The 212299-nt window shown below is 42.7% G+C and overlaps 6 protein-coding genes, 1 non-coding gene and 2 pseudogenes across 12 annotated transcripts; 2 read left to right on the forward strand and 7 right to left on the reverse strand.

Moving 5' to 3' along the window:
• Nucleotides 1–4104: 4104 nt before the first annotated feature.
• Nucleotides 4105–63319, reverse strand: tmtc3 (transmembrane O-mannosyltransferase targeting cadherins 3). 2 transcript variants are annotated; one of them, XM_061823189.1, is made up of 16 exons: nucleotides 63180–63319; nucleotides 61114–61327; nucleotides 59250–59468; nucleotides 57508–57607; nucleotides 56106–56221; nucleotides 55079–55251; nucleotides 46704–46956; nucleotides 43864–44012; nucleotides 39810–39930; nucleotides 39625–39736; nucleotides 38508–38611; nucleotides 38266–38435; nucleotides 37938–38164; nucleotides 31045–31745; nucleotides 4422–4539; nucleotides 4105–4247 (listed from the first exon to the last, which is right to left on the reverse strand). In XM_061823189.1, exons 2-15 carry the CDS (start codon nucleotides 61300–61302, stop codon nucleotides 4423–4425), a joined length of 2751 nt encoding a protein of 916 aa, XP_061679173.1. In that variant the 5' UTR covers nucleotides 61303–61327; nucleotides 63180–63319; the 3' UTR covers nucleotides 4105–4247; nucleotide 4422. The 2 variants fall into 2 exon arrangements, with proteins under 2 accessions (XP_061679173.1, XP_061679174.1); XM_061823190.1 differs by lacking the exons at nucleotides 4105–4247; nucleotides 4422–4539 and having other exon boundaries at nucleotides 27438–31745.
• LOC133502807 (5S ribosomal RNA) lies at nucleotides 22866–22983 on the reverse strand (annotated as a pseudogene).
• A 61-nt stretch (nucleotides 63320–63380) lies between the features above and the next one.
• Nucleotides 63381–102044, forward strand: cep290 (centrosomal protein 290). Of its 3 annotated transcripts, XM_061821687.1 has the most exons (51): nucleotides 63381–63661; nucleotides 63891–64027; nucleotides 65632–65709; nucleotides 65821–65878; nucleotides 65947–65993; nucleotides 67958–68107; nucleotides 69446–69499; nucleotides 73046–73192; nucleotides 73269–73451; nucleotides 73526–73615; nucleotides 75643–75765; nucleotides 75862–75985; nucleotides 77759–77922; nucleotides 78038–78200; nucleotides 78271–78371; nucleotides 78965–79031; nucleotides 79188–79276; nucleotides 79356–79431; nucleotides 79510–79631; nucleotides 79764–79916; nucleotides 81502–81657; nucleotides 81740–81855; nucleotides 81960–82062; nucleotides 82372–82602; nucleotides 83851–84024; nucleotides 84618–84920; nucleotides 85104–85255; nucleotides 85334–85445; nucleotides 87307–87762; nucleotides 88231–88395; nucleotides 88491–88598; nucleotides 88959–89093; nucleotides 89186–89440; nucleotides 89502–89609; nucleotides 90650–90849; nucleotides 92114–92327; nucleotides 92697–92834; nucleotides 93116–93328; nucleotides 93400–93513; nucleotides 93682–93824; nucleotides 94337–94492; nucleotides 96100–96214; nucleotides 97159–97287; nucleotides 97380–97463; nucleotides 97540–97698; nucleotides 97772–97891; nucleotides 99365–99534; nucleotides 99637–99778; nucleotides 100879–100940; nucleotides 101364–101413; nucleotides 101487–102044. In XM_061821687.1, exons 2-51 carry the CDS (start codon nucleotides 63914–63916, stop codon nucleotides 101693–101695), a joined length of 7095 nt encoding a protein of 2364 aa, XP_061677671.1. In that variant the 5' UTR covers nucleotides 63381–63661; nucleotides 63891–63913; the 3' UTR covers nucleotides 101696–102044. The 3 variants fall into 3 exon arrangements, with proteins under 3 accessions (XP_061677671.1, XP_061677672.1, XP_061677674.1); XM_061821688.1 differs by lacking the exons at nucleotides 63381–63661; nucleotides 63891–64027; nucleotides 65632–65709; ... (4 more) ...; nucleotides 73046–73192; nucleotides 73269–73451 and having other exon boundaries at nucleotides 73535–73652; nucleotides 101487–102033; XM_061821690.1 differs by lacking the exons at nucleotides 63381–63661; nucleotides 63891–64027; nucleotides 65632–65709; ... (5 more) ...; nucleotides 73269–73451; nucleotides 73526–73615 and having other exon boundaries at nucleotides 75650–75780; nucleotides 101487–102032.
• Nucleotides 102045–102774: 730 nt separating this feature from the next.
• On the reverse strand, nucleotides 102775–128344 carry LOC133501759 (centrosomal protein of 290 kDa-like). Of its 2 annotated transcripts, XM_061821692.1 has the most exons (36): nucleotides 127818–128344; nucleotides 127614–127746; nucleotides 127392–127463; nucleotides 127182–127315; nucleotides 126325–126402; nucleotides 125845–125902; nucleotides 125703–125749; nucleotides 125499–125633; nucleotides 124605–124658; nucleotides 123489–123635; nucleotides 123238–123420; nucleotides 123081–123170; nucleotides 122431–122553; nucleotides 122214–122337; nucleotides 121133–121317; nucleotides 120821–120983; nucleotides 120620–120720; nucleotides 120483–120549; nucleotides 119894–120003; nucleotides 119739–119814; nucleotides 118783–118895; nucleotides 117180–117353; nucleotides 116172–116318; nucleotides 115786–115893; nucleotides 114242–114441; nucleotides 113958–114171; nucleotides 112430–112567; nucleotides 111206–111418; nucleotides 108657–108799; nucleotides 108486–108584; nucleotides 107049–107166; nucleotides 106823–106957; nucleotides 104894–104971; nucleotides 104516–104577; nucleotides 103475–103539; nucleotides 102775–103397 (listed from the first exon to the last, which is right to left on the reverse strand). In XM_061821692.1, exons 4-36 carry the CDS (start codon nucleotides 127284–127286, stop codon nucleotides 103339–103341), a joined length of 3912 nt encoding a protein of 1303 aa, XP_061677676.1. In that variant the 5' UTR covers nucleotides 127287–127315; nucleotides 127392–127463; nucleotides 127614–127746; nucleotides 127818–128344; the 3' UTR covers nucleotides 102775–103338. The 2 variants fall into 2 exon arrangements, with proteins under 2 accessions (XP_061677676.1, XP_061677675.1); XM_061821691.1 differs by lacking the exons at nucleotides 127392–127463; nucleotides 127614–127746; nucleotides 127818–128344 and having other exon boundaries at nucleotides 102776–103397; nucleotides 127182–127374.
• Nucleotides 128345–130447: 2103 nt separating this feature from the next.
• Nucleotides 130448–136054, reverse strand: rlig1 (RNA 5'-phosphate and 3'-OH ligase 1). Its single transcript, XM_061821693.1, has 7 exons — nucleotides 135836–136054; nucleotides 135120–135237; nucleotides 134942–135037; nucleotides 133390–133506; nucleotides 133040–133240; nucleotides 131849–132018; nucleotides 130448–131744 (listed from the first exon to the last, which is right to left on the reverse strand). Exons 1-7 carry the CDS (start codon nucleotides 135923–135925, stop codon nucleotides 131556–131558), a joined length of 981 nt encoding a protein of 326 aa, XP_061677677.1. The 5' UTR covers nucleotides 135926–136054; the 3' UTR covers nucleotides 130448–131555.
• A 483-nt stretch (nucleotides 136055–136537) lies between these two features.
• lyve1b (lymphatic vessel endothelial hyaluronic receptor 1b) lies at nucleotides 136538–147254 on the reverse strand. Of its 2 annotated transcripts, none has more exons than XM_061823171.1 (6): nucleotides 147144–147254; nucleotides 140534–140696; nucleotides 140239–140378; nucleotides 139270–139688; nucleotides 138343–138427; nucleotides 136538–137435 (listed from the first exon to the last, which is right to left on the reverse strand). In XM_061823171.1, the coding sequence occupies exons 2-6, from the start codon at nucleotides 140687–140689 to the stop codon at nucleotides 137219–137221; spliced, it is 1017 nt and encodes a 338-aa protein (XP_061679155.1). In that variant the 5' UTR covers nucleotides 140690–140696; nucleotides 147144–147254; the 3' UTR covers nucleotides 136538–137218. The 2 variants fall into 2 exon arrangements, with proteins under 2 accessions (XP_061679155.1, XP_061679156.1); XM_061823172.1 differs by having other exon boundaries at nucleotides 139270–139623; nucleotides 147144–147248.
• On the forward strand, nucleotides 141355–141473 carry LOC133502774 (5S ribosomal RNA; annotated as a pseudogene).
• A 1747-nt stretch (nucleotides 147255–149001) lies between the features above and the next one.
• Nucleotides 149002–175087, reverse strand: eif4g2b (eukaryotic translation initiation factor 4, gamma 2b). The gene is made up of 22 exons (XM_061822204.1): nucleotides 175043–175087; nucleotides 167107–167128; nucleotides 166423–166534; nucleotides 163415–163480; nucleotides 163106–163231; nucleotides 160773–160875; nucleotides 160565–160696; nucleotides 159368–159434; nucleotides 159130–159281; nucleotides 158938–159048; nucleotides 157744–157926; nucleotides 157516–157657; nucleotides 157272–157438; nucleotides 157087–157200; nucleotides 156618–156746; nucleotides 155259–155363; nucleotides 154299–154514; nucleotides 153965–154223; nucleotides 153443–153647; nucleotides 152423–152631; nucleotides 151324–151445; nucleotides 149002–150140 (listed from the first exon to the last, which is right to left on the reverse strand). The coding sequence occupies exons 1-22, from the start codon at nucleotides 175085–175087 to the stop codon at nucleotides 150075–150077; spliced, it is 2853 nt and encodes a 950-aa protein (XP_061678188.1). The 3' UTR covers nucleotides 149002–150074.
• On the reverse strand, nucleotides 156884–157033 carry LOC133502795 (small nucleolar RNA SNORD97). Its single transcript, XR_009795593.1, has one exon. It is a non-coding gene; the product is annotated as a small nucleolar RNA SNORD97 (small nucleolar RNA).
• Nucleotides 175088–212299: the final 37212 nt, after the last annotated feature.

Below are 212299 nucleotides of genomic sequence, written 5' to 3' on the forward strand. Positions count from 1 at the left end.
TTCGGGGTCCCCACAGCGTGTCATCTTTTTCCATCCAAGCCTATCTCGTGCATCCTCCTCTCTAACACCCGCTGTCCTCATGTCCTCCCTCACAACATCCATGAACCTTTTCTTTGGTCTTCCTCTCGCTCTTTTGCCTGGCAGCTCCATCCTCAGCGCCCTTCTACCAATATAGTGTCCAAACCATCCAAGTCTGGTTTCTCGAACCTTGTCTCCAAAACATCCAACTTTGGCTGTCCTTCTACTTTCCTCATTTCTAATCCTATTCAACCTGCTCACTCCAAACGAGAACCTCAACATCTTCAGTTCTGCTTCCTGTTGTTTCTTCAGTGCCACTGTCTCTAATCCGTACATCATGGCCGGCCTCACTACCGTTTTTTAAACTTTGCCCTTCATCCTAGCGGAGACTCTTCTGTCACATAACACACCAGACACCTTTCGCCAGCTGTTCCAACCTGCTTGTACCCGTTTCTTCACTTCCTTCCCACACTCACCATTGCTCCGTATTGTTGACCCCAAGTATTTGAAGTCGTCCGCCGTCGCTATCTCTTCTCCCCGTAGCCTCACTCTTCCCCCTCCACGCCTCTCGTTCACGCACATATATTCTGTTTTATATAGCCATAATAACCACCAAAAACAGAACAAGGACAAAAACCACAAAACAACTCGCATGAGAAAAAGAACCAAAGCCATCAAGAAATACACAAAGCAATGGATGAAAGGGCAATTTTGGTTGCATCGTTGCCAAAAACACCTTTGAGGGTGTGAATTGGATATTTCTCTAGATCAGGGGTGCTCAATGGGACCAGCAGTCTCGGTCGATCATGGGACGGCGTGCCAAAAAAAAAAAAAAAAAAATGAAAAAGACGTTAGTCAATCTTCCCTCTAAACTGCTCGCATGCACTATTGTGTACCGCTGATGCCGTCTCTTCGCAGATATTCTGCACTGCGCACAAAAAGCTTGAGTTAGCAACACAGTCTGGGCAACGTAGAGCAAAGACGAGCCAGACGTGCAGCTTATGTTTACTTTCGATATTAATGAAGTAAGTTAAAAAAAAATGCTGTTGTTTAAAGATGAAATGACCGTCAGAGTATGTGAATAATAGAAGACAAAGTGGTGAATACGGACGAGATTTTAATTTTTTTGAGTGGGAAAGGTCTGGTCTGAAGCCAATGTAGAAAGTGCAGGATGAGATGGTGTGTCATTTTAAAATTCCACTTTGGCACAGCCTGATCCAGGATGAAATCGCAGACAATACGGTGCACAAAAAGCTAATTCTGTATTTTGAAAATAGGAGGCAACATAAAAGTAGATCTTAGGGTAAAAAAGTCTGGGTACCTCTGCTGTAGATGGTATTGGAAGGATGTGGATTTAATCAGTACATAAGGAACTAACGACAAGGATCAAAATAAATATAACTTTGATTGATGCAATTTGGAAAGGAGGACCAAGCTGTCTATTTGACACAAATTATCCAAAAACCTGGAGTGATGGCCATCTTTTATTCTGGACTTCAGTACGAGGACGGAGATAATCGTTTCACAAAAGCCGTTGGTAGAGTGGGGAGAGGTGGATTTATGTAAGTTTATACTTGTGAGGAAAGAAAACCTGGTCCAGATACAAGACTGCGCAGCTGCTTTAAGGAATAGCAGAACCGGCCTTGCCAATACTTCCAATGCCACTTAAATCAAACCCTTGATGTGCGATGGAAAGTATCTTGCGAAATGGAAAACTACAGATCAAATCAGATCAGATCAGATAAAGAGATGACAGACGGTTAGATACAGAAAATAATACTGCATAATGCTCTATTGAGAAATTTAGGTCACCAATTGGATGTAAAAACAAAAACTAATAAAAAATAGAAATACTGCTTGGGTGAAGAAACAAAGATTTTGAGTTGCTTCATCTTTGGCGAAAAACACTTCAGTCCTGTTTTGCTTTCTTCCCATCAAAGAAAAGCGCAAAAAGATCAAAGAAATGAACATTTGTCAAATACGATGCACACTAAATCGCTGTCAAAATCTATATAGAAATCCATGAGGAAATAAAGTATTTATTTATTTTTTTTTTTAATGAATATACTGGGAAATAAATGGCATCTTTCCAGCAACGAGGCTGGAAACCATATTACCACAGGGATGCAGTTCATATACGGTACAAACTGTAAATTCTCGTCTTGTCTGAAGATAAAAGAAAATGGGATCGGGGGGGATTAAAAAATAGTTTGAGATACCAAAAACATATGCGACAGTGGTGCCTTCAGAAACGGTTTGAATCATTTGTTCTGTGACCGCACTAATGCACTTACATTGCAAATCATATTTCCCCATCAAAACGAAAGGAAATTACATTAATCTGTTCCAGCCAGTTCCAGCCCAGATAAAAAAAAAATACATATACATATGTATACTGTATATTCGTATGTATGCAGAGAGAGAGAAGGGTTCAAAAAATGATTCTACGTTGATCGCATTCCTTTTTTTTTTTTGCAAATATGCTCGTGAGCATTGTTATATTGTGTGTCTACAAGTATCTCTCCACCGTTGGTGTTCCTGTGTGTCGCTTAAAGGGTTACAACACCAAGCCACAGATGCTATTTGTTGGCCCATCTGTGGCGTTTCGCATTGTTTCTGAGACTAAATGTGTTTGTTCGAAATGCGCGACGTGTATTTATGGATTAAGTGAGGTTCTCTTTTTTCTGACAATTCTTCACTATCCGTCCAACTGCTGCTTACTGCGAATTGAGTTGAAGCAAGTTCTCTCCCGCGGTGTTTAGATCTCAAAAGTCAGACAAATTGTCAGAAAATTGTCCCAGACTCTCTTGAGTCTGGTCATTCCCATGCCAAGGAAGGCACCACTGCACTTAAGATAAATGTTATCGAAACACGGCGGATCAGCTGGTAAAGCGTTGGCCTCACAGTTCTGAGGACCCGGGTTCGAACCCGACCCCGCCTGTGTGAAGTTTGCGTGTTCTCCCCGTGCCTGCGTGGGTTTTCTCCAGGGACTCCTCTTTCCTCCCACATCCCAAAAACATGCAACATTAATTGGACGCTCTAAATTGCCCGTAGGTGTGACTGTGAGAGCAGCTGTTTATCTCCATGTGCCCTACGATTGGCCGGCGACCAGTTCACGGTGTACCCCGCCTCCTGCCCGTTGACAGCTGGGACCCTCATGAGGATAAGCAGCAAAGAAAATGGATGGACGGAAAGTTACGCACAGTAAAGGAGACAAGAGGAGCACACCACCATCTGTGGCCCCTGGCCACAAACCGGGTTGTTACATTGAAACTGCATGTTGGGACATTTCTCCTCTCTCTGTTGAGTGGCATTTTTTATTTTTTATTTTTTTTGAAGCAGCAGCAGCAGCACAGGCGGCGATGAAAGGCAGCAAGTCACCGGCGTGGGAGGCCAAGTTGAGGGACAGGAAGGAGGGGGCGGCGGGCCTGGTGGCACTCGGGATGAATCACTCCAACAAGCACACGCGCGACAAGTCCGGCCCCCATCATCTGATCCTTGGTCAGACATGCTCACTGTGACTAAGTGCCCCCCCACCACCCCGCCGCCCCGACTCCCTTTAGCATCCCTTTACCCCCCCCCCCCCACCCTCCCTTGGGCTCCATTCAGGGCGGGTGAGTCACTTAAAGCAGCTCGCCTCCATGCGCCTCAATGCCAGGTTACATACAGACAAAACTAAGCTCTGGTTAACATTCAACGTTAGATTAAAAAAAATTAAACATAAGGCACAAGGAAGAAGACATTGCAGATGAAAGTAAAAACATTTAAAAACATGTTTCAGGAAGACATCCAAAAGGTAAATACTATAAAAGGTCAAAATAATAAAATTCAATAAATAAATGCCAAAGAAAATTCTATCTGTCCGTCCGTCCATCTATCTATCCGTTCATATATCTGTTTTTGTAATGAACAAAGAAGATGAAAAAAATCCATCTAGTCCATTTTCGGAGCCGCTTATCCTCACAAGCGCCGTAGGTGTGTTGGAGCCCATCCCAGCTATCTTCAAGCAAGACGTGGGGTACACCCTGAACTGGTTGCCAACCAATCGCAGCGAAACAAAACAAAATTAAAAATAAAATACATGATATATACATAATGGGCTCATCTAAGACTCTTGAATTATGAATGTGAATTATTGTTTGTGTATATGTGCACTGGGAATGGTCGGCAACCGGTAGTGGGTGTGCCGTAAATCAGCGGGTCCAGGGTGCAGTTCACCAGTGGACAAGCTGGAAGGAAATTGGCATTTTATCCAGTGTTTTTATTTTATGTATTTTGTTTTTCAGTAAAAAAAAAAAAAAAATTAAAAATTGGAATCTCTCAATTCAATGAAATGACCCCAAAATCTTTCTAGCATTAAAAAGTGGGGCGAAAGAGGATGAAAGCGCGGCTGAGCTGGTCACCTTAAAATGATGTTGTCGGCGCCGGCGTGGGTGTTGTCATTTCGTGTCTCCTCTTGAATGACGAAGAGCCGCCTCCACTTTCACTCCCACATCGAAAAAGGAGGGAAAGACGATAGCGCTGAAAGAGAGAGCGCCCGGACAAAAGCGGGGGCCGCGTCCTTTAGAAAGCCGCGGCATTAGGGACACCTGCTCTTTGTCAGACGCCGCACAATCCACATGACATCAACGCTGCCTTCTACTGCATTAGCCTGGCACTCGACTCTGGATGGGCATGGATAGTACATGGGAGGGATTCACCCATCCATCCATTTTCTTAGCCGCTTATCCTCACAAGGGTCGCGAGAGTGCTCGAGCCCATCCCAGCTGTCAATGGGCAGGAGGCGGGGTACACCCTGAACTGGTTGCCAGCCAATCGCAGGGCACACAGAGACAGACTACAACAATTTACAGTGTCCAGTTAATGTTGCATGTTTTTGGGATGTGGGAGGAAACCGGAGCGCCTGGAGAAAACCCACGCAGGCACGGGGAGAACATGCAAATTCCACACAGGTGGGTCCGGGATTGAACCCGGGACCTCAAACTGTGAGGCCAATGCTTTGCAGCTGCCCCACCGTGCCGCCCGGTGATTTTCACAATAACCCCAATCCGCGACAGACACTTTCACCATGTAAGGCTGTGTATATGTATCCATCCATCCATTTTCTTTTGCCACTTATCCTCACAAGCGCTGGAGCCTATCCCAGCAGTCAACGGGCAGAAGGTGGGGTACACCCTGAACTGGTTGCCAGTCAATCGCAGGGCACATCAAGAAAAACAACCGCACTCACATATCACACTTATGGGCAATTTAGAATGTTCAAATATCCATCCATCCATCCATTTTCTTAGCCGCTTATCCTCACTAGGGTCGTGGGAAGTGCTGGAGCCTATCCCAGCTGTCAACGGGCAGACGGCAGGGTACACACTGAACTGGTTGCCAGTAAATTGCAGGGCACATCAAGATAAACAGCCGCACTCACAAATCATACTTTTGGGCAATTCAGAATGTCCAATTATCCATCCATCCATCCATTTTATTCGCTGCTTATTCTCACTAGGGTTGCGGGGAGTGCTGGAGCCTATTCCAGCTGTCAACGGGCAGAAGGTGGGATACACCCTGAACTGGTTGCCAGCCAATCGCAGGCACATAGAGACAAACAGCCACATTCACAACCATACCTAGGGGCAATTTAGAGTGTTCAATTAATGCTGCAAGCTTTTGGGATGTGGGAGGAAACCGGAGTGCCCGGAGAAAAACCCACGCAGGCACGGGGAGAACATGCAAACTCCCCACAGGCGGGTCCGGGATTGACCCGGGACCTCAGAACTGTGAACCCAACGCTTTACCAGCTGCGCCATCGTGCCGCCCATGTGTGTATATGTGTGTATATATATATATATATATATATATATAAACGAAAAGAGTGAAAGTTTTGCATTTTTCAGTTTTTCTCCACCCACTCACTCAAAATGGTTTCCCATGAACATTCCCACCCACTCGTTTGCTCTTGAGTTTGCATTAGCCAACACGCGAAACTATCAACCCTTTGAACAATAGAGACCACACACACACACACACACACACACACACACACACACCACACACACACACACACACACTTCTTTCAGCTGTACGCTGCATGCCAAGATGTATACAACGTAGGAATTATGTGACCTGAAAGCTGAACATGTGGCATGCGCAAGACAAACATCAACAAGGGATGCCTGACAGAACCACAACGCGGATGCTTGTCTTTGCCTGGGTGGTAGCGGGGTTAGCACATGACCGCATTTGAGAAAGAGAGTTTCACAAAATCATCTGCAACGGAGTAAAAAAAAAAAAAACAAAAAAAAAAAACCATGAAACTGAACAAGCACACAAACCCACAAAACCACCTCCAACAATCCAAAGCAAACTGTAACAGTCCAATGACCAAAACCACCAAAAAAGACAAATGACTGAAACCGGCTGATCACTGACCAAAACTGCAAAATTATCGGTAATTGACCAAAAACACCTGTAACAGACCAGTGACCTAAACCAGGGATCACCAACGCGGTGCCCGCGAGGACCATATAAGGCGCCCGCGAGGTATGTTATAAAAATACCATAGGCCACAGATTGTTAATATTATTTGTGCGTTAAACTCTGAATCTGACTTGCTTACGTGAATTAATTTTTTTAAATACCTGTAATGTCATTCAGTACAATAAATTAAAACAAAAATATTTTATGTATGTGTAATGAACGGATTCTGAAATTTGGCGCAAACAGGTCACGTAGCCCTTCATACAATCGGTGCTCACGAAGTAGCCCTCAGCCTCAAAAAGGTTGCTGAGCCCTGACCTAACCCATCTACGACGAACAGATAACCAAAACCACAAAAACTATCTGGAACTGACTAAAAGAACCTCCCATGGACCATAAAGCAAAAACACAAAACTGCCTGAATTGGAACAACGACCGAAACCATCTTAAAAAAGGCAGAAAGACCAAAACCACCTGAAAGAGTGCAATGATTAAATGATGATGATCAAAACCATCTGAAACAGACAAAAGACCAAAACTACCTGAAAAACCAAGGACAAAAAACATCTGTAAAAGACCAAAATGGACCAATGACAAAAACACCTGCAACAGATAAACGACCACAACTGCAAAACCACCTGCAATGGACCACAGACCAAAAACATAGAACTGCCAAAACTGGAACAAGGACTAAAACCACCTGCAACTTTCTAAATCCCCTGCAGAAGACGAATGACCAAGATCACGGAATAATTTCCAAATGACTATTGACCAAAACCAGGAAACCAACTCCAACCAACCAAAATCTCCTACAACAGAGACCAAAAACGTAAAGCTGTCAGAACCTGAACACGGCCCAAAACCCCAAAACTAGTTTTTAATGGCCCAATGTCCAAAACCACTTACAACAGACTGAGAACTAAAATGACATGCCAAGCAGACCAAGGACAAAATAAATGAAATGATCTTTATTGGATCCATGACCAAAACCAATTGGAACAAACAATGGACCAAAACCACAAAACCAGCTGAAAACGAGGCCCAAGCCATGTTTAAAAATCAAGGACAAAACCAATAGTAATGGACAAAGGTTCAAAACCACAAACATATCTGCAATGGACAAAAAACATCTTTAAAAGACCAAAACAGACTGTCACGGACCAATGACAAAAACCACCTGCAACAGTTAAATGACCAAAACCACCTCCAAAGGACCACAGACCAAAGAACAGAACGGCCAGAACTGGAAGAAGAACTTTAAGCACCCATGCAGTGGGCCAATGACCAAGATCACAAAATCCTTTGCAAATGACCGTGGACCAAAACCTCCTGCAACAGAGACCAAAAGCATAAAGCTGTCAGAACCTGAACATGGACCAAAACCCTAAAACTACTTTTTAATGGCCCAATGTCCAAAACCACTTACAACAGACTGAGAACTAAAATGACATGCCAAGCAGACCAAGGACAAAATAAATGAAATGATCTTTATTGGATACATGACCAAAACCAATTGGCACAAACAATGGACCAAAACCACAAAACCACCTGAAAACGAGGCCCAACCCATGTTTAAAAATCAAGGACCAAAACCAATAGTAATGGACAAAAGTTCAAAACCACAAACACATCTGCCAGGGACCAATAAACCCTAAAACTGACTAAATGAGCCAAAACCACCTGCCTGCAAATGAGCAAAACCCCCTAAATTTGACCAAGGCCCAAATCAAATCGACTTACAAAAGACTAATTTGTGAAATTGGCAAATATAGCGTCTCGTCTGAGCGGTGTTTGTTCGCCGTGTCAGCGCATGACCGCGTTTGGAACAGAGCGCCACGCTTGGATTAGTCAAAGATGCCAGTGCGAAGAATCCTTCAGGGGCTGCATAGAGACGAGCTTGTGTTAGGGCCTCAGGACCGGTCTTTGTGAGTAGCCGCAGAAGGCGAGTGAGCGGCAGCGACCGCTCCGAACCGTCATCAATGACATTCCACCGCAAAATGGTTTGGAAAAAAACAAAAAAAACAAGCATCATGTCGCTGATGTACTTCCACCCAGAAAGAGTTTTTCAAGCCTTTGTGTAGTTTCTGGCCACGTTGAGTGGCTCAAATGTGTCTTGTTTTGCAAAACCTTCTACATTAGGGTTGCAAAGACTAAATCGTCTTTGGTCTTTACAAAGACATTATTTGGGTGACCCGCCTGAGTGGAGTTTGCATGTTCTCCCCGTGCCTCCGTGGGTTTCCTCCGGGCACTCCGGTTTCCTCCCAGATCCCCAAAACATGCAACATTAATTGGACACTCTAAATTGCCCGTAGGTGTGATTGTGAGCGCGACTGTTTGTCTCCATGTGCCCTGCGATTGGCTGGGAACCAGTTCAGTGTGTCCCCCGCCTCCTGCCCATTGACAGCTGGGATAGGCTCCAGTACTCCCCGCGACCCTCCTGAGGATAAGCAGCAAAGAAAATGGATGAATGTACATCTTGCAAGAAGATACCGATTAGATGATCAATCTCGTATTGTTACATCAATTATGAGAGATGCGCAAGCACGTTGAAAGTCGGAACACTTTTACGCACCTCACACTTGAACAGAATATGTACAGTGTAGAGAAAAAGTGGTCAGTCAGTCTTCCTCCTTAAAATCCATCAATTGCATCAATTTTCTTGGCCGCGTATCCTCACTAGGGTCGTGGGAGTGCTGGAGCCTATCCCAGCTGTCAATGGGCAGGAGGCCCTGAACCGGTTGCCAGCCAATCGCAGGGCACATGGAAACCGACAACAGTCGCACTCCCAATCTCACCTCGGGGCAATTTAGAGTCTCCAATTAATGTTGCATGTTTTTGGGATGTGGGAGGAAACCGGAGTGCCCGGAAAACGGGTAGAACATGCAAACTCCACACAGGGAGAGCCGGGATTGAACCCGAGTCCCTAGAACTGTGAAGCCAACGCTTTCCAGCTGATTCACGGTGCCGTACTCCCCCTTAAAATCATTGGAAAAAAAAAAAAAATCAGTTCATGTTTACATGGGTTTATATCTCTCAGATATTTACATTTGTTTCATTTTAAACAAAAAAATTGAGAAAAGGGGGGCAAATACGTCATGTGGTTTACTTCTCATTTAAGGAATTTTTTTCCTTAACAATGGTAAAAATATAAAAATAAGTGCCGTTAAAAGTAAACCGTCCCATATTTATTGCATTATTGCTTTTAACAGCTGCCATCAATAACCTCGAAAAAAAAGCAGAATTCCATTCAACTCTTTGATCCAGCAAGGAAGAAGTTTTTCCCTGATTGACAATGTTTTCTTTTGTTTGAAATTCATAACATAATCGTGTCTTTCAAGTCTTTATTGAATCAAAATATTTGGCTTGACGTGTGTTGGAAGTGTGTTGCCGAGAACAACGAACCATTTTTGCTGTTGTTCAAAGAGGCCGGAAATGTCTCAAAAGGAGGAAAAATACTACGTAGTCATAGTAGAGCGTGTTCACGTTGTTCGGGAGACATCAAAACGGGCAAAATGACAAGGAAACTTTAACAAGTACTCCCACGTTCACTCACACTACTATCATGAAAGTAAAAAAAGTACCACATGATCACATATACAGTGAAGAAAGTATTTGAACACCCTGCTATATTGCAAGTTCTCCAATCCTAGAAATCATGGAGGAGTTTGAAATTGTCATCGTAGGTCCATGTCCACTGTGAGAGAGAAAATCTCAAAAGAAAAATCCAGAAATTACAATGTATGATTTTTTATTTGTGTGACACAGCTGCAAATAAGTACTTGAACACCTGTCCACCAGCTAGAATTCTGACCCTAAAAGACCTGTTAGTCCGCCTTTAAAAGTCCACCTCCACTCTATGGATTATTCTGAATCAGATGCACCTGAAGAAACCTGTGCACCCCATACAATCAGTAAGACTCAAACTTGTAACATGGCCAAGACCAAAGTGCTGTCCAAAGACACCAGAGACAAAATTGGACAACTCCGCACGGCTGAAAAGGGCTACGGAGAAATTGCCAAGAAACTTGGTGAAAAAAGGTCCACTGTTGGACCAATCGTTAGAAAATGGAAGAAGCTAAACATGACGGTCAATCTCAATCAATGAGCCTTAGAAAGGTGAGGAATCAGCCCGGAACTAAACGACGGAATTTGGTCAATGACCTGAAAAGAGCTGGGACCACCGTTTCCAAGGTGACTGTTGGTAATGCACTAAGACGCAACGGTTTGAAATCATGCATGGCAGGGAACGTTCCCCTGCTTAAACCAGCACATGTCAAGGCCCGGCTTAAGTTTCCCAGTGACTATTTGGATGATACAGAGGAGTCATGGCAGAAGGTTTTGTGGTCAGGTGAGACCAAAATAGAACTTTGTGGTCATAATTCCACAAATTGTGTTTGGAGGAAGACGAATGATGAGTTCCATCCCAAGAACACCATCCCTAATGTGAAGCATGGGGGTGGTAGCATCATGCTTTGGGGGTGTTTTTCCGCAGATGGCACTGTATTAAGGAGAGGATGACCGAGGCCATCTATTGTAAGATTTCGGTGAAAAACCTCCTGTCAGAACATTGAAGATGGGTCGTGGCTGGGTCTTTCAACATGACAATGACCTCAAGCACGCAGCCAGAAAAACCAAGGAGTGGCTCCGTAAGAAGCATATCAAGGTTCTGGCGTGGCCTAGCCAGTCTCCAGACCTAAACCTCATAGAAAATATTTGGAGGGAGCTCAAACTGTGTTTTTCAGCGACAGCCCAGAAACCTGTCTGATCTCGAGAAGATTTGTGTGGAGGAGTGGGCCAAAATCCCTCCTGCAGTGTCTGCAAACCTGGTGAACAACTACAGGAAACATTTGACTTCTGTAATTGCAAACAAGGGTTACCGTACCAAATATCAACATTGGTTTTCTCAGGTGTTCAAATACTTATTTGCAGCTGTATTACATAAATCATTTAAAAAAAATCATACATGTGATTTCTGGATTATTCTTTTTATATGATCTCTCTCACAGTGGACATGCACGTACGATAAAAATTTCAGACCCCTCCTTGATTTCCAAGTGGGAGAACTTGCAAAATAGCAGGGTGTTCAAATACTTATTTTCTTCACCGTACATTAAAACACAGCAACATGTTCACAAACAAACTTAAAAAAACATTTCTAAATGAAATATAGAATATCATAAAAACAGGAACACGTCTACAAATGATAACATGCATTATAAAACATTACACAGAGCACTCGGGATGTTCGAGACCACTTTTTTCAGACCCAATACCAGTCCGAGAACTCACCAAATCAGTCCTGCGTACCAACACTAATGAGGTCAAGAATATTTCCTCCGTTTTCTGCATTTCTGCAAAGATTCACGAGTCTTTTAACATTTGGGGCTTCATCAGGAAAATAGAGACGACAACTCTTCAAATGGGGGGCATCAGTGCAAAATGTACTTTTACGATGCTTGATGGCTTCCATGTGGACGCCGCTCGGCCTGCTCGGCATCATTGGAAACAGGTGGAAGTCGGCTTCTGTTTGTGACAACATGCGTGAAGGCCAGCAGGACTCGAGCCAAAGGAAAAGCTCATGGGCATTCAATGCTGGGGTCCTCACAAGGGTTTTTTTCCCTCTCCCCCATTCATTGAACAAAAAAAAAAAAAAAAAAAAGAAAAAAATTGAAAAAAAAAATGAATATTTTCCTTATTTTTTTTCCATCCCCTTCACAGCATCCATCCTTCCGCTCCACAGTTGTACGGGCAGAGCTTCGATCGGCAGCGCCGCTATGTGGGACACGGGAGGGTGAAGCGCTGTGACGTCGGCAGCACTGTTGGGTCGGGCCGGCACCAGCAAGATCGGAACTATGGGTAAATCACTGCTCGTTTGAGTCTGGGCGCACAGCTCTGATGTGTTGGTTGTGGAGGCTAAAGAACTGGATGATGGGACCTTAAAGGGAAACACGTTTGGACTTGGTGGAACAGCACCGTCGAGTTAGAGGAGGAAGGCCGTGTCGTTTGGACAATTGGAACCTGGCTTGACCGGTCCAATAGTCAATGAATGGAGATCGTATTAATGCTAAAGGTAGCGTAGAAAGTGTGTCAGAAAACTTCAGGCTAACATGACAAAATATGTAGTCCAAACCCTTCAGTGTGGGCGAAACGATCAACGAGCATGTCGACAAAAAGGCGCTGCACAGTTTAATTTGTTCAGGGCGCGAGAACGTGGAAAAAGTCCTGAAATATTTCAAACGCACGTCGTGTAACGAGGATAAAGCGAACGTCTCACATGTGGCGCGCAAATGACAAATCCATCCAAACTGGAGGAAAGCCATTAAACGATGTTTTAATATTTAAATAATCGCAGCGTCCGATCGTCTCGCCGTACCGCCTCTTCTTCCCACGCGGGTGCCGCCTTTTGTTGAAGGCCACGCAAATGTGGAGTATCAAATACGGGGATGAGTCAATGGCTAATCCTGAACACATGTACTTCTTTCGTAGCACGTGTTCACGCAGACACACACGAGGATGAAAATATCGACGTGAACATTTGTCTTTCATTGACACGCATTGCACACAACAGACAATGAGGGGGGAAAAAATGGCAACGTTAATCTAAGTAAGACGTTGCTCGTATCAGTTATAATGGGAACATTTTTTCTGTTTGTAATTACGCACGATGAGACACGCACGGTCGACATTCATGCATCATATTTGCAGATACTTCTAATCCTATTCACATGGATCCGTGTAATCACGACCTGGATTTAAGTCAACCTGGCACCGTCCTACTTGGGCCAGTCACGATAATTACTTATGTACATTGATCGTTTGATAAATAAAATGGACATGGAGAATTGGAGGGTTGTCATTAGCCGCTAGTGGCCTCGCAGAATCCTGGCGGACGGTTGAGTCCAACTAATGACCCACAGTCTTGCCCCATGTGCAGATGGTAACACATGAGATACTTCAGGGAAAGTTAACCCGTCTGTTACATTTGGTAGCGCGTGAGCTAAGAGACTAAAAAGCTCGCTCCGCCGCGGCAATATCGTTTCAAACATCAGCGCTTCGATGGACAGCTGTTGGTACTGTCCAAGACGCCACAGCCTTGCTCCATGTGCCCCACGTAGGACACAACAGAGACACTTAAGGGCAGACTTGGAACAGATTTTTTTGGGTCCTAATTAATGAGGTGCAATTCATTTGAACACCAGACTGAGGTGCTGAATGTAAAACCTGGGCTGAAATTAAATAATGGCGTTATTTATCAAGCTATTTTGTCGAACTGGAAAGGGCAAACCAGCTAAATCTACGTTTACACTACGCTGCCGGCGGACTCGTTTGCCCGGAACGTAGCGCGCTGTGGGATTTTGGCCTTTTCTGACAGTCTACAATGATTCAATGAGACACCGCGAGGGCAAGTGGCTGCTGAGTTCTGAAGACTCAAAGGAGCATTGTTTTACGGCATGTGGTCTTGCCACGGATGCCAGTACATTCCCTCTCCGTAAGTCTCATTCTGACGAGGTCGCTCGTGTTTGTCACATCCTGTCAAAAGTTTTTCTATGGATGTAACTTTGACACCAGGGAGCTTGGTTGAGCCCCGTGTCAGGAATCCGGGACCTCAACATACTCCCTGTTCTCCGATCACATCCATCCCCTTTAGTCCCCGATGGACTACTACTACTGTTGCTTTGAAAGACTGGAACTAGCCTCATGGTGCCCCCACATGCCCTAAACGACCGACAAAATTGTGTGTCTTTCACCTTTTCCGTTAATCCATGAAATAGCACTGTCCCGACAAAATCTGTGGTAATATCCTTAAGCCCTGTGCAGAACAGTAAGCCACTGTTTACTCTGACATTATTAAGTCCACGCTAAACCTCTGTAAAGTCCCTATCCTGTGGAAAACCCACGAGTCCAATGACTTCTGCGAGGACAACACTGGTCATGTAATGTCTTTAATATTCGGTAAATCTACATTGTATTCCAAATCCATGCAACTCACTTATGTCTCGGGGGTGGGGTCTGGACAATCCAAATTTGATGTTCACGCACTTTTTGGCCACTCTCCTCGAGAAACCATAAAGACTCATGCTGAGATGCTTGGAGATGTTTAAACCAGAGGATTCAATATGAATCCAGGTTTTATTTTTTGGGCTCATGGACTTTGTTCAGTGGATCAGAGTGGGCTCTGATGGGATGGGGCAGTGGCAGCGGTACAAGCACTGAGGACACTCAACTAGGTAGTCTGTGTGTGTGTTTTATGGTTTTTCTTCTTCTTCCATGACTGTGGTGGGTCTTGTCAACAACAACGATGGCATAAGCTACAGGAGCGAGGTGAGCTGCCTGGCTATGTGGTCCAAGGACAACAATCTCCACCTGAATGTGGAGAAGACTAAGGAGATCATAGTGGACTTCAGGAGAAGGCCCTCCCCTGTTATCCATCAACAGTGCTGGAGTACAGCAGGTGAGGAGCACCAAATTCCCAGGTGCACACATCTCTGAAGATCTGCCCTAAACCACTAAAACCACAACACTGGGTACAAAGGGTCAACAGCGGCTCTACTTCCTGTGGAAACTGAAAAGCGCGAGAGCCTCATCCCCTGTCATGATCTCCTACAGTGGGACGATCGAGAGTATCATGTGGTACGGCCCCCGCAACACGTCCTGCCCCTAGATCCTTCAGCACACTGTGAGATCAGCTGAAAAGACCATCGGTGTCTCTTTCCTCTACCTTCTGGACATTAATCGCACCCACCACACCCGCAAGACCACCAGGATTGCAGGTGACCCCATTGACCCAAACCCACTGCCTCTTCAGACTGCTGCCATCAGGGAGGAGACTGCAGAGACATCGCAGGGTCAAAGACAGTTTCTTCCACCAGCCAGTCAGCATGCTTAACTCCCTCTCTGCTTTGCCCCATTGCACCTACCACTACCAATCACCACTAACTCAAATCCTCAACTCTAAACCCCTAAACAATATCGAACGCTCAACCCATTAAAAATACAGCTGTAACCCAAAACCCTAAAACTTTCATTCTTATGAAACCATAACTGAAAGGACAATTTTCAACCTAACCCCGACAATTTCTAACACTAGACCAATATTTAACCTGAACAAACTCAAACCTAAGCAATACATAACCCTATACCATACTCACCCCCCCCCCCCCAACACATTCTGGTTCCAAATCCGACCGGATCATTGCTGTGATGTAAAAATACCTGTTGTGGTGATAAAACCGTTAATAGCGGGTTTCACAACTTCCTGACCAACGAGTCAGGAGTCTTCTTGAAAACACGACCTCAATCTGCGACCAATCCCAAACGAGCCACAACCTCCCTGACAGCGGCAGCTCGTCAAAGCGCACGGGAAGACATGTTCTGCCAAGCCGTTATTGATTAGCTGTCAAGGCCCATCAGCTACCACAAGCAACTCGGGATGCTCTTCGCTCAAAGTCTATAACGCACTTGCAGCAAAACAGAAAGCAGTCCTCCATTATTTGAAAACTGAAAGTACATTTGACAGCATATGAGAAATGCCTTGAAAAAAAATAACCCTGGCCGAACACTTAACGTTGTCTCGCTTGATTTAAATGATTTATCGGTATGATTTTTCTTGCGGTTTTACATGCACTCATTGTGATGAAAGCATTTTCATTTTACGAACATGTGTAGTATTTATGTGTTGACATGTCCGGGGATTGAACAAATTTTTTTTAAAGCACTTGAGCTTTTAAATATCTTGTCTAAGTGGTTGGGACGCTATTCGATCTGCATTGTAGGGTTCGGATAACCACATTTTTGTGTTCCAGAGGGTGCTGTGAGTCAAAAAGTCTTAGTCAGTATGTGGGTTTCCTGTAAACCGCATCATGTAGACCTTTGTCCTCGCCAATGTGGACGTCTCAGTCGAAAAAAAGGCAACTCATTGTCTTTGACATCCACATGTGTGTGAATGTGACGACGCTCTCCAGAATTAATGTGCTCGTTCGAGGCCTGCATCTGGATTATGACTTTAACCGATGTATCATCCACATATCTGTTAGTTATTCTCTTAAAAGGAGATCAGCGCTCTCCTTTCCATGACCTCCATGTAAAGTTTGCAACGACGAGGGATAGCAGAGAGGCTGTAGTACAGTTTTTGTCGGTAAATTGTTCCCATTACCCTTCCAGTTGTGTTCATTTGTTAGGAACAGCAATGATATTTTCGGGGTCAGTTTTTATTATACAAATTATATCTGAACCCCCCCCCCAAAAAAAAAATCATACGTATTGTTACTATTTATTGTATTGTTACTCCATTAATAACTTTTAAACTAAGATCACAAGGGCTGTGATGTCTGTGAAGGCAAACATGGACGACTGACTGACGCTTATTTGTGTATTACACCATTTTCTTTTATATGATTATCTTGTTTGGAGGAATAGGAATCCCAATTCCCTCATCCAGTTCAAGATCACAATCATTGGAATCAGCATTTAGCTCAAGATGTTCTTCATCTTCAGACACTAATTCACTGTCACGATCAAAGATGACTTCCAGAGCCTTCTTTTTGCTGTCGATCTGCCCGACAGAGTGTTGCCAGAACTCCCGTGAAGAGAATCTTTTATGTTTTGCCGCTACCCTGCCGAGTGTCGACTGAATGTGGGTGGAGAACATCAACAAGTCCCGTCAAAAATCACAACACCTGCACCTGCGTCTGTGTGATTGGGGTGAAATAAGTCTCAGACTTGCAAAGAACGAAATACACAACATTTCTGACACCAATTTACATCCAGTTTGACTGCGAGCTCAAACAGAGCCCGTGCACGTGACGTCACCATTTTCACGGCACCGTATTGCCGGTCAAACAGAGCCGCTTGACATTGTGGGAGACATTGAACTCCGCGGATGTCATGATTCTGCCGGTCCGAGCCCTGGCTGTGCAGGTCCCTCAACACACCTGCAGTCATCAGGAGGCGCACATCTGCGCCTCATCCCCAGTAATTACCTGCAGTACTTATAGGCTTTGCGAGATGGTTGCCATTGATGCCTCGTTCCGGCACACCGACCCCCGCCTGTCTTCCGACCTACCCCGTAAGCCTGAAGTCTTCATCACTGCTGTTCTCGTGGACTGCCTGCCTGGTTACCGACTCTGGACTGAATAAAGATATTTCCCCGAACTGCCTCCACATTTCCCCGAGTCGTGCATTTGGGTCCAACTCCGCGTTCTGGTTATGACGCCGGAGGAGAATATTTACAATACCCGAGACCTGTTGTGCTGTTGTTTGTCGCAACCGAGGAGACAGATATTCAAAGAGATTTTTCTATGGAATACCAGCTGAAAAGACCAGAAAAGATTGATAGATTTCAGCAATTAAACATGATGGATGGTGCCCAACCAAAATACACACATGCCTGTGTAGCGACCATTTCAGGTTGGAATTATTCTTCTCAATCTCAAATTACCAAAAAGTATTTATATGCCAAGTTGTCTCATTTGAGAACAATGCATGTTAAAATAAAAAAAAAAAAAAACTGTCGCAGACGTTTACAGAGGTTAAGTGTGGCCGTAATCGCTTCCGTGTACATTCTGTGGAGACGACCCCCCCCCCCCCCAATCACCGTGAATGAATGCGAGTTTGTGTAAAACCAGGGGTCATTGATTTAAATATTGTTATTTGTCCTGAATACCACCTGAAAAGATTGATGGATTCCGGCAAAGGTTAACGTGTGGCCGAACACACTTCCGTGTTCACCAGCCGTCAAAACCGTCACTATGTGGGATTTATTCCTGATGAGAACAGATCCAGCAACAAAGTATTCATATGCGTCCAGACTTTTATACGCTTTCAAACTTTTCAGTGTAAACCTTAACGACTCACTCACCAGATCCATGTGTATATGCAGTTGTCCAAGACAAGCGGAAGCGAGTTAACAGTTCAATTTCTCATCGGCAAAAACATCAATTTCGGCATTAAATACGGGTCCTCTATGCCGAGTTTATCCAATTTTTCCATGTCCCGTTGTTTATTGTCACCTTCTAAATGTCTGACGGTATCGGACTCTGGGCATCGTGCTACAAGACATATTTCCGTGCGGTCTCCAACCGACTTAGCATTGAGCAATGCTTAGCTTGACTGGCAATATGGCGACGTAAACAAAAGTCACGTGATTTTATGACGTAGGTGCACGAGCTCTATAGACCCGAACGGTATCTATGTGATCTAAACATGCAGGGTTTGATTGCAAATATGTGAGACAAACAATGTTCATTTTATACGTCGATTACATTAATGAAGGCAAGCAGAATACGCTTTATACTGAAAAATTTATTAGTTTTACAAGCTCTTCAAACTTTAAAATCTGTCAATTTGCCCTGTAACACAACAGGACAGTTAATTGAAAATATATGGTGTGTGTTATATGATCCAGATAGTGGCATAATCTGTTTGCGTTTAAGTCTCCATCTATCTAGGCCTGTCTAGTATTATAAATTATTTACAGTACTGTTGAGGCTGACATGTTTGGGATGGATCACAGAGAGCGGGAACAAAAAACGTTTTGGTCGCTGTATCCTTTTGCTGAGGTTGGCAGAGGTTTTTGTGTGTTATTCCAATTTGGCATCCACCCAACTGCAATCCAAAAAGTTGATGAAAACATTTTAGCCTAGAATCAAGTTCGCAAAAAACATATTTAGACTTTTTTCGAGCTGAAACACAAAACTAAAATCACTGTGCTTGGCACTGACGGGCAGCAGGCGGCAGCATAAAAGCAACCCACACTTGTGTGAACTTTCATCTTGGATACGATCTAGGAAAAGGTATTGATTTTTGACAATTAGGAGCACAATTCTAGTGATAGGTATGTAATAGCAACACTACTTTGATCACACGTTCAAAAACAAAACAATGGGGGGAAAAAAAACACAGTTAACCCCATGTGTAGCGCCTCTCTAGTATAAAATACTTCGAGTTAGCCATTTGAGTTCTTTCCTCACTCCAAAGTAGAAAACTAATAAATCGGCTCAATGGTAATTACTCTAAATGTCTATTACAACTTCACTCTTTACTTGCGCATTTAATTCTCTATCAAAAAGTCTCTGAAATAATGTTTCACTTATGATAAAAGGTTAACTAATGGAGATAACGCAGCTATCATATAAACTCCCCACTTCTAACTGTCTTGCAGATAGTCAAATAATACACCTGGTTATGTAACAAAAAGTGTGAACATTTAATAACAAAATAAAGGTTAGAAAAGCAAATCTCTTTACTCGACAAACACTCATTCAGTAAATAAATTGAACAAAACAGGTACACACTGCACACATGAGCGAGGCTAACCTAAGGTAAGGGCCCAAACAAAAATGAATTTAGCCGGCAAAGCAAACGGAATTCAAACCCCAAATGTCACTGCGGTGCTTCCCAAGGCAGGATGAAGAAAGGTGAAGGTGGTTTTTCCTCTGTCCAGCATCCTCACGGTCCTCGTCCTTTTTTTTTTTTCTTCCTTAAAGTCCAAACACAGGCTTCGCTACCCGTGTTACCTCGACGCTAGCCCCCTTGTCTTCTCCCTCGTGGTCCAACACAGAGGCCTTGCTAGCTAGCGTTAGCTGGTTGCTAGCGCCCAATGCACTTAGCCCCCGTGGTAGCGGCTAACTTCACCACCTTACGCCGTGATTTGAGTAGTCCACTCAAACGACACACTATCCCAGTTGAACTTTCAACACTCCTTGTTGAACACATCGATCAACTTTTGATAAATGTCCACCGTTCACTTTCTTTGTCCTTTATCTCAACCACTTCTCCCGTCCATCTCTCTCTCTCTCTCTCTCTCTCTCTCGCTCTCTCAAAACCCAGGTTATCACAATAAATCAACAAACAAAAGTATTTCCTTTTCACAAATGAATCAAACATTTAAATACAAATGCCTCCAAAAGAAAATAAAGTCAGCTCACACAGTTTAACAGATATTCCACCACATTGCATAAAGAAAACCTATAACCAAATTGTAACAACACATCAACACATCGAGGCTAACAACTCAGGCTCCCTCTCAAAATCCAGATACATGACTTGTGTTGAGAGTAACGGATTGCTTCAGAATCAGAATAGTTACTCCTTGTACCACTGAAGACATGTCCAGGCAATTCCTCAACTGAGAGATCCATTCTGATTATTTGCAAACTTTTTGGACCAGAAAGATAGTACACTGCGGAAACCGGGATCCCTCGCTTCACAGCGGTGAAAGATGGAACCCTGTCTGGGTTTTTTGCCTCCTATTACCATAAATCCTCGCTACTTGGGTCCAACTGCCTCCTCACTATCTACCTGGCAGGCTAGCGAGCATCCTGTGTTGGATCGACTTTCTTCCATTTATTCGTCCGCAGTCCCGCACTTCAGCGATGGCTCCTTTGCCGCTTTGGTCGGTGTTCCCATGAACGTCAACCTCACGTTTCGGACACCCCAATTCTGATCATCGTCTCTTTGGTGGGCAATAAATCTCATCGCAGTCGTCATGTCCAAGACTAAGGCCAACTGCACACGTGCGCAAAAACTATGCTCAATAAGTCAAAAGGGTGTCGTCCATAAACAGGTTAAAATTGTGAAATAGTTTTTTTTAAACGAAAATCCTGCATGCCAGTACTTGTAGCTCCTGTCAGAACATGGGATGGTATTGTAAAATTTGTCCTGGAACTCGAGGAGGCTCCGACCTGCACGACCATACAATAAATAATTTCTGCTGAATTTGAATCGAATGTGGTGAATACTCGACGTGGGACGCCCACTGGTGACGACTTCAGAGTACTAAAATCATCATGTGTAATTTTAGTACACAAATTGGAGCTATATTCGTTCGCGTTGAAGCTACGCGGCCTGGCCTAGCCTAGCTCGTGAACGTCAAGCCGCGCAAGTAATCAAATATGTGCTAAGGGGGTAAACATCAAACGCTAGTACTTACACGACCTGCAAAACCTACGTATCGTACACGAGGACCGTGAGTACTTATTGGGAAGTTGGGCGAGTGGAAACGTCAATTTAAACTCGCTTATAGGCCCCGACTACCTTAGCTTAGCTGGTTAACAACGAGACGCGTTTGTGATCAAACCGTGCTGTGGAAGAAACATCGAACGTGAGTAACTTCATAACTTGTACCACGAGGGCCTTTTAGCCTTTTGACACAGACTCAAATCCCAATTCAAGTCACCACGGATTTGTGAATAATCCCAACACAATCACACACCTACAGTAAGTACAGTACAGCACACATAACTCCAGTAAGCACATGCAGCAACACAACAACAGTAACACACGTAAAATCTAACATCATAACTTCAAGAATATAACTTCCCGTTAGGGGTCACTACAGCGTGTCATCTTTTTCCATCTAACCCCATCTCGTGCATCCTCCTCTCGAACACCCGCTGTCCTCATGTCCTCCCTCACAACATCCATCAACCTTCTCTTTGGTCTTCCTCCCGGTCGTTTGCCCGGCAGCTCCATCCTCAGCACCCTTCTACCAATATACTCTCTGAACATGTCCAAACCATCTAAGTCTGCTCTTTCTAACCTTGTCTCCTAAACATCCAACTTTGGCTGTCTCTCTAACGAGTTTGTTTCTAATCCTATCCAATCTGTTCACTCCAAGCTAGAACCTCAACATCTTCATTTCTGCTACCTCCAGTTCTACTTCCTGTTGTCTCTTCAGCGCCATTGTCTCTAACCCGTACATCATGGTCGGCTTCACCACTGTTTTATAGACTTTGCCCTTCATCCTGGCGGAGACTCTTCTGTCACATAGAACACCAGACACCTTCCGCCAATTGTTCCAATTCCCGTTTCTTCACTTCCTTACCACCCTCACCATTGCTCTATATTGTTGACCCCAAGTATTTGAAGTCGTCCAACCTCGCTATCTCTTCTCCCTGGAGCTTCACTCGTCTTCCTCTGCCCCTCTCATTCACGCACATATGTTCTGTTTTATTTTGGCTAATCTTCATTCCTCTCCTTTCCAGTGGGTGCCTCCACCTTTCTAATTGTTCCTGTGCCTGCTCCCTGCTCTCACTGCAGATCACAATATTATCTGCGAACATCATGGTCCATGGGGAATCCAGTCTAACCTCATCTGTCAGCCTATCCATTACTACCGCAAACAGGAAGGGGCTCAGCGCGGAACCCAAATGCAGTCCCACCTCCACCTTAAATTCTTCTGACATACCAACGGCACATCTCACCGCTGTTCTGCTGCCCTCATACATGTCCTGTACGCTTCTTCTTCTTTTCCTTTCGGCTTGTCCCGTTAGGGATCGCCACAGCGTGTCATCTGACATGCACGCATATTTGTTTGGCACAGTTTTACGCGGGATGGCCTTCCTGACGCAACCCCTCTGCAGTTAGCCGGGGAGATAAGCTTACAGCACCTGGTATTCCTAGGCAGTTTCCCATCCAAGTACTAACCAGGGCCAAACCCGCTTAGCTTCCGAGATCTGACGAGATCGGCGTTCTCAGGGTAGCATGGGCGTAAGCCTCATACTCTACATATACTGTCCTGGAACTCAAGGAGGCTTTTTTCCAACATATTTCTCCACCACACTGGACTTGCGCATGCAGTACAACAGTTGCTCTTTTGGTACTCTGTCAGAGGCTTTCGCTCGGTCTACAAAAGATGTAACAATGTAGCTTTTTCTGACCTCTGCACTTTTCCACGAGCATCATCAAGGCAAATAATGCATCTGTGGTACTCTTTCGAGGCATGAAACCATACAGTTGCTTGCAGATACTTCTGTCCTGAGTCTGGCCTCCACTACTCTTTCCCATAACTTCATTGTGTGGCTCATCATCTTTATTCCTCTGTAGTTTCCACAGTTCTTTCGCTTTTGTTCTTAAAAATGGGAACTAGTACACTTTTCCTCCATTCTTTTGCCATCTTCTCTCCTGCTAGTATTCTATTGAATAAGTTGGTTAAAAACTCCACAGCCACCTCACCAAATTGCTTCCATACCTCCACTGGTATGTCATCGGGAAAACTGCAAGAATATAACTACTGAACTATAACTCCAGTTTCATTGTACAGTCGTATAATGACAAATGGGATTCATTTATTCAACTGTGTGTTAAATGTATGTGAAGTGATAACAGTACGTGAACTTTGGTTTTTGGAATGTGGTAGACATCAAAGAGGGTCCATCAAGGCGAGAAATTTGCTGACAGCTATGCCCCAAAGAAAAATACATTCACTTAAATGAATGAAATTCAGTTGAACGTAAGCAATATTTTGGCCCATTGCGACGGGTCAAAATTGTTATGTTCCTTGCTGTGGGCCTGAAGCACCTACAGTAGAATGATTTCAGGACTCAGTCGGTCTTCAGGACCTGGCTTTTATGGACTTGGATGGTCCCAAGGAACTGGCTTTAGGAAGTCGCACGATCTTCAGGACCAGCCTTCAAGGGACAAGATTATGGTCTTCGATTTAAGAAATTTGGATGAGCTCCATGAATCGCTTATCACCAATTAAGACTAATGATCTCTTGAGGTCGACACACGCACACGTGTACTGTACATAACATTTAAGCCTGTGATCATTTATTTCCTCGCTTGTCAAACTGACATTGCATCTAAAGAACCAAAACAATAACTCTGAACAAAACTAGTTAACGAGAGCTCTAGCTACACACCTACAGGAACAACATAACTAGCGTAATTACACTAATAAGATAGCTAATAACTAAATTAACAAGACACAAAAGATTGTAGCAGCATGTGGCCAACCGCAGCAATCGGTGAGATTTTTTGTTTTTGTTTTTTTTTTTGCTCGTCGATGTGACGTTTAGCGCCCTGGTTCTGAACCAAGCCAGCGAGGCGCCGTGACGAGGAGTCGCGTTTGCTCAACGCGCCATAAGAAGTCCATCTGTCGGTCAAAGTTGTGTTGATGTGTGCGAACCATCTGCTCCCTTCAAATGTGCCTTTCATCAGGCCCCTCGTGGGTTGCCAGGCGAACTGACGACAAACAAAACTTCAAAAACCTCCAACGTGTCTTTGATAGTTTTCATCACGGTTAACACCTGGTTGTCACTATGACTTAAAATCAATAATGGATGTGAAGTTATTTTTTCAAAATTGAGATCACTTTCTTTTTTAGGTCTTAATATCAAGTGTTTACGTGTGTCTTAATATTAAAAGTGGTTAATATATTTTTGAACTTGTAAAAATATTTTAGTTTTAAGTGGTTAACTTCTTTTGATCATACGTTTTTTTTTTTTTTTTAAGAAATTGCTGCACTAGTGGCAGAACAAACTATCAGAGACAGAAGGCATGACTGATGAGGTATTAAACGTATGCCGAGAACTCCCCTCCAGCCTCTCACTAACCTGTTATCTTAGGCTTCAGGAGCTTTGCTGGCACTAATTTGGAATTTCCACCTCTGAAAAATCTAAACAATGCCCGTCTCTCATCTGCTAGCATCTGGGAAAAAGATTAGTAAACAAAGGGAAAGCGACCGGGCCTCAGGCAGCTGAGAGGATTCAGAATCAACGTGTAATAAGCAACATTTCTGTTCAATATGTAAGTTTATCTTCATTTTATATGCAAGATATTTGTCAACTTTAACATGAAAAAAGTTAAAATGTTTTTATATCAATATTAACAGTGGTTAACACCCCTAAACTGTAATACATTATCCAAAATACAGCCACCCATTTTCTTCGCTGCTTATCCTCACAAGGGTAGTGGGAGTGCTGGAGCCAATCCCAGCTGTCAACAGGCAGTCTCCTTTACTGTGCGTAACTTTCCGTCCATCCATTTTCTTTGCTGCTTATCCTCATGAGGGTCCCAGCTGTCAACGGGCAGGAGGCGGGGTACGCCCTGAACTGGTTGCCGGCCAATCGCAGGGCACATGGAGACAAACAACAGTCACACTCACAATCACAACTTGGGGCAATTTAGAGCGTCCAATTAATGTTGCATGTTTTTAGGATGTGGGAGGAAACCGGAGTGCCCGGGGGAAACCCACGCAGACACAGGGAGAACATGCAAAGTCCACACAGGCAGGGCTGGGATTGAACCCGGGACCTCATAATTGTGAGGACGACGCTTTACCAGCTACTCCACCATGCGGCCATCCAAAATACATTTTTGTATTTTTTTTTTTTTTTTTTTTTACACAATACAGTTAAAATGTAAATCACTGCTTGTACAGTTATTTTGTATTATTTTTTTTAAGGGCGTCAGTTTGAATGGACTGTCTTTATCACCTGGATGAAAAATTGTGTATACAATTATGGACACGTGATTGACAGTTTAAAAACATACAAAAGAGCTGAACTAAAATGAAGAAAAATGAGGGCCCCCACGCAGGTCTGCACCTGTCATCACGTTGCTGGAGGCCAAGTGTTAAATCACGCAATTTTTATGATTACCCCCCCCCCCCCCCACACACACACACACACCACACACACACACACACGAGTGGAAGGTCACAGTGGTTGCAAACACCCAATTGACAGGCTAATAAGACAACCACACACACCAAAGTAACTTCCCCTGAGACATACTGAAGACTGTCACTCAAGACAGCAGACCTACACTAAAACACACATTTAGGTCTAACGTCATGCTTAGGGTTCATCAGTAGGAATTTAATTCTTAAACCTGTGTCTGGGGTTCAAGACAGGGTAATGTTTCAATTTCTATTTTTAAACCTGGGTATACGTGGGTTAATGTGTCAAATTTGGGGTTTGGCAACAACAAAAAATAGCATCAGGTCAATAAAACAAACCAGCAAAATGATCAGATGAATACCTGATACCTTGGTGTGTCGACCGATCCAGAGCTGACATTCAACGGTCGTATCAAATCGAGCACAAAAACAGCCTTCTACCGACTGAAGATCAGATCCAGAGTGAAGGGTTTCACGTTCCAAGCAGACTAGGGGAACCTCAACTTTGCTTTTATCTCCAGTAGACTAGACTATTGTAATGGTCTTCTGAATGGACTCCCCCAAACAGCATTAAATAGCTGTAGCCCAGGTCTTGACCAGAAAAAAAGAAATCAGAACATATTACTCAAACTCTGCTACTGATTGTTAATAAATCACTTATTGCTTTAGGTCCTGAATGAAATGAAGGAATGCTAATGCAAGATAAGTCCAGTAGAATTCTGAAATGTGGAGACACAGGTTAGGTACTAGAGACCAGCATTCAAACCAAACAAGTTTAAGCAGTATGTTGCTGTTATGCTGCATACAAAGACAATAAGCTGTCAAGAGATGTGAAGGCAGTCCCAATTGCGAATGTTTTTAAATGTAAGCTTATTACTATTTTTCTCATGCTTACGATTAAGCTCTTAAAGCGATTTGTGTCTTTAATTAGCAGTTTTTTTGCCATTTTAGTTGATGTCCTGTACTGCATTGGAATCATTTGAGAACAATGGATATTAAACCAAAAAAACAGTATATCTGGAAGAGGTTTACTGAAGTTTAACGTCTGGCCGCAACACGCTTCCGTGTACGTTCGAGCCGACTCCCTGTCATTTTTTTGTTTAAACGCATTGTTTTCAAATGAGCCAACTTGGGAGTTTGATATTGAGAAGAATAATTCCTACCTGAAATGAAGTGATCATTACACAGAGGTGTGCGTATTTTGGTTGGGCAACATCAATCACGTTTAATTGCCGAAATCCATCGATATTTTCTGGTCTCTTCAGCTGGTATTCTATAGAATGACCTCATTGTCTCGTCTGTTGTAACAACCAACAGCACAGCAAGTCTCGGGCATTGTGAATATTTTGCTCCGCTTCAATGTCCCCCCCACTGTCGAGCAGCTCTTTTGGACACGCAATATAATAACTGATTCCCAACTTTTGATTTCAAATCATGCATATCTAAGAAAACAGTTTAAATAGTGACAGAGGACATCCAGACTTGCGCATACCGAAAAGCTTTCCACTCCAGTGACTGATGACACAATAGAAGCAGCCGATTCGTGATCCCATTTTATTTAACCATTACCGACACCACCAGAAATAAAATTCGTGAAAAAATAAGAAATAATATGGAGTCACTTGAGAGACATAAAACAAGGAATAAAGTCGTACCTTCCATTTTAACACTGACAGTCATTTTGCACATGTAAAAGTGGGGGGCGGAGTGGGGGTAGGAGCGCAGTCACAGTTCGCATACAAAAACAAAAATAAATACTCGACGTACAATCGTTGAACACTTTTAGGGCTGCTAATTAACCTCCAGTGTCGCATATACAATGAATTGCACTGTGAGGCGTGGCGGAGGTGGGCGACACGGCCCTCCCATTAGCGTGTCGGGCTAACACGGGCGGCAACAATAGCGCTAATGGCAACGGCGGGAAGGCAGGAAACGCGGCAGGAGGAGATCAATACAGATTAGCGAGGAGTGATAAAACGGAGGATGTTTTGCTTCAATTCGGGGGAGGGGAGGGTTTCGTCGTCATCATCCTCATGGTCACTTCCTGGAATTGTGCTCCCACTTAGTGTGTGCTTGTGTGTGCGTGCATGTGTGTAGAAAGTGGGTCACACGGCTACAAAACAACATCCAGTGGTTAACGACCAACTTGTGCTTCTTCTTGACCATTGACGTGGACGCTTTTATGCAAACATGTTGCAGCAAGGAGAACTTTTCTCCATTTCGAAGAGGGACCCCAGAACCTATGAAGTATACCCCTCAGCCCTTCACCCCAAAAGCCAGTTTAACTGAGCAACATGAGTAACGGTAGGCATGTCATTCATAAGTATGATCACAGAAAGGACTCAAGAGGCCATGCCCAAAAAAAAACAAAATGTCTGTCTTTTTTTTTTTAATTATTTCACTTACCGTAATTTCCGGCCTATAAGCCGAGACCTTTTTCCAGACGCTTTCAACCCTGCGGTTTATGCGGTGATGCAGCTAATTTGTGCATTTTTTTCTAACGGCCGCAAGGGAACATTCGAGCTAAGAGTGAGACCGGTGGAATATATGTGCCGAGGAAGCAACTTTTACCGGTTAGCGCAGTGCTAGCGTGTTACTGCCGTGTCTTAGTGATTTTTACTGATATGTTTTCTTTTGTAACTGGCCCTGTTAGTGTGGCACTAGCGTTAGCGCGGCGCTTACGTTAGCATTAGCATGGCGGCGCTAGCATTAAACTCTCTATTTACCGTCTTTCTTTGTAAACCTCTCGTGTTTCAATGTGGGTTTCAATGTGGTCACTTTACACTGATGCGGCGTATGTATGTACCAAATGGTACTTCCTTTACAAATGTATTGGGTGCGCTTTGTAGGCCTGGAATTACGGTATTTTTCGTGGTTGTTTAATTTGATCGCTGCCAAATTTATACTAGACGGCTGGATAATGCTCAGTCGTAAAGATTGAGTTTTCATCTGTACACGTGAGTTTCATTCAGTTTCTCTTGGTCCAGTTGTGCACTCCAGACGTTTTTCGAAAACTTCATGCGTCAAAGCCGATTCCTCTGAGCAACGTAAAATTTGGTATCAATAAATTAGTAGGACCACCAAAAAGCCTCTCAAAGTCATTTTCATTTGAAGAGGCCATTTTAGCGGTTTCTAGGGGAACTTGTCAAAAAGATTTTTGTCAACTGCTAGTTAATTTGAACCAGATACTAAACAGATGGAGGGACAACAAAATCTTTGTGTGTGGCTGAAGCTTGGTGTTGAAGTTTAATGACTTGCTATGAAACAAAACTAATGAAGTCAGCACTAAATTGTGTGCGACGAAGCTCCCGCCTTGATGAAATCTAAAGGTGCCATTTTTGGGCTTGATCTATACAGCTTTAGTTGTTGTGTGCACACATTCCATGCATTTCCTCACATAATGGCCCTACAACAAATGCAAACAATGTGCTTTTACTTGACGTTTAAATTTCCCTTTTTGATTCAAGTACAGTGAATCCTTGTGTAGTGGCACTTCACTTCTCACAAATTCACCTATTCCTCCCCCCCCCCCCCCCCCCATGGAACAATTCCACAGCTAATAATGGACCTTTCCGACCTGTCAATCACTCGTACAATAATAGCCAATCAGATAGCCGCATTGTCTTAACCTCTGGCTTGACACGCCCCTCTTGCTGTATTGTCCCACAAACAATGCTTGTTGTCAGTAGTGTGCGCCTGGAAAAGTTAATGTTATGAAGAAAATGGTCCTCAGATGCACTTGGAGAATGTGCAATTTTGATGAAAGATTTCAAGGGTCCCGGTTGATTCATTTTCCAAAGCCTAAAACACAGTTGACCAAAGTGTCTACGATGGATTAAGGCTCGCGGAAGACCCCACGTACAACTAAATGTGGACAATATCAACAAACACAAGGCTGTATGTTTGATGGTATGTGAGGGAGAAATATCTTCTTTGAGTTTGATTGAATTATCATCAGTGCTTTATGCACTGCTGGAAAACCTCGTTCACTTTGTTGAGGTATCACTGACCTGCTGAATGAAGTGTGTTATGTTTTATGCCTGAACAGTCGGGTTAGTGGTATGTAAATGCGCGATGTCATGCAAGAGAAATGTTTATTTACCTATTTGTATCACATCGGACTTTTAAAACAGAGTAGTGGGTTCTATTACGAGCCAAGTCAAATGAATACACCCACACACTTATAAAGACTACAATGATATTACTCGTGATCTTTCCAAGTAAAAACTACTTACCCTGCTTTACACGCGCAGTCCGATTCCACTATTTTATCCTGTTGGATTTCAATATGAAGTTTGTGAGGCGTCTAACTTTTTTTGCATCGATCGCCAACGTTTCACTGCAACTCAGACATTGCGCCCAGCTCCGACCAAAATCTTAATTCCGTGTACATATCCTGGCGTGAAATAGTTGAGGCCTCTCAGTAGAAAGGTCTGACGCATTTGGCAAAAATCATACCCAATTATTTTCTGTAATACGTGATAGAGAATCGACTTCAAACATGTTCTGTTCAATCGCCATTTTGCTTAAGGTCGCCATCGGAAAGGCCCATTGCTGAAAATGTGTTTTGCGCTCTAAGAAGTCACAAGGAGGTACCAAAGTTCTGTGCAATAGGAAAGTAGTAGTTGGTGTAAAGGAAGTCTGTTTAAGTGATAATATATTGACTGAGAAACTCAGCTTTGTATAACAGGGAGGACCCAAGTTGAACCTTTGCTGATAGTCACGAGGAGTCATCGGATGTGCATGTACACGTGCATTTCTGTTGCATATTTTTAAAACCATTATTAATGGTAACGTGAGTTTCAAAAGATGAGTTTGAAATGGTACTTAAGTCTTGTGGCAACATAACTTGTAGTAAATATTAGGTTAAAACTTAATATAGGTAAATATTACTTGGGGACGGGGACATCAATTACTTGCAGGTTTCACATTTCCCTAAAGGACTCAGTCTCCCACAACTAACGAGGTTTTAGTGTATCTGAAAAAAAAAAAAAAAAAACGAATAATTTGGAGAAAAAAAGTCATAGAAAAAGTGAAAAATAGTCACAGCCCCCCCACCCCACCCCAAAATGTGGTCAATCACCGCTTAAAATGCGTTCGATCTCCTCCAGCCTCTTCAAGGCGGCGGCACGCTTCTGCTCAATGTCGCTCACCCGCTCGACGGACTTGGCCGCAGTCAGTCTGTCGGGCTGGCCGGCATCCAGCTTCGACGGGCCGGTTTCTGTGGAGGATTTCCTCGCATTCTTCTTGCCGCGGGGACTCCGCCTTTCCTCCTCCTCCGTTGCCGGCTTCTCCTCCTCCACTAGGGACTGCCCGGCCGCGCTCATGGCCGCCATCTTCCCCCTGACGATGTTAAGATGGCGTCGCACGTACTCCTCGTGCGGCGCCAGCGCCAGCGTCTCTTCCAGGCATCGTTCGGCCCGGGGCAAGTCCCGCTCCTCGAAGTAGACCACGCACAGGTTGTGCTTGCCTTGCACGTTACCCGGGTCCATCTGCAGGATGCGCTGGAAGCAGTTTTTGGCGCCCGCCGTGTCCTTTTTATGATTCATGAGGATGTCGCCCTTGAGGATGAGGGCCTTGATGTGCTCCGGGTGGTGGAGCAGCAACTCATCCAGAACGGGCAGCGCGTCCAGCTCGCGGCGCGACTGCGAGTACAGCAGTGCCAGATTGAAAAGCGCCGAGCGGAAGCCCGACTGCAGCGCAATGGCTTTGTGCATCCAGCGCTCGGCCTCCGCGTTCTCCTCCGCGTCCATAGCCAACATGCCAAGGTTGAAGTAGCCGTTTGCGTCATCCGGCTCCTCCTCCACGTAGGCCAGAAAGCGGCGGTTCGCCTCGGGCCAGAACTTGGGCTCACCTAGAAGGGGGAAAAAAAAGGAAATGGCGTTACAGTGCTACGTCGACTTAGAAATAGTGGTCTCAATCGATTTTTTCTTTTAAATAAAATTAATCACATTTTGATGGTATTTCAAACGTATTCTTCAGTGAACAGAGTTCAGGGCTGCACTATATGCAACTTACGATTCCAAAAGTTCAATCGGGGTGACTTTTCAAACAGAACTTCCGTTGGAGTTTCCTCCCCTTACCTGATTATCAACTTACATCAACTGCGGTTATAATAAAGGAGTGTGTGTAGTCAAAATAAACTGTGATTAATCCAAGTTAACACACGCTAATGTGCTAATTTGTTTGTGATTAATAATCAGTTAATGCTTCAAATTTGACAGCCCTATTTAGGAGCCCCCCAATTTATTGAGCTTGTGGTCCTACATCATAAAATAACGTGACTTTTGTTAACCTTGCCATATTGCCGGTCAAGCTAAGCATTGCTCAATGCTAAGTCGGTTGGAGATGACACGGAAATATGTCTTGCAGCATGATGCCCTGAGTCTTGTCTGATCCCGTCAGACATTTAAGGTGAAGGTGAAAATACACGACAATACGTGGAAAAATTAGATAAACTCGGCATAGAGGACCCGTATTTAATGGCGAAATTGATGTTTTCGCCGATAAGAAATTGGACTGTTAATTCGCTTCCGCTTGTCTTGGACAACCGGATCTACAAATGGATCTGGTGAGTAAGTCGTCGAGATTTAGATGGAAAAGTTTGAAAGCGTATAAAACTCTGGACGCATACAAATACTTTGTTGCTGGATCTGTTCTCATCAGGAATAAATCCCACATAGTGACGGTTTTGATGGTTCGTGAACGGGGAAGTGTGTTTGGCCACACGTTAACCTTTGCCGGTGTTTATCGATCTTTTCAGCTAGTATTCAACACAAATACCAATATTTAAATAAATGACCCTTGGTTTTACACAAACCGCATTCATTAACTATGATTGGAGGAAAAAAAAAGAGGTCTTCTCTATGGAACGTACACGGAAGCGATGGCGGTCACACTTAAGCTCCGTAAACGTCTGCAACAGTTTTTTTTTTTTTTTTTCCCCACCACGCATTGTTCTCAAAGGAGCCAATTTAGCATTATAAATACTTCTCAGTAACTTGAGATTGAGAAGAATAATTCCTACCTGAAATAACGCGATTGCTACACAGACGTGTGTGTATTTTGGTTGGGCACCATCCATCATGTGTAATTGCCGAAATCCATCGATATTTTCTGGTCTTGTCAGCTGGTATTCCATTGAATGACCTCTTTGAAAATCTGTCTGGTCTGTTGTAACAACCAACAGCACAACAGGTCTCGGGCAATACAAATATTCTCTTCTGGTTCAATGTCACCCACAATGTCGAGCAGCTCTGTTTGACTGGCAATATGGCGCCGTGAAAATGGTGACGTCACCTGCACGAGCTCTATACAATTAGAGAGCTTTGAGAGGTAGCTCGGTGGATTGTTTTTGATTTGTGTTGGGAGCCAAAAGTTGAAGAATGAGTTAGCTTCAGATACAATGACGCAGAAGTGTGTGTGTGTATGGGGGGGAGGGGGGGGGTCAGAATTGTCAATAGTCATGTGTGCTGCAGGAAACCAGAATAAGAAACAGCTTTATGTCAGCAATGTATAGTGAAAAATATTTAATGCTCTTCCCTTTGTTGCAGAAGGTACAACTCGTCAGCATGTCCTCGTGTCCCCATACAACAGAATAATAGCTTTGTTTTCAAGGAAATAGTTTCAGATTCCCCACTACGTCAGTTTGTGAGTACATTGGCAAGCTCAGCAATATTTCACTACGTACATATTTTGCCCCACTCCTACTAAAAAGGACATTTGCGTGGACACTTTGGGTTCCATCAATAGACTATTTTGTGAAAATGGTTAAACAAAGATACGGAGCCTTGTCAGTGCTCCACCCGACAAGGTTTTCAGGTTTGAGATGGTGCTCAGTCGATTGTGATGCTTTGTGTTGCCAGCCAAAAGTTTAACTGTGAGTAATCTTCCGATATGTTCCCGCTTGAGTGAAGTGATAATAATAATGGACCAATTAAGTCAGACCGCCACAAACAAAACCCTCCTCGAAAAAACAAACAAACAAAAAAAAAAAACCCGCCAACCAAATTCCAAATTCTCAAATGCACATAGCGACAGCCAATAAAAGGCACACATCCAACTTGCAAATACTGTAGCAAGTACAGTAATTACACTTTATTTACTACTTTATTAAACCATTTGTGTGGACACTAGGATTGCCAACTAAACCAATATTGTGTGATAAATATATTGTATGAAAAAAACATCTACAATATGATATAGATGCAAGTGAAGCAGGAAACAACCTTCTACAGGGGATTAAAAAGAAGTCTGCAAACTCCTGTTCAGTCATGTTTTGGTGATGTAGAAAAAAAATGAGACTGGAATAAATTTGGAAATTTTACCCAAGCCAAATAGTTGTTAGATAGATAACTGGTGCTTACTTATTGGTATTGTGAAAAACAATTAATTGTAATGTGCCATTTTGTCCTTCTCCTATGTAAATCATGACTTCTGTGTAGACATCGTTGAGAATCACTTTATTACACTACAGTATTATTGGTCTACAGCAGGGGTGTCAAACTAATTTTTATTGCGGGCCACATTGTAGTTCCGGTTTCTGCCAGAGGGCCATTATGACTGAAACCATGGAAATCTTCAATTGACCCATCAGAATCACACCTAGTTTTAGAATCAGAAATCAAATGCAATGCGTTTTTCAACTATTGATGATGTTTGGTAACACAAAAATGCTTGCAATATATCAACGCCATCATTTATGATATGACAGTTTGAAATTTTAGTTCAAATTTTAACAAAAATCATGGAAGTTTATACACGTGATTTGCCATAAAATCATGTGGCGGGCCGCATCTGGCCCCCGGGCCTTTAGTTTGACACCAGTGGTCTACAGTATTTGACAATTTGGATTGATATGGTCTCATCAACATGTTGCGTGAAAGACATTTTGCGTCACCCCTGCTAAAGGGATAATGTCCATGAGCACCCTAAGGTTGGTTATCGTACAGCAACTTATGGTTGACACCTTGACACTTTTGTATTGTATTTATTGCTATGATATCAATATTTAAGCTAAGCCCCTGATTTAAAAAACAAAAAACAAAAACAGCAACATTTGTCGACAGAAGAATTAAAAAGAGCCCTATTTGATCTAATGCATCGATATGGTATAATGAACATAGGCGACATTATACATCTTAGCCTGTATATTTCGTATATTTTGCATTCTTTGTGGTGTGCTTATGCTTTCACTGCAGTCTCTCTGACAGTTCAAAGTGCATACCTTTTGGGGTTTAAGTCTGTTGACTGACGTGGTTCCAAAAGTTGATGTCAAAGAATTTTTCAATGTCGAACCAAAACGTTTTCAATCCATAGCAAGAAAACTACTGTCCAGATACTCGTTAACAGCCGTACGTGTGTCTGCTATTCCAAGGGTTGTTACATCACCACTAATTCATTCAAAAGAAACAAACAAAAAAAGGCCTCCCAATCTTCAGTTGAATAAATCAACATCCCTCAGGAGCAAGTCATCAGATTGAGCGTGAGAAAGCCACTTTCAGTGAGCTGCGATGACGTGATGAGCACACTGATGACCTCTGGTTGAACTTCCATTTGTCATTTGACTTGTGAGCACTTACAAGGCTAACAATAGACCACTTAGCACCATGTCAGCCTCCAGCTGATTGCTTTCCAATTGAAAGCACGAGCGTTATGACAAACACGCTCAATAAAAGGAAAGTGTCCAATTTCTTTGCAGCCACAACTGTTAACATTTTTATTTTCGCAAGGAAGAAATGTCTTGAACTTGGAAAATCCATTTGTCCCAAAAAGTTTTTTCACTATAGTATTTTTGGTGAACAAGTTGACATTAAAAAAAGCAACAGAGCAAACGAAAAAAAGATAAATGTCACAAGATATGGTTGCACTGCATCAAGAAAAATGTTAATCTTGTGAAAAAACTAAAAGATCTAATAAAAGTATAAGCACACACGCAACAAACCCGCTGAATCTTACGACAAAGCCAGATTGTATGAGTGTTCTGTAAGAGAGGGTGGAAGGAGCTGCTTGAATGACAGCTGTGATTGATGGAGAGTGCAAACTGCATCTGAGAGTGCTTGTGAGCAAAAAAAACCCACTTTCATCATGACTCATGCCCTTTGTTGCAGCACTTTAAAAACAATTCACTGGCGATAATCTTTCCTTGGTCTGTGTAAACCTCCATTAGCCTGGCCGCTGCTGTACAATGCGGCAAAGTTTACAGAAATCGGTGTTGTTGAAAGTCTTTAAAGCTCCTTAAATCTTTTTTTGTGTGTGTGTGTCAGTCAATATCAGTCAAACGGGAATGGTGAGAGATTTGGCAGTGCACGGAGAGTTCATTCAAACTCATTCCACGTTTGTTGTGTCACGCCCTAATGGCACGGCACGCGGCAGGTGGTGCCGCCTGCTGGTTTTTCTGGTCGGGCGGGATGGGGAAATCGTCGCGATTGGCTCATTTCATGTATTTTGTAGAGATTTAAAAAAAAAAAAAAAAAAAAAAGCACAAAACAAGTTTCACCATTTAAGAATGTGACTCTTTTAAACTACAACTACTCGGCAATGCAGTAGTTCGTCCTAGCGGTGCTGTCATATGGATGTTGTAATACAGCTGTGATGAAAAGCCAGCCACCAAATACGGTTCGGTTATTGGTTTACTTTTAAAGCACATATAAGTAGCTGATAGTCTAAAAAGTTTGACAAAAAAATAACATAAATTAAAAAATCTTACCTTGTTATCTTACCTTACGGTTCAATTTCTTGAAATAAAAAGTCTGACAACCATATTTAAAGAATCTTCCAAAAAAATAGACCTAACATTTTCAGAAAAACCTATTCCACAAGAAAGTCAGCTATACACAGTACCTTAAAAAAGTAACAGCCCCACTTCTCAAATTCAAATGTTATGTTTAACATCATATAACAAATAGAAAGGTAATATGAAATATGACCCAGGTAAACTTAAAATGCCGTTTCTAAATAGACTTTACACCGATTTGATTTTATGCTGATCGTCATAATTTGCCGAGCCAATCAATGGCGTCATTAAACAGCTCAGAACCGCTTCAGTGTATACAATATATTTAACCCTAAAGCTGGTTTATTTTTTTAGCCTTGTTGCATGTCTTTTGACAAAGTAGTGCAAATACACCCCCTTCACAGCTTGTTGGCCTTGGCCATAATGGAGTTTGGTGTGGCTTATTTTTTTTTTAACACTGTTTTACATTGATGAGTTCATACAGGTGTCATGAATGCAGGGAAACTCTTAAATAAGTAGTTACAGGTCTGTGAGAACTAGAAATCTTACTTCTTTGTGGGTGACCAGATACATATTTTCCATCCTAATTTGCAAATAAATTATTTAAAAAATAGACAGGGTGATTTTCTGGACCCCCCCCCCCCCCATTTTATCTCTCATTGGTGGAGTATATCCATGATAAAAATTAGAGGCTTTATCATTTTAAGTGGACAACTTGCACAATTGGTGGCTGAATAAATACTTTTATGCCCGATTGTAGCTGACCAACAATTAAGTTGTGTCGGCGGTATGGGACAGACACGCAAGGCCTGGATAAGTACAAGACAAATTTGGTCTTTCACAACTGCACTATGTCAAGACTAGTGCAGTAAAATCTTGTATTCGGATACAGCTGCATCCAGTCTTCTACGATCACTGGGCTTTATGTTGTCAACTCAAACGTGATTAGATGGACTTGTTACAATTGTGATGACAACAACAACAATGGAAGAGGACGTGAATTTACAGTGCCGCTGTCATGAAATGCGTGATTTTTAGTATGTTATTAATGAAAAAAAGGCAGCCGGAATGGACGCACTCATTTTTTCACCACACAACATGATTTTGACTTATATGGGTTTTTGTCACTCCTGGCATGAAAATCCTCTTGAGGGATTTGTTTTTGAGAAGAAGCAGGAAGTGACGTAGGTAACTGATGCCCACTCAGGCAGTCTCGTGTTTTTATACTCCTCTGATTGATCGGTTATCTTCTTTTTTTTTTTTAAACTCACCTAAGTGGAGCATCAGCAGGAATAAAAGCACATTTCTCACCTGACTCCTGCATGAGGAGGGCTGAGTTAAAGAGCGCCAGTTTGTGGCGGGGGCTGAGCTGCAGCGCCTGCTCAAAGTTGCGCAGTGCCTCTGACGGCTCCTTCATCTCGATGTGCACGATGGCCAGGTTGTACCACAGGTCGGGGTTGGCGTGGTCTAGCTCCAGGGCGCGCAGGTACGCGTCGCGTGCATCTGTCAGCTTGTTCATTTTCAACAGCAGCTCTCCTCTGTTGGCAAGTGTGTCACACACATTTCATTAGCAACAGTAAAAAAAAAAGCATTTATTAAGTAACAAAAACACCATGTGGAGGGGTGGGGGGATACTTGCCTGCTGATGTACGCCTGCTTGAAGTCGGGCCTCATGCTGATGGCTTGTCGATAAAGTTGGTCAGCTTCCTCCAGCCGCGACTCGTTGGCGCGGATAAGATTGGCTAAATTGATGTACACGTTGAGATGGTTGGGGGCTACGCGCGTCGCATACTTTTTACCGGGAATAATCTGTGGAGGCAAGCACTGTTAAACACTCATTCCAGTGAAAGAATGGGCTTTGCTGATACCTTTGGGCTTTACCTGGGGCATAAGGGACTTTGCAATTAAATAGGCATCTTCGGCCTCTTTGGATTTGTTCAAGTTCTTGTAGGTTCTCCCAACATTCATGTGGGCGCCGATATCATCTGAGGTGGAAGAGTTCAGTTAAAAAAAAAAAAACAAAAAAAAAAAAAAGTCAATGTAAATTCACATGAAGTTGAAAAGTTGCAGTGGAGATTTGTTAGCTTTCTTTGCAGGGCTCGGAATCAGGCTCCTTTCAAACGTGGATAAAAATATGACATTGTATATACCAAAAAGTACAGTATGCACACATACACACACATATGGAATATACCTGGTCAATGGCATCTTAAAGTCATCAAAATAAATATTGCTCATGTATACTGCTAAAACAATCTCTTTCTAAAAACACATCCTAAATGTAAAAAAAATCTATATACATAAACGCAAGATGAAATCAGAGAATCTTAAATACAGCCTAAATATGAGACACCATATAGAAAATTAAATCCAGTCTATGTATGCTACGTTAAGTCTACAGTGGTACATTACCTTGACTTACGCATTTAATTTCATGACCAAGCTCATAATGTTATGTACTCGTCAGATTATTCCGAATGAAATCAATTGAAATGCCATTAGGCCATTGAGGCTCCCCCCCCAACCCACCCCCACACACAAAAAAAGACTTAATAAAGAAACCCCACCCTGGGGAAAATATAGCCACAGATACCAGTTTCACCAAAGAATACCAAATTGGGTTGATATGACAATAATAGCAAGACACACAAAACAGTCTCTAGGACCAGGTGGATCGAAACTGAAGAGCAGCTGCTGTTGTTTGAAGCAGACCTTTGGGCAAATTCACTCATAGTCCTCTGGAAATTTTGAGAAAAGGATCCCAAAACAGCTGTGATCATTACAAAATTGGATCCATAAAAATGTCTTTAGGACCTGTGGCTGAAATAGAACAGGAAGTTGCCTTTTGTTTTTGTTTTTTTTTTGAAGCAGCCACTTTGGCTGAATTTGAAGGATTTGACAAACTACTTGGAATTCAACCAAATAAATCCTAACTACTTCAATCTCTATGGTGTCTTCCTCCCCCCCCACTTGTGTTAAAGTGTTACAACAAAGTTACCTGGCTGCACAGAGGTGGCCTGCAAAAAGTAGCGCAGAGCTTTGGCGTAATTGTTCTGGTTCTCCAGCGCATGGCCAACATTGTTCCACAGCTTGGCGTTGTTCTTGTTTACCTGCAAGACCAAAAACGTTTTGATCAGTAAATCAATCACGAAGTGAGGCGGCGTTACCATCATCTCGTCTCACCTTCAGAGCAGACATGAACAACGTGTATTCTGACTCCCAGTCCCAATTCCTGTTGAAGGTCTTGATGGCGTGTGTGGTCAGGAGCACGCCAATCATCAACCAGGAAATCTTCTTCAGGTACCTTAAAAAAAAAAGGAAATAACCAACTATTAATAAAGGGAAAACATCCATCCATGCGTTTTCCATAGAGTTTGTCTTCATCTGAGTCACAAGTGAGGAGTAGTCTATGCCAACTGATGTCGGCCAAAATGACACCCTGGACAGGTCGCCATCTGATCGAAAGACACAGACAAACTCAGATTAATGTAACAGCTATTGATAATTTCATAAATCAATTTAACGAGCATGTTTTGGGAAGGCGGCACGGTGGAGCAGCTGGTAAAGCGTTGGCCTCACAGTTCTGAGGACCCGGGATCAATCCCGGCACCGCCTGTGTGGAGTTTGCATGTTCTCCCCGTGCCTGCGTTGGTTTTCTCCAGGCAAAACATGCAACATTTATTGGACACTCTAAACTGCCCCTAGGTGTGATTGTGAGTGCGACTCTTGTTTGTCTCCATGTGCCCTGCGATTGGCCGGCAACCGGCTCAGGGTGTACCCTGCCTCCTCCCCGTTGACAGCTGGGATAGGCTCCAGCACTCCCCGTAACCCTTGTGAGGATAAGCGGCCAAGAAAATGGATGGATGGATGTTTTGGGAAGGTGGAAGGAAGCAAGGAATACCTGTATGATACCCACATAAAAAAAAAGACGCGAGGGCCAGCGCCAAGATTCAAACCGAAGCATACGGAAGTTGTTATAAGTCTGAATGACCTCTAAGTGGGGTGTTCTTTTACTTCACAAGGATAGTAAACAAAATAGCTCTCATGATTTTCTTTCATGGATATGTTCCGCATATAAGAGGAGAAAAGGGAGCTAGTCTTGAGAATACACTAGGTCTGCTTTCAAACCAGATTGGACGATTAGGGTTTCCCTTGCCACAGCTTTTCTCCCTTGATTGCAGACAGACGACAAAGGACGGAATGCACTTCAAATTGTGGAAAAAAGTTATACGATCGGCTCAATGCCTTTCTTTCAAGTGATTTGATCTCTTCAGCCACGCTCCGCATCTGCTGGAAGCTCACATGCTCTGACATAACCTGAATAGCTCAATATAGATATTGATATACAGCGGTACCTTTATTTATGAACGTCGGTAGTAACAAAAAATTCAGGATACGAAACACCTCCTCGGGAATAATTGTCTAGTTACGAAGGAAAATTCAAGATACGAAAAGTCAAAAGGAACATGGGATTAATTCCTGTTGTTAAGGTATGAAACCCTGGAACTTGCCAATATGAAAGCAATATGGCGCCTTCATATTAAAACGGACAACTACCTGGATGTTCCAAGTGTGTGAAAGGTCCTCAATGCACCTTTTTGCTAATATTATACATTTTTTTTTATGCAGAATTCAAATTTGAAATCCGTTATGAATGAAATATTTTTATTTTTCACTATTCTGAAGGGTCCCACGAAGACGGTGAAGAATATGAGCTTTATAAAGGCGTTAAAGGTTATCAATTTGAGGCAGTTAGGCAGCATGAATGCAGACGAAATAGCTGGCCATGAAGAAAGTGCCGAGTACGCAGGGAGCAGGCTATGCCTTGTGTTGGAAACTAAGACTGGTAAGCCTTTGTGAAGTTCTTGTTTGATTTAGTTAGTCATAAAGAGATAAATAGTAAAGGCTTCCATATCCTGAATGTACATACGATGTTTTCGGACTTGTTTTAAAATTCTGCAAGTAATTGAGTAAATAAGTATGCGACCACCGCGCCGTTCATTGTACAACACGATGGCTCTGCCTGTGCTTTTATGAGAAACTATCTGCAGTATGATGTTTTTACCTGTAGTGATGTCAGAGGTCAGCAACACGGGTTTTTCAGACATGGGAAACTAGGTCAAAGTTCACGGACTTTAATTCATAAAAACATTTTTTTGGTAAAACCATCGAAAGGGTTATGGATTTTATGATACAGTTGAACATGTATTTTCGTCTAGATAAGATCACTTGCGTTGGAAATTAGCCATTCCATCCACTTTCACAGTGTAGGTTATTTGTTGAGTCCCGTGCCTCTTGTGATAACGAAGACGTATACCGGATTTCGTGTCAATCACGGGCAATGGTTGCGTATGCTAATCTTTTCTGTGTTGTCAATGGGGTAAAAATCCTTCAAAGGAGCTGGTTCACTTTGGCCCAACTAGAAACGGTATTTAAAATAGCCCCAAAGAAGTCGACTACCTGTGGATTTCATAGCATGAATTCTTTGTTGCTTTTTGTCTTATGTCATAATAGACATACGTGGTGAATTCTATCAGGGACACAGGTGGCAAATGCCAATATTTTCATAGGTTCATGGAAAACGTGTCATCTCTGATGGTGCATCATAAAATTTGCTGCTGGTGAAATCTCACAATCTTGCAATTAATCATCACCCATCTATTAAACTACAATTTGTTCCATTGTGGTGGGTGAGTTGCTGAAAAGGATTTTTTGTCACGTGCAACCCCTTGGAAAATGTTGAAAAAAAAAAACAAAACACAACAACAAAAAAAAGCACCACAAGCTAAAACTGAATTATTTTCGAATTGGGCCTGTCACGATGGACCATCACACCAAATTTATTGTTGATGTTGATGGAGCTGATGGCTGTGTACAATCCCCCCCCATCCCCCCCAACATTTCACGAGACGTTAGAATGGAAATCCTCCCAAAATGGTACCTTCAACACAAAATGGCCAACTTGCTTTCCATTTTTAGGAATGCCCTCCAAAGAAATCTTCATGTTTCTTGTCATTACAGATCAATCCATTAAACTTTGCAATGATTGAAGTATCTTGTGAAGCACCATGGTTTTTTTTTTTTTTTGTTTCTCAAACAAAGTGGATGCTTCCGGTCTTCAAACTGGTAGCGGCTTAAACAGACGGCTCTGACCAGCCCGATCATAATTCAATAAATCCTGCTGAATTTGGACCGAATGTTGTGAAAACTCGATGTCGGACGTTCCTGCTGATGACTACAGTGGACTAAAATCACCATCTGTAAAATCTTAGCAGGAGCAATATCGTTCGCGTCGAATCTGCTCGGCCTAAGTTAGCCTAGCTGAGAGCGCTAACAACGAAATGTGTCTGTTTTCTAATATTTACTGCGGAGGAAAACATCAAACGCTAGTATCTACACATCCTGCAAAACCTACGTATCTTATACAACGAAGATCGTGGGTACTGATAAGAAGTTGGGCGAGTGGAAACATCAACTTAAACTTGCTTATCGGCCAATTATGCCTTAGCTTAGCTTGCAAACAACGAGACGCGTTTGTGATCAATTCGTGGATGTTGAAGAAACATCGAACGTGAGTAACTTCATAACTTGTACGACGAGGGCCGCGAGGACTTAGAGGAAAATTTAACAAGTCTTATCTTAGTACATCTTAGTACCCAAATTGGTGCCATATCGTTCGGGTTGAAGCTGCTCGGCCTAAGTTAGCCTCGTGCGGTAACAACATTACCGATGTAGAGAATACAACGAGGACCAAACATCAAACGTGGACTCAGCCTTCGACTATCTACTACAGTGAGGGTCATTGTGGTTTGAATACCTTCCATCCACATATCCTTTAAATCACCATATCATTTACATTTTTACACAGGTAGTATGTGATTTGTGTACCTTATGTGCTGATTGTGTTTATGTGATTGCTTTCATTTGACCTTAACTTTAACATAGATTAGGAAGTATGTGAATTCTGCATCTTATGTACTGATTTTGTTTATTTGATTGCTTCTTGTTTTTGACTATCTGCAGCCTGTTGGGCAGCACAATATTGTGCTACCAGTCAGCCGGTCCCAAGCCCGGAAATATGCCGAGGGTTGCGTCAGGAAGGGCATCCGGCATAAAACTGTGCCAAACATATATGAGCGTTCATCACACGAATTCCATAGCGGTTAGGTCGTGGCCCAAGCTTCTTACACCCGCACCCGGGAAATGTAAAGTGTGGAGTAACATTTCCTACACTCACCCTTTGTGCGAGATCACCTTGAATCCGTGTGCGACCAGTACGCAGAACCCCATGCTGGGCACATAAAGGACTCGCTCGGCCACAACGAACCCCACCGGGAAGAACAGGTTGGACGCGGGAATGAAGGGCAGGACGACCAGAGACAAGGCCTGGAAGTAGACAGGAGGGGGAGACTAAAAAGATCTCTCTTCAAATCAGACATGTTATTGATGTCAGCTGCTATGTTTTGATGCAGGATCTGCTGATGGGAGCGTTGTGCAACAGGTTTCCCAAAAAAAATGAGGACTTTGTAGAATCGGTGTAAACAACATAATTTAGAACAAAATTCTCTGAAGTTCATCTTTCGCTCTTAGTTGTGTTCTGTGACAATGTTTGCAGACCGCCAAGGGGGAGGGCTTGTTGTGTAACATCTTGAATTTCATTTCAGTGTCGTGTTTTCTTTCCTCCATGGTGGCGTTTTCAAAAAGTTAAACTAATGTGCCATTATTACATAACTAGCCAGGGTGAAACACTGGGATGTTTATTTATTTATCTGCATGGGATAATTCGATTGGGGAGTCGATACGCAAATTACATGTTAAGTGAAAGGGTTTTTAAAATTGAAAAGTGTGATTATTACGGTGAGACACGTGGCAGACGGGATCAAATGAATATGCTGCGTTGCTCCCAGGAATGGAAACATGTCTGCACAGAACACTGATGAACAACAGCAATTTTAGCAAGATAGTCAATTTGAAAATAAAGTGGAGGATAAAACCAATTAAAAATTATTTATGCAAGATCTTTAAAATTCAACAGGGAAAAACTAAAAAGTGGCACAGCGCAATAGAATATAAACAAGGGTGCAAACAATAAGCAGAGCAACCATGAGTCTACTAGAATGCTAATTATTGTTTAAAAAAAATGGCCCTTAGCTCCCTGGAACATAAAGATGAATTCCCACAACATTGTGGAGTGACCACACGGTACCAAACTAGAACATTAAATGGCTTCAGAAAGAAAACATACCATCTCCATGTAAAGTTAAGGTCAATTTAATACTATAGATTGGACATAACTAAGAAATTGCATATTCCCTAATTTCCGGCCTATAAGCCGCGACTTTTTTCGACACGCTTTCGACCCTGCGGCTAATTTGTGCATTTTTCTAATGGCTGCAAGGGGGCACTCGAGCGGAAAAGGCAAGAGTGAGACCGGTGGAATATATGTGCAGAGAAAGTGACTTTTATTGGTATTTTTTTTTTTAAAAAAACCCTGTTAGTGCTGCACTAGCGTGTTGCTGCTGTGTCTCAGTGATTTAGGTATGTTTTTTTTTAACCGGCCTTGTTAGTGCTGTGCTACCGTGTTGCTGTGTAGCTGCTGCGGCTGCTTGTTTTTTTTTTGTTTTTTTTAAAACCAGCCCTTATCATGCTACCGTGGTGTTGCTATGTGAAGCTAAGGTATTAAATCTTTGAAAACCCTCTGTGTACCGTCTTTCTTTGTAAATATCTCAGGTTTCAATCTGGGCACTTGCGGCTTTTACACAGGTGCGGCTTATGTATCTACCAAATGGTATTTCCTTTACAAATGTCCTGTGTGAGGCTTATAATCAGGTGTAGGCCGGAAATTACGGTATTCCCAGAACCTAAACATGGACACACACACAACACTGTGGAACAATCACTTGTCAGAGTCGACTAGAATGCTAGTCAGCATTATTAAACACCATATTACCCACCCCCCCCTAAACCCGCCATTCACCTTATCATCCAGCTCAGAGATACATTTTAAACTCAGGTTATAGGACTCATCATTCCAGTCTAAATAATCTGGTTTGATGGACTTGACTTGAAATTCCACAGGATACAAAACTGGCACTTTTACAAACAAGGTTATTTTGTGCAGATTACCCAAAACAAAATGAATGGGTAAACATAGAGGATGACTGGACATTCCAAAAACATCGATGGTAGTTTAAATGAAAAAACTAAATTCCCCATATGTGGGAATGGTTGTTTATGTGTGCCCTGCGATTGGATGGTAACCACAACACTGTGTACCCTACCTCCTGCCCGAAGTTGGCTGGGATAGTCTCTAGCAACCCTGCGACCCTTGTGAGAATAAGTGGCTCACAAAAATGGATGGATGGGTGTGACTGACTTGTATTTGTTTTATTACTGCCTTCTTGGCCCAATTGGCATTGCAAAAGAGATGTTCTGTCTCAGCTGGACATTACCTTGTTCTTTCAAGGTTAATGTTTCCATTTTCCAATCCACTCATCCTCACTAGGGTCACGGGCATGTTGGTTCCGATCAAAGCTATCTATGGGCGAGAGGCGGGTTACACCCTAAATTGGTCGCTAGCCAATCGCAGGGCACATGTAAATAACCAACAAACCATTTCCACTCACAGTCACACCCACGGGTAATTTAGCATCTTCAATTAAACAACATGGATATCCATGTTTTGGAGACTACCTGTCAGACTTTACTCAAACACTTATTGTTATCAAAATGCCATTTCTGTAGAAAATTAAAAATAACATTTTTAGACTGCAGACTGGATTGAATTAATATGCTATGTTGCACCCAGGAACACAGACACACATTGTCTGGAGCGCACATGTTAGAGTCTACAGGAATGCCAGTCGCTTTTTAAGATGGCATTTCCGCTTATTGCAAAATCATCTTTAAAACTGAACTGGACACTCATTGATGTTAAAGAGGTATATCCACATGACTGAAAATCAGGTTTCAACTTCAAATAGGGTGGAACTAATAATTTCCATAGTTTGCAGAAAAAACGTATTGCACAACACCGTATAGCAACTCCACATCTGGGAATGAGACAGTCTGCCTTACCATGACTACCGTTTTGGCAGAGCTGCGTGAGGAAGTAACGCTGTGGTATGCCAGCAGCGCCAGAAGGACGTAGAAGAGCAGCGTGGCCAAGTTGCGCTGGTCCAGGGCAGACTCCACCAAGGGGATGGTGCCCATGGTCCAGTCACAGCACAACTCTGACGGGTTGAGCAGCAGCCAGGCGTTGACGGGCAGCAGGTAGTTGAAGGTCAGCTGACGGGTCGGCGTCGGGCTGACAGCCGCCGGGTTGTCGAATCTGAAATTTATGAGCCCGTTTCACACAGAGATCCTTAAGAAGTTAGAAGATGAGAACATTTTCTCCACAACTGAGCAAAGCTGGAAACAACCACATTAGTGTGATTTTTCAGACAGTGACACTGCATACAGCAATTTAGTAAAGCCATATCTCTTTTACAGAGAAATCCTGTTATGTGATGTTACAACTGACATTGACCCAGAACCGAGGAAAGAGTGAAATTGCCGCAACCAGTTGCTTTCACATAGCACACCCTGCAATCAGATTATTCTACAATGTCAGTGTTTGGCATGATATATAAAACACTTTCAGCATAATTGACTGGAAGTGAGTGTTAAACTTGTTAAACTGCAAAATCGTCACATTCGAGTTGGTGCTTAAGACCTACCATTTTTCAACATAAACACAAAACTGAGGACAGAGTGCCAAATTGTTGCATCTGTCCTCATTTTCTTAAGGCTTCTGGACGGCTTCGAAGAAATTCTGGTCTACGATCCGGCGTCCTAAGAGGGGAAATATTTGCAAAGTGGATCGTCGTAAACGCCAATTTGTGTCATCTCTTGTGGAGCTTGACTTGTACACTGGCTTGCTTCCCTCTGTAGCGTTACCTCCATCTCCATGCACCATAGATAGCAGTCACCCCCAGTGGGTAACTCGGGGGGGGGGTGAGTGGATTTGTGAAAGTTGGTGAAAGAAAATCCATGGTACACTCCCTGATCTTTACCAAGTCTTGCCTTGTGTAAGTGAGTCACGTAATGTCTCCCAAAGGCGAATGAAAAACAAAAACTAATACCAATACTAGAGTGCACGTAACCGGGGAGTCCCCGCGGGTAGGCACCACTTGTATAAGACCTCCACGTCAACGCTGTAATCTGACTGTTTTGGCTTTATTTTCAGTAAGGTCTTTTAACTTTTTATTTTTGTGTCTGTCAGCAGTTCTTATGGTTTAAAGATTAAAATAAAACGTTAAAAAAAACATCAGCGCAAGAGTGGAACCCACAGTTTAATTTGTGAGCAGCCTCAATGCTGTCATAGATACATTTTATTATTTCACACTCAATTAATTTACTACATTGAGGCTTGGGATGGGAGCCTCCTTTGTGAAATATAATCTTATTCCAAATGTTGCATGGAGCTGACTGGTCATCTATTTTGACAAAGTTAACCACTTTTATTCATCATCGGGCAAAATCACATTTTCATGCATGATCTTTGCTGGTTTTTGCCATTTTATTCTTCATGGTCATCAGAATGGAGAGCCATCGAAACTGGGAACCAAAATTTTTCAAATTTGAACAATACAGTAAGAACCACAATGTTAGTCCTGTTTCCAATTGTTCCTCACTTCTCGAACTCGGTTTAGCTCCCGCTGATTTTTGAAATAGTATGCATGCATGATCCTGTACGTCTTAAACTAGAATATTGTAGCGTAGGCCTGAGGCAGTGCCAGCATTCTGTGCGGCGCTAAACATGTAAATCACATTCGAAAGTGCATGTTTTGTGTCAACAATTTATTCGGTTATCTTTTTTTTGTGTGTGTGTGTGTCTGCTGGTTGTGGTTTTGCTTGCTGTGGTGTGATTTTGGTTTGCTATGACACCATGATTGTGCATGGCGCGTTGACTGGTGACTTGGCTGCAATCGTCGTCATAGGAGAGAAGGGTAAGCTTGTTCTTCTGCTTACAAAAATAAATGTGCAATTGTTCCTCACTGCCTCATGAGCATCACGGAATGTTTTAAGCTTGCGTAGTTTTTACCATGCCTGCGCCCAATAATACAGTGAACCTTATGTATGTGTTAAATACAAAAATAGTACCTGTAACTGAGACTGATTGCGAAAATACAGTAATATCTTTTGAGCACTTCCAAACAGGACCTTCTGCTTGCCACTTTTCATATTACAGTGGATTTCACTCTACATTTACAGTACACCAACATCGCAGCAGATGCTACAATATGACCACTGCACACACGTAAATCACAGTGACGAGACTCAAAATATCATGCAGCAATACACTGCATGGTTTAGTATTCTTACACATGATTCCATCCTGTTACAGTTCTGGTACTACCTTAAATCTCGTTCAACAAGGAAATCTTGCTAAATCATCACAAATTGTTACTGAAAACACATTTTTTCACATTTAATGTGTTAAATCAAGCAAAGTGGGAAATTGTGGGGTTTACCAATCAAATAATATGATCACGACAGTGTTTTGTGTTATGCTTAAAATTATGACAATATTTTACAATGCAACAGTTAAATGTGAGTGTAAAGTTACATATTTCTGTTGTTAGCGTTGTTTTTAGCATTAGCATTAGTCACCTAGTAAGTCACTGATGGTGTCGTGTACACACGCCTGCCTTTGGTGCGTGCAGTGTGGGCTTGATTCCCACTCAGTGATGGTGTTGATATCTGTCTTATGACTGACTGGCGACCAGTTCAGGGTGTAGTCCGTCTTTCGCCCGAAGCTAGCTGGGAAAGGCTCCTGTTTTCCCGCAACCCTTGTGAGGATAAGCGGCTTGACTAATGACACGACATTAGTCACCCGCAGATGGTGAAAACCTTTGGTTTTTGAAGGTTTTCAACTGTTCTTGAACTGTCACAGACCATTTAAAAAAAAGCCATTTTGCAGTTAATCCTTTAAAGTGAGCGCTCACTGCCCATGAAAATATCTCAACCGTTTGAGTCCCAACTCCAAAACAATTTGAGACCTGTACAAAACCCAATCAATGGTAAAACAGCTGCATGGAATTGTCAGATGTTATCGTTGGCTCCAATAGTCTTGTTTTTCCATCTTGTATTTAAAAAAAAAAAAAAAAAGAAAAAAATGTGGTGAGACAGCTGCCCCTTGTCAAATTAAGTGGTTTATTGTGCTGATCCATTGGTCATGCCGAGCCGGTGCGACCAAAGCGAATGAATTGGATCAAGACTCTTGGTAAGGGCCTGATATGAAGAGAGGAGACAACGGTTTGGATGCGGTCTTCATGTTCAGAAACCCATGGGATGAAATAAATTAAAATACATATTTTCGCCTTTACAGACTTTGTGAAAACAAAAAGATAAATCATGTGGAGGAAAAAAATTGTCCTTTTGGACATATTAACATCCATCAATTTTCCGTACCGATTCTCCTTATTAGGGTCGTGCTATCTATATATCTATCCCAGTTATGGTTGGGGGACAGATACAGGGTACACCCTGAAGTGGGCACCAGCTAATTGTAGGGCACATATAAACAAACAACAATTCACATTTACACTCACGGGGAATTTAATCTTCAATCAACCTACCACGCATTGTTTTTGCGGTGTGGGAGGAAACTGGAGTACCGAGAGAAAACTCAAGCAGGCACAGGGAGAACATGGAAACTCCACACAGGGAGAGCCTCTGCGACAATTAATCAAGAGAAGGATATAAGAATTTCCAATTTTCCATTGTGTGTTGTGACCTAATCCCTAACATTGCTCTGTCCCGTAATACAATTAACTAACATCCGTACACTAATTAGGGGAGTTTCTTAATTGACCCAAGACGTACTAGCGGATCAACTTGTCGCTGAAGTTGCTTCACTGTTCCAATGTGACCACGGTCAGGTCCACGACCCACAACGATAAAATACAAAAGACCATCGCAATAAATATGACACAGCCTGATCTGATGAGCAAAAATTTTGCTTAATCGCATGAGTAACAAAATAGGATGTCAGTTCTCGAGGTGGGTAGAGTAACAAAATATTGTACTCAAATAAGAATATCGTAATTCCCGGCCTACAGAGCGCACTTGGTTATAAGCCTCACCCAGGATATTTGTAAAGGAAATACCTTTTGGTACATACATAGGCCGTAGCCGTGTAAAAGCCGCAAGTGCCCACATTGAAACTGACATTGAAACACGAGATATATACAAAGAAAGACGGTACACGGAGTTTAAAGCTAGCGCCGCTGCACTAACACTGACGCTAGCGCAGCGCTATCAGGGCTAGTTAAAAAAAGACATACTGCTAAAAATCACTGAGATACGGCAGTAACACTCTTGCGCAATGCTAACAGGGCCAGACCAGTAAAAATCACTTCCTTGGCACATACTGTACATTCCACTGGTCTCACTCTTAACTTTTCCGCTCGAGTGCCCCCTTGCGGCCGTTAGAAAAAATGCACAAACTAACCCCATCACCGCATCGACCGCAGTGTTGAAAGCATGTGAAAAAATTTGTGGCTTATAGGCCGGAAATTAGGGTACTGTTACTTGACAATAATGTGACTGTGTAATGTGAATAAATTAACACGTTACTGGCATCATTTCTTAAAAGTAACAGGACATCTGACAGCTGAGTTTGACATGGCTTAGTAGCGTCTTTTTCTGTCATTTTTCAGTGGTCCTACAAACAAACACCTGACTAAGAGATTTTATTCAATTGCTACTAAAGCCTGGAAACTAAACACATGAGCGAGACTAAATTGTGAAATAAACTCATTATTGGGTATGAGCAGTGCATAGCAGGCAATTTGATGACTTGCCTAAAGAGAGGAACCCTCAAGTGACATGGGTCTCCGAGACTCAAAGAACATGTTTTGGCGACTGGTGCATTTATCCTAATCCTGCCCTCTTAACTCATGTTCCTGTGTTATGGCTCGTCCCTCTTATCCTGGGAATTCAACCCCTCTGACAATCCAGAGACATCTTGAGGATTACAGGCTTAGCACTTCTCAGGCTAATTGTTGAGGAATTTTATCAGGAAGATGGATGGTTCGATAGCTGGCGGAGGAACAGACGAACTTTTTAAACAACAAGTTGATGGGACAAAGACATGAGGGATGAAAAATAGACATGGCAAGTGCTTTCATCTAACGCTAGCCACACACTGAGGACGCATCTAAACGTGACTGAACTGGACAACAAACACATAACGATCAGGGATTTACGCTTGTCCAGCTGGGGATGGACCCTTGCACACATACTAATTCAACAGAAAAATGACCCGAGGTGGTGTTTTTGAGAAACATGATTTTGAGACGCGAGATATAATTTTACTGAACAACTTCTTCTTTTTCTTGCGGCTTGTCCCGTTAGGGGTCGCCACAGCGCGTCATCTTTTTCCATCTAATCCCATCTCATGCAGCTTCCTCTCTAACACCTACTGTCCTCTTGTCCTCCCTGACAACATCCATCAACCTTTTCTTTGGTCTTCCTCTCGCAATTTTGTCTGGCAGTCCATCCTCAGCACCCTTCTACCAATTTACTCACTCTCTCGCCTCTGGACACGTCTAAACCATCGATGTCTGCTGTCTCGAACCATGTCTCCAAAACATCCAACTTTGGCTGTCCCTCTAATGAGCTCATTTCTAATCCTATCCAACCTGCTAACTCTGAGCGTGAACCTCAACATTTTCATTTCTGCTACCTCCAGTTCTGCTTCCTGTTGTTTCTTCAGTGCCACCGTGATTTCCATGCCAACTTTAGCTACCGCAGTTTCTCATGTACTTAGTCTGAATATAACATGCAAAACAAGACATCTTGCTGCCTGTGTATGCCTGTCAGCTGTGTCCTGCGAGCCTCTTGGGCTCCATAGCCTTGGATAAATCAAGTTGAAGGTTGATAATTTATTCCATCAGGAGTTGTTTGTTTAGCAGCTGTTGATTTGCCGAAAATTGACAGAGGCTAGCAGACAGCTTACAGCTATAGGAGTTACCTAGCTTATGTAGCAACACAGCGGAGTGATCAAGGAATGAGTTCAACGTAAAGCCAACTGGAAACCGTTTTGGGGTGGAAAGTAAGTGGTAATTAATGACATATAACAAAGAAAAAGTAATTCGCGAGTGCCGTTGGGCTGACGTAGCCCGTCCCAGTAGTCCATCAAGATAGATATGATATGCAGTGCCCGAGAGGACATTGTGATTCTTAAGAGAGCAGCAAAAACTTTCTGTATTATACATACAATTGTTACATTACACATCAAATTGGAATGAAAGTCGTGTGACGGTGGGTTGACCCAATTCTTAGTTACTGTAATTTCCGGCTTATCAGCCGCCGACTTTTTTCACATGCTTTCAACCCTGCGGTGATGCAGCTAATTTGTGGATTTTTTTTTTTCTATCAGCCGCAAGGGGGCACTCGACTGGAAAAGGTAAAAGTGAGACCGCTGGAATATTTGTGCCGAGGAAGTGACTTTTACGGTATGGCTGTTTTTTTTAATTGGCCCTGTTAGCGCCGTGCTAGCGTGTTGCTGCCGCGTCTCAGTGATTTAGGTATGGGTTTTTTTAACCAGACCTGCTAGTGCTGTGCTAGTAGTGTTGCTACTGTCTAGCTCTCACGGATGTTTTTTGTTTTTTTACCGGTATGCCCCCCCCCCACAAGCCCTGTTCGTGCTACCATATTGTTGCTATGTTAAGATAAGCTAGTGTTAAAATTTTGAAAACCATTTCTGTGTACCGTTTTTCTTCATGTTTCAATGTGGGTTTCCATGTGGCCACTTGCGGCTTTTACACAGGTGCGGCTTTTGTATGTAACAAATGGTATTTCCTTTACAAATGTACTGGGTGAGGTTTATAACCAGGCGCGCTCTGTCGGCCGTAAATTACGGTATTATTGCACAATAACATTATACGGCTTAGCAGAAGCTAGCTGGAACTTGCTTAGTACCTGTTAACGTCATTTTTGTTGCGAAAAATCAAGTGATGCCACCTGACATTTTTAACTGGCCGTTAAATGTAACCTGTGGCCGACAGTCAGCCTCTTCGGAAAACTCGGTGCACTGCCAAGCGCACTGTGCATCACTTCAGTGGAATTTGGTCGAGTTGCTCGGTGTGTGAGGCGGGCCTAAATGAGCAGGTCCAGGCCGACTACGCTGGTGAGAGGCACAAACCCGTGGGATGTTATCCTATGTCATTAAAATAAAATAAAAACAGGAGTACCATAAAGTATTGACCAACTCCATATCAGTTAAGAAACATGATGTTTATGTAACCACGAAATCCTGTCACATTGCCTTTTAGTTATCATCGCTGTGAAAAAACAATATTTTTTCATTGCTTTTTCTCACATCACTACACAAACTGGATCGTTTTTCAATCTTCACAATTTGTTAAAATAGAGGAATCTACAGTTACTGATAGCAGTGATTCCCAACCACTGTGCAGCTGTTATGATCCAATTTCACTTAATCGGCCTGAAAAAAATGTACATTATTTACAACAATAGTATCTGACTTTCGCTCCCTTTGACCCATAACCTGATATGCGGAAGAGAAAATGGAGGGATATATCTTTGTTCATCTAGGACTGTGAATTTAGTGACAGAAAGAACAATAAAATTTATTCCACTAGATGGCAGAATTTCCAATTCACCTGCTACCCACCTGTTAGCATCTTTACCAGTACTTCAATATACAGTGACCACCCGCTACATTGAATTTCATCTATTGCCCACTTTTAAAGATTTTCATTCGTTTGTTGAAATGTGTTTTCAATGAGATTAAAAAGTGTGTTTGAATACATTTCAATGTGATGAATAGTGTGTGGCTTCAGTTTGAGACAAACCATAAAACAAATGTTATTGGCAGGAAGATTCCACTATTAGATAATTTCTGTAAATTTTATGCATGCCATTTTCATTGTGATCAGAAATGCATTTACAATATGGTTAAAAATTCTGCTTTAATAACTTGCAATAATGTATTACACCAAGTGGGGGGGAATTTTAACCCATTCCTGGGCAGGGTCGTAATTTTTTGCCTTATTGAGATAAAAGTCTCCTAACAGTCCAAAATCAAGGAAATAACACTTCTTTATCGTTTACAGTTAAGTTATATGATAACTTGAGGCAGCCATGTTGGGTCAGGAAGAAAAGGGAAATAACTCCGTGCTAACGTTGAGTTGTCCTCTCCTGATACCAAATTATGGCTTCAGATTAAAACACTTGAATATGATGATGTCCCAAAAATGGGACGCTGCCCACAAATGGGTTAAGGCTAATATATTTTTTGACATATACAGTATAATCTCTGGAGTATAACTCATGACAAAGGGAGGAACTTTTGTACACTGTATTCAGTTTTATGGTTTTTTTTTTTTTTTAAAAAAAGATGTAAGATTGCACTCTAAACTTAGTGTTTCCCAGCCTACCTGGTAAAGACGGGTAGCTGCGACTGGATAACCTGGACTCGCACGATGACAAGGAGCAGCGTGCTGATGACCAGCACGATGAGCTTCAGCAGCATCTGGAGCACGGCGTAAGGGAAGGCGCCTTTGCCCCGCAGAGCTTGCCGCAGCGTGTCCAGCAACATGGGTAAGGTGAACTGGGAGAGCATCGAAAATGGGTTTTCATTCAAATTTGAGATCATTCAATAATAATTCAAGAAACTTTCCATTAATTTAGTCAAGCATAAAATACATAAAGATACTGAACATTTACTAATTACAACTTCATGACCATTTTATTTAGCGCTATTATGTGTTACTTATGCATATACATGATAGATATCATGGCTGATTTATATAGATTTCATTATGTTTTAGACAATTCAAATCAAGTTGGGACATGTAGAATATACATAAAAATTATGATTACAAGTTAGGTATCATTAACTTTAGAACCACGTCCCATCAATTCTCAATAGAATTAAACTATCGGCACTTTAATAAATGTGTTCTTACATACCAATTGAAACAAGCATTAGGTACTTTAATTTAAAAAAAAATCCTTTTCAAGAATTTATTTAACAAACTTAACCCATTCATGGGCAGGGTGGCAATTTTTTGCCTTATTGAGATAAAAGCCTCCTAACAGGCCTCAATCAACGAAATACCACTTCTTTCTCGTTTATGGTTATGTTATATGATAACTTTACTAATTTATAATCTCATCCCAAAAATCTAACTGCTAATTTTGACTGATGAGTTATCCTCTCCTAGTACCAAACTATGTCTTCAGATTAAAACATAATATATAAATAAATATTTTGATGTACTGAAGGATATAATGCGGGAAAATCATGATGTCCCAAAAATGGGAGGCTGCCCACGAATGGCATTTAATAAATTACTTCTTAAGATTCTATTCATCTTTCACATTTATTTAATTTTAGCACCAATAACCATCCGTAGCGATAAACATGTCTGATCGTTTATTGAACCTTATTTGAGGCCTTACCCCTTGCGCCACAAACACCTCGTAGACGCAGCAGACCCCAACCACAGTGATTCCTTGCTCTTTGCACAGCGTCGCCGCCGCCACCAGTACAACGGTCACAGCAATGGGAGACCACACTAAAAAAAAAAAAAAACGCACAAAAACAGTCACAAGAAAATACCGAGAACGTGTATTCAGCTTTGCTCGGGTGTTTGGACTAAGAGAATCTGGTGTGATAGTCTGAGTGCTCCTGGTGCTGAAAAGTCTCCTTGTGATTAATGCACATGTGCGTATATTAATGCGCATGGGTGTATATTTAGTAAACTTCCGGCCAGTCTGAAATGTCTCCACTCATGCTTCAACATGTGCCATTCGACAACTTGTCGCCGAGTGTTCATGTTCACTATGGACGTCTCAGAAAGATGAACACAGCAAACGTACATATACGTGTATATCTTTTTATCAACTTTTGTTTTAAGGTTAGGGTTAAGTTATAACGTATGTTAGCTCCCTCTATGTAGAAGAAGCGGAACAAAGCGACCGGGTGATATCCCAGTAAGAGTCTGTTACGTACCCAGAGTTCCCCTGTTTGTTAGTAACGCATGCACATTAATGACAAGGAGACTTTTCAGCACGGGAGAGCACTCGGACCGTCATATCAGTTGAACTTGGAGGCATTTTTTACTCAGATTTTTTTTAATGGAGTCCGATTTGTACGACTCGTGAGTCGTTCCTATTCCACCGTGTCCCCTATTTTACAACCACAGGGCTTTATTTCCTCAACTGAAATGCGACCGGATACACGGCCATGACAATAACAATGTATTGCACATATATTGTTTTGGTAAAAAAAGAACAAAATGGGGAAAAATGTGGTGGTAGTGGTGGTCACCAGTGCTGGGAGAGGATTTGAACAAGGTTTGCTTGACGCATGTTCACATAATTTTAATACAACACGATTCGCATGCAGAAAATAAAACATTCTGTACCCTAGCAAGATAGTGTGAGCTCATTTTTCAATTTAAATGTGGAAAACAGGGGTGGCACGGTGGGGCAACTGACGAGAGTGTTGGCCTCACAGTTCTGACGACCGGGCTTCAAATCCTGGCTCCACTTGTGTGGAGTTTGCATGTTCTCCCGTGCCTGCATGGGTTTTCTCCAGTGACTCTGGTTTCTTCGCAGAGCCCCAAAATATGTATTAATTCAATTTGGGGTGGAGGGGTCTTAGTATCATAATGAAGCAGAATTCACCACACATTGGTTTGTTCACTCAACTCCACGGAGAGGTAAAATATACGAGAGGACATAGTGGGGTCATTTTATTAGGGCAGAATAATGGAACTTTAATTCCTTTCAATGGGCAAAAATGATTTGACATTTGAGTATATTGAGACTGGCCACAAAATGAAAATAAATAACTCACCTATGGAGTGGTCGGCGCCAGTTGATTTGGTGTAGGCCAGGAATGCAGCTAGGAGAAAAATCGATGACAGGAGTTCAGCTCTGCCGACCACACCAGTAACCTGGTAGGGGAAAGAAATCAAAATGGATGACAGTCGTATTTGCTTTTTGGTGGACAGCAATGATTGTGTTGGTAAGCGAGCCCAAATAATGACTTTCAAGCAACAGTTGACTTCCACGACATCTTTTTTTTAGAGGTTTATGAGCAAGCCCTTCTGAATTTGTGTTATCACAAGCCAGATAATTAACATCATAATCTCCAGAGACCCTTACAGGGATAAGCGGCTCAGAAAATGGATGGATGGAACATCATAACCACATCAACACAACATTTGCCGCCCATGACTTGTTAGACTAAGCTGGGTGAAGACCCAGGGATGCTAACTTTCATTAAGAACCCAAGCTAAACCTAGCTCCTCCCTGACATCCAGTTTTGTATCACTTCACCGTACTTCTTTTAAAACATCCTACTACTTCCCAATAAGGTACTCTGGTTAGGGTTAGCATTACTAAGTGAAAAGATTGCTTAATTGGTCTCTCATTTTCATTTCACTCATTATAAGAGAGTCATGTGTAAAGATTTTAACTGTTGTGACGCTACCATAGCAAACAAATTATATCGATCTAGGCCCGGTGTGAAGGTCTGAGCACCCCCGGTGCTGAAAAGTATCCTTGTGATTAACGGACATGCGCGTATATTTTGTAAACATCCGCCCAGTCTGAAACATCCCGACCCGTGCTTCAACATGTGCCATTCGACAACTTGTCACCGAGTGTTCATGTTCGCTATGGACGTCTCAGAAAGACAAACACAGGCAACATACATATATGTGTATATCTTTTTATCAACTTTTGTTTTAAGGTTAGGGTTAGGATATAACATATGTTAGCTCCCTCTATGTAGAAGAAGGGGAACTATGAGACCGGGGGATTTCCGAGTAAGCGTCCGCTACGTACCCAGAGTTCCCCTGTTAGTAACGCATGCGCATTCATCACACTTTTCAGCACGGGGGAGCACTCGGACCGTCACACCGGAACATAGGCAAAGTTAAAGTATGTGCAAATACCATGTTTAAGTATAGTATGCGCAAATTTTAAAAATCCAGACACCTTTCAAGAGGATTGTAAACGAAAAACAAATTATCATCAAAATAAAGTATAATGATTGCAATAGCAGTGACTCATCCATGTTCTTTTTAAGAAAATAATTTTAATAAGGTTGTTTGTTTTTCTAGTTAATTTGGAAAATGTCAATAATCATAAATGATACTTTTATATGGTTGCGGTATACTTACCCAACCGTTTCTAAATGTATGTCAGTCATATGACTGTGAAAATTTGTAAATTGTGAAAAATTAAGTGGTTTTCTTGCTGGCCCTCACAACAAACCCCCTTGAGCCGATAATCACATAAAATCAAATATTGGATTTTTCGCACTTATTTATTAAATTGACTTATTCTCACTGCTTGTTGCAGAAAAACTTCATTCACAGTAAAATGTATGATAAATATCAGATCCTAAGCCATCATCAAACTTCAGTTCACACAAAACTGAAATCCAATAGTCGTGCTGTACCTTCTCAAAAAAATTGTACGACCAAATCATGTGGTAACCTTTTCAGTTGATTGCACCTGTGTGCTACTAGTGCAAAAGTTAGCGTTCAGACCTGTGATAGATAAAATGCAACAAAAAGATCCACTCACGGCCTCCGTGTGGATGGGGTGGACGGCGAAGAGGAGCGCTGCCACCAAGCCGGAGGTGTGTTCCAGGAAAAGGCGGCACACCCGAAGGAAGAGCAGGCATGTGACGGCATGCAGGGCCACGTTGAGGAGATGGTAGGAGGCTGGGCTCAGCTCGCTCAGCAGGTAGTTGAGGCGAAACGTGAGCACTGTCAGCGGCCGATAAGACTTGTGGCTACGCTCCTAGAACGGGGACATCAGGGGTCTTCAAAGTGGAAGTAGTGTTACTCTATAGAGCTCGTGCATATGACGTCACCATTTTCACGGCGCCATATTGCCGTTCAAAAAGAGCTGCTAGACAGTGTGGGGGACATTGAACCGGAACAGAATATTCACAATGCCTGAGTTCAAAGAGAGCATTCTATAGAACACCAGCTGAAAAGACCAGAAAATATCGATGGATTTCGGCAATTAAACGTGATGGATGGTGCCCAACCAAAATAGACACACGCCTGTGTAGCGATCACTTCATTTCAGGTAGGAATTATTCTTCTCAATCTCAAATTCTCAAGAAGTATTTAGAATGCCAAGTTGGCTCATTTGAGAACAATGCGTTTAAAAAAAAAAAAAAAAAAAAAAAAACGGAGTCATCTCCAATGTACACAAAAACTTGTTGCGGCCACACGTTAAACTTCGATAAACCTTTCCACGGCAGACTTTTTTTTTTTTTAAATATGCATTGTTCTCAAATGAGTCCAATGCGTATTTAAAAAAAGAAAATAAACCGGTCACAGAGAGGTTCACGTAGGTTAACATGTGGCCGCAACATGCTTCCGTGTATGGGGTTTGAAGCCTATCCCAGCGGTTTATTGGCTTTTTTTAAATACGCATTTGACTTATTTGAGAACAATGCATATTTTGGGAAAAAAAAAACAGTCTGTCACGGAGAGGTCTCCCGAAGTTCAACGTGTGGCCGCAACGCGCTTCCGTGTACCAGGAGCCAAATCGCTGTCTTTTTTTTTCCAACCATAGTTAATGAAAGAGTTTGTATAAAACCAGGGGTCATTTATTTAAGTATTGGTATTTGTATTGCAAAAAATCAGAGAGGGTCCATCACTATGTGGGATTTATTCTTGATTGAGAACAGATCCAGCAACGAAGCACTTGTATGTGTCCAGCCTTTTCTACGACTTACTCACCAGATCCATGTGTCGACTCAATTGTTCAAGACAAGCGGAAGCGGGTTAACAGTCCAATTTTTTTAACCGGTGAAAACATCGACTTCAGCATTAAATATGGGTCCTCTATGCCAAGTGTCTCTCATTTTTCCACGTACCTTCATTTATTATCACCTTCTAAATGTTTCACGGTATCGGACAAAACTCTGGCCGTCGTGCTATAAGACGTATTTTCGTGTCGTCTCCAACCGACATAGCATTGAACAATGGTTTGTTTGACCGGCACTTCCAGCCAGCGATGTGATTTGATGACGTAGTTGCACGAGCTATATTTTAGTGTTATTTAGTTTTTCACGCCTCAACTTGACAATATTTTTCTGCAAAGACCAATCTTACCTGTCTGGTGTCTTAAGGCATACAAATGTACAGGCAATTTAAGAGCTTTCAATAAACCCAACAAGGATGTTGATGGAATGCGGAAGGAAACCCGGCTACCCGGAAAAAGCCCACACAGCCATAAGGAGAATGTGCAAACTCAACACAGGCAAGGCTGGAAGTGAAGCCAAGTCCTCAGGACTGTGAGGCTGATGGCCTAACCAGTAGGTCACAGTTCCACCTGACCTTAAAATAAATATTTTTTTCCCCATAAAAATCCAATTACACATTTTACCATTTATTATTTGCCCCAGAACAGGTGTAAATCAACATACCTCTGCCATGGGGGTACCCCAGAAGTCATTGAGAAAGAGGCTACTCAACGGCGTGGTGGGCCGCAGGTCCTTGTTGTCGAGGATGGCTGAGACGTCGTCAAACACGAAGCCACACGAGAGGCTGTTCCAGTAGCACGCCACCACCAGGCTGGTCAGCAGCAGTGCCTCTTTCAACGACACGCCAGCCATGACGCAACAACTCCGTCATGGATTGCTGTGGTGGGAAAACAAAGAGGTCATTTGGGTTAGTTCGGGTTTGGTGATTAATCAATTTTAGTTACTTTTTTTTTTTTAAATGTGTCTTTAGCATTTGCAGTTCAAAAATAGTCCCCGCTGACGTGCACTACTTGTAGCACTGGGGTGAAAAGCAGACCTAGTTAACAAAATCAAAATCAGTATTGACAATTTGGTAACTATTATCTTAGAAGAAAGAAAGTCAACATGAATTGAATCATATTGGTGCCCTTTATCCATAGCAAAGGCAGACATTTACTCCCACTGGAAACTGTCAAGATTGCCTGACCTATACAGAACCGAGTAGAGTCAAACCTGTCTGATATCGGGACAAATGTTGAAAAAAAATAAATAAATAAACCAAAACATTTATTGAACAGTGTCAGATCTTAGCTCTGGTACCTGTCCTAAAAGCATGTAATATCTGCCTTTTATTAACTTCCCTTCATTCAAATGATGGTTTATGATGATTTAAGTGATTAAATGATTCAATTGAATGATTTAAGGTGGAGGTGGGACTGCATCAGGGATCCGCACTGAGGCCCTTCCTCTTTGCGTTAGTTACGGATAGGCTGACAGATGAGGTTAGACCGGAATCCCCTTGGACTATGATGTTCGCAGATGATATTGTGATATGTAGCGAAAACAGGGAGCAGGAGGAGGAATGATTAGAAAGATGGAAGCACGCACTGGAAAGGAGAGGAATGAAGATTAGCTGAATTAAAACAGAATATATGTGCATGAACGTGAGGGGCGGAGGGGGAAGGGTGAAGCTCCAGGGAGAAGAGATGGCGAGGGTGGATGACTTCAAATACTTGGGGTCAACAATACAGAGCAATGGTGAGTGTGGTAAGGAAGTGAAGAAACGGTTCCAAGCAGGGTGGAACAGTTGGCGGAAGGTATCTGGTGTTCTATGTGACAGAAGAGTCTCCGCTAGGATGAAGGGAAAAGTTTATAAAACAGTAGTGAGGGTGGCCATGATGCACAGATTAGAGACGGTGGCGCTGAAGAAACAACAGGAAGCAGAACTGGAGGTCGCAGAAATGAAGATGTTGAGGTTCTCGCTAGAAGTGAGCAGGATGGATAGGAATAGAAATTAGCTCATTAGAGGGACAGCCAAAGTTGGATGTTTTGGAGACAAGGTTAGAGAGAGCGGACTTAGATGGTTTGGACATGTTCAGAGGTGAGAGAGTGAGTATATTGGTAGAAGGGTGCTGAGGATGGAGCTGCCAGGCAAAAGGGTAAGAGGAAGACCAAAGAAAAGGTTGATGGATGTTGTGAGGGAGGACATGAGGACAGTGGGTGTTAGAGAAGATGATGAACGAGATAGGCTTAGATGACACGCTGTGGCGACCCTAACGGGACAAGCTGAAAGGAAAAGAAGAAGATTCAAATGATCCATGATCGGTCTTGTTGCGAAATGTGCTTAACCCATTAAAGGCCCTGCAAAGGCAAAGTTAACACAGGAAGGTTGCATGCATTACTTCACAGACGACTTGTTATTTGGAGAGTAAAAATAAATAAATAATTGTAAACAAAACTGGAGTTGAACATACTGGACAGGAAATCGGAACGTTGACAGCTGAGTTTAACCCCCAAAAGAAAAGAGGGTGTAACTCCCCTTGATCCCAAGATTTCAGGACTACTGTTATTAGTTGACGAAAACACCACCAATCGAATCTTCGTACATTACCTCGGGACATACTTTTGCACGACAACCAGCTTAATGTTTGTTCACCACGAACACTTTACTTTTGTAGCTAATGCTAGTTTAGTTTTGCGCCCCGAGAAGTAATGCGCTTTTAGCCTAGCATGTTCCCTAAAATACGTACCGTGTCCTAAATGGAAATGGGATGCAGTTACAAGTGTCACGGCAACAATTAAAAAAATGAATGTAAATCACAAAAAGTAGGTGCTACACACGCCTTAGTCAGCGGCATTCAAGTTGTACGCATGCGCCATACAAAGTCAACGAGTCGTCGGTATTACTTCCGGGGGCAGAGGTGACAGGACGAAATAAATGTTGGAGTTTGGATCACGCGACTTAAAATTGGTGGTAAATCAAAGATTAATTCTTAAATTTACTTATTTTTCAGGCATATTTTCCCCATAGAAACGTTAAAAAATTCCCAATTAACAGTATACACCCTCCAAAGCATTAGGTAGCGGTATACAGCGTTGAACGTATTGTGAACGCCCCGAAAAGAAAAAGTGCCGAAGAAGAAATACATCAACAAAAGTAAAATGTTGCCGCGTTAATTCTGATTGAAGAAAAAGTCGACGTTACTGTAGCCTCATAAACGACAGCGAAGAGGTAATTGATGTTATTCACAAGTAATGAATTATAATGAAGTATTCATTTCCCAATTTGAAGAGGGAAAAAAAAACAGGCTTAACTGTACGCAATGGAAAATTATTTAAGGTTCACTATATTTCGGTGCTTCAGTTTTTCTTAGTCAACTCACCAGGTGATGTGTTGCTAAAGGTGGTCTCAGGTGTTTTTTTTTTAGGAGTGTGACTTTGTTTTTTGCTTTTTGCTGGAGACCATCAGCTGTGTTGCGACATCATGGCCGGTATGCCTGTTGCGCTGGAGTGGGATGAGGTGAAGAGGATCCAGCCGCACAGCCTCAACGAATTTGACAGGGATGAACTGGACTACCTTGTCACGCGGCTAACTTCGGTAACAAACACCAATATAGGCTGAGTGCGCAGAAAGTACTATCTTTTTTGGGGGGGTTTTTTTTCAAAGTGAATTTTAGTAAATATATGTCTTTCTCTCTTTCAACATGCCTGGGACCCTCGAGAGAAGACGCAATACATATTTGACTTCTCCCTTCCTCACGAAATTTATTTCCTCAGAGTTTCTTTCAGTTCTTAGATCCTTACGAAAGTCTACTTTTCTACTTGTTTTTCCTCCATGATCTCCTTTGTTTTCATCCCCGTACCTTTCCCAAGACCTCCTTTTTTATTTATACATTCTTCCTTCTATCACTTAAAACTTCCTTTATACTCAGAAATGTCTTTTTCATGCATGTTCTCCATCATTAGCTTAAAGCTATTGTTCTCACATCCTGATATCAATACTTTCACTATTCTGCCTTCCTACCATCCCTCCTATATCAATTCCTACCCGCCTTCCTCTTTACTGTTTTTAGGCGATCTTTTACCTCCCGCTAGACCAACATTTTATTTACCCATATTTGGTTGCACAGTATGCCAGAACTAAAAAAAAAAGAAAAAACTAAGGTTAAACATTACTGTCATAAAAAGAATGTTTGTTTTCAGTACTCATATTTCTATGCTGTTTTGCAGATAGTGAACAGTTCTCCAAAAAGAGACCAAGTGTGGATGCTAAAGTTGTTTATTAGTCACTCCTTTAAAATCCATCCATCCATTTATTTATCCTCACAAGGGTCACAGGGAGTGCTGGAGCCTATCCCAGCGGTCAATAGACAGAAGGTGGGGTACACCCTGAACTCGTTGCCAGCCAATCGCAGGGCACATGGAGACAAACAGCCAGACTCACAATCTCATCTAGGGGCAATTTAGAGTGTCCAATTAATGTTGCATGTTTTTGGAATGTGGGAGGAAACCAGAGTGCCACACAGGCACGGGGAGAACATGCAAACTCCACACAGGCGGGGCCGGGATTGAACCCGGGACCTCAGAACTGTGAGGCCAACACTTTCCAGCTGCGCCACCGTGCCATCCTAAAACGTGTTCTGAACTTTCTTAACAGTCGTAAGTGTAAAAACATTTGAAAGTTAGTGAAAATAAAAGGTATCCACTGTTATTTGTTAAAAGAAAATACATAGGATATTCCATGCATTTTCTGAGATGCTTATCCTCACAAGGATCGGCGGAATGCTGGAGCCTATCGCAGCTATCATTGGGCAGGAGGAGTACACCCCGAACTGGTTTCCAGCCAATCACGGGGAACGTAGAGACGGACAACAGTTGCAGTCACAATCACACCTATGGGCAATTTAGAGTGTCCAATTAATGTTGCATGTTTTTGGGATGTGGGAGGAAACCTGAGTGTCTGGCAAAAAAAACACGCAGGCACGGGGAGACCATGCGAAACTCCACGGAGGCGGGGCCAGGATTTGAACCCAGTTTCTGTGAGGCCAAAGCTCTAACCAGTTGCTCCACCGTGCCACCCTATAGGATATTATGAAACTGAAATATTGTGAATCTTCACTATTTTGTGAGATTTCTACAGGAATGGGCTAGTTCTCCTTATTTGGCTTTGTTGTTCTGAGGTGCTTCTGTTTTATGTCACAGACGGAAAAGTGGCAGGTGGACATTCAGGCTCACGAGGACGTCGTCCACGTACTGCGAGTGTTTCAGACCCTGCTCAAGGTCTTGTTCTTCTCTCATTCTATACCATCAACAACTACAGTATTTTGTGAACAAATCAGCATTATTTGTGCTTGGTTTCCAATGCTATGTACGTTTCCCTCCCATTTGCAGATTAAACATCTTGAGGTCTCTCTCGCTGAGCAGCTGATAGAAGAGCAGGAGAAAAACGGTCAGTGGAGCTTTTCTGAATATAAGACACTTTCGTGGAATTTTGATGATGACCTCTCTGCCGTTTAGAAAATAAACTTCAAGACAAAGTATTGAGACTGGAGGAAGACCTCAAGGTAAGGCTCAATTTATTTCAAACAAAAAAAAAATAAATAAATACATTATCACGAGGTTTTAACTCAAATTATATTAAAGCATTGGATGAGTGGTTTATATTTATGAAAATTTTCTTTTTTTATGTCTGACGCTTCCATCCTGTTTTTCTGACTTTTTTTCCACCTGTTTTTCTGACGAATTTTTTTTCTTCAATTATTGGGATGCATTGAACTCACGAAAGACCCTGCGAATTAAAAGTGACTCTTTACAAACTCACAAACGGCGTATTACTGTTCGCACACCTTCAACTTGCTCATCCGGTATTTCATTAGTCCAGTATTTTCCATCAGTCTCCAGGTCGTCTCTTGAGTCACCAACCTAAATGCATTTTAAATGCATCATCTTGTATCCACAGAGCATGTCAAATCTGTCCAACTGATTCTGGACAAACATTCCTGTTTCGAGCAGTTCTGAGTTCTGCTCTCCTCCCGAACAAATGTAAAGCCCGCAGGTGCCTGCGTAAAAACGACAAATTAATAACGATATAGCTATGTGACTCAAAGACAGGAGTATCTCCCTGTGTCCTAAACCCATATCAAAATAAAGCTTGATCAAACTAAATAAGACTGTCATGTTTACTATGGCGTTTGCAAAGAGTCACTTACAGTTCGTTCGTTCGTTCGTTCAATTGTGTCCCAATAACTGAGGGGAAAAAAATACTTTGAAAAAGCAAGTGGGAAGAAATTGTCAGAAAAATAGGTGGAAACAAATTACCGTAATTCCCGGTCTACAGAGTGCACCTGATTATAAGCCTCACCCAGTACATTTGGAAAGGAAATAACATTTGGTACATAAATACAATGCACCTGTGTAAAAGCCGCAAGTGCCCACGTTGAAACCCACATTGAAACACGAGATATTTACAAGACGCTACACAGAAAGAGTTTTCAAAGCTTAGCTTAACATAGTAACAACACGGTAGCACGAACAGGGCTGTTTAAAAAAAAAAAAAAACTGCCACGGCAGCCACACAATAGCAACAGAGTAGCACAGCACTAACAGAGTTGGTAAAAATAAAAAAAAAAATAAAAGAACACCTAAATCACTGAGACGCGGCAGTAACACAGCAGAAACACGCTAGCGCGGCGCTTACAGGCTTGGTTAAAAAAACACCGGTCAAAATCACTGAGACGCGGCAGTAACACAGCAACAACACGCTAGCAGAATGCTAACGCAGCGCTAATAGGGACAAGAAAAAAATAAAAGACTGGTAAAAGTCACTTCCTCGGCACATATATTCCCCTGGTCTGACTCTTACCTTTTCCACTCGAGTGCCCCCTTGCCCTTGCTTGGCCTTTTAAAAAAAATTCACAAATTAGCCGCATCGAAGCTTGTGAAAAAAATTGCGGATTATAGGCCGGAAATTACGGTACTCAGAAAAACAGGATGGAAAAAATACTCTGGAAAAAAATGAGAAAAATAATTAGTCTGGAAAATGGCAAAAAACCCTCAGAAAAACAAAAATATTTTTAAAAAACTAAACCCTCAAATAAATTACTCAGAAAACTAATATTTATGAATGCAATACGCTTCCTTCCATACAAGTTTTTTAATGAAACATTTTTAAACAATGTGTCATAAAGGAAAAGTGTCAGATTACATTTTGGGGGTCCTTGGTTCATGTATGAGTGGGGTAATCTTCCAATGCAACCCTTCAGTGACTTGACTTCCGGCAATAACTCTTGGGACTGAGCAATGAATGCTGTACAGTATTATGATTGGCTGAGCACCTAAAGAGGATTATAGCTAATTCCGTGCATACTGGCAGCCGTGCGCGTTTAGATTACCACCCTCTTCTTTTGTGGACATTTGTACATTAAGTACAGAACCTGTTTGCACTTATAAAAAAAAAGGTAATCCACATCTCTCTAAGTTATCTATTATAACCACAAAAGTAGGTCTGTATTTGTATGCCTGGTCTCAGTACGCGAAGACCGGCCCCGGTGGCGGCGGGACGGACAATCGCTTCCTGAGGAATGAAATTCGTCAGCTGGAGACACAATTGGAACAGAAGGAAAAGGAGGCGACTCATTTGAGGAGGGAGATGGGAGGAAGCAAAAAGACTATAGAGGAGGTAGGTCCAGCTCTTCAAAATCACTAGTACTCTTTTTTTTTTTTTTTTTTTTTTTTTTTTTTTAGGCCAGTAGGGCTGAGATTATAGGACGAATATCACAAAAACTTCTTGCGACTTCACACGCAGATAATCACATGCGCATCCACTGCGGCACAACAGTAACAACTGCTCAACACAAAGCCCACTACTCGTATTAATAATTTTAAAACAATGAGAAAAATACAAATACAAGGGCAGCGTTGAGAAGGAAATTTTAAAATTTTACTGTAATCCAAAAATGAAAACAATGATATGCAAATTGGTGTGTGATGAGTAATAAATAGATCACATAATTCTATATTATTGACAGTAATAATCATGATTGGCGGAACGGTGGTTCAGCTGGTAAAGCGTTGGCCTCACAGTTCTGGGGACCCGGGTTTGATCCCGGCCCCGCCTGTGTGGAGTTTGCATGTTCTCCCTGTGCCTGGGTGGGTCTCAAAAACATTGCAGTAAGTGGACACTCTAAATTGCCCCTAGGTGTGATTGGGAGTCTGACTGTTGTCTGTCTCCATGTTCAGGGTGTACCCCGCCTCCTGCCCGTTGATAGCTGGGATAGGCTCCAGCACTCCCCGTGACCCCCGTGAGGATAAGCGGCAAAAAAAATGTATGGATGGATAGTCATTATCTAGAAATGAATGATACAGTAGTATACTGTGGTGCCTCGGGATATGAGTTTAGTTTATTCCGTGACCATGCTTGTAATGCAAAACACTTGTACTTCAGATAATCTTTCTGAATTGAAATGAATAGAAATGCTATTAATATGTTCCAGTCTCTGCCCAATGTATTTATTTTTTTTTAAGGAAAAAATAGCACCCTATAATATTGTATTTATAAAGACAGAGTAATAACATAATGGAATATAACAAAGAATTAAAGAGTTTGTGCATCTTGATTTAATGGCGCAATCCAATTCATTCTTTTGCTGCTTCTGGTCTTTCCACCGTCATGCAAACACAAACAAAAAGAGTACTTCTACTACTACTGTCAGTGACTCAGATACTGTAATAGTGATTTTTGGAGAGGATGGAGAATATATACCAATCAGTATTGTTATATTATCTGTCTACATGTGTTGCTTCACTTAGTGTGTAATTTATGAGCAATGTGGTAGTTTTAAATTCACATGTAATTCTCTGTTTTATGTTTGAACACATACCATGAATGTTTTCAAGATTTGTCTTTTTTATGTTATGTCCTGACAAAATGGAAAACATGTTGGTGTTAGCTCAGGGCAACGTAGCAGTAGTACTACAACAGATCTTTATTGTGTGTGGTTGTCGTTTCCTCTTGTAGTTGGTCCTACGAGCAGAAGCAGCCGAGGACGAGGTGAAGACATTGAAAAGAGAAGTACGTGTCTGCCGAGCAAATCCCAAAGCCTCCCATTTTTTCCCCCTCTTAGCTTTCATCTTTTCTGCCCAAACACAGCCTCACTTAACTGTCTTTCATTTGTCATCCACATTTTTTCTCACCTCTTTTCCATTATTTTCTCCCATTTGCTTTGCCAAAGATAAAAAAGATCAAGAAGAAGGTAAGACTTGTAGGTTGTGCTGTAAAATTAAATTTAGAGGCTCGAGTTCATCCCCCCTATTTTTTCATTTTTTTTTTAAATTAGTAGATTAATAAGAATCATCCATCCAGCGCCACAATGGAGCAACTGCATTGGCCTCAGAGTTCTGAGGACCGGAGACCGAATCCCGGCGTGTGTGGAGTTTGGATGTTCTCCCTATGCCTGCGTGGGTTTTCTACGAGCACTCCGGTTTCCTCCCACATTCCAAAAACATGCAACATTAATTGGACACTCTAATTTGCCCCTAGGTGTGATTGTAAGTGCAGCTGTTTGTCTCTATGTGCCCTGCAATTGGCTGGCAACCAGTTGAAGGTGTACCCCGCCTCCTGCCCGTTGACCGCTGGGATAGGCTCCAGTGCTCCCTGCGACCCTTGTGAGGATAAGCGGCAAAGAAAATGGATATATGGATCACAAAAACATGCATTAGCTGGAGACTCTAAATTGCCCCTAGGTGTGATTGTTGTCTGTCTCCATGTGCCCTGCAATTGCCTGAAAATCAGTTCCGGGTGTACTTTCTCGCTTCCTGCCCAATGACAGCTGGGATAGGCTCCAGCACTCCTGCGACCCTTGTGAGGATAAGCGGCTCAGAAAATGGATGGACGGATTATCCAGAGAAAATCCACGCGGGCACAGGAAGAACATGCAAACTCCACACAGGCAGGGCCGGGATTTGACCCTCTCAAAACTGTGAGGCAAACGTTCTAACCAATCGTTCCACCATGCTGCCAATAATAATAATAATCAGGCTTGGAAGTAAGCATTAGTAAGGAATGGCTTGTATAAGTGTATGCAAATCCAGGTAGCTTTCAAAGAAACTTCAGCGTAGTATGAGCCTGAAATGCTTTGCAGATTCTACTTCCAAAGCCAGTTTCATTGAGCAGCGTGAAATTTGTTTGGCCAATCCATGATTCGTAAAGTTAGAAAAATGTCTCATGAAGCCATAGTTAAAAACACAAAAAGAAGGTTAAAAAAACACAAACAAAAAAAAACCAGCTTGACTTAGGAGGAATATTTTGAAAATTCAGCCAGTTTCACTTGGGACCGTGAAATTTGGAGGACACACAAAATGCTGAAGAGGACATGCCTGAAACCCACGGGAAGTCCGCCATTTAAGATCAAAGAAGCCATTTTAGGAATCTTTTGCTGAGAGCCCTCAAAGAGACAAACTTGGCTTGGTACCATCCGCTGGAATGTTTTGAAACTTCAGCCCTCAAAGCCAATTTCACTTTTCAACATGAAGATTAGTCGCAATATCTGTCACATGTAGAGACAAATTAAACTAAAAATGAAACCCCAAATTGTTTTTCGCAAAAATACTTTTTACGTGCTCCTCACAGTGTAGACAGTATTCTTATTAATATTTGTGGAATAATTGAAAAAAAAAAGTTAAATTTATTAATTCATCAATTTTTATCCATCGACTGAAATCAACGTCACAACTGCTCACGCGCTTGGATTTTGAACGCCGTGACCAAAGCCGGAAAACATCTTGCCAGTCTCCTCGTGTTTGTTGCGAGAACTAGCATATTCAAGGGTTGGTCATATGATTTACAAAGATTTTGCTCAAGAGCAGTTATGATATTCATTTTGGTCGACAACAGTTCAGAGACTCATTGTGCATTATCGCGTTTAATTGCAATTTTTACTGCTAAGGATGGGCCAACCAGTTATTATGTCTAGTGGGCAATCACTTTTTCCACACAAACTCATTTAGGTTTGAATTTTTTCCTCCTAATAATACAAACCCTAATTGAAAAACTGCAGCTTATTCGAGTTGACTGACTAATCTTCAAATTTGCTTGATGGGAAATATTTACAGTGTGACAAACGTGCAACAACAACAACAAAAAATGTAGGAACGGTAAACAGATTTTCACACTAAGTTAGTTTAGAAGTGTAAGTTTAATAATTGTCTATTATTGATGTAAAATGTATTCATTTTGTTTTTGGCTATAAAATAATTTGAAACATTCATTTTACGAAATACTGATTATTCCTGTTTGTAAGAATGCTTACACTATGACAGGCTACCAAGAGAGGAACTGTGGTACTGCATGCGCAAGTCTGGTGTGGCAGAAAAATATGTTAGAATAGTAGAGGACATGTATGAGACAGCAGAACAGCAGTGAGCTGTGCCATAGTGGTGACAGAAGAATTTATGGTGGAGGTGGGACTGCATCAGGGATCCGCGCTAAGCCCCTTCCTGTTTGGGATAGTAATGGATAGGCTGGCAGATGAGGCTTGATTGGATTCCCCTTGGACCATGATGTTCGCAGATGATATTGTGATCTGCAGTGAAAGCAGGGAGCAGGCGGAGGAACAATTAGAATGATGGTGGCACGCACCACAAAGGAGAGGAATGAAGATCAGCCGAAGTAAAACAGAATATATGTGTGTGTGAATGAGAGGGGCGGAGAAGGAAGACTGAAGCTTCAGGTAGAAGAGATTGTGAGGGTGGACGACTTCAAATACTTGGGGTCAACAATCCAGAGCAATGGAGAGTGTGGTAAGGAAGTGAAGAAACAGGTCCAAGTGGGATGGAACAGTTGGCGGAAGGTGTCTGGTGTTCTATGTGATGATGTGATGTTAGGATGAAGGGCAAAGTTGATTAAAAAAAAAAAAAAAAAACACTGGTGAGGCTGGCCATGATGTACGGATTAGAGACGGTGGCCCTGAAGAAAAAACAAGAAGCAGAACTTGAGGTAGCAGAAATGAAGATGTTGATGTTCTCGCTCGGAGTGAGCAGGTTGGATAGGATTAGAAATGAGCTCATTAGAGGGACAGCCAAAGTTGGATGTTTTGGAGACAAGGTCCGAGAGAGCAGACTTCGATGGTTTGGACATGTGCAGAGGCGAGAGAGTGAATATGTTGGTAGAAGGGTGCTGAGGATGGAGCTGCCAGGCAAAAGAGCAAGAGGAAGACCAAAGATAGGGTTGATGGATGTTGTGAGGGAAGACATGAGGACTGGGAGTTAGAGAGGAAGATGCACGAGATTGCTTAGATGGAAAAAGATGACACGCTGTAGTGACCCCTAGTGAACAAGTGGAAGAATGCTTACACCCTAACAGCGGTTTTAGGATCATTCAGGTAATTTCCAATAAAGTTGTTTGAAGGACCAATTTGTCTCAGGGCCGGTACTTCTGTACAGCTGGATGATTAAAATAAAATAAAAAAAGTTTTCACCATTTGTTTTCACCAGGAAATATTTGATTACTTCCCACAATACACAAAATTCTCATTACCTCCGCTCTAAAGGTCTTTAATGAGTATGAATTTGAAGTCTTATGCGGGTAAAAAGATCTAAAAGTGAATGTGTCCTGAATCAGAACACGCAGCTCCAGCAGGACGTGGACTTTTATCACGGAGAGTTGGAGCGCAAAGAGTCGCACGCATCCAAAGAGGAGAATGCTGAGACTCAGAGAAAACTCAGTTCAGCCAACCGCCAGCTTTCCCAATGCCTGGACGACCTTCAAGTACACCACTCGCCTCATCTCTTCGACCATTTCCACATCGGTGACCACAATTAATTTTATTTTATTTTTCTTCAAGCAAGCGGAGGAAGAGATCTCGCGGCTAAAGGCCGACAACCTCCACATGCAGAAATGTGTGATGGAATCAGCCAAGGAGATGGAAAAGATGAGCGATGAGTACAACCAGATTAAGATGGCCGTGCATCAGTGTGACTTTTTGACGGACCAACTGAGGAAAGAGAGGGATCGTGCTGAGCTGCAGGTAAATGACCTCTTCAAATTAAACATGTTTTTTGTCAGTGTTTTCATGTTTGCTGACATGCACTTCATGTGAAGGTCAAAGAACTGACGCAGAAGATAAACGAAATGACAGAAGAGGACGACCCCATTATTGCAGCAGTGGATGCTAAAGTGGACCAATGGAAGGTTGGCAAATAACTTTTCACCACCCAGAACATGAACGGTGAATGTTTATTGTGTATAGCCTCACAAAAATGTCAAGTCATGTCTGAAAGAAACAGTTTCTTTGTATTGGCTATTTTAGGGTCATTTTGACAATTTCCAATTTCAAAAGCAAAACTGTCCAAGACTTTTTTTTTTTGATTGCTGCCAAATATGAAACACCGATGCTTGTCAAATGTGTGACTCTCAATTGTAAAACCATTACGTTTGTCATTAGGTAGAGCATGGCAGTGCAGGCACTCACATTTGATAAGCTCATTCGCGCCCGCGCACCATCGCACTCGCAAATCTGCACAGTCGATCACGAAAAATCACACGTGTAAAATTTGTTACGAGTAGAAAAAATATATATTGAAAGATGTCGCTTATTTTGTATAGTATTGACATTAATTTCCGTGTTAATTTCATTAACAAAACAAGCCTGCTCCTAAACAATCAGTATTCACCCGGAAAAAGGAAATGCAAGGTAACCGTACTGAGCATGTACAGAAGTGATGCCAAAAGCACCTGTTCCGAGCTTCTTCACGTACTGCGAGCGCATTTACGTCGAAAGTCATCAACATCATGAGCCATGTCGAAGGAAATTCAGTTACACCAGAGGTGCTCAATGTGTCGATTGCGAGGCAGTTTTGGTTGATCGTGTGATGGCGTACCCCCAAAAAAATACGTTAGATTATCATCCACTTCGTCGCTTGATTCAGGTGTGGGCAATATGCATAAACCACCCCGCCCTGCTGGTTGATCGCGAGAGGCTGGCTGCTTAAAAAGTAGATCTTGGGGCGGGGGGGCGGGGGGATCTGGGCACCCCATGAGGTACATTGAAAACATTTCTGAGATATAACACAGGTAATGATTCAGTATCTCAGTATAATAAGTATGAGATTGTGATTTACTTTGACTTGACCTAAATTCTAATATTAGACTAGTCTGTCTGCATATCTAAATGTGAACGGTCATTTTCTCCCGTGGAACCGCGTTATCTTGACAACATTTCCCTTCTGCATGCTTTAGAAATATAGATAATCTAGTGCTAGCTTTCGTCAATGTATTGACAATAGGTAGTGCCATAAATTACGTGAGATAACAATACATCATGATGAAATAAAATGATTTCATTATATGAATATTTAGTTTTGAAATTGAATGTCTATTGACCTCTTTAAAAAAGGTCTGTGCAGTGTCAATAAATTATGATTATGGTGTGAGGTAACAACTACATACTCGGGTATAACAACTCAGTATGTTATTTTTAAAGTCTTGAGATTCCATTCCTAATCACACCAGCAACTTTATATCTGCGGGTTTGACTGACCACACCCGTACATTTTTTAAATGTGAGCGACTAGCAGTGATTTTTGAGGACTCACCTAAATTACGTAGTACACCTCAGTATCTTTTGAAAATGTATCTCCCAAAGCCAGTTTTACTGAGCAATATAAAAGTTGGAAGGCATGTCCTATTATGAATAGACCCACAGAAAAGTCTTAAGACGCCATGTCTGAAAAGAACCAAAAATCCTACCATTTTGTTTTGTCTAGTTAATGACTACTTTAGAGATTTTGTCTCGTTGGTACCATGTTTGAAGCATGCACTGTATTAGAAGACTGATAGGCAGCACAAAATTGTAACCCATTTGAGGTTTCGTCTAAGCATGTGGGCAAAGCTCATCAGAGTAGTTCGAGTGTATCCCCCAAAGCCAGCTTACATAGCAACATAAAATTGTAAGACACACATGAGTAAACCCACAAAAAATTGTTTCAATAAGCCATGCCTGGGAACACAAAGGAAGGAGAATTTAATAATTTTCCAAGGATTACACAAGAAGCACCCTCAAGGCAGAAATGTATGGATGTAATTATTTTTCATGTGAAAAAAAAAGCAGGATTATTTTTGTGTTTAGTAGCGCAAGTGCTTTCAAGTGTCTTTGTCCTTGCTGCTAAGATTACATGTTTTGTCTACCTTGAGGGTGTTAATGACTCGATCATTCGCAGAAAGTGCTCTCTGAAAAGGACGAGGAGATTTCAGTGTACCAGCAGATGATCCGTGACCTTCAGCACAAGTTGCGCGTGGCGCAGTTGGACTTGGACAGGAGTAACATTATTGCTTTGCAGCAGGTCTGATCTGCGATGGTATTAAGTACTCTGATGTCCTCTACTGAACATGTCTTTAATATTAGTCAAGGATTTTATTCTCACACATCTGCTTCGCAGGCCTTGGAGGAACGAGATGCTGAGATCAAGATCCTGAAAGAACAAATGGATCAGTTTACAGGTGAAATGGAGAAGCAGACACTCCTCATGGAGGGTCTGAAGGTTCCCAAAAAGGATAGTGGAGGTAAGAAGTTCCAGGTTCTTAATACAACAAAGATACCTGTGATTACAGTGTATTTGTTTCTAAATGTAAAGTCTCACTCTGCTAAGACAATGTTTCCCCAGTTTTGTTTGCGACAACACTTTGAAATAGTCTATAAAAATCTGAAGTGGCACAATTGTCATGTGTTTTTCTTCCAAGTGGCGCAATTACAATGTCTTTGGACATAGTTCTGAAATTGTTTTGCCACTTTGTTTTTGCGTTCCCACAAACCCAAATCCAAAAGTTCTGTGCTCCCTAAGCACAATAATTCCAATGCCTCTCGCCCCCACCCTCCAAAAGTGCCACAATTGCTCTTGTACTGATCGAGAACAAAGAACATTGGAGATGTGCAGTGTTGGGAAAGTTCAATTTAAGACATTTAAATTGTGCTTTTTAGAGACCTTCCTACCCCCGCCACACACACAAGAATCAGGCCCCAAAAAAATTTTAAATAAAACTCACACCACCAGTAACTGTTCAATAGATTTTTAACAGACATGATTTTCCCATTTAAAGGCAGAATTCTGTCTTTTTAAATTGCATTGATAAAAAAAAATGAAAAATATTCTCCGTATTTCTGCAATATTCCAACCGTAACCCGTGCCAGAATCCACACTCGTTCATATTCCGGTCCGACTTTTGGAACGCGACGTGGAACATTAGGTACGCGTCAGTTGATTGGTCGAATGTCTTCCTCCTGACCAATGAAAACGCTTTTTGTATACGAGGCTGTTCATGGGGCCATTTTCAAGTCAACACGATGGCAGTGCTCAAGAGGAAAGACACCTCTCGAGTGAAAGAATTTGATAGATATGTCAAAAAGAAGTTCCGATGGAACGTGAAATCGTCGATACAGTTGGAAAGAAGAAAGTTGCCACTCTGTTAAGCGACTTCATTCGGAAAATCGATCGACCTGGTAAAGCATTGTGCACGTGGCGTCAGGATACTATTAAGTATGGATCAAGAGGTTTCAAGGGATTGGAAGTTCATGCGAAACGGCAAAAACACGTCAAACAACTGGAAGCAAGGAAAACGAACTTTTCCATAGCTGGTATATTCGGATGTCAACCCAAGTCCAAAAATCCTTACGGACTTCCTCCCTAGTTTACTTCCACTACTCCCGGTATTAAGAGGCAAGATCCGCCGAAACAACCAACCCCAGTTGCAAACAGGGTCGTTAAAAATGAGGTGACAGTTCAGAAGCAATTACTTGTAAAAATGTCTGTATTGACTGATAACAAAACATGACGTCAATTGTCAAATTTATGCGTTTCAATCATTTCCAAAAACAAGAAATGAAAACTTTTTTGAAAGGATACGATATACACACTATGAAAGCACGCTTGCATGCCATGACCTAAATCTGGATTCAATTTTGTAGTTTATTTAGTTGAATTTGTACTTGAAATTTTTGGGGGTAAAGGTATGCGCCTAAATAATGAACGATCATATTGTGTACATTTTGAAAACAATAGCATTTATTTATAGATGTACTAGATATATTTAATTCATAATACAATTTATAAAACTTGCAGCCCCCAGATCCCTGGCTATTTTTTCCATTCTGTCAAATCACATGCCTCTTTTTGACAATTTCATCCATTTATATCATTATTCATGGGTGGCTTTATTTTTTGGGCCCTCAAGGACAATCAACGGAGCATAAATACGACAATTGGGCTGTGAAATTATGCTAAGAGGTAGAGTTTTGGGAATGGTTGTTGTAGTAACGTGTTTGGGTGTGTCTGGTTTCAGCACTGGTCCAGCAAAGAAAGATGGAGGAACTCAAATCCAAGCAGGAAGCAGCTGAGATGAGAGCAGCTGAAGCGGAGGAGGCTTTGAAACGGGCTGAAGCTCACGCTGAGCAAAAAGACCAAGAGCTCATTGAGGCCTCCAAGCGCCTGAGGGATTACGAGCATGTAAGGGATGACAACATGTTTGATGCTGTTGTGGTTTTTTTGTTTTCTTCAGTTGCTCCCTGAATTCTTCGAAAAGCTTCAGCCAAAGGTTTTGCGTTACATGTCTGTGCTTCAGGGCACTTATGGCCTAGAACAGGCAATCAGCGAAATCAACGAGTGTAAAAGTCAAATGCGAAGGAGAGATTTGGAATTAGAGGCCGTCACCAAGGAGCTCAACCAAGCATACATGACCATCAACCAGCTCACAGAGGAAAATGAGGACTTCCGGGAAAGACTTGGTGATGGGTTTTTCATCACATTTGACAACAATAACAACAAATCTCATCTCACTCTTGTTTATTTTCAAAGGTTATGAACCCAGACAAGAAGTGGACCTGAGTGAGTTCAGGCGAACCAAAGACCTAAAACAACGCCAGTACAAAGCTGAAAATCAAATCCTCACTAAAGAGGTAAACACAATCCACAGTTTAAAGGTTAAGTGTCATCCCTATAAACATTCTAAAATAGATATTGAAATGAAAAATTCACATATTCACTTCAATGTTTTTTCGAAAAAATAAATGTGAGCAGAGAAAGCGTCATCCATCCGCAACATTGCGGAAGTGTCATTCAACATCCAAGTGGTCGCCATATTGGCTGCATCTCGTGTCTGTGACGTCACCCCGGACATTCGCCATTGAAAACACGCTGTGGCCCCTACTATGGGACACGCCCCTTCAGACTCGGAAGCTCGTTTCGAAGAAGAGAACGTCTCACAATTGAGTGAAGTGTCCAGTGCAATTTTACCCTATTGTTTCAAGCCATATTTAGATGATATGCGGATCCCTCGAGAGGATTTTCATGGCGGGAGTTACAAAAAGCCATATACGTCAAAATCATAGTTTCTGGGGAAAAAACAGATGGGCCCATTCCGGCTGCCATTTTTTTCCATTAATAACATCCTAAAAATCATGCATTTCATAACACTTGACTTTTAAACTGCTATTTTTCTGCTTTTTTTTTTTTTTTTTTTTTTTGCTGTTGCATTGGACATCCTGTTCAGATTGAACGCCTCGAAGAGGAAAGACTGGAGATGAAGAAACAAGTCCGTCTCCTGGCCAAGCAGAAAGGTGACTTATCACTACTTCGTTTACTCAAAAGATACGTGGTATGCCAGGCAGTTAACCCTGCAGTATGTAACAATATTAGACAGAGAGCAGAGATGACATGATATTTTAGATCTATGTGTAGTCTTTGTGTCATGATCTGCTGTTGTATGTCTTTAGGGCTGCCACCATCCATCTTGGCGGAGGGCGATGTCACGCAAAGCATGAGACGGCCAGAGACTCGTATGGGTGAAGCGCTTCAAGCCAAGGTCAGCTCCTGATTGACCAAATTGTAGTTTTATCCTCTAAATCCGAGTTCTAAATCATTTATAAACATCCTGTCTGCAGAATGAGCAACTGGAAGAAGAAGTGAAAATGCAGAAGAGACAGATTGATCTTCACAAGACTCAGTTTCACCTCAAACGTAAGACGGATCATTCCAATCCTTTCCCATTGTCCATTTTGGACAGTCCATTTGGTGATTTTCTGCATCCCCTCAAAGTGGAGCAACTCTCTAAGGAGAAAGAAGATGTGGAAGCTGCACTCAAAGACGTCCTTCAGGCTTTGAAGACCAAGAAGACCAGTCGGTCTCATGCTGACTCTGGTATTCGGGGTCTGGTGGATGTAAGTAATTTCCCTGATGAATTTTTAATCCTGACATTCAACTGTTTCAGCCTTCTTTGCTCTTTTCTAGTGGGAGTCATCACACAAACTTCATATGCCTCAGCTTTTTAATTTTCCTGCATCCAATCACAGGTGGAGGACGTCGTGAGCAAGGAGTTGACGTCGGATCTAAAGTCTCAAATCCACAAACTGGTAGGCAGGAATGAGGAGCTGCGGCGGGAATTGAAGTCTGCTCGCGAGGAAGCCACCAGCAGCGTCACTCAACTTGCTGCTGCCAAAGAGAAGGTACTGTGTATATTCAGGGCAGAGGTCGGATGCTGCTCCCAACTCTGGTTTTGTGGGCTGGAATGTGTAGTTACAGAATACTATCGGATACATTCAACAATCATCTGAGAGTCTGTAAACATTACATATTCCAGGAAGCTATATTATGTCTTTCAACATTAATTTACACTACAAATAGCATTTTACAGACGCTTACAGGGATTACTCAATATTAACCATCAAACCTTGTCCCTATAGTCAGCATATAGGCAAAAAAAAAGATCATTATTTAATGTACTACTCTCCCCCATATATCTAAGATCCCTGCCTATGATTGGGGTTAGTTTCGGCCAATTGTATGGAAGTAAGTAAGTCCCGCCAGGATTTGAATTTGAAATGTCACAGAAAACAGGATTTGAATTTTAAAACATTTTCAATAGTTGTATTTCAGTGTAACTTTTCAATGTTAACAATTCACCTGGCTACAATTCGCTGTCTGAAATTCACCGTCTATGCCACCAGCAGAACACCCAGCCAATCGGAGTTACGCTTTCTTAGTCATGTGACATCACATACTAAGAAAACGTAACTGGATCGGCTGGCTGGTTGGTTCTGACCTGAAGTAACCCTGCCTGGTGGCACAGATGGTGAATTTTAGACAGCGAATTGTAGCCGGTTGAATTGTTACCATTGAAAAGTTACACTGAAATACAACTATTGAAAATGTCCTCACTTTCAATTTGAAATTCAAATCCTGTTTTCTGTGGCATTTCAAATTCAAATTCTGGTGGCACTTATTTACTTCCATACAATTCTTTCATCTTTTTTGTCAGACTTTGAGCCCTGGAGATTCAAGCTTAATTTTAGGGATGGATCCATCAGACCTTTTCCTCCCTCCTGTTCCGAAAGATATGCCCACCCAATTTCATGTTGGATCAGTCAAACTGACAGTTTGACTGTTTTTTTTCCCCCCGTTTTGTTTTTCATGGTGAGTTTGACAATGATCATCAATCTTTGACGTAATGCTCGCCCATTTTTCTAGGATACCCGCTTTTGATTAGCGCATTTAAAAATAAATAAATGACAAAGTGTGAAAATATTCAATGAACAATGTATTGTACTTAAAAGTTAAATACAACCGAGATGTCCTCACAAAATGCCCAAAAATAATATACTGTAATAGATGACAAGTTTAAGACATTACAACATGCACTTTTAACTTTTCATCAGAGAACATTTTATATACCACTAGAGGGAGTCTGTAAAACTAATAGTGCAAATTTTGGCACACTTTGAGAATCACTGCCCAATTAGCAGTTTCTCAAATTATGAGCCAATGAATTTGCCCACTGGGGCGGCTTTCAAACAAAATGGTGGCCTCTTTGCACAATTTCGCGCGTGTTTCCTCAGACCTTTTTGGGTGATCTGTTCTGATAGACGTGTCCACCCAATATCGTGTTGAAAAATTGCTGGGAGCTCCCCCAGCAGAATTTTCCGCTACTGAATGAGTTATGGGTGATCAGATGCAACGCTATTTTAGTCGTATTTGACTTTAGATGCAATGCCACTGTTTCCGATTATCCAGTGTTCTTTTGTTTTGCGTCAGATGAGTCACCTCGAGGGTGACCTGGAGCGCCTGAGGAAGTCGGGGGGCGCCATCAGCGGCAGCCTCTTCCAACCATTAAGCCTCCCCGAGGGCGTGGAGCCCAGCAGCATGGAGGTCCTCAACTCATTGAATGAATACACCATTCGCCTGCTTCAGGTTTGCGATACCCTGTGTGCGTCATTGTTTAAACGTAAATAAGGCATGAGTTCATTTTTTCTTCATTCTTGATGTTAAACAGGAGCTCCACAATCAAGAGAACACACGGGACAAACTGACTGCAACACTGGAGGAATACAAAGAGAGGTTTGCTGTGATCAGCCACCAGCAAGGGCTCCTCTATGATGACTACCTCAGGTTTGGAGAATCAATCGTCCTCAGTGGATTCTTGTGCACATGAAGGACGTTTATAGGTGGCTGAATGCTGACATTTTGGGGAAACGTGTAATTTTTTTCCGCAGTGAGAAGTCGCAATGGCAGAAGGAAAAGGAAGCTTTAATGAGCACTAGAACCAAACTTGAGGAGCAACAAGAAATTGATGCTATTAAACTTCAGCAATTCAGCGTAAGTCAAATAAACGTTTGCATAAAACTAAAACTGCTGCATTAGATCTATAACTGAAGACCTGGTATTTAACTGCTTCTAGCTTTCGCACAGAACTCAGCCAAGGGGGTTATTAACCCAACTGTGTGCACGTTCGCATTGAGACACAGCAGACCGTAATCAGTATTTACATCACACCCCTGTCTTGGAATAGCAGGATTTCCTTGCTACCCTGGAAAATTGATAGACTTTGTTACCCTATTTGGTGACAGTGGATTCAAAACAAATTAAACACTGTACTTCATATAACTTTCCGCTCCTTGCTTGTAGGATCTACTGGACACCCTTGAGAAGGACCCAGGGGAAGTCAGACAGCATCTGAGCGAAGCACTGCGCAAGTTGACTGTGTCCAAAGTGAATGAAAAGAAGCTGACTCGACGCTGCACCACCCTGATGGAGCAGGAGCAGCACCTGCGCAAGGAAAACGGGCGGCTGAGGGATGCGGACATGCAAATGCAGACTGCCGTCACACAGAAGATAGGCTACCTGCTCAGATACAAGGTGAGCCAATTGTTTCTGAGCATATTGTCCAAGAGTGGGATTCCTCCAGGGTCAAATAGAGGCAGAAATAAGACTGTTCTGATTATCAGAGAGGAACACTATAGTGGCCAGGCAGCCTCTGAGCCCCGGCGTAATGACGAGCACCCGCGCTGTGGAAACTTTCCCTCCTTTGCCTCTTAAAATTCAGCAGGTCGTGTGTCACATTGCTGTGGCAACCTTACAGTGCACCATGTCTCAAAGCAAGTCTTCTTCTTTTCCTTTCGGCTTGTCCCGTTAGGGGTCGCCACCGCGTGTCATCTCATTCCATCTAAGCCTATCTTGTGCATCCTCCTCTCTAACACCTGCTGTCCACATGTCTTCCCTGACAACATCCATCAACCATTTCTTTGGTCTTCCTCTCACTCTTTTGCCTTCCAGCTCTCTCTCTCACCTCTGGACATGTCCAAACCATCGAAGTCTGCTCTCTCTCACCTTGTCTCCAAAACATCCAACTTTGGCTGTCCCTTGAATGAGCTCATTTCTAATCCTATCCAACGAGAACCTCAACATCATTATTTTTGCTACCTCCAGTTCTGCTTCCTGTTGTTTCTTAAGTGCGACCATCTCTAATCCGTACATCATGGCCAGCCTCACCACTGTTTTATAAATTTTGCACCTCATCCTAGCAGAGATTCTTCTGTCACATAGAACACCAGACACCTTCCGCCAGCTGTTCCACCCTGCTTGGAACCGTTTCTTCACTTCCCTACCACACTCTCCATTACTCTGTATTGTTGACCCCAAGTATTTGAAGTCATCCCCCCTCACTATCTCTTCTCCCTGGAGCTTCACTCTTCCTTCTCCGCCCCTCTCATTCACACACATATATTCTGTTTTACTTCGACTAATCTTCATTCCTCTCCTTTCCAGTGAATGCCTCCATCTTTCTAATAGTTCCTCCTCCCGCTCCCTGTTTTCGCTACATATCACAATATCATCTGCGAACATCATGGTCCAAGAGGATTCCAGTCTAACCTCATCTCTCAGCCTATCCATTTGCACCTGTAGTTTGAATAACCTATAATTGATATGTAGTTCAACCTGAAGCTTCCTCAACTAGTAGCCCTTTGCTTTGAATGAAATTGTACTCAACTAGTGCATTGTGGGTCCGTTACGGTTCGTGATGCTTTATAGCTGAAGATGCTTATATGCATGGAAAACCCAGTCGTTCTTTTCACTCTCCCTTTTTGCTCTTTTATATGAAAAAAGGAAACTGCAGCTTACAGGACGGCAGCGTTACAGAATGCCTTGGATGACAGCGTGCCGGCATCGGAGCTGGAAAAGGCCAACAGGCAGTACACAGAGCTCACAATCAAATACAGGGATATGTTGCAGAGAGACGGACTGCTCTTGAAGAGGACCACTAACTTGGAACATTTGGAGGTGCTCAAACGTACCTATGTGGAGCCTCTAAGGGGCAGATATTCACTTGGAACTAAGAATCTCAGTGTGGTACCACATTTGGTACACAGGCTTATCGATTAATAGATATTTCAATGATTGTACAGTTCGGTTGTATTCAACTTCTAACTACAATACATTGGCATTTACTCTTTCATAATTGCTTGTCTTTTCAACTTTTTTTCCAATACTTTTTTTTTTTAATCATTTAAGTACAGGTTTTTTATTAATAACTGTTTATTTTAACTCTCTGGACCAAATAAAATTTTTGCAGAAAGAAAAATCTGATACTTTCAGAAAATGATACCTTGGACTTAAAGTTTTCGATTCTTTTAAACCTGTTGCAAACTTGGAAAGGGTTAAAACTGAAAAATGTTAGTGGCTTACTGTGATATAAAAATATATTGGGAAATATTTTAGGTCGTACGTGGTGTAAAAACCCGAGAACCACTCCCTTGGGTAGATGTATTCAAATATGCTCATTTGATTAACGTATTAGTATCTTGAAATATATTCAGTGCTAAGTGTATTTGTGCTTTGGAAAAAAAAAGATGTATCTACTTTTGTGTCTTTAGAGTGAAAATGCATCTCTAAGAGGACATATTGTCACCATCAACAAGGAGCTGGAGATCACCAAGGAAAAGCTGCACACAGTGGAGCACGCGTTGGAAAGCGCGAGGTCGGAAACGGGTGAGAGCGACGCGGAGAAAGGCTCCGACGAGGGCGCGTCGGCAGCACGGCGGATGGCCACGCTAGAGATGAAGGAGCTGAATGAGCGTCAAAGGGCGGAGCACGCCACTGCGATGTACGAACAGTTGAGGAGCTCGTTCAAGCAGGTGGAGGAGCGCAACGCGGAGCTGGAGGCCAAGTTTGCTGAGGTAGGGGAGGAAGTCGGACGAGTTCTGCAGATATTCTGCAGTGGAAATATTTTTGAATGACATCTGAACGATGATACAATTGTGATACAGAGCACTGAGTGACAATGTACACAGCTACGTTAACTTGTCGTGCTTGCCAGCTATGCTCTGGGATGCTAAAGCTCAGGCTCTTTCCCTCCTCAGCTGACCAAAATGAACGTTGAGGCGCAGCGCGTAGAGCGAGAGCTGAGGGACGAGTTGGCCGACTGCGTCACCAAAACAGCCAGCGACGCGGACCGGGAAAGGATCGGACAGCTGGAGGCCGTCGAGGCACAACTGCGCTCTGAGCTTTCAAAGTACAATACGATGTTGTACTATATGGCATTATTATTATGACAAGATTCATAATATCGGTGTTTATTCACGATTGACAGAGTTCGGGAGATTTCGGACATCGCCATGAAACAATCGTCAGCTTTCCAGGCCAGACAACAGTCCAAAGACAAGGAGGTGGAATCTTTGAGAAGACAAATCCTGGACTATCAGGTATGTGATAAACGGCTATCGTGTTAGCATAAGACCAGTTCACATTACAAATAGTGCTCAACTACAGCCCAACTACAAATACTACCTGAATACAAGGTAAAATGTAAAATTCTGCCCTAATAGCAATGGCATTATGCCAAAAGATGTTACTCCACCCAATGATTTGTTTTATTTCTCAAAAACAAACAAGCTTGCTTTTTTTCCCCCAAGTAGAGCTGAATGGGTGAATTAAGGAGACCTTGGCAAAATATTGTCGCTTGGCACCATATACTTTGTGTCAAACGTTTCCAAGACGTTGATAAATCCCTGCTTTTAAAACAAAATGCGCACAGTGGCGTGTGAAGAAGCGGGTTTGACTGATTTTTTGTAATTTCATGTACGAACGCAGCCGGTATGAGTTGTTTTCACGTGACGTCACCCGTAGCGCTGTCTCGGGCAAATAACTGACGGCGCCCATTTCATTGCCCTGACCTGAGTTCGATACTCGTACATTGAGTAGAAGAACTTTGAATAAGATGCCTGTTTGCGGAGCCGTGGGTTGCTCGAACACAACTGGGGTGAACAAAGGTGTTAGTTATTACAAAACGCCTAAAATGATCACAAATTAAAGTGATAAATCCCGAATTCTCAGTGAACAGACAAAGGTTAATGAAAAAAGTGATCTATTGTAAAGACATCACAACAGAGGAGGAGCAGTGGGATCGGACACTTATCTGCTCAAGACACTTCGGAAATGGTTAGTTCAGTCTTATTTTTTTATATTTAGGTTGTTGTAGCTAACGAAAATTGGGGTCTTGGTGGTATTTCGTAAGCTATTTGCCCAAGGCACCACAACGGGTGACGTCACGTGAAAACAAGTCATTTCAAAAAGGGTCTGTCTTCACCTGGCGAGCAGGAACAAACCAGACGCTTTCATTTACAGTATTCTGTTCAAGGGAGGCCGTCTCGCTAACTGGCCCATATGACAAAGCAGTATACCCTTACTAATTACGGAATGAGCTGGTGAAATAATTAAACACCTCAGTTTGCAGCTATGTTGTTAGTGTGATCAGTACGCCAATCAGTACAGGAGTCGCATGAATAAAAAATTGCTTTCCACCAGGCTCCTTTGTCATACACAAACGAATTTAAAAATGATTCAAAGTGGCTAAATCGACAGTATAATGGTATAAAAAAAATAAACATCACAGAGTTGGGCAGCGCCGAGGCTGCTTTTGTAAACTACCTTATCTAGTATTTCGAACTTCAGAAGCCAAACTAAAATCAATTAATGCCCGAGTCCTACTTAATGCTGGCTTCTTTTAGAAAAATCCAAACACAAACCCAATTACCGTATTTTACAGCCTATAAGCCGTGACTCCCCCCCACACGCTTTCAACCCTGCGGTTTATGCAGTGATGTGGCTAATTTGTGCATTTTTTCTATCGGTCATAAGGGGGCATTCGAGCGGAAAAGGTAAGAGTGAAACCGGTGGAATATATGTGCTGAGGAAGTGACTTTTACCGGTCCGGCCCTGTTAGCGCTGCGCAAGTGTGTTACTGCCACGTCTCAGTGATTTTTCGCAGAATGTTTTTTTTTTGCCCTAACAGGGTGGCGTTAGCTCGGCGCTAGCACTAGCGTTAGCACAGCGGCACTAGCGTTAAGCTCTCTGTGTACTGTCTTCCTTTGTAAAGACCTCATGTTTCATTGTGGGTTTCAATATGGGCACTTGCGGCTTTTACACAGCTGCGGCGTATGTATGTACCAAATAGTATTTCATTTACAAATGCACTAGGTGAGGCTTGTAACCAGGTGCACTCTGTAGGCCGGGAATTACGGTAATCCTTTTGTTGTCATCCAATCTTTCTTTTCTTGTCATTAGTCTCAATCGGACGAGAAGGCCCTGGTGGCTAAGCTTCATCAGCATATCTTGGCTCTGCAACTCAGTGAGTCAGACGCCTTGGCCAAGCTGGCCACTTCCGACGCCCGCGTACGCCAGCTGGAGGTGCTCTCGCAGCATGCCGAGCAACGGCTGGACGCCGGGGAGCGGGCGCTGTTCCTGGCCAGGGAGGAGGGCGGCAACCGGTGCCGGCGCCTGCGGCAGACCATCCAGTCGTTGCGCCGGCAGTACGCCGGCGCGCTCCCACTTAATCAACAGGAGAAGTTCTCGTCCACCATGGTTGGACTCCAGGAGGAGAGGGCAAAGGCATGCCAGGAGAGGAGGGAGGCGGAGGAAGAGCGCAGGAGGGTGGAGAGCCGGGCGGGGGAGCTGGAGTTTAAGCTCAGAGCCCTGGAGGAACTCTGCACCACGCTCAAGGATGCCAAAGGGGCCCAAAAGGTTGGTTAACCTTCCAGACTTACCCCATATGTCAATGTGAGACTATCAAAAAGACAAAGAAATCGAATTCCAAAAGTCACAGCAAAAAAGTCAAACACCAATATGAAGGAGCAACACTGTTTTCATCCATTTTGTATAGCGCTTGTCCTCTTATGGGTAGCAGGAAGAGTCTATCCAAGATGATTTTGGGTGAGAGGATTGGTCACATGCCAGTTGCATTTTAGTTAAAGAATGAATCACGATATTTTCTAGCAAAGCCAAAAAAAAAAAGTACCCTCACATTATTTTACAGATAATATACATGCATTTTTTTAACCATAATTATCTTTTATCTAAATAGACAGTTTACCATGAATTACATGTCGATCCTATGTTCTCTTTTGCACTGTGATTGGCCATGTTTTAGGTGTGTAGTTTTAGTGGAAGGTCAATTTGGATTCTACTGAACACATGATGTCACCAAAACAGATACGCGAGTGGCACAAGAAGATGGAAGAAGTCCACCTGCAGGAGCTGAGGAAAAGCAGGGAGGTGGCGGTGCAGAAGGAGGAGATCCGGTACCTGAAAAACTTGCTGGAGGAGCAGGAGAGAAACATCCAGTCGCTCTGCGAGGAGATTGTGGAGCAAAATATGGTGAGCACGAGAGTCAGAGTGTGTCACTCTTGAGTCACTTTTGCACCAAATTTTTCCATTCTATTTTTTTTTTTTATGTTTGGCGGGGGTACAAGATTCAAGAAGAGCGCCAACTTGCATGGGACCAGCGAGAGTTGGAGCTGGAACGTCACCTGGACCAGCACGAGAATCAACAGAGGGAGTTTTCGGGAGCCGCTGGAAAGGTTCATTTTGAAAAAAAAATTCTAGATCTAAAGCTTGATCTGATAGATCAAAAGATTTTAATCGACTCGGATTTATTTATGTGTGTCAAGAAACCAATGTCTGTATATTTATGCCTATTATTTCTGTGTTCGTTGATGCATCTGTGCAAAAAAATTACAAGCTTGTTCACTATCAGGAGAAAGGAAATCCCAGAAAGGGGGTTGGGAGGAATTTGTTTTGAATGATGCCATTGTCAGTTACTGTTTCTATAAGTGGTGGTGGGGTGAGGGGAGATAATTAAAATCAGAAATTCTGTTTTTGCGGTAAAAATCTGAGATTTGATTTTACAGCCATAATGAGCTAAGATTTGACGATTGCAGGAGGACGATGCTGCCAGCTACCTCCCGGACACAAATCTACCTCTCGATCAACAACTTGAGTTTGCCTTGAGAAAAATCAGCGAGCAAGTTGACTCCATCTCAAACTCACAGGCTGCCTGCAGACGTCTGGATGAGGTATCGTTTTCTTCGATTTTATGCCGCATAATCATATAACATGACATAATCACATAACAAATGATGGGCGTCACTTCCATCATTTACTGTAGAAACTTAAGGAGAAAGAGGCGGCTCTGAGAAAGTCCCAACAGAACGTGATATCCAGGGACAAAGTCATCAACGAGCTGCGTCTCCGCCTCCCGACCATCGGCGCCAGCGGCGGGAAAGCGCTGACGAACGCTTCCGAGCGAGACGTCGAAGGCCTTAAACTGGCGCACAAGACCATCAAAGATCTCCAAGGGCGACTCGACAAGAAAGATGAGGTGCTCACAAAGTACCAGAACCAGCTGGCTCAAGCCATCAAGGTACGGCAAAAGAAACTTGTTACGATTCACTTCTTCAAATTAACTTTGCTTCTATTCTCAGGATCAAGAGGAGATGATCAAAAGGCACGATGAAGAACTGAGGTCGCTTTATCAGAAGCTGGATTGCAACGACGATACTAACCTGGACCGCCTCAAACAGCAGGCAGCGGTACTCAGACACTTAAGAACATTAGGAACCCTCACTATTTGTGTTTTTTTTTTGTGTGTGTGTGAAGAACTTCACCGAACAACCCAAGATAAAGTTCTTATTCCCAACATATCTCTTGTATTAGTAGAGATGTATCACTTCAAAATAGTTTCTTGACAATAATTACCGTAATTCTCGGCCTACAGAGCGCACCTGGTTACAACCCTCACCAAGTACATTTGTAAAGGAAATACCATTTGGTACATACATAGATACGCCGCAGCTGTGTAAAAGCCGCAAGTGCCTACATTGAAACCCACATTGAAACATGAGATATTTACAAAGAAAGACAGTACACAGGAAGAGTTTAACACTAGCGCTATGCTAAGTGGACCGGTTAAAGTAAAACTTCCTGGTAAATATAAGACACGCCAGTAACAGCAGCAACATGCTAGCGCAGCACTAACAGAGCCAGTAAAAGTCACTTCCTCGGCACATATATTCCACCGGTCTCATTCCTACCTTCTCCTCTCGAGCGCCCCCCTTGCCGCTGTTAGAAAAAAAATGCACAAATTAGTTGCATCATTGCATAAACCGCAGGGTTGAAAGCCAAAAGTTGCGGCTTATACTCCAGAAATTATGGTATTTTGTTTCTTTAACCTTGCAGTTCTTCAGTTAAGTCGGGGCTTGTAGGTCGGAAATTACGGTGCTATTTTCCTATAAGCCGCGGCTTTGGGGAGTTTTTCAGTGAACAGCAGGCGAAAGGCTCCGGAGGAAAAAACTTCAAATATGAATGTGAATCATGAAGCACAAATATGCACCGCATTACTAAACTAAATAGATATTTCTGTACTGCTTCTCCTCATAAGGGTAAGGTGACCTTGAGCCTATACAGATTCCGTCGGTGCGAGTAGATGCATTTTTAAGCAAATAGTTGTTCTTCAGAAAAATTGGTGAATCGACGTGTCATCTACCACGAAGCGTCGGGGGTTCACTGTAACAAAATTGGTCAGGCTCTCCATCGATCGTCAAATGTTCTTTATTGCTGTCCTGCCTGCCAGGAGATGATGAAGAAGCCCAGCATCCTCGTGCCTACCTCCAAACATTTGGATCGTGTGGCTGAGTTGGAGCAGACTGTGGTCGAACAGGATATGTCGCTCACATCAATCACCCAAAAGCTGAAGTTGGCCGTCGTGGAGTTGGAGGAGGTGAAGGTGACCATGGAAACGCAGGCCAAGAAACACGCTCAAGAGTTGTCCAGGTGATGAGGGCATTCTGTGATTAAGGGACCATTTCTATTGCTTGATTCCTCGCCATTTCCTTTTGTATCTGGTCCCACGCGACTTTGCTTTTATGTCATTGGCTTCCATTTTAATCAGCTGCTTCCACAAGCACTAATAATTAATCCACAATGGCTCATCATTTGATTTGAAGAAGTTACCAAAAACTCGAGGCTCCATTCCAGTTCAACCAGGAGTAAACAAATGTTTTCATCCCACCCTGAAAGCTTTTAGATTAAGAGTCCTGTAATATCTATTTTATAACTTGTTGCATTCATTTTGCTGTTGTTAATGTTACTACCGTAATTCATGGCCTACAGAGCGCACCTGGTTATAAGTCTCGGTACACAGAAAGACTTTAACGCTAGTGCGACGTTAGCGTTAATCTGTGTACCGAGGCTTATAACCAGGTGCGCTAATGCTAGCGCCGCATCACCCCATAAACCACAGGGTTGAAAGCGTGTCAAAAAAGTCGCGCCTCGCAGGCCGGAAATTACGGTACATTTGGTCAATTCCCGTTTGGGTGCAAGTCCTCTCTTCTAGTTTGCAGCACAGAAGTAAAAAATTATGGAATAAGTGCCGACATTCACAACATTCGCTTCCTCTCCTCACACATACATATAAACAAATTCCTGTGTCTGATTTATTCATATCAAACATTTATCGAAGTTCAACTAAGAATGTTAGTTTTTATTTTATATATATTTTTTAATTTACATAGAATACTAAATGTATTGACCAGGCGGCAGTATTATGAGGGACGGCAAAAGGACAAATATATATATAAAAATAATAATTTTGGGGGGGGGGGGCAATTTTATCTAACAGTCTTCATCTCGGTGATTTTTCAATATCCACAGTAACTAATGTAAAAATTGTAATACACTTTTTCCAGGGATTAAGCATACAGCTTGTTGCATTAACAAGCATTTTTGGTGTGCAAAATAAACAAACGTAAGAAAGTAATTTGTTAATTTAAAATATATATTTTGATTATACATTAAGCTTTTGTTTTTACCTCTTCGAGTGACACGGGCCATCATGTCAGTTAAGAACAAATTGGACCATTGTTTTCATATTTATCCACTGTGTCAAGCCATATAAAACAAAAACTTTACACGATTTAACAGATCACATTTGGAAAAGTCAATACTTATGTTCAAAACCAGGAAGCCGTAAAAGCCGCACAAATAGTGACAGAAGACAATTTGAAGCTAACACACTAACATTGTGGATTTGGCATAGGCTGAAGGAGTCTCACGTTGCAGAGGTGGAAGATCTGGCCATGGAGACCAAAGACCAGAGGAGAGAAATAACAGAGCTGAAGAAGGAGATGGATTCCCTCCAGAATGAGCTGGAGAACCAGAGGGAAGCCAACATTCTGTCACCCAGTAACACCATGAAGAACTTGGTGGAACGCCTCAGGCTGCAGCTTGTCCACAAAGAGAAACAGATCAAGGTTGTGATTTGTATTTTTAGCATTATTTTTGGGCGACATTGGATGAGAAAAGGGGTGGCCAATGCATCAATCTCGATTGACCAGTCGATCTCTGAGGCAGTTAAGGTCGCGTGCACCCCCCAAAAAAAAAAAAAAAAAAAAGATAGCCTATCATCCATCTCGTCACTTGATTCAGGTGTGGCTAATACATCGATCACGCGGCCTCTTCTGACATGTCACTGCATACGTGCGCATAAAAGATGTGTTCTAGGAAGCGAGCAGTCTGTAGATCACAACGAGGCGTGCTGCTCGAAAAGTAGATCTTGGGGCAAAAAAAAGTGTGAACACCCCAGGATTAGAAGCTTGTTCTCATGACGCTCCTTTCCCCAGGCTCTCAGCAAAGTTCTTTTGGAACTGCGGACCCAGATGACGTCTGCTGCCGAGCAGCAAGTCTTGGCCAACGCCGCGCAGACTGAGGAGAGGCTCAACGTACAGAAGTTGGTCGACAAGCACACGAAAGACCTGAAGGTGGGCTCCACACAGCCAATGATGTAGATCGGGATTGGTTGGTAAAACAATCAGAATCACACACTCTCCACCAGTGATTAATTTATTTTGACACCACTTTTCTTCTTGTTATTATGAAATGAATTTAAATATAAATTACTGATTCTAAACAAATATTTGACTAAAACAATAGTAAAACCATTTAATTGTATCAACTATAATGGGGAGTGACTAACACTAAATTTACAAAAGGCAATGTAAAACTAAAATGTCTAACAAAATCAACACCGTTCTCTACAAAGGCTCACGTGCAAGAGCTCAACGATGAGCTACAAGCTGCCAAGGAGTCGGCCAAGAGAAGCGAGAACACACTCAGAAAGCAGGTGGACGGACTGAACCAGGAGCTGCAGAAGAGTCAGAACCATCAGAAGAGCCTCCAGGCCAAGAAGGAAGCAGGAGAACAGGAAATCCAGGAGCTCCAGAAGCAAGTCAAGAGGCTGAGCAGCTGCATTCAGGTTACAAAAAAAAAAAAAAAAAAAAAAAGACTTTGCAATGTTATTCCATACAGAAATATTTGTGGATTTAGAATCAACCCGTGCGTGACGGGAGTGGGGCAACTGTCGAGAACCTGCAGAAGAAGATCAGGAAGTTGGAGTCAGACTTGAAGAGTGCCGAAATCAAAAGAGTCAACCAGGGACAGGTCTGTACAACTCTCTGTTATCATCCATTAAATGTTTCAGCTCAGGAGTCGGTAGCGTCTAGAAATCAAAGACTCTGACGCATGTGCAGGTAAAAAAAAAAAAAGCGATCGGGACAGCCCAATTAAATTTCAATTTATCCGGACGTGAATGGCTTGCATATTCAACAGATGAAAGAGGAAATACTGCTTTGGGAGGAGGGTAAAAAGTGGCAGTCCAAGCTGGAGAAGACAAAGACCGCTCTGAAGGACAAGGAACACGAAAATGACTGCTTGTCCAAACAACTCACCACTTTAAAAGAACTCTACGCCAGGTCAGTGTGGACAAAGCGATCAAAAATCTCATCTCTCGTGTGATGTGCTGATCTTTACTGAATCACTTCTGAAACTGGGGTCCCTTGTGCAATTCTCATCTGGAAACAACAGTCCTGAACGTACAAATTTAGAAATGAGAAGGACATTGTTTTGGTAGCTTTAGTCTTGTTCCTCCTGCAAGCAACCACGTTAGAGGGAGAGTGCGGTTCCTTAATGCTGCGTCAACAACCTATACTTGACATGTTCTGGGGACCTCACACTCAGATTGGACACAATGGGCAACAAGAACCTGTAAAGTCAACCAGAATACATTTTGGGGGAACCAGAAACTGTACTCATAAACCTTAAGTCTATGACAAAAATGTGACGCTAGCAAGGCGGTGGTTCTACAGAGCCAGCAAATAAATTGACTGGATTGCAAAACTTTCACAAGACCTCAAACTATGACAAAGGCCCATTAGAACCTTTTGATAGTTATAGCAACAGGAAGCTTTTTCCGATGTTGATACAGACTGGAACGGGAGAAAAATGCACTGCAGAGGAAAACAAAGACTCGAGGAGTGACTGCGGACCAGGTGGCGGGAGCGAGACTGGATGAGCTGGACAAGGACATCGAAGCGTTGACAAAAAAGAATGCAGAGTTGGAGGCTCAACTGCTGGCCACAAAGTAAGTATCCCGTATAATTGTGTTTATTTTTATATATATGTTGTTCCTTGACTTACAAGTTCAATGACCATGCTATTAATTAATTTTATTCGTATGTCATATCACTTTCCTTATTGAAATGAACTACAGTAAAGCCTCGGTTCTTGAACGTCCCTGTTTTCGAACAAATTGGCTTTCGAATGAAAATTTAGATTTTTTGCTTGTTTTCGAACGAAAATCGGTACTCGAACGCCCCCGACAAAACCCGGAAATAACACACTGCGCACAGCCAGACCAGCTGACCCACAACGCGCTTTGTTGTGAATTCCCACGCCCCTGCGAAAAACCTGGAAATAACATAAGGCACACAGCGCAAGCAGCTGACCCACCCACGCTGCATTTTGTTATTGTGTATTCCAACGCCCCCTGAAAAAAAATAAAATAAACAGAAATAACATTGAGCGCAGTGCAAGCAGTTGACCCACCCATGACGCGTTTTGTTATTGTCAATTCGAACGCCCCAAAAAAAAAACGGAAACGACATAACGCGGGTGACGCAACCAGCGCACTTTTGTTATTCAGTATAACGCAACCTCTCCACACAAATGTGTCCTGGTAGTGACTGTTGTTTTTCTTCATATGAAGGACTACCATACTAACCCCTAATCATGGCTCCAAAGAAGGCGGTTTGCTTGTTTAAAGTTATTCTGCACTTTTGTTAATAAAAAAAGTTTCCAAGGCTGGGGGCCGAGTCGCTACAGATACGGCAATGCACTCCCAGCCTAGTGTGCTCTACTACTAAAGCATACATTTCAAGCAAAAAAATAAATATGTTTCTTAAATTATTTTATTATATAAACTATACATGTATTTCTACTGTGCAGTTTATTATCAGGAAAAGCTTGAAAAAAATGCTTTAAAAAGCCTAATTTTTTTTAGGCTTGGAACGCATTATTTCTTTTTCCAGTCATTGTAATGGGAAACATTGATTCGGTTTTCAAACAAATCACTCCTCGAACCGTTTTCTGGAATGGATTGTGGTCGAGAACCGGGGCATCACTGTACCATTAATCTATTCTGGCACCCACAAAAAATAATTTTTGCGTTAAAAATGTCAGTAAGTGAGCGGTGTCTTTAGAAAAAACCAATTGATTTTACGACTTATTATCGTAATAATATTTATTGTCTCATATAAAGTGTTGGATATGTGCCTTTAATTTGGCGTGACCTTCTAAGTGATGCCAGGAGCTGGAATTCGCTTAAGGTGGTTTCTGCATGTAAGGGTTTAGGCATGAGTTCTGGCTCCATTATTTGTGTGCTTGACTGAATATCTAGTTGGGAAAAGGGCTGAAAGTCTATTAGCGACTCTTGCAGTCTTTTCTCAGATGCAAAAGCAATACAAATCCGTGATTGCGCCATCCTTTTCACTTCATTCAAACATTTACATATCTGACCCCCTTTTGTAACCCAAATCTTGACTTGCAAAACAACTCAAAAACTAAACCAAAAAAAAAAAAAAAAAGTGACCAAGCGACTGTTTTTGACCTAAAAAAACAAAGTTGGAGCCCTCTTAAGTCAAGGTACCCCTGGACTAACCTACAATGTTTGAATTTCGGGGATCCTTCTAGGCAGCAACAGGCACTAAGTCGTGACGCCGCTGTGGAAGATCTGACTCGGAGGAACCGTCACCTGGAGGAAAGACTGCAAGCCTTTGAGAACCAGACATCCCAGTCAAGACCGTCTGTGAGTGTTATTCAGGAAACACATTTGAGATTTTTAAATGTTCCCATATGGGACTTCTTTCCACACATCCTCCTCTGTTTATGATATAGCTCTGCTTTCTTTCTTTGTCTTCATCTATTTTCCTCCTTAACTGGTGTCAGTCGGAACCGTTGCATGCAAAGGGAAAAAACTTGGAGGTTTTTAAAGGGTTGACTTTTGACGTCGGTAACGCCTCATCGGAAGCGAGTCCATCGCAACACCCGGATGAACCGCAGTGTTGCGCCGCGGGGCCTCAAGTCAACACCAACGTCCTTGAAAAGTCAGAGTCTCAAACTGGCGCTGAGGAAAAGAGTACGAGCCTCGAGGAGGCCAAAAACGAGACGGCAGACAAAAGCGATATAGTGGGACTGGATGAGGGAGAAGCAAAGGGAAGCGAAGGGAAATTGGAGGATGTCCCAGAAGTTGCAGAAGTTGTGGATCCTGGATCAGGAAGTGTTGTGTCTGTGTTCTCCACAGAGGGACATGAAACAAAAAATAACGTAAATAAAGATGATGAATGTGCTAGCCAAGCTAGTGATAAGGACGCGATGGAATCAGGTACAGAAAAGCCCGAGGGGACCGAACAAGATGAAGAGGTGTCTACAAGGGAGGCCACGAAGAATATTCCAGATATGACCAAAAACGAGAAACAGAGTCAAAACCTTGACAGCGCGATAAAGAAACAAATGGATGATGGCGTGGAAAATCCAGAAAGCCGATCACAAATACATCAGAAGGTACTCCAGGTCTCTGTCATCCCTCAGTGCTCGAATAGTTTTGTAGTATTCCTAGCAGAGCTCAAGACTTGTGAGTGGTCCCCCCTTTGCCGCTTTACTTATCAGTAGTCGTGTGTAGGTAGTGTTTCCACATACAGCTTTGTAAATATTAGTCTTTAGACAATGCTTCTCAGTTTTGCCTCTCTCTAGACGTCAGAGGAAGCTACGGCAATGCCGAGGGACCCGGATCTCCAAAAGGAAAACCTCAAACTGACCTCGGAGAATATGGAGCTCCGTCTCCAACTCGCGCAGGCCAACGTCGAACTGCCGAGCCTAAAGGTACGCAGCACTTTCTGTGGTTGCTGGCACTGAGAAGTACCTGGTCACAGGTTGGCATTCGAGATTAGTGGTTGATTACTTTGTTTTTCTAGAGTAAAGTTGCAGACCAGGAGGGGATATTCAGGGTCCTGAAAAAGGAGCGTGACGATTTAGAGAAGAAGCTTGCCAATACCAAAGTGTGACCGCGCAGAAATGAACAGACTTGTCTCCTTTTTATCAAAACAAACAATCATGTTATGGGCTCCTCAACAGATTAGCCACAGTGGGAAAACGGTGCCCGAACTTGAGAAGACCATCAACTTGATGAAGAAGGTGGTGGAGAGGGTACAGAAGGAGAATGAGGCCCTAAAGAAAACCCCCGCAACTCGAAGTCAGGACAAGACTTCGGAAATAAAACACAAAAAGCTGCAGGTCGTATTCTGCACGATGCATGCACGTTTTGACCGAGGCAGGCTCGACCAATTGTCGTCTTTTTGTCTTTTAGGCAGAATACGAAAAAGTGAAAAGTGAACACGGAGCCGAGATTCGCAAATTGGAATTGAAATGCAGAGGACTGGAGAAGATCGTGATGGAGAATGAACGTCTAAGAAAGCAAGTCAAAAGGGTAATGATGAGGACCGGTGTGGTGCCGATGAATACGCAGTGAAATTCTGTTCCGAGTACATTTGCACATTCTCCTCATTGTGGTTTTTTTTTTCTGTTAATGCTGCTTAATATAAAAGTAGTACTGGACCTTTCCGACTGGCAATCTTAAGCTCCCCCCCCCCCCCCTTAGCTACATTTGCCATGTCCTACAAGCTTCCAAAATGGCGACTGAACAGAATAGGATTGAAGTCGATCCTCTTAACGCGTATTCCAGATGGGATTGCGGTATGTTTTTTGCCACATGCATCAGACTTGTCCAAGAGAGTTCTATAGAGAGCTCTTAACTATTTCACACAAGGATACGTACACGGAATTAAGATTTTGGACAGAGCATGACACAATGTTAGAGTTACAGCGAAACGTTGGCGATCGATGCAAAAAAAGTTTGATGGCTCACAAAGTTCATATTGAAATCCAACAGGATAAAATAGTGGAATCGTACTGCGCATGTAAAGCAGGGTGAGTATTTTTTTACATGGAAAGATCATGAGAAATATCGAGTGGGTGTATTCATTTGACTTGGCTCGTAACTGAACCCAGTGCTCTGTCTTAAAAGTCCGATATGATACAAATAGGCAAATGGACGTTTCTCTTGCATGACATGGCGCATTTACGTATGCCTAACCCGACTCTTCGGCATAAAACCTTACACAATTCGTTCAGCGGGTCAGTGATACACTAACAAAGTGAAAGATGTTGTTCTCCTGCAATGTGTAAAGCACTGATAATAATTCAATCAAACTCAGAGAAGATACTTCCCCCTCACTTACCTTCGAACATACAACCTCGTGTTTGTTGATCTTGTCCACATTTAGTTGTACGTGGGGTCTTCCGCGACCCTTAATCCATCGTAGACATTTCGTCATCTGCGTTTTAGGCTTTGGAAAATGTATCAACCGGGCCCTTTGTAACCTAGCCGGATATCTTTCATCAGAATTGCACGTTCCCCAAGCGCATCCGAGGACCATTTTCTACATAACATTAACTTTTCCAAGCACACGCTACTGACAAGCGGCATTGCTTGTGGGGCAACACGGCGGCAGGGGCGTGGTTAAGACAATGCGGCTATCTGATTGGCTATTATTGTACGAGTGATTGACAGGTCGGAAAGGTCCATTGGTGCCAAGATCGAGCGACTATTCTAAAAGCCTTTTTACGTTGGGGCAAAGTTAAATTTAGGCTGGTTTGTTTGCAGACAGAGCTTTGGCCGTATGTGCATGTTTTTGCTCTGCTGAGTGGCTTTTAAAAAAATTAAGCTAATGAATGAATTAATATTTTTAGAGGGTGCAAGGGTGACACACATTTACAGTATATCAAAGGTTTGAACTAATAATATAGGCAATTGTGTTTTTCTTTTGGTGGTGAGGGAAGGGGGGGGCTTTCAATTACTTGTTGATCCCAAATCAATCGATTGTCAATTGTCGGTCATCAGGAAGCTGAAGCCGCAGAGAGGCTGCGAGTGTCCAAGACCAGCTTGGAGCTGGCCAGTGACAAGCTGGAGGCCGAGCTGGAGGAAACCAAGCAAAGACTCTGGGAAGCGTTGTCCCGACCCATCGTGGAAGTAACTGAAGGAAAGTCTGCCAAAGGGTCTGTGGTGACTCGGTAAGAAGGCTGACTTCCACAAACATCAGAAATTCCTGGGGAGGTTTCCGCTGCTTTTTTTTTTTTTTAAATTCCCCCCCCCCCTCCCTCTCGTGTCTGGAGAATGTTTGAAAACAAGATGAAGGAGCTAGAGAGGGAACTCGCAACGAAAACCTCCACCATTGTGGAACTGAAACAGAGGCTGAAGGAGGCGAACCGACGCGATGAGACATTGCAGATCCGTATCCGGCAACTCGAAGATCAGGTAAGAGTTCGGCTGCTTGCTGTCCCTTTCAGACTCCTAGCCTACCCTACTCTGAGATAATAATTCATCCAGTTCTAGTCTTGCTTGGTAGACTATAACATGCTGCAGTAAATTTCAGAGGTAGATTAAATAGTCTCCATTTGACAATCTAGTACTGTAATTTCCGGCCTATAAACTGACTTTTTTCACGCGGTTTATCCGGTGATGTGGCTAATTTATGCATTTTTTCCTAACGGCCGCAACAGGGCACTCACTCGAGCGAAAAAGGTAAGTGTGAGACCGGTGGAATATATGTGCCGAGGAAGTGACTTTTACCAATCCGGCGCTATTAGCGCTGGTGTTACTGCTGTGTCTCAGTAATTTTTACTGGTGCGTTTTTTGTTTTTTTTTTAAACCGCCCCTGTTAGCGCAGCGCTAGCATTAGTGCGGCGGTGCTAGCGTTACACTCTCTGTGTACTGTCTTTCCTTGTAAATATCTCGTGTTTCAATGTGGGCACTTGCGGCATTTAAACGGCTGCGGCGTATGTTCCAAATGGTATTTCCTTTACAAATGTACTTGGCGAGGTTAATAACCAGGTATGCTCTGTAGGCCAGGAATTACGGAATTTTGGTGGATATGAGTCTTAATTTGTGCAATGAGGACGGAACTCAGTGCGTTGGGTTTGTCCATCTAGCTCAGAATTGGCCAATTTTTTGGACCTTTTTTTTTTTTTAAACGCCAGCTAAAAGAGGGGGAAAAAAAAAAAAACCAAATGATTATTACAGGACTCTTGACAATGTAAATGTTTGGTGTTCTGGATTACAAAACAAAGCAAGCTGTATGTGGCCCGGGGGCCTTGCTTTACCCACCCCCAGTACATCTTAACGGTAGCATCTTGGTTTAAGTGTTGTTTTTTTTTGTTTCACGTCGTGTAGTCCACTGCAGTTGGTCTTGGTCGAGTTTGTGATGTTAGGCGGAGGGCAGAGATCATTGGCTAGCGTTTGCCTCGCTTTAGCCAAGCAGGACCCAACTTGTATCCTGCATTTTGTTTCCCCTGCCTGATCTGCAGATAAAACTGTCAGGACCAAAATCCAGTGTTGTTGTTTTGTGATTTTTGCAGGTTGACAAGTTGAACGTTCCTGAGGGTTCGCGTACACGAGCAAATCCCTCCAAGGAAACGAGGTATGACTGCGTACTATGTCCATCCCTCGACTTTTGTCACAATTTGTTGCCCATTGAGAGATCCACGCACAAAAAAAAAAGGTTATTTGGACAAATTCATTTGAAGACCTTTTGTTTTCCTCTATATACTTAAAGCTCAAAGTTTGTGTGACCGTTTAAGTAACTTTCTAGAGCAAAAACATTTTCAAATGTTTCGAGAAGTTTAACAAAGTCACTGGTGAGCATTTCTGCCATCTAGTGCAATAGCAATGTGAATTTTGACTCGGGTGGGGTAGAATGAATATTATGCACAAGAAATTACAGTCAACTCATGTCAATGTACTGCTATTATTTAATATTAAAAAAATGGATCAGGGTTTCAATTAGGGGTATGAGGGTGGCAAATGCATTATTATTATTATTATTTTTTTTTTTTGTCGACAGCGACTCGAAAGAGAACTCCGAGTCCAGCGAGACATCCAAACAAGATACGGGTAACACTCCCACACACACTACATTCCACACACACACTCACTAGAAACTAAATCCTCTCACCTCGTATTTAAGATTACAGGAGGTTGAAAGGTCTCCTCAGGTCGGCGGAGGCGGAGAAAAGCAAACTGGAAGCCCAAGTGCAAGAGCTGAAGGGCGAACTGGGCAAGGTGGACGCCGCCTTCTTTGAAGAGATCGAGGACTTGAAGTATAACTACAACTTGGAGTTGAAGAAGAACATCGTGCTGGAGGAGCAGCTGAGGAAAGTGTGCGAGCGTGCCTAAAGGGCAGGCCTCAACGGAGATCAAAATGGCTTCTCATAACTTCACGTTGGTTTTTAGATATTACTTGAGCTAACAAACCTTTCAGTGGCTTGGTAGGGTTAAGCGTCGGTGTCACGCCAACTATCCATCGTCAATAGGGACGTGATATTTAGTAACAACAAAAAGCAGTTTTGAGGTCTTACCATGCACGATAAACGTTACTTTCATAAGGGCAGCTTCAAATGTAGGATATTGTTTACACGTGTAAAGTTGTCATGTAGTACTGTACTGCACTGTTTTTATTTACTAATAAAACATTTGTCAATGTGGATACTTGTTGGAACATTTGATATCCTCCATCCCCTGCACTACCTGTACTTTGATCTAACTAATAGGAGTACTTGGAGAGGGGGTAAGACATTCCCAGCCCCACTAGTGACATTTAAAATAATACTACCTGTTAACAATGAGCATAAGTTAACATTTTACCACAAAGCTGAATTTCTTTTTTGGGCAGTGCACTTGTTTTTATTTGCAATTGTAAACTAGAATGCCACCCAAGAGTTTGAGAATTTATTTACTATCCAGGTCTACTGGTGCGGACAGAAAGACATACCAGTCACGAGCACGGGACAAGTAGTTGGACCCAAATACAGGACTCCGAGGGAGTGACATGATGTTTAGGGTGGTTTTATTCCAGGCAGAGGTCGTACTCCGGTCAGCGGTCTCAAAAAGCCAAAGGCACAAAAACACGTGGCAAAAAGCAAGGTCCCAAAACAGGCAAAAAAAAAAAAAACCAACAAAGCTTGATTACACTTGGCTAAGCTAGCACAGGAACGCTGCGCTGTGGCAACCAGGTAAATACATAAAATACAAGCAGCTCGTATCATCATGCAGTCTCAAATAACGAACTGGCAACTAACGATACTACACACAAGGCATAATTAGCGACAGCGAGCCCCAGGTGAGGACCTGCTGCCGGCAGGAAGTGGCCTGCCTGGCCACGCCCCTTACAAGACGAGACCAGTACGCGGCATGTCGAGTGAAATATTACTGACGTCAGTGTTTGTAAAGGAGCAAATAAATAAAACACTTTCAATATTCTGTTTTTGTATTTCTTTAATGACAGCCTTCGTGTACGTTTGGCCAATGTGGCTCGCAGGGGGTTGCGTTCGCATTGCTGATTAGGTCACGAGTAGCCACAACATCCACAAGTTTACAAAGTACTGCATCCAAAAACGCTAATTACCTTAGAGAGCCCACCTTGATTACAAATAACTCCTCCTAATAACCATATATAAACACTTACCAGGCATAATTCTCATCTCCCCCTGAAATGCGGGCATAAAAACTCATTCCAAACGGGCCAGACGGCTATTATTCTTCATAAAAGTGCTGTGTTGGGAACGTAAATGTTCCAATCTGACGATATGAAGAACAAGCCATGCAACTACAAAGGATGAAACATGCGCGATATTGCTCATATTTGGTCAAAGGGACCACGCTTGTGTCTTTGCTTTCAAGCCCTGGCTGCGGCTTTAAATTTGGATTCTCCAGCCAGGATTACGCTTTGTCGTTAATGGCTTCAAGACCATCCTACTGGTTTAAAAATACTTAAAATAATGGCGACATATTATGGAACAGTGAAGTCATACATCACGACATTAAACGTGGCTTTCCTCCGCTCCGGCCACCTCCGAGGGACTTCCTGGCTCTTTGTCATCTAAGTAAAACGTGAGAGGTCAGAGTTGCAGTTTTTTTTAAAACATGAGTAGTGTACACCGCGTGCAGGGGTCCCACCTTTGTCGCTCTTCGGCACCTCTCCATTGACGTCGGGGTTCTGGTCCGGCTCCTGGTTCGGCTCGCTAGTGAGACAAATGGTTGATTTTTTTTTACGTTAGATTTGTTTTGTTTTTTTCATGATTCAGGCAATTTGCACGCCTTCAGTATAACACAGCGTCGTGTCTCAAATTCTTACATTTTTGCATTGTTTCACTACGTTAATGTTTAAGATTAGCAAACAAATGTAAATATCAGACAAAGAATCAATAAGAGAATGAAAATAAAATAATAAATAATATATATAAATACAAACAAATAAATAATATGTATAATAATACAATAATAATAATTATAGGAATAAAAGAATCACAGGTGTCAAACTCAAGCCCCGGGGGCCAAATCTGGCCCACCACATGATTTTATGTGGCCCCCGACCCCAAATCTAGTGTCAATTTCCATGAGTATTGCAAAAATCTGTAGCAAAATTTCTAATTGTAATACATCATAAATGATAATGGTGAGATATTACACACCATTTTGTGTTACCAAACGTGAATAGTTGGAAAACCACATTACCCTTGATTTCCGATTCCAAAACTTTCATAAATTGATGATGTCAATATGATGAGATGACTAAATATTTTTGTCTCACAGTCATCACGGTCCTCTGAGGGAAACCGGAACAATGTGGCCCGCGAGAAAAATGGCTTTGACACCCCTGATTGAAGTAAAATGCAGTTTTTAAAAGGGGGATTTTATTAAATGGGGCGAAATGATTGAAAGATACCCGTCCCTATTGTGTGTATTAACTGCATCTATTTACTCTTTGGGGTTCATTTTCAACGACCGAAACGTAAATCCGATTCCCCCCAGATTGATTCCAAAGACCCAAATAGAACCTGTTTGACAAAATGAAAACACCCAAAAGATTTCAAAAAGCTTATATACAGGGCCAGGTAGCTTTGAATAGAAGCTTTTTTTTCCCCATTTTAATAAATAAAATCATGACTTAATACCTGCATGTTTACTTGGGTTAAAAATGCAGTCTAATTTTCATACCCGACTTCCTTGGCGACATCGTTTCCCGGCCCCACGTCGTCAGCGCTGGTCAACGTGTCGGCCTCAAAACGGAACAAATCCACACGTCACTCACGGCAGACATTTGAGGCTACTGTTGAAGGCTCAGGGAGACAAATTTTCACTTTTTCCATTTTGTCCTTCCACGCTATCGCAACGGATATACAGACAATGTGCGTCTGAATAGTAAAGTAACCAACCGCTTTAAAAAAAATATATGGCCTTGATTGTTAATAAATGACAGTTATGTCTCTAAATCTGTGATCGTTTTCAATTATGGTGGTGTAAAAAGCTACCGTCACAACTCAAGCATTGTTCAAATACTTCTGCACGAATACACAACGTATGAAGTCCACATACTTCCCGTGTATGAGAAAGACTTTCAGCACTGTCATTCCTCAGTACGCCGCACATCTCCTCCAGATTTGCAACTTTACACTGGAAAAAAAGCAAAAACAAAACAGACAAAATGTGATCGAATCTTGTGAATTGTATCACAATGAGAGGGAATCGCGTCACAGTATAATTGGAGTGTATTTTGTCCCATCGTGATTGCAGTGAATTGGATTGTAATTGAAGCTGGCCCCTCGTGAGGATAAGCGGCTAAGAAAATGGATGGATGTGTCGTAATGTCGGTGATTCCTATCAGAACCTAATTGTGATGAAATCAAATTCAATGGAGTGAATAAAATGTAATCATCCATCCATCCAATATCTAAACCGCTTATCCCCACAAGGATCAGGAGAGTGCTGGAGCCAATCCCGGTTATCTTCTGGCAGGTGGCAGGGTATACGTACAATTTAGAGCGTAGAATTAGTGTTGCGTGTTTTTTGGGATGTGGGAGGAAACCCGCGCAGGGACGGGGAGAACAGGCAAATTCCGCACAGGCAGGGACGGGATTCGAACACCGGTCTCCAGTTGAGACCATTGCTCGAACCAGTCGTTCACCGTGTCGCCATGAAATCAAATCATAATTTTACTGCACTGGGGCGGCACAGTGGCTTAGCTAGAAAGCGATGGCCTCACAGTTCTGGAGGTCTGAGGTTCGATCCCGGACTCCCGTGTGGAGTTTTCGTGTTCTCCTCGTGCCTGTGTGGGTTTTCTCCGGGCGCTCACACACTGTTTGTCTCAATGTACCCTGCAGTTGTCTGGCAACCAGCTCAGGGTGCCTGTTGACAGCTGGGATAGGCTCCAGCACTCCCTGCGACCCTCATGAGGATAAGCAGCTAAGATGGATGGATGGATGGATGGATGGATGGATGGCAGTTGGAGTGACTTGTGTCAATTCTATTTGATTGACTCAAATTGAGTCATATTCCATGTAATTATGGTGACCTGTACCGTACTTACCAGACTGTAATCGGAGTTGATTGTTTCACGGTATAATTTGAGTGCATCAAATAATATCACAGTTGAAGTTAATCACATTGAATCATATTTCGAGAGAACCGTATCGCCTCTGCATTAAGAGTGGCCCGTGTTGCAGAACAATTTCACGCGATAGAATCAAATCGGAGCAGGGGTGAATCTCTTTGGATGGTGGCAGTAGTGAATCAGACTGCATCGCAATTTGGAAGGAATTACATGAAAATTGGAGTGAATCATATAACGTGGATCAGCAATTGAAATGCTGACCGAATTTTTGGGGCAGCGGTAAAATGATGAAAAATTTGAAATCCTAAAATGAATCTAGGGGACACTTCGAAGATGTGCGCTGACCACGTTTCCTCTACCATAAAATTTTATAGATGCACACATATATATCCTATAATTAATTGAGGGGCCACTGCGAGTGTGTATTGCAGTTAACGACTCATATCAAATCAAAACTATCGTGACTTTTATTGTAATTACATTATCTTTCTCAAGCCATAATTGAAGTGAATCATGTCACATCATAACTGGATCTCACCGCTCTGTAATCTGATTGAATCACATTTTAAAGAGTCTCCATTCATAACTACAGTAAACCATATTGTAATTAAAATGACTTGTACTGAATGAAACTGCAGTAAATCGTATTGCAGCATAATTCCATGAGGTGTTGTGATTGATGTGAATAGTATTCCTCCCTAACTGGAATGAAATGAATCATATCACGATTACAGTGACTCGCACTGCATCCTATTTGGCGTGAATCGTATCATAATACAATTGGATTGAACCACAAAACAAAATATGTGAAAATAATTAGCTAGCAAAATAGCTAAAAGCTGCTGTGATGTTATTGCGGAACGCGTTACCCTATTTGTTCCATTTTTTCATTTTTAGAGTGGGGCGATGTTCACCTTCAATCTCGGCAGGTCGACGTTAGCCTGCGCAAGCTGGACGCGCAACTCGTGATTCTCTGAAGCCAGCTTCAGGTTTTCCTTCTGGAGGTCCCCGTCACTCTGCGAAGGAGCCTCGTTGTCTTTCTTCGGTACCTGAAGCAGACGCAACATCCAGATGCGACAATACTTGGGAATCAACACCGAACAACCAAGCAAACAAACAAACAAAAAAAAACCTCCTCACAAGCGTCTCTGCCTGAGACTTGTCGGACATGTGCTTTTCTAAGGATCGCAGTCTCTCCTCCAGGGATTGGCTCAGCTTCTCGGTGACCTCGCCATTCCCGGTTTGTTGTCCCTGATCTCTGCAAAGTTACCACAAAACTCAGATGCCTGCGTCGCTTTTCTCCGGGAGGGGGGGGGGCGGGGGGGGGGCACCCCGGTTTCCTCCCACGTCCCAAACACATCCCACACTAATTGGACACTCTAAATTGCCCCTCGGTGTGATTGTGAGTGTGGCTGATTGTCTCAATGTGTCCTGCGATTGGCTGGCAACCAGTTCAGGCTGTACCCCGCCTCCTGCCCGTTGACAGCTGGGATACGCTCTAGCACTCCCCACAACCCTTGCGAGGATAAGCGGCAAAGAAAATGGATGGATAAGTATTCACACCCTTTCCCACAAACCTCAGAATTGAGCTCAGGTGCTTCATGTTTCCACCGATCATCCTTGAGCGTACCTGTGGTGAATTTTTAGTTTAGTGGACATGATTTGGAAAGCTCCATAGTTATTTATACCGGATTGATGAAAACCTGCTCCAGAGTCCTCAGGACCTCGGACTGTGGATTAGTTTTACCTTCCAATAGGACAACAACCCAAAGCACACAGCCAAGACAACGAATGAGTGGCTTCAGGAATTTTCTGTCAAATTCGTTGAGCGACTAGCCAGAGCCTAGACTTAAATCTCTGGAGAGATCTGAAAACGGTAGCGCGTCGACTCTACCCGTCCAACCTGATGATTGCGAGAGAGGTGCTGCAAAGAGGAATTGGGTCAAACTTGTGAGGTCATATTTAAAAAGACTTGAGGCTGTAATTATTATCAAATGCGCATCAACAAAGTATTGAGCAAAGGCGGAGAACACTTGATCTACATGTGCTGTCTTTGGTCTTTATTTTTAATATATTTGAAAACGTTTTTGTTGTTTTGTGTTGAATTTTAATGAGGGAAAATGGAATTTTGCTGGGGCATCTGATCTGGATTCCTGGCGGACACCTCCCTGGTGAGGTGTTGTGGGCATGTCCCACCGGAAAGAGACTCCGGGGACAACTCAGGACACGCTGGAGAGACCATGTCTAATAGTTGGCCCGGGAACGCCTCGGGATCCCTCAGGAAAAGCTGTAAGAAGTGGCCGGGGAAAGGAAAGTCTGGGTATCCCTGCTGAAGCGACATCCCCCGTGACCCGACCCGGAGAAGCGGTGGAGAATGGATGAATGGATGGAACTTATTTCATTTTGAGATGAGGCTGTCACAAAACAAAATATGGGAAAAAAAAAGTGTAATGCTTCGAATACTTTCCCCATGCACAGTAGGCGTAAATGTGAATGCTTGTTTAACTATACGTCCTGGTAATTGACCAAAGTCAGCCGTCTCAAGCAAACCAGTAATTGTAATATAATAATACGTACTTTGCGGTGATCAACTGCGTGTCCTTCTCTACTTCCGGATCAGCCGTCAATCCCCTAGCCTTGGTCTTCTTCTGCGTTGTGTTCTTCTCTCGTTCCAGCCTGCGTCCACACAAGTCAACGTTGGCGGGTTGAATTAAAAGACTTATCGGGTCAAAACGTTGACATACTGACTTGGCATAGAGATCCTTTACAGAATTGAGCTGCCTCATCAGGAAGTAGTTTTGCTGTTCCTTGTCCTTCAGAACGCTTTTGACCTTGTCCAACCTGGACCGCCACTTCTTCGCCTCCTCCCATTGCACGACTTTCTCTTTGCTCTGTTCAATGAAAGCATTTCAATGAATCGAAGCGAATCCCGAGTCAGCTTGATGAGCCCCACAAAGTTGGAAGCAACGAAATGTGCAAACTGTCTTAGTAAGATTAAAAAAAAATAGTAAGGAATAACTAAAGATGGTCCTACACTTTTTTTTAATAAAAGTGAATTGTATCGCATCACAAGATGCCACGGTGGATCAGCTGGAGTTTGCATGTCCTCCCCCTGCCTGCATGGGTTTTCTCCAGGCACTACGGTTTCCTCCCACATCCCAAAAACACGCAACATTCATTAGAGACTCTAAATTGCCCATAGGTGTGATTGTGAGTGCGACCGTTATCTGTCTCGATGTGCCCTGCGATTGGCTGGCAACCAGTTCAGGCTGTACCCTGCCTCCTGCCCGATGACAGCTGAGATAGGCTCCAGCACTCCCCGCGACCCTCGACCAGGATAAGTGGCGAAGAAAATGGATGGATGGATCACATTATAAATAAAGTGAATCCAATTACATTGTAATTACAGAAAAGATCATTAGTATATTGTAATTGGAATTAATTGTGTTGTCAATGGAGTGACTTGTATCATAATGGGAATGCAGTAAATCATTAAATAATTGGAGTATTGTATTTTAATTGAAATTAATTTTGTTAATAGTGCCGGTATGGCATTGAATTGGGAAAAAATACCATAATTGCAAATGAATCATATCACATTATAATCGGAGTCAATTGTATTTTCCATGGAGTGGCTTGTAACGCACTGTGGAGTGAGTAATTCGTACAGTTGGAAAAAATCGTATTGGAGTCACAATTGGAAGGAATTGTACGTTAGCGTAATTGACCCCTCCGTGGATATTGCGCAATCCGCGTCACTGACCAATCAGAGGCCAGAGATCTGCATAATCCAAAGCCCGTTTTTGCTCCCGCCATTTTCTCAGACAACATTGCATGTTCCAGTATAGGTTTAGTTAGCGTTTTATCGCGTATTTGGGTTATTTAACAAAAAATATGGTTAAGAGGTGTAGTCACGGACTTTGTAATAGTGACGACAGGTATCCTGAAAGGCTAGTTGGTGGAGTTCGATTCGTACCCTTTCCAAAACCGAAGACCCAATACGAAAAATGTCTTCGATGGATCAAACTTTGTGGAAGACCACATCATCAACTAAATCCATCTAATATCAACCGGAACACATATGTTTGCACGAAGGTATGCCCTATATTTGATTTTCAATACACGTCTCGTATAAATGAATTCGAAGTTCTTCGCTAGCATAACATTGCTACGTGTGAACGATTGACACACTTATACTTTGTTGAGCGATATTTAGCGATGATCGGACCGCACAAACGTATGGATTTCTTGCTGGCTCGCGGCCGAAGCTTAACCAGACTGTGTTTGCACAAAGATATGCCCTAAATTTGATTTTTAATACACGTCTCGTATAAATGAATGAGACGTTCTCCGCTAGCATAACACCGCTACGTGTGAACGATTGACACACTTATTCTTTGTTGAGCGATATTTAGCGATGATCAGTCTGCACAAACGTATTGATTTCTTGCTGGCTCGCGGCCGAAGCTTAACCAGACTGTGTTTGCACGAAGATATGCCATAAATTTGATTTTTAATACACGTCTCGTATAAATGAATCCGAAGTTCTTCGCTAGCATAACATTGCTACGTGTGAACGATTGACACACTTATACTTTGTTGAGCGATATTTAGCGATGATCGGACCGCGCAAACGCATGGATTTCTTGCTGGCTCGCGGCCGAAGCTTAACCAGACTGTGTTTGCACGAAGATATGCCCTAAATTTGATTTTTAATACACGTCTCGTATAAATGAATGAGACGTTCTCCGCTAGCATAACATTGCTACGTGTGAATGATTGAATGAAATCAGAAGCATGACGTGTCTCTCAGTTCAGATTGTATTGTATTGTATTTGCCATTTTTACTGTTTGTCTTACGTCAGCGCACGTGGCGTGACGTCACTTCAGGAGCCGTGGTTAAATGCCCTGTACGGAGGGGTCAATTGGAGCGGAACACATTAAATCACATCATAACTGGACTGAATCATATTACACCAATACTATAATTCGAGTGAAATGCGTCGTATCAGAATTGGAGTGTCCTGTAGTTGTATTGACGGGTATTGCTTTGAGATTTAGAGTGAATCATATCGCAACCCAACTAGAGGAATCGGAATCGTAATTGGAGGGAGTCTTTTACATGTGTGAATGGTATCATAGGAACTTTGTATCTGTTAAATGTTTTCTATGGTGGTCAATGTATAGGGAATAGATACGTATCAAATCTGTGTTACAAGTACTGATGTTTGAGGGTCCCAAAAGGTTCCAGCCCCACCCGAGTATCCCGTTGTGTTTTTTCATACTCTTTAACAAACCTGAGCGGGGTCACTGCGGCTCTTGAATTGCTTCTCTAGCTCCTGGAACTCTTGTTCTTTCTCCTCCAATTGAGTCCGGAGCGCCTTCTGACTATTGAGGCTCCTCTGCAGCTTCTTGTTCAGGTTGTCCACCTGAGCCTTCAGTTTGTTCTCGCCCTTTCTCAACGAATCGTTTGCCGCCTCCAGTTGGTCGCTCAACTCCTGCACCTGAGCCTGCATGAGAGAAAAAAAAAAAAGTACAGTTCCATAGGTTTAAAAATCACAGAAGCATATTGCATTCACTTGGATAAAAGAAATATATTTATACTGTTTTTCTGATTTTTTTGGAGTGCTTTGATTTTTTTTAATTTTCGTTTTTCTGGATAATTTTTTTAATGACTATATTTTTTGACAATTTTTTTTCCCCCACTCGTAATTTTTTTTCTGCATTATCAGAACACATCGAGCTCACGCGAGAACATGCGAACTGTGAGTGAGCAGTCACTGTGATTTGACAGGAGTGTACGCACCGGCGTGCCATTGCACTCGCAAATCTGCACAGTCGAGCACGAAAAATGACGCGCGTAAAATTTGTTCCGAGTAGAAATACACCCATATAGAAAGACGTCACTTTTTTTGTGTACCCTTGACCGATGTTCACTCTCGGCTGCGCCACTGTGCAATTGCGTACTTGTCGCACACTCTCAGGGCACATGAAAACTGATCCAGCGCAGTGTACCACAGCCTGACATCTTTTTTTTTTTTTTTTAACACAAAAGCACACGGTCTTTAACAACGAGCTGCTGCTCAGCCTACTTCTACTTCCTAGTTTACCTGAAACCGCCCCCCTCCGCTCTTAAAGGGGTACACCCATAATTACAAACAGAATACACATCCGTAACTTTATATCTGCGAGCATGACTGACCACACCCGTACATTTTTCAAATGCGAGTGACTGGAGTGACTCTTTGCGGACTCTGTCGTGAGCAACAAAATCGGCTTATTTAGTTTGATCAAGTTTTATTTTGAAATGGGTTTAAGACACTGGGAGATAGTCCTCTCTATTCCTGTCACAGACTGTATTGTTATTAGTTTGTTGACTTTTCGCGGTCACCTGCAGACTTTGCATTTGTTCAGAAGACCTTTTCCAACACACTGAGAATACAATGATCCAGATGAATGAGAATATTAACTTGCACATTTTAAATATCAGCAATGACTCTTGGGTGACACTTGGAGCTCACCTTCAATTCTTTGGTGTGCTTATCGAGCAACTTCTGAATGTTGAGTTTCTCCTCTGTCTGTGCAGTGTTAGCAATGACTTGTTGTTCTGCAGCAGATGTCACTTGGGTCCGCATTCCTATGAGAACTTTGCTGAGAGCCTGAAGAAAGAAACATCATGAGGGACAAACTCAAAGCTTGGCGCCTGTGCTGGCCCGCTACATTTTTTTTTTCTTTTGTACTCCACTAAAGCAAATTAACCGTCTCCTTCATGTTCCTTGCTAAACTGATCTATCTTGGCACGTGATCAGTACCAAAATTGCGATCTTTCTTCACTTTTTACATATACCTCAAGCAAACATTTCACTAAGTCCGTCCTCAACATAAATTGATAGTAGTCACTGGTTTCCATAACTTCAGATTTCAAATTCATATGCTATTTAAAATATTTATCACAAAAGAATGCAGGGACTATTGCGCAAATCTAATCATGAGTCGATCATATACAGATCTTGCAAAAAATTGAAACCACTGCAAAATTGTAAGTTTATGCCAATCAATGCCCTGCCAAGAAATCTTTATTGCGATGCCAAGAAAATTATGTTCTGTGAAAGTCTATAATTGTGACAAAAATAACACACCAATCGGCATTGGGCTCAAAGTCCATCATTGATTTTGAAGTCTGCTTACCATCATTTCTGGACTATAAGCCGCACCTGATTATAAGCCTCACCCAGTACATTTTTAAGGAAAAAAACCTTTTGTACATACATAAGCCGCACCTGTCTATAAGCCGCATGTGCCCACAATAAACATGAGATATTTACAAAGACAGTACACAGAAAGAGTTTTCAAAGTTTTAATAATATACGCAAGCTTTTCTTTCCAAACAGTGCCTGTGACGTGGCAGTAACAGAACAGCAATACGGTAGTAACACAGCACTAACAGGACTGGGTAAAAAAAGCATACCGGTAAAAGTCACTGAGACGCGGTAGTAACGGAGCAGCAACGAGGTTCAGGCCACCTGCTTTTATTACCTCTGAAAGATTTTTTCATCCTTTTACATTGCTCTTCCGGCTGCCGTTTCCAGCATCTCACCATTGATTTATGACAAGTTTCCGCGCAGCAGCTCTTGTTTCCTTCTTTATCGGCCAACTCGATTGCTTTTAACTAGAAAGCTGCGTCACGTGCATTTCTTCTTGCACAAAGCGCAAAGTTACATTAAACTTGCGTCTTCCTCGACATAAATCTTCCACCTGTCTCACTCTTAGCTTTTCTGCTCGAGCGCCCCTCGCGGCTATTAGAAAAAAATGCATAAACGAGCCCCATCGATGCACAAGCCGCAGGGTTGAAAGCGTGTGACAAAAGTCGCGGCTTATAGTCCAGAAATTACGGTATTTTGTTTATTTAACCTTGCAGTTCTTCAGTTAATTACGTATTTACCGCCATATCCTCTTCTTGGGAAACCATACTATGACCCACAATAAAAATGAGTATGACACTCATGTAAACTAATCGTAGGTCATCTAAAAAAAAAAAATCATCACTACCTTGATCTGTTTCTCTTTCTGTATGAGCTGCAACTTAAGGCGTTCTACCATGTTCTTCATGGTGTTGCTGTGTGACACAAGGTTGGCATCCCTTTGTCTCTCAAGCTCATTCTGAAGGGAGTCCATCTCCTTCTTTAGATCTGTTATTTGGCTCCTCTGGTCTTTGGTCTCAAAGCTCGCATCTTCCAACTCCGCCGCATGAGCTCTTTTCAACCTGTGCCAAGGATACCATTTTAGATCAGAGGACAGAAGTTTGCGAGAAGAGCCGTTAAAAAGAAAAACACCTGGAGATCTCATCAGCGTGTTTCTTGGCCTGCGCTTCGATGGCCGCCTTGTACCGCTCTAACTCGGCGGCGGCCATCTTTAGCTTCCTGTTGACAGATGCGAGCGACACGTCCTGTTCAGCCACCACCTGCTCCAACTCGGCAACGCGGTCCATGTGTTTGGTTGTCGACGCGTCAATGCTGGGGTTCTTCATGGCTTCCTGCGGGGGAAGGACGAAATTGAGGAACAGTGACAACTTTTTAGTATTCTTTGGGAGTTGTTTTGGTGGGGGAGAGTAAATGTGTTTTCAAAACATATATTGGTATACTGCAAAATGTTTAGGTACTTTTATTCTATTTCTTTCTAATGCAAAGGTAACATATTTGTACAACTAAACACAGAAGATTGTGTACCCTCCTTCCAGGCCAGGGGTGCCTAGACTTTTTAACCCCAAGATCTACTTTTCAAGCAGCCAGCTTCTTGCGAGCTACCGACGACGCTGTGCCAAGGTGGAATTTTAAAATCACATACCATCTCATCCTGCACTTACTACTTTGGCTTCAGACCAGACCTTTCCTACTCGGAAAAGAGAAAATGTCGTCCACTTTTACCACTTTTTCTTTGATTATTCACACACTTCGACAGTAATTGCATCTTAAAACAACAGCATTTCTTTTTTAACTTTTTCCATTAATATTTAAAGTAGACATAAGCACCATGTCTAGCTCGTCTTTGCTCTATGTTGCCCAGACTGTGTTGCTAACTAAAGCAGCGGTGGTGGACACTCTCATTATAAAACACATTGATAAGCTGCCTAAGTACTATAACATTCGTAATTATGAGTGTACCTCTTTAAGAGCGGATTGCAAGGTAAACTAGGAAAAAGAGAGTGTGGCAGAGCAGCGGTCGTTGCTAGAGAAAGTTCTGTGTGCTGCCTAAAAGAAACCAGTGGCTTCTTTTAAATTTTTACAGTACGTATGTGAATTATGCCATTGTATGCAACAACCAGTCATCCCTCACACATTGAATCACATTGCAAAATGTCACAAACTGAATAGCTGTATGTTATACTTTCAATTTGCATTGGATTTTTTTTTTTTTTTGTGCGCAACGCTGAATATCCCTCAATGGTGCACAATTGGGCACGCGCGCAGTTTAGAGGGAACATTGGCTGATGTCTTTTTTTTTGTTTGTTTTGGCACGCCGTCCCGCGATCGACCAAGACTCCCTCGCGATCCTCGCGATCTTCGACGCATTGAGCACCCCTCTTCTAGGCTAACTGTACAAACGCTGTTGTGCTGGACCTCCAGTTTTGTCTGTTGTACCGCTGCCTTGCAACACAGCGTTGCGCAAATAACACAAAACACACTATACCACACAATACACTTCACGTTGTGGGCGTAGTTGCATGGCTAATTGCACGCTATACTGATAGAACTGGGTAAAGTTATTTATGAACAAGGAAGTGGAATTCCACCGAGTGGCCACTGCATGGAACAAGGGCACTTGTTTTTCTACATAGTGTGGTATACCATAATAATTAAATAAAAATGAGAATTTGTACCGCTGCCTGCCGTCTGAGGCGATCCAGAGCCATGTTGTTGATGGAGTCCAACCTCTGATACAACGTCTTCATCTCCTCTGCGTGTGTCTTGATCAACTTTTCTTGATCCTGACGACATGACAAAGTTAGAACACTGTTTCATAGTACCGTAATTTTCTCATATATAATTTCATATATAATATCGTGTCACGGCTTGGGCCAGTCAAAATGGGCCAGAAAATTTAGGACCTATTAAAGACGACACAGATCAAATTTGAATCCCCTCCATGTCAGCGCTCGGTGATGGTTCGAAACTTGGTAAAAGAACTAGTGCTTTGAAGTAGCGGGTAGGCAACGGAAAAGAGAGACAACAACAACAGAGATTATACCGTTTATGTGACTCATACCTTTCCAACTTGAGTCAGCTGGTCCAGGTACTTTTTGATCACTTCTTCTTTATTACTGAGGCGGACTTGGAGTTCTTTGACACTCTTGTGGGCCAGCTTCAAGGCAGCCTGGCAATCTGCCTCCTGGATGGACTTCTCCTTTAGTTTCTGATTTGGAAGGAATGACAGACCTCTTTACCTCGATATGGAGGATGATTTTTATGGGTTATCATGGACAAATTATTTTGAATGGCTTATACACAAATATTTCAGTCTGGGTGTGGGAGTACCTGTCCACCCATAATGTGTATACTGAAACAAGTAGATCTTGTTTTGGCCGCCTATTTCTGAAAATGGGTTGTCAGGGTGTCCCAGTTCTGCAAAATTACATCTTCGTAACACCATTTTTTCGCCCACGACTTGAACGCCGCACTGCGTGAAGCTCCATCACTTTCAAGTCATACCCAGAACTAACTAACCTAGTTGCAACAATTAACTCCATCCACAGTCGTCATACTTAGTTAAGACAACCAGAAGACAGGACATCTCACAGATGCGTTGTTTGGAATCTCACAGGACACAACCAGTTCCAATATTACTGGCTGAACGACATGCACCGCTGCAATCTGATTGGCTGCTGTATGCCCAAAGACCTCGCCTCGCTGCTTCCAGACAGCAAAGGAAGTACGTGACTTTAGTGTGATAGAGTTACGAGGAATCCCAATAACCATAACCCAATCTAATCCTAACCCATTCTTACACCAACTCTCACCCTCACCAGAACAAATTCATTTATTTTGTAAAAATGTTTTACATCTTTGGATTGTTTTCTCGTTACATCTGTGTAGCCTGCCCTCCCTGCGATGCAGGAGCCAATCATCTCGCAGTGCCTTGAAAACCAGTGGGATTCCTAATCACATGGATGTGTTACTCGGACATATGGGAAGAATTTTAAAATGTAGGGTGGGGGGGACACACAACATGTTTCCTGATAAAAACAAAAGGGATAGCTGGATGGGAAAGTCGTACTTCCTCCAAACATCTGCAGGTCTCCTTCATCTCTCGAAGTCTCTGCTCCTGACTGTCCACCTTCCTCTTGGTCCTCCTGTTCTCCTTTTCGGCTTTCGTCTTCTCCTGGAGGGCCTTGGCGTGCTCCTCTTGGATGCTCACCACCATATCAGTAGCAAAAACCTTCAGGTTGTGCTAAGAACGAACAACCCGTGGTCAAAATTTAACGAGTCCATCAAACAGTTGAAAATGTTTGTTTGATAGCTGTGGCAATTTGATTTTTTTTTCAGAATAGTTTCTGAAAATTCAAACCATGTCTCTGCTGATGCGCGTTCTTAGTAACATGACATCACATACTAAGAAAAAGTAACTGGATTGGCTGGGTGTTCGGTTCTGACCTGAAGTAACCCTGCCTGGTGGCACAGACGGTGAATTTTAGACAGCAAATTGTACCCGGTTGAATTTCAGATAGCAAATTGTAGCTCGTTGAATTGTTAATATTGAAAAGTTACAGTTAAATACAACTATTGAAAATGTCATCACTTTACATTTCAAATTCAAATCCTGTTTTCTGTGGCTTTTCAAATTCAATTCCTGGTGGCATATATTTACTTCCATAATGCGCACTGTTAACAGAAAGGAGGTCATTTACAAAAGACTGAGGGTTAATGATGATGAGCTTAATGATTTGGGCACTGTATTTTAGCTTTACCTTTACAACACATCTACAATCTAACAACAACTTTTCAAAAAAATCTAGTAATGACTGGAAACCTCGCAACGGGAGAAAATGTTTTTCATTTTACCAGAAAGCAGTGACTTATGCACATTAGAAACCTGTTCCAATCCTAGTGGAGGTGCCAAAAGAGAAACTGTGAAGGTGATTCTCTTCCAGCAAGACAATAATACATATACATAATACATAATAGCAGAACTAAAGTGGAATGGTAAGAATTTTCATTAGAATAATCCAGTCAAACTCCAGAATTTAACCCATTCATGGGCAGTGTCCCATTTTTGGGACATCATGATCATTATATCCTTCAGTATATCAAAATATTTAAGTGTTTTAATCTGAAGCCATAATTTGGTATCTAAGAAAACCCAAGTACCCTCTCGCGGGCAGCGTCCCATTTTTGGGATGAGATTATAAATTAGTAAAGTTATCATATAACTTAACCATATACAAAAAAGAAGTGTTATTTCCTTGATTGTGGCCTGTTAGGAGACTTTTATCTCAATAAGGCAAAAGATTGCCACCCTGCCCATGAATGGGTTACTCCAATTGAGCCCTCTTTACAGCGAGACTTGACAATTTCTGTTCTCAGACAATTTTCCATCATACCTGGCTGAGTTTGAGCTCTTTCGCAACGATGAAGACTGAAACCAGTGTCTGGATGTGTAAAGTTGGTAGAAACGTACATCAAAAGATTTACAGCTGTAATTGCAGCGGAGGGTGGCTCGATAAAGTATTGACGCAGGCCGCTGAATACAAACCCAGGGCACATTTTTCAGATTATCATGGCTGTTGAAAAATGTATAATATTTCCGTTCCACTTTACCTACTTTGTCTTGGTCGAGCACAAAATCTCAATTAAAAAACAAAAAACTTTGTGCTACTTACGTTGGCCAGCCTTTGCAGAGTGGGGATAGCTGTGGTGTCTTTGGCCTTCAAAGCCAGGAGGACGTCTTTGAGTGCAGCCTCCAGGTCTCCTTTCTCTCTGGATAGTTGTTCCACTTTGAGGCGACACACACAGAGTAGACCACATGGTTGCAATAATAATAATAATTTTTTTTTTTATTATATTTTTATTATATTATTTTCTTTAATAAGAACAAATTAAGAACAACTTTCAATCTTGTCAAATTTACCAATGCTAATTATTTCCTGATTTACAATAACTCAACCAAATATTTAATCATTCAGATTTTTTAAATGAATATATTTAATTAACCAACTGCATGTACGTGTAAAATTTGGCATTTCAAAAATATATTCAAAACAAATCATTCACCTGATTACTTATTTAGATAAATGAATACAAAATGAATACAAAATAATACATTTCAATTTAACTAATTTTAGGAAAGAAATTGATCAACCAAATCCATACAATGTAACAAATGTAAAGTCATGCTTTTTTTTTTAATTCCTGATTTTAAAAAAATGTCCTCATGTTTTTGGGATTGTAGGGTGAGAGCTGCAGCTGGCTACTAGTGTGGACAGAATGGGTGGCAACAACAGGAAAAAGAAATGCCAGTATTTTTAGGGGAATAGCCCTTCGGCAAACATTTTGATGAAATAAACCAATTCATTTTTGGAAAGGTGAACTAAGTTTGAAATTCTTAATCATGAACTATGTCCTGAACCAGTTTTTTTTTTTTTTGGGTAATGATGAACTGATGTTTGGAAGTAGTCTGTGTAGAAAATGAACTTTCCCAAAACTGACTGTAAGAATGTACTGTAGTTATGAATGTTAAAATGTTCCAGTGGATATTAGAAAAACAGAAGGCAATAATAACAAAGGCTCGGTAAAGGGGGTCAAAGTAACCAAAATGGAGGATAGCAGTTGAACTTACATTTAAGCTGGAACTGATAGTTATTGACTTCTACCACCCTCTTCGGCATTGTCACTGCTTCTTCCGTGCGTTCATTCTGGCAACGCAAGATCGTGTTTCATTTTATATTACTGTATGTATAAATTTGAGATGGATTTTTGTTCAAAAGTGCCAACCTTGGCTTGGATTTCTTCGTTCGTGTTCGCGTTGCTGTTTTGAATAGGAGCCTGTAGACCTTTTACACGATGTGGGACACTGTCCTCCTCCAAGATGGATGGTGGAAGCCCTGAAGAAACAGAAGTGTGGGTCAAGACTCAACACAAAAATATACAAAGCACATAAACTTTGGTACCTTCAGAATAATTCTTTGAAAAAACGTCTGAATAATTCTTGGGAAAAAATAACAAAATGGAGATAATACATAATGTTTTGAAATATGTATTATATATACTGTAGGTAAAAGGGTTTTCCAGAATTTTGAGGTCTACTTTCAGGGTGCGTATTATACACGGGTGTGCATTACACATGACAAATTACAGTAAGGATTTTAATTTAGAACTTGTGACAAATTGATCTTTTTGCTCCCAAACAGCGTAATTCTTAGGTGTGTGAACAATAAAATCAATAAAATGAAATAAAGTCACATTGAGTACACTTTTTAGAAAAGGCAACCATCTATTTGAAGGAGTTGTTTATTTTGAAGGAATTGTTTATTTTTAAGTAGATGACAGACCACGCATATCTTAGTAAATAGGGTATAGTCACCGGTCCGCTTGGCCAAGTGCCTGACTTGTTTCTTCATCTCCAATCGTTCCTCTTCAAGACGCTCAATCTGAACAGGAAGTTTTATTATAAATAGCAGGAAAAAAAAAACAGTGCCATAAACTGTGGATTGTGTTTACCTCTTTTGTGAGGATTTGATTTTCAGATTTGTACTGCCATTGTTTCAGACCCTTGGCTCGCCTGAACTCGCTCAGGTCCACTTCCTGTCTGGGTTCGTAGCCTTTGAAAAGACACAAACAAGGGAGTGAGACGAGGTGTACAGTTGTTGTCGTAGTAATGTGATCTAAAAATATATATATATACTGTAATAATAACATCACCGAGCCTTTCCCGGAATTCTTCATTTTCCTCGGCAAGCTGGTTGTTTGTCATGTATGCTTGGTTGATCTCTTTGGTCACAGCCTCTAACTCCAACTCTCTCCTTCGCATTTGAAGTTTACACTCTTTGATCTCCCTGACGGCTTCTTCGAGGCCGTAAGTGCCCTGGAACACAGAGAAAGAGCCTCTCCCTTGAGACACCACCAAGAACTTTTGTCTTCAGCTTTTCACAGAAGTCAGTAAGTAATTTAACGTATAGTAACGCCAATGGAATCACACGAAAGACTTTATTTAGGGTGCTGTTGTTGACTTACGCACTCATACTCTTTGAGGCGCTTGGAGACCTCAATGACCTCTCGGTCTTTTTCCTCAGCGTGATCTTCGGCTCGTTTTAAAGCCTCCTCCGCTTCCGCTGCTCGCATCTCGGCAGCTTCCCACTTGGATGTGAGCTCCTCCATTGTTCGTTCCTGGACCAGAGCTTGAGTGTCCAGAAAGGCGCCTATGGGAGTAACAACAACTAATTTATTAATCAACAACTGATGGATTATTTTTTTTCCTATTCATCATTTAGAGACTTGAACTTAAAATTTCAGTCCTCAATAGTTACTGGTCTCTTGATTCCCAGATTCCTTCATTTAAGCAGACTGATTAACTTTGGAATTTTCTGAACCAAACCATAAATTAAATCAGAATCATTTTTTCACGCATTTTCTACACTGTCACTTTGAAATAATGTCCCATTTTTCAATAAAAGGGATGGAAAATGCTTCATTGATTTAAAAAAATATTGGATCGATTAATCAATTATTCAAATCATTGGGTGCTGCCTTTGTGCTTTTAAGTATTGTTATTTTGTAATAAACTAAAAATTACAACAAAAAAATGGGCACTGAAAACTGCACAAATATTGGAATTGTGCCACCTATGAGCATAAAAAAAACACGGCAATTGCAAAATTTAGAAGCAGAAAATATTAGGAAAAAAAATTTGAATTGTTTTAAATGGGATTAGAGCCATTGGAAGTTAGCCACTTGCCAAAACAAATCACAGTAATTGTATCACTTGGGTACAATGAACATCAGAAGTGTCTCACATGGGTAGGGGAACATTGGAAGTGGGCCTTTTTGATCTCAAAAAGCATTAGAATTGTGTCACTCATAGCTTAAAAACTAATTGTGACGCCTGGAGCCAAAGACATCAACTTGTGTCAATAAGGAGAAAAAAGCCTCAGAATTGTGCCACTCCTCCACACATTGTGTTATTTAAAGGCTTGTTAGAAAATTTAAACGCTATACAAACCACACAGATTGAGCGGTTTTTAAAACAGAACCACTTTTTTTTTTTTTTAAGAATCGCATCTATCTTTGTTGTGTTTCAGAACCTGGGTCCACTCACTTCCGCTCTTGTTTTTGGGCACCTTCAAGCTTTCCATGAGCAGCGTCTGCTTCTTCATTTCGCCTGTGTACTCCTCCACTTGCCCTCTGAGGATCTTGATCTGATCATCTCGCTCCTCCACGGCCTGCGGGGCATTCGTCCGCCGACAATTGTCTTTCATTAGCCACAGTGACACGTACAGGAGGGGACACCCAACTAAAAGCAATGTCGAGTGAACCTGCTGCAGGGAAACAATATTGTTTCTGTCCATGTCCAACTGGGCCATCCGCAACTTCTGCTGGAGTTCACGGATCATCTGCTGATACACGGAAATTTCCTCGTCCTTTTCAGAGAGCACTTTCTGCGAATGAACGTTGAGTCATTAAAACTCCAAAACCTCAATGAAGGCGAACCCATCCACTTAGAAGTGACGACAAACACCCAACCAGTCAAGGAACTAAACATTTTTTCATCATCATTTGAAATCTTCTTGCTTTTGACACGGGGGCGGAATTATTGCAATTACACATTTAGGCAAGCAGGGATCATAAATGACATGATCTCCAGATTCTGGAAAATAGGTAAAAATGATCCTACAATAGCGGCTTTAAATATAAAGTTCATGCATGGCTTCTTGTGAGTTATGTGTGGATTGACTCATGATAGACATGCCGACCAAATTTCATGTTTTAAGTTGAGACTGGATTTGGGAGCTGAACCCCTGGAAATTGAGAAAATTATCATAAAACAGTCACTTCCAAACAAAATTGCAGCATTCCTGTGTCTTTTCAGGCATGGCTTACCAAGACTTTTTTGCTCATGGCAGTCATGCCTACTTTCACATCGATAAAGCTAACAAGCTTCAGGGGTAAATGGTTATCCGCCGACCTTCCATTGGTCCACTTGGGCGTCCACCGCAGAAAGAATGGGGTCATCCTCTTCCATCATGTCCTTTATCTTCTCTGTCAGCTCTCTAACCTGTCCATGAAAGACATCAGCAACGTGAAAAACATCTTTATGTTTTTACTTGAGGAGGGCGTTTAACCTGCAGCTCGGCGCGATCCCTCTCTTTCCTCAGCTGGTCCGTCAAGTTGTCGCACTGATGGACGGCCATCTTGATCTGGTTGTACTCATCGCTCATCTGTTCCATTTCGTTGGCCGACTGCTTCACACATTTCTGCATGTGGAGGTTGTCTTCCTTCAGCCGCGAGATCTCGTCCTCTGCTTGCTAAAAAACAAAATAAAAGTCTGGTAACTAATGTATCGATGGCAGTACAGAGGAGGTGAGTGGGGTACCTGAAGGTCATCCAGACACTGGGAAAGCTGGCGGTTGGCTGAGATAAGTTTCCTCTGAATCTCGGTGTTCTCCTCTTTGGACACATCTGACTCCTTAAGCTCCAACTGTCCATGGTAAAAGTCCACATCTTGCTGGAGCTGCGTGTTCTGAGCAAGAATAGGCACGTTCACAAATAGATGACATTATAGTATGCAACAATGACTCCACAAGACAAATTAAAGCTCATCCAAAATGTTATCAAACGTCCCATATTTGGGCTATTTAGACCTCCATATAGTAACTCTCGATCATGGAGCCAGTATCATCATCATCTTTTCCTTTCGGCTTGTCCTGTTAGGGGTCGCCACAGTGTGTCATATTTTTTCATATAAGCCAATTTCGTACAACTTCCTCTCTAACACCCACTGTCCTCATGTCGTCCCTCACAACATCCATCAACCTTTTCTTTGGTCTTTGTACTCTATCATAGGCTTTCACTAGATCCACAAAGACACAATCTAGTTCGTTCTGACCTTCTCTGTACTTTTCCACTCGCATCCTCAAGGCAAATAATGCATCTGTGGTACTCTTTCTAGGCATGAAACCATACTGTTGCTCGCAGATACTAACTTCTGACCTGAGTCTACTCTCCACTACTCCATAACTTCATTGCGTGGCTCATCAACTTTATTCCTCTATAGTTGCCACACCTCTAAGCGCTGCCTCTGGAGCAGAAAGGGAAGGAGGAGATTTTCGCGATACATAAATAATTTTGAGAAATTCAAATGACCTGAATTTGGGCCTGCCGGTAGAAAAACGTCTGGAAAGTGGGAATGTGTGGTGATTTGCAAATCATGTTCAACATACATTTATTTATATTCACTACAAAGAGCAGATATTTAATGTTCTAGCTGTACTACTATGGCTACTGTATGTAGTCTCACGAATAAAAATCCCAATATAGTGATTAGAAGGAGGCAACTCAGTGAATAATTCCCAACTTAGACTTCCTGTCAGTAGGTCTAACAGATATGCCAACTAAATCATATTCAATTTTTTGTGTTTGCGTATATTTTCAGCACCACCAGCTGGATCATGTGGTTGTGTGATTGTTCTCTTGCTCAGCCATGCAGTACCTCTCTTTTCAACATCTTTAGGTCGTCCTCAGCAGCCTCCGCTCGTATAAGCAGCTAAAGGAAAGACACAAAGCGAAAATGGCATATCAGTTCAAATGAACATTTCATGATCGAGTCAAAGAAATGAATTATCTTTCCATTGTTTCATATGAGTAAAAACTAATTGGAACAAGTCAAAGGTGAAACAGCATCCTGGAGAAAATTGCTTTTGTCCTTAAAGCTCTGGAAAAATTAAGAGACCAAAAACACTAAAATGGAGTTACTCGGTTAAGTCAAATTCAAAAAGAGGTCAACACAAATTTTCTGCCTCGAAGCAATAAAAAAAAAAATGTTTTGCCCAGACTTATATTCACGCAGCCAGAACCCATATTTCACAAGAAAATTTCTTGCAGATGGAAATAGTGTTGGGACAATGATAAACCAAAAACAGTCTGTAAGTTATTTGTAAGACATTAAGACATTACTAAGTTAGATGTGTAATTACATATAAGTGAGTTGAATGGTAGTTTTTTTTAACATATAAAAGTAATTGCGAGCGGGTTCATGCTCATTGCAATTGCTAACCTTTTACCATTTTGGATGTTGAGGGGAAAAAAGTGTTTTTAGTAATAGCTGGTGATCATCCGGTGATTATTATTCAATTAGGTGACTATTATCCAATCATTCAATCTATAAATAATGGGTGAATCTCTTCTAAAACGATTTCCTAGTGACAGCCGTCAAGAATACACTTTCTTTTTTGCTGTAAATTTTTGGATTTTCTGCAAATAAACACTTTGGCAATTTTAGTAGTTTTACTGAAATTATATATTTATGTCTCATTCAAACGATAGCTATAAATAGCAAATTGGGAGTGTTTAAGCTCTTATAATGTATCTAACTAGATGTTGATACCTTCTCTGTGTTGTTCTTCTCTTTTTTCATTTCCTTCTTCAGCTGGTTGACCATCTCCTCCTTGCGCACCAGCTGGCCCTTCAGCTCCCGGATCTCGTTCCTCAAAAACCGGTTCTCCGGGCCCGTGCCGGCAAACTAACGCGTGGCGACATAGGAGTGATATAAAATACATGTACTAGCTATGAACATCTTCGTTAGACTCACGGTTAGCTCTTCTTCCAGTCTGGACACTTTGACAAGCAGCGTGTTTTCTGCACAGTACAGATATTCATAAGAAAAAAAGCAAGCATGCTATTACATTTATTAAAAAAAAAAAAAAAAAGAACACTTGCGATTGATAGCAAACCATTTTTCTCGTGTTCATCAACTAACTGTTCAGCCAAAGTCGCTTCTTGATTCTTCATCTGAGGAGATAGCAAGACGACAACAAAGCCGCAATTATTCAGCATTTGAAACAAACGTAATTTGCGCCTAAAGAAATACAATTAAAAAAATCTACCTAATGATTCAATTAAAATAGACAGCACGTGAAAGTGTATAAATTTCACACAAATATTTTTTTAAAAGATTCTACAAGAATAATGTGTTCAAATATTTTTAAAGTGTGAGCGAGGGTTATTAATTTATTATTATTTTGTATTCACGTGGTCTCTATATGGTGGATTTTCACATATTCTACCACACATCTTAAATGCTTATTTTGCCTCTTTTTGATTGGACGGCAAGGCCAGAAAAATACTGTCAAAAAGGAGAATCCGGAATTCCAATGAAGTGTGAATGATCCGTACAAGTGACACATAAGACCAGATAAGGTAGAAACTAGAACCTTGAGTAAGGCCTGAAACACTCGCAGTATGTGGATGACGTCCTCCCGAGCTCGGTGCTCCACCTCCCACGCTTCTGTCTGCAACACACACACACAAAACATAAGGAAAACTTGGGGAGTTATAATTACTACTAATAATATTTTACTTAACACGCAAATGACTTTTAAAGCCAGCAACCATGTCAAAAAAATATGTAGAAGATAACGTGCTAGTAATGACCGAGGCAACCCGCATAGCCAACTGTCAGCAAGTTCCCATTTAGAGTCTCCACACAGGTGGGCCGGGTTTGAACCCGAGACCTCAGAACTGTGAGGCAGAAGGTCTAACCCAGGGGTGTCAAACTAATTTTTGTCACAGGCCACATTTTACTTACGGTTCCCCTCGGAGGGCCGTTACGACTGTGAAACCATAAAAATCTTTAACCGCCTTATCAAATTTGCATATGAAATTTATGAACTCGTTTTGGAATCAGAAATCAAGGGCAATGTGTTTTTCAACTGGTAACACAAAAATGGTTGTGACAGCTCAACGTTATCATTTATGATAGAACAATTTGAAATTTTGGTACAGATTTGAAAAAAATCATGAAAGTTGATATATATGATTTGCCTTCGCGGGCCACATAAAATCATGCGGCGGACCGGATCTGATCCCAGGGCCTTGAGTTTTACACAGGTGGTCTAACCGGTCAACTGCTGTGCCGCCCAAGTACGAGTCATCCTATATCCCTATGTTAATAAAATAAAAATGTTAAAGTTCAGTGCAGCACACATCTTTAAATAATATTAAAATAATAGTAAAGAGATCCAGTTTTGCAAATTCACGCAACACCAACACGAGTCTGTGCCCGGTTTACCGACGTGAGAAGGTCAATGACGCTGTCCAGTTCATCCTTGTAACCTTCGTGGAGGGTTGCCGGGTCAAGCTTCTTCACGTCGTCCCACTCGACGACAGTAGGCATCCTGAGCCCTCCAATGGCCAAAACCACAACTAAAAGGGAACAAACTCCCAATAATGCTGATTGTAACTTTAAGAACAAACACTAAGAAAACAAAAAAAACATTACCAGCGCTTGAATTCTTCTGGCTTTGTCTTTATGACATCATGGAGGCGATGTTAGCTGGTGAAAATGGATGTCCTTGAAATGATAAGAAAATGTTTGAGCTAGGTAGCAAGCTAATACTAATAATAATATTTTGTTCATTTTTACATTTGTTTTTTTGTTTGTTTACATTTGTCATCGAATTCTTAAAGAATTACAAGCATTTGTATCTGTACAATAACTCACTTGTCCCTCCTTGGCCCGTCACTTTATAGTGGTGGAGGTGTTTGCGTGTTCCGATGATCCTAGGAATCGATTGTCTGAGGATAGCCTCCCTCTGCATTGGGGTGGGGGTACAGGTCCCGACAGGCGTTTATGTCTGTGCACCAAACAAGAAGATACCAGTCAGACCTGGCAGGCTCAAATGTATTTTGAGGGTCGTCCGGGTACCTCTGCCAGAATCCTCTGTTTGAAGGAGTTTCAACTTCCACCTCTGGCGGAACTTGACCCACGTTCTGGGGGTGGCGGTGACATTGAGTCTGAGTGGAACATGTTCCCTGCCTCGATTGCCGATGCGGCCGGTCAGAGCTGTAACCGTAAGGTAGTCGGTGCCTGTCATGGCAGCAATTCACGCACCCATTGGTTACCAGCGGTGAGGATGCCGTCAAGCTGAAGACAGAGTCCTATCGGGACTTTTTGGTATGTGGGAGTCGTGAGGCACCTGATGGGTACCGGCTGGCCAGGTGGAATGCAGCTTTGGTGGTTGCTGAGGCAAAAACCTGTGAAAAAAACTGAGTTTGCCCAAACAGTCAACTTGTGTTTTGTGGACTAGGAGAAAACATTCGATCATGTCCTTCAGGGAGTCCTGCGAGGGCTGCTTTGTCAGTATGGGGTACCGAACTCCCTGATACGAGTTGTTTGTTTTCCTGTATGAATGCTGTCAACGCTTGATCCAAATTGTCGGCAGTATGTTGCCTGGTTTCCGGTACAGCCGAGGCGTAGAGGGCGTCAAATTTGGCGGCATCAGTATTGCATCTGTGCTTTTTGCAGATGATCTGGTTCTGTTGGCTACATCATGTTGTAATCTCCAATCTTTACTGGAGCAGTTCGCAGCTACGCGTGAAGCGGCTGGAATGAGAATCAGGACCTCTAAAACTGAGACCATTGTCCTCAGCCGGAAAAGGAGTGAGCGTGCTCTCCAGGTCGTGAATGAGATCCTCTCCCGAGGACGTCAAATAACTTGGGGTCTTGTTCGCGAGTGAGGGAAGAATGTAACCAGAGATCAACTGGTGGATCGGTGTAGCATCTGCAGTAGTGCAGAATTTGTATTGGTCTGATGTGGTTAAGAACGAGCTAAGCCAGAAGGCAAAACTCTCCATTTAGTGGTCGATCTACGGTTCTATGGTCACGAGCTATGGGTCATGACCGAAAGAGCAAGATCCCAGATACAATAAGCCAAAATACGTTTTCTTCTCAGGGTGTCTGGGCTCTCCCTCAGAAAGAGGGTGAGAAGCTCAGTCATCCGGGAGGAGCTCAGAGTAGAGCCGCTACTCCTCCACATTGAGGGGAGCCAAATGAGGTGACTTGGGCATCTCATTAGGATCCCCCATGGACACCTACCTGGTGAGGTGTTCTGGGGATGTCCTCCTGGGAAGAGACCCCGGGGGCAACCCAGGACACAGTGGCGAGACTATGTTGGCTTGCTTGAGAACTCCTCAGGACCCTTCAGAAGGGCTAGAGGAAGTGGCTGTGGAGAGGGAAGACTGGGGTTTTCTACTAAAGTTACTGCTCCCACAAACCGAGCTTCGATGAACGGAAAAAAAAGATGGATGGATGGACAGATAACTCACTTGTAATGAATCAACATCAGAACCTTTGGCAGGGCTTTATTAGTGTCATCGTGTAAACGCTGGTGGTCCTCATCAACGATCTTGCAGGGATTGGTCTCTTCAATTCAATGACCTAATCACAGTTATAATGCACTGCATTTTGAAATAATATATCACACTACCTGGCAATCTAGCTACCAAAACTGACAAAATGAACTGACAATAGCTTTAAACAGACATTTTAATCTCAAATGATTTACACTCACTTCACAGGTTTTAAAGCAACCATTAAGGTCTGTGTTGTCCATTCCGAGCCACTATGGCTCATTTTCTATACTATTTAGCAAGTTAGTCTATTGCCAAGAAGATGACATCAAGCTCAAGTGATCAGACTCATCACAAACAAATCTGTTTTATTAGTTTTTTTCTGGGTCAAAATGTACATCCATGCAAAATTGACACTATATTACTTATGTACAATATATTTCGCAGTCAAACCCTGCCTATTCATTGGCCCACAGCTAGTTAAGATCATCACCTCCCACAGCGAAGACCCCAACAAACCACCCACCTACATCTACTGAACAAATTGCAGTGGTGTCCTTGAGCAAGACACTGATATCCCAAACTGCTCCCCAGGTGCTAAATTGGCCCCCTGCTCCAACTTTCAATTGTAAGCATGCATGGACGTCCATGACAATAGATATTTTTTTTTTTCAAGATTCACGATTTGTTAAAGTTAATTGTTGAGCCACATTTTTTTCTTCAAAACCCATCAAGATTTCGTTGAGCAAGTTTTCTTGCCGGCTTGACAGGAAGCAGTGCCAAGATGAAACAAGCGAAACCGATCGCTCCAAATCTGGCAGATCTTCTTCTTTTCCTTTCGGCTTGTCCCATTAGGGGTCGCCACAGCGTCTCATCCCAGATGAACGCTCATTTGTATGGCACAGTTTTTACGCCGGATGGACTTCCTGACGCAACCCCTCTGCATTTTCGCTGGGGAGAGAATCTGACAAGATCGGGCGTTCTCAGGGTAGCGTGGCCATAAACTGCTCCAAATCTGGCAGATAAGAATTTAAATTTACCTGCAGATTGAGATTGGCTTCATATAACAGTTGAGAAGAAAATCTAAATCTACCAAGAACAACTTCTCTGTTCATAGAGTGTGAGTGATGATATCCAGAAAGAGGTACAATACAGGGAGAAGGGAATACGTCATGTTTAGTTTGGAGCCTGCAACAACCAGAGGAGCTATGGTTTCATTTTAATGCAATACAGTTATGCAGTTCAAGGGGGTTAACACCAGCTATGAATTGGAACATTTCATTTTTTGGAAACAAAAACCAAGGTTGGGTCTTGTTGTTGCCCAAACGTTAAGACTATTACTTCCACCGAGGAGCTTGTGTCTCTTGTCAGGTTTGGTGGAATTTCTGCTCTTTTCTAACAGTTTTAACATTTTAATGAAACACAACGCATAATAATTCAAAGTAGTATGACATTGTATTTCCTCAAATAGTGGCTGCAATAGAGTGAAAGTACGCAATCACTGCACAATGTGTAAGTCCATGACTGTTCCGGGAAACTACTAAAAGTCTGCAATATTAAATACACCGGTGATCCTGTGCTACATATAAAGTTTTTAGCAATGATCAAAATTTTAGGGGAGCGAAGGGATGGCTCCACACCTTTATCTGCGTAGCTACTTCAGCCCAGTCTTTCATTCTACACATACAGCACCTTTATTGACAATTACTGTTCCAGTCGATTTGACGTGCAATCGTTTTTCTCCATTTTTAACATCCTAGCGAGTAACCTGACTCATTTGTTCAGCCCAATCATTAAAAAAATGATCCCGTGTTAAGTTGAGATACTTGTGTTCTGGTAAACTCTTACATGCAGCTGCTGCGCGATGTTTGTGTACGTACCTGTTTATGTTCTGGAGAGTTTCGCGATTGACGTATTCTGTCCAGTCTGCATGCAATGTTAAAGATGAGGTTCTATTATCAAGATAAGCTCTCCTATCTTTACCATCAATTACCATTCCAGTTAGACACTACGGAGCAAGTCGCTCCACAATGTCTTGTGTTCATTAAGGCCACATGACTTCTTTCACCACGTGATGCTAAAATCTTGTTTCAAGGTTAATTTTGTATAATAGGCTCTCAGATTTGGTCGCTTCACAATGTTGTGCGCATTCATGCTCATTTTTCCAGTGGAGCTACGTGACTGGATAATGTGTGTGTGTGAGAGAGAGAGAGAGAGAGAGAGAGAGAGAGAGAGAGAGAGAGAGAGAGAGAAGAGAGAGAGAGAGATGATGGCTGTGAAAACTTCTCTGCCTTGAATATGTTGTGGACTGTATTCACAAGTCAAAGTGGATGTCACGCAGGTGGCCGAAATGGCGTCCATTGAAGCGTGAGAATGAAACGAACAGGCTCTTGCTGTTGTCGCCCATCGCAACCGTTGTCCCACTCACACGGACCACCACCGGCTTGTTGCCCAGGTGAGCGCCCTCGGCTGGCCACTCCATGCCCAGGTGGTGGCGGTGAACCTGCCGAGACAGACCGTGTTTAATGTGTCCCGAACGAGCACCGAGTGAGGATGTAGACCGCAATGGTAACCACGCGTGAGAGCAACTTAGTGCCCCCGCCTCACCTTGAAGAGTGAGCCGTCGCTGCAGTGCCATACGATACCTTCCACAAGACCCCCTGTGCTGCTGCGGAACCATGAGTAGAGCTGCTGGAAGTCTACCGGTGGCGGGTTCCGGATGCGGATGCTCCCGTGGGACACTAGCAGGTGAACGGGCTGCTTCTTGCATCCCAAGCCTGTCAAAAAGTCAGCGTAAATTAACGACTTCCCAGGTAAAACCCTAAATTCACCACCAGTGAGTACCACAACTTCATGTTTCTACACTGCTAAGATATTCGAGCAACAAACTACTGCTAAACATGGCTACAATTTATCATATTCTTTTCGGGCGGTCATAAATTAACAATTACCTGAGTACTGAACTCATATAATCATTGCCATAGCCTGCTACAATTTGTTTCTGATGTCTTTTGTTTCACACTGCAGAATATGATCCCCAAGTACCGTAATTTCTCAAAAATAATGCACAATTTTTTCCAAAAAGATTTTCAAAAAAGTCAAGAGAGAGCATTATATTTAGGTATGGATGAAAAAAACAAAAATAATAATACAATCACATTGTATAGTCCTACACAGGTACGTAGTGTGGGAAAAAAACATATATACACATTTCGATATTTGATGTCTTATGTTACACACATAAATTACGGTAATGTGCGCTACCAACCTGAACTCTGACCTCCTCCCTGACAATTGCAGGGACCAGGACAAGTGTGTCCTGTGGCGTTCCCCGAGTTATATATATTACCGCTGCATTAGCACATGCACAAAGATTATTATTAATGATGACTTTTTGAAAAACAATACAAGTAACAAACATTAAAAATACAAACCTAGCAAACTAGAAATAGATCATTCCTAATATTTTGAGCGTACGGATAGCAGCAAATTAGTAGTGCGCGTTGTACATTGGTAGAAGGGCTTTCCTGATTTTTTGGGGGGGGGATAACTTTGGGGGTGCGCATTATACTTCAGCATGCAGTATACTCGAGAAATTGCGGCAAGTTATTTTTGTCTGACATTTTTATGCACTCGTTCACATTCATGTGACGACACAAACTTGCACGATAGGACGTTAAAACAATGTGAATAGAAAAAATTATAGTCCACAAACTAAGGTTTCCACGCCAATTAAAGATACTAGCTAATGTCGCTACGATTCATGTTTTTGAGTGAATGTTTGGAAACAATGACTACCGTAAGGGTTCCCATTGATGTTGGTACCAATCAGCTCCAAAGTTTGTTCCTGGAGGTCTGTCAATGGCACTGCAGTGATTTCCAACGTGTCGTAGTCATTGTTGGCCACGGGACGGAGGAGCAACACGGTCCCCGCGCCGTAATCCACCACAGACGAATGCCAACAGTACTGCTTGTTACCATCCTCCACCGGAACCCAACCTGACGTTGACGTAGAAAGAGTCTGAACTTATTTTGTAGAATCGATGGTGCCAGCAAATAACTGATGCCTGTTTTCATGACACTGTTCTGTACAAATGGCATCAACATGAAATGAAGCCCCTGCCATACTGCTTATAATATCAGCTGACCTGGAATGTGTCCGTGTTCATCGGGGACGGGATGACCATTGTGATGTTTAACTTGGTGAGCTGGGATCCATGTGTCCGGCACGGTCTTAAAGTCCTCCACCACATTCCACAGGAAACCTGGAATGCAAGCCACAAAAACAATTACGAGTCCAAATTGGATCAGAAAATCATGGTCTGAAAGCAACACGTCATTGCCCTAGATGGCAACAATAATGTTTCTAAGTTGCATAGAGGTGTAAGGTATTAAATAAAGCTAAGTATTGGTTGTAAAAACTTTTCTGCGAGCAACAGTATGGTTTCATGCCTAGAAAGAGTACCACAGATACATTATTTGCCTTGAGGATGCTCGTGGAAAAATACAGAGAAGTTCAGAAGAAGCTACATTGTGTCTTTGCAGACCTTGAGAAAGCCTCTGACAGGGTACCAAAAGAGGAACTGTGGTACTGCACGCGCAAGTCTGGTGTGGCGGAGAAATATGTTAGAATAGTACAGGACGTGTATGAGGGCAGCAGAAGGTGTGACAGAAGAATTTAAGGTGGAAGTGGGACTGCATCAGTGATCCGCTCTGAGCCCCTTCCTATTCGTGGTAGTAATGAATAGGCTGACAGATGATGTTAGACTGGAATCCCCTTGGACCAAGATGTTCGCAGATGATATTGTGATATGCGGTGAGAGCAGGGAGCAGGCGGAGGAACAATTAGAAAGATGGAACCGCGCACTGGAAAGGAGAGGAATGAAGATTAGCCTAAGTAAAACAGAATATATGTGCGTGAATGAGAGGGGCGGAGGGGGAAGAGTGAGGCTACAGGGAGAAGAGATAGCGAGGGTGGACGACTACAAATACTTGGGGTCAACAATACAGGGCAATGGAGAGTGTGGTAAGGAAGTGAAGAAACGGGTCCAAGCAGGTTGGATCAGTTGGCAGAAGGTGTCTGGTGTTCTATGTGACAGAAGAGTCTCCGCTCGGATGAAGGGCAAAGTTTATAGAACATTGGTGAGGCCGGCAATGATGTACGGAGTAGAGACGGTGGCACTGAAGAAACACCAGGAAGCAGAACTGGAGGTAGCAGAAATGAAGATCCTTAGGTTCTCGCTTGGAGTGAGCAGATTGGATAGGATTAGAAATGAGCTCATTAGACGGACAGCCAAAGTTGGATGTTTTGGAGACAAGGTTAAAGAGAGCAGACTTTGACGGTTTGGACATGTCCAGAGGCGAGAGAGTGAGTGTATTGGTGGAAGGGTGCTGAGGATGGAGCTGCCAGGCAAAAGAGCGAGAGGAAGACCAAAGAAAAGGTTGATGGATGTTGCGAGGGAAGACACGAGGACAATGAGTGTTAGAGAGGAAGATGCACGAGATGGGCTTGGATGGAAAAAGATGACACGGTCTGGCGACCCCGAAAAGGACAAGCCGAAAGGAAAAGAAGAAGAAGTTGATCGGAAAAACTTTGTGGTACATCATCGACTATCTGACTAAAGCAATGCATATGCCATAAATGACTGCAGTTTAGAAGGGGATAAGACATGTTAGCAGTACCATATGAAACAATGTTACCTTTGGAGGTCCTGTGAGAATACTGATACTTCTTGAATCGCTTCTCCGCCTGTTTATTGGCTTTCCTATCCAGTCGAGCCCAGAGATGAGGTTTCCCTTTAAGGGTGGGGAGAATTTACTTTTTTGACCACAATCCCGCCAGTATATGACACTAGGGTTTATAATCAGGATTTGTCACCTTTGTAGCGTGTAACGTAGCAGCAGGTACCGTCTACTTTTTCGGTGGCCAGTGCAGTTTTAATGTCAGCTTCAAGCACAGCAGGGTTCAGGATAGTTGTGGCAACCACCTGAAATCCCTGTAAAACAAAACAACCACTTAACAATGACAGCTTCGACTCAATAGCTGGCATTTTCTCTCCTTTTTTTCTCATGTCTCGGTTGTGTCTAACATGGAATTGGGCGTCCAAGCAATACTCTGCCTTTGAGGTAGTGTGAAGCGCCAGGTGCAGGTTTTGCACTAGTAGAGGGGTGAGAAGTTTAACATCCAAGCCTGTAATTGTGAGATGCACTGTTGCCACGTGAGGAAATTGTGTAAAATTGCAGCAATACCTCGCTTTGGAGGGTTCTGTCAGAAAAGCACAGCATGTATGTATGTATGTATGCACGATGCCTGTTAAACGTAGTAAATGTAGTTGAACATACAACAGCCATGTCGTTGTTAGGGTTACAACTGTTTAATCACAAAGAGTGAATGTTGAAGCGTAATAATATTCAAAGCACCCCCACAATGAACGACTTCAAATCCGAAAACATGAACGAGACAAAGTTGTAATACTTCCAAGGCGAGACTAATATCGTTTACCATAACACTGCTAAATAAAATCTTATTTTGGGTTGTCACATTAGCTTCGTCAATATCTCGTTTTCGTCTAACTGAAATACGCACACACTCACTTGGCAATCACGTTTTTTCGACGGTTCTTCCTTGACTTCCGTCATAAAAACACACGACACCTTCTGCTGGACCGAGCCAAGACGTCGCATTTTGTCACACCTACCCAAAAATAAATATAAACGTGATCAGATATAACAATAGATTCAAATATTTGGAGAGGGAGTGAATTTTGTATTTTGATTCAGCCACGCATGGGATGACTTCCGGCACATGTGACTTGCCTCTTCTTCTTCTACGGTTATTCGTAGCACAGTCGCAGATGGATTACAAATGTATTTCCGTGACGGCCATATTGGAAAGGTCAAGGTTCCTTTCAAATTCAATGCAGGGCCCTTGACGTTTTAATTCACAACTTTTCATTGGGTGTACTTTTTTGACAGCACAAAATACTTAAAAAAATATCCCAAAAAAATGTATATGTCCAAGGTTAAACCCAATTTCTCTGTGGTAATTATACGGTGTTGTAAGTTAGTTGTTAGTGTTCTAGTACGGTACGCATTTGCATTTAAAATAACCCTATATGAAATTATTTTGGACCAGACAAAAATATTGGATGGATGAGAGAAGAGATTAAAAAAAAACATATACTTTATTGACCACTGGAAATTAGAGACCAAATGTTAACTGTTAAAATGAAAAAAAAAACGGATTCTTATTTAAATATAAATTCATTAAAAAAAAATCTCCTTCCTTTCTCCCCTTGTCTTTTCTCTGTTTAATTATATTTCCTTTTTCTTAAAAAAAAACCCACCATAACAATGTGCATATCAATGTAGTATGTTCTTGCATAAATACTTAATCTATTTTTTTAAAGGAATTAGAAGAACATATAAAAAGAAAGGCTTACAGCTTTCTACACATACCACAATGAATATATTTACCCAGTAACAAAATATTAACAATGTCTGAAACTGATATAAATGCATAAAATTGTAAGTCATCTCATACAGGATGTAATATGGCACAATTCAAAATGTGGAACATAACTGATTTTAAGATGAACCAATTTTTTCCTGTCCTCTGTTAGTCCAAAATTGTTGAGTAATATTCCGAAAGGAAAAAAACAACAGTATTTTGTCATTATTGTTGATGATACACCTCAAATAATCATAAAAAAAACTAATCAAAACAGTAAACTAGCCAAAAAAAACATCTTGCTAATTTGACACACCACAGTTAACACAAAAAAACAACACAATTCAGGGAAGTGGCATGTTTTTTGAGTTGTGGACAGAGTTTAATTGTTAAGTGCATGGTGTAGTGTCAGAACTGGACCGAGTTATTACGAGGAAGGAAGCGGCAATGAAACAAATATACACTTGTGTAGTTGTCTCGTTGTAGCCCCGCCCCCCAAGACCTCCATACAATTGACACAGGAAGCCTCACGACATTTTGTTGCTACTCCTCAAGTGCGGGTTGACGCGCAGAAAGATCTCACTCGAGTACTTTCTGTCTCTTGCGTCCTCTTCTTGCGCTTCTAAGTCCCAGTCGTCATCTCCCAGCGGATGATGGAGGTCCGTCCGGCTGTAGGTGGGCTTGCACATCTCGACCTCCACGTCGTCCACGTGCTTGGCCCAGGAGCTAAAGGGCCCTTTTTTACTTTCCCGGGAAAAAAAGAATACTGTTATGATATATATCCAGCCATTTTCTTTGCCGCTTATCCTCACGAGGGTCACGGAGAATGCTGGAGTCTATTCCAGCTGTCATCGGGCAGGTAGAGGATGACACCCTGAACTGGTCGCCAGCCAATCGCAGGGCACATCGAGATAAACAACCACACTCACGATCACACCTATGGGCAATTTAGAGTGTCCAATTAATGTTGCATATTTTTGTGATGGAGGAGGACACTGGAGTGCCCGGAACAAAACCCATGCAGGCACGGGGGGAACATGCAAACGCCACACAGACTGGTCCAGGATCGAACCTGGGTCCTCGGAACTGTGAGGCCAACGTTTTACCAGTTGATCCACCGTGCCGCCCGTCATCATATATTTCCACAAAATTAGATTTGTGTCGGCGGAATTGTGGATCAGCTGTGGAGGGTTAGCCGCGCAGTTCTGAGGAATGGCGTTGAAATCCTGGCCTCAGTTGTGTGGAGTTTGCATGTTCTCCCCGAGCCTGAGTGGGTTTTCTCTGGGTACTCCGGTTTCTTCCCTCCTCCCAAAACCATCCAACATTAATTGGACTCTCTAAATTGTCCGTAGGTGTGAATTTGAGTGCAAATGGTTGTTTGCGTATACCTGTCCTGCGATTGGCAGGCAACCAGTTCGGGGTGTCCCCCGCCTCCTGCCCGATGACAACCGAGATTGGCTCCAGCACCCCCGCGACCCTTGTGTGGATAATCGGCACCGATAATGGATGGATGGTTTTGCAGTGAAGAGTGTACATATTGCATAGCGTGTAAATATCTCCACTAAGTCCCCAACGACAATATTTCAACAAAAAAAGCCAGAGTAGCTTTAATGGTGATAGTACCAATAATAATAATATGAATTCAACTTACAGTTTGTAATAGGTACACAAAACTCCCGCTGCCGTCGCAATCACGAACCCAACACCAAGTTTTAGGATGATAAGGGCCCTCCAAACTGCCGAAAGACACACCGCACTTCAGCTCGATTGGTGATTTGCTTTTTTCTTTGTAAATGTTTTTCTGCTCTAACCAAAGGATAAGTGCTCAACTGTGTAAAAATTGATGGAAAATACAAAATATTGGGAAATAAATATCACGTGAGGAATGCAAAACAGAACAAAAATACAAGATAAACTATTCGGTGAGGAAAACCAATATCTTAAAATAATACAGAATATCACACTAAAATATGGGAATTAAAAAAAAAATCAAAACAATTGTTTTCACCAGAGTTAAAAAGTGTTAGACTAAAAATGCAATCAACAAATTATAATATGAAATAATCAGAAAATAGAAGAAATAATACAAATGGGAAGATATGTAAATATTAGACTTGAAATATCATAGGAGACATAAAAAATAATTTCGGAAAATCAAAAATGTTTTTTTAAAAAAAGCACGACACCATCTTACAATAAAGAGAAATCCTAAAATATTAAAAAGAAATATTGGAAAAAATACAAAGTATTCCAAGTGAAACATAGAAAATAATTGGGGAAAATAGAAAAAAAATATTTAAAAAATACACTACAACATCTTACAATAAAGAGAAATCCTAAAATATTAAAGAGAAATATTGGAAAATCATACAAAGCATTCCAAAAGAGGTATGTCAAAACGTGACTTGAAACGTCACATGAACAGCCAATAAAGATGAATTTTTAAAAAATGCTATTAATTAATGTTTTACACTTCTCAAACTGTTAGGGTGTTAAAATGTAATTTCAAACACGATGTGTATTGTCAATAAATAACAATCACAGATAAAATTTATCGAACTACATTTCCGGGACGTACCTTGCATGGAGGCATCGGTGGGCCTCGGGGTCTGCTGAGTGGAAGCAGAACCTGACGCCGAAGTGGACGAAGAGGACGGGGATGAGGATGAGGAGGACGCGGCGGGTGCGGGTGATGAGGTGACGGCACGAGAAGGAAGAGGATCGCCCGTGGAGGAAGACGCACGGTGAGGAAGAGGTGGAGAGGAAGTGGTGATAGCAGCCGGGGTCGGCGTCCAGGTCGGGGGGGCCTTTGTGGTTTTGGTGAACGCGGAGGTGGGTGCGGGTGTTGAGGACGGGAGCGGAGGCGGGTCGGGTGTTGTTGTGGACGAGGCAGAGGATGACGTAGTAGGCCAGGAGGACAATTGCGGGAGAGCTGTCGATGTTGACCAAAACCACAATAAGGTGACGGCGACCAGCATGGGGAAAAATGTACCAACTCTATTGGAATAATGGAAAAATATTTTAAAAATATATATATATGTATACATCCATCCATTAGCTGAGCCCCTTATCCTCACAAAGTCGTACAAGTGCTGGAGCCGATCCCAGCTGTCATCGGACAGGAGGCGCGGTACACCCCGAACTGGTTGCCAGCCAATCGCAGGGCGCATGGGCACGGACAACAGTCGCACTCACGATCACACCTTGGGGCAATTTAGAGTGTCCGATTAACACGTTTGTGGGATGTGGGAGGAAACCGGAGTGCCCGGATGAAAACCCACGCAGACACGGGGGAGAACATGCAAACTCCACACAGGGATTTAAACCCCGTCCTCAGAACTGTGAGGCCAACAATCTAACCAGATGCCCCACCGTGCCGGCCAAATACATATATATATATATAAATTACGAAAATGTGTAAGTATCTAAAAAATTACTGTCTTGGGTATATATTAAAAATATATAATGATGTCCCAAAGAGCTTGAACAGTTCGTCTATAGCATGACTCGATGCTCCCTCCTAGCGTGTGTTGTCTAGCTAGCATACCTGTCGCAGAATAGCAGAAGACGCCAAAAACCTGGTCCGCCCTGGCGTACCACTTCACCAGTCCCGTTTTGTTGCTGCCGCATTTGCTGTGCGCCGTAAGTCGCGGGATGACAGCCACCTGCTCTGCTACCCAGCCATACCTGGAAATATGTCATACACTTCACTGTAATACGCCACATGATAGATTTTACACTATTTATCCCTTCGAGAACACCACACTTCCTGGTTGAGAGACAACGTTTCCCCATGAAGTACTTTTTGAAAGAACTATTCTAAAACCAATGAATCAGCCTACTTGCAGGTTTCTAGGCCATGTTGCAGCGCCTCCTCCACATTGGCAGTGGTCGCCACTGTGGCGTGATACGATTGGCAGGCGGCGGGCGCGGCGGCAAAGTTGATGGTGTAATCTTCCCCTTCGATGAGCAGGAAGACCCTGGTGGCGTTCTGGCATTGGGAGGCTGTGGAAAGAGCGTTTAGATGTCGGCTCCAGAACTGAATGCAGATCGGATCCAAAATCCAAATACAGGTTGGAGACGATGAACAGTTTCTTTGAAGCTTTTACTTACAGAATATTCCGGGCACTTGTGAGTGACAGACAATGGCTGTAGAGAGCAGATCAAAAGTGCAAAGGTACAGAGAGAGGACACCTCTTTTATCTTGTCTTAATGTCGAATCATGGGCGGGTGTCTAACCTATTCCGCAACATCGGGGCCTTCCACCAGACAAAGAGTTTCTGTTGAAACCATTTCTAGCTGGCGGTACATTACAAATTTTCTGCGATACAGTTCAGCAAGTTTAACGGATGGGTACAGTGAAGAAAATAAGTATTTGAAGACATTGGAGGAAGCCATCCATTCTCACATTTCCTCATCCATTCTTTCAATTCTTCTTTCTCATGCTCTCATTCTTTTTCAGGCAATGCACATAGCACCTGCATTTCTCACTTGTTTACTTAGCAACACTTGTTCAGAATGGTTTGGTATTTGCCGCAAATCAAACCATTCACTTTCCCTATAAAACTCTGCCTCCATTTTGTTTAAAATCGACTCTCCTCTCTCTCTCTCTCTCTCTCTCTCTCTCTCTCTCTCTCTTTAGTCAATCAGCTCTGCTATTTGGGTTTACGGCCATGCTACTCTGAGAACGCCCGATCTCATCAGATCTCGGAAGCTAAGCGGGTTTGGTCCCGGTTAGTACTTGGATGGGAGACCGTTTGGGAATACCAGATGCTGTAAGGTTCTCTCTCCGGCTAAATCCAGAGGGGTTGCGTCAGGAAGGGCATCCGGCGTAAAACTGTGCCAAACAAATATGCGTTCATCTAAGATGACACGCTGTGGCGATCCCGAACGGGAAAAGAAGATCTGCCAGATTTGGAGCGATCGTTTTCGCTTGTTTCATCTTGGCATTGCTTCCTTGAGGCTGCATAGCTGTTTGCTGTCAAGCCGGCAAGAAAACTTGCTCAACGAAATCTTGATGGTATTTGGAACAGAAAGGCAGATTAGCGACTGCAACAATAACGCGGAGGGTGGGCCTGCTCGCACACTCACCCGGCCAACAACTCAGCCTTAAAAAATGCAAATGTATAAAAAAAAAATTAATGAGAACAGCAAACGTAGGAGTCGTGTCGCCTCTGTTGGCCTCGCGCACACATACACGCTTGTACTATTTGGCTACAAACATAGACACCCTTGCAGACAGAGTCACCTTAGAAAAGACAACACGTGTTAAGATCATTCCTGTCCTCTGCAGAAGCGGCGTGTGGAGGGACACGTTCGGCATTCATGTGTGTGTGAGCGCATGAGACATTCACTGGTGAGCTAGCAGATGCCGAAGGATGCTCCTTTTTTTTTTTTTTTTTTAACTACCATTGGGTATTGTCATACCCATCTTGGGCCATTTTATTAAGGTCACTTTAATTTCTACAATTTATGTCATTTCTCAGATGGATTATTATTATTGTTATTATGTTTTCCCTTTTATTTATTTACTATATATATATATTTTTTTTTTTTTTTTTTTTTTCAAAAAGTGCTAGAGCCTCTTTATTTTAACGAAACAACCTCTCTTAAAATAAATTACAATTGCGCATTTTCACTGTTCATCTGGGTTATTCTCAATTTATTTTCATTGTTCATCCGGGTCATTCTTCTCAACATATTTTTATAATCCATTCGGGTTATTCTTGTCAATTTATTTTCATAGTTCATCTGGATTATCCTTGTCAATTTATTTTCATAGTTCATCTGGATTATTCTTCTCAATTTATTTTCATAATTCATCTGGGTTATTCTTCACATTTTTTTTTTCACTGTTCATCCGGGTTATTCTTCTCAATTTATTTTCACTCCTCATCCGGGTTGTTTTTCTGAATTTATTTTCACTGTTTTTTTTCCCCACTGTTCATCCAAGTTATTCTTTTCAATTTATTTTCCCTGTTCATCCAGGTTATTCTTCTCAATTTATTTTTATAGTTCATCTGGATTATTCTTGTCAATTTATTTTCATAGTTCATCTGGATTATTCTTCTCAATTTATTTTCATAGTTCATCTAGGTTATTCTTCACATTTTTTTTTTCACTGTTCATCCGGGTTATTCTTCTCAATTTATTTTCACTCCTCATCCGGGTTGTTTTTCTGAATTTATTTTCACTGTTTTTTTTCCCCACTGTTCATCCAAGTTATTCTTTTCAATTTATTTTCCCTGTTCATCCAGGTTGTTCTTCTCAATTTATTTTTATAGTTCCTCCGGGTTATTCTTGTCAACTTATTTTCATAGTTCATCCAACTTATTCTTCCTAATTTATTTTTATAGTTCATCCAGGTTATTCTTCTCAATTTATTTTCATAATTCATCTGGGTTATTCTTCACATTTTTTTCCCTGTTCATCCGGGTTATTCTTCTCAATTTATTTTCACTCCTCATCCGGGTTGTTTTTCAGAATTTATTTTCACTGTTTATCTGGGTTATTCTTCTCAATGTATTTTTTATAGTCTACACTTAGTGCTTTGATTTCAAATGAGGAATTCTAGACTCTACGGTTCTCCGAAAAGAATGAGACAACCTCCCGGTCCGGAAAGTTTCGGACTGTCCTCAAACTCCCGGTGTGTCTGGCAGTCACGGGATTTACAACCTTTTTGTGTTGGCACAACGTACGAACACGGGGAACATCTAGCCCCCTTTTAGAGTGGTACGCCCACAGACTCTAAGCAGGCTTCTCAACCTCTAACTCAGGACTGTAATTGTGCATTTTCACTGTTCATCCAGCCACAATTTATCTTTTCAGAATACCAATTCAAGGCGTAATTCCTACCTCGATCTCAGCCACCAGACAGAAGATCAATTTGGAGGATAAATGTCCTCTTACCTCATCAATTTGTTGGCCGTCAAATGTTCTGTCTGTCGACCAACACCTCAGTCCGAAATCACGTCGGGCTCACCAATTGTTGGAGGATGCTTTTTTTTTTTTCCTCCGCGTGTTGGTTTAATTTCGGGTAGTGAGAATGTTGGTTATCCAAACACAGGCTGGAGACGATGAACAGTTTCTTCGAAGTTTTTACTTACAGAATACATACTTGTCAACTTCGGCCAATGGATAGTTTTCCAATGATGTCACCACAACGCTTAGACCAATTGGATAAATTAACGATAGAAACAAACGTCACCTATCACCTGTGTTCTTTGACCTCCATGACACACAAGATGGCGTAATCGGAAACCTATCCATTGCTCCCCTTATTAATGATTGCAATTCCCCTTATTAAGCGATAATAAACCTTTCAACGCATATTTACTCACAGTAAGACAGAATAAAAATATATAAATCACCGCGGTAAACAATTCTATTTTTTCCCCCCTTTTTTTTCAATTTAACAGACCGCAATGTCCAGGACTTGAAATCAGAAATATTTTTTATTTATTACTAGGAGAAAATATTTACATTAAATGAAAACAAAATAATTTTAATAAAATAAAATAATGGGAAAAAATTGAATTGAATAATAAAATAATTCTAATAAATTTTATGGCAATGGCGATCAGAATCAGTAAGAAATTAGGATACATATTACAATAAGGTAAAATCTTTACCTTACCTGTCTGTGAATCTGGGAACATAGATTTCACTGAGTCAGAGAAGTGGTCAGCAGCCATTAACGGGATATTGTGCTCCGCAAAAAAATGGCAGAAGAGAATTTCTGCATTTGTAACTTTGTGGGATGCTGCTGGATCAGCAGTAGAGACGAAGTTCTTGGTCAATAAGACGTGTGATTTGCTTTTCGCTACATTTTCCACGCGTCCGGCAGTTTTAAAATGGCTCTTCAGGTTGTAAAATCCGCTAGCAGCGACTTTCACGTCCTTTTTACAGGGACCGCAGAACGAGAATCTAGGACCTTTTGTTGACGATTTAATCCATCCAGGATATTCACCTCGGAGAGATTCCCATTCTTTTTGGTTTCGACCCGATCCTTGAGTTCTTTTTGACGGTTCTTCCATGCTTACTTTCCCAATTATAACTGGTTGATTCTTCGATTACAAACACAAATGCTTGATTGACGGAAATAACGTGACGCCCGTGCGCATCTCATGCTTTATCGGCAAGGCCGTAATAAGCTCAAAAAAATAAATGCGTGATCGAGGGTAACTTTTGATAGTGTACCGTGACAATATTAGCAATCGACGATGACGTCGTCTGCTGCCAGTGACCGAGACGATCCGGATCAGAGCCGAAATGGGTGAAACGAGATCGGTCTAACAAAAAACAGACTTTGAAAAAAAAAATGTTCCTGTAAAAAAGTTTATCCGTTGTACACAATTTGAAATGATAAAAAAAAAAACGTACAAAATACGGGAAAAACGTATAAGTGAACAGGTATGAGAATATGAATGCAGAGAGCAGATCACGAGTGCAAAGGCACAGAGAGCGCACACATCTTTTATCTTGTCTTAATGTCGAACCATGATCGGTATCTAACCTATTGCACAACATTGGGGGCTTCCACGAGACACAGAGTTTCTGTCTAAACCAGTTCTTGCTGGCGGTACATTACAAAGTTTCCGCTATACAGTTCAGCAAGGTGAACTGATGGGTATGTGCAGAGGCGTGCGATTTAAATCAAGGACACATCTGACCACAGAGCGGAGCTCCACCGAGGACATGAGGAAGTTATCCAGTCGTGACTAAATATAGGCATAACACTTCAGTACCCATGCACTATATACGGTACGTAAATACTGTACATACATCCAACACAGGAACTGTATGAAAACGCTTAACTGTTTTTGTATTTGACTCTATTTGATTAACTGGATTGCCCTGTTTTCTTACAGTGACTGTCTGTGTACTTTATATGACATTATTTCGATAATAAGGCTAGGGTGACACGTTATTAATACCAAAGCAAGGAAATTCACTGGTTACAGCAGCAAAAAAAAACGCGCAAGAGACTTAGTCTTGAATCCCAAACCTCTAACCCCTAACCCTTCACACCAAACCAAAACCTAACTCCCGATCATAAACCTTAATGCAGGAGTGTCAAACTCGTTTTTCTCACGGGCCACATTGTAGTTACGATTTGTGACTGCGAATCCATGAAAATATTTCGCCTCATCATATTAACATGAAATTTATGAACTAGTTTTGGAATCAGAAATCAAGCTTCATGGGGTTTTCAACTATCGTTCGTGTTTGGTAACGCAAAAATGCTTGCAATATCTCAACTTTATCATGTATGATATGACAATTTGAAATTGTGTTGCAGATTATCACAAAGATCAAGGAAGTTGATGTACGTGATTTGCCTTCGCGGGCCACATAAAACCATGCGGCGGGGCCAGATCTAGCCCCCGGGCCTTGAGTTTGACACCCGTGCCTTTGTGCATAATCTTAACCTTTATCCCTACAAGAATCGAAAACCCTGATTGTAAATCTTCATCCTTACCCCAAACTCAAAATCCTAATCTTAAGTATAACCCTGATTGAAATTTGAAAACAAAACACACAAATATTTATATTATGGAAGTAAATATGTGCCACCAGGATTTGTATTAAAAATCCATCCATCTATTTTCTTTGCCACTTATCCTCAAAAGGGTGGAGTGACTCACAGCGGGGAGTGCCGGAGCCTATCCCAGCCGTCAACGGGCAGGAGGCGGGGTACACCCTGAACTGGTCGCCGGCCAATCGCAGGGCACATCGAGACAAACAGCCGCACTCACAATCACACCTATGGGCAATTTAGAATTGTATGTTTTTGGGATGTGGGAGGAAATCGGAGTGCCCGGAGAAAACCCACGCAGGCATGGGGAGAACATGCAAACGCCACACAGGCGGGGCCGGGATCGAACCCGGGTCCTCGCTTTATCAGATGTTGCACCGTGCCGCGCGAATTTGTTCACATTGAAAAGTGAAAGTGAAATACAGCTATTGGAAATGCGATCCCTTTGATATGAAATAGTGAATTTTTAATTCAAATCCTGGTGGCACATATTTACTTCCGTAATATATAATGCCCCTTCCCAGACAGAATTTGTAAGATGTGCACCATCTTTTTAAAGAAAACATAAGTGGTTGATCAAAACATTTCTTTCATTTTCAACAGGATTGTATCCTCCTCGATGGCATTTTAGAATAGAACTATCGGCGAACACAATTTAGCATTAAGTAATGAGATGGTCCCCAGTCCTATATTCCAAAAACATATGCCAACATTTCATAATTTATGCCAGGGTATATGTACATTTATGGGCATAATTGTATAAATACAGGAGACGATACAACAGGTAGCTAGAGGGTTGACAAATGGACTGTGTCCCTAATCAAGTGTCCAAAAGAATTCATATTAAAATCATCTTTTCATTCATTCATTCATTCATTCATGCACAGAAAAGGCAAAACATTTTTTTAAGTTACCTTTCGGGAGCATGGAAGCGAGCATCAGCATCAACAAGCGAGCCAACATGTTCAAATCTCTCACATCCACCACGGGCGATGTTCGAACGCGCCAGGACAAGTCAAATGCGGCCGACAAACAAAAAAAAATACGGCCCGAACTCGAAGGAGGCCAAGAGGAAACAGGAAGTGGTCAAATCTGCAGCGTGGCCCGTTGACCAGATAACCCGGCAAGACCTCCACTCCCATCAATCTTCTTATTATTGCTGTCAAACACGGTGGCAAAATCCTCTTCATGCTCATTTCCAGCAAGGAAACACAATCAAATATATCAATAGGCTCCAGCACTCCCCGCAACCCCCGTGAGGATAAGCGGCTAAGAAAATGGATGGATGGATTTATATTGTTACCTGATTATTTTTTTGCCCAGTCAGCGCTAAACACTGAGTGGGCGAACTGGAATTTCCGCCGTAATGTCCCCGTGCTCCCGTTGTTCCTGTCTTCTTAAGTTCACCCGGAGGTCTAATGAAGATCTTTCTTCTCACAGAAGCTCAGAAAACGCTCCAGGTCAACCCATCACTCATTGTAGGCTGATGATAATGCACATGTAATTACATAACGCACATGATTTATGAGAACAAAGTAACAAGGGTTGACATTTAAAAAAAAAAAAAAAGTGCAATGAAATTTTTTTATAGCTCCGGGTAAAGACCTTTGAATTATGATACAGTATTTAATTAAAGTTATTGAGACAAAGTATCAATGATGGAGTTAAAAAAAAGTTATAAAACTTGCTTAGGGTAAACCACCTGTGACACATTGCAATATGTTACTGTATTTTTATAAAACATATACTATATCATATACTATGTATAATTGAAACAAGATTCTTTTTATTTTGTATTTAAAAAATGTCAAATATTTCGGGTAGTTTGGGGTAATTGATGACAATGGAAATACATCTCAATGTTTAGATAATAGAAAAACTTGATTTATCAAAGCAACACTTGAAATTAAGATGTGACTCTTCATCCATCCATTTCCTTTGCCGCTTATCCTCTCGAGGGTCACGGGGAGTGCTGGAGCCTATCCCAGCTGTCAACGGGCAGGAGGTGGGGTACACCCTGAACTGGTTGCCAGCCAATCCGCAGGGCACATCGAGACAGCCGCACTCACAATCACACCTAGGGGGAATTTAGTGTCCAATTAATTGTTGCATGTTTTTGGGATGTGGGAGGAAACCGGAGAGCCCGGAGGAAACCCACAGAGGCACGGGGAGAACATGCAAACTCCAGATAGAACTGTGAGGCTAACGCTTTACCAGTTGATCCACCGTGCCACCCTGACTCTTCATATGTTGGGGGGGAAAAAAAGGCAAAGGCTGATAAAAGCTTTTTTTTTTTTAAACTTTAAATCCCTCCCTGTTGCAGTTTTGAATCTTAGTCTCCAGATTATTACTCATTTTCCTTGGTGTAACCCGTTTAAAAGCCTGCCAACTATTTGTCTCCCGCTAGTTGCCAAACGCTGCGATTGGCTGGCAACCAGCTCGGGGTGTACCCCGCCTCCTGCCCATTGACAGCAGGGATAGGCTCAAGCACTCCCCGCGACCCTCGTGAGGATAAGCGGCGAAGAAAATGGATGGATAGTTGCCAAACGCTTCACCTTCTTCCACGTTCCCCAGGACCATGCTTCGGGTGGGCGCCCCCAAACTCGAGTAGGACTACATGCTAGGCCACTTTTGGCGATTTGCCCCCGTTCCTGGGAGCACACTTTGACACGGTTCTGGCCTATCAACAGAGCAGAAAGCTAGTGGCGTACTTCAAGATCCCAACAGATCAAGATTCAGTACTAGAGGGACGACAACAGTTGAGACAAATGATGTTGTTATCGGTGTTCATTCACTGACTTTATTGACATTAAAGCAGGTGCACAATCATGATGAATGAGTACAACGATGTTCACTTACAATGACTCAGCAGTTTTTAAAGGTAAATTGAGTAGTAGGGGGGAGATTTAGGAGGTACTTGCTTTTTTTTTAATTCATTCAAATGTTTAAAAACAAAAAAAAAAAAAAAAGGCCTTCTACGTGATGAAGCGACGTCACTTGGCAGATGATTGCCCTATTTCTGAAAATGATGGCCAAGTGCGGGGCGTTACTCAACTGCAGATGGGCGGGACGCCTTCATTTCTTTATTTTTTTTAAATATTAAAGTTCATTAGGCGGTATGTAACAATTTACCTCAAGTGAAAAGTGGTTTAAAATGAAAATAACATCCAACATTACAGACCCGTTTGCCAGGCAGCTCCTCAAGTCAACCACGTCTGAATTTCTTGTTTTTCCTTTCATGATGCAAGAACAGCTGGTAACTAGATTGTTAATGTCCCCCACTAGGTGCTGCTGTTTTGCTTAGCAGTTTCTGAAAGTCTTTGACGTGACCGAAGAATTAATGTAATACACGTAAGCTTTTGTGATTTTTTTTTTTTGTGAGAATTTCAGCCATAATTTGAGGAAATATAGATTCAAGCACAGCTTTTTGTGTGAAAGATTAACGCAAAAAGTCTGCCTTAAGAGGTAGAAAGTCACCCGCGACTAGTAGAGGAGGAACTTTTGGGAGTATTTCATTGATGAAAGAAAGGGGAGGAGAAAAAAAAAAAAAAACGCAAATAAAGGCCATCTAAACCAAAAGTTTTTATAAACTTTGATGTTTGTTTCCGGGGAAGCTAATTAGTCAAAACAAGGAAGAAACGTTACAAAGAAAGAAAGAAAAAACAAAAAAAAACACCACACATGGCCACAGAATGGAAGGAGAGGAGCACAAAGTGGGTGGGAGGGGTCGAGACGGGGCGCTGTTATTCGTTAGTGGTTCAAATCAATCAATTAGTGGATCGATCGATGGCGGAAATGAACGCAAAGCAAAAGGCAAAGTATAATCTTGTGTGTGTGGCGCCTGTTCAATCGCCGTCGTCCTCTGATTCCTCTTCTTCGGCCGTCTCCAACCACGTGAGCCACTGATTGACCTGAAAGAAGGCAACGTTTAATTTGCTCCGTGACGCCCATCATGAACTCTCAACACTCAAATCATCTTTCAACTGTAATGAATAGAAATGCCATTAACACATTTGAGCCAAGTTTGTGATAAGGTAAATAGTACCGTCAATGTCAATCAATACTCTTATGAAAACTGGATAGTAACATAACTGAAAAGATCAAAGAATTATATACTGTACAGTGATGCCTCGGTTCTCGACAACAATCCGTTCCAGAAAACGATTTGAAAAGTGAATTGTTCGAAAACCGAATCGGTGTTTCCCAATACAATGAATGGAAAAAAATAATGCGTTCCAATCCCCCAAAAATTTGGCTTTTAAAAAGCATTTTTTTTTAGGTTTTCCCTGATAATAAATTGCATATACATGTATAGTTTAAAGACTTTATATAAAAAAATAATAAGAAATGTTTATTTTTTGCTTAAAATGTATACATTAGGAGATACGCTAGGCTGGGTGTGCATTGCCGTATCTGTAGCGACTCGGCCCCCAACCTTGAAAACTTTTTTTTATTAACAAAAGTACAGAATAACTTTAAACAAACTAATAGGGGGGGGAGGGGGGGAAAGCATTTTACAAAAAGTCACACAAAAACATTCGTAACTCGAATTAAACAAAAAAAATGCAGAAATGCTTCAAGAATTGTACATATCTTTGGGGGTGGTGACTCGCCCCCTTTTAACAAAAAACAAATGTAATGTCATTTGTTTCTGCCGTCTCTTAAGAACCTTTCCGAAGTCGCTCATCATGACATCATCACGAAGTAAAAATAAGTCTATGGTAAGTTTGGAACAGATCAGCCCGTCTAATGCGAGTATGGCTCAATTGTTGTGCCTTGGCTGTTTCATTCAAAACATATTCCAAATTTTAAAACAACCCTTCACATTAGGAAATTTATTTACAACCAAAATCAAAGTACAGTATTTATAAGGCGCATCTAAAAGCCTTTAACTTTCTCAAAAGCTGACAGTGCGCCTTATATATAGATCAATATGGAGCCTTAAACACAGCTCCATCTAATGGATGCATAACATAACCCCAGTCTCTACTGTAGCCTCTATTCTATGTGCCTTATATGTGAAAAAAGTTTTCAAATAGGCCATTCATTGAAGGTGCACCTTATAGTGCGGAAAATACGGTATGTGGAAGATACCTGAAACAATGCTTTTCCCTTTCCAGGGAATTCTTGGGTGATGTCTTCTTTCCATGCAAGGAAGGCTTCTTCTTCAATGATCTCCATGTCATAGAAGTTGACAAAGTAGCGCAGCAACATGCCTTGAAAAACAAGACTCAATATGAATACAAAACATACACCACTTTGTATACCATGTATTGCAAGACTCAATATGAATACAAAACATACAGCACTTTGTATACCATGTACTAATACAGATTAGCCACTTCATAAGGAACACAATCCAACATCATCCGAAGCAAGAAGAGTGACTTTCACATAGATGTCCAAGAATTAAATTGACAAGTAACATATGATTGGAATAATCAACAATGTTTTTGATAATCATTGTTTACACTCCAAGGGTGTCAGACATTTTGGTTTTGATTCACATCATAGTCATGGAATCCTTCGGCTATCATGACTGAATCCATGTAAATGCATAAAAGTTTTCTATTTCATACAAACAATATCAATCAAGAGTGAAATAAGTCAGCAAACATTTTCTGATCATCTTCAATTCATTTTAACAGGATCAGTGGCAACCAAAAATGCTTACAATATCAACTTTAACAAAAGAAGACATTTCATAATTTTAGTAGTGTAACTAAACATATAATTTGCTATTGCGGACCTCAGCAGTTTTATTTTATATTAATCAAACCTCTTGCCCTTGGTGACTGATTTGGAACTAGGAGGGACACCAATTCCTCCCGACTCGCGAAATTGACTCGTATAACATCAGCAGTGTCACCATGACAGAGCATATTGACTTTGCAAGTTTGAATAAAATGTGACAATTCCAAACGTTTTTACGCTTTTTTATTTATCTTAAAAATATTTACTAAGAATACTTTGTATCACACTGGACATTTTAGACCACGCAAAGTATATTTTGATCCAGTTACTCAATTCATCATTGTGATAATTGGTAGAATAGTCGTTTCTAAAATTATTAATGGAACCAACCTAAGCAGGAAACGCTCTCACAGACAGAAGAAAAAAAAAAAAAAAAAAAAAAACCTCAAACTGAGCTGGACCTAACAACATGGCCAGAACGACAGTGGTAATTTCGTACCTTTGGGAAAGCCATTGGCGTTGCAGTGCACCTGCAGGGCATAGAGGGCGCTGACCTGCAGTTGGGTGTGGTCGTGCAGGAACTTTTGCATGACAGGCTTAAAGGCCAGCAGCAGGGTCTTTTCCTGCTCCAGCTGTTCCTTGGAAGGGGCCGACAGCTGCTCGTCGCCCTCGGACACACACAGCTCCTGGGCAATGTACTGCAGGAAGCTGTGAGAAGAAAAGAAAGTTCATCAAGGACCTTCCTGTCTCGAAAACTAATAAACCAAGAGTTTTTAGTCTTTTCCTGGCAAGGAAGAGGAGTGCTGTTAATCCCTATTTACAATCTCTTAAACATAAGATCCTTAATGTTCATGTACACATTTGCATCCAGTTAAAAGATATTGCAGGAGAACATCCAGCTTCTTCACCACATGTAAAGATAAACATCAAATCACATGTAATTGGTTTCATAATTATAAACAATTATTAAAAGATATTCTCATCATAACTTTGGCCAATGAGCTATATGCTGCTTTTCCAAACAGCAAGCCTTCACTGTTTACAAACAATTGTTTAATTACTTAAAGGTCAAGTGTCATTCCTATAAACATTCTACAATAGATATTGAAATCAAAGATACATATAATATTATTCACTCCAATGTCTAAACGAATAAATATGAGCCATATATGTAAAAATCATATTTTGTGGTGAAAAAACGGATGGGTCCATACCGGCTGCTGTTTTTTTTTTCATTAATAACATACTAAAAATCATCCATTTAATGACACTTGACCTTTAAACATGAGAATAACCTTGGTCAATGAGCTACACGCTGGTTTCTACAAGCTCTAGGCAGAACTATCTAATCATACATAACAGGTCTCAGATCTTGTTGACAAACATACAATGGTTTACAGCTACTTGGACCATATCGCAATGTGCTTCTTCACCAAGCCTACAGACAAAAGTCTGTCACCTACTCACATTTGAAGTATTTATCATCTTTTATTTTAAGATTTTATACTTTTCCGCCTACCTGGTCATGAGGATGTTGACAAAGCCTTTGTCGGTGTGGAGCTTGGGGGAGATGTTGTCCTTGATCCATTTGTAGATGGACTGTGGAGACGGGTCTGCCGTGATCTGCTTCAGCAGCTCCTTCTCCAGCTTGAGCAGCGGGAACAAGAAGCTCAGGCCTTTGCCTTCCAGGATCTCCAGCATGCGATCCTTGTTCTGGTCGATTTCTGCACAGCGGATGAGGGTTTGGCAGTGAGCTTCTGGATTCCTTCCTGTGCTAAATACACCTGGGAAAAAAACTTCTGGGTACATACCACCTAGCAGATATTCAGATTATTAACAAAAACAATGGATTCATTTTTAATGAGTTTTACAATAAACTATTTCCACATGCTTTAGTAATTTAACTGTTATTTGTCTTTGCTAAATAACCTGGCCTATCTTCCCTTTCTTGAAAATAGCATAAAAGTTTGGCCAGTCCTGGATTTAACAGTACTTGAACAGTATATTAAAATGAATGGATAGCCATGATGCACCTATCTACCTGGCAGCATCTTCTGCATGTTGACTTTGCTCTGCTGGAAGATGTCAGTGAGCCACTCGCGGTCCTTCAGCTTGGCGGTCTGTTGTAGGCAAAGCAGGAAGAGCGGGAAGTGGGTGCCGTTCTCAAGCGGGTGCGCCAGCTCGGCCACACTCAGCAGCTCGGCGATGACAGCCCGCGCGGCAAACTGGGCCAGGTAAGACTTGACCAGGGGCACGTCTCCCTCGATCTTGGGGCACTGGTCTAAGACGTTGAGGAAAGCCTGCGAAATGAGAGGTGTGACCTTGCAGTCACAATTCTGGAGAAAAAATTTGAAACATTTTGCCCAAATGCGGACCTGCATGAAGTTTTCAGCCGTGATGAGTCCGTCAAGGCGCAGTGCGTGGATCAGGGTGCTGGCGTGCTCCTTGTCTTCGTCGGGTCGTTCCAAAGAGCACATGATGATCTTGCTCAGCATCTCAGGAAGGAAGTGTTTGGGGGCCTTCATGTCACGTAGACCTATGACGCCCTCGCTCAGGTTCTTGCTGGTGAAGTACTTGCTCATGGTTGCCTCCTTTGGAAATGAATCAAAATAAGTAAGATCTCCACTTGACATTCTAAAAGAGTCTCGCACGCTTATCTCTACCACGCATCTGGGGGGTATACTACCAGTTTGCTGCAAAACAACATTTGGCTGTCTAAAGAACCCCGAAAAATGGCATAAGCAAAGAGACATGCTTATGGTGCATAGTTCACACTCTACGCTATCAGTTATTCGGTTGTAAACGGGAACAGCACAGCCGCGAGAGAATTCAACATCAGTGAATCTATGGATCGGAAGTGGAACAATTGGAAAATTAACAGCGCCAAAGAAGTCAGAAAATTAACTGTGCCAAGTTAAGAAGTGACGACATTTGACCAAACTCAGCTAGTTTAGAAGAAACAGTGTGAAATCTTATTAAAATGAATATTAATGTGAAACTTTGAGGAAAGTCATGAAAATTTATCTTCCCAAAAAATTCTCTAGACTATTGTGCCATTTACCAACAGAACAGAAATCCTAATTGACCTTAACAAGGAAAGTTTAGTCTCATTTTATGTCAGGGAGGGGGATTTTTTTTTTATAATATCTCGTGTGACTGTAAGCATCTTGTTTCAACTCCTACATCCCTATAAAATGGTGTCTCTGAGAAAGTAAGAAAATATCAGCACCCCCCAACAGTGAGCGCAATTCAAGATGCATGTCGATCAAAATCTGTAGGTGGCCATTTTAGTTTGAAGGAGCCCGTTTCAGATTATGATAATATTGTTGACTAACCGTCATCTTCACCAGGTCCTCCCTGGCAGGGGGCGGTTTCTTGTTGATCTTGGGAGGCTTCTCTTGGATGGGTGGCGGGTTGGTCTTCAAGCCGAGCTGAGGGGGCTGAGGTGAAAGGTATTGTGATTAATATACAGGCTGTATTTAAAAAAAAAAAAAAAAAAAAAAAAAAAGTCCATTACTGATTTCAAGTGCAAATCACACTAAATAATGGGAAAAGTCACAATTTTGTTTGAAGATGAAAAACAAAGTCCCACTGCAAGTATGAAAAAGTCAGAGATGTGCAAAGATCATTAAGAAGACAGTTTCACATGGATCCTCGGATGCGGGGCACCATTTCTTGCATTAGAGACAAGTTGGAGACAGATAGAAGTGGTTAAGACCTCAGACGTCCACCATAAGCGGGGACAAATTGATCCAAATGGTATTGTGATCTCCAAAGACATATATAGGCCAATTGGGTTCTGAAATCCTCCATCACAGGTTAAAGAGCCAGGACACAGGAAAGAGTAGATTAGAAGGGAAAGATTATTTTCTTTGTCATTACCTTCACTTTTTTTTGTTTTCGCTTAATTCTTCAGATTTGTACCAATGACAAAGGAAAATTCCGGTGGTTTGGAGTAACAATGTATCCAATAAGTGATGTAATATGTACTCTATTTTGATAATATGACGTTAAATCCTCTCTCATTTAAGTGTTTTGAGATTTTTTTTTTTTTAAACTCAACCATTATGAATTTTCAGGGGCGCCAGGATTTTCCCAAGTCACGTGACCTACGTGCACAGATGTGACGTCTTACGTTCCAAACGCTCGATTACATGGGACACCATTATGCCCAGCACTGATTTATCCTCATCTGATGAAGAATTAGCAGTATCGGTTGATCGTAAATGAATATTCAGATGGTTCTACGGGCAGAATGACGCGGAGTCTGACAAGTGAGTTGAGCTCCGCCGAGCGGTGGAGCCGCGAACTCGCTCCCCGAGCCCCGGAGCTCGCTCATGGGGGAGCGAGCTAAAAATCCCTCATTTTTATCACATGCCACATTTAGTTAGGGTTTCCATCATATCATGTCAGATAAACAACAATAATTGACAACTTGTCTTGAAATCACAAATGTTCATGTTACTGTTAAAAACGGATTTATTAACCAGAAAAAAAAGCTCACAATCTCAACAATACTAATTATTACACATGACAATCTGAAATTTTTTTGATATTTGAGCAGAAATCATGAAAGTTGACACACACGATTTGCTTTTGCCGACTCAAGTAAAACGACGCGGCGGGCCTGATCTGACTGCCAGGCTTTGAGGGATTTTTTTTCCCCCCCTGGTTCACGTATGAGACCTGATTACCTGTCCCAGAGGTGGCGTTTGTGTGCGAGGAGGCTGGGCGCTGGGAGGCATCATGGATGGGATCTGCGGCGTGAGTTTAGGAACCTGACTCTTGTTGAGGAGGAATGACTGAGCCGGTCGAAGGCTGATCTGCAGGAGGAATGTTCACACAAGTGCACGTGTTTCCACACAACACAAAAAAAAAACAAAAACACAAAAAGGCATTGGTCACATACTTTAACAAAAACAATTTTAAAGATAAATAAACACGAGCACCAAACGTGGTAATGCCCTCAGATCTCATAATCACAGTCAGAGGACCACCAACCAGCATGAGGAAGAGGAGCAGAGGAGGAAGGAGAAAAAGATGGAAGAGGAGAGGACTGGTGGCAGTTTGCATCCTCAGAATAACGCGTCTTTTTATAATCAGCGAGCACAAGAACGAGGAGGACACACTAGCGACAGCAGAAAGAAGAGTGACAACAGCTACCTCGTCTGCATTGAGCTGTCCTTTCTTGCTGAAGCGAGGGGGTATGTCCTTGGATTGGACCTGCTGTTGGGCCGTGTGGTTCTGGCTCTGGCTAAGGAAATGCTGGTTCTGAACCTGAACAGACAGCAGGCGGTGAGATATAGGGTACGAGACGACGTCCCAGGAGAGGGAAGGCGCTCCTTTACCTGGTTGGACTTCACGAAGGAGGACTTGGCCCCCATGTCGAACTGCGACTGGGGCTGAGGAACGATGTGGGCGCCGTGGCCATTGAAGAGGGGGTTGGTGCGATGGCGTCCCATGGTGGGTGAGTACCTGTCCTGAATAACTCCAGGACCTGTTCCAATCCCACTGCCTGGTGGAGGACCGCATGCAAAAACGTTAGTTTGCGTGTACGTGTCTGAGAATACTGAAATTCCCGACGATTCATACCTGGCATTTGTCCAAACATATCAGCCAATCCGCCGAGCGTCTCCCTGTCCAGTTTCAGTCTGTTAGGCATGAAGGGGCTTTCCAGGAAGAAGTCCATCCTCATGCCCTGCGACATGGGTGCTGGGATGAAAACACCCAAATCCTAGAGACAAAATTGTCTGTTAAAAACAAACAAACAAAAAAGCATTTGGCTCATGGACGTGGTGCATCCATCAGAGACCCTCTGACCTTCACTGCATCCTGTCGGATCTGGTTGATCGTCTTTGGTCCGTTGTCGAGGAAAGCTTTGCGGGGGACCCAGTTGTTCTCTCGCAGTTCCACTGTGTCTTGCAGCAGGAAGCGGATCCTTGCTGGCAAATCCTTGTTGTTCATTAAGGATCGCATACGGCCAAAGTACTGATCCATTAAAGACTGCGGAGATGTGATGGGATCGGGAAAAGGGGGCCTCAATGTTACCAAAAAGATTTGACTCAAAATCACACTAAAAAGTCCATCTTTAAAAAAAAAAAAAAAAAAATTCTTGGATTGGCTTAAATATACAACACACACATACAGCGGCTGTAATAACTACTTAACGCATAATTATTTTTTCTCACTTAATATATTTCAAAAGCTGCTATTGATGTGAAAATTTCACCAGATGTTGGGAACAACTGAAGCAATTAATACATGCAAAGAAAATAGATCAAATAAGCTCAGAAATTCCCCCAGGGAAAAAGTATTGGACACACTACGCTAGTATTAATACTTTGTACAAAAGCCTTTGCTTGCGATGACAGCTTCAAGCCATCTCGTCCATGGAGAAACCAGTCGCATGCTTTGTTTTTGTGCGATTTTGAAACATTCCTCCACAGAAGCAGTCTTCAAATCTTAAAGTGTCGATGGACTTCTTTTACGGATCTTGAACTTCAATTCGATCCGTAAATTGTTGATTGGATTGAAGTCAGGTGATTGGCAGGACCAGTCTTGCAGCTTTTCTGCACCTTATAAAACCAATTGAGTTTTGTTGGCAGTCTTTTTTTTTTTTTTTAAATCATTGCCCTAATGAAATATCTGTCCTTGTTTCATTTTCATCACCCTCACAGATGGCAGATTTTTGTCAACAATGTCTCTGTAAATTTGCCTTCATTCTTCCTTCAGTGACTAGTTTTCCAGTTCCACTTGCTGAAAAGTCTTCATTATTATGATTCCACATCCAAACTTGACTGTTTATGGTGTTTTTTTTTAGGCTTAGGGTTGGACAGTGCCAGTTAATTGGACAGTTAGTTGTGCTGTAATTCTTTAAACTGTATGCATACTGGCCACACAATGTCACAGATCTTTTACTGAGTCATACACAAACTATTCAGTATTTTTAGATGTATATTGGCTGAAAATGGGGCATCCTGCATGGACTTCCATTAAATGCTAAACTGCTATTACCTTTGCTTTCTCATGGTCGAGTCTCGGCCCGACAGTTCTCATTATCTGACAGAGACACTCCAGATCCTCGCCCATATCCTTAAGTTGGACTCTCTTCTTCTTTTCCAGAAGCTTTGAGAGAGACAAAGGAGAGAGAGTCAACACAACGCCTTCAGAAGACTACATTTGCAAAAAAGAGTCAAGAACGGGTACCGTCTTGATGCACTTATGAAGGATAGATTCGTGGATGAGGTCGAGTTTGCCAAGTTCCCCGATGAATTTAATGTTGCCAAGCATCTTGATCTTGGCGATGGCTCTCTGCTCCTCCTCCTCAGAAGTAAGAGGGTTGTCATGTTTGTCATAGACTGTGAGGGCATGAGGAGGCAGTCAGTTAGGACAAATCAAGCAGAAACAACACCGTGCTAATGTTTAGAGCCACCGCGACACTAACTTTCAACATTTCTGGCACGGTTTTCAAATTCATCTTGAAGCTTGGAAATCAGGAGTCTTCTGAAGGTCTGAAAGAGCAGTAAAGTCAACGTTTAAGGTTAACATTTTTCCAAACAAAAAAAGGGTACATTTTGCAGATATAAAATCTCTTTTTTTGCTAGCTATTGTACTATCTTCAGTTTTCTCATGGTGGGCTCACCGGTTTCCTCCCAAAAGCCCCAAAACATCCAGCATTAATTGGACACTCAAAATTGCCCTTAGGTGTGACTGTAAGCGTGGCTGTTTGTCTTCATGTGCCCTGCGATGGGCTGGCAACCAGTTCAGGGTGTACCCCGCCTCCTCCTGTAATCCTCGTGAGGATAAGTGGCAAAGAAAATGGATAGATGTGCTAGCTTTTGTAGGACTTTGGGCCATTGAGTACCGCATTTTCAATCCTCTGTATGTTACACATGGCGGCACGGTGGATCAGCTGGTATAGCTTGGCCTCACAGTTCTGAGGACCCGGGTTCGATCCCGGCCCTGCCTGTGTGGAGTTTGCGTGTTCTCCCCGTGCCTGCGTGAGTTTTCTTTGGGCACTCTGGTTTCCTCCCACATCCCAAAAACATGCAACATTAATTGGACACTCTAAATTGCCCCAGGTGTGATTGTCAGTGCAGCTGTTTGTCTCTATGTGGCCTGCGATTGGCTGGCAACCAGTTCAAGGTGTACTCCGCCTCCTGCCTGTTGACAGCTGGGATGGGCACCAGCACTCCCGCGACCCTCGTTGGGATAAGCGGCTAAGAAGATGGATGGATGTTACACATATTGAAAAATTGACAATGAAAGTACCTTTAAGGTGCTTCACCTAAACAGTAACATGCGCCGAAAACCCAGAATACAGAATTATCCATTATCCATCCATGTGTAATTGCATGTCTGACAATTGTAACATCCCAATCAGTGTCTAAAAGGCTAAAGAATTCAACTACTTGTTAAAATTACTGGCGTCAAAGAATGTCACCTCAATACAAATTCAATGCGAGAAACGAGGGTGAGATCCCCAGACACTTGGTTTAAGATGGCTGCTAGTTATGAGAGCGCTCAACCAACTGAGGCTCCCGCTAGTCGTCGGCACGGACTAGGCAATCTTTATTTGAGCAAACAAGGATAAAGAGTGGTGTTAGTGTGTGTGTGTTAACTGTCCAGGAATCATACGCACTGTGCTCTGCTTTTGGGAGGTTTGGATCTCGGTTGAAGGGCCATCAAAGTTTGGTGCGTCCTCTGCCAAGCGCAGACATAGCTGAGCATAGAGCGAGCTATACTTGGGCTCTTCTAGGGCTTTGTCCACAATCTGCACCACAGAACAACCAGTCTAGTATCACCTGGCGAAAGCGTACGCGCCGAGTGATGTGCGTGAATTTACGTACCAGCAAGATGATACCTTTAAGGACGAGTTTGGAGTCTACGCCCACGTTCAGGAGCTCAAGGCATAGCTTGTCAAACTTATCAGGCGTGAGTTTGTTGAGTATGCTGGAGGAACAAAAACAAACACGTTAGTGTGGCAGCCAAGGATCAAACACCATCTTTGCTTTTGAATTTCATGATAAATTGCAATGCACATATTTAGGCAAGTTTTTTTTTTAGCCTCAAGAATTATCACGTAGAAACTGATGGAAATAACGCGTTAAGACATCCGTATATCGCACTCATCATACTTTAATCTTGTTTCAAACCTCATCCCAAACTTCTATTTTTATAAGTGAACATCTTCTAAAGGGGAAAAGCCTTGAATAGGAAAGGTAACCACGAGGCAGTATGAAAAGGAAAGGAAAAGTATGGCCCGCGCATGATACATCCCACTTCGTCATCTCACTAACACCTGATACTTAGGAGGATATTTTCTTCCACTATTCCATCCATCCATCCATCCCTTTTCTTTTGCCGATTATCCTCACGAGGGTTGCTGGGAGTGCTGGAGCCTATCCCAGCTGTCAACGGGCAGGAGGCGGGGTACACCCTGAAGTGGTTGCAGGGTACATCCAGAGGAACAGCCACACTCACAATCACACCTCGGGTCAATTTAGAGTGTCCAATTAATGTTGCATGTTTTTGGGATGTGGGAGGAAACCGGAGTGCTCGGAGAAAACCCACGCAGGCACGGGGGAGAACATGCAAACTCCACATAGCCAGGTCCGGGATTTAACCCAGGACCTCAGAACTGTGAGGCCAATACTTTACCAGCTGAGGCACATTGCCGCCTTCTTCCACTCAATATAAGCAAAAACCAATAGACTGGACTTGATCCAGTTGCATTTACTTTGAAAGGGGGTGGGGTGAACCTAGATGTTAAAAGATCAGGTTATATGGTAAATGTGCATTTCTTCTTTACTTGATGCTGCTTACTTAAATCTACTATATTCTAGAAAAATATGTTTAAAATATTGCATCTACTTGCCTATGTGGGTCATCACTTTTACATCATTATATGTGCAAAGTAAGCGAGAATGTAACGTGTATTAATCCTTCCTTCTGGCGTCAACGGCGAGGTCCCTTAACCATTTGCCAGACCACTTAGCATCAAAACTAAGTGTCTAAATTAATTTCCACCTATTAAATTCCCTTTGAAAAGCAGACCACCAGCTGTCGTGAGCCTATGGGGGCACTCGCTAGCTAGCTCCAAGACACTAGCCACTAAAGCTGGTGAGGTGACACCGTATTTTAATTAGAAAAATAATTTCCGACACTTTTGCAAGTTCAATTAGCGATTGAACGTGATTTGGAGATGGCGGTGCACTGATGTTGATGGCAAACAGTAAATGATGGCAATATAAACTGCTGTTGGCCCAGCCTAATGTCAAAATGTCAGTCAAACCGGCAGGCACAACGATCAAACTAAACAGTCACATGCTGCCGATGCACAACGAGGGTCTACTGCTGGGGTGTCAAACTCATTTTTGTTGTGGGCCACATTGATATGATTTCCCTTGGAGGGCTGTTATGGTGAAACCATAAAAAAAAACCTGAATCGCCTTATCATATTTGACCCTAACCCTACGATAGGGCAATATTGCCCAGGTCACTTCACTCAATTGTGAGATGTTCTCTCTTTCGATAAGAGCTTCCATGTCCCATAGTAGGTGGCACAGCGTGTTTTCAATGGCAAATGTCGCACTGTGACGTAATGAACACAGAATGCAGGCAATTTGGCTACCTACCACTTGGATGTCGAATGAGACTTCCGCAACTTTGCGCATGGATGACGCGCTCTCCGCTGATATTTATTTTTTCATATGGACATTGAAATGAATAATGTTATATGTATTTTTCATTACAACGTTTATAGGCGTGACACTTGACCTTTAAGTAAACAGCATCAGATAAAGAATATATCCACTTTTAAAATGTAACGAAGAACACAGACTGAACATCAGCCGGTTATGAGGGGGCTGGTCTTGCCTGCTGCCAATGAGTACAGCGATGAATTACCTTGACAAAAAGAGGCGATGGTATGTTGTGGCTACTTATCTGAATGACTTGTTTCAATACATTTTCTGACAGCGCCAGCTCGCAAATATTTTTGTAATTTTACACTTGATGACCCCAATGTGTGCATGGGAAAATTAAAGTCACTTTTTCATATTACCCTAGTAAGGCCTGCTTTAAATTTATATTTATCAAACTGAAACCACATTACGAAGAATTGTACACATTAACAAGTGGGGAAACATGGATTAAGATGTCACAACGCAGGTGTGCTTACCCTCTCACTTTCCTGAAGATCGCATCGTGCCGCTCTTTTTCATTGCTGGAGTTGGCATCTCGTCTAGTGCTTCGTGAAGGAACCCATCTCTGAACGCTTTGCCCTGGGGTTTTCCCCAGGAACTCGCTGCGAAAACCCAAAAGAGACACACCGCTAGTGTTTATTTCTTTACTCGAAAATGACTCAATAGCTTCGTATGACGGGAAGTTCCCGGTGCGGATTAAAGCAAATCTGCAGAGGACTGGCAACTGACAGGTTACGGAGCGATTAGTAAATTACGGGAGGAGAACAGTTGTCCCCGTGACACACCTGTTGCCGACAGTCTTGGGATAGTGCTGAGGTGCACCCCTACCACCTCCTCCCCCCGAAGAAGCACTGCGCCAAGAAGCACAAGCAAAAAAAGACAAGCTATATTAAAATTTACAATAGCCCTTAATTACTTGCGATGATAAGCATGTGCCCACTCTATATGAATAAATAAAGACTGCGTGGAGTTGATGCATGGTGATGTATGGTTTTAAAAAAATAGTGTAACATGATTTAACGAGTCAACAAAATAGCTGGTGCTGTAACGGGAGCAGTCAAATGAAAAGCATGCAACAAGTTAAATTTAGCAAATTTTCTTCTTAATACTGTTTCCGAAAAAAATTCAATGAAAAGATCTGGCTCATACAGTCCTTAATTGACATTTGTATTAGAGCACTTATTAAACACAATAAAGCATCCAGCATCATACTTAAATGGAAATTTTAGCCAACTGACATTTTAAACTGCAACGAAAGATTTCAAACAGAATTCATCTTGCAATAATTAAAATAATAACATAGTCAAACTAGCATATTCCTGTCAGATGACAGTCAAAAGTAGCTGCATGGCACACAGATGGAGGAGCCCTGAATCAATAAGTTTATTCTACATCTAGAATTATCCATCCATTTTCTTAGCCGCTTATCCTCACGAGGGTCGCAAGGAGTGCTGGAGCCTATCCCAGCTGTCAACGTGCAGGAGGGGGGGTACACCCTGAACTGGTTAATAGCCAATCGCAGGGCACATAGAGACAAACAGTCGCACTCACAATCACACCTAGGGGCAATTTAGAGTGTCCAATTAATGTTGCATGTTTTGGGGATGTGGGAGGAAACCAGAGTGCCTGGAGAAAACCCACGCTGGCACGAGCAGAACATACAAACTCCACACAGGCGGGGCCTGGATCGGACCCAGGACCTCAGAACTGTGAGGCTAACGCTTTCCAGCTGACCAATAGTGCTGCCCATCTAGAATTATGTTTTATTATCCATCCATTTTCTTTGCCGCTTACCCTCATGAGGGTCGTGGGGAGTGCTGGAGCCTATCCGATCTGTCAACGGGGAGGATATTAATTTAAAATAAAAACAATACAACTGAATTACACTCAAGCTGGTTGGTTGCACTGCTCCCTAATATGGCTGAAACTGGACTGGAGGCATCGATATTGGGAGTTGGAAGAGACGTGACACGGTTCTGTCATTAAAAAAGCAACAGGTCCAAAGAGTAGCAATTTTGGATTCAATGTGTGTATTTTTAGAGACTTGGCATGAATAATTACACAAACATAAAAAGCTGATATTGGTCATTACCAAAAAAATCTCACATTGGGTGCTGTACTGAAACTTTTTTTTTTTTTAAAACATAAGATCATCAAAATTTCCCAAAGAAATCAGACTTTTAGTCCATGCTGCAATTTAAAGCATTGTTACAAACTACAACCACAATAATGAAGGAACATTGTTTGAGGAATTTTTCTCTTTGCAATGCCAGCTTTGCTTTGGATCTCACTCGATTGCATACCTAGAGGGGAATTCCGGTGGTTTGCATTATCAATGGATCCAACGAGTCATGTAATATGTACCCTATTTTGACAATGTGATGTTAAATCCTCTCTCATTTTAATAGTGTTTGGAGAAGACTTTTATCGACAGTTACGAATGTTCAGGGGCGCTGCCATTTTCACGAGTCACATGACCTACGCACGCGGATGTTACGTGTCACGTACCGTTCCAAACGCTCTATTACATGGGACACTATTATGCCCAGCACTGATTTCTTGGATTTATCCTCATCTGATGAAGAAATAGCAGTATCTGTTTACACCGGGGCAGCAGCTGCGGGATACCCCGCTAAGCGATTGAGCTCTCCACCGGCATCCCGGTCCCGAGCGGTGCCGCTCACAGCTGTACTGGAGCCCGGAAGCCGGCTTGGGGGTGTCTGTCCCGCGTATAACACGTGTCACTCACGCCGACGTCGAAGGATCAAAAAGCGACGTCGCTATGAAAGCTTGGCCGCCACGAGCCAGTTATCCCTGTGGTAACTTTTCTGACACCTCCCTCTTGAAACCCACACGTCCTTCGTCCCGCGCACGGCCTCGGTACCGGGCTGCTGGGAGAGAGCTCAATCGCGCCGGGTCCTGGTTAATTCCCATAATGAACGAGACTCCACCATGCTAACTAGTTACTTAGCCCGCGGCAAGTATCCCTCCGTCTTCTCTATCAACCAATACTGCTGTTTCTTCATCAAATGAGGATAAATCCGAGAAATCAACGCTGAGCATTATGGCGTCCCACGTAATCGAGCGTTTGGAACGGCACGTAACACGTCACATCTGCCCATATAGGTCAGGACTCACAGAAATGGCAGCGCCCCTGAAAAGTCACAATTGCCGATAAAAATATTCTCAAAACACTATTAAATGGGAGAGGATTTAACATCACATTGTCAAGATAGAGTACATATTACACAACCTATTGGATACATTGTTAATGCAAACCACCGGAATTCCCGTTTAAAGTGTTATGGGATCTTATTTAACTTTAGTTAAACAAGAGCACTGTGGTTTGTCGAATAAACTAAGTAAATTAATGTCAGTATGCTTGAGTTAGAGCAAGGCACTGACAGTTGTTTAAGCTTGGAGCCCACTATTGTCCATCTACGGTAATGGTGGTGCCGGGCGGATACGCATTATCTAACACTCCATCACTCACACACACACACACACACACACACACACACACACACACACACACACACACACACAGCGACGTGCAGTGGAGCGGGTTTGGTCTGTCATCCACCACCCAGAGGACTCAAATCATCACAAGGCTTGTATCAACAGTGCAGAACATCTCACACCCCTCCGTCCCCCTCCTCCTCCACTTTGGCCCTCCGGCTGCACAAACAGCCATTTTGAGCCTTTCCCACATCCTGCTTTGTTCTCAGCAGCCGGAAGTTCCACAGAGGTGGAGGGGAATAGAAACACAGCACAACAGAGGAAGATGATTTACCTGAAACGAGAAGCACCCCCTTCTGCAATCACACTCTCCACTTTGGCGGCTTGACAATGAAGAATAGTGGAAAGAATAAGGATAACAGGAAGGGATGGGGGGGAAAACGGTGCTGGGGGAGGAAGAAAAAAAAAACCGAGTCAATCGATGAACAATCACACTAATCACAATCAATAATCCAACAGGAAACAACCTTGTTTTATTTCACATTTAAAATACGTAATAGCTTCCTTTACTGAGTGACCTCGTCACTGACGAATACGCACGATATGAAGGCACGCATGAGAAATATGCGACGATGCGCGCGTGATGCCGTTTCCGTTTTTACATTTATTGTCAAACCGTTTATGCCTCTGCGATAAACCGGAGAAGCGTGCCAAGACGTGGGAGGTGAAAAAAGTGATTCCGGACCGTCTTTTTGGGGAACAATGCAAGCCCTTCCCCAACCCAGTTTCTTTGGGCTACCCGGCTAATTCCAACGGGCTAACGCGACCGAGGTTACTCGCGAGAAAGAAAAAAAAAACAAACAAACGATGCAATTATGGGGAGATTCCTAAACAGTTGCGGGTGTTTTTGTTGCCGTTGCTACAATTGCATAATGTGCAGTAATGCGATATGGCGTCTCATCAGGCTTTAAAACAAACGTCGTTCCAATGCAGCAAGGCGCCCCGGCGAGCCGCTTACCGAATTCAGATACCAGAGTCGACTGTGTCCGGCGATTAATTGCATTTATCGTCCCTTCATTATCAATTAGCACAGAGGCGACGACGCAGTTTTACCCAATGCTAAGTTAGCAGCAACCGGCTCGGATGCTAACAGCTAGCCGTAAAAGATGGCAATTTTTATTTGTCGGCTATCGCGGCGCCATTTTGGATCAACCGGTGCGTCGTTCTGTAAGGGGGGGGGGGAGGGAAAAAAATCTTTCCTTACCTTCACCAAGGCACCGTCAGTTTTGTAAATGTTTGGTGACTACCAAAAGGGGGAAAAAAGGAAACGGTGGCAAAAGGCAAGCGAGGGTGGACCCTGTGAAGGCAAACAGGTTGACTGGGAGCGAGGAAGATGAGCGCAAAAATACAGGCACGCATCAATCTGTCCTTTTAGCTCGCTTGGGCTTGTTTGCGTTAGCTGCCTAGCTGTTTCACAGAACGTGAGGTACGCAAGCCGCCAATCAAAGCCTTTGGTGTTGATGACGTACATTGTTGCTGGCCAATTTGGACCAATTGAAACCGAGAAACACATCTTGGGGCGTGAGCTGTAATAACGCCAGCCAATGAAATGCTTCGTTTAAAGACAACAGACTGCCCCCTCTTGGCTGATTGACGTTTCATTTAACATCTGCAGTGCAGGAAACTACAATACCGTACTGTGTTTTGGTTATCTTTATCATCTGAAAGTTTGAAAAATGATGAATGGAAACAGAATGATATCAGAAGTTTATTGAATCTAATGCAAATCATTCAGTTGGGGTCATGCCAAATACATACAGATTCATCTGAACATTTCTATCTTTTCTATGATGGAAAAGTTCATTTATTGTATTACTCATACAGTGAATAGATTAATTTGACACACTGGAAGATACTTTTCAGAGGGAAGAGTAATTCTCCCCCCCCCAAAAAAAAATCAAACTCAAATTCAAAAATCCTTTTCATTGTGTCTTGATTTATTTATTTTTTTAAAATATTGTATTCTAATTTCTAGAGATGATGCAATGCGGGTTTTCATTTACTATGTTATACTCATCAACATATGCATGTATATTAAAAATGTGAAATGTTACACAGTGCGTGTAGTGTACCTTATAGTATGAGTTTCATTTTTGTAAACTAAATTCCCATATTGAAGTTTTGTTACTAAGTATTCTAATTTAATGAAACTTGAAATTCACTTTACCTGTTACATTCTGTAGTTTCCCTCACATTTTAATACAATGAATTGAAACAGACATGATTAATTTCCACATTTTTAAAAATGTAGGGATAACTAGAATTGTTTAATTATTTTGGGAATTATTGATAATATTGATGGTAGCAGTAGCTTTTAACAAGTAAATTGTTTACTTGCACTGGGTTCAAATTGGGCAAATTACTTGCGAGATAGAGCAACTGGAGTTGCAACTATAAAAATGATTTTTTAGTAAAAGGTTTATATTCATACAATAGAAGGTCTATACACCAAATTAAATCACTTTGATCACATTCAAGAATGATCGTTTATTAATTACATCACTGCGTTTTGCATTAACAATGATACTGTGCATACTACAGAAAAAAGTAAAATCAAATGCCTTCATTTTGAAAGAGCAAAATTTCAAGGCTGCAGACAACCCGATTAAAAAAGTCAAATCAACAACGAAAACAAAAATATGAAAGAAAATTGAAGCCTCGCTTCCAGTTTGCCTCAACCCCCACTAGAGAGCAGAATTGTCCCTTCTATTCAGGACAAACCTGATGGGGGGCCGAGAAAGACAAACTGGACCTTTTGCCTCATTATGGGATGTGCCCACAAGAGCCGCATTTGAAAGCAACCATCAAGCACACCATCCTCAGAGTAATTATTGCTTTGATTAGCCTTGCCTCGTGCTTCCATATCTGAAGCGGAAGAGGAAGGAGAAGGACGGGAAGGAAATAAGAGCTCAGCTGCGCAAAGTAAATTGATTCATGCCACGTTCTAATTGTTTCACTGATGTGTAAACCGGGGTACTGTATTCATATTCATATTGCAGGAATTAAAACACAAGGGCCACAAAAGAACCAGCACACCATTCCCATTTTATTTTTTTCGAACATACAGTCACGGCTCAGATCCATGTGACCCGACATATGAGTTTTCCAAAATATGAGCTGATTTTTTTTGTTTTTCTTTCTTTCGATTATTGAGCAAAACTGTGGGATACTGTAGTGACTGATGTGACTTGATGATGTGTAGTGACTTTGACATCAAATCCATCCATCCATATTCTTTTGCAGCTTATCCTCACAAGGGTCGCGGGGAGTGCTGGAGCCTATCCCAGTTGTCAACGGGGAGGAGGCGGGGTACGCCCTGAACCGGTTGCCAGCCAATTGCAGGGCACCATCGAGACAAACAGCCGCACTCACAATCACACCGAGGGGCAATTTAGAGTGTCCAATTCATGTTGCGTGTTTTCTGGATGTGAGAGGAAACCCACACAGGCATGGGGAGAACACGCAAACGCCACCCAGGCGGGTCCGGGATCGAACCTAGGACCTCAGAAACGTGAGGCCAATCCTTTATCAGCTGATCCACTGTGCCCAAATCATATATGTTAACTAAAATTGTTTTTAAATAGGTGACCTTTGTCATGATTGATGCACAACTCAAAATGAACAAATTGAAAAAAGAAGATGAAACATGTCTGTTATTCTTGCTTCTTGGTGTAGTTCTCCCCCCCCCCCCGCAAAAAAAAAAGAATGTCGCCGACATATTATGAAGACACCGGGGAACTCTTAAATTGTGGAGGGAAAAAAAATGCACCATAAAAAAAGCTGTATGTCTCTCTTATTAAGACCTCTGCGAATTTTTAAAACAAGACAAGTGTGACAAGCATGACCTTATCCAAATGTGTATTTATTATAATAAAGCATGAGCCTTGGACATTTTTTTTTTTTAAATTTAATTCTGTCCTTGCGGGGCACACACACAGTAAAGTGGTCATTTTTTCCTTTCTCGGACCTCCTCGAAGGCTCTCTTGGCCTCGCATCAACATTTCACCTCACGCTGGCACGCCCCCCCCCCCCCCGCTCATGCCCGCCGTTAACGACTTTGGAAATTAGAAATTAGAAGCAAAAGGTTGACCGTTGCATTCTCCTCGGAGGCACGGTGACCTCGCTGACCGCTGTACATGGAATACAGTACAGACTTACAAAGAACACACATTCAGGCAATATATCATTTCATCTATATCAGGGGTGTCAAAGTCATTTTTGTCATGGGCCACATTGTAATTAGGGTTTCCCTCAGACGGCCATTTTAACTGTGAAAACATAAAAATCATTCGCCTCGTAATATCCATCCATCCATTTTCTTCGCCGCTTATCCTCACGAGGGTCGCGGGGAGTGATGGAGCCTAACCCAGCTGTCAACGGGCAAGCAGCAGGGTACTGGTCGCCAGCCAATCGCAGGGCACATGGAGACAAACAGCCGCACTCAAAATCACACCTAGGGGCAATTTAACGTGTCCAATTAATGTTGCATGTTTATTTGGAATGTGGGAATGCAAACTCCACACATGCGAGTCCGGGATTGAACCCAGGTCCTCAGAGCTGTGAGTCCAACGCTTTACCAGCTGCTCCACCGTGCCACCCTCATCATACATACACATGAAATCATTTCATTTTCTTTTAGAATCAGAAATCAAGGCTAACGGGGTTTTCAACCACTGTTGAAGTTTGAGCACACCAAAATGCTTGCAATATCTAAATGTTATCATTTATCCTATGACAATTTGAAATTTTGGTCCATATTTGACCAAAAATCATAGAAGTTGCTACACATGATTTGCCTTCGAGGGCCTCATAAAATCATGTGGTGTGCCGGATCTGGCCGCCGGGCCTTGATTTTGACACCTGTGTTCTATGTGGAAGTTGGACTTTACTCATAATAGTGGAGTTTTATTAAATAAGCTTTTTTTCACGATTGTGGACAAGTTTTAAGGTCAGAGTTGTGCATCAGTCACTACCATGGGAAAATACAAAACCCAATTCCAAAGAAGTTGGTACATCCATCCATCCATCCATCCATCATCCATCCATCCATCCATCCATCATCCATCCATTTTCTTCACCGCTTATCCTCACAAGGGTCGCGGGAGTGCTGGAGCCTATCCCAGCTGTTATCGGGCAGGAGGCAGGGTACACCCTGAACTGGTTGCCAGCCAATCGCAGGGCAAATCGAGACAGACAAACAACCGCACTCCCAATCACACCTAGGGGCAATTTAGAGTGTCCAATTAATGTCGCATGTTTTTGGGATTTGGGAGGAAACCGGAGTGCCCACCCGAAGAAAACCCACACGGGGACGGGGAGAACATGCAAACTCGGGATTGAACCCGGGTCCTCAGAACTGTGAGGCCAACGCTTTACCAGCTGAGTTGGAACATTGTGTACAATTTAAATTACGATAGAATAATGATTTGTAAAACATTTTCAACCGTTATTAAACTGATTACAAAGACAACATAATTTAAGATCAAACTGAAGAACTTTATCATTATTTTGCAAATACAATACATTCAACAGGTGAACTGCAAATACATGTCTTATCAACATCCAAGCCACTTATCCTCACAAGGATTGCGGAGAAAGCCGGAGCCGATGCCAGCTCGCTTCGGGCACCCTGAACCGGTCGCAGGCCAGATATCGACACCATCCGTGAGTGGGAATCGATCCCACCCACTCCGCATGAAAGGCAGGCGTGTGTACCGCTACACCATCACTTGTAGTGTTTAGGAAAACACACAAAGATCCACTGTGGTTATTTTGACATCAAGATGTGCGCGTGTACAAAGAAAGAGCACATTTTGTGATATTGTTCAGCGCTCCTTTGTGGTGTGAAATTGAAGAGAGCGCAGCAGGAACGAGCTGGTTTGGCGCAGTCGCGGTGTCAGAGAGAGATAACCTCCCGTCTCATGATGAGATGAGTCTGTCGGATAGCGTGTAATTGATAGCCGGGGTGATTAAAAAAAATGAAGATATCGCTGTTGATTATCGATTGCCGTGAAAACAGGATCACCTGGAGCGCAGTTCGTCAGAGAGGCACCGGCGACAATGGCAGGCACTTTATTGGAGGCGCGGGGGGCCACGCGGATGTCAGTTAAGTGTTTTTTTTTTTTTTCGTGTTCGTATGGATACAGTCTGATGATTTTGTGTATTAAAAAAAAAAATGGAGAGAGAAACTTTGACAAGTGACATGGACAAGACATTCCCCAATCCAGAATGACCGGGCTCAAGTGAGTGTCAAGTGGGCGACATTTATCACAGTGTGTGGTGTTGTACAATGTTCATTATGACGGAAAGATGCTGTAAAAGACAATAACTAAATAAAAATCTCAAATATAAATTTATTCTTCTAATATTGGCAGCACAGTGGATCAGTTGGTAAAGCATTGGGCTCACAGTTCTGAAATCCCGGGTTCAATCCCGGACCCGCCTGTGTGAAGTTTGCAAGTCCTCCCCGTGCCTGCGTGGGATTTCTCTGGGCGCTCCGGTTTCCTCCCACGTCCCAAAAACATGCAAGATAAATTGCCCGTAGGTGTGATTGTGAGTGGAACTGTTGTCTATCTCTATGTGCCCTGCAATTGTGTGGCAACCAGTTCAGGGTGTACCTTGCCTCCTGCCTGTTGACAGCTGGAATAGGCACTCCCCGCGACCCTTGTGAGGATAAGCGGTGAAGAAAATGGATGGATGTTCTAATATTGCTGCTTTAGTTTCTAAAAAAAACACACATATCTTTATTCCAAAATAAATTTACATTTCAAGTTTCTACTTCAACTCGTAATATGATTATTTTTTTCATGAAAAAAAATTACCTAAATCTTACATTATGATATTTTTTCTTATGTGAAAAATGTGACTTATTTTTCTGGAAAAAAAACAACAAAACATTATTCTCACTTTTTTCTCCCTTTGAGAAAAATATTTTATTCTGAGAGAATGTTGATGTTTTTTTTGACTACAAAACAATATGACATTTTTTTCCCCCTAAAAAATTATTTTTAGTTTAAAAAAACTGAAACTTTTATCTCACAATACTGACACTTGAAATAAAAAAAAAAAAAACCAACCAAATTAATTGCATTTCCATTCTTTGAAAGATGATTTGAGACATGAGCATTTTGAAATAACAGGGCGGTCATGTTAAACTCATATTTCAAAGCGACACTGTATTGTACAATATGTAGTAGCAAAGTGATGTACTGCATATTTTACTGTCATGTACAGTAAGTACATTGTACGTCACCATACTGTGTGATTGATGTTACCCACTCAGGATCCACTCCAGTCTGCCCCCCCCATCTCTATTTATGCTCCCTTTTCAATGTTTCTTCTTTTTTCACCAAATGAGGCTTTGATTTTTCTGCAAAAAATATATATTAAGTCAGCCATTTCCTGTTTCTGTACAAATAACAATTTATGTGGACAAATACAGAACATTGTGTCATTTCTGTCCATTTGCGAGGTCATCCCATCATTTTTCTGCACCGCACTCAGTACTAAGAAAACTTCCTGAAACTATTCCCGCCAAGTTATTAATTTGTCTGACATTTCTTCGATAAGGCGGCTAATTCAGATTCAGTCACTCTCGTCCAACCTGTGATCGACTCATTAACTGATCAAACATAACCAGAAATGAACTCCTAATCTGTTTGTCTTCACAGCCCCCCCCCCCCCCCCCCCCGCCGTGCTAATCCCGTTGTTCGTTTGCCCGCCATCTTTATCTGAAGCGTGCAGATCAAGCCAAACATCGACTCGATTGTCAGTTGAATCCCTCCGGCCGTATCACGCGTTGTGCTTTTTGCTCATTAAAAGACCAAAACATGGCTGTAATGTTTGAAGTCGCGTTTCAACTTTATTGCTATGTTACCTTGATATATGATTTGAAATCATTTTGTGAGCACACTTGCGGAGACAAGCACGTCTGCCTCGCAGTTCTGAGGACAAGCGTTCAAATCCGGCCGCATCTATGTGGAGATTGCATGTTCTCCCCAGGTCTGCGTGGGATTTTTCCTCCAGGTACTTCAGTTTCCTTCCACATCCCAAAAGCGTTAATTGAAGGATCTAAATGACCTCACGTAGGACATTATGTCGGATCTACAAAGACAATTTTGTTTTTGTAGCTCTATAGAAAGCTAATGACAGAGTAGAGAGAAGAGGGCAGTGGGCGCATGAGGCCTGTGGGTGTTAGAGAGAAAGATGGAGAAGATCACACTGTAGCTCCTTCCGACCTTCTCTGTACTTCTCCATCAATTCCCTCAAGGCAAATAATGCATCTGTGGCAACCTTTCTTGGCATCAAACAATACTGTTGCTCATGAATACCGTAATTCCCGGCCTACAGCCGCCGCGTTAGCATTAGCGCCAGCGTTTTAGCATTAGCGCCGCCATGTTAGCCTTCGCACTGCTGCTGCATTAGCGCGGCTGCGCTAGCATTAAACTCTTTCTGTGTACCGAGGCTTATCATCAGGTGCGCTCTGTAGCCCGGGAATTACAGTACTCACTTCTGTCCTAAGTCTTGCCTCCACTATACTCTTTCCATCTATCCATCCATCCATCCATCCATCCATCCATCCATTTTCTCTGCCGCTTATTCTCACGAGGGTCGCGGGGCGCGCTGGAGCCTATCCCAGCTGTCAGCGGGCAGGAGGCGCGGTACACCCTGAACGGGTTGCCAGCCAATCGCAGGGCACATCGAGACAGTCGCACTCACAAACACACCTAGGGGCAATTTAGATTGTCCAATTAATGTTGCATGTTTTTAGGATATGGGAGGAAACCGGAGTGCCAGGAGAAAACCCACAAAGGCACGGGGAGAACATGCAAACTCCGCACAGGAGGGTCTGGGATTGAATCCGGAACCTCAGAACTGTGAGGCCAACGCTTTACCAGCTGCTCCACCGTGCCGACCGTGCCGTCTATACTCTTTCCCATAGCTCCATTGTGTGACTCATCAAGTTTATTTCTCTGCAGTTCCCACAGCTCTGCAAATCGCCTTTGTTCTTAAAAAATGGGAACTAGCACACTTTTCCTCCGTCTTCTCAGCGGCTAGTATTTTTTATTTTATTTTATTTTATTTTATTTTTACACGTTGGTCATCTCTCCAAAATGCTACCATAACTCGAAAGGTATGTCATCAGGACCAACTGCCTTTGCATTTTTCATCCTTTTTAGTGCCTTTCTAACTTCCTCCTCACTTCCTGGTCCACCACACTTGCCTCTTCTACTCTTCCTTCTCTCTCAATTCTTCATTTATTGGCAAAGTATTTTTTCCATCTGTTCAAAACACTACAACCACCTCTCAAGTGTGAAAGGGGTGGTTTTGGTGGTTCTGGTGGTCAGTGTTTTATTGATTTATCCATCCATCCATCTTCTTAGCTGCTTATCCTCACGAGGGTCACAGGGAGTGCTGGAGCCTATCCCAGCTGTCAACGGGCACGAAGCAGCGTACACCCTAAACTGGTTGCCAGCCAATCGCAGGGCACATGGAGACAAAAAGCTGCACTCACAATCACAACCGTGCCACCTTATCTATCTATCTATCTATCTATCTATCTATCTATCTATCTATCTATCTATCTATCTATCTATCTATCTATCTATCTATCTATCTATCTATCTATCTATCTATCTATCTATCTTTTTTTTTAAGTATTTTATTCTGTCTTTGTTTTTCTGTTTGTTTTTTTAGCTCTCTATTAATCTTTTCCTCCCATTCTGTCCTGTTGCCTTTTCAGGGCTTGAGTGGTAGACAAATAAATCTTAAAATTTTAAACTTAAAATTGATTTTTCGGTTACCTGCCATCCCCGCAAGCCTAGTGAGGATAAGCAGCAAAAGGAAATGGATGGATGGTTACCAGGCACTGTCTTTTGTTTTCTGCTGAACTATTAAAAATAAATATTGAGTTCTTCCAATTTTTGGTTTACATCCTTCCTGTGTTTTATAAGCAGTATTATTCCAATTTCTTATTTTTCAAATATGTATATTTTTTTTCACTCCCTTTTTGTTTTCTGGTTTCTGCTCAACCATTACATTTTTAAAAAGTATAATCATAAAATGCATTGATTTTCCTCCCTTCTAGTCTGTATGTACTATTCAGCGCTAATGCAGTCAGAAAATGAAAAAGAAAAAAAACCTTCCAATTTATTGCCCCCCCACTCTCCATCCCAATCTTTGTCAGCAAAAAAAAAAAAAAAAATGTATTGATTTTCGGTCTCGGTGTTATATCTTTTTCCTCTCAGCACCGCTCTAGTTGTAACCATCGTTTTCCTGGTAATCAAACAGCGATGAAACATTGTCATCTGACACTGTTTCTCTTTTGATGCCGTTTGAGGCGCAGACCCATCACTGGCGGTAAAACCCCCGCCGGGGTGTGCGCTTGGCTCTATTGATCTACCTCGGAGAAGATAACCTGCTCACATTTGGCTCGAGTTAACCGCGGCGACGTGGCCGGAATTATTCATCGGGCGCATCAGGGCTGCTGTTCTTTGTGTTGAAATGCCAAATCGTCCTGGTTTTACGTTGGCCGCTTTGAGCAGGATTTTATTTCAAACGGATTTAAAAATTGGGACACTAAGGTGGTAAATAGACTGCACTTGTATAGCTCTTTATCCATACTAGGGGTGTCAAACTCAGACTTCAATATATTTACACATGAAATTTATGAACTAGGCGGCATGGTGGATCAGCTGGAAAGCGCTGGCCTCACGGTTTTGACGTCCCGGGTTCAATCCCGGATCCGTTGGCATCTTCTCAGGCACGATAATAATAAACTAATACTGTAAGGATATTAGTTTATTATTAAATGAAACTTCATGGCCAATTAAATAGATTATTAAATAAAATCTGAAATATAAGATACGGCACTCCCCGCGACCCTTGTGAGGATAAGCAGCTAGGAAAATGGATGGAGGATGGATGGATGGATTGGTTTTATTCGTTCATTTTGAGTTGTGCATCAATGACTACAGAGGTCACCTATTAAAAAGCAGTTTTATTTAACTCAGCTGGAAGGCGTTGGCCTCACAGTTCTGAGGTCCCGGGTTCAATCCCGGACCCGCCTGTGTGGAGTTTGCAAATCCTCCCCGTGCCTAGGTGAGTTTTCTTCGGGCACTCCGGTTTCCTCCCACATCCCAAAAACATGCAACATTAATCGGACACTCTAAATTGCCCATAGGTGTGATTGTGAGTGCGACTGTTTGCCTTGACGTGCCCTACGATTGGCTGGCGACCAGTTCAGGGTGTACCCCCCCCTCCTGCACGTTGACAGCTAGGATAAGATCCGGCACTCCCCGCAACCCTTGCGAGGATAAGTGGCTAAGAAAATGGATGGATTTATGTGCCAGTTTTGGAATTTTAAAAAATATTTTGTCATTTTCATAGTTTTTATCTTGTTTTAAATATTTTATCTCTTTGTTTTCAAATGCCTTCAATCATGTAAAGCACATTGAGTTACCTCATGTACGAATGCACTATACAAAAAAATTTGCTTTGCTTTGCTTTATGATATATGATGATTTGAAATATTGGGACATATTTTCACAGGAATCACAGATGTTGACACAGATGATTTGCCTTCGCGGGCCACATAAAATGATGTGGCGGGACAGATGTGGCCCCTGGGCCTTGAGTTTGACACCTGTGATCTATACTATCATAGTGCCCATATTGAAAATGATTATGGAACATCAAAGTAAAAGCCTGACTCATTTTTAAAAGCGGTATAGTACTGTAACGCAGCCTTCGCAGCGAAAATGTCAAACCTTCTTAGTTTGTATTCCAGGCTCGAGCCGTTAAAGTGTTCAATTAATCTCCATTCAAGCATTAATGAGTGTCAAAGCAAAAACATATTCATAATAAAATACGGAACAGTTTGGGGTAGCATTAGAATGATTGTTCAGTCAGGTACTTGTTTTCACAGTAGAAATCCCAAACCTTCTTGATTGTAACTTGCCACTTTTCATTAGATTCATTTTCAAATATTCAATGATTATTGAATGACTAAGCAAAAATCCAATCCATAAAAAAAACAGCAACAACCACACGGTCACGTAGCACAGGAGGTGCACGTGACTGCTGCTGCCGCAGAGCTAATAAAGGTGAAATACGCTGAGGTATTGATCATGTGACCATGTGATTGACTCCCCTAGGCGTCCACAGGCAGAAGGAAGGCGGCCCTCTCGTGGCCTGTATCCGCAGGTATTGATCGGTGCTCGCAGGCGGGCTGCAGCTGCACAACAACACCGCATCTGCTTCCAGGGACCTTTAACCCCTGACTGTTAGCCTATTGTTAGCATGGCATCCTTGCTAACACTCCCTTCTGTAAAAACAAGCCTGGCTACCACCACCTCAAGTCTTTTTCTTTCCTCCTTCTCTTTAAAATAGAGTTCTAATACTTGAACGTTTGAATATACAGTGAAGGAAATAAGTATTTGAACACCCTGCTATATTGCAAGTTTTCGCACTTGGAAATCACGGAGGGGTCTGAAATTTTCATCGTAGGTGCATGTCCGCTGTGAGAGAGATCATATAAAAAGACAAATCCAGAAATCACAATGTATGGGGTTTTTTTAAACGATTTATTTGCGTGATATAGCTGCAAATAAGTATTTGAACACCTGTCTATCAGCTAGAATCCTGACCCTCAAAGACCTGTTCGTCCGCCCTTAAAAGTCCACCTCCACTCCATGGATTATCCTGAATCAGATGCACCTATGTGAGGTCGTTAGCCCCAATACAATCAGTAAGACTCAAAATTGGAACATGGCCAAGACCAAAGAGATGTCCAAAGACACCAGAGACAAAATTGTACAATTCCACACGGCCGGAAAGGGCTACGGAGAAAATGGCAAGAAACTTGGTGAAAAAAGGTCCACTGTTGGAGCAATCATTAGAAAATGGAAAAAGCTAAACATGACGGTCAATCTCAATCGGAGTGGAGCCCCATGCAAGATATCCCCTCGTGGGGTCTCAATGATCCTTACAAAGGTGAGGAATCAGCCCAGGACCACACGACAGGACTTGGTCAATGACCTGAAAAGAGCTTGGACCACCGTTTCCAAGGCGATTGTTGGTAAGACTCTACGATGTCATGGTTAGGTCATAATTCCACTAACCCAAGAACACCATCCCTACTGTGGAGCATGGGGGTGGTGGCATCATGCTTTGGGGGTGTTTTTCTGCACATGGGACTGGACGACTGCACGATATGAAGGAAGAGGATGACGCCGGCAATCTATTGTGAGATTTTGGGGAACAATCTCTTTTCCTCAGTCAAAGCGTTAAAGATGGGTTGTGGCTGGGTCTTTCAACATGACAATGACCCGAAGCACACAGCCAGGAAAACCGTAAGAAGCATATCAAGGTTCTGGCGTGGCCTAGCCGGTCTCCAGACCTAAACCCAATAGAAAATCTTTGGAGGGAGCTGCAACTCTGCGTTTCTCAACGACAGCCCAGAAACCGGTCTGATCGAGAGAAGATCTGGTGGAGGAGTGGGCCAAAAATCCCTCCTACAACGTGTGCAAACCTGGTGAACAACTACAGGAAATGATTGACCTCTGTAATTCCAAACAAAGGCTACTGTACCAAATATTAATATTGGTTTTCTCAGATGTTCAAATACTTATTTGCAGCTGTATCACACAAATAAATCGTTAAAAAATAATGCATTATGATTTCTGGATTTTTTTTTCTAGATTATCTCTCTCATAGTGGACATGCACACTGATGATGAAAATTTCAGACCCCTCCATAATTTCTCAGTGGGAGAACTTGCAATATAGCAGGGTGTTCAAATACTTATTTCCTCCACTGTAAATCATTTTTTCCCCTTTTTTCTACACCGCAGAATAGAAACAAGCCATTTTTACTTGGGTGTGATGTACAGGTTTGCCCACCTGTTGTTTTTTTTCTGTCATGGTAAAGAAGGAGTTGAGCTGCAAGGCAAATCTCTCGATTTACCAGTCGATTTACGTCCCTACCCTCACCTTTGGTCATGAGCTTTGAGCTGAGACCAAAAGAACTGGATCGCGGATAAAAGTAGCTAAAATGAGTTTCCTCCGTGGGGTGTTCGGGCTACAATTAGGGTCTCGGTCATCGCGATTCAATCAACCTTGAATGCTAGAGGACGAATTGGCAATTTTTACAGTTTGAGCACTGAATAGAAACACGTTAGTTTGAAATTTGACAAGCGTGCTTCATGGTACCACTTTTGTTTTAATGGATGGAGTTATTGCTTTGACAGTCAATAATATTCTTTGATTCTTACAAATTGTACCCTGCCTCCTGCCCGTTGACAGCGCCGATACGCTCCAGCGCTCCTGCGAGCCTTGTGTCACAAACCAACGGTGCAGGGGCGGACCCAAATGCAGGACTCCAAAACGAGGAAATGACATTAGACGTGGTTTTATTTCGGAAGCGGGTCGATACCAAAAAGCAGTCCGAAACAAGGCCGAGGCACAAAAACGCTAAGCTAGGCAGGATCCAAAAAGACATTCAGCAAGGTCCGATGACTATGGGGCAAACTAACAATCTTAACAGGAACGGGATAAACCAGAGGGCACAGAATCGCTGTGATGAGGATAGCTCAATACTACACATACTCTTAGTGGTGGAGAACCCAACTGGCACTGAACGCAACACAGTGACACAAGGCAACGCCAGTGACAAAACTCCAAACTTAAAGTTCAAGTGTCATTCCTATAAACATTGTAAAACAGATAGTGAAATGAAAAATACATATAACATTATTCACTTCAATGTCCACATGAAAAAATAATTATGAGCGGAGAGGACGTCATCCATGCGCAAAGTTGCGGAAGTGTCATTCGACATCCAAGTGGTCGCCATATTGGCTGCATTTACTGCCCGTGACGTCACCCTGGACATTCGCCATTGAAAACACGCTGTGGCCCCTACTGTGGGACACGCCCCTTCAGACACGGAAGCACTTTTCCAAGAAGAGAACGTCCGTCTCACAATCGAGTCAAGTGTCCAGGGCAATATTACCCTATCATTTCGAGCCATATTTAGATGATACGCGGCTCACTTCTAACTAACAACAGACTCCCCGACAGTAACACAGTATGTAGCGTATTCAGCCGCAAGCGATGACCCAGCTCTGCACCGTGATAAGCCACCTCAGCGCCGAAGATGAGCCAGCCTGGCCGAAGCCGTGACCGGCAGACGCGGCGCCGAAGCCGGCGAAGGCTGCCGCATTGTGCCTCGCGGACGAGCACTGCTTCGACCAGACCGGCTCATACATACTGCCGCAGCGGCGACAGACTCCCAGAGAGCATGTATGAGCCAGCCTGGCCAAAGCCGTGCTCGTCCGCAAGGCACGATGCGGCAGCCATCGCTGGCGAGCCATCAGGGCAGCCTTCGCGGGCGAACCCGAAGCCGTCTGACGCACACATCGACACATTTAGCACCCCTGTCATACGTACGCAGATCTTTTGTTACATCATGAGAGACGAATTATGTGGTCCACCCCAAACTTTTTTAGTAGCTGTACACACACCTACCCGTCTTTTGGAACCCACGAAGCTCTCGTCCATTGAACCCGTGCAATCCATTTTTCACGACGAACCGGGTCTCACGGAGGAACAACGAGTTACCTTCCCGCAGGTAAAACTAATAGAAACAAACGAGTCCACTTGAGGGCGGTCCCGCCATGTACGTCACTTCCTGCTTCTTCTCGAAAACAAATCCCTCAGGAGGATTTTCATAGCGAGCGTTATAAAAAGCCATATAAGTCAAAATCATGTTTTTTTGGGTGAAAAAACGCGTGGGTCCGTGTCGGCTGCCATTTTTTTTCATTAATAGCATACTAAAAATCATGCATTTCATGACAGTGGCACTTTAAATACATGGTCTAATTAGATCCACATGGAAAACAGCTGTGGCCGGTGACAGGTGTCAGAGGTGACAACGCGCACAGGCCACGCCTCTTTTGGCCGTCGTCCAGCCTTGTCCATGACACTTTGTGAGGATAAGCGGCTAAGAAAATGGATGGATGGATAATAGAAATTCATCTGAAATTTAGTGCTGCAGCACAGAATAAAAACAAGATGGTCTGACGTTTTTTTTTTTTAATGGGTTGGTTCTTGGTCTGACATTGAATAATCCTTGAGCATTTTGAAGATGAATGTGTTTTTTTTTTTTTTTTAATTTTTCTTCACTGCTCGAGCACCTATTAGAAAAGAAGATTATTTGGCCTCACCGCTGGAATATGGTAGGTAACTCCGAATTAAGGCGTCCTCACACCTTTACAGGGAAGGTTGGGGCATTAATATGCTAACGCTAACGTAAAAACACGCTGGCGTGATTTGAATTTAGATGGAAAATATGTGGCTGCACTGAGCCTGCGGCGGCTTCGCTGATGGGAATGAGCAGTAAAAGAAGGAAAGCAAAACCACACCGGGCCACGTGATTATTACAAGAGATAAATAAAACGTTGAGTAAAAAGCAGCAACGGGAATTTTGACTTGAAGGAAAATGTGGTTACTCCTGTTTTGCGATAATTAGAAGGGGAAAAGGTGAGCGGGGGAGGGAGGGATTGGCTTGAAAATCGTGACTAACTCAATCAATACCTGACAAAATAAATAATGACTCTTTAAAATGTCTTCAATATTTACAAAACACCATTTTTAATCCCACATTTTCTTTGATGTGTTGAAAAAGCGTTGACAGAAGAGCGGAAGTGGTTTTTGATGTTGGTATGTTAATTTAATTGCATACTCAGTCGTCATTTTGTCAGAGGATTATACGTTTTCTTCATATACAAAAGTTGTGTGTAAAAATAAAATGTCAGATGTTTTCAAAACCGTGAGCCTGAGTTGAATTGAGGACTAAATTGTTTTTTATCATTAAAAAAAAAAAAAAAAAAAAGAGTACCTGAGGTCCAGTGAAGACAATATTGTTTTTGATATTTTCAAGAATTCGCACATTCTGTTACATGAAGACAGATGGATCTCTTTTCGTAGGCGGCAGGATGCAAGAACTACTGTCGCTTGATTATCAATTTTCTGAGCCGCTTATCCTCACAAGCGTCACAGGAGTGCTGGAGCCTGGCCCAGCTATCATCGGGCAGGAGGGAGGATACAATTTGTAAGAGTCAAAGAATATTATTGACTGTCAAAGCAATAACTCCATCCATCATCCATCCATCCATCCATCCATCCATCCATCCATCCACCATCCATCCATCCATCAATTTTCTGAGCCGCTTATCCTCACAAGGGTCGCGGGAGTGTTGGAGCCTATCCCAGCTATCATCCGGCAGGAGGCAGGGTACAATTTGTAAGAGTCAAAGAATATTATTGAATGTCAAAGCAATAAATCCATCCATCCATCAATTTTCTGAGCCGCTTATCCTCACAAGGGTCGCGGGGAGTGCTGCAGCCTATAGCAGCCGTCAATGGACAGGAGGCGGGGTACAATTTGTAAGAGTCAAAGAATACTATTGACTGTCAAAGCAATAACTCCATCCATCCATCCATCCATCCATCAATTTTCTGAGCTGCTTATCCTCACAAGGGTCGCGGGAGTGTTGGAGCCTATCCCAGCTATCATTGGGCAGGAGACGGGGTACAGTTTGTTAGAGTGAAATAATAATATTGACTGTCAAAGCAATAACTCTGTCCATCCATCCATCCATCCATCCATCATCAATCCATCCATCAATCAATTTTCTGAGCCGCTTATCCTCAAAAGGGTCGCGGAATGTTGGAGCCTATCACAGCTATCATCCGGCAGGAGGCGGAGTACAATTTGTAAGAGTCAAAGAATATTATTGTCTGCCAAAGCAATAACTCCATCCATCCATCCATCCATCCATCCATCCATCCATCCATCCATCCATCCATCCATCCATCAATCCATCCATCAATCAATTTTCTGAGCCGCTTATCCTCAAAAGGGTCGCGGAAATGTTGGAGCCTATCACAGCTATCATCCGGCAGGAGGCGGAGTACAATTTGTAAGAGTCAAAGAATATTATTGTCTGCCAAAGCAATAACTCCATCCATCCATCCATCCTCCATCCATCCATCCATCCATCCATCCATCCATCCATCCATCCATCCATCCATCCATCAATTTTCTGAGCCCTTCATCCTCACAAGGGTCACGAGAGTGCTGGAGCCTATTCAAGCTATCATGGGCAGGAGGTGGTGTACACCCTGAATTGGTTGCCAGCCAATCGCAGGGCACACGGAGACAGACAACAGTCGCACTCACAATCACACCTTGTGGCAATTTAGAGTCTCCAATGAATGCATGTTTTTGGGATGAGGGAGATCACGCTAACTCAACACAGGTGGGGCCGGTATTTGAACGCCTCTCCTCAAAACTTGCCCCACGGCGCCGACACACTCGTTCAAACCCTCTGAATAGTTATTACAATCAATCATTGAATCCATTATTATTATCATTATTATCCATCATGAAAAACAGCTGCGATCACACCCACCGCAACGCAGACGTCCCTCTTTCGAATGAGCTGCGGTCCGCTAGTCCACGAAATGATCCCCCCCCCCGTCAGAGTTGTGCCGCGCGTCCTGCCAGATGTACGCCAACCCTGAAAAAAAGAACCTTGAGAATAGAACAGGACCTTGTCTGAAAGCCTTCGATGATTACAACAACATGCACGTTCGGTTAAAAGAGAGAAAATGATCTTTGATATATTTTCAGAACAGACACGGGTTAATTGAAGACAAACCGCCTTTTGGGTTAATTGAAATTTGTCTTTGGGGTAAAATTGCGTGAAACTTGGACGTGCTGTTTTGGAAAATGAACAGATGGGCAAATAACAATCCCCTACGTTAACAAATGAAGCACTTCCTTAAAGCACAGATGCGCTACCCACGGCCTCCACTTGCGTCAAGAGTTGGTGTTCGCCCTGGTTGTGGTTTCTGGAGGACTTCTGAAGACGGGAAAAGGCCTCCGTCTGATCCATTTATCAATTTGAAAAGGAAGGAAAATTAACAGCATCTTTCCTGCCTTCATCTATGTTCAGTTCAGTGAAGACTAAAATGTTTTACAAAAATATGGACCGGTCCCCGTGGATGAATTTTTTTTTTTTTTTTTTTTTTACCACGACCTCCTCACCCTGTAACTCGTCACCAGGAACTGTGTGCCCGTCGGCCATTATGCATTGGACCTTCAGTGGCTACTCTAACTGCTGGAGAACTGGCAAGCCGCCACGGGGCGATGTATTACCGCCGGTTGGCCGTTGCTTTGAAACATAACTCGCGTGGGGACGGAAAGGAGAGACACCGTAGCCTAAATCGCACAAAGCACATCGCACTTTAGGAACGATGTACTGGTAGTTATGGGTCGAGTTATAATGAATGAAGAAGTGGCAATTCTGCTGAATGGCCACGGCGTGGAATAAGGGCGCATAGTGTTTATATAGTGAAAGATGGAGGGATGCATTGGAAAGGAGAGGAATGAAGATTAGCCGAAGTAAAACAGAACACATGTGCGTGAATGAGAGGAGTGGAGCGGGAAGAGTGAGGCTACGGGGAGAAGAGATAGCGACGGCGGACGACTTCAAATACTTGGGGTCAAGAATACGGAGCAATGGTGAGTGTGGTAAGCAAGTGAAGAAACCGGTCCAAGCAGGTTGGATCAGTTGGCAAAAGGTGTCTGGTGTTCTATGTGACAGAAGAGTCTCCGCTAGGATGAAGGGCAAAGTCTACAAAACAGTGGTGAGGCCCGGCCATGACGTACGGATTAGAGACAACAGGAAGCAGAACCGGAGGTGGCAGAAATGAAGATGTTGAGGTTCTTGCTCGGAGTGAGCAGGATGGATAGGATTAGAAATTAGCCAAAGTTGGATGTTTTGGAGACAAGGTTAGAGAGTGTAGACTTCGATGGTTTGGACATTTCCAGAGGCGTGAAGAAACAGAGAAGTGAAGAAACGGGTCCAACCAGGTTGGAACAGCTGGCGCAAGGTGCCTGGTGTTCTATGTGACAGAAGAGTATCCGCTAGGATGAAGGGCAAATTTTAGAAAACAGCGGTGAGGCCGCCCATGACGTACGGATTAGAGACGGTGGCACTGAAGAGACAACAAGAAGCAGAACTGGAGGTGGCAGAAATGAAGATGTTGAGGTTCTCTCTCGGAGTGAGCAGGTTGGATAGGATTAGAAATGAGCTCATTAGAGGGACAGACAAAGTTGGATGCTTTGGAGACAAGGTTCGAGTGTAGACTTCGATGGTTTGGACATGTCCAGAGGCGAGGGGATGAGTCCCGTATTTTTCTCACTATAAGGCGCACCTTCAATGAATGGCCTATTTTAAAACTTTGTTGATACTGTATATAAGGCACGTAGAATAGACGCTGGGATTACATTTTGCATCCATTAGATAGAACTGCACTAAAGGCTCAATATTGATCCACATAAAAGGCGCACCGGATTATAAGGCGCACCGTCGGCTTTTGAGAAAATTAAAGCCTTTTAGGTGCTCCTTATAGTGCAGAAAATATGGTATATTGGTGGAAGGGTGCTGAGGATGGAGCTGCCAGGGAAAAGAGCGAGAGGAAGACCAAAGAAAAGGTTGATGGATGTTGCGAAGGAAGACACGAGGACAGTTGGGGTTAGAGAGGAAGATGCAGGAGATAGGCTTAGATGGAAAAAGAAGACACGCAGAGAAGAAGAAGTGTTTATATAGTGAGGGAGGGGACACATGCCAGAAAGTATACACCCAAACCTTCTTTTGTCACGACAGGGTTAGTTTTTCAGACCCGCCCAACCCCCACAAAATCAGACCGAGATAGCGGAAAACAATTTCATCATCGCAACAATTCAGTACTATATTATTTTCTGTCTTTGCACATTTTCAGCACTTATTTTCAAACATATTTGATGTATTTGGAAACAAAATATTTCAACTGCTTCCCTCGGACTTTAAGTTAACTGAAAATTGTCCTTGACGTCTAAAACAAAAGGCCCATTTTAGGCTAGCGGGAAATTATCTTCCATTGAAGACGCTAAATTATCCTCGATGTTCGCACCAAACGGCAAATTGTCTTTGATTTTTACAACACAAAGTTAACGGAAGACTGCCATTACTATTACTACAACAGACTGGAGAGTAAGTAATTAGCCACCCTCCTGACGTGCTAATCAATTTGGAGAGGAAAGCAAAATGAACGCCGGCATCCCCCTCCCTCCTCGTGCGGGAAATTTACGAGTGGCGAGGGTCCGTCCTGCTCCCGTCTCATCGCTCCCTGTTAAAGCTCCGCGTTACGCCGTGGGCCGTGGATCACTTTTTGACAGCAATAATCACGCTGTCACTCGCGTGTTCCGCCGCTGCAGTTAAATCACATTCCGTGTTGAAAGGGGTTACAGTAACCGTGATGAAATATTCAAATGTCGGAGCGGAGGGTCGGTAATGAAAAAAAAAAAAAAAAAGAAAAGAAAAGAAAGAGGCCGCGAGCAATAAATGGGATTCATGGGGGGGATGATTTCGGCGTGTCGGATGAGGCCAGGAAAGTGGGTCAGGAGCACAGGTTGGTGAACGGGGGGCCCCCCCCCCCCCGCCCCCCAAGTCAGGCATCATGGGGCTTTTATGTCCTGCGTGTTTACCACTCTCAGATCATTTATGCAGCCAGGACATAATTACAAATACTAAATTGTCTTTTATGTACACAGAACACATTCCTTAAGGCTGATTTCGCCTCTAAACGGTCTTGACTGTATCCAAAAACAAGTGCGTTAGGCGCTCTATATATTGTCTTTAACGTTTACAAGCAAGTACTTAAGTTGACTGAAAATTATATTTGATGTTTTTACGACACCCCTTTAGGTAACTGAAGTCTAAATTGGTTTTGAATTTTTTTTTTCAAAAAGATCTGTAAATATTGATCTGTGTAAGTCTCAAAATTTTCTTTGACCAAAATGTTGGTTGTGTTCATGGACAAAAAAAAAAAAAAAAAAAGTTTTAGATGTTAGTTTTGTTGAACACCAAAATGTCTACTGACTAAATTGCGGATGATTTTCAAAAATATGTAAGTTTGGGGGTTGGCACGGTGGTTCAGTTGGTAAAAGCGTTGGCTTCACAGTTCTGAGGTCCCGGGTTCAATCCCGGGCCCGCCTGTGTCGAGTTTGAATGCTCTCCCCCGTGCCTGCGGGGGTTTTCTCCGGGCACTCCGGTTTCCTCCCACATCCCAAAAATATGCTACATTAATTGGACAAATCTAGGTGTGATTGTGAGTGCGGGTGTTTGTCTCGATGTTCAACCAGTTCAGGATGTACCCCACCTCCTGCCCCTTGACAGCTGGGATAGGCTCAGGCACTCCGCACGACCCTCGTGAGGATAAGCAGCAAAGAAAATGGATGGATGATGTTGGAGTTTTAGAATTTCTAACTGTATGCAAATCAATGAAAGTGTTTGATTGTGATTGGATCAACAAGTCAGGGGGTAAAAAATTTGCGATGTCGATTAATCAAAATAATGTTTGATTATCAACTCCTGGTCTTCGACCGCAAAATTATTGTAAAAAAAAATCTCTTTCAACCCATAGTCCAACCTCTGTTTGTACAGTTTAGAATTAAGGAGTGGAAAAGTGGATCAACTGGTAAAGTGTTGGCCTCACAGTTCTGAGGACCCGGGTTCGATCCTGGACCCGCCTGTGTGGAGTTTGCATGTTTTCCCCATGCCTGTGTGGGTTTTCTCCGGGCACTCCAGTTTCCTCCCACGTCCCAAAACATGCAATTGGACATGCTAAATTGCCCCTAGGTGTGATTTTGAGTGCGGCTGTTTGTGCCCTGTGATTGGCTGGCAAGCAGTTCAGGGTGTACCCCGCCTCCTGCCCGTTGACAGCTGGGATAGGCTCCAGCACTCCTTGCGACCCTTGTGAGGTTAAGCAGCAAAGAAAATGGATGGATGGATGTACGTTTGGTATGTTGAAGTCTTGAAGGTTTCCAAAGATGAACAATAGGGTTGGCAAAGATTCGTTCTGGTCTTTGATGTCTACAAAACGTGTGGCAGAGTCACTGAAAGCTAAATTCTCATCGATGGCTCCAAAAACTGGCGTGCTATCTTAACTGAAGACTAAAATGTTATACAAAATGTTTTTAACTGAAGATGTTACCTTTATGGAAAAAAGTATGTCATGGCATTTGAAGACAAAATACTTGTTGTACTAAGTTGAGGATGAAAACCGCCTCCTGCCCGTTGACAGATGGGATAGGCTCCAGCACTCCCTGTGATCCTCGTGAGGATAAGCGGCAAAGAAAATTGATGGATGTACAGGGTATCTGAAGACTAAACTGTCTCCGATCTTTACACCAACACATACTGTATGTCAAGTAAGATTGTCCGATGTTTTCAAAAACATATCTTCATAGCCTAGGATTATCCATCCCATCCATTTTCTTTGCCGCTTGTCCTCATGAGGGTCGTGGGGAGTCTTGGATTCATCCCAGCTGGCAATGGGCAGGAGGTGGGGTACACCCTGAACTGGTTGCCGTACAATCGCAGGGCACATCGAGGCAAACAGCCGGACTCACAATCTCACCTAGGGGCAATTTTAGAGTGTCCAATTAATGTTGCATGTTTTTGGGATGTGGGAGGAAACCGGAGTGCCCGGAGAGAACCCACGCAGGCACGGGGAGAGCATGCAAACTCCACACAGGCGGGGCCAGGATCGAACCCGGGTCCTCAGAACTGTGAGTCCAACGCTTTACAAGCACCGTGCCGCCAGCCTAGGATTATTGAAGAAAAAATTGTCTTTGATGTGAGCAAAATATTTTATAGTCGACACTTTAACTTTTTGTTTGTTGGAAACGGGCACTCTTGATTTTGACCAGCAGCTAAATTGAAAAGTAAATTTTGATGGCTTGGATGACGGTTTGAATTTTTTTATCGTTAGTGATGCAACAGATACACTCGCTCGTCTGTAATCATCTTCAGGTTAATGACAAGTTTTCCTGCGCTTGGGTGAATATTTCACGCTCATTTTTTTTTTTTTTTTTTTTGTGGCTGCGATGCATCAGGGGCTAATGCTAGTGTCAGTTGCGCGGTATTGTGTTGCAGCCTAATGATGCGAATAAAAAAAAAAAAAAAAAAAAAAAAACAAGGCAGGTTTGGGTTTGGAAGGAGGCCACTGTGATTATCTTTCTCCTAATGATGCCTATGACATTTCTTAACCACCTTCCTGCACATTTTTCACATGCCAGTGTGAGGGAGTCTGTGTGGCTTGACCCCCCCGGTAAAAGAAGCATAAAAAATGGAAATAACACGGAAGAAGACGGCAAAGGACAAAATCATCCGTTTTTATATGTCGTGCCGGATCGGAGTGGCGATATTATTCAAAATCAATAGCCAGTTTGTGTTTAGTTGTTTCTGCTAAGTCATTCCGAATCAATAGAGCTGAACTGCCTCACGCACGTGATGTAAATGGCGAATCAATAGATTTGAAAAGTGCCAGAGTTTGTTTTGTTGTGTTGCAATGAGTGGATATGAGCTACCGTTCAAAATCAATACGGATCCGCTATTTCAGTGTCTGTGGATATGGGATATTATTCATAATCAATCGTGTTGAACTTTTTCAGTATGTGTAGATATGGGAATCATTCAAAATCTTTACAGTTCTACAGTGCCGTTGGTTTTTGTTGTTGTTGTTATGCTGCAATCATAGAAAAAAAATTTAAAATCTTTGTCATTCTGTGTATTGATATGGCAAAAGACGAATATGATTTCATTGAGTGTGGTGGCATTATTTTGAATCTCAGTTCTCTAACAAAGTGAAAGTTGTTCTCCTGCAATGTATAAAGCACTGATAATAATTCAATCAAACTCAGAGATTATACTTCTCCCTCACTTACCTTCGAACATACAACCTTGTGTTTGTTGATATTGTTCACATTTAGTTGTACGTGCGCTCTTCCGCGAGCCTTAATCCATCGTAGACACTTGGTCAACTCTGTTTTAGGCTTTGGAAAATGAATCAACCGGGCCCCTCGTAACCTAGCCGGATACCTTTCATCAGAATTGCACGTTCCCCAAGCGCATCTGTGGACCATTTTCTTCGTAACATTAACTTTTCCAAGCGCCCGCTACTGACAACCAGCATTGCTTGTGGGACAATGTGGCGAGAGGGGCGTGTCAAGCCATGGGTTAAGACAATGCGGCTATCTGATTGGCTATTATTGTACGAGTGATTGACAGGTCGGAAAGGTCCAAATTCCCCCCCCCCTCCCCCCACACACACACTTTCCAGAGGTCAGGATGAAGTAAAGAATGTCCCGCCACAACAGATATTCTTTTTTTGTGCAAATGAGTCTAAAGTCAGAAAAAAATAACATAAATAAAGGAACAACAATCACCTCAACAACAAAGAATACAGAAGTCAATAGTTCACGTTTGCATTTACATTATAGTATTGTTATTGTCAGATGGCTCTCCTCTCAGGCAGAGGAATCAAATATCTAGACTCAGCAAGTTGAAGAAGCCTGACCAGCTATCTGTGTAGTTATGTAATTGATTTTTTTCAAATGCAATACACTCTACGATGAGATTTTAACCAGTGATTAATATGGATGGAGTGTTTATTCTTAGGGTTCAAAGGTTCCAGGTGGTGTTTTGTTGCACTGAGAGTGGATATGGGATATTCAAAATCAATATGGCCGAACTTTCACAGTGTGTTTTGCTGCGCTTGGATGAGAGTGGATATGGGATATTATTCAAAATCAATAGGGTGGATACAGTACAGTCAAAAGTGTGTGTGTGTGTGTGGTGAGAGAAAATATGCTGACTGGGTTTACCCTTACGGGCACGACGTGGCAGCAAAGGTCAGCGTACTGCTATCCGCTGACTCCGCACTTAATGGGATAGGTCGCCCGTGTCTGCTTGGGGGTGGGGGGTGGTTGGGGGGTTGTGATCCCTTACGGACAGAGACGCCCACTTTAACTTTGCCCACTGGCTTGGCGCAAAAACGTTTCGTGGCCAGGCAGTGATGAAACATTGGAATGCGAGGGGGGGGGGGGGATTTTTGAGTGGTAATTGGATGGATGTGTAACAGTAAAGAAAATGTAGAAAAAAAAATAAAGATTTGAAATAAATACACAGAACATTTGACAATAAAAGCACCGTGATTTCCGACCTATAAGACGCGACTTTTTTCACGTTTTCAACCCTGCGGTTTATGCTAATTTGTGGATTTTTTTTCTAATGGCCGCAATGGGGAAATTGAGTAAGAGTGAGACTGGTGGAATATATGTGCTGAGGAAGTGACTTTTACCGGTCTGACCTTGGCCGTGTCTCAGGGATTTTTACTGGTATGTTGTTTTTTTAACCAGCCCTGTTAGCGTGAGCATTAGCCCGGTGCTAGCGTGAGCATTAGCATTAGCGCGGTGCTATCTTGGCGCTAGCATTAGCATTAGCGCAGCATCACTCGCGTTAAACTCTGTACACCATCTTTCTTTGTAAATATCTCGTGTTTCAATGTGACTTTCACTGTGGGCACTTTATGGCCCATTTATGTACCAAATGGTATTTCCTTTACAAATGTACTGGGTGAGGCTACTAACCTGGTGCACTTAGTAGGTCAGGAATTACGGTACTGTATTGGAAAAATAGCATCACAAAATACACATTATAAAAAAGAAACAAATAGATGCAAAATACCTAATATTAAAATCAGATTTGAATATAGAGTAGAAAAAAATACAAAAATATTATTAATATATTATACTCTGGGGGGCACGGTGGATCATCTGGAAAGCGTTGGCCTCACAGTTCTGAGGTCCCGGGTTTGATCACGGTCCCGCTTGTGTGGAGTTGGCATGTTCTAAACGTGCCTGCGTGGGATTTCTCCGGGCACTCCGATTTTCTCCCACGTCCCAAAAACATAAAACAATAATTGGACACTCTAAATTGCCCCTCGGTGCGATTGTGAGTGCGGCTGTCTGTCTCTATGTGCCCTACGATTGGCTGGCAACCAATTCAGGGCGTCCCCTCCCTCCTGCCTTTTGACAGTTGGGATAGGCTCCAGCACTCCCACAACCCTTGGGAGGATAAGCGCCTAAGAAAATGGATGGATGGATATTATACACTGGAAAAAAATAATTGGAATAATATGGATATTGGGGTAAACACCCAACACTAACCTCTCCCTACCTGCTGCGTCGAAAGACCCAAAGAACCCAACTTCTATTGGAGGTACACAAACATTCTTATCTCAACTCCAGCTGCGCGATGACAGACGGAACCTTTCAAAGACCCCCCCCCCCCCCTGCGGGCATCCCTCGTCGACATCATCTTTCACTTTCGCGCATCTTTCCCTGCTTTCCAGTGCAGAATTAGAGAGGAAAGTGATCTTCAAAGTCGCCTTGTATCCCTGAGCCATTTTTAACAGCATTAAAACAGCGGCAGCAAGTGGAGATAAAGATCGCTCGCGATTCTCTGACGCTGTCAGGCTGTCACACCAGAATCTTTGCAACAAACCTAAGAACAACTGATCTTAAATGCTGTTTTTTTTATTTTTACTATACAACAGGAATCTGTGAAGGAATTCCAAGAGTGATCTTCTAGAATATTTCTCCTGAAGTAATTGTCACAACCCAATGAGACTGAAGAGGACCCAAATGCAGGACTCCGGAGACGCAGAGGCATTTTGGGAAAAGTGTTTATTTGTTCCAAGGTCGGGGATCAGGTCGACAGTCAAGTGCAGCAGCGGCAGTCAGGACATCGGGCGTAGAGAGCAAGTCCGTGAGCAGGCAGGAGTCGGTACACGGGAGATCGATCAAAGAAGGCAGGAGTGTCAAAGGAGTCAGGCCTACGGGGTCGGTCGGAGAACAGCCTGAGGTCGGTACACGGGTTCACGGTCAGAGACACGGGAGTGCAGGAACGGGGCATGAATTGCGACGATCTGGCGAAGGACCAGTCGTCCCCAGGGACCTATATATACACCGGGGTTCATCAGATCGTATGAGGTGCAGGTGTGTACCTCCTAATCAGTGCGACTAGCCTGGGCTGGACCGGCAGAGCCATGACAGTAATACCGTTTAAAGTTGAAGCGATCCTCCATAGGCGATGATTGGGCAGAGTCCCACGTTGGACAGTGAAAGGACAGTAGGCTCCAACGAATGTCCAGAGTTAGAATAGTCCTCGAAGATCCTAGCATGTGCCTAATAGCTGGATGCTAGTGTTTGGCAGAATCCTTGGATCCCCCAAAACTTTTCTGCGCAAATAAAATAGGCCACTAACGTTGCATCAATGAAGGGAGCAAGCCAATTTCAACATTTTAGGTTCATCAATAATTTTGTTAAATCACAAAACCAAGTGGCGACTGACCATTAGCATAGATTTGTGAGGAAAAAAAAAAAAAGAATAAATGACCAGGGCGGCACGGTAGATCAGCTGGTAAAGCGTTGGCCTCACAGTTCTGAGGTTCCGGGTTCAATCCCGGACCCGCCTATGTGGAGTTTGCATGTTCTTCCCGTGCCTGCGTGGGTTTTCTCCCAGGCACTCTGCTTTCCTCCCACATCCCAAAAACATGCAACATTAAATGGACCCTCTAAATTGCCCTTAGGTGTGATTGTGAGTGTGGGTGTTTGTCTCGATGTTCCCTGCGATTGATTGGCAACCAGTTCAGGGTGTACCCCGCCTCCTGCCCGTTGACAGCTGGGATAGACTCCAGCACTCCCTGTGACCCTTGTGAGGATAAGCAGTGAAGAAATTGACTAAACTTGGCTACAGGAGGTTTCCACCAGACAAATGTTTGTTTCTGAGACTAAAGTCTTGTTTGTTTGTTTTTTTTCGTTTTTAGTCTTTATTGTTTTTGACTATAGTTGGACTTTATTGCAGACAAATGCATATTATTTTAGAGCAAGCGTTTTTTCTTGTATAAATTTGCTTTAAAAAAAAAGAGTTAAACTTCAGAAAAAGAGACAGACTTTTAGGGAAATTAAAAGAGAAGGTTTTTCAGATTTTTCCTGCCCCCCAAAAATCCAACATTATTATTGACATTCTGAAGAAAAATATGACTTTATCCTCAAAAATAAGGAAAGGCAGATGTCTGGAACAAAGCCATGTTGGAGGGTACAAAATAGATTTGGGTGGGCGTAAAAAGCCCCCCAAAAATACACTATTTGATGTTTGACCGACTGCGACGACCATATGGATGGCGTATTTAAGAGCCTGAATTTAGGCTACAAACTTTGGGAGTTTGCGTGATGCGACTGCCTCTCACCGAACGATCGTCACAGCTGTTTGAAGCATTGTCGACGCCGTCACGGCTGCCTTAAGCGGGATGATGTTGAGAGGGAGATTGAGGTTTGTGTGGCGCCCTCGGAGGGACTTCCTCCCCACGACAAGGTGCGCTGAGTCTTGTCTTCCGTTCCAAAGACACATGCACATATGCGCCGGAGCTTTTTCTTCACAAACGTGTGTTATTCTTAAATCGTCTGACACTAATTTAAATGAGGCGACACGCCTCCTGCCCGTTGACAGCTGGGATAGGCTCTGGCACTCCCACGACCCTTGTGAGGATAAGCGGTTAAGAAAATGGATGGATGGTTTAAATGAGTATAGTCAGATATCTGGGTCGGGTTTTCAATTCATTCATTCAGGTTCTCTTCAGTCACATTTTTTTGGGAAAAAAAAAAGCATCAACATATGTACAACAAGCTGTCACATTTTTTTCCCCAAAGAAAATGGACATAATCTCATATTTCAGGAATATCGTATTTCTTCTGTGGGGAAAAAAAAGTTAGATTTTATATTCAACCAGGTGTCGTGCTGTCTTGTCTCCACAAGCATTTCCATTTCAAACACGTGTGCCGCACACGCACACACACACGCATATGCACGCACACACACACACATCTACAGAAAAGAGAGGAATATGTTCTTCTCACCTGTGTTATTCTTCAATGCACCTTCGGCTTTTGACACTATTTGATGTGTTCAAGCATCATGTAGTACGCGATTCCACCGGACACAATATTAGGTACACTTAACTGGCAACAAAAAAAAAAAAAAAAAACAGGTGAGTCACGGCGGGAAGGACTTCTGGTGTAAAAAAAAAATAAAAATAAAAAAACTACCAAATGAATTATGCCAATGCCCTGCTGTGGTGAACCCTCACTCTTGTCAAATCCAAGGTTTTCAACCAATTTATTAATCAGTCAACTCATGAGTTACCGTAGCCTACAGAGCGCACCTGATTATAAGCCTCACCCGGTGCATTTGTAAAGGAAATACCATTTGGTACATACGTAAGCCGCACCTGTGTAAAAGCTGCAAGTGCCCACATTGAAACACGAGATATTTACAAAGATAGACGATACACAGAGTTTTCAAAGTTTTAATACCTTAGCTTAGCTTAGCTTAACATATTAACAACACAGTAGCACGAACAGGGCTGGTAAAAAAAAAGAAAAAACATTGTTAAAACAAAAAAAAACAGCCGGGGCAATTACACAGTAGCAACATGGTAGCACAGGACTAACAGGGCCAGTTAAGAAAAATATATACCTAAATCACTGAGATGCGGCAGTAACAGCAGCAACATGCTAGCGTGGCACTAACGCTAGTACAGCGCTAACAGGGCTGGTTAAAAAAAACATACCAGTAAAAATCACTGAGACAAGGCAGTAACACAGCGTTAACACGCTAGCACAGGGCTAACACTAGCGCAGCGCTAACAGAATATACCAGTAAAAGTAACTTCCTTGGCACATGTATTCCTTACCTTTTCCTCTCAAGTGCTCCTTGTGGCCGTGAGAAAAAACCCCCCACAAATTAGCCGCATCACCGCATAAACCGCAGGGTTGAAAGCGTGTGAAAAAAGTCGCAGATTATAGGCCGGAAATTACGGTAGTCAGTCTTTTATAGTTATTTAGTTGGTAAATCGGCTCAGCTGGTAAAGCGTTGGCCTCACGGTTCTGAGGTCCCGGGTTCAATCCCGGACACATCTTTGTGGAGTTTGCATGTTCTCCCCATGCCTGCGTGAGTTTCCTCCGGGCACTCCGGTTTCCTCCCACATCCCAAAAACACGCAACACTGCTTACCGAGTCATGCATTTGGGTCCCCACTAACGTTCTGCTTATGACCGCCTCCTGCCAGCTTGACAGCTTTGATAGGCTCCAACCCTCCCCGCGACCCTCGTGAGTATAAGCGGCAAAGAAGATGGACAGTTGGTAAGTCAATAATTCAGTCACTCATCCGAGTGTCAGTTTACGTAGATATTTAGTCAGTTCAACAAAACACTTCCCGACCATCCATGTTGTCTATTCTGTACCGGCGCACTGCATCGTGGGATATATTGCTTTTTGAGTGCCCATCGCTATTTAATGCGCGATCAATTCAGACCACTTTAGGGGATACAAATACTCACTTGGAACTGCACTACAAAATTTCAAATTCACTATATAGGGCATCACAGTGTACCGCAGACAGTGAGAGATTCCTCTCCTCTTCACTTCCTCTTCCACGATGGCCAAAGACCAAAAGACTCTCAACCCGCACGGCGGATGAAGACCACCTTCCGGGCCCACGTCCAGCGCTGCCTGTGACTTATTATCCTCCTTATCCCGGCTAAAGGTTGCGCCGTGTGTGTCCGTGGTCGGAGCGTGTGTCGGTGTGTGCGATGGGTTCGTCCAAGCGGAGTTCTCATGAGGCGTCCTGGCAGCCTCGCTGCCAACTCTCGGCACTTATTTAGAGTGATGCATTTACCCGAGCTTCCTTCCTGGAGTGGGCCCTCCATCACCCCTATGCACACACGGGTACACACATATGCTGCAAGAGGAAGGAATTGGAACGGACTTTGCGAGTGCGGGCGAGATTGGTACATGTGTGCATGTCTAGTATCAAGGGGAATTTCTCTTCGACAGACCGCTACATCGAGTACATAACGTCCGCACTGATTGTGTTTGTATATCCTGTGAATTACAAATATTCAAAGAACAATCTGTTCAGGGATGCCAATTGACCTCTCCAGGGTGTATTGGGCCACACGATAGAGGAAAAGAAAAGAAGATGAAAGTATTTTAAAGATCAAGTGTCATCCCTGTAAACATTTTAAAATAGATATTGAAATGAAAAATACATATAACATGATTCACTTCAAGGTCTATAAAAAAAATAAATATAAGCGGAGAGCTAGTCATCCATGCACAAAGTTGCGGAAGTGTCATTCGACATCCAAGTGGTCGCCATATTGGCTGCATCTACTGTCCGTGATGTCACCCTGGACATTCGCCATTGAAAACACGCTGTGGCCCCGATTATGGGACACGCCCCCTTCAGACACGGAAGCTCATTTCGAAGAAGAGAACATCTCACAACTGAGTGAAGTGTCCGGCGCAATATTACCCTATTGTGTCGAGCCATATTTAGATGATATGCGGATCATGGCCAAACCACCTTCCCGCCCGATCCTCTTCGGCGGCGGATATGAGCCACCCCGGCCGACAAGGCCATGCCGGTGGCGATTCACAAGGGAAGACATGCGCATCACGGCCAAACCACCTCCCCGCCCTATCCACCTCCACGGCGGTGATAAACGCCCACTTCCGTGGCGGACATGAGCCACCGCGGCGACAAGCCACCCCGGCCGACAAGGCCGCCGGCAGGCTCGGCCTTGTCGACAAGGCCGGTAGCGATCCACAAGGCCTCCGGAGGCCGTCCTTCCAGCGGGTGCTGCACGGAAGCCTTCCAATGCGTCGACACATTTAGCACCCCTGATTTACAGATTACGCGCTGCCCCCCCAGCTATTGTTTCTTGTACACACCTACTTGTCATTTGGAACCCAAGAAGCTATTGTCCTTTGCACCTGTGTAATCCATTTTCCACGGCGAACCGGATCTTTTGGAAAAGTACGAAGAGCGAATCCATCCTCCCGAGTGTTCGAGCAATATCCAGCAATGCAACGAGCCGGCATTTTGGCTAGCATGAAGGAACAACGAGCTACCTACCCGCAGGTAAAACTAATAGAAAGAAACGAGTCCGCTTGAGCGCGCTACTGCCTCCAACGTCACTTCCTGCTTCTTGTTGAAAACAAGTCCCTCGAGAGGATTTTCATCGCGGAGTTACAAAAAGCCATATATGTCAAAATCAGGTTTTGTGGTGAAAAACGGATGGGTCCATACCGGCTGGCGTTTTTTCATTAATAGCATACTAAAAATCAGCAATTTCATGACACTTAACCCCCCCCCCATCATATTTCTAGAGACTGAAGTTGTAGCTATAGTATATAGAGTATATTTGATGTTGCCTTTGGATAAAAGTGACCTGAGACAGGTTTTTGATCAGATTTATATATATTTTTTGCTTTGACTTGCGATACAAGCGCTGCTTGGTGGCAGTGAACTCTCATTCAACCTGCTGTTGCTTTACTGTCACGGACGAGAAGGCTACAACGGTTCCTCGAGCAAACATGTCGATGATTTTTGTACATTTTGCAGCATCTTAGATGAGGCTTCAATTTCACGCGGCTTCTTTTCCACATTACAACTTGCTCTTCGCTCCACACAAGTGTTCCCCAACTCTTTTTTTTTCACCGCGGAATCTGTTTCGAGTTGGGTTTTTTTTTCAGACTGGCTGTCAAGATGTGACATAATATATATATTTATGTATATATATATATATATATATATTATATATATATATATATATACACACACAACCCTAAGCCAGAAGTGAACATACACCTGTACAAAAACACACATTTCATTTTTTTTGTCTCATAGTCTGAGGTCAAATCAGACTAAAACGCTCCTGTTTCAGGTCAGTTAGTTTCTGGCCTTATTTTTAGTAATGTATCACGTAACTGACATGCAGTCTAGTGTTGTCTTTTTGTGTTCAGGTTTTGTTCAAAATAACAAATATTTTCAGTGAATATAATAAACTGAATCAGTTTATGAACTGATTGGTTCTTTGAGCTTGGCTGTCGTTTGCGAGTCAGCTGGGGGTGGAAACGGACCTGCTGGAGCGTTCTGTGCAGTCTTGACTTGTCAGTTGAGATGCACTGCGGTCACTGTGGTGAACAGCCAGTTAGTTTTCATTTTGCAACCATCCGTCCTTTTTCTGAGCCGGTTCTCTTCACTAAGGTCACGGGAGTGCTGGAACCTATCCCAGGTATGGTCAGGCAGGAGGCGGGGCACACTGAACTGGTTGCCATCCAATCGTAGCGTACATAAAGACAAACAACCATTCGCACTCAAAATCACAATCACACAATTTGGAGTCTCAGGAAGATCTGCTTCATGGACAGATACCGATTCACGGACCGGGGTTGATGACCACCACTTACACGACTTTGAAACTAGCAGCGTGAGTGACGACTGGACCCCCTGCTTTCGTCCTACAGCCTGATTGGTTTAATTCACTGTCAAGATTAAAGCTGAAGCAACGGGCCGCCCCTTGCCATTTGTTGAAGAGTTTGGGACAATTTCCACCTTTATTCAGATTGGTTAAATCCGTTGTCTCCAGTAAATATGGACCAACGGGCCAACAATCTAAAATGTGGGTCAGTCAACAACTGCAACAGCAACAGTGTCGTAATTATCCCGAGAGGTGTGTTTGTATGTATATGTACAGTGAAGAAAAAAAGTATTTAAACACCCTGCTATATTGCAAGTTCTCCCGCTTAGAAATCATGGAGGGGTCTGAAATTTTCATCGTAGGTGCATGTCCACTGTGAGAGAGATAATCCCAAAAGAAAAATCCAGAAATCACAATGTATGATTTTTTTTAACGATTTATTTATGTGATACAGCTGCAAATAAGTATTTGAACACCTGTTTATCAGCTTGGATTCCGACCCTCAAAGACCTGTTAGTCCGCCTTTAAAAGGCCACCTCCACTCCATGTATTGTCCTGAATCAGATGCACTTGTGTGAGGTTGTTAGCTGGATAAAGACAAATTGCCAAGCAGCTTGTTGGAGCAATCATTAGAAAATGGAAGAAGCTAAACATGATGGTCAATCTCGATGAATGATCCTGAGAAAGGTGAGGAATCAGTCCAGGACTACACGACAGGACTTGATCAATGACCTGAAAAGAGCTGGGACCACCGTTTCCAAGGTGACTGTTGATAATACACTAAGACGCAACGGTTTGAAATCATGTATGGCAGGGAAGGTTCCCCTGCTTAAAACCAGCACATGACAAGGTTCGTCTTAAGTTTGCCAATGACCATCTGGATGATACAGAGGAGGCATGGGAGAAGGTTTTGTGGTCAGATGAGACCAAAATGGAACTTTTTGGTCATAATTCCACTAACTGTGTTTGGAGGAAGACGAATGATGAGTTCCATGCCAAGAACACCATCCCTACTGTGAAGCATGGGGGTGGTAGCATCATGCTTTCGGGGGTGTTTTTCTGCACATGGGACAGGACGACTGTACTCTACTCAGGAGAGGATGACCGTGGCCATGTATTGTGAGATTTTGGGTCACAACCTCTTTCCCTCAGTCAGAGCATTGAAGATGGGTCGTGACAGGTTTTTCAACATGACAATGACCCGAAGCACACAGCCAGGAAAACCAAGTAGTGGCTCCGTAAGAAGCATATCAAGGTTCTGGCGTGGCCTAGCCAGTCTCCAGACCTAAACCCAATAGAAAATCTTTGGAGGGAGCTGAAAGTCAGTGTATGAATGCGCCAAAATCCCTCCTGCAGTGTGTGGAAACCTGGCGAACAACTACAGGAAACGTTTGACCTGTGTAATTGCAAACAAAGGCTACCGCACCAAATATTAACATTGGTTTTCTAAGGTGCATCACTGCAATATCACACGAATAAATCATTAAAAAAAAATGTATACATTGTGTTTTCTGGATTTTTCTTTTTAGATTCTCCCTCACAGTGGACAATGCACCTACGATGAAAATTTCAGACCCCTCCATGATTTCGAAGTGGGAGAACTTGGAATTTAGCAGGGTGTTCAAATACTTCTTTTCTTCACCGTATGTCATGTCTTCATAATTTACATATTTGCATAGGCTCACACACACGCGCGCCCACAGACACCTGCACTAAAAGTACGGCAAGATAAAGCAGCGAGGCAGGAGACGCAGCTCACATGAAAGATGAACGCGAGGGACGGGCTGAGGCGTCCCTGAGAGTTTAGGCTTTGAAAGCAGCTCATTCATATTTGAATCACACCAGAGGCTCAATTAATCATGGCACAGTTTAAGGGTGAAAGCAATGAATATTCACACGCTGAGCCGCTCGACTTCTGACCCCCGCTGAATAATATTCCCACGCATTCCCCGCTCCTCCGCCGCGGCTCCTCGGGGTCTTTCAAGGTTCTTTCTTTCGCGGCCCGACGTGCTCGAGGCGACTTCCTTTTGATTTGAAAACAGAATACTGGGTCATTTCGCAACACAGCCGCTCGCCCGGAACTATTACGTTTCGAGAACAAAATCCTCAAGGACTTTATAAATTAGTTTTAATATCTGTAAATACTGAAGCCCACGAACACGCGCGAGCGTATTTCCGGAGTTTGTATGTCACCCTATCGGGACCGGCCTCCAAAAAAAAATCACATCCATGTATCATATGTATTTGCCACAGTATTTTACATACATTTTATGCTTACATTTTTTTCTGGGTTGTCACAATATGCTTACAATGTGTTGTTTGATAAGTTTGAATGTGCCTTGGCGGGGGGTTCTGGAACGTGTCCTCTCGTTCACCGTATGCTTACTTGACTGGATAAAGTTCAGTTAAACAGGCCACCGCGCTCCTCGTCGAAAATAATGACCTCGTGCGGATTTAAAAAGCGGAGAGTTAAAAGTCGCCGAATCTGCGGCGCGGGTCCATTTCTTACGGCTCGCGAAAACCTCCTCCGTCTTGGCTATGCAGCCCACTTGCGCAGCGGAGCGACCCGCGCTTCTGACCCACTTTTCGACCTCATCCGTCACGCCAGACTCCCGCTCATTTCCCTAGAATCCAATTTAGTCCCGCTGGGCTCCTGTCATCATTACTCGCTCCCTCCCACTGAAACCCCACCCCCCACCCCCCCCCCCCCCCCCCCCCCCCCCGCCCCCCGAGCACCCCCCCCCACACACACACTTTTAGCCATTTCAATATTTCATTACAGAGCCGTAACACTTTAAATATGCCATGCGATGCGATTCATACAGGGTATGATTCATACTCGGTGTGTGATTCATCGGGGATGTGATTCATATGGGCAAAGGAAGCGAGTTGTTCTGAAGTGCCGTTATGGATGACCCCGAGAATTATCAACGCGAACGGGAAGAACAGCGCCACCTGATGACCTCGCTGGAGGCAACCAGACTGAATTGATTTTAAAAGCCGTAACTCTCGGGAGCTTTTCAAATGGATCTGAGGCCCTGAAGCAGCCAGTTTCACTTTGCCTGGAAAAGCTTGTTTTTTTTTTTTTCCCCACTGTGGCTGTTCTCTTTCAAAAGGTAGAGACGGGACTAATATTTTCTTTTAGACAAGTTGTAGAAAAAGAAAACAAATCTATGGATGTATCTAATATGACATATACATCCATCCATTTTCTTCGCCGCTTATCCTCACAAGGGTCACAGGAGCGCATGTTTAGCATGTTTTTGGAATGTGGGAGGAAACTTGAGTGCGCGGAGAAAACTCACACAGACAAGGAAGAACATGCAAACTCCACACAGGTTGGGCCGAGATTGAACCGTGGACCTCAGAACTGTCAGGCCAAAACTTTCCAGCTCCTCCCCCGTGCCAGGTGATCTCTCTCTCTCTCTCTCCTCTCTCTCTCTCTCTCTCTCTCGCTCCTTTTCCTTTTGGCTTGTCCCGATTAGGGCTCGCAACAGCGTGCCATTTTTTTCCATCCAAGCCTATCTCGTGCATCTTCCTCTCTAACACCCACTGTCCTCATGTCCTCCCTCACAACATCCATCAACCTTTTCTTTGGTCTTCCTCTCGCTCTTTAGCCTGGCAGCTCCATCCTCAGCACCCTTCTACCAACATACTCACTCTCTCACCTCTGCACATGTCCAAACCATCGAAGTCTGCTCTCTCAAATCTTGTCTCCAAAACATCCAGCTTTGGCTGTCCCTCTAAAGAGCTCATTTCTAATCCTATCCAACCTGCTCACTTCGAGCGAGCGCATCGACATCTTCATTTCTGCCACCTCCAGTTCAGCTTCCTGTTGTTTTTTCAGTGCCACTGTCTCTAATCCGTACATCATGGCCGGCCTCACCACTGTTTTGTAAACTTTGTCCTTCATCTTAGCGGAGACTCTTCTGTTACATAGAACACCAGACACCTTCTGCCAACTGTTCCACCCCGCTCGGACCTGTTTCTTCACTTCCTTACCACACTCTCCATTGCTCTGGATTATTGACTCCAAGTATTTGAAGTCGTCCACCCTCGCAATCTCTTCTACCTGAAGCTTCACTCTTCCTTCTCCGCCCCTCTCATTCACACACATATATTCTGTTTTCCTTCGGCTAATCTTCATTCCTCTCCTTTGTGGTGCGTGCCACCATCATTCTAATTGTTCCTTCACCTGCTCCCAGCTTTCATTGCAGATCACAATTTCATCTGCGAACATCATGGTCCAAGGGGAACCGGACTTGCGTATGCAGTACCACAGTTCCTCTCTTGGTACCCTGTCATAGGCTTTCTGTAGGTCTACAAAGACACAATGTAGCTACTTCTGACCTTCTCTGTACTCTCTGTAAGACTATAAAATGAATATGATGTCCCGGGTAGGCTTGGCCAATGGCATAATGTCATTCGCCAATGGCAAAGCTGTTTTCCGTATTTAAATTGGGAAGATGAATGATCCAAAACTAAGTAAGGCTTATGTACATGTCATATATTCATGAGAAATCCAGCTGTTTGAAAATACAAATGAGAAAAGATAGAAATTGTACTCGCAAAAGCATTTTCATTCCAAAGTGTCACGCAAGTCTCACAAAGGGACATTAAATATTAAGAAAAATAATTTGAAAAATGTGATGGAAGAGGGCCTTTAAGAAACTTGAATGTGACAAACAGGAAGTTGAATTTCAACATTGATGATTGGATGGCGACTTGCCAGAATGCCACAGTTCGACGGTTACGTCATCGAGTTTCTCGCCGAACAACAAATGGAAAAAGAGTATCCCTCCCGCTTCCCGCCTCCGCTCCCCAAACCAAGTATCAGATGATTAAAAAGAAACAATTCCCTATTGATATCCAGCTGGAGGCGCTCTGGCACACTTGTTTTGTTTATTGCGAATCACAACAGAGCGAGCACAGTGGGGGAAAGAGAGTCATTACAAATGCAAATTTCCAATAAGTGCCTGGGAGCTTTTGTGCAAAAAAAAAAAAAAAAAAAAAGCAGCACTCTGATGAATATAATTACAGCACGGGCTTGATTACCTTTTACAGGCAGACGAGGACCGACGCCTTCGATTCGGCCCAGCCAACGAATGGAAAAAGCCCCCGCCTGCGTAACATTTGAATTTAACTGATTACGACGTCAGGGGTTGGGGGGGAGTCGAGGAGGGGGCGTCGAGAGCCAGAGTGTGAAGTGGCTCCTCTCGGAATGTTTTATTAACGCTCTTAAAACGCAATGTGACCACGCTGGCTTTGCGACGGCGGGGCCTTATTTCCTCTCATGACGATCGCCCTCAAATACGTTAAGCCGAGATAAACGTGGCGCCGGCTGCCGTGTTAAAATGGTGATCACTCATTGCGTCATCTCCAGGGACTGGAAAATTCAATGGAGGTTTTCTTCAGGTGATGAAAGGAAAATCCCCCCCATTGGACTGAAAAAAACCTCCTCTATTATTGTTTTGTGATTGTGCCTGCTTTGACTACTTTTTACAAAAATCTGTAACATTTAAAAAAAACTTGAGTACATTTTGTTATTTTACATTTCATTAATGTTGTCAATGCATTTTCCCTTCAATAAATGTATCAGTCACTCACATTTGAAAAATGTACGAGTGTGGTCAGTCATGCCCGCAGATATAAAGTTAGTTTGTCATTATGAGTGTACCTCGTTAAGAGCAGAGGAGGGCGGTGTCAGGTGAAATCGAAAGTAGAAGTAGGCTGAGCAGCAGAGACCTTGTGCTTCCATGTTTAAAAAAAAACGACAAGTGTGCAATTGCGCAGCTCAGATTGAACATCGGTCAAGACTACACAGAATAAGTGATATCTTTCACTATCTATGTATTTCTATCCATCCATCCATTTTCTTTGCCGCTTATCCTCACGAGGGTTGCGGGGAGTGCCGGAGCCTATCCCAGCTGTCAACAGGCAGGAGGCGGGGTACACCCTGAACTGGTCTCCAGCCAATCGCAGGGCACATAGAGAAACAGTTGCACTCACAATCACACCTAGGGGCAATTTAGAGTGTCCAATTAATGTTGCATGTTTTTGGGATGTGGGAGGAAACCGGAGTGCCTGGAGAAAACCCCCACAGGCACGGGGGGAGAACATGCAAACTCCACACAGGCGGGGCCAGGATTGAACCCCAGACCTCAGAACTGTGAGGCCAACGCTTTACTATCTGATCCACCGTGCCGCCAATGCATTTCTACTCGTAACAAAATTTACGTGAGTGATTTTTCCTGCTCGACTGTGCATACGCGCCTGTCAAATCACAGTGACTGATGTATATTTACTTGGTGTATGTATGCACATTGTCCTATAGACAGCTGTGCTCAGTTCAGCGCCCCATGAAGGTGAAACATCATATTGCAAGTTTTGATCAGAATCAGAATCAGATTTAATGGCCACATATGCAACAACACACAAGGAATTTGTCTTCGGCAGTCAGTTGAGTACTGAAAGGAAGAACAAATAAAACTAACAGTTAATCACTGCCAGCCTTCCCAATGGACCTTTCCGACCTGGCAATCACTCATACACTAACAGCCAATCAGATAGCCGAGTTGTCTTAACCCCTGGCTTGACACGCCCCTGCCGCCATGTTGTCCCACAAGCAATGCTGGTTGTCAGTAGCGTGCGCATGGAAAAGTTAAGGTTACGAAGAAAATGGTCCTCAGATGCGCAATTCTGATGAAAGATATCCTGCTAGATTACAAAGGGCCCGGTTGATACATTTTCCAAAGCCTAAAACGCAGTTGACGAAGTGTCTACGATGGATTAAGGCTCGCGGAAGACCCCACGTACAACTAAATGAGGACAACATCAACAAACACAAGGCTGTATGTTCGAAGGTAAGTGTGGGAGAAGTAACTTCTCTGAGTTTGAATTATCAGTGCTTTATACATATTGCAGCAACAACTTTCACTTTGTTAGTGTATCACTGACCTGTCGAATGAAGTGTGTCATGTTTTATGCCGAAGAGTCGGGTTGGGGATACATAAATGTGCCATGTCATGCAAGAGAAATGTCTATTTGCCTATTTGGATCACATCAGGCTTTTAAGACAGAGCACTTGGTTCCATTACGAGCCAAGTCAAATGAATACAACCACTCGATATTACTCGTGATCTTTCCAAGTAAAAAGTACTCACCCTGCTTTACATCCGCAGTACGATTCCACTATTTTATCCTGTTGGATTGCAATATGAAGTTTGTGAGGCGTCAAACGCCAATGTTTCGTTGTAACTCTGACAATGCGAAAATTTCAATTTCGTGTACATATCCTTGCGTGAAATAGTTGAGACCTTTCTGTGGAACCCTCTTGGACAAGTCCGGCGCATTTGGCAAAAAACATCCCGCAATGTTACCGGGAATACGCGATAGAGAATCCACTTCAAACCTGTTCTGTTCAGTCACCATTTTGGTAGTTTGTGGGAGATGGCAACTGTAGCTAAGGGGGGGGGGAGCTGAAGATCACCATTTGGAAAGGTCCATTAACATGGATATTTGACGTCTAAAGCCGCCAATGGCAGTGAATGTGTTTTTTTTAACTGCCTGCCCACACCTGAATCATGCTGTTGGTGCGGGAAACACCTGACCCATAACGGACCCTTACCGATTGCCCAATGGCCAAAATCAGTTTCTACCACATTACACCAACGACCCAAATGGCAAAATGAGTGACAGCTGACTTTTTATTCCACCTACCAGTACTTTTCCGCTTCAAACATGATCGTGACAGCTCGGACTCCCATATTTGTTGTTTTTATTTCCTTTGTCGGCCATCAAATACGTCAAAGGGACACACCCGGACTGTGTCTCAAGAAAGCTTGGCCACCACTGAGCTCTCAATCTTTGCTTGACCCAAACCGACGTTCAGTCACAAACACAGTACAATTCTCTTATTTCTGTCATGTTTCATGCTCAAGAGTGACGACTTTGATCGAGACTGTGACTTTTATTTCACCTAAAAAACAACCGATGGGCTCCAGCCAGAATGACGACAAACTGGCTCCGCTTTAAAAAAGCAATCACGCTTTGTAACTGCCGTTTACAGAACAATCAAATGGACCGAAAAGACATTGATTAAAAAAAAAAAAAAAAAAGCAGCCCTCACTCAGTTTAATAGAAACTTCAATAGAATCCTTTCATCCACTCTTTTCAGCGGCGCGGGGACGGCGGAGGCGCCGGCTTGGTCGCTGTGACCTTTCTGCGTTTTGGCAGCCGACGCAGATAACAATTTCTCAGTGGGACGCCGCCCCTCCGAGGCAAGAAACAGCCACGCTCGCGCCGGACAGATGGAAAATAGCCGCCGAACCGCCGGGAGAACTTTTCGGAAGCATGGCGAAGGCCGGACCGGTGCTGCTTCTTTATTCTCTCTCTACAGACCGCAAAAATGCCATCATAATGTGGATTTTGGCCAATCTACTTGTCAGTCATAAGATGAAGCTAGCGGCTGATTTGACTCATCTCAATCAACTTAAAACCGAATTAGCTTTCCGAAACTCATAAATAAATTCGGAATATCAATTATAAAACACAGCCACCGTTGATTGGTCGGTCGTTCAACTCATTCCCTGTACAAATATTACTCAGTCTACAACTCATTCATAATGCACCGGAAATATTAATTGACTTGTCATCAGTACCGTCCTCTTGCAAACGTTGATCAGTCTGCGTATGAATTATCACACCGGCAACCGAGGAAGACGCCGTTCCTTTCCCGTTTTTAGCGGCACCTATTGCATTAGTCGTTGTCATGACAGCAAATCAATAGAAATACAGGAGCACAGGCACATCTTTTGAAATCATTCAAGATTATGCGGCGCATAAATCCGAGCCCTTCCTCGTGATGTGTTTATTGCTTCCTCCTCCAGCCGAGGCTTGAAAATGTGCTTATGAGCAGCCCCTGCTTCTAGCAAGCATCGCGTTTTATTATTTATGCACGCCTATAAGGGACTGACAGCGACCCGCCGGGCTGCGGGGCTTCTCTTTTGACACATCAGCCCAGTCGACTAAACCACGCGAGCCCACCGGTGTTGCTGGCTCCCCCCCGACCTGTTATATTGCTCGTTCAGCCAAACGCTAAGCGTTACACGCTGTCGTGCCCGTGGCGTACAGCTACCGGTCGGGGCTGACCTGCATTCTGCTAATGTTTACTGACATGCAGAGAACGACTTATCGGGATGCCCCCTGGCAGGCTTCCTCCTGCAACCACCTCGAGATGTTTTGTTGCTTCCCGCTTGAACGTGGAGCTGCTCCTCTTACAGCCTGTCACTCCCCTGACTCGTTTTGACTCCGCTGCGAAAGCTAAAATGAGTGGAACAAAACAGCCAATACATCAAAGCAACAACTTGAGCAGAGGGCATAAACATAAAACAGAAGGCGCCGATTCTGAAACTATCAATGTGTAATGTTGCTGTCCTGCAGATGGGAGCAAAGTCAATACAGTCATACAAACTCCTATGATAGCAAGATTGGAACTAACTAAATAACGATCTAAAGTCCCCGTCACACCATGACGTTCTGGTCAGCGTTCTATCGCGTTTGAGGAAACGTTGGTAGTCGCCCATGGTCGGCGGGATAGCGCCAGAAGAGCGTTGTTTGAACGCTAGCGAACGTCAATGATCGCTGGGAATCGGCGGAGAACACCGGTCCGGAAAAAAAGTTTTGAACATGCACAAAAGTTCTCACCGAGACCAGCGTTCATCAAGAACGTACGTGGAACGTTTTACTAACGTTCGCCGAGCGTTGCACGCGTTTGGCTATCGTTAGTCAGTCGTTAGTCTAGCATTACTTGGTCGTTACTTATCGTTTGTTACCGTTGGACCGTCATCACTGGGGTTTTCATGATGTTTAGGATCTCGGACGTGCTCTTCCTCCTGGTGTTCTTTTTCCTCCAAAGACATTGCTAGTGAAAGAGGCTTTGCATTCTTACTTGCAGCGCTAGTTGCTGAAGTCCGCACCCCACCTTTTTTTCGTCTAGGCGCCATGATGCTGACTGTTCAAACTCACAAGAACAACTGAAGTGACTATGAAATTTCCAACGTTTTCGTTCCCGTTCCACTGTAAAAATTACGAACCAGCAAGACGCTATTCTGTCGTTATTCATCCGTTAGTCACACGCTCAACACGCTCGTCTAACGTTGACAAATTGCTCGTCGCGCGCCAGTGACATGTTAGCACACGCTAATAATTTTTAGGGGTATCTTATTTGGTCGCTGTTACACGCTTCTCGTGCGTTAGACACACATTAAACACACGCCAGATGTGTCATCCTCATTTGAGAACGCTGAAAAATAGAACGATTGAAATGTTCAGAGAATGTTGACCAGAAGGTCACGGTATGACAGAGCCTTAACTAATTTGATAGTTTTGCACAGTCACTGCTGCATGGTGTTGGAGCCAAGACACACCATATAGAGCTCGTGCACCTTCGTCATCAAATCACGTCACTGCCCGGAAGTGTCGGTCTAGCAAAGCATTCTTCAATGCTAAGTCGGTTGGAGACTACACGAAAATACGTCTTATAGTACGACGGACAGAGTTTTCTCTTTAAACATTTAGAAAATGATAATAAGCAAAGAAAGCTACGTGGAAAAATGAGAGACATTTGGCATAGAGCGGTGATGCCCAAACATTGTACCGGGGCACATTAGTGTGCCGGGAGCGCTCTTCAGGCGTGCCTTGGGAAGTTATCCAATTTTATGTAATTGCTAAAAAAAAAAACATTTATTTCTAAGAAATAATGTATCTTTATTCATCTATTTGTGCCCGTGAGGCACAATGACAGACAGAACAAAAAAATCCTCTTCTATTAGATGGCAGGATGTACGTACAGTAATTAGTCTATCCATTAATTAGTCTATCCATTTTTGGTGAAATTTACTTTTGTTGGTGTGCCGTGGGATTTTTCAATTGTAAAATATGTGCCTTGGTTCTATAAAGGTTAGAAATCACTGGCATCGAGGACCCATATTTAATGCCGAAATCGATGTTTTTGCTGTTGAGAAAGTGGATTGTTAACCTGGTTCCGCTTGTCTGGGACAACTGGGTATACACATGGATCTGGTGAGTAAGTCGTCGAAATTTACACGGAAAGGTTTGAAAGCGTAGAAAAGTCTGGATGCATACAAATACTTCGTTGATGGATCTGTTCTCAATCAAGAATAAGTCCCACATAGTGATGGAGCCACTCAGGTTTTTTTCAATACAACAAAAAAATGATACAAACTTGCATTCATTAACTATGATTGGAAAAAAAATAAAAGCGAGTCAACTCATCGTACACGAAAGCGTGTTGCGGCCACATGTTATCCTACGAAAATCTCTCTGTGACAGTTTTTCTTTTCTTTTTTTTTAATACGCATTGGACTCATTTGAGAACAATCCATATTAAAAAAGTGTCGGGGAGACCTTTACCAAACTTTACTGTGTGGCCGCAACACACTTCCGTGTACATTGGAGACGACTCCCTGCCGTTTTTTTTTTTGTTTGCTTTAAACGCACTGTTCTCAAATGAGCCAACTTGGCATTACAAATATTTCTTAGGAATTTGAGATTGAGAAGAATAATTCCTACCTGAAATTAAGTGATCGCTACACAGTCGTGTGAATTTGGTTGGGCATCATCCATCATGTTTAATTGCCAAAATCCATTGATTTTTTTTTTCATCTTTTCACCTGCTATTCTATAGAATGACCTGTTTGAATATCTGTCTCATCTGTTGTAACAACAAACAGAACAACAAGTCTCGGGCATTGTGAATATTCTGCTCCTGTTCAATGTCCCCCACACTGTCGTGCAGGTCTTTTTGACCGGCAATATGGCACTGTAAAAATTGTGACGTCCCGTGCA

Source organism: Syngnathoides biaculeatus, chromosome 6 (assembly GCF_019802595.1).
Source record: "Syngnathoides biaculeatus isolate LvHL_M chromosome 6, ASM1980259v1, whole genome shotgun sequence".
Taxonomy (NCBI): Eukaryota; Metazoa; Chordata; class Actinopteri; order Syngnathiformes; family Syngnathidae; genus Syngnathoides; species Syngnathoides biaculeatus.

What these genes read in the sequence shown, in the direction of transcription:
- tmtc3 (XM_061823189.1), bottom strand. Translation starts at nt 61,302, where the DNA reads ATGGCTGGCGTGTCGTTGAAAGAGGCACTGCTGCTGACCAGCCTGGTG. An exon ending in AAGGTGATCTCGCACAAAGG is followed by an intron (nt 39,931 to 43,863) that starts GTGAGTGTAGGA and finishes TTTTTTTTTAAG; the next exon opens with GTACCTGAAGAAGATTTCCT. An exon ending in AAGCAGGCGTACATCAGCAG is followed by an intron (nt 38,165 to 38,265) that starts GCAAGTATCCCC and finishes ACTTGCCAACAG; the next exon opens with AGGAGAGCTGCTGTTGAAAA.
- cep290 (XM_061821687.1), top strand. Translation starts at nt 63,914, where the DNA reads ATGGCCGGTATGCCTGTTGCGCTGGAGTGGGATGAGGTGAAGAGGATC. An exon ending in GTGAAGCGCTTCAAGCCAAG is followed by an intron (nt 79,277 to 79,355) that starts GTCAGCTCCTGA and finishes TCCTGTCTGCAG; the next exon opens with AATGAGCAACTGGAAGAAGA. An exon ending in TTTCGGGAGCCGCTGGAAAG is followed by an intron (nt 88,599 to 88,958) that starts GTTCATTTTGAA and finishes TGACGATTGCAG; the next exon opens with GAGGACGATGCTGCCAGCTA.
- LOC133501759 (XM_061821692.1), bottom strand. Translation starts at nt 127,286, where the DNA reads ATGCCTACTGTCGTCGAGTGGGACGACGTGAAGAAGCTTGACCCGGCA. An exon ending in TAAAGATGTTGAAAAGAGAG is followed by an intron (nt 123,636 to 124,604) that starts GTACTGCATGGC and finishes ATTCTTGCTCAG; the next exon opens with AACACGCAGCTCCAGCAAGA. An exon ending in GATGTCGCCAAGGAAGTCGG is followed by an intron (nt 103,540 to 104,515) that starts GTATGAAAATTA and finishes TTGTCTCACTAG; the next exon opens with CGAGCCGAACCAGGAGCCGG.
- rlig1 (XM_061821693.1), bottom strand. Translation starts at nt 135,925, where the DNA reads ATGCGACGTCTTGGCTCGGTCCAGCAGAAGGTGTCGTGTGTTTTTATG. An exon ending in CTACGTTACACGCTACAAAG is followed by an intron (nt 135,038 to 135,119) that starts GTGACAAATCCT and finishes CCACCCTTAAAG; the next exon opens with GGAAACCTCATCTCTGGGCT. An exon ending in TTCTCACAGGACCTCCAAAG is followed by an intron (nt 133,507 to 134,941) that starts GTAACATTGTTT and finishes CTTGCATTCCAG; the next exon opens with GTTTCCTGTGGAATGTGGTG.
- lyve1b (XM_061823171.1), bottom strand. Translation starts at nt 140,689, where the DNA reads ATGCCAGAACGCCACCAGGGTCTTCCTGCTCATCGAAGGGGAAGATTA. An exon ending in CACCGATGCCTCCATGCAAG is followed by an intron (nt 138,428 to 139,269) that starts GTACGTCCCGGA and finishes GTCTTTCGGCAG; the next exon opens with TTTGGAGGGCCCTTATCATC. An exon ending in TTGTGTACCTATTACAAACT is followed by an intron (nt 137,436 to 138,342) that starts GTAAGTTGAATT and finishes TTCCCGGGAAAG; the next exon opens with TAAAAAAGGGCCCTTTAGCT.
- eif4g2b (XM_061822204.1), bottom strand. Translation starts at nt 175,087, where the DNA reads ATGGGAAAGAGTATAGACGGCACGGTCGGCACGGTGGAGCAGCTG. An exon ending in CCTCCCAAAAGCAGAGCACA is followed by an intron (nt 159,435 to 160,564) that starts GTGCGTATGATT and finishes CTGCTCTTTCAG; the next exon opens with ACCTTCAGAAGACTCCTGAT. An exon ending in CCGTGCCAGAAATGTTGAAA is followed by an intron (nt 159,282 to 159,367) that starts GTTAGTGTCGCG and finishes ATGCCCTCACAG; the next exon opens with TCTATGACAAACATGACAAC.